The sequence below is a fragment of the Artibeus jamaicensis genome, unplaced genomic scaffold (genome assembly GCF_021234435.1).
Source record: "Artibeus jamaicensis isolate MK-2021 breed Jamaican fruit bat unplaced genomic scaffold, CSHL_Jam_final contig_700, whole genome shotgun sequence".
NCBI lineage: Eukaryota > Metazoa > Chordata > Mammalia > Chiroptera > Phyllostomidae > Artibeus > Artibeus jamaicensis.
In genome coordinates, this window is record NW_026521930.1 from 9459884 (window position 1) to 9690341 (window position 230458).

General features: G+C 48.8%; 6 protein-coding genes and 1 pseudogene across 10 annotated transcripts; 4 read left to right on the forward strand and 3 right to left on the reverse strand.

Annotated features, from left to right (window-relative positions):
- Window positions 1–4263: 4263 nt before the first annotated feature.
- Window positions 4264–8864, reverse strand: PTX4 (pentraxin 4). Its single transcript, XM_037157373.2, has 3 exons — window positions 8724–8864; window positions 7355–7988; window positions 4264–5587 (listed from the first exon to the last, which is right to left on the reverse strand). Exons 1-3 carry the CDS (start codon window positions 8862–8864, stop codon window positions 4947–4949), a joined length of 1416 nt encoding a protein of 471 aa, XP_037013268.2. The 3' UTR covers window positions 4264–4946.
- A 2677-nt stretch (window positions 8865–11541) lies between these two features.
- On the forward strand, window positions 11542–24408 carry TELO2 (telomere maintenance 2). Of its 2 annotated transcripts, XM_037157133.2 has the most exons (21): window positions 11542–11886; window positions 12612–12947; window positions 13880–14157; window positions 15746–15814; window positions 16108–16255; window positions 16601–16703; window positions 16950–17018; window positions 17153–17294; window positions 17375–17511; window positions 18035–18114; window positions 18273–18374; window positions 18714–18802; window positions 18982–19073; window positions 19355–19471; window positions 19581–19652; window positions 20532–20696; window positions 21200–21291; window positions 21898–21997; window positions 22174–22238; window positions 22477–22592; window positions 23707–24408. In XM_037157133.2, exons 2-21 carry the CDS (start codon window positions 12613–12615, stop codon window positions 23811–23813), a joined length of 2478 nt encoding a protein of 825 aa, XP_037013028.2. In that variant the 5' UTR covers window positions 11542–11886; window position 12612; the 3' UTR covers window positions 23814–24408. The 2 variants fall into 2 exon arrangements, with proteins under 2 accessions (XP_037013028.2, XP_053527589.1); XM_053671614.1 differs by lacking the exon at window positions 11542–11886 and having other exon boundaries at window positions 12592–12947.
- A 567-nt stretch (window positions 24409–24975) lies between these two features.
- Window positions 24976–125555, reverse strand: IFT140 (intraflagellar transport 140). 3 transcript variants are annotated; one of them, XM_037157130.2, is made up of 30 exons: window positions 125501–125555; window positions 119747–119923; window positions 117060–117281; window positions 111364–111485; window positions 111037–111179; window positions 108977–109152; window positions 107634–107725; window positions 106979–107085; window positions 105454–105599; window positions 96455–96658; window positions 96246–96318; window positions 94187–94278; window positions 89922–90049; window positions 87652–87769; window positions 85943–86073; window positions 82419–82587; window positions 80771–80902; window positions 77360–77550; window positions 49345–49522; window positions 47536–47726; window positions 46944–47039; window positions 46451–46583; window positions 46226–46369; window positions 45450–45578; window positions 45120–45302; window positions 37948–38154; window positions 37474–37686; window positions 37230–37396; window positions 35592–35733; window positions 24976–25170 (listed from the first exon to the last, which is right to left on the reverse strand). In XM_037157130.2, the coding sequence occupies exons 2-30, from the start codon at window positions 119891–119893 to the stop codon at window positions 24976–24978; spliced, it is 4371 nt and encodes a 1456-aa protein (XP_037013025.2). In that variant the 5' UTR covers window positions 119894–119923; window positions 125501–125555. The 3 variants fall into 3 exon arrangements, with proteins under 3 accessions (XP_037013025.2, XP_037013024.2, XP_037013026.2); XM_037157129.2 differs by lacking the exon at window positions 125501–125555 and adding an exon at window positions 124192–124535; XM_037157131.2 differs by lacking the exon at window positions 125501–125555 and adding an exon at window positions 124081–124141.
- TMEM204 (transmembrane protein 204) lies at window positions 55868–76509 on the forward strand. Its single transcript, XM_037157134.2, has 3 exons — window positions 55868–56793; window positions 61673–61828; window positions 74684–76509. The coding sequence occupies exons 1-3, from the start codon at window positions 56514–56516 to the stop codon at window positions 74926–74928; spliced, it is 681 nt and encodes a 226-aa protein (XP_037013029.1). The 5' UTR covers window positions 55868–56513; the 3' UTR covers window positions 74929–76509.
- Window positions 125556–125893: 338 nt separating the features above from the next.
- CRAMP1 (cramped chromatin regulator homolog 1) lies at window positions 125894–192622 on the forward strand. 2 transcript variants are annotated; one of them, XM_037157127.2, is made up of 21 exons: window positions 125894–126177; window positions 128265–128605; window positions 141008–141201; window positions 146498–146651; window positions 152278–152361; window positions 155786–155834; window positions 166956–167041; window positions 167447–167570; window positions 169040–169121; window positions 169623–170765; window positions 172957–173137; window positions 177880–178061; window positions 178153–178227; window positions 179754–179835; window positions 181009–181113; window positions 181345–181523; window positions 182219–182287; window positions 182815–183043; window positions 183827–183991; window positions 185081–185226; window positions 189165–192622. In XM_037157127.2, the coding sequence occupies exons 2-21, from the start codon at window positions 128266–128268 to the stop codon at window positions 189327–189329; spliced, it is 3834 nt and encodes a 1277-aa protein (XP_037013022.2). In that variant the 5' UTR covers window positions 125894–126177; window position 128265; the 3' UTR covers window positions 189330–192622. The 2 variants fall into 2 exon arrangements, with proteins under 2 accessions (XP_037013022.2, XP_037013023.2); XM_037157128.2 differs by lacking the exon at window positions 125894–126177 and adding an exon at window positions 127788–127888.
- Window positions 174268–175309, reverse strand: LOC119058231 (probable mitochondrial glutathione transporter SLC25A39; annotated as a pseudogene).
- Window positions 192623–193450: 828 nt separating the features above from the next.
- On the forward strand, window positions 193451–214634 carry JPT2 (Jupiter microtubule associated homolog 2). Its single transcript, XM_037157333.2, has 5 exons — window positions 193451–193559; window positions 199619–199767; window positions 205906–206048; window positions 211210–211255; window positions 212269–214634. Exons 1-5 carry the CDS (start codon window positions 193516–193518, stop codon window positions 212454–212456), a joined length of 570 nt encoding a protein of 189 aa, XP_037013228.2. The 5' UTR covers window positions 193451–193515; the 3' UTR covers window positions 212457–214634.
- Window positions 214635–230458: the final 15824 nt, after the last annotated feature.

A 230458-nucleotide genomic window follows, 5' to 3' on the forward strand; every position in this document is an offset into this window, starting at 1 on the left:
CACCACACGTTGAGTGTGAGTGTGAGGCGATTTTTGACCAGAACAAGCTTGGCCCCCATGCCCAGCCATCCTTGTTCACCTATAAGGCCTGAGCAACTTTTGTTTGTTTGTTTCCTATGTGAAAAGAGACGTTGCTCTCAGAGGGCAATGTCTTGCTGATGTGGAAGAGGTAAAACAAAAAACGGCAGAAGCACTAAAAGGCATCACGTTATTAAGTTTGAAAACTGTTTTGAGCAGTGGGGGAAAAAAGTCTTGATAGGTATATAGCATCAAATGGAAAATAATTTGAAGGTTTTGATGGTGACGAAAGTTTAAACATGTAAGACTAAATACACAATTTTGTACAACTAAATTTGATTTTGGGGGGGTCTCCGTTCTTAGAATGTCATCAACTAATAAATGTGGAAGAAAGGATGGAATTAGAAACGGCACCATTTTGCCACCACTGTAGTAATGACTGATTCCATCTAGAATCATTAATGAGAGCTGAAGCCATTGGTTTGAGGTTTGTTGGGGGGAAATATGTACATAATCTCAATAGTGTCTTCCTGCAGATTACTTACGGTGAGGAAGGGAAAAGAAATCTGCTGTGAGGAATCTGGAAGACTCCATCTGAACCAAGGACAAGGTTAGCATCACCTTGATAGACTGGCATCATCACAGGCCCCCAGATGCTCTGCGCTGGGTGGGACATGACGTCGTTCCCGTAGCCTTCCTGTAGAAAATGCTTCCCTGAATACCATCGAAGAGGAGGAGTTAGGTAAACCCCAATTGAAGAACTGCTAACAACCAGGCAGCTCTATTCTTAGTACTAGAGTCATGAGAGACAAAGAAAGACTGAGGAACTGCCCTGCCTTGAGGAAAGAGTAAGCAAAGGCTTCTCTGTGGCTTTGGCATTATTGGGGCATTGGCGAGGACTGGCTGTGCATTGTGCATTAGGTAGCAGTATTACAGCATCATCGAGTCCCCCAGTGTGATCATTGTCTTGGGGTCATATCAGAAAAGGTCCTGTTCTCGGGAGATACATGCTACAATACGTAGGAGACTGTGTTGTGACGTAACGTCTGCAACTTTATCTCAAATGATTCACAATGTAATCGATCATAACATGTAGCTCCCCACAGAGAGAGAAAATATGACAAGATATTAGCATTTGATGAATCTAGGATAAATATGAATGATGTGGAATGTATTCCTGTTACAACTTTTTTTTTAGGTTTGAAAAGATTCAAAATAGCCCTGGATGGTATGGCTCAGTGGATTGGGCACTGGCCTGTGAGCCAAGGGGTCGAGGGTTTGGTTACTAGTCGGGGCACGTGCCTGGGTTGCATGCTGGGTCCCCAGTTGGGGGCGTGACAGAGGCAAATCAATCAACTGAATCTCTCTCGTATTGATGTTTTTCTCCCTCTCTTTCTCCCTTCCCCTCTCTCTAAAAAAAAGGAAATAAGTAAAATAAAAGGTATTTTTTAAAAGTATTCAAAATAATAAGATTGTTAAAGCTTTTTAGAGGCTCTGAGGCTGAGAAAATAAGGGAGCCCCTCCCATCACATAATTCAAAATGAAATCAAAACCAAAATAAGAGGAAGGAAGTCCAACTGGGTTATGAATTTCTACAATGATTATTGGGCAACACTTTTAGGACATACTCAAAACAACGTTCTTTCAATAAAGGTGTTTTCTCACTTGTGCACCCTGGTTGTGCCCCTTCTAGTGATGGCGACAGGAGTGTGATGACCTCCAGTTTGTGGACAAGGGCGTGGAGGCTAGGAAGGGCAGCTGGCGTGGGAAAGGCCCTGAGGAGCAGGTCAAACCTGATTGGTTTGACTGAAGTGAGGGGTTGACTGCGTTTTGCGTGAAGGCGTGCAGGCAGGCAGGCAGACGGGCTGAGCAGAGAGCACTGGAGGAGTGGGAACAGTCCCTGGGATGATGGGGTTCTGGGGGAGGGCAGGCCACCTCTGTGACCAAGCAAGACGGGGCTGATCCCAAAGGTCATCCCTATCAGACGAGGAGCCTGACTTGTCCCTTTGCTAGATGAGTGGACCTTTCAGAGGACACATGGACTGGGGCGGGAAAGTGGGGGAAGGGAGAACCCAGCCTGGGCACCTTGTCAGGACCCAGGTTCCACAGCAGAAGGAGGAGGGCTTTGGGTCCTTTCGTCCTCCTTACCCAGAAACCCAACAGACTCGGGTCAAAGGTGAGCTTTTATGGAATTAGAGGTAGATGTGGCTCATGCTTAAAAATTCACGTGGACTTTGTTGCTGACCCCAGGGGGATGGTGGGTTATGTGAGACCGTCAGTCCCTCTGCTCCAAAACCTGGATGACCTTTCCTGGTCCTCTGAAATAGAGCTCAGACACCTGAGCTGGACAGGCCAGCCATTACCAAAATCTCAACCATCTGAGCTTCCACCAAGCTGTCTCAACGCCCATTCTAAGCCCTTGCCGCTTTGCCTCGGCCACTCTGCTCTGCACTCCTGGATGGCCCCTTCCCCACTAAGCATCCCCAAATCCACAGCCCACAATGAAGGCCCCTCCACCAAATTCCCATGGCTTTAGGGTCTTCAGACATGTAGCTGGATGCCACTGTGCAGGGTGACACATCCTGGGCCCCCCTATGGCATTATAAATGCCTGAAAGCAGGGGAGGAGTGGAATATAATGCCCTGTATGATTTTTTTTAATGCTGGGGACCTCGTTGTCCCTCAAGAAACAGTGATCAAGTTGCCAGTCTTCCCAAATGAACGATGTAGTCCCTCCTCCCTCGACACCAGACTGGGATGGAGCAAGACCTCCAGAAAAGGCCGGTTGAGATGGATGTGTTCTGGGATGATGCAAGGGGAAGCTGAAGCCAGTGACCCAGGGAGCCTCTGCATGGCCACCCAGGGGGTTTCTAGTTCTAGAATGTCTCTTCTGACCTTGACTCATGAAAGGTGGTACTGGGCATGGCAGGAGGTGGGAGGGGCTTGTGGGGACACTCTGGGCCTTCAGCTGAAAGGCCCAGAATTGCTGGGGCCACAGAGAGCTCTGCAGGGAGAGGAACCATGCTAGGGGACCCAAGGGACTAATTTAGGGCATCTCTCCCAGGGAGGGGAGATGTATTTGGGTCTTCCCAGGGAAGTGAAAGTATTGTAGGGTTAACTTAACATCACACTGAAACTTAAAGTCAACCACGCCTGTTCTACTTGTCAACGTGTTTTTTATACGAAAATCAGAAATCAAAAAAACAAAGTTGTCTAAAAAAATGTAGTTCAGCCCTGGCTGGTGTAGCTCAGTGGATTGAGTGCAGGCCTGTGAACCAAAGGATCATGGTTTGGTTCCCACTCAGGGTACATGCCTGGGTTGCAGGCCGGTTCCCAGCATGGGATGCACAAGAGGCAACCATACATTGATATTTCTCTCCCTCTCTCCTTCCCTTCCCCTCTAAAGATAAGTAAATAAAAAATATTTTTTAAAAAATGTTGTCCAGCCCTGGCTGGTGTAGCTCAGTGAATTGAGTGTGGGCTGTGAACCAAAAGGTCACTGGTTCGATTCCCAGTCAGGGCACATGCTTGGGTTGTGGGCCAGGTCCCCAGTGGGGGCATGTGAGAGGCAACCACAGATTGATGTTTTTCTCCCTCTCTTTCTCCTTCCCTTCCCCTCTCTCTAAAAATAAGTAAAAATATTCTTTTAAAATGTTGTCCAAAAGACAAATAATTATCAAGCGTCATCAAGAGTACAGAGGAATAAGAACCTTCATATATCGCTGGTGGGGATGTACTTTGGACACCAGCTTGGTGGTTTCTCTGACGGCATGGGCGTGAATTTACCATGCAGTCCGGCAATTCTGCCCCTAGGTATCACTCAAGCTAATACATCTGAGTACACAAAGACTCACACGAGAACGTGTATGTAGCTTTATCCACAAGAGCCCTGAACTGGAAACAATCTGAATACTCATCAACTGCTCAATGGATAAACAAGATGTGGTCCCTTACAGTAGAATGTCACCCGGCCTGGTGAAGGAGCCAGGCACTGACCCTGTCACACGCGTGAACCTGGAGAACATTTGCTGAGTGAAAGAAGCCAGATGCAAAAGGGCAACTTCCGTGTGATTCTATGTATACGAAACGTCCAGAACAGGCAAATCCACAGAAACAGAAAGCAGACCGGCGGTTGCCAGAGCCGCGGGAAAGGGCTGGGGTGGAGGAGTCAGGAGTGACCACTAACTTTTAAATGTAAATTATATCCCCAAACAGTTGCTTTAAAAGCATTGCCATCCATCGTTAATGTTTATTTCAGAATACACTGCACTTTTTGCAGGTCCCCTTCCCTGGAGGCATCCATAGCCTCAACAACCATCGCAGGACCCTGAGGGAACCCCCAGGGCTCCCGGTGAACAGGGGCTGTAGTACTGGGGGCCAGGAAGTGGGTTCTCTGGCCCTTTTCATGAGGCACTGGGACAAGGATCAGCCAAGGGGGAACTCCCATAAGCCACCTGAGAGAGTGCGGTGACAGTTCACACGCTGCCCATGCAGTTTTCAGGAAAACGGAGTTCTCCACAAAGCAGCCTGGAACGGCAGCAAAGCCACCCCCAGAGGCCCCGTGGGAGTCCAGCACTCCCATCTGGCCTGGTCGGGCCTTGTTAGCCTGATGTTATACTATAGAGAGGGCAACTGTAAGGATGTCACCACAAGGGAAAGAACGCAATTCTTCGGGATCCTGATTTTTGTCTCTTCCCATCGCCCTCTCTGCCCCTCCACATTTCTTTGTCCCCCCGCAATGGAGTGCCCTCATTCTATGTTAGATGCCAGGTGTGCCTGGCCCAGGTCGGAAGCAGCGTCCTGCCCTTCCATCTCCAGTCTGGGCGGAGTCCTTCTGTGAAGTGTGCTGGGGTTGGGGATGGTTGAACAGACTGGGGACTTGCTCCTCTTGCAAGCAGAGCGTGACCACAGGCCCCAGGCAGTGAGGCCTCATGGACAGAGCTCTAGGCAGGTGCAGTTTACCCTCCGCACAAACCCACCTATCAGTGCGGCATCAGCCAGTGTCAGGATGGCACCGGGTGGGAGCTTCTTCCCAGTGGCAAGGTGTGAGACTTCCCTGGGGACCAGTGCACGGTCCCATATGGCTAGGCCTGCCACACTCCCCACGAAGGCCTCAGAGCCATCGAACCCACCTCCCATGCTGTCTTGTTCCTGGCCCAGCACCAGGGACCCTCCGGGAGGGATCTCATAGCCCTCCCTGAAGTGGGAGCCGGTGGCAACCAGCCTTCGGTCCACATGGAGCCAGTACCTCCCCAGTGTGGACGTCCAGATGACACACACGTGGTGCCACTGGCCATCCAGCAGTGGCTGCAGGGGCAGCTCCCTGAAGGCTGGGTCTCCAATCACAAAGTGGATGGAGCCGGGGGCCAGGGAGTCCCGGCCGTGCAGCACCAGCTTGTTATCATTCTCCTCGGTGGCATAGGAGAGCAGGGTGCCCAGGTGGCCTGAGGCCGTTCGGACCCAGCTGCAGACAGACAAGGCCCGCAGACCTGAGAGGAAGCCGCGGTGGAGGAAGACCACATTCTCGGTGGAGGTGTTCGGGAAGATGAGTGCTGGCCCCACGTTGCAAACTAGAAACAGAGGCAGGAGTCAGTCCATGCACCACAAGGCCACCCAGAAACTTCCAGAAGCTTTCAGAAACATCCTGCTATAGGCTTTTCCTTTGCCCCAGGCAGGTGGGCCTAAGACCCAGCAGCTGACTTTCATCAAACTCTCACCGTGACGGCTGTGCCTCTTTGAGGGAAGACTGAGAACCAGGGCAGTCATGTGCCTCACTAGGGAGCAAGCCTGAGCTGACACCCCTCACCTCCAGGGAGCCTCTGTATGAGTTTCCTGCGGTTGCTGTAACACATCTCCATAAACTCAGTGGCTCAAAACAGCACAGATTTAGTATCCTATAGTTCTGGAGGTGAGAAGCCCAACACAGATCTTACTGGGCCAGAATCATGGTGTTGGCAGAGCTGGCTCCTCTGGAGGCACCAGGGACAAGCCCCTTCCTGCCCTCTCCAGCTTCTGGCGATGCCCACTTCCATGGCTTCAGGCCCTTCCTCCACCTTCAAAATATGTATCCCTCAGAAGCAGAGGTCATCACATCTCCGCTGACTGGACACCCCTGTTTCCCCCTTAGAAGGACCTCTGCCATGACACTGGGCCCATGCCATAGTCCAGGATCATCTGCCATCTCAAGATCACATCTGTCCTCTTTGCCACATGAAGTGACATATCCACAGGACCCAAGCACCCTGACATGGATATCTCTGAGGGCCTTCATCCTGCTCACCAGATTTCCTGCCAGGTCTGCCTGACAGGTGTGTGCGTGTGTGTGTGTGTGTGTGTGTGTGTGTATGGGCGGGTGTTGTTGGCCTCCAGGTGCTGCACCTGGGCTGAGGTTCTTATTTGCAGGCTGGGGGCAAAGCCGGAAATGTGCTTTTCTAGCCCATCATGCAATTGGATTTGAGGATGGAGGGCATTCTGTGGCTGGCCTTAGCTCCTCTTTTCCCTAGAGGGCTCCTGTCATAATTCAGGGTGGTTGTCCTCAACTGGAGTTGACTGTGCCCCAGGGTACATCTAGCAATGTCTGCTCACAGTTGTGGTTGTCAAACCTGCAGCCCTCCCTTTCCTGGCAGCCCTGGCAGATTCCTAGAGGTCACCTTGTCGGTCCTATCTTATTGGGGAGGCCACCAGCGTGCCCTGGATGAAAGGCAACCCTGCTTCAGATTAAGGGGCCCCAGAGGCTACTAAACCAGACAGAGGGAGCAACCAATCAAAGATAAAAGTTAAGGATGAACTGGCATCTCACTGGGCGAAGGCTGGGGATGCTGCTAAACACCCCACAGTGCCTGGGACAGCACTCACAACTAAGGACTGCCTCCTCCAGGTGTCAGGAGCGCTTCAGTTGAAAACACCTCACTTGGAAGCTCGGAACTGTTTTTTCAAAGGCTCGGGGCCCTCCACAAGTGGGCATGAGACCCACGAGATGCCAGCTGAGCCAGGGCCCTACAGAGGGCTCGTGCTGGTGACCGTTGGGGACATCGGTGGGATTCTGCCAACCCTAATGAGGCCAATCTTCAACTTGGAATGGGCATGTATTAACCACTGGTGCTGGCCAGCACCCTATAGTGTGTGTGCATCCATTCCTAATGACTTCTTGGGGACCGACAGACTGGCCATGACTCCGATGGCCCCTTTCTTCTAGGATGGGCTACTTGGGGCAGGAAGCCAGTGTCCTCTCCATACAGCCCCAGGGAGAAGGCTTTTCAGAGGGGATCGGAGGCTTAAGGAGGAGTGAGAGGGAAAAATGGAAGAGGATAAGGGAAGGGCAGGCCCAAGGTACTTACTTTCTGCCTGTGTCTCAGGGGGCCATGCCCACTGGCTGCCTGTGCCTGGGGGCTCCTGGGTCCCTCGGAGATGGCCAGCAAAGTCCTGAGCTGGGTCCCTGGGCTCAGGTGAAGCACCAAGTGCCTGCCTGACCCCCTGCAGCTTCAGGGAGCTTGGGCTCGGCAGCCGAGGCTGAGCAGGGGCCCACACTGGGGCTGTGGTGCCAGGACAAGCCACCTGAAGCCACTCCTCGAGAGCAGCCAGCCTGGTGCCCTGGCTCTGGACAACGTGTGTCAGGTGAGCCAGTGTGTCCTGCAGGGCCCGCATGTCCAGGGCCAGGCCAGATAGGGCTTCTCTCTGTGCCTCCTGCTCCTTCCTCTCCTGGGTGTGCTGCTGGCTCCTTTCCCTGAGGGCGTAACCCAAAGCCAGCAGCCTGGAATCCATCTTCCGACTTCTGCGTTGTGTTTTCCGCATCCAGGTCTTGAGGTGGCCCAGGTCTCTCTGCACAGCGGCCTGTGACTGGTTGACCTCCAGAGCCAAGGCCTGGCTTTCCTGGGCCAAGTTCTGGAACCGGGCATCGATGTTGTAGGACAGGTTGTAGTTGCTGGCAATGGCCTGCAGGTGTGTTAAGGTTGCTTCCTGGAACCTCCGAAACTGCAACAGACATACAGCAGCCTTGGGGACCAGGGCCCAGGAGGGTACAGAACAAGCCTTCCCTGCCATGCTTCTGTGATGCCTACCAGGAGCCGGCCAATCGCCACGGCCAGTTCCATCCCAGCCAAGCTCAGAGAGGAGGGGGACCAGCCCTAGGCCACTTGGCTGCACTGTGTTGGGTAAGGGCTCCAGGCCCATAGCCTGGCCTCCTACCCTTCACCCCTGACCCTCAGGGTCCTCTCTGTGAGTGGACGGACACCAAGACAGGAGGAGTGAACCGTTTATGTGAGTCAAAGTGGGCAGTGCTGGAAGCGGGCCTGTCATACGTAGGGCACCTGGGAACTGGCTATGGACCCACACGGGAATGTCTTCTCCGTGACAGACCCAAGACCTTGGCCCGTGCCCAGTACCACTGCCCCATCTGCTCCCTGGCCCTATCCTCCCCCCGCAGGTCCCACACAGCTTTTAGCTGCTCCCCTGTGCCCTTCCTACTCCTCCCGGCCTCTGACCCCCACCCAACCCTAATGTGGTCAGAATCCCTGCTTGTCTTTACAACCTTTCTGCTGGTTTCCAGCTATAGATGAGAATAACATCAGCTGATAAAAAGAACTACAAACTCCATGCCTGTGTTCACAGAGCCCTGATGCTCACTACTCCATTTTTGTAATGTCCTTCCTTCCTCTGTTGTTAATTTTAAAAAAATAATAAACTGCACTGCAAGGTGCAAATATTTACCTGCTCCTCCAGTCTGCGGAGCCTCTCAAAAAACGGTTTTCTCTGCCCTGTAGGGCCAGCTTCCTGCAACGAAACCCCATGCAGATAAATGAGCACAAAAATAAGAAAGAAAGACAGGATCTTCCTTCCTGGGCAGCCCATTCCAATATGGAAGAGAAGCAGGAGCTGACACCAGCTTGTAGGATGCTGCTGCCTGCTTCGTGCTCCTGCCTCAACCTATGCTCCCTCTAGCTCTCAGTGAAGTTTTCCTTCGACTCTGGCATGGAGTCAGGTATTTCCTGTCACTCAGTGAAAGGCATCTGTCTTCCAGCCCATGGGCTCTGGAGATTTGGAGGTTCCCAAGGAGACAAGCTTACAACAGATGCAGTGTCTTTGGAAAATAACTCTACAGGGTGGAAACCCTGTTCTTGCTGGCTCGGAGGTGGACAGTGGTGATCGCTTTAGCAGGAACTCATGGACTCATGTTCCCACCAAAAGGAAGTTGAAGCAAGACAGAGGACCTGGCTGGGGCCAGGGAGTCCTTGGATCCAAGTCTGCTGCAGGGCCCACTGTCCCACCATGAACAGAGTATCCCTTGAGGACACCTCTCCCTTGGGGAAGACAAAGGACATGGAATTGGAAGCCACCCTAACTTATTTTGGGGACCAGGCTGAATGGTGATCCCCCAATAATGTAGGTCCAAGTTTTAACCCTGTACTTGAGAAAAGCACCTTATTTAGAAAAAACTCTTTGCAGATGTAGAGTGGTCCCCCTTATCCATGGGTCTGTTTAGTCTCTCTTGCTTAACACAAAATCTCAGGCAACGATCACCAGACACTTGGAAGCTTCTGACAGGAGTGGCGGAAATCTGCCCAAACAGAACAGGAACCCAGGAGACAACGCAGACGGCCAAGGGAAAGTTCAAAAGAGTTCTAATCGGTACCCTCAGAACAACAAGGAAGGCCTTGTGCTCACAAGGCAAGAAATGGATGCTACAAAAAATGGAATAATCAGAAAGGGAGAGGTTGCTCTTGGAAAAAAAAAAACAACTATGATTTCCCCCTCAACAAACAGCTGAAAGGCAAAGTTAAAGCAACTGCCCAGAAAGTAGGGCAGAGAGACAAAGAGATGGAAAGGAGAGGAAAAACATAACACTTGAGAGCAATCCAACGAAAAGAAACCGTAGGAGTGAAACGAAAGAAAACAGGTGGAAGGAATTGTCAGGAAGAGTATCCAGGAAGGTGTCGCAGACAAGGGCATCCGTTATTTTCAAGGCCACATGCTGAAGAGCGAGCACTGGGTCAGGGAAATGGCAGCTGACCCCAAGGCTCCTCTCATCAAGTGGCAGAGCACCTCGGCTGAGGAGGAAGTCTCAAAAATGTCCAGAGAGAAAACCTGGTCACATGGGAAGGGCTGAGACTCTCCCTGGAGAACTGTTGGCCATCTCAGCAGTAGTGCTGGCTGGCAAAGGCAGAGGAGTAAACCTTCACATTTCTGAGTGAAAATGGTTTTCATTTAGAATTGTACATCAGGCTCAAATGTAAATCGACCTGAAGCAAAGAATAAAGGCATTTTTCAGATATGTAAAGGCTTAAGAAATTGATCTTCTGTGCATTGTTTTGCGAGAAGTTACTAAAACAACAGGGAAATAGGGGAATAAAGGATGATTGCAGTAGCTGTAGGAAGTGCAGAGCGAGGGCTCTCATCCAGAAGTGGACTGGGAGGAATTCCCAGGGTCCCAGGAAGGCATCATGCTCGACTCCTCACTCCCTGTCACACCCCACATCCAGTCCATCAGTTCTACCCCATAGAAACATCCCAGTTCAACCAGTTTTAACCACTCAGGCCCGTACCTGTCTTGACAACAGCCACCCAGCTGGGCTCCCTGCCTCCGCAGTTGCCCCCTACCGTCCGTTCTCTCAACTACACCCAGTGTGGACGTTTTAAAATGAGAATGCTCTTAGTTACTCATTTTCTTACTCCGCCTAATTTTCCTTATCAGTATTTGCCATATGACGTATTGCTCAGGCACACCATTTCCCTCCCTGCTGCGTGCGAAGAACCGTTATCTGCTTCATTCTCTTTCTGGAAGAATGCTTGCTACACACAGCAAACATTTAATAAACTGTTGAATGAATAAAACATTTTCCAGATTTCCCCACGGGGACCATCTAGGCTAAAATGGCACCAGTTAGGTCTTCCCAGATGCCGCCCATAGAGGCTTCTGCCAAGAAGGTACCATATCTAGATGCGCTGTGCATTATGGCAGCCAATAGCTATAGATGGCTATCGAGCCCTTGAAAACTGGCTGTGTGACGGAGGAACCGACTTGTGCCTTTTATTTGATTTCAGCTAATTTCCAAAGCCACCTGTGGCTGGTCGTCACATGCTGAACGTGCAGTTCCTATTCCAGGATCCTGAGTTATTTACACTGCTACACTCCTGAATACCCGACACCGCCCAGGTTGTTATTGCTTCCTTGTCTACAGTGAGTTTTCCTGTAAGGGTCGTGGCCCCTGGAGAGTGGAGCCTTGCCTCTAGGATGGCGATGCTGGATGGGGAGCCAGGCTGGACACATGGTCGGTGCTTAAGTAGGAATTGTGGAGGCGCGCACCGTGGCGCCCGAGAACTGGGTTTCCGGAGCTGAGGGAGGGCTGGAAATCACGCCCGAAAACACTGACACGGAGGTTCAGGGAAAGACGCCAGGCCGCTCGCAGAGAAGACTCATCCAAGCCAATTTGGGGAGTACAGCCCCACCCACAGAGGGACCACGCCCCTACAGGCCCAATCCCCGTTCCGCGCAGGCTCAGTCCTGTCTGGCGCAGGCGCAGATGTGGCCATCCGCTCCGTACCTCTTCCGGCTCACAGGCTTCTCACCAAGATTCATCATGATTGGTCAGTGGGGTCCACGACTCAAAGAAAGTCAGCGGTAACTCCACCAGTACTGAGAAGCTTGTGCTCCGTGGCCGCGAGCTGTGAACTGGGTGTAGAGCTGAGCCTCCGCGGCCATAGCGAATCGCAGTCGGGTTCGCAGCAACGGAGCCGAGTCCTAGCGGGCTTGTGGCCACTCCCAGGACGGAGTGGTTGCGCACCGCGCCGAGACCCCAGCCTTCCCCGTGGACGCCGTCCTCCAGCCCCGAAACCCCCTCATATCTCACGAGGTCCCCTCCTATCACACCACAAGGTGGGCTTCGTGCGCACGTTTAGTAGGAGCTTCGGATGGACCGATCCTGTCCTGTTGGCTGGCTTGCACATCCGCGTAGACCAGGCAGGGTCGGGAGCCACCAGGCTCTTGAGAACACTCTCAGGTCCCTAATACAGCCTTATCAAGAGGCTGGGTGCACTGGTGACAAACTGGTGCCTACTTATGTTACTTAGTCCTGCAGAGGCGCCCAACAGAGATAAATACTACCTATAGATGGTTGTGGTTTGGGGGAAGAGAGGGAATTTGGTAAGGTTAATCGCAGATGGGTGGTGCACCAGGGAATTGGAAGCGCACGGCTGGTACTTCTAGACCATGGTCTCCCAACTTCGGCACTGTTGACATTTGGTTTGGATCATCCTTTGTTGCGGGGGCTGTCTTGAGTATGTGGAATGTTTGTCAGCATCCTGACATTTTTAGCTGTGACAACTAAAGATGTTTCCAGATACAGGCATGTGTCCCTGGACAGTTTGCCATCCTGCTGTAGAGGGTGTCATAGAGGGCCTCAGGTCCTAAAAAGGACCCTACACTGTTTCTTGGTGGAAACCGTGTAAGATGGGGGAGGGGAAGGATACAGCTGGGTGACGGCAGAAGAGGCCAGCTGGGGGGTTTCAGGAAGGACACGAAAAATGCTTCCTTATCCAAGACTGGGTTCCATGTGGATGCCCACAGCACCACACACTTCTCATGCCCTTTCCTGTGAACAGGATGGATCCAGGGCTCTCTTCGGTCCAACTCACCGTCCGGGAGGCTGTTCACACCCTTTCATCTTCCAAGGATGGTGGCTACATCTTCTCCACCCTGCAGTCCCTGAAGCGATACCTTGGAGGAACGGAGAACCCAGCCCTCCCTGAGGAGCAGGAAGAGTTTGCCAGGCTCCACTTTTCTGCCTTTCTCCGATATCTTGTTGGCAAGCTGAGCCTGGACTGGCTGGAGCTGCTGCCCAATGGCCAGTTGGAGAAGTTGTGGGCCAGCTTCTTCCTGGAGGGTCCCGCTGACCAAGCCTTCCTGGTGTTGATGGAGGCTCTTGAGGGCACTGCTGGGTGAGTGGGGCTGGGTCTGAACACAGGGTTGCTTGTCACATCCAAAGCACAGGCATGGCCTCAGGAATTGCGAACCAGTGGCAGGGCACCTGAAAATTAAAAGCAGTTTGTGTTCATCTTTGAAATGGGAGGGCCCTTGCTCTCTGTCCTGCCCTTGATGTGTAGGCAGGCGAAGGGAGGAAGCAGGAGTGTTCGAGTCACTGTGGCTGAGGCAGTGGGTTAGCTCCAGACGGAGGTGACACGGGTGGAAGTTCAGCACCACCCATCACCATCCTCCTGGCACTCTCTATCCTATGGCTCCCAGCTCTGCAGTGAGACATCCAGACACCACAGCAAGGGACCCCTCCCTTGGAGGGGTTCCCAGATTCCACATCAGAGTGTGGCGCAGTCCTCGTGGGGACACCTTGTTGTGGGAAAGCAGGGTTTTCAGCCATTGCTGAAAAAAGCGAGTACCATGGGAAGAGGTGGAGCCAGAAGAGGGCAGTGGTGTCCAGCGTGGTTCCAGGGCAGCAGGCTGCCCTGGGCTCAGCAGGTGCTTGTGTCTCACTTGGTAGTGAGATTTAAATACCCTTTTTTCAATGTATGTGGGAGGTGAAAGGGCCAATTAAATAGTTGGGATTGAGTTATTTTTTTAAAGATTTACTTATTTTTAGAGAGGGGAGGGGAAGGAGAAAGAGAGGGAGAGAAACATCAGTGTGTGGTTGCCTCTTGTGTGCCCCCTACTGGGGCCCTGGCCCACAACCCAGGCGTGTGCCCTGTCTGGGAATTGAACTGGTGACTGTTTGGTTCAAAGGCCAGCACTCATTCCACTGAGCCACACGATCCAGGGCAGATTACTTGTTTAATAACGATGTTACTATACTTTTTGGCCAAGAATGCTAAGGATGGGGAGGGGTTTGGGGCTCTGCTCATCACACCTGTTCTTGGTTCAGTCCCAGTTTCCGTCTGATGAAGATGGCGCGGCTGCTGGCCCAGTTCCTGAGCGAGGGCAGGATGGCTGCTGTCCTGGAAGGGCAGTGTCGGCAGCAGACAGAGCTGGCCTTCCCTCTGCTCCAGGAGACGCTCCTAATCAAGGTGGTGAGCTTGCCTGACCGCCTGGGCAACTGTCTGCAACATGAGAACCTGGCTGAGTTCTTCCCTCAGAACTACTTTCCTCTGCTTGGGGAGGAGGCCATCCGGGTGCTGCAGGCGGTCGTGGACTCTCTCCGAGGTGAGGGCCCCTCCAAGTGTCCTCTTCCAATCATTTCTTCAGGCAGCCATCCCCTTCATCTCTCCCTGGCCTTAGGGCATTTTGCAGTCTCTGAGGGGTGCCCTTGGTAGGTCAGAAGTTGTCTCCGTTTGGGGCGGTATTGACCCAAAGGATAAAGTTACACCCACTTCTCAGCTATTGACCTTGGCGGTGGAGCTGACTCTTGATTTCTTCATTTCTCCGCTGGATACTGACAAAGTCAGCCAGATGGCGCTGCTCACTCCTGGGCCCTTAGTATCAGAGGAATGTCCCCAGTCTGAAAAGTGGAATTCTTAGTGTGACGAGATTCATCTCACTTGGCTGTTGGCGAGAGTATCCTTGTGCTTGTTGGCTTGGGCCTGTCTCAGTGTTTTTGTTACTGGTCATCTCAGGTACCTGGAGGGGCACCGTGGGAGTGGCTTGTTACTTGCCCTCTCGTCACACAGTCTGAAGCGTCAGTGGTAGGGGCAAGTGTCTTGCCCGGGAGTGTTCGGTGTTCTTGCAGCTGAGGTTGTGAAGCTCCTGTCAAGTTGAACACTGCTCGAGGCCCTCCCCACCCCCTGTTTTGTGGAGTCCTGGGACCCTCCTCAAGGGAGGCACCGTCACTGTTTAGGGGAGAGACCCACAGCAAGGCGAGGTGCCCGCATTTATCTCGCCAGGGCTTCCAGCCCCACCTGCTGCTTTTTGCTGGGCGATGCCGCTAGGTTGTTCCGCAGGCATCTAGAGCACATGGAGTCTGCCTCACTGTGCGGTGGCTGTGCAGACTTCCCTTCTTCAGATCACAAGATGCCACGTTCCATTGTTCCCAGTGTGTATAGGTCCTGTCTGCGTCCTGGTCGGCTCCTTCACCCTGGCTCTGCTACTGGCGCTTTTACTGCCCACACTGTCCTTGTTCCTGTGTCCTCGTTCCCTCCCTTCCTCCCTTCCTCCCTGCGGGTGGCTCAGAGCCCCATCTGCTCCTATGAGCAGCTGACCGACCGCGTTGGCCAGACCCCTCTCAGAGCTCTTCTCCTGGCTCTGTCATACTTGTTCTTACTTCAGGGGATCATTATGACGATCAAGTGGGTGAGTATGTGTAAGACTTTTTTTATACACACGTATATATGTGAAAAATGTGTATTCTTATATGTATATATTTTGGGGTGAGGACTTAACATATATGCGTATATGTGTATGTGTATATATGTGTATGTGTATATATACATATACATATGTGTTTTATTGATTTTGAGAGAGAGACGGGCAGGCAGACATCAGTGTGAGAGAGAAACATTGATTGCTTGCCACCTGTGCGTGCCCCGACTTGGGGACCGAGCTTGCAACCTTTCGGTGTGCGGGATGGCACTCCAGCCAACGAGCCACATGGCCGGAGCTGTGGGGAAACAGTTGTTGTTGGCTCTTCTGGTTAGAAATGATCCTATTACGATTACAGTTCAAGTAGATTGAGTAAGTTGGCATTTGTACAACAGGGAGTCCGCCTGCCCAGGGATGAGGTTTGTCCCATCGTCTAAGGTCTTTGATAGCCTTAACACTGCCCTCCTGTAACATCTCGGTTTCCTTCCTGTCCCAGGCGGCCTGGACTGTTCTGTCTTCTTTGTGTCTCAGATCCTCGGGAAGGCCTGTGTCTACGGGAGACAGAGTGAGTGTCTCCTGTCTGGGGAGGAGCCACAGCATGTCCTGGCTTTCTCTCTGCCCTCCTGGTGACTGTCCTGGGAGGAGGTGGGTGGCGTGTGTCCCTGGCAGAGGGTGGATTGCTGTGTGTCCTGAAACAGCAGTGGTCCCCTTGCCTGGGCCTGGCTGTGGGTGGGCTGATGTCAGCTGTCCAGGCTCCTTGGCGGGGCTTTGGCTGTGCATGTGGTGGGCGTGTGGGCTGCAGACACTAGATGCCCCACAATCCTGAGCTTGGGGCCCCGTCTGTTTGCTTTCCCTCAGAGGAGATCCTGGGCGTGCTGGTGCCCAGGCTGATGGCACTCACCCAGGGCAGCTGCCTCTGGCAGCGGGTCTGCTGGCGCCTGGTGGAATGCGTGCCCGACCGGGCCTTGGAGGCTGTGCTGACAGGGCTTGTGGAGGCCGCCCCTGGGTAAGAAGCAAGGCATCCTTTGCTGCAAGAAGGTGGATGGTAGGGATCCAGATGACATCTTTCCTGCCATCTCTTTGTGTGTAGTCAGTTTCTGGCCCTTCACAGAAAAGGCTGGACTCCCCTGGTCTAGTGAAATACTTAACCCCAGCTGTAGTCAGAGAAGGGAAGGGATGTCCTCTTACGTTGCGGTGCTGGGCTCTCCTGGTCTCCACATTTATCAGGAAGGGGAAGGGTCCTGACCCACTCAGAGCTGAAATGCTCACCCGGGCTCCCCATGGTTACTGTTGAGCCTTGGGTCCAGCCTGATATATTGAGATTCCTTCTCCGCTCAACTGTGCCTCCCAGGCCTGAAGTCCTCTCTCAACTACTGGGGAACCTGGTGATGAAGAGTAAGAAGGCCCAGTTTGTGATGACCCAAAAGCTTCTGTTCCTGCAGTACAGATACACGGTGAGAGTGCCAGCAAGGGTGTGGGCCCGGGGCCGCCTCATGTCCCAGAGAAATGACTGTAGCCAGTGTAGCTGCAGCAGTATTCAGTTGCCTGGGAAGCATCGCCGTCCTTCAGCCAGACCTGTTCCCACCGCAGGGCTCCTGGGCAGACAGCCCTTGGCCCACTTGGCTCCCCTGGCCAGGCAGGTGGCACATGGGCAGCATCTGCCTGGCGGACAGTGAGGAGATGCCTGGCTTCTCTTGCAGACGCCTGTGCTGCAGAGCCTGCTGGGCTACCTGGCCATGGACAGCCAACGGCGCCCGCTCCTTATAAAGGTCGGTCCTGTCTGGCCCTCAGTCCCTGCAGTGTCCCAGGACCACCTGGTGGGACGGGGTGAGCACCTTCCTGCCTGGGGTGGAGGGAGGTGGGTGGGGTGGTCTGAGCAGGCCAGGGCCGTGTTGCCCACCAGGTCCTGAAGGAGCTCCTGGAGATGTGGGGCAGCAGCAGCGCCGTCCGCCATACCCCCCTGCCACAGCAGCACTACATCAGCAAGGCTGTCCTCATCTGCTTGACGCACCTGAGGGACACGGAGCTCCAGGACAGCCGAGACGGTGAGCAGGTGGTACAGCACCCTGGCCTCACCCCCCACTCCCCACGTGCACACTCAGTGTGTGTATGTCTGTGCTTCCAGAGTTGCTGGCCAGTCTAATGGCAGGAGCGCAGTGCCACCTGGACAGCAGTCTGCCCGCTGTACGCCGCCTGGGCATGATTGTGGCTGAGGTGGTTAGTGCCCGTATCCGCCCTGAGGGGCCTCCCCTGAAGTTCCAGGTGAGCAAGAGCTGTGCCCACGTGGTCTCCCCAACCTGCTGTCTCTCCAGCCCTGATGTCTCCTCACCTTCCTGGGTCTGAGGTCGTGGAGCGTCTCCCTGTTGGTGTTGAGCTGGCCTCGGCAGACCTGCCGAGGGTTCGCGGCTCAGAGGGGAGTGGAGGCGGAGCCCCTCAGCTGTGCTCAAGCGGGTCCCCCAAGTGTGTCCCTGGGTGTTTAACTCTTAGACCATGCCAGGGACCCCCTCCTCGCCATCTGCTGTGCCCTCTGGGACGTCCTCGGGGGCATTGCCACGTTTGCTGTATCCCAGGGGATTCTCAGACCCCTCGGGAGGGTCCAGGCCCTTCAGTACACCCGGCGCTGCCTTCTGCCGAGGTAAAGGCCTAGAAAGTTGCCCTCGAAAGGCTCTGGCTGTCAGAGGCTGGAGGTGCACAGACAGGCTGCTGTGGAAAGGCCCTGAGGGGCCCTGGCTTTGATGTCCCTGTTGATCACGCCCCAGCTGACCCCAGGTCTCTCTGGTCGCAGTATGAAGAGGACGAACTGAGCTGTGAGATGCGGGCCTTGGCCACCCTGCGGCCTGCTGCTGGCAGCCCCTTGGAGGCAGGGTGAGGTGCCCCACCCTGAGCTCTGGCCTTGGTTAGGCGGGTCGGGGCATTTCCTGCACACGCGGTAGGCTCTGTCTCGTCGTCCTGGACTCGCGTCGCTGAGACGGAAGCTAAGAAGATGAGGGTTTCCTGAAGGGCTTCTCCTTGTTTCCCAAAAGCCTGTCTGTTGCTGCAGTCCCTGCAGAGACCCCTGACAAACAGACTCTAGATGGTGGTGTACCCCAGGTCCGGCCAGAGGGCTCTGACTCTGAGCTTGACAGGTAGGGCGGAGATCTGGGGTGGGAGGCAATGGGGCCCCGACAGTCCCATGCTGGTGTTGGAGCCCCTGAGGTGAACGCAAGGGCTGGTCGTCAGCCTACCCTACCTTGCTCGCTCTGAGCTCTCGTCTTCCAACATGAAAACCAACACACTGGGCTCAGCTTCAGTGCAGCCTCAGTCTGTCAGCATTCCTGAAGTCTCGGGGACTGGGAGGTGAATTTTGGTGACTCAGGAGCTTGTCCTGGTTGTGGAGGGTGTCCACCTTCGCTCTCAGGAGCTTCCTCCTTGCCTGTTGGCTGCTCCTGGGTGACCAGCAGGCTCCTCTTGTCTGTGCCCCACAGCGATGATGAGTTTGTCCCCTACGACATGTCGGGGGACCAGGAGCTGAAGAGCAGCAAGGTGCCCAAGTATGTCCGGGACTGCATTGAAGGTGAGCCCTGCACGCAGCTCACACTGCTGTTGAGCGCCCTGCCCTGGGGCAGCTGGGCTGTGGGACCTGTTCATACTCTGGGGGTTCACTTGCCTTCTGCTCAAGGTCCAGGCTGTCAGCTCTGCTGTGGTCAAAGTCAGAGCCTGGAATTGATGGAGGCCTGTCTGGGTTCTCTGCAGCCCTGACCACATCTGAGGACTGGGAGTACTGGGAGGCAGCCCTGCGGGCCCTTGAGGGGCTGGTCTTCAGAAGCCCGGCTGCCACTCGGGAGGTGAGCAGGTAGAGGGGCTGGGCTGTCTGGGTCATGGGAGGCAGGCGAGGTCCTGGGAGGAACGTCGGGCCTGAAAGAGCCTGGTCCGGCTCATGTTGTATGCTTTGGTGGCTCTGTGTCCCTCTAGGAGGCCTGTGTTTGGGGTCTACTGGGGTGGGAGGTGGGGGACACATAGTCCCAGGCTGTCCGAGATGTGTCCCTTCCATTGTAAAGAAACCCAAGGACTTCGGGGGCCCTGGGGCAGGGCTGCACGCTGAAGGCACCCTGACCACTGTATGCAGGTGAGCGTGGAGCTGGCCAAGGTTCTCCTGCACCTGGAGGAGAAGACGAGTGTGGTGGGATTCGAGGGGCTGCGCCAGAGAGCCCTGGTGGCTCTCATAGTCACAGACCCAGCCCGGGTGAGTCCCGGTGGCTATGGGATACCAAGGTCACGCCCCTCAGTTTATGTCTGTGTTGGGCCCTACCTGCAGGGTTGTGACCCATCGACCTCTCATCTGCCTGGCTTAGGTGGCAGAGTATCTGACCTCACAGTTCTATGCTGTCAACTACAGCCTCAGGCAGCGCATGGACATCCTGGACGTGAGTGACCTGGGGTCCTTGTTCCATGTGTGGAGCCCAATCTGCCCCACTGGGGAAGGGGCCAGGCCTGGCGCAAAGCCAGGGAGCAGATGTTTGCTAAAATCTATGTGGGCAGGATCAGACACCTCCTGAATACCTTGTCACTGGGATCAGCATCTGTCCTAGTAAAAAGAAAGAGAATTCTGATGCCTGTGGCAATGCGGATGAGTCTGGAGAATGTTATGCTAAGTGAAGTGAGCCAGACACAAAAAGACAAGTTCTGTGTGATCCCACGTACACCAGGCCCCTAGAGGGGTTGCACTGTTAGAGACAGAGTAGGAGGTACCACGGGCTGGGGGAGGGGGGGGAGGTGGGGGGACAGAGGTTTGCTTGGGGAAGCTCCATGTCCCGGAGATGGCAGTGGTGATGGCTGCACAGCAGTGAGCATGCGCTTCCCCTCCCCAAGCCCCTGTAACCACCAGTCCGTTCTTAGTCTCTGGATTTGCCTGTTCTGGGTGCTCCCTGTGAGGGATGTCATACTTGCAGCCACCTAGGTCCAGCTTCTTTTACTTGTATGTTTTCATCCATATGTAGCCTTCATGAACTTTCCCTGCAAGGCAGGGGGTAGGATCGGACGGGCTTTGGGAAGAGAAGTGGCCCAGGCAAGGGGAGTGGAGGTGCTGGCTGGTCACCAGGAAGCATGCCCACCTCTCCCCGCCATCCTTCCACAAAATGAAAGGACACTGAGATACTTCGAACTGACTACGTGGTTCCCTGATCCTCCCTCTCGAAGATAGCATGAGCTGCTGGTGTAGATGGGACACTCAGTTTACCTTAAACTAGAGAATGTTATCATTTCCCAGATTGACGGTGGCTGCCCTGGGTCTTTATCTCCTCCAGGTCCTCACTCTGGCAGCCCAGGAACTGTCTCGGCCTGGGCGCCTCGAGAAGGTTCCACAGTGTGGCTCCCTGGGCCCCACCTGCCAGCCCAGCTGCGCTGTGGCTCCCACCTGGCGAGCAGTGGTGGATGAGAGGGTCAGAAGGAAGACCCGGCGCTTCTCGAAGGTCAGCCAGGACTCGGGTCAGGTCCTCCTGGGGAGGGGCTTACAGCGGGCCGGCTGAGCGGCGGCTGCCTCCAGGCCCTGTCTGGGTGGAGGGGTAGCTCCACTGCTGGCGTTCTGTGAAGGCAGAGTTTTTGGCACAAACTAAGTGGTGTGACGTGCTGTAGGGCATCAGCGTGAACTGGTTCTAAGAAATGAGTGCAGAATTGGTGTGGAAAATAAGCCCCAAGAATTCTCATCGACAGCAGATGACCAGTATGGGCTGTGCTGTCAGGTGTCCTGCCTAGGCTAGGACTGACCTTGCCTCCAGGGACATTTGACCATATCTGGAGACATTCTTGGTTGTCACGGGGATGGGTGCTACTGGCACCCAGCCTGTGGGGTGCAGGGAGCTGTTTTCTGTCCCGTGGCGCACAGGCCAGCCCTCCGTGAGCATGTCCTTCACGGGGGAGGGAAGCTGCACTCTGCGCCCGGCACGGCACCCTGTGAGCTCTGTGCGTTTGGCAGGGCTCTCCCAGGCAGGCACCGGCTGGCGGCCCCAACGAATTCAACTCAGTCGCTGGCTACTTCTTCTTCCCCCTCATTCAGGGTTTTGACAGGTGAGTGGGAAGCCTGCAGTTTGGGGAACACGAGCCCTGGATACCCCAGAGGCGGGAGGCTTCCCAGGGTGGAGTCTGAACTGGGGCTTTGGGCAGCAGCTGGATGATGACTTCAGCCGTGGTTGAAGTGACGTGGTAAGGGTGTTAAGTGTCACGCTTTCTGTCAGAGATCAGGTTTGTGGGGCCAGAGTCTGGCTGTGGCGCCTTGGTGCTGCAGGTGCTCTGCCCACCCCTCCCTTGCCTTTGGCCTTCGTGTCCAGCCTCAGCCTGAGTAGGCTATTGACATCCCCTTGGCCGCCATCATGCAGGGCGTGATGCCCTGGTGATGGTGAGGAGGGTCAGGGGCTGGAGCCCTTCTGTGGCAGGGCTGGGGGCTGCTGCCTTAGCTGGGTGTGGCCCTGCAGGGGGTGGCCGTGCTTCTCCTAAGTGCCACAGCCCCTCCTTCCGGCCCTGGCTTGTGCCAGGCAGCCTTGCAGAGTGACTGGGTCTTTCCAATGCCTCCTTAGGACTCTGGGTGCCAGACGGGGATGGGCAGGGATGTCCGTTGCTGGCCCAGGAGTTGGCTGAGTGCCAGACCTGTGCTGTTGACTTGATTCTGTTTTGTAGGCCTCTGGTGACCTTTGACCTTCTGGGAGATGACCAGTTGGTTCTTGGAAGACTGGCCCACACCTTAGGGGTTCTGATGTACCTGGCTGTGAATACCACGGTGAGCTGGGAAATGGCCGCCGACAGTCCCCACTTTGCATGGAGTGTCCACCTGTGGATTGTCCTCCCTGTAGTCCTCACCTTGGCCCTGGGGATCGGAGTGTGTGGACCTGAGGAAAGTGTCCCAGGTGGGGCTGCTGGGTGCTGGAACCCCTGCCCACTGGCCCATTGTTTCAGGTGGCTGTGCCGATGGGCAAGGCTCTGCTGGAGTTCGTGTGGGCCCTTCGCTTCCATGGTGACACGTGAGTGGCCAGTGGCTGAGGGCAGTGGTCCCGTGTGAACACAGCGTGGGGAAGGGGGCTGTGAATCCCAAAGAGTGGATATTAGGACACCGGTGGTGACTCTTCCTGGCACTGAGAAAGGGGGTAGGCAGGCCAGGTGTGCTTTTGCTGCCATGTGGCCGTCGTGCTCAGAGGAAAATGGGGTCTCCCTGGCTAGACTGTGGCTCTCTGAGGCCTAGCCCCCCGCCTTGCCCAGCAGCTATGTGCGCCGGGGCCTGCTGTTCGCCGTCTCCGCCGTTCTGCTCAGCGTTCCAGCCGAGCGACTGTTGGCAGACCTGCCCGACGAGCTGCTGGAGGCCCGGTCTTGGCTGGCAGGTGAGGACGCAGCCTCAGGCTGCGGCAGCGAGGCGGGTGGGGGGCTGTCGCAGCTGAGGGTTCTGGTGGCTGTCAGGGGTGTGGGACATCGGGGGGAATCCCTGGAGCTGAGCGAGTCCCGGCCCGCGGCCCTGTGTGAGTGTTGTGTCCCTCCCTGTCTGCACACTAAGTGTCCCCAGTGTGGGGGTGGGAACACGGCTGTTGTCGGGGTCGCGTTGGGGAGTCCCGCCGAGGGACCTGAGAGAAGGTGCTCTGGTACGGGAGATGGCCTCTGTGTTCATTCTGGAAAATTCCAACTCTTCAGAAAGGTTACAAGACGCATGAAGTGAATACTCTGTACTCTCACCGGATTCACCGTTTGCGTTTTGCCACGTGCTGTCTGTCCTCCTCACCCACCTGTAGTCCTCACAGCCCGCACGCCCACCGCTCCCCTCGGCTCGAGGTGGGGACCAGGCCGTTCCATCTGTGGTCACTCTGGAAGGCCAGTGGTGCAATGACAGCCTTTTTTTCTCTCTGCCAGATCCCGGGTCCCACCAAGGACCTGTCTGTCCTGTGTCCCCAGCTCTTCCAGTCCACTTCTCCCCAGTGTCTATTGTCCTGTTGGGTCCGTGTGTGGGTTTCTCTGATTACATCTCATGTTATGTGTGTATCAGGATGGTTCTGGGTGATGCTGGGTCTTTCTCAGGGTCAAAGACATGAGGCATCTAGCCTCCCTCGTCCCAGGATGGGCTCCATTGTTCTGGGCTGCCTGCCTGGGCCGAGAGCTGCAGCCTTGGAGTGATTTCTTTGGAGGGACGTGTGTTCTCCTCTCAGTGGTGCCCCCCACCACCCTCCCCCCACCCCCAGCCGCTGCTGGAGTTCCCGGTGGAGGGGAGCATCACCCTGTGCAGGGATGCAGTCAAGGGCCCTTTGCTGGCCTCTAAGGTGTTTCTCTCACCAGGACCTTAGGAAGAGGGCGGTGGGGCCACAGGCCTGAAGCCCAGCGGTCCTGGCCGTGCCAGGCCCCGTTGGGGGTTCCTTCAGGGAGACTTCCCTGGAACAGAACTGGAGAGGTCTGGCTTGCTCGGCACCATGTAATCTGCCTGGGGTCTGTTTTCATTTTCATCGTTGGCAGATGAGGCCGAGAAGGACCCAGACGAGGACTGCAGGATGCTGGCCGTGAAGGCACTGCTGATTCTGGAGAAACTCAAAGACAAGCTCCTTCCACTGCCTTCTCCTTAGTCCCTTCTACCATCCCTGCTGGAGGAAGGGAAAGCAGGAGGGCCGAGCACCAGGCCTGAGGAGCCAGACCGACCCGCAGGCTTGTGGTGTGGCCACTCGCAGGGTGGTCCCTGTACCCGGTACCGAGTGAGTGAGTGAGCGGGAAGGCTCACCGTGCTGCTGCTCACAGCACAGGCGCTCTGAGTGCTCCGCTGAGAGTCCACGCCAGGGCCTCTGGGTGCTGCCCCAACAGCAGGGCACGCTGAACGCTGGGGTGGGGGTTCCGAGGAAGGGCTCGGGGCAGGCTCTGTGGGCAGCTGTAGGGGAGGCGGGGAGGGTGCCGCTGCTGCTCAGGGCCTGGGTGTGCTCCAGTGGGAGCTGCCAAGATGGGCAGAGCAGTGGGCTGCCGGGCCCCCGTGGGCTTAGTGTTGTGTCCTCAACCCCTTTCCTCACCTGAGGTGATGGTAAAAACAAGAACACAGTAAGAATAAAAAGGAGCTGCAGGTGCCCAAACCCATGCTTTGTGGTTCTCACTGCTCAGGCAGGGACCTCAGTGCCTAGACAAGCCCTCCAGAGGGGAGACATGAAAACATGGGCAGGACGGGGCAGGGAAGGGACACAGGCCTCTGAGGAAATAAAGTTTATTAGAGTTTCAGCAGCAGGTGGGTGGCACCTGAGGTCACCCACCCCTCACTATACCTTGGTGCCAGCTACTCCCTCACACCGGGAGCCATGACAGAAAGGGCACAGGCTGCCTCACAGAGAACCACCTACCGCCACTTGGGTGTCCCCTTAGGAATGGCCATGTGGTCAGACATGGTGTATCCTGCTGAAAAATGCCAGCAGCCTACTTGGGTGCTGGGATGAGGCAGTAAATATACTAACAACCTCAGTTGTTAGTATATTTATATTTGTGAAGTTCTAGAAACTCCTTAGGCTTCATAGTCTGTACTTGGAGAAAGCCGTGAGAGAAATGAACCAACTCCCTCAACAGTAAAGGGGCTGAACCACACTCCAAGGGACCAGGAATGCAGAAGGGACGGCGCCCTCCTTTTACAAACAGATCAGCCTGTGCCCTGGACCCTACAGCTATGTACTCAAACACAAAAGTTTCTTTTTTCCAAAAAAAGTCAGGCTCTTGATAACTAGAAAGTTCCAGAAAAGCTTTCCCAGTAGCAGGCCCTCAGAGGTCGTTTTCAACCTCCTCCATCACCTCCTCCGGGTCCTCCATGCTGTCGTGGTGGGTCCGCTCTGGCACGATGCGTGCTAGAGGGATGCCCAGGCCCTGGTGCACGGCGTCCACGGTCTGCTGGTTCACGTAGTAGGAGACCTTGGCAGCGGGAAGGCGTCTCCGCATCTCCTCCAGATACTTATAGGCCTGCAGCACACAGAACAGCCATTACCGGGTCAGCTCCCCTCAGAACCACGTGCCTGTGCCTTCACTGCAGTTTCCTGAACACCTGCCCCTGAAGGTCAGAGGAGCCGTCCGGCTTCTCAAGTGAGGGGCCTGGGTGCAGTCTGGGGCTCGCGGCGTGTCCAGGAGTGCTGGCGTCCGAGGACAGCTACTGGAGACCCCTGCTGTGAGCGGCAGCCTGTGTACAAAAACCCGTGTGTGCTCTGGGACCGTGCTCCCTTTGATCTCGATGTACACCCTGGATGTACACAGGGGTCCACAAGGAAAGGAGGGGTTCATGTCTTTCTTCATCTTTCTCATGCTGTCTGGGGCCACGTGCTTGTCTGTTTGGCTGGCAGGCAGCAACATGTACGTGGCCTGTCTTATTAATTCTGACCAAGCATCCAGTGTATTCCAGTTAATTGGGCCTGTGACTAATTTGATTCTTACATGTGTGGTCCTTGATCCAAGATGGGTAAACTATGGAACTTGTCAGTGTCTTCCTGTGGAACTTCCTCTGGTCCTGCCAGTGGGAGTGTGTGGCAGAACATGGGGGTGCCACACAGAGCAGCCTTGGGGTGGGGAGGTCTGAGGCAAAACCAGCACGCGTACATCTGCTATGCCTGCTATACCTGCCCACACATGCCTCACCTGCCCATACCCGCCACACCTACGTATACCTGCCCACACCTGCCTGTACCTGCCCATACATCCTATGCCTGCCCACACCTGCTGATACCTGCCCATACTTGCTACACCAGCAGATACCTGCCACGCCATGCCTGCACCTGTTCACACTTGGCTATATTCACTCACCCACAGGGAGGGCCACACATAAGCACAAAGGGGTAGGAACAGGTGCTCATGTGGCTTCTAAGGCTTACCCACAAGGGATATTTTATATCAATTCAGAATGTGACCAAAATTTCTAGGAGCTTTTAATTTATAGTGATCAGATATTACTATTTCTTAAAGATGATAAAAACTTAAGAGCAATCTTATTTTGGACAGATATAACTAAGATACTAAAAGTAAATAAAAGATTATAAAAATAAAGATGTAAAGATTAGACATGGTTTTTGAAGGATGGGAGATGGGCAGAACACAGCTGTGCCCCCCTGCGCACTCCGCCCCCCCCCCGAAGGCCACACAGGAAGAGGCTTCCGTAGGAATCTCCCACTTGCCTGCTGTGGGCCAGGTGCTGTGCTAGGCACACCGGACATGGTGCCAAGACCAAGGCTGGTCCAGCGTGGGAGCTGCGGTGAGGGTGGCAGGGGCTAAGGTTCGGCAGAGAGGGAGGGAGGGAGGTGGGAGCTGGGGAGGGAAGAGCTGGGGGGTCGGAAAGGACCTGGCAGTGGGACTCCGTGCTGTGCGGAGCTGATTCTTTAATACAGGGGCAGGAGCAAAGTTTCTAGAAGGAAGGCACGGTCACCAAAGGCAGGTGAAGGGCAACAAAGAAATGTTACTGGACATCCCGACCCCTGAAGACCATCCAACATCAGGAGACTGTCAGGACTTGACTCCGATGACAGGGCAGGGAGACGTGAGTGGGGAGAGAAAGTGAAGAGAGAAGTTTGGAAGTGAAACTAAGGAAGGACATCAGAGCAGCAACAAGGGGTTTTCTTTACTCACCAGGAGGAAACTTGTGTATGCCCAGACTTTCTAAATTTACGTACACATAAAAAAAATTAGTCATTAAATCCCATAGGCTTCAAACAAAGATAAAGACAACACAAAATTTGCTATAATACTTAAAATGTGATTTTTCTGTTCCTTTCGAGGAGACAGTAGTCTGAGCATCTCCACAGTCCAATTTTGTCCCTATTTCACTTTTCCCGCCTTGCTGAGATCAGATTCAGCGCTGTGTCCTCACGGCCACAACGTGAGGAAGTGGACGTGGTGGGGGCCAAGGGAAGTACCTGCTAAGAGCAGGAAATCTGGGTGTCATGGTGCTGACCTTTCAGACCCACAGGAGGCTGCTGATGAATTCTGGAAATTTCCTGTGAATTCTGGAACCCTCAGCTTAATGAGGCTGGCACAGTTCACTAGCAACAATTCTGAAACCAGTCAATACTCAGTCTGTGAGCACTTAGGAAGGGAAACCGAGAGATTCCTTGGGGTCACTGCGGTCTCGCCAGGAACTACCTGCCGGGTGACTCAGCTGGTGGCCGCAGAAGTTGCTGCAGGTGGACCATGTATATGGGTTTGGCAAAGTCCAGATGACTCTGGAATTCGAAGGAAAAATGCAGCCAGGTAGAATCTTATGTTGATTATGAGAGGATTATGATTAAAGAGAATGAGGAAAGAAGCTCCCAGTAGTGGCAGAGAAATCAGTATTACCCTTCCCGACACAGTGATAAGCCAGGCAAAACATAAAAGGCACTGGAGAACCACTGCGCACAGGCAGATGGGAGGGAGGAGCACGAGAGGTGAGTCTCTGTCTAATTCTAACTTCTGTCGTGGGCGGCCCCAGGCGGGGCCACTGTGAGAAGCTAAAAGGCACGTAGAAAACCACACCCTTCACAGCTTAAAAACCAGAGTCAGAACTGGGCTCAACCGTAACAACTGGAATGTGAGGAGATGTCGAAAAAGAGCCATCAAAGGACAGCCCGAGTTCTGAGTGTGAACTGCCCCGACTTCTGGCGGACCCTACACTCTTCACGTAGTGGGGACAGGGGCAAACTCCAAGGAGCTGCACCAAAGCTAAAGTATTTAGCAGAGATTCTAGCAGCTGGCCACCGTGGGGGAGAGTTTAGGCTCTGGGTTGAGCAAAGGTGACTACAGAACAGAAGAAAGAGAGGAAAGGGGGGAGGGGGAGAAACGAACGGCAATACTGCTCTGGAGGAGGATAATGGGACTCGGGGTCTCTTACCGGATAGCATCGTATGTCCAAAATACAAAAAATAAACAAGTGAATTGCCAGATAAAAGAAAACTTGGAGGAAACAGGAAAGACTTGACCTATACTCAAAAAACAAATAACAGCCTCGGCTAGGTAGCTCAGTAGGTTAGAGTGTCATCCTGATACACCAAGGTTGCAGGTTTGATTCCTGGTCAGGAATCAAACACAAAGAATCACAAATGGATGTACAAATAAGTGGAACAACAAATCAATGTTTCTCTCTCTCAAACAAACAAGAACAGATAATGGAGACCAACTTGACATGATCCAGATATCAGCGAAGACTTGAGAGCAGCAATTATAACTATGCTCAAGTGTATGAAGAAAAATTGTCCCCCCCCACAGGAAAATTGTTTTTCATGAATGAACAAATAGGAAATTTTAGTAAAGAAAAATGAACTAAGTTTAAATTCTAGAACTAAAAAATATAAACTCTAAAAGAAAAACTTTGCCGAAGGGGTAAACAGTAGATTGAAGATAGCTGAAGAAAATCAGTGTGTTTGAAGTTAAGTCATTAGGTTATCTAATTCCAATGACAGAAAAAGGGTCTAAAACAATGAACAGGAATTACAAATGTGTGTTCATCTATATGAAAAGGCCTAACATGTAACTGAAATCCCACAAAGAGAGAATAAGGCAGAAAAATATTTGAAAGAAAAAAGTTACAAGTTCCCCAACTTTAGTAAAGGACGTACATTTACATACCCAAGAAGCTCAGTATCAGTAGAATGAAAATGCCTATGGACATCACCATCAAACTGCTGAGAACCAAATATAAAAAGAAAATCGGAGGGAGTGAGGGAGTAGGAGAGAAAGAGAGAGAAGCGTTCTTCAGAGACCTGCAGACGGTCCTGAGACTTCATCTAACGACCACTGCAGTGTGTGAGGAAAGCACCCGAGGCCCGGGAAATTCCATCAGAAAGGAGCAGGTGGAACAATGCCTGAGACGACCACGTGGGCCAGGAGTAAGCAGTTCACGCTCTACCAGCCAGGGTGGGGAGGCCTGCCAACACACTGGGAGCTGAGAGCTCTCGGAAGGGCATGCCGTGGTAGGGGGTGAACTGGCCCTGGCCTTGGGGCTGCTCTGGACCCACCTGACAGAGACAAAATACAGCTGCAAAAGGATCAAATTGTTTCCAAGTAACTTATCCTCATCTCACAACAAACCTCAGAAATATTTAGAAGAATACATACACACACGAAGACTCCATCACTCAACAACCTAAAATACAATGTCTGGAATACAGTAAAAAATGACCAAGCATGCAAAGAAGAGGAAAAAATGAGCCGTAATAAAGAGTCCATCAATAGAAACAGATCCAGAGCTGACACAGGAGATGAGGATTTTACAATAGCTTTTATAAATATACTTCATATGCTTAGGAAGGTGGAGGAAAGGATAAGCATAATGAAGATGGACATGGAAGACAAAGGGAAAAGAACCAAGTTAGACCCCCAGGGGTGGGAATTAGGTCAGATGTAAAACATGGGTGGAAGATCAGAAGAGGAAGACTGCCCAAAATGAGAAACAGGAAAAAATCTGGGGGGAAAAAAGAGAAGAGATTCATTTGAGCCAGGGAACAATATATACAAGTAATTGTAGTTCCAGAAAGAGAGGAGAAAGGGTTAGAAGGGACCCACCTACAGACTGAGAGAAAACACTGGCAGATCGTATGTCTGATCAAGGAAGTGTACTTAGAACATATAAAGACCACAATTAACAATAAGAAGACAGACACCCAGAAAAGGATGGTAAAGGATTTGAGCAGTTACAGCAGAAGATGTGCGACAGCCAGTGAGTCATTAATTAGTCACCAAGAAAGTGGACATTAGCCCTGACCAGTGTTCCTCAGTCGGTTGGAGCATCATCCAGCAGAGTGAAAGGCTGAAAGTTTGATTCCCGGTCAGGGCACATGCTCAAGTGGCGGGTTCAGTCCTTGTCAGAGCGCCTACAAGGGGCAGCCAATTGGTATTTCTCATGTCGATGTTTCTCTCCTTCTCTATCCCCCTTCCTTCCCCACTCTCTTAAATAAATAAATAAATAAATAGGCAGATAGATAGATAAATAAATATGTTTTTTTAAAAAAGAAAGTAGAGGGCCCTGGCTGTGTAGCTCAGTGGATTGAGCACAGGCCTGCGAACCAGACAATCGCGGTTCGATTCCCAGTCAGGGCACATACTGGGGTTGCAGGCCGGTTCCCTGCAGGCCAGTTTCCAGCAGGGGACGCACGAAAGGCAACCAACCATACATTGATGTTTCTCTCCCTCTCTCCTTCCCTTCCCCTCTAAAGATAAATAAATAAAATCTTAAAAAAAAAAAAAAGAAAGTAGACATTAAAACCACTCTGAGATGGTGGGTGAATAGTGATTCACCCACCAGACGGCCGGAATAACTGAGACCGATCGCACCGACTGTTGGTGACGATGCGGAAATACTCTAGTGTGGGTTGTGAGCGAAATTTGCTACTTCCATGGAACACCATTTTTAGTTGTAAAAACGACTAAAAGATAAACTGCGGTTATTTAGACTTGGACATATGGCAGACTTTTTCTCAAAAATGAACAAAGTGAAACTGTCACTCTGAAGTATTTTTGCTGAGGATAAAATTTGAGCTTTCAAACAAAAGTTAGAATTTCAGAAACCTTACGTACTGGCCACCAGGAGCCAGACATCTTCACGATACTTAAAGGCTCTTCCTCTGATAAGACTGGTGGTGATATTAACAAATGAGATTTTAGGAATATATATAATGAAACGTGTTAATGTTTGTATAACTCAGTGAACCAAGATTTTGCTAATGACCATCGTGATTTTACAAAGCTTCTGTGTGCAGAAGATCCACGACAGACAGCGGGTTACACGCAGCGGAGAACAAGAAGGCGCTGGCGGGGCTACAGGTTCCTCATGGCAGCTGACGCTCGCGAACCAGCACTTCCTGGTGTGGCGTCAAAGAAGCTCTCTCCGCTCCCGAGAGGGCTGTTGCATACGCCTCCCCCTCTGACCTACATATTGGTGTGAGGCTCGATTTTCTTGATATATTTCCACTAAAACATCCTATTTTACCAAATTGAATGCAGAAGCAGACATTGAGAATTCAGATGTTTTCTATTAAGTCAGACATTAAAGAGATTTGTAAAAATGTAAAACAATGCTACATTTCTCACTAATCTTTGTTTTGGAAAGTATGGTAATTTTTAATGAAAATATTATTTATGTTAAGACATAGCATGTTATTCTGTTTTTAAGTGAATTAACAAATATTTTACAAATTAGTTTCATGTTTAATACAGTAAATATTGGTAGATAAAATCCACATAAATAGGGTCCTCAATAACTTTCCTAGGGCAAAGAAGTTCTGAGACCAAAATGTTCGAGAATCAGTTAAACTGAATTATCAGAAACCTTCCAGAGGACTTCTGCCAAGATGGAGGCGTAGGTGGAAGCACTGTGCCTTCTTGCACAACCAAGGTTAAAAACAACAAAGTTTTAGCAACAAAAACGCAGCCAAACCACAGAAAATTGAACTATACGGAAGTCTGACAACATGAACCCTTCAGCCAAACCAGTAAGAGGGGCAGAGCCAGCAGCAGAGCAGGGTCGGGCAGGAAAAATCCACCGGACCGACCCAGGCACATGACCCAGGTGCGCCAGCAGCCGTGGTGGATCCCAGGTATGGAATAGCGGGTGGACTCACTGAGGGCTGACCATGGTCACACATTTGCGCGCAGATAAACCGGTGAAGGAGTGAGTGGTGAGAGCAGACTGTGCAGACCCCCATGGCGGGAAGCAGCAGAGGGGAACGCTATTATCCCTCTCTGACCACGCCCCCACATTCAGCATCACAAACCAGCCACCTGGGTGGCCCCACCCTGGTGAACACTTACAGCTCCGCTCCTCATACATAACAGGCACCAACAGATCAAACCATGGCTCAAGAACAACTCAGAGCTCCAAAGCCGATAAATCTAAGCAATGAAGAAATAGCCAAACTTTCAGATGCACAGTTCAAAACACTGGTGATCAGGATGCTCACAGAACTGGTTGATTTTAGTCACAAATTAGAGGAACATATGAAGGCTAAACTAATTGAAATGAAGGGAAATGCACAGGAAACCAATAGTAATGGAAAGAAAACTGGGACTCAAATCAATGGAGTGGACCAGAAAGAGGAAAAAAATGACCACACAGAAAAGCATGAAGAAACAAGAATTCAAAAAAATGAGGAGAGGCTTAGGAACCTCCAGGACATCTTTAAACGTTCCAACATCCAAATTAGAGGGGTACCAGAAGGGGAAGAGGAACAGCCACCAGTGGAAAACTTATTAGAACAAATAATAAAAAAGAACTTCCCCAATCTGGCAAAGGAAATGGACTTCTAGGAAGTCCAGAAAGCTCAGAGAGTCCCAGAGAAGTTGGACCCAAGGAGGAACACATGGAAGCACATCATAATTACATTAGCCAAGATTAAAATGAAGGAGAGAATTCTAGAAGCAGCAAGAGATAAGGGGACAGTCACCTACAAAGGAGTTCCCATCAGACTGTCAGCTGATTTCTCAAAAGAGACCTTACAGGCAAGAAGGGGCTGGGAAGAAGTATTCCAAGTCATGAAATCCAACCACCTACATCCAAGATTGATCTATCCAGCAAAGCTTTTATTTAGAATGGAAGGGCAGATAAAGTGCTTCTCAGATAAGGTCAAGTTCAAGGAGTTCATCATCACCAAGCCCTTATTATATGAAATGTTAAAGGGACTAACCTAAGAAAAAGAAGATAAAAAAGATGAACAGTGAAAGGACAGCAAACTCACAGTTATTAAGAACTACACCTAAAACAAAAGCAAACTAAGAGGACAGCTAGATCAGGAGCAGAACCATAGAAATGAAGATCACATGGAGGGTTAGCAACAGGGGAATGAGAGAAGGAGAAGGGGGGAGAAGGTACAGAAAATAAGTAGCATAGATGGTAGGTAGAAAATAGGGGGGAGGGCAAGAATAGTATGGGAAATATAGAATCTAAAGAACTTGAGACACGTGGTCATAAACTAAAGGGGGGAACGGTGGGGGAGGGGGTGTGCAGGGTGGAGGGGAATGAAGGGGGAAAATAGAACAACTGTAATGGCATAATCAATAAAATATATTTAAAAAAAAGAAATAACCCAATTAAAATTATGTGTAAAAGACACAAGTGAAAAACTCTGAAAGGAAAAACATCAAAATAATTCAAGTAGCTGGATAAGCGTGGTGATATTAATGAAAGATGTCACTTTCTTTACTCTTTTTTCAAAAAATAACTGTATTGGGGTTTTTAACTTAAATAAATAAGATTACTGTCATTAAAAAAAAAAAAAAAAGAAAGAAACCTTCCAAAAGACAGCTCCAAGCCCAGGTAGGTTTGTTCATGCGTTCTGCCAAACAGTTAAGGAAGAGAAGGCCCCAGTCTTACGTGAAGTCTTTCAGAAAGAACAGGAGATGGGCATGGTTCCCGGTGTGTTTGGTGAGACTAGAATAATCCTGACTGAATCATTAAAAAGACATCACAAAAAAGAAAATAAAGAAAAGTTTGGTGATTTCTTAGAAGTTAAACATTCACTCTCCCTCTGACGTAGCAATTCAACGCCCAGGTGTCTTCACCCCTCAGCAATCTAAGGGGTGAAGGGGCAGGATGTCTGTACCTCTCAAATAGGCTGCAAAAATATTCATTTCATGTACACAATAGAAATTTTAAAATATACATACAGAATGAATACATATGGCAAGATGGGAGAACCGAACTGGTACACACACACAAAAATGAACCCAGACCACCAACTTACACCACACACCAGAATAAACTCAAAATGGATAAAGGACTTAAATATAAGTTATGACAACATGAAAGTCCTAGTGGAAAACAGGCAGTAAAATTTCAGACATCCCACATAGCACATTTTTGCCAATTTATTTCCTAAGGCAAGCAATATAAAGGAAAAAACAAACAAATGGGACTACATAAAGTTAAAAAGCATCTGCGTGGCTAAAGAAACCATCATCAAATGAAAAAGGAACCAACTGTATGGGGGAACATATTTGCCAATGATACATCAGACAAGGGTTTACTCTCTAAAACATATAAAGAACTCATATAACTCAACACCAGGAAGACAAATAACCCAATTAAAAAATGGGCAAAGGACCTTAACAGGCACTTCTCCAAGGAGGACATACAGAGGGCCCAGAGATATATGAAAAGATGCTCAACATCACTAGCCATCAGAGAGATGCAAATTAAAACCACAGTGAAATGTTACCTTACACCACTCAGAATGGTTATCATTAACAAATCAACAAACAACAAGTGCCGGTGAGGTTGTGGAGAAAAGGGAACCCTAGTGCACTTTTTGTGGGATCGCAGACTGGTACAGCCATTGTGGAAAATAGTATAGAATTTCCTCAAAAAATTAAAAATGAAACTGCCTTACGACCCAGCAATTCCACTTCTGGGAATACGTCCTAAGAATCCCACAACATCAATTCAAAAGAACCTATGCACCCCAATGTTCATAGCAGCACAATTTGCAATAGCCAAGTGCTGGAAGCAGCCCAAGTGCCCATCAGTAGATGAGTGGATTAAAAAACTGTGGTGCGTTTACACAATGGAATACTGTGCAAAAGAAAGAAAGAATGAGCTCCTACCTTTTGCGACAGCAAGGATAGAACTGGAGAGCATTATGCTAAGTGAAATAAGCCAGTTGGTGAAAAAAAAAAACCCACACCATGTGACCTCACTTATAACTGGAATCTAATGAACAAAATAAATAAGAAAAACAGAACCAGCAACATGGAAACATGGAACAGACTGAGCTGCAGGAGGGGAGGAAGGAGGGGAAATGGTGGAAGGAAGGGGAAGGGACTAGTCACAGAACATGTATGAGTGACTCACGGACATGGGCAACAGAGAGGGACTCACTGTGGGCGAGAGGGGTGGGCTGGGTGGAGGGGGTGAAAGGGAAAAAAATTGGAACTGTAATAGAATAAACAATTAAAAACAAGAAAGAGCAGCCCTGGCTCGTGTAGCTCAGTGAATTGAGTGTGGACCTGCGAACCAATGGACTGAGGTTCAATTCCCAGTCAGGGCACATATGTGGGTTGCGGGCCAGTTCCCAGCAGGGGATGCATAGGAGGCAACCATACATCGATATTTCTCTCCCTCTCTCCTTCCCTTCCCCTCTAAATATAAATAAATAAAATCTTTTTAAAAAAGTTTCTGGAAAAAAAAAGAGCAAAAAATAAATATGGCAAAATGTTAAAAACTGGTGAATTTGGTAAAGGACACACTTGGGTTCTATTGTTCTTACAACTTTTCGGTTTAAAATTATTTCAAAATAAAAAAGGCTAAAAAATCAAATAAAAAACGGGCTAGACGCCTCCTCCGCAGTGAGCTCCCAGCTCCTGTGGACTGAGGGCGGGGCTGCTACAGGTACGTCCCACCGCGGGAAGCAAAGCCGCCCAGGACCCCGCACCCTCACCATCTGGAACTCCTCCATCCGCAGGTAGTGCTCCACCAGGAAGCCACAGACGTCCCCGAGGCGCACGGCGCTGTCCAGGTCTGGCTCCTCCAGCAGCAGCTCGCACTGCCTGACCGATTCCTTGGGGTCCTCGCCGTAGGTCCTGCCGTGAGCAGAGACAGCCTGAGCCCGACCCCGGGACATGGGCTGGGTGTCAGAGGTTGGAGCAGGCCCTCTGCTCTAAGAAAGAACTCACCAGAACCAAAGGCCGAATCTTTTGTGAAGGTAATTCTCATGAATTAAAACAATTCATTAACGAGTTATTTCATAAATTCACTCATTTATTTAACAAAACTTACTGACGGCTCGGAGTACAGTACTGTGCCAGAGCAAACGTTTCTCAGTCCTAGTCCCTGCCCAAGAAATAATCTAGAACAGGACAGTGTGACACAGAGGGGGGACTCAGGGGGTGCCTTTTGGGGGGGTGGGCAAGGAGGCTGGACAGGGGGTTGGCACAAACAAAGGCATGTTTGGGGTTTGTTGAAGAGCAGCAAGTGATATGCGAGTGAGGGCAGGACGAGGGGGGCCTTCCCAGAGCAGTGCTTGGCCCCGAGTGGTTAGCTGGAGCCTCCGGCGGCTCAGCTCCCACTTCAGGAGGGCGGCTGCCCTGTTCCTGCCGAGCCCTGATTTGGCCACTCTGGGCAGACTGCCCCATGGCCTCCCGAGTCTTCTCCATTCCACCCACCGTGCCCTGTCCTGTGGCTGCTTGGTCCTTGCTGCCCAATGTCCTCCCTTCTCCCTCCTGTATCCCAGCCTCGGTAGACATTCCATAACTTACACATGTGAGTAGGGAGTGCCCTTTACTTTATTTTTAATTGTACTTTTTTCTATTACCATTCAGTCTCCTTATGGTAGTAGTGCCCTTTAAAGAGCCCCACTTTGCACAACAATGATCAAAATTATGTTTGGAATTCTTATTTCAAAAGCCTGTTCTCAGGTAAGAAAATGCTTTCATTGGTTTAGGCAGAAGCAGGGCTGCTATGTACACGGTGGGCTCTTGGAAAAGCTGGAAGGTTTGCCAATAAATAAAAACTGGTGTCATGTACAACTTAAGACTGGCGGCCTCTCCTAAACACAGAGGAAATGTGCTGCCCCAGCCTCCTTCCCGCGGGCCCTGCGCTGCCTCCACGGGGAGGAGCATGAGTTTTGTCACCTCAGTCCCCACCACCCCCGAACCATCCTGCTCGACCCCTGCGCACAGATGAGCGAGTCCCAGGCTTCTCTCGGACACTCTCTTTGGGTCCAAATCTGCCATTACTTTCTGTCCCCGAACAGATTTCTCTCTCAATGGTCACTGGTTGTTTCTGGAACAAGCTTCCCAAGAATATTCCCAGGTTCTAAGGAAACCCCCCACGAAGAGGAGGTCAGACATGAACGAAGCAATAACAATGCCCTTCGTGTTCCCGTCTAGGTGTCCAGGGAGTTCCTTTCGAAGGGTATTCACAGGAAATGGAACCTGGGTCTGGTACCTGGCATGAGGGGGAGCCAGAGAATAAGAAGGCACAAGCAAGAGTCTTGCTGGTGGGGTGGACTCCACAAGGCTCCTGTGGGGCCCAAGGCACAGCACACCCGGCCTCCCACCCTCCTGTAGGAACAAACCTTCGGGCCTGAATGAACCGCTTCACCAGCGTCATCTTGCTCTGAAGCTGTGCCAGCTTGGTCTCCTGGTCCAGGGGGCTCTTGGCCTTGGCCTTGGACAAGCACTTATAGGCCTCAGTTAGTGCCCCATGGGCTTTGTCATAGTTCTGGTATTCATTGATCTCCACCTGAGCAGATGAGACTATCAGGACCCATGAGCCAATGAGCCCCCCAGGCCCCCCAGAACTGCCCAAAGGGGCTGTACCTGAGCACAGGCATCATAGAAACCAGCCAGCAGGTCCAGGGCCCGCCCCTTGGTATAGAAACTGATGATGTTCTTCATGGTCTCAGGCTCCTTCTGCCAGTCCAGGGACTGTAAGTAGTTGGCTGCCATGATGTAGATTTCCTTTTGCCTTGAGACACCCGCAAAGAACACAATTTTCTCCGTGTCCCCAGACTTGAGCAGCGCTCTCATGGCCTAGATGGAAAAGGAGCCAGGGCCAGGTGAGGAGCGCTAAGAGCCTGCCTCGTCACCACCCCGCTGCAGCGGGTAGTGCCTGCCCGCGCCAGACGGCAGTGAGCTCTAGACTCCCGATTCCCTCTGGCACTCTTCAGAACCCAGGCCGGGAAAGCTCGTCCCTACTGAGAGAAGGGAAAGGGAGGAAACAGGACAAAGGGGGACCGCGCCTGGGCACGCACTCCTGACGGGCAGTGCAAGCGCCTACATAGGCCTCCTCACCTTGAGCTTGTTACCAGCCTGCGTGTACTTCTTAGTGGCCAAGTGGTAGTTGCCCTGGCGCACGCAGCAGTTGGCAATCTGTTCCAGCAGCTCACGCCGTGACTCTTCTGACAGATCAGTGCAGTCCTTGGACACAGTCATCTTCTCGGCCATGTCCTCAGTGATGGTCATGTTCTGCTCCAGGCAAAGCTGCAGGGCTTCCTGATACTGGGAAGGTGCCACAGACACCGAGAGGGGGCAGTTACTGTCCCACCCACCACCTCCTCAGAGGAACCCAGGGGCAGACTCAGTGGTGACACATGACTTTCTCTCACGCCATTAACATTCTGGAATGCAACAAAGGAAATGTGGAGCTCGAAAGAATCTTATATTTGGCCCTGGCTGGTGTAGCTCAGTGGATTGAGCATGGGCCTGTGAACCAAAGGGTTGTTGGTTCGATTCCCAGTCAGGGCGCATGCTTGGGTTGCAGGCCAGGTCCCCAGTAGGCAACCACACTTTGATGTTTCTCTCCCACTCTCCTTTCTCTCTCTCTAAAAATTAATAAATAAAACCTTAAAAAAAAAGAATCTTGTATTTGCTGTGGGAGAAAAAGGAAATCAGAAATTAATTTTCTTCTATAATTCTTTTGAAAATCTAAAACCAAGGGGTTTAATTAATTACTTTTCTTTAATAATTTAAGAAAAGATTGTATTTTTCACTTAAGAATATGTCTTGGGGACCCTGGCTGGTATGGCTCAGTGGATTGAGTGTCCGTCTGCAAACCAAGGGGTCACTGGTTTGATTCCCGGTCAGGACACATGCCTGGGTTGTGGATGGGGTCCCTGGTGGGGGGTGCATGAGAGGCAACCACACATTGATGTTTCTCTCCCTTTCTTTCTCCCTCCTTTCCTTTCTCTCTAAAAAACAAACAAACAAACAAACAAACAAACAAACAAACATTCTAAAAAAGAATATGTCTTGGGGAAGAATTATGTCTTGGAGCCCTGGCTGGTGTGGCTCAGTGGATTGAGCGAAGGCTGCAAACCAAAGGCTCGCCAGTTTGATTCCCAGTCAGGGCATATGCCTGGATTATGGGCCAGGTCCCCACTATGGAGCGTGTGAGAGGCAACCACACATTGATATTTCTCTCCTTCTCTTCTCCTCTCTTTAAAAATAAATACATAAAATCTTAAAAAAAAGAATTCTGTTTTGCAGATTATTCCATCTCAATATAGAAGGAAATGTATCTTCTTTTTTGACAGCTGCATAATATTCCACCCTACCAGGAACTGCTACTTAATGTGTAACTTGTCCTGCTGACAACAGATGTGGGTTATCTTTCGCTGGTACAGCCCATGTGCTTGAGCTCCTCTCACGGGTATTAACATGCTGTTAGGGTGCATTCTGAGGACAGGATGCCTGCTGCGTTTGCACCCAAAGCCTGAGCATATCTGTTTCCCATGACCATCTAGTGGGCTTTCCGGCCTTTTTACCTTTACTAGCCTAATTCACGAAAAATGGAAACTCTGAGCTTTGATCTGTATTTCTCTTATTATGAATGACTACCCATACATACTCTTTGTTCTTTCCTTTTGAGTTTTGGAACTCTACACATATGAACAAAATTAGCTTTTTGGGATATCAGTAAAATACTGTGTTCCCATTTTATTGTTTATGGTGTTTTTTCTCATATGCTATTTTCAAATTTGTATTTGGTTGAATTAATCACTATGGTTTTTGAGTTTAAATAACAGAAAATGTCTAGAACTTCTGGTCGAGATAGTGGCATAGGCAGACATGGCTCACCTCTTCGCACAACCACATCAAAATTACAACTAAAATATAGAACAACCATCACTCAGGAACATCAGAAATTGAGATGAATGGAAGTCTGACAACTATGGAATTAAAGAAACCACATCCATCCACGCTAGTAGAAGGGGCATAGATGTGGAATGGGCTGGTCCCACATTCATGTGTGGTAGATAAAAATTCAGGAGGGAAATCTCAGGAGAAAGGAATCTCAGCCCCACACCAGGACTCCCAGTCCAGGGTTCCAGGGCCAGAAAGATAAGCTCCCACAACTTCTGGCTACAAAAAGCAGCAGGGATTGAGTCAGAGGAAGAAGCTTGTGGAACCCTAAGCAGTTCCTCTTAAAGAACCCACACACGGACTCACCTACTCAGACTCACTCTCTGAGCTCAGCACTGGGGTAGCACCTTGAAAGGCACCAATGGCATACAGGGAGAAACTGGGGTATCTAACATCAAGGCAAGGAGAGTCCACTGTCCTTTGCTAAACCCTCCTCCCACAGACCTGGTAAACTAGTACCCTATCTGAGACCCCAACAACCTGGCTATCACTGTTTAACCCACGTTGGAGATCCCCAGAGGCTCTGCTCCACCCAATTTGCGGGCCCACCCAAGGGGCTTTTTTATAAGAATGGATAGTCTTGGCTCTTACATCAAATCCTATCAAATCTTATCAAACAAGCAACAGCTGGCTTCAGGTGAGCCCTAGAGGCAGCCAGATTAGGTTCACAGCTTGGCTTCAACTGGGAATTTCCAAGCCCAGCACAGGTAGCAGCCTTCCCAGGTTGCTTTAAGCTCAGGCAGGGTGTACTGTGCAAAACACAGGTGGGGGCTGACCTGGACCTGCACCACCCAGGAAACCCCAGGGCCAGGGCACCCAGTGGACAGCTACAGACTGCCTGTAGCTGCATGGTCTGAGCACCACACAGGGTGTCAGAGCACCAGCACCCCTGCCCCTGCGCCGCTGATGCTCCCCAGAGGGCAGAGGTTGGTGGTCAGTGGTCACAGCCAGTCCATGCAGCTGACTGGCCTGAGTAGATCCCTCCAATTAATCTGCCCACAGCAACCAAGGCTCAAATACAAGAGAAGGGTGTACTCAGCCCACACAAAGAATACAGCTTGGGTGATGGGAGGCTGTGCCACTGGACCCCAAAGGACACCTACTACATTAGGCCACACTACCAAGACTTGGAGTCAAAGCAGCTCTACCTAATACACAGAAACAAACACAGGGAGGCTGCCTAAATGAGGAGACAAAGAAACATGGCCCAAATGAAAGAACAGATCAAAATTCCAGAAAAAAAAGCTAAACAAAATGGAGATAAGCAATCTATCAGATGCAGAGTTCAAAACACTGTTTATAAGGATGCTCAAGGAACTTAGTGAGGACCTCAGCAGCTTAAAAAGGACCCGGTCAGAAATGAAGCATAAACTAATTGAAATAAAGAAAAATTTACAAGGAAACCATAGTAGAGTAGATGAAGCTGAGGATCAAATCAATGATTTGGAACATAAGGAAGCAAAAAACAACCAATCATAACAAGAAGAAGAAAGAAGAATCCAAAAAAATGAGGATAGTATAAACAGCCCCTGGGACAACTTCAAGAGGTCTAACATTCCCATCACAGGGATGCCAGAAGAAGGGGTGAAAGAGCAAGCCATTGGAAATCTCTCTAAAAAAAATAGTGAAAGAAAACTTCCCTAACTTGGTGAAGGAAATAAACATGCAAGTCCAGGAAGCACAGAGAGTCCCAATTATGATGGATGCAAAGAGGCCCACTCCAAGACACATCATAATTAAAAGGCCAAAGGTTAAGATAAAAAGAGACTCAAAAGCAGCAAGAGAAAAGAAGTTACTGTATCCTGTCATGTATAATGTGCTCCTTTGTAAAAAGGGCACCCATGTTTTTCGCTCAAACATTCAGGAAAAACATTTTTTAATGTTTTTTAAAATATATATTTTATTTATTTATTTTTAGAGAGGGGACGGGAAGGAGAAAGAGTGGGAAAGAAACATCAATGTGTGGTTGCCTCTCACGTGTCCCCCACTGGGGGCCTGGCCTGCAACCCAGGCTTGTGCCCTGACTGGGAATCGAACCGGCGACCCTTTGCTTCACAGGCCTGCACTCAGACCACTGAGCTACACCAGCCAGGGCCATTTTTTAATGTTTTTATTCAATTTTTATTTATTTATATTTAGAAACAAAACTGATCATCATACTCCAGGGTATTACTTTGTGTAAGGATATCATTATCACTTTCCAGAGTTATACTTTTAATGCATAAGCATAAATAAAAGAATTTAAAACATTTATATAGATACAGAATTAATACTACCCATGTATAATGCACATTCTTACTTTTCTATCAAAAGTTGGGGCAAAAAAGTACACATTATACACAGCAAAATACAGTAGTTACCAGCTGGTTGCCAATGGAAGGGGGAGGGGAGAATGGGAGAAGAGGTGAGGGATTAAGAAGACAAACTGGTAGTTACAGAATAGCCATGGGGATGTAAAGTACAGTACAGGAAAGGGAGTCGCCAAAGGACTTATGTGCCTGACCATGGACATGAACAATGGGGTTCGGACTGCCTGAGGGAGTGGGGGGGTGCTTGGAGGAAGGGGGAAAGGGGGGAAAATGAGGACAACTATAATAACCTAGTCAGTACAATATAATTTTTTAAAACATATTTTATTGATTATGCCATTACAGCTGTTCTATTTTCCCCTTCATTCCCCTCCACCCTGCACACCCTCTCCCCCACCATTCCCTTTAGTTTATGGCCACATGTCTCAAGTTCTTTAGATTCTATATTTCCCCTACTATTCTTGCCCTCCCCCCTATCTATTTTCTACCTACCGTCTATGCTACTTATTAGTCACCTACAAAGGAGTTCCCATCAGACTGTCAGCGGATTTCTCAAAAGAGACCTTACAGGCAAGAAGGGGCTGGAAAGAAGTATTCCAAGTCATGAAATCCAAACACCTACATCCAAGATTGCTCTATCCAGCAAAGTTTTCATTTAAAATGGAAGGGCAGATAAAGTGCTTCTCAGATAAGATCAAATTCAAGGAGTTCATCATCACCAAGCCCTTATTATATGAAATGTTAAAGGGACTTATCTAAGAAAAAGAAGATAAAAAAAATGAACAGTGAAAGGACAGCAAACTCACAGTTATTAAGAACCACACCTAAAACAAAAGCAAACTAAGAGGACAGCTAGATCAGGAGCAGAACCATAGAAATGAAGATCACATGGAGGGTTAGCAACAGGGGAGTGGCAGAAGAAGGGGAGAGAAGGCAATATAATTTTTTTTAAAAAGAAAAGAGAATGCCTTCCCTCCTTTAAGAAAGCACAACACGACACCTCGTGGCTTCTGGTGGAACTGCTGCTGTTTCACTGACTGCTTAAATCTGGACCCATCAGAGATTCACTCGAGATGAGCAGGATTTGACTTGTTTGCCCCAGTGGCCACCTGGCTGTGTCAGCCCCATTTACCGAACAACTCATCTTTGCTCCACCGTTGTGAATGCTCCTGCACCTCACACTCTGTGTGCACGCGTACTCAGTTCTACTTCTGGGTTTTCTAGTATTTCCCACTGGCTGTAGGTCTGATCAAGCACCAGATCCCAATTATTCCAGCTTTGTTACACTTTATGATCTGGGTGCTTTAATCACCTTTATTACCGTATTTTGCCATGTGCGATGTGCACTTTTTTGCCCAAATTTTTGAGGGAAAAATAAGGATGCGCGTTATTCATGAGTAGTACTAATTTTTTACTGGTACACAAAATTTCTTGTTCCCTGTATCTGTTCTTCTGTTTTTTAATTATTTGTTACATAAAATTTTCTTGTATAATATGTTCAGACATATTATACAAGAAAACTTTTGTATGATAAACTTCCTTTATCATACAAAAACCAAGTATCTAAATATAAATAAATAAAAACTGAATTAAAAAATTAAAACAGATTTTTTCCTGAAAGCTTGGGCCAAAAACGTGTATGTGCATTACACCGGACAAAATACGGTAGTTTTCTTTTTCAGATTTTTCCTGTCTTCTATTCCTAACCATCTGCTTTTCACTGTGAAACTACAGAATCCATTATCCAGCTAGAGAAAGCCTTGTGGTGTTTTCCTGGGGTCCGATTAAGACTGAGACTGCCTGAGGGAGGATCCAATGCACATTTACTGGGTCCTTCTCACCTAGAACATGATGGGCCCCTTTCCATCCGTTTGTTTAACTATTTCTTGACCAGTCAGCAGTGAGAGACAAAGCTGCACAGATCTGGCTGCAGGAAGGAAGGCCTTCTGACTGGATAGGCTACCTTCGTATGACGAACAATTTTCTCTGTCTCCACTCAGTCTCTGTCAAGGGGAATTTTTCTACTTGGGAACGATTAGTGCACATACCCACGAGGATGGCTCAATGAACTTTGTGTTAAGTAGAAAAAAATAACAAGTGATGCTGAGGACCTGGGGAAATTGGGATCCCGGTGCACCGCTGGTGGGATGTAAAATGGTGCAGCCACTGTGGCAGTTCCTCAAAAAATCAAAACACAGTTACCATATGAGTTAGCAATTCCATTTCTGGGTAAATGCCCGAAAGAACTGAAAGAGTCTTGAAGAGAGGTTAGTTACACTGATGTTCATAGCAATGTTATTCACAATAGTCAAAAGGTGGAAATGATCCAAGTATCCATCTGTGGATGAACTGAAGGGCAAAATGTAGAATGTGATTCATTGTTACATAGGAAGAAAATTCTGCAATATCCTATAACATGAACGAACCCTGAGGACACTAAGCTCAGTGAAATAAACCAGACACAAAAGGACAACAACTGTGTGATTCCACTTCCATGAGGTCCCTAGGGCAGTCAGACTCACAGAGACAGGAAGTACGACGGAGGACGCCGGGCCTGGCAGAGGGGGGCAGAGCAGGAGCTGTTCACTGGGGACAAGATGCAAAGATGACGAGAGTTCTGGAGATGAGTTGCATGAAAATTGAATGCACTGAATGCTACTGTACTGTGCACTTAAATAACAGCTGAAATGGTAAACTTTCAATTTTGTTCTTGCACTTTATCACACACACACACACACACACACACACACACACACACACACACACACACACACCAGGTGAGTGGAACTCCCTAGTTATAATTTGTAGACACAGGTGGAAAGGACAGCAAGGCAGCTATACAAGGTGAGCTTGTCTCGGCCCCTTCACACCAGGCAGACCACAGCCAAAGCCTTCCTCCTGAAGCTGTGATCACGAGACACAGTGAAGCTTTGTCCACCGTGTTGTGAAAACAGTGACCCTGGGCTGCAGTGCCCAAGTATGTGCCTGGCAGGGACCCTGCCGACCCCATACCTTCTTGGCAGCCAGCAGCAGCTCCACTGCCTTCTCGTACTGACAATGCTCAACGAAGAAGTCTGAGCAGCGGGCCAGCAGCGCAGGGTCTGACTTGTCATCCAGGTCCTCCGCGATGAGCTGCAGGGCCACAAACTGCTGGGTGGCAAAGGCCAGCTCCAGGGCCTTGGAGAAGTGGCCGGCCTGTGGATAGCAGGGGAACTCTGAGCAGCTGTCCGAACTCTGGGTCCCAAGACTGCTGAGTGGTCCCCTTGCACACAAACAAGTCCCCTTGGCCCCGGGGAGCCTTGTGCCGTACCCCTTCAGGTCCAGGGCAGGGCTGGCCCTCACCTTGTGGTACAGCATGACTGCCCTGTCCATTTGCTCGCCCTTCTCCTCATAGTAGCGTGCTGCCTCGATCATGTCCTCGGGGGAGCTCAGCAGGGCCAAGTTCATGAGCTGGTCATCCAGGCTGTTCTCCTGCAGGAAGGGGGACAGGTGCTCAGTGGTTCCTGCTCAGGTCCGTGAACGCTGCCTTGGGGAGCCCACCTCCGCTCTTTGACACACACAGATCCACGTGACCGTGGGTTCCAATGAGTGTCGTATGCCTTACTGGGTTTGTGCGTCAACATTTTCAGAGGTTTCCTTTTTTCCTCATTAAACAAACATCATGAGAACTAACTTACATGAGGGGTCTCCACAGTTTGGATTTTTCAGATGTGAGACCCTGGGCTGAAACATTTTTATGGATGCAGGATGTCCAACAGCTTCCTGTGAAAGGCGTACTATTTATAAGGCCATTAAGCAATGAGCCAGCTTCAGTGCAGGCTCAGGAGCCCTGGGGACAACACAGTGACAACTCCTTGCTTTACAAACACTGTAAGGGAGGACAAAAGGTGGGAAGGAGGGGCCGAGATGCACATGGCTGGCAGAGTGAGGCCTTAGTGGTAGAAACTGACCCAGACTGGGGATGTGATGGGGCCCGGTTCTCTTAACTTTTCTGTCTGGAACTTTCTTAATAGATTGTGGGAAACAATGACCACACACCATTTCCCACCTGCCTGGGATTAACCATCAGGGGTGGCACGTCTCCATCCACACTGTGTGTGCTGCGTGTGGCCGCCTACCTTGCACAGACGAATGGCGTTGTTGAAGGCCTGAGCCCGTGCATAGAAGTGCACTGCCTGCCTCACATCCTCCTGGCTTTCATACTGCCGAGCCAGGTGATAGGACGCAGCCCAGTTTCCTGTCTCGTTGGCTATTTCAGCAGCCTAGAAAAACACCAGAGAGACCCTGGGGACCCTGTCTCCAGCCCATTCCCCTCACAGGGCCAGCTCCTGGTACACACTTACCTTCTGAATGTTGCCCTGGAAGCAGTGAATGCGGACCAGGGAGAAGTAGTCCTGTGCCAGTTCATAGTAGTGCAGTGCGGCATCCATCTCTGCTTGGCTTTCCAGGTACTGGGCCCACCACCTCCACAGGGTTCTGTAAGCAGCCCGCAAGCTACACCTCAGGTCCCCACTCCCACTGGAAATGAGCCCCTGGCTCCCAAACGCCACCCTCAGAGTGCACTTCTCATGACCAGAAGCCAGGACACATGGAAGGTGGGTGGACAAGAGTGAGGTCCCCTGGGTCTGAAGGAACCTTGTTCAGATGAAAAGCCCCCTCCTCACAACCCGGCCCAGCACCCTGGGATCTGGCTCTGAGGGACCAAGAAAATGCTTCACACTCTCACATGTAAAGCTCAGAAAGGGGGTCTCCTCTGAGCAGCCCCAGGCCTCCAGCCTCCAGATGCAAACGTGGCCTCCACCTGCCACAGCCCCTAGCCCAGCAGGGGACACTCACTTGTCCTTCATCTTATTGATGTAGAGCTCCAGGGACTGCAGGTCCTCTGAGAGCATCCTGGGTACCTCGAAGCGGTGGGTGTCTGACTTCTCGTAACTGCAAGAGGGCAGAAAGAGCAGCTAGTTCCCACTGTCACAGCCCGTGTTGAACATGTGGAAACAGGGTGGAGCCTCACCCCCTGACTACCGCTCTGAGGCTTGTGGACCCTCTGTCAGGAGGCAGGGGGGCTTCCTTGCTGCTCATGGAGAGGGCTCAGCTGTGGCCAGGCCTCCAGGCACCACCACCAGCACTAACCTGGGTGGCACCATGCTGGACTGGGGCTGTAGCAACACCGCCAGCCGAGCCCAGGCCTCTTAACATGCCCAGAACCTGGAGGCAGGGCGAAACAATGGCTCCACCTTGGAGTTCTCCTAAAGCAACAACTCAAGCTCCCGTTTAAAGACACTCACTGATGTCTCCACCTGCCCTATGAAGGTGCCTCAGTCTAGAATTCCTCTGAAAGTCTCTATGGCCACCTCACTGGGGCACAGAAAAAAAGCAAGAGGCAACCAGGGCCTATCCCAGAGTGAGTCTGGAGAGGCCCCCTGCTCACTAGCTGAGGGCCAGGCTGCAGTCGGCGCTGGCCTCCAAGTGCTTGGCGTAGTTGTAGTAGGTGGTACGCAGGTGGACACGGTCGTGAAGTTCAGCAACTTCAATGGCTTTTTGCCACTGGCCGGAGGCCTGGTAGAGCTTGTTGAGAAGGTCATAGCGCTTGCATTTCTTATACAACTTCTCAGCCTCCTCCTGAAGAAGACAGTGCATGTCAGTGCAGCCACTGCTCTGGCCACCACATGACCCACTGCAGATGCCACATGTGCCATCGGCAAGCCCATGACAAACACAGGGGACAGACACACACCTCAGGATGTCTTCTGAGACTTACAAGAAGAATGCCACATGCCGACGTGGTATCCCCATGCCCAGGAAGGGCTGACCCCACCCAGGTCCGTCTCTATGGGGACGTCCCTGCACGCCATAAGCGAGGAGACTGCTCCTGCTTCAGCGCCCCTCAGAGTAACCTGCGCTCACCCCTACAGACCACTCAGCTGTGCTCAGCTCCTCCCCGTGCCAGTCACATGGGTGTCCCCCAGCCTTTTTCTCAGAGGATCTGACCCCACAGCCTCTACATGGTTGCAGGCTATCTGAGCTGCCCCTGCCACAGGCCACCCTGCCAGGCAACTCAGCTTCTGCCTCCTGGAGAGGAGAGAGTCCGTGAGGACTCCTCGGGGGCCTTGCCCTCCTTTTTGGCTTAAGCTAGTTTAAGAGGGTTTGTGTTCCCTGCAAAGAAATAGCCCAGATAAGAAGAATATGAGGTCTGCCCCCCAAAAGTCCAACCACTGTTAATATAACGAGAATGGTTTGCACGACATTAGTGTAACCTGGCGGCCAAGGAGAGTGGACTGGAATGGGCATACGTGAACAATGATGCCTTCCCTGTACTAGTGAGTGGGGGAAGTAGATGCCACTGAGTGAGCGTGTGTACTGTGTGGCTGTCTCATTCAAAATGACTGAGAAAGTAGAGCAACGAATCTGCATCAAAGTTTGTGTGAAGTTTGAACATTCCTCCATGGAAACTATTCGGATGATTCAGAAGGCCGCAGCTAAGGGCAGCTGGTGACTGGCAGCTTCACCACGACAATGCGCCCACTCGTGCACCACGTCTCCTGCAGAGTTTTCTGGTGAAACACCGAATTACCCAGGTGACTCGGCCCCCCTACAGCCCAGATCTGGCACCCTGTGACTTCTGGCTTTTCCTAAAATTAAAATCACCTTTGAAAGGGAAGAGATTTCAGACCATTGATGAGATTCAGGAAAATGTGACGGGGCAGCTGATGGGGACTGAGAGAACTGTGTGAGGTCCCAAGGTGCCTACTTTGAAGGGGACTGAAGTGTCATTGTCCTGTGTACAATGTTTCTTTTTACAAAAAATTTTTATTTATGTTTAGACAGAGGAGAAGGGAGGGAGAAATAGAGAGGGAAACATCAACGTGTGGTTGCCTCCCGTGAAGCCCCCACTGGTGACTTGGCCTACAACCCATGCACGTACCCTGATTTGGGAATTGAACCTACAACCCTTTGGTTCATAGGCCAGCACTCAATCCACTGAGCCACACCAGCCAGAGCTACAATGTTTCTCGTATCTTCTTCATTAAATGCCTCTATTTTTCCCATTACATGGCGGGATACTTTCTGGACAGACCTGTTACATCATGGTCCCCCTCTGAGGTTGGCCGAACAGGCCCTCCTGCCACCAAAGCCAGCGGCAGCCCCACCTCCACGGCCGGGGCTCAGCCCCAGATCCCCGTTGTGAAGGGAACCAAGGAGCACCCCCGGGCGGCAGGCCTGTCGTTTCCTGACTCACCGGCATTCCCAGGTGTATGGCCAGCACGGCCACACGTGCCTCCAGCTCTGGCTCCTGCTCGGCCTCCCGCAGTGCTCGGGCTCCACGTGCGTGGCCCATGTTGCCCAGGCACACCTTGGCCACGTCCAGCCGCTGGGTCTTCACACACACGCGTGCCATGTTCTCCCAGACAGCCTCGCTGCGGTAAAGGGCATGGTAACTCAGTTAGTTTCCAGTCCCCCGACATTGGGCCCTATCTCAACCACTTCCAGAGTGCTGGGGACCTATGTGGACAGGCATCGTCACCTAGAAGGGGGAGATGCAGGAGCTGAATGGGCTCCACCCACAGAAAACTGGGCAGACCAGGGGCCACATACTCCCCAGAAGAAAACACACCTGTCTCCTGGGTCCCTTGGCTGGTGCACCACCTCCCATGGCACCTGCTCCTGCGGGGCCCTGGGACCCCTGTTCCTTATCCCTGCTTCCCTCCCACATCCCCAGGATTCCTGCATTTCCCCTGCAGTGGACAGGAGAAATTCCTGCCATTAAGAGAGAGAAGGGCCTTCTGTGCAGGTTGACAAATGCCCACAACTCTTTCCTGTCTCAGTACATTTGCTCAGCAAACACAAGCTTCTCTTCCCCACACCCACCACCCCCATGGAGGGGGGGGGCGAGGACAGCCCTCCCGTCTCCTGTCCCAGAGCTGAGTGGAGGCGAGGTCCGGGGCCCGCGGAGCGAGCTGAGGAGGGGACGGAACAGCCGCCTGTATGTACGGGCGGCTGACCTGGGGCTACTGCCCCACTCCCTGGCAGGCCCCAGGCTCAGTGTGAGCCTGGAAACGATCTCAGATCCTGCATGGCCACCCTACAGGGATGATGACACTCCACCAGACTCCACCAGGTGTCCTTGCAGGGGCCGCTTGAGAGGAGGCTCTCTGGCCCTTCCTTCTGGGCAGTTCTTCAGCCCACTGATTCTGGCCCTACCCACCCTGAGCTCAGACACAGGCCTTTCCATATAAACAACTCAGTGCGAGCTCCACACATGAAGGCAAAGGAAATAAATGCATTCACTGCCTCATCTCTCACAGACAAAATGGACGTCTTCCTGTCTGAAGACCTGCAGCCCACGTACATCTGCTTATAAACATATGTACCTGTACACACTCATACATGCAACCCAGCACACTCAGGTACAGGTAGTCAACAACACGCTCACATCCACACATACCCTTGTACACACACTTACACACAGAAGACACCCAGGCTCATCCCCCTCAAATTGCCAGCTGCTCCTCGAGGCTTTCCCTTTACACAAAGGCCAGCCTCAGCCTGGGCAGCCCCTGGAGCAAGTGGGCTGGGGCTGCTGCTTCCCACCTGGGCTCAGCTGAGCAGCATGAGGGACTTAGGGGACTCTGCTCATAGGCCCAGGCCCAGCTGCCTCTGAGACGTGCAGCCAAGGTCATGGTGAGGAGGAGATGCTCTGAGTATATCTTGCAGGCCCAGCTTGCAGGCCCAGTACTGCGGGCATTTTCCTAATAGCTTTGCCTGAGAGTTGGCTGAGGATGGGTGAGGGAGGGGCATGTATGAGAGGACAGGGTTGGTGAGCCCAGACCCCCTGTGAGGCACAGCAGAATGTGGGATGTGGAGGACCTGGGTGGGGGGCTATGTGATTAATGGGAGACTTTCGTCTCAGGTTTCATGACATGGACATAACTGGGGTAAAAACAGCTCTGGGGGTGGGGGCAGCACCAGGACAGACTGAGGCTGGTGTCTACCCAGCAGGATAGGCCTCACTGTGGGTGTCTGTGGTCTAAATGCCCAACATCTAGGCGCCCTTTCCTACAAACAAATGTACACTTTCATATGGTTTTGGCTTTATGTGGGTCTTGTGGAGACTTTAGAAAATTTGCTAGATATGGCTACTAAGGGATGGCTGAAAGTACAAGGGTGGCGGGCCCCAGCTGACCTGTACAGGACAAGTTCTGGTGGGAGGCCTGCTGGAGCTCAGGGCCCTTTGATTGCCTCCCACAGGGACCTCCTACAGCACCGAGGAGCACAGAGCGGTCCATCGTTTGTGGGACACGAGCCAGAGGTGGACCTTCCAATGTGTCAAAGTCACGGTGCAACTCTACTCCTCCCCTTTGGAATTCAGAGGAACATGCTCTGAGAGAGCAGGAGCCCTAGAACACGGCCAGCTCAGGGGCTGCAGCTCTGTCTCCTGCCCTGGGCCAGCAGTGCAAGGTCCGAGTCAGGCCCCTTCCGCCCCTTCTCCATCCAGCAGCCTTAGGCAAGAAATCACCTTCTCTGTACCAAACACCCTTCTTTGTAATGAGCAGAGGACTGCAGCTTGTCTTTCCCTCATCCTCACGGGCTAGATGGAACGCACGTGCAGCACTGCGGGTGTATAGCCAGTAGTCTAGAAGCACACACCTGTATGCAGCCTGGACACTGCCCCTCCTGACGTAGAGGCTGCAGGGAGCCCTGAGGGTCTTGGGGGCAGACTTGGCCCTGGTGCACACACCTCTCAAAATACCACTGGTTCTAGGAATGGCAGCTGGTAAAAGCACCGAGTCCCAGGCCAAATCTGGAATCTCAAAGCAGACACAGCTTCTCACCCAGAGCTTCTAGTCAATTCTATATAATTTCTCTCTTCCCACTTACAGAGATAATGAAAAGTTCTCACTGCTCCCTAGACTTCTCATTCCCTTCTCTTAAAAAAATATTTATTTATTTTTAGAGAGAGGGGAAGGGAGGGAAAAAGAGTGGGAGAGAAACATCAATGTGTGGTTGCCTTTTGTGTGCACCCCACTGGACACCTGGCCTGCAACACCAGCCACGGCTCATTCCCCTTTAAACATACCCTGGTGTGCCCTGGCTGGTGTAGCTCAGGGGATTGAGTGTGAACCTACGAACCAAAGGGTCACTGATTCAATTCCCAGTCAGGGCACATGCCTGGGTTGCCAGCAAGGTCCCCAATGTGGGGTGCATGAGAGGCAACCACACATTGATGTTTCTTTCCCTCTTTTTCTCCTACCCTTCCCCTCTAAAAATAAACTTTAAAAATCTTTAAAAAAACAAAAAAAAAACCAACCCACACCTTAGTGCTTTCAAGGTTCAGCTGCAGAGTAGGCATGGGCAGCACTGGGTGGTAGGTAGTGGTCTGGGGCTTGGACTCACCCGGACCTTCCCAGGCCTGCTGTGCAAGATGCTGATTAGACAGGGGACCTTTTATACTCCCTTTCCAAAAGATTTCACAATTGCAACCTTCTTTAAGTGTGGTGGTGAGAGTGAGGGCTGAGGGTGACCTCTTTGGTCTCTTCCTGTCCCTTGTCTTTAAAGCAGACCGCTGATATCTGCATCCAATTAAAGTGGAAAGTAACCTGAACAGGCAGAGACCCTTGGGAGCTGTGTATTGGCACTCTTCCCAGTGGGCAGAGCTGGGCTTTCACATCTCCCCATGTGGATGGCTGTGTGCTCTGCCCGCATCATGTACTCTTGGGGGCAGAGAACAGGGGCCAGAGACTGACTGGACTCACTGTGCCTGCCTAGACTAGAAGCGTTGGGTGTGCTGTGTGCACATATGCGACAGAGGATTCCATCCTGGGAATCAATCTCTGCCAAGCGAGGGCTAAAAAAAACACATGCTGAAAGCACAAACTTGGCTGTTCATGCTGGGCTAGGGCTGCCCAAGCACACCACAGTGGGGGCAGGCACCTCTCCACACAGTGGAATGCATGATGGACCAAGAACGTAGACTCGAAGGGCTGGCTGCGTCTGCAGCTCGCCTCCAGCACAGCATCAGCACGATGCGCAGCTCCTGCCCTTCTCCCCACGGGCAGCTTCAGTTCCAGTGTGCACTTCTGGGGCTTGTGCATACGACATACATTCCAAGAAGTAAACACTGCCTGGTCTCCATCCAAGTCGTGAGAGTTTCCTGTTGTCTGAGCCAGCCTGTGGACAGCACTCACATCTGCACTTCATCAGCTCAGAGAGGCGCCTCTGAGCGAGGCAGCCGGGGTAGCCAAGGGGCCGGCCTGAAACTGCTTTCCAACTTTCTGGAAAGCCTGTCCTTTGAGAAGTGTCTAGAACCAGCCTCAGAGGCCCCTCTTCTCAGGCATGCTGCATGGAGACCCCCAGTCAGAGCACAGGGGGCTGGGGGGTTAACAGTCTCATGTTCTACCATGCGGTGTGCATGCTGTTGCCGGATCTCCCCCGCACCTCTGCTCTAATATAAACACTGCTGTTTGTACATGTGCTGGAACAGGGAGGCACACGCAGGCACTGCAGCTGGACCCCCCACATGACCGAAGGCCCGGAACTCTGCAGGACAGGAAGGGCCCTCTGATGGCTCAGGGAGCCCATGGCTGGGTTCCATTCTCCAATGGGACCCCAACAGTCACAGGGTGAATGTGGGGGGGGTTCCTCTGAGGACAGGGTTACTCCTCACTACCAGGTGTGCAGCTCTCCCCCGGCCCCTATCCACATCTTCCCATTCCACCATGAACCAGAATCCAGGGAAATGGCTGAGTGTGCGGGGCCTGATGACCAGACAGGAGCCCCTTGAGGACTTCCTGCGGGTCCTGGCCCCTCCCCTGCCCAGTCGAGGACAGAGCTGGGTGGAGCTGGTCTAGTGGTTGCTCCCAGGACAAGCAAAGCAGGTGCTCTGCTTTCTGAAACCGGGTGCTGCTTTTTATCAGAAATCAGCCATTTAAAGCACAGGTGGCAAACACAAGGCCTGCGGGCTGAACACAGCCTGGCACCTTGTTTCTACCCAGCGTCAGTGCCAAGCTCCTTGCCCCTAGCTAAGGAGTAGCTATACAGTCCTAAAATTACATTCGCCCCTTTGAAGGCAACCGTGAAGCTGACATGGCCCCCAGTGAAATGAGTTGACACCCCTGATTTAAAGGCTACCTAAAGGTAAGTGATTTACCTCAACAAGGAGAGGAGTTGATCTCCTTCTAATGGAGACTTGGGGAAGCTTCCTTTTTGCGGCCTCTGTTTACTGCACTGTGCCTGCAAGGCCTCAGGAGTGTTTGAAGCGCTTGTCCCAGCCCCCCCCCCCCCCCGAGAAAAGGGGGCTGCATGTGGGAGTGAGAAGGGCAGACAGAACCAGCAGGCCCTTCCCCGTCCAGCCCTGGGTACTGAGAGAAGAGGACCACGGGGTGGAGGCGGGGGAACAGCAGGTTTTCTCTTGGCACAAGCCATGGAAAAGGGAAAAGTCCTAAAATAGGTCGATCCCTCAGGGAATTTGGGTAGACATTTATCAGAACCCACAATTCTCCCAAGACCCCTGCCTTTCAGGAATGCAGACTTAATGGTGTGGGGAGCCTCGCCTTGTGTACGGCACACACGGGCCCCATGCAAACAGGAGCTCGTTAGCAGTGCAGACCAGGTATCCCTACCCACTGGGAAGTCCACGCAGCTGCAAAAGCGGGAAGGTGAAGGGTGAGGGCTGAGGGCCGCTGATCACCTCTGAGCCCCAACTTCCTACCCTGCGAGAGTGGTTGTCCTTGTACCTTGGGCAGCACGTGAAGTCAGCAAATAGTCAGGGGCAAGTGCTGCCACTACCCAGAACTGCAGGGGTTGCACGTCAGGCAAATGTGTATATACCATGGAGCAGACATGCCTTTTTATTCATTCACAGCTGCTTTAGGGCCTTGGCTGGGTGAACAAACCTGCACTGCATTTGAGTCTGAGGTGGTGGCACAGAACCTCCCATTGTGTTGGTCTGCCGGCCCAGGGGGGTTTGAGCAGAGCAGATGAAGGTCTGTTCAAGCCCACGGCAGCTTAATGGCTCTGGTCAACGTACACCACAGTGATGGACCTGGTCCCTTAGGAGCTGTGCAGATTGATACCCCCATCAGCAAACAGCCCAGGCCAGAAGCCACATTTACTCTCCCTCAGGCCTCGCTGGTCCCTGTGCGGCATGTCCAGAGCCCCGCCTTCCTGCACCTCAAGGACGACTCACTGGTCTGAAAGTTTTCCAAGTTTGACCCTCTTACCGCCAGGTCTAGGTAGTAAGAGGGTCTGGCAGGGACGTGAAGGCCTGTCCAAGCTCCATCATGCCCAGCCTTCCTCTGCTGCTGTCTCCGCTGGGCACTTCCCTCCTCCATCTGTATCTGCCTGCAACAAGGGCAGGTCCAAGCATATCGTGGGCCGGCAGTACCTCTGTGCTGGGCAACAACTGTGGGCTGGGTGGGGGAACTGTTACCAACACCCTGCCAGCCCTGAGCACAGGACACTGCCTGGAACACTGTGGGCAGCAACTGCCACTGACACTGCTCTGTGGTACCCAAGTGCCAGGCTGGCCATGTCCAAGACAGACAGGTGGGACCATGAGTCTGTTCTGGGCCAGCATTCCCGGCCCTCCCTTTTGGAAAGGAAGATGGGGAGAAGCCAGGGAGGAGGGTCATGGAGCAGGACTTCAGAAGGCCCCCCTGCCTTTCCTATCAGGAAACACATCCTGTTAGTGTCTGGCTGCTGCAGCCAGCAGCTATTTGTTGCAGTTGGCTACGCCCTCCAGCTCACCAAAAACAGCCTCAAAAACAACCATTTCCTCTCTGCTCAGAGACAGGGGGAAAATGCACGCGCACACACATACACACACAGACACACGCACACATACTTCCCTGCAGCAGGCTCTCTGCTTTCCAGGACCAGCCGTTTTGTGTCGGAGGCACCAGGCAGGGGCTCAGGCAGCACAGAGGCCGCTGAACCTGCACTCTTCCCTGCGGCCCTGCTCAGAGCCCGGCTACCGCACTAGCTCTGCGCTGAGCTGAGCTGGTTTTAAGGAGTCTTGGCTGATACCACATTGCCTCCTGCCTTTCCGCTCCAGTTACTCTCTGTTCTCCCAAGTCAGGGAGAAGAGGCTTCCAGCCTCCCTGGGCCTCTGCTTCCCAGGAAGACGGCGCATTCAGGACTCTGGACTCTCGCTGGTACCCTGCTTCCTTCCCGGGATGGGCCACGCAGTCACCTTCAGAACAGGCCTGTCCCTGCTCCAGGTAGAGGAAGGAGGGTAAGGAGGACCGTGAGGTGGGCTCACCTGCACTTGCTGCACGGGCCTTCCCAACCCTCCAAGAATGAACGGTGATGTCCTCTAGCCACCCCTAGCAGCGTCTTGGTTCTCCCTGGCCACAGAAGCGGACCAGGACTGGGACTTTCTCCACAAGCAGTCGGCACCGGCAGTCAGTGATGACTGTCCAGAAACTGGTGGCCACAGCCGTGCTGGTGGCCCTGGTCTCTCTCATCCTCAACAATGCGGCAGCCTTCACCCCCAACTGGGTGTATCAGACGCTGGAAGACGGGCGCAAGCGAAGTGTGGGACTATGGAGGTCCTGCTGGCTGGTGGACAGGGCCCGGGGAGGGCCCAGCCCTGGGACAAGGCCTGCACAGGTGGACACAAGGGACTGTGAGGCCCTGGGCTGGGGCTCTGAGGCAGCAGGCTTCCAGGAGTCCAGAGGTACCGTCAAATGTAAGTCAGCTCACTTTTCTGTCTCCTTTAAAAGGGGGTGGGGGGACCCCCCAGCCCTGTGCGGCATGCAGAAGGCATGGGTCGTCTGTTTGCTGACAGGTGAGGGTGCTCTGCTCTGAGGGGCAGCACTGGCTCTTGAGGAACCGGCAGGCCCCAAGCTCCATACCCACCCTCCCCGGGCGAGCCACAGGCACTCGTCAGTCCTGCTCAGCGCAAACCCGTGACAGTTCTCATGTACTAGTGGGCTTTCCTCTGCCATCATGCACAGCTAAAGAACAGATGCCTTAACCAAATCAAGGAAAATACATTTTTCCTGGTGGAAAATTAAGATTACTAATGAGAAAAATAAACAAGAAGCTTAAGAACACATGGCTGAGCTCTGACTTCATTCCCAGTCCTTAGGGTGGTTAAGGTGGTATGCAGTTCTGGGGAAGACCCACCAGGACAGACCGTAGGTAGGACAGCCGACCGCCTCTGCGCAGAGGCCAACCCCGAAGGGCAGCGCCCTCGCTCCCTCTGCCCCGTTGCCTCATCCTGGGCCCTGGATGGTCATGCTGAGCACTGGGTCTAACACTGCTCTGGAAGCCGGGAACTTGACTTTGAAAGTAGGGTCAGGTTTGCATGTACCACAGGGAAGAGTTCTTAAGTATGAAGTCGCTTGTCATCTAAACAGTCATTGGGGTTGATGGGCAAAGACCTCCCCGTGAAGACCCTTTAAACTGCTGAGAGGGCCTAACTTGCAGGTGGGCGCCATCTCTTCGGACGATGAAGTCTGTCTTCAAGGAAACTGACACACGTAAGGCTGCAGGTGGCCCGTGTGAGGGTCTGTCGGGGGACAACCCGAAGCCTGCAGGCAGTGCAGGCATGTGCTTGGTGTGCGACTGTCCTCAACTGCCACGGCCTTGGAACCCTGACCCGCGGGGGAAACTGCGCCGGGGGTGTCGTCCCATCTCGGAGGCAGAAACAGAGACGGCAGGGACGGGCTCAGCTGAGGCCCCGGGGCCATGCCAGCCACTCTGTCTACTCAGGGACCCTCACCACAGCCCGAGGGGGTCCCTCTGCCTCGGGTTGGCTATCTGCCCCTCCCCACTCCTTTGCAAACAGAGAGCAAAAATCTTTCTTTAAAAGATCAAAGTGAATGAATGATTTCAGAATTTTCTGAGCTTGCTGAACGCAGGGGCCTATGGGAAGCCAGATAAATGCAGATGGACTGGGGTCTCTGTGTGACTTGCTGATCAAGAACAATCTTGGTTTGTCCTGACTGGGGACTGTCCTGAGAAGCAATGAAAACCAGTGGCCCCGAGGCAGCTCCAGTGAGAGCTCTGCAAAGCCCACACCTCTCCCCCTCCCCATGACTGGGAAGGGGACGTCCTGGACCTCAAGGACTCCTGTCACAGCCTCCAGTGCTGCCCGGGTGCCCTCCCTGTGGGTCTGTCCTCTCTGTCCTCATGCTAAGGACTGGTCACCTTAGGCCAGGAGGACCCACAGGGATCCTCCTAACCTCCACGCAGGCAGCCCTCGCCTTCCTCCCACCCTGCCACGTGTCCTGAGCAGCCGCATTCACCTGCCCCTGTTTGCTGTCCCTCCCGGACCACCTGATAAGGTTCCTGACCAACTTTTAAAATATCCTCATGCCACTGGTATGGCATTTGTGGCAGCTAACTGTAATGAACTTCTGAGCATCAAATATTGGTCCCGAATAAGCAAAAGGTCAGTAGCAAAAGGTCTACAGAAGCTTCTCCAGCAAGACTGAACTGAGGAAAGTGAGGCAGCTTCACACCAGGTCCATGTGACATGAACAGGGAGCAGCAAGTGGGCATCCTGGCCCAGGTGGTCCAGAGCTGGGGCTTCCTGCCACCACCTTAAATCAAACCAGTGCTCAGTCTCATTAACTCCATGAAAACCCCAGCCCACACTGTGCCCACGATCTAGCTAGGTGTGGAGATTAGGCGGAAAGAGCAGGGAGTCCATGTGTGACACCTGCTGCCTCTGAGTAAACACCCTCCATGTCACCCAGCCGTCGCTCTATCAAATCACCTCGTCCACGGTGGGGCGGTGGGGCGGTGGGGCCTGGGTGGCAGGGCGACAGCCCAGTGCACAGTTCAATCCTAGGCACCCGTCTAGAGGCCCCAAGGGGGAGTGACTCGCCCTTTGTCACACATCACTGATTCGACCAGAGGGCCAGGCTGTCCTAGAGATTCCACACATTGCTGCAGGCAGCCAGGACACCGGCTTGGGGACAGCAGACAGGATCCCACCGGCTGTGCCAGAGGTCCTGGCGACGCCCTATGACAAACACCTCAAGGAGCCATAACTCAATTCTGGTCAGGGATTTCTGTGAAGCTGGGTGTCCTGAGCATACTGGGCTGGGACACAGGGGCCAGTCCAGGTCCTCCAGCTGCCCCCAGGTCATGCTGGGTCCTGTCCTTGAGAATGCTCACTTCGGCAGGGTGCAGTGAGCTTGACTTTCATTACCCATCGGGTGGCTCTTTTCTTCCCATGAGGTTTCGGGGAGAACTCATGGGATTTGAGGTCCCCCTTCGGCTCCCAAAGAGACCCCATGACCTAACTCCAGGATCAGTCATACTCTGATCCTTACCCTCTGCCAGTGTTCGTCTTTCCGTATTTCATGCATTGTCAGGCACCTGATGTTCTGTTTCTGACGCAGATGCATTCAGGAATAAACATTAATTACAACTGGGGCAGATGGCTGGAGTCAGCGCTCCCCGAGGGGAGCCCCTTGCCCTGCCCACAGGTGACTCGATGCTCTCTGGCCCCAGGGAGAAACGCAGGTGGACAGGGTGTGCACCACATGCTGCCTGGCCAGGTGACATTCATGCCACATGTCACTGGGTTCCTTAAAACCTGGGCACCGCTGCCCAGACTATGTATACAGGTAGTGTTACAACCTGTCAAACGCCAGGGATGGTGGATGCCAGCCAGGACGTGTCCCCTCTGAGAGGCCAGTGAAGGGAGGATGGCTCAGAGAGGGCAGTCGTCCTCTGAGGCAGAGGGGTGAGTCTGTGAGCAGTCACCATTTCATCCTTCACACCCTCTTGACATCTTTAATACCAAAATCCATGGGGACCTGGGCAGAGGACTGTGTGGCGGCTTGTGAGCTTGAGGATGCCACAGGGCTGTGCACTCAGAGCTGCCAGGAAGGACGGAGCTGAGCCAAAGAGGATGGCCAGGTGGGCCGGGCAGCAGGCCCCCCAGGGGAGGGACCGCCAGAGTCCCGGGTACGCTCTGCTCCAGGCTCCTGGGAGCCTCAGTCTTTGGCCTCGTTGCACCACCGTGCACTCCCTGCAGCTGCCCCCCCCGGTGCTTGTGTCCGCCACAGGCTACTCCTGTCCCCAGCCAGCAGTTCGTTCAAGTCTTTCCTTGCCTGCAAGCCTGAGCTTGGGAAACCAGACAGACTTCTCTGGGCTGTTAACCTTCATCATGTTTAACACCCTTGCCTCAGAGGTCATGTCCACCTCCTAAATCCTACCATCTTTTAGAGAAGCAGAGTCTCACTACCAAGAAAATCAAATGTGAAGAAGAAAGAGCGGTGTGAACAACAGCCTCCACAGGAAGACAACCAGTCTTCCTGAGCAAGGTGGGAAAGAACTGCTTGGGCTCACCCCATCCTGAGAGAAGACCACCAGCCGCACCTCCAGGTGCCCCACGAACACTGCACGAGCAGCCAGAGAAGTACCAGCAAATTGGCCTAAACCATTGCTCATTAGTCTGAGCTGTCAGCCTTGGTCTTGGGGGAGGTGAGGAAGTCTTAGACCCCGGCGAGTACATGGTGCCCCTGATGCTGAGGCTCAAGGGGCACTGCTGCTGTTCTCCAGGACCCCATGTCTGCTCCCTCCTCCCTGGAATTCCGGACCCACCGCCACACCAGGCCTGGACCTGCTTGCTCCACTAGGGCTCCTCCGACTTTGCCCAATCCCTGCCCTCTGTCTCCTGGTGCTATAAAAGGTCAGAAAGCAGTGTCAGGGTTTATGATGATGGCAGTTGTTTCTGAGGTTACTCTGAAGACTATAGACTGTGAGCTCCACTACAGGGAAGTACAGCCCACCTATGAAGGGGGCTGCGCCTGCAAGAAAGAGGACTGACAGAGAAGACCCACAGTGCTCACCTCGGTCTACACCATCAGGCTCAACTCAAGAAGGTGAAAGAGTTCATTTGTTGGTGACTAGTAGCACATGTGCTTTCTTGTGCTCCTTGACCCTTGGCACTGGGCTCTCCTAGAAGCTGCTCTGAGTTCCCAACAGCTGAGGCCTCTGCTACTGTCCTGCCCCATCCACACTGCCCTCGGGGCCAGCGGGCCCACCCCATGCTGGAGCAGGCGCTGGGATTAGGGAAGAGCAAGAAGATCCTTTAGGCTCTGAATGACAGACGGCCAGCGAGGAGGAAGCTGTTGAGACACCACGGACAGAAGGAATGCACCTTCCAGGGCAGGGGGTGGCACACCACCTCCATGTGACTCAGGTTCCTCAAGGGCCGAATGAGATCATTGCCAGACACCACCACAGCCGACACTGGATGGGGGGGTGGGGAGCCCAGGAGGCTAGTTTTCATTAGCTGTGGTGGGGCCACTTTAACAGTCTGGAAGAGCCACAGAGAAGGGACCACGCTGCCCCTGCCCCTAGCCTTTGCAGTTCATCCAGTGTTGCTCTGTTGTCTGTCTGCCCTATGTATATGTCCCTCCCTCCTGGACTGGGTGAGCTGGGAAGTGGAGTACATGAAGCCTGGGGTTGTGGGGCACAGGGAAATCAGTGAGGCTGGCAGCACCGACAGAGGGACGAGCCCCAGGAGGAGAGAGAGCCCCAGCCCTGAGCTTCCCACCCCATGCTGACCACCTGCCTTCTTCCTTCTTGGCCCCTCACAGTGCAATTTGACATGATGCGTGCCTGCAACCTGGTCGCCACAGTGGCCCTCGCTGCAGGCCAGCTCACTTTCATCCTGGGGTTCACATGCCTGCCCCTGATGTCACCTGATTCCCAGTGCTGGGAGGAGGCCATGGCTGCTGCGTTCCAGCTGGCGAGTAAGTACCTTCACACCCCAGAGGGGCAAACACAACAGCAACACCCTCGGCTCGTGTTGAGGCTGGAAGGCCTCCTAATGCCACAGGGACCCTCTGGGTCACCCCTTCCGCCCCACCCATTGCTGTGGACAGAAGCAAAACGGAAGCATGCACACAGAGGTGCGGAGCGCTGAGGCTCTGTATCTCTATAGCTGTGGCCCTTGGCCCTTTTCCATTTGGAGACAAGGTGCTGGTACGGGGGTAATGTACTCTGTCTTCTAAAGTCTCCGGCAGCCCATGCGGTGGGTGGCCTGGGTTCACGCCCTCCTGAGAGGGCACAGCAGCCCGGAGGGGTGGTGAAGCAGCCCGCCCTTGGCAGAGGGGCGAGTGCCATCTGAGCCTATGCCTGGTGAGGCGAGGCAGCCCCGCTTTTCCACAGAGCAGCCAGGCCCAGGGCCATCAGGGAGTGAACCTCTTTGGGCCAATCTGGCAGCCATCATGGCCCCCAGGGGTGACTAAGGTGACATGGGGCTGGGCATGAGCACACCTTATGGTCTTGGAAGGGTGAGAGTGGTGGTGTCATTGTAAATGATGAATGGAATTGCTCCGGGACGTTCCCTGGTGCCCGTGAGGGATCCCTAGGGGGCTTCTCTGCTGGTTTCCCTCGACCTCTGTTCCTTCTCGCTGGCTCGGGGTTAATGACCGTAGAAATCTGGGGAAGTCCGGGCTTTCCACAACCTACTGTGGAAAAGTCAGGTCGGTGGTCCTGTGGGGACAGAGACTGATGAGGTGGCCAGGACTTGGGGGTGCCAGGAGCTGACATGCTTGGTGGAGAATGGTGGCGTGTGCCAACGTTGAAGGTACAATTCCAACAAGCCCAGAAGAACAAACGGCAGGAAGTGTGAACAGATTCGCTCTAGGAATAATGGGTCCCGGCCCTTATCCTTCTGGAGAAACACAGTTTCCAGAATGAGGCTGACAGGTTGGCAGGTGTTTGTGCTGGAAAGCGCCTGGGTGGGAATCAGAAAGGCCCTCCTGTGCCCTGTTAATGGAAGGTCATGTGGTCCTTGGCCGGTCATTCTCCACAGGCTGGATGTAGGAGGGGGTAGCCGAGGGCCGACCAGAGGAGAGCACAGGGTTTGGCGTGAAGGGGACTGGATTGCTTTTTGCCTCCATCACTTACTATCCATGTGACCCAATCTGCAAAGCAGGGGTGAAATCTGTCCCTGCTCCTCACACTGGATTGACTCTGAGAATTAATCCAGCAGGTGGAATGGGATCTTTGATCACTTCCACCTCCACCCGTCCTCCATGACTGTGGGTAAAACCCAGACATGCCAAGTGACTTAGGAAAGGGACCCATCTGCCCTCTGTCAACCTTAGGGCTGTAAAACAGAACTGGTTTCCTTGCCTCAGTGAAACAACATGTCTCCGTCATGCGGGTTATCTGAAATTCCATCCCTTCAAGAAGGAAGCGGAAGATTTCAAAATGTGATTAGAAAAACTAGATAAAAAACAGATATTTCAGTGGCATTGAGGAAATGAAAGTAACATTTCCTGATTTGAAAATAACTCCTAGCAGGATAATCAAATCGGTCATTGTATTGCTCAAGAAACTCCTTTGAAATACTTATTCAGAATCACTGGAAGAAATATTGTGGGTTTGGTGTGAAACTGACATCTTACTTCCTGCAAACTCTTATTTTAGAACAAGACAGTGTTGTTTACAAATAACATATTTTAAAAACTCAAAAGTTGGGGGGAAGCCCCATTAGCTGAAGTCAGGTGGTCTTGCAGCAGCCCTGGCAGGGGGTGGGCTGCCAAAGGTCCCCTGGCGCCTGTCCTGGGGAGCTGGGGCAGAGGGTACTGTGCTCCTCTCCTAAGTATTTCCAGGCCAGCACAACCCCTGGAAAGGCTGGACCGGGCTCTGTTAAAAAAAGTCAGACAGGCAGAGGCCAATGGAAAAAGCCAGAAGCACCGAGGGACAGTCCACGGTGCTTCAGATGGTTCCTTTGGCCTCCACAGGCTGCCTCTCCCCTTGGTGTCTGACCATTACTCTCAGTAGGTCTGTTTTGCCCAAAAAGGAAATGCATTTGGCCCTGTTTAGACTTGTTTCATTGACAAACAGTACAGAATGCAGCTATGTGCCTTTCTTCTATCATGCTGCTAATTTTAGAGTTAGGTTTTTTCCTGTGCTCCGGTCCGTTTTAAACAGTTAGGGAGAGACTGAAGGGCGCCAGGATATCCTGTCCCAGGAGGGGGAAATGCCTGCTAGTACCTGTTACGCAAGCCAACCTTGAGTCCCTAGTGCCTGGGCCAGAGGGTGGGCAGGGGGAGAAAACGAGGAAGGGAAAAGCATATGGAGTGAACTGGGGGCTGGGAGACGCCGGACCCAGCCGGGGACAGCGACTTGCTGGGAGGAGGCTGCCTGGGCACTGCGGCCTGACACGGGAGTCCGCTCACTTGCTCATTCATTCTGCACCAGTTTCTGGCACGATCCATGCTTACACAACGCCCGGGCTGGGTGTGTAAAAGGACAGTCTCACCCCTCAGGGCTGTGGCTTCAAAGGACCCTGTCACAGTGACAATGGGGGACCCTGCGAAATGGCCATTTTCACAGTTCAAAAACCTATGAAGTATCAGCCGTACCACCTGGTTTGCTCTCTCACGTTGAGGCCAACACACACAAATTTCCACTTTCTTTAAAGAATTTTCCAAATGTATTTTTTTAACCCTCACCTAATAATATATTCACTGATTTAAGAAAGGCTGGTCGGGGGAGACACTGATGTGAGAAAGAAACATTGACCAGCTGCCTCCCATTTGTGCCCGACCAGGGATCGGACCTGCAACGTAGGGATGTGCCATGACTGGGAATAGAACCTGTAACCTTTTGGTGCATGGGATGATGCTCAACCAACTGAGCCTCCTGGCCAGGGTCCAACTGCAATTTTAATTTACCTTAAAGGTGAAAGAAATTCCTATCTGTCCCTTATCCACCCCCATTCCATAAGCTGAATATGCTGTAGAAACCCTGCATTTCCCCTGTGGTTGAAAGCACTCTGCGTGTTAGAGACACAAACCCGAGGCACCCAGATTTATCTCTGGTGCCCCGCAGGGTGTCTACAAGGCCCTTGGCAGGCAGGATGCCACACAGTGGCCAGTGAGATGGACGTTGTCACCATGAAACAGCTCTGCACTGTCTCCTTCCCCACCTGGGCTCTTTCTGTTGTAACCAGCCCACAACAGACACCAACTGTCAGGCTTTCCTCTCTCTTTCCCTCCCCCAGGCTTGTTAAGGCCCATTACTCAACCCGTCAGTAATCCACCTTTGGAGCACTGGAGCCCCCTCTCTGGAGGGGTCAGAGCAGCTGGGCTGTGACCACATGCCCCTCATGTTCTGATGACGGCAGAGGTTAAGGAGGGCCTGTAGTGTGGACCTGCAGTGTGAGGGCCAGCAGCTGTGATGCATGGGCCTTGCTCTGCCAGGCGTAAGAGCTTCCTTCCCATGGCCTCACACGTGCGTGAGCTTCAGTCTGGCTCATTCTACAGACCTTTCCTTTCTCCCCAACTCTCCTGGTTCTCTGCTTCTTCATGTCTGAGGTCTCACTGGTATGTGCAGAAAGGCACGGCCGGATCAGGGAAAGCAGTGCAGAGTGGGGCCGGGGCAGGGGTTGCGGAAGCCACCTATGAGAGGCAAAAGTTCTTTCCCAGCCTCTGGTAACTGCAGTTGCCGACGATTCACGTCAGACACTTGGAGCAGAGGAGAAAGCCAGAGTGAACTCTGCAGGCAGCTCAGCTTGGTGGCACCTCAGGGCTCCTGAGAACAGCTGAGCTTTCCCATGGGCATCTGGGTGAGAGTGGGCTCTGGAGCAGGCAGCCTGGCTCTGGATGAGTCGCTTCACCCCTGTCCTCTTTGGGCAGCATGGGAAGCTACCCAGGCCTGCAGGTGCCATCGTCAGTCGTGCTTGCTGCTACCATCATTCTGACTCCCCACTACAGTCCTGCTGGACAACACTCCACTGGAATGTTACCAGTCCCCACACGCATCCTCCATGCTCTTTGCCAGGACTTAGGGCTTTCCACCCGAGCTTACTGTGAGTGCCAGAGCCCTACCAGGTGCCCCCTTGGCCCACTCCATGGGCAGACTATCCTCCTGGGCAGAATGCTGGGGGTGGGGCTTTGAAATTTCCTAAGTATGACCCTCCTAGGGGCTCCCAGTGGACCCTGGGCCCTTGCTATTGGCTAGGTAGGACTGACTACCATGAGTAGCCCAAGGCTGACATTTTCAGGTGGAATGGATGATCAAGTGGCTATTCAAGGCTCTGCACTTGGGTCAAGTTGCATCTTTGAAGGGTAATGCCTTGGCCACTGCTGAGCCTCCCCAGCAGTGCACTATTGGAGTCCAGCCTGAGAACTCTGTGGCCAAACATGCTTGATTGGGCTGGCAACGTAGCTGGTGTCCCCATGGCTCACTGTCCCCTATTGGTGCATGATGGTGCTCTCCCTGGGGTGGAGGACCTGTGCACCCCGCTACTGAGAGCTCTGGGCTACTAGACTCTCCCCCTTGTCTTGGGAGCCAACGTCTTGCCTGATGACTGGATGGGATCATGCAGCTGGAGCACCCAGAGCTGCAGGCTTCTTACCTGCTCCCTCCCCGAAGCCTCCCTCTCATCCCTACTGCTCACGGAAGTCCCCATATATGCCACTTGCAATTGTTTTTCGAAAATGCTGATACGTAAGTGAAGAAATCCTCTAGCACCACATCAAGGACCCGAGAAACGGTGTCCAAGGCTACGTTCATCCATCCGTGTAACGCCCAGGGGCATCATGATAAAAAACACAGTCCTCTTTGCAATGTCCCAATGTGGGCCTTTTAGCTCAAGCAGTCTGCCTCCCTTTAAACAGTGGCCGCAGGTCTACTAGCCACAAATTTATCACAATGCATTTCTCCTGAAACGTGTGGCTCTCGCTCTCAGGCATCCATAGGTGTCTTCTTCTAATACTTGATATTATTCCTAGCTTATGATTTATCAACTCTCACCCTAAGTAACCCTCGCCTTCCATCTCTGCAGAAGTTTTAGTCTAGCCTCCTCATCAGTCATGTGAGTGGCCCCAGACCTTTCTTGAACTAATAATTTTTCTCAAAGTATAATAACCACAATGAAATGATGCAGTTAAAAGTACAAATGAGCAATGATTTTTGCGGAAGTTGGCTGATTCACGTTTCATTTCGAACTGCCTTCGAACTACCTTGGGCTCTCGCTGGGACATTCTCTAGCAACTCCTCATCTGTTCACGGAACTGCCCAGCAGGCCCAAGCCCTCGAGCTTTCCTCCCAAAGAAGGGAGGCTGCACTTGCCTGTTCCTGGCCGCTCATGCCCCAGCTTCTGAAGCCTGGCACTTCACAGAGTCCAGTGTCATCTACAAGCTGAGCACACACCCCCTGCAGCTGGTGGACATCTGTCCTCACCATGATGGCCTGTGGCACCTGGCTCTGGGCTATTTTCTTTCTCTAGCCTCAGCCAGTCCTTGAGACACAAAGCCTCCCCGGTTCGAGCAGGATGACTAAGAGTGGGGTTTACTGTGGAACCTGGTTGAAAGCCACTTTAAAGGCCTCCCGTGGCGTCATCTCTGCTGGCTTCCTCTTTCCATTTCTGGAAATCATTAGAGTTGTTCTTATGACGGCAAAATGTAGAAACCCACCAAGGGCCACTGACCCCCTGCCCCTGTGATCACTTTATTAGTAGTCCCCAAAGGTCAGGTGAGGAGGTAAATGGTAATTACCTTGGCATCTCAGGAGCTGATGAAGATTCTGCGGTCTTTCTTAGACTCAGGGACCTTTTCATAGGATTATACAAATTTTTGTTTTTTTAACAATCTGGTACGTTGCTTGCTCTGGATAATGTGCTTTTCTGTCTTCTGTACCTACGTCCTAAGCCCCAGCCTCTATTGGAACTGCACCTCTCATTCCCTTCTCCTCCATTGTCTCCGTGCTGCTCAGGGCCCTGGTACGTCAGGCTGCACTTCGGAGCATCGGTTCCCATGGAAGTGCACCATCGTTTGAATTGTACCATCTTTAGTTTTTCCTTTTCCCAGAATCCCTCCCTCTTGGCAGAAACATTGGATCACCACTGTTCTTCTGCTCAGAAGGTTGGAAGATCTTGACAGCTGTGCCCTAAGTGGATCCATTAACTAACTGCTTTGCTCTGTAAATACGGGATCTGGCACAAATAATGTCCCTTCTTTTTATTACAAAATCTTTTATTACAAAACCATAAGCATGTAGTTCTGTAACATAACAATATCACACTCAAGCACACCATATGACATTTGAGGTGAAAGGTTCAAATTAAAACTATAAATTATTTACACCCATATTACTACTCTACCAACCACACTCAAGCAGGCGTCATTTCTGCCATACCCTGTATTCTCTCTATAGGGGTGTCAAACTCATTTTCACCAGGGGCCACATCAGCCCCACAGTTGCCTTCCAAGGGCCGAAATAATTTTAGGACTGTATAAAGGTAACTACTCCTTAACCGTTAAGGAGTTGAAATGACATTCAACCCTTGGAAGGCAACCACAAGGCTGATGTGGCCCCCAGTGAAAATGAGTTTGACACCCCTGCTCTAGAAGCTGTCACACCAGCCCTACGTCACAGGTGCCTGCTTTGCCAGTTCAGCTGCTGTGCACGCTGGGGCAGGTGTGCTGGGTGAAGAGCTCAGAGGTCAGTCCCACGGGTTTCCACTTATGCCACCTGTGTGTGCTGACAGTCATTCAAGAGGAAGGCCCTGTGACAGACACTGACACCCTGGGAAGCAGGCAGGAAGGAAGAGAAAGGGAAGGGCGCTCTGCAGGCTGAGCTGTGAATCACACTGCCCACTGCGAGGCCAGTTCACAGGAAGGGGCTGCTGGCTTTGGAAACATAAATTCAGGAGATGGAACCAACTTTGTGTGTAGAATTTGGTGTTTGCTAAAACTCTCCCCTTAAACTTGTTTCTGGACAAACATCAACATCCCTGAAAATTCTTGGGAGAAGTCTTCAGGGACAACTCTGAGGAGGGGGGTGGTCTCCACATCAGGCTGTGACAAAACGGGCAATCTGAGGTTGAGGCCAGCGCACTCCGGTACCTAGTTCAGCACCACTCCTCTCCTTCAGCCAGAGCTGTGACAGTAAAAGGCTACTTTCACTTCAGGAGAATGTCTGCACATGGCTAAACCTGGCATCAGGGCTGACGCTGGAGGCGCGCAGTGAGGCGGTGAGCCCACACGGGCCCCTGCCTTTCCGTGTCTCTGTGACTTTTTACTTCTGACAAGTGGCACCCATGGAGGATGCCCATGTTTCCCGTGTCTGCTCAGTGCCTACGGCCCCCGGTGGCCCCGGGCAGTGCTGGATGTCTGTCAACCACTGGAGCCACAGACATTCTGGCAGCCATGAGGCAGAGTGCAAGTGGCACTGCACCAGCCCTGCCGTAACGGCCACCTATGCGGCCCGGCTCTGCCCACAGTACAGCGCCTGTGCTCACCGTTTCAGAAGACGGTTCTCCTACGTGCATTTTTTTAATGTTAGGGAAACAAACTCCTTCTCTGACTATATGCTGAACTAAAATAAAGCAAAAGCCAACACTGATCTTTACGCAGAATAAGTCATGTAAATGCAAATTTTGTTAAACCTTTTTTCATATCAGGATATAGAAGTAGGCTCTTTCTTCTACTTCTCCTGGGGGTAAAGCCAGTTAAGGTGAATTATGCCAGCTGTGCTGGAAACAGCCCGGTGCTGCTCACTGCTGGGTTGCAACAGTTCCCCAGACGTACGATGAAATGGGAGGGTGCGTGGCTCATTCATTTTCACTTTGCACAGACGCCATCTGTCAGGCTCTGAGCTGATCCTGACCTGCCATCTTTACCACTTTCCTGTTCATGTTTTCAGGATGAGGTGGCTGTGCCCAGGGCGTCTGTGTACATGTAAATTTACACTTTGTCAATCAATTATCCACAGCCTGAATGTTCTTTCATCTTCTAATGGAAAAAACCTGACGTACTCTGAAATCTGAGTTTGTGTACCCTGTAGGCAGCATAGCTAAACACAGGAAGTAATAAACAGATTCCAACGGTTACAAAATCACAGCCTACCCTATCTTTAAAAACCTATGACAATGATCTTAAGAAAAGAACTGGCAATACAGCTGAGCAGCCTTGAGATGCTGGGAAATGCAAGTGTGGGCACATGACAAGGTCCAAGTCTTGCCACTCAGTGCTGGGACAGTGCCTTGGCACAGCTGGGGGTGGACCCAGTGGCTGCTCTGCCCACACAGTCTGCGGAGCGCTCCATGAGGTCACATTTTCACCGTCTGGAGTTCAGAGTGCTTTCTCCACATGCTGGTCTCCTGATGTCACAGGTCTAGCCTAACGCTGCTCTCTGGGAGGGTCTGCCCAGCCGCCACCTCTGCTCCCTTACTCAGAATGCTGCCCCCTCACTCCCGTACAATGTGTCCTGAATGCCTCTCACACACTGCGGTGCACGTGGTAGTGACTGATTTCATCTCTAACCCCTCAAGCAGAATGCCCGTTCCCCAAGGACAAAATGGTTGAGCCAGAGCAACCCCTCTGCCCTGCCCTGAGCACAGCTGATGAGCAGAACCTCAACAGGTCTGCTGAACATGTCATATGCCAACTAATGCAAGGTGCCAGCACTGACTCCGTGCTGAATGACATCCACGTGATCGTGGCTAGTGGGGTCCTGTCCCTCTGACAGGCTTTCGTCATTAAGAAGATTAGAAGAGCTTCCAGTAAAAATGGCAAAGTAGGTTACAATTCTGTTTCCTTAATAACAAATTAATGTAGTATAACAACAGAAAAAAAGAAGCTTAGAGGTTGTGACTGCGGGAGCTGCCATTTATCACGTCTCCTTCCATAGTACACTCTACTCTGCATTATGGACCCGTCGGGATTTTGGCTCAAACCGGGTGACTCTCTGAGGGGCTGAGAGATGGGTGGGCCAAACTCCAGCCGCAGGGACACTGCTGGAGGCGGCACTGTGCTGTGACCCTAAGGAGGCTGGCCCACGACCCACCCTCTGAGTGCCGAGGGGTGGAGGCCAGGAGGCCAGGAGGCCAGGAGGTAGCCCTCCTTCCCAGGGCTGGTGAAACACAGGACAGCAGCTCCAGGAGAGCCTGCGAGGGATGGAACTTGGCATCTCAGAGGCATCAGTGGGGCTGCAGTGTGATAGACAGGGCAGAGGGTGCCACAGGGCATCTGTGTGGGGCGCCTGATGTGTGTCCTGCAGAGCTGACTGTGCAGCTGGAGGAGAAGCACGTGGAGGCATTACAACTCGCTACAAAACTGACCCACATAGCAGGGGGGCGGTGGGGAGCACAGGCCCATGGCCAGTGTCACGACAGACTTCAGGAAGTGCTTGTTAATGGAAGAACCTAAAATTAGTTGCACTTCTAAAATATTCTAAATGTTTTATTATGAACATTTATGCAAAGGATTCAATGAATCATGCATGTCCTGCTAAAGACACAATGGGTGAACACTGAGCAGGCCCTGGGGTCTCCCTGGCTTTTAGTATTTTTATTCCCTCTCCAAGTCCTTCTAAAAAGCAGCCTGATGGCTGAGCCTGTGCAAACCATGCACAAAGGAGCACACGTGACAGGGCTGTGTCCCTGTGACTTCCTTTTGGGAACCGCTGTTTCTGTGGCTCACCCTGGCACGCTGCTGCTCACGCAGCTGCTGCCAGCTAACCGCCGCAGCTCATCAGCTCCTGTGGACCTGAGTTTTGGACACTGCCCATCTGGGGCATGGTCACGTTTCCCGTGGCGGCAGGGGTTTCAGCCGGCGTCATCCTGGGAGTGGAACTGTGGATCCGAGGGCGACGCCGTGCTGTCCTGAGCTCTGAGTTGGTGAGGGCGGGTCCCTTCTACCTCCAACCTGGGCCAGCACTTGATGTCTCCTCCCTTTCTAATTCTGCCCGTCTGAGGAGTGAATATACTTCATCCTTCCCAGTTTACAGTCACCTCTCTCAGTCCAATTCTCATGATTCCCAAGTCTCCACTGAAATGTCTTGCAACAAAATTGAAGGTCCTCTCTCTGTCCATCAGAGGTGTAAACCAGCCACAGGACAGATAATTGAACTGTGAGAGAGGGTTGCCCTGGAAGCCACAGGGAGGCTCAATCCTTTCACACTGTTCTCTTTTGACAAATGATGCTTTAGAATTGCAGCTGAAGTCACATAACAGATTTTTTGAATGTTCTTAGAACACACACAAACCAAAGGGAAGCTTAGTTTTAAAAGAGAGAAAATAGCCCTGGCTGGTATAGCTCAGTGGATTGAGCATGGGCCTGTGAACCAAAGGGTTGCTGGTTCAGTTCCCAGGCAGGGCACATGCCTGGGTTGCAGGCCAGTCCCCAGCAGGGGACACATGAGGGGCAACCACACATTGATGTTTCTCTCCCACTCTCTCCTTCCCTTCCCTTCTCTCTAAAAATAAATAATTAAAATATTTAAAAAAATAAAAATAAACTAAAAGAGAAAACAGATTTCAACCGCAGCAGAGGGTAAGTGTCTATATGCCTTGGGATGGGTGGCCGGTGCAGGCCTGTCCACCCTGAGGCCCCCACGGGCCTTGCTGTGCGTCCCCTCCGGCCAGGGCCTTGCTTCTGACACAAGCTGGCACCTTAACTCCCTCTTCCCAAGTTCCCATCCTGCTCCGTCCTTCTGAGTCTTGTTGAAATGAGGCATAACAAGCTCCCTTGGGTGACAAAAAATGCCCAGAGATAGAGTAAAAATGAGGAGGACACAAAGTATTTTCATTCCCATTACACACAAAAAGGCTATAGTTCCTTTCTCTAGTAATGTAAAACTCGGTGCCATAGAATCATGAGCAGAGACGCACCCTTCCCTGGGAGAGAGAGATGACAGAAGTTTCTTTTTGTCAGTTGGCATGACAAACAGAATTATTTTTAACAGAAAGGAAGTATCCAGAAGCTTTCCGTGTATAAAAAGCTCCACAGAGTACTGTAGACAATTAAAATAGAGATTAGTCACTGTCACCATTGTTAGGACACGACCGAGTTAGGTGAATGTTTAATTCATACTTTCTAGGAGTTACAGCGATGGCGAGAGCATGATGCTTGTACTTCTAGAAAACTCCAGCCTGTCCTCCACACCCGACCCCAGCACTAACTCACAACACAGCAGAACCATTAGGTGGCGTTGCCGCTGCTGTTTGCTCTGGGGCCACGCTGCTTGTGCATGGTGTGGTTTTCTGAGGAAAGCAGGGGAGGCCATGGGGAGAAGCGGGAACAGCATGAACGGATGTACGGATATCACAGTGCCGGGCAGGCAGGGGGACAGCAGTGACATGACAGCACCGACAGCAGCAGCAGCAGCAGCAGCTCGGCCTGGCCAGAGCATAGGGCAGGGAACGTGGTTGAGCCTGAAAGGGGCCAGAGTCCCACCTGGACCATTCTGGGTTAGGGGAGACCATGTCTTCATCAGGCATTTTTGGTTCCAAGAAACAGACTCCCTCAGGTCAGCATGTGGAGGTGGGGGCAGGGGGGGGGGCCTGCTGGTGGAGAACACAGGGCTCCCTGGGCAGCCCAGGCCTCTGCTCTGTCCACTCTCCTCATTCTTGCTGGCCATGGCTCTGCCCACAGCCTCCTTCCAGGTTCCTCTGCCTCATATAGCCCCTCCCAGCTGAGGGGCGCGAAGACCTCAGGGAACAAGGAGGGGCAGGGCCCTGTGGACCAGCTTCCTCAACTGCAGAACAGTGGTGGCCTCTCCTCCATCCCCTGGCTGGGGTTTCTAGCCTGGATTTGGACTTGAACTCCAATTCACATCGGTGCCCTGCTATACTAGTCAACAGATTCTAGGTGCAAAGTCCTGGCTTTCCTTTTATTAAAACTAATGAGTCAAGTCTTTGGAGCTCCTTAAAGGTGAAACCATTAAAGTAACGATGCTGTGGTATTAGCTTTGAACTGAATGTGAACAAGTCTGTGAGAACTGCCATCAGTGGAAGACTGGCCACAGTCTTAGCATGGCCCCTCCCCTTTTCTGCCATCAGAGTTTAGAAAGAGAAGGGAAGAATATGGAGGGAAAATAAGCAGGGGGAAGGGGAAGCATGGGCGTCAGAGGGAAATTCTGGAACTGGATGCATGGATTTGGAAGTGAGAGGAGAACCAGGTGTGCCTGCAGAGGACTCAGACATGTCTCCAGGCTCGGCTTCGGCCCGTCCCTAAGCACGCAGGCTCTAGGCCACCTCGCATTTTGAAAAAACCTCTATTCCCTTTAGAAGCAAATGCTAAGAACAAGAAAAAAATTTAAGAACAGGAATTTGGACTGAGTTAAACAGCAATCTGAGTTGTTTCTAAATAAGATTTAGGAAATTTCTGTGTTTGCTTTCACTTTGAATGAATTGTTTATAAAGTCAGAGAGGACCTCAGACAAAGTTACCACTGGGTTCGTCTGGGGTGAGGGAACGAGAATGGCAGTGTCACATTTATGGGAAGGGTGACTAGGAAGCAGCCTGACACCTGGAGGACCCTAGGAAGAGCACATGGGACTAGACTGCTTTCTTCAGAAACCCCTAGAAATTATCCTGGCCGGGATGTAGCGGTTGCACACTACACCCCGATCCCCCAACTACCAGACTCAAAGGCCACAGAAACCCACAAAGGCCTCATGCAGGGCGGCTCCACGCTGAAGCACGGTGCCAGGGGCCGAGGACGTGGCTCATCGCCGGCCCCGGGAGCACCCAGGGTCGGGGAAGGAGCGGAGCCGTGGTTCTGCACGGGGTCCAACGGGGTCCCAGAGGCTTTCTCCAGGCTCTGAGTAAGGCTTTCTCAACACTTGTCTTTCATTTATAGGTTTTGTCCTGGTCATTGGGCTGGTGACATTCTACAGAATCGGCCCGTACACCAGCCTGTCCTGGTCTTGCTACCTGAACATTGGTGCCTGCCTCCTGGCCACCCTGGCCGCCGCCATGCTCATCTGGAACATTCTTCACAGGAGAGAAGACTGCATGGCGCCCCGAGTGATCGTCATCAGCCGCTCCCTGACTGCCCGGTTTCGCCGTGGGCTGGACAACGACTATGTGGAGTCACCATGCTGAGGGCTGCCACGGTGGGGCCCTGCTTGGGACTTTATCCACTGTAATGGAACAGTCTAGAAACCAAGGGACTGCCTGTGTGCAGGCAGTTGATTCACATGGTTTCTTATATATGCATATGTACGATACACAGGTATGTTTACTACGTTTATAGAAATATATTATTGATCATATATCGTCTGTGCCAGCCTCCTCCTGACACACTCACAACCTGGCTTCACGCTCATGCACGTTGCAAGAAGGAGACCAGCACCTGAGGTGCACGTGAGGAGCGGCAGCTGCCCTGCTCGCCTGGGGATAATTTATTCTGTGTCTGCTGAGAGGGCCAAGGGCCACCGTGACCACCTTTTGCTTATTAAAGTAAAACATCCGGGAGATTTTCTGGAAGTGGCTATGACCTTTCTCAAGTGGCTCAGAATTTACAATCGGATGGTTATGGCTTTATGACAGGATGGAGTTAGTAAGTCTGTTTGTGCCTGATTATTTTTCTAAGTTAAAATAAAATGCAAACCTCTTGCCACCATCTAAAACATGTGTTGTATCTCCCTACACTGCCACATGGTAAAAAGAACTTGGTCTATTTTTGTGATTTTTGTGGGCTGTCAGTAAGAGAAGGGTTGGGACCTTTCAAAAGGTCTGGTAAGAGTGCAGCTTCTGGTTGCTCGTGTCCTTATTCACACTGCCGGTCAACGGAGCCTCAGAAGCCCATGTTCCTACATACCCACAATCAGTGGAGTAAGAGGGGAAAAGTATGTTTGTTTAAAGAAATTCAGAAAGAGGTTCACTTTTTTTCCCCTATAAAATCTTAAGTCTGTCTTCAGCCAAATGCTCAGCAGACTACGCCTTCATGATGCTACACCGATTCCAAACCGCCCAGCTCCTAAACCTGTGACAGGTGAATAGGCCATAATTCCCCAGGCCGAACCAAAGACATTTAAAAACTGGCTCATGTCCCCAACGACCTGGGACCAGGACTACCTGATGACATCTGTACAGACAGTCCTCTAATAGCTGCACTGTTTGAATTCATGCCACCTGAAAGTGGAATCACTGTTACCATCCTCTGGCCAGGAAGCTGATACTGGGCACTTGTGGGTACCACGCAAAGCCAGGTTAAGACCCTGGATAGCAGCAGGCTGATCGCCCCACCCCCAAGAAAGTTTCAGCTTGTCGCTTTTAACTTTCCAAAGAAGTGAGGTGACTAGTCTAGAATTCAAAGACTACGTTACCCCAGGATAGCCAGAACAAACGGTAGACTGGGGTTAAAAACAGAAGGCAACTGAGAATGACTTAAAAGCACCTTGGCCTGATGATCCATAACGCAGTCAGCAGTCAGGGCAGAAACAGCCAGATCCCTGTCCCACGGCCAGTGCGCTCCAGGGGGCAGATACGTTCGAGCTTTGCCCCTTTGAGTGTCTTTCCTACAATGGATTGTTCCCCCTAAATCGTATGCTAAAATAATTATTTTTTAAAAAGAATGACTATTTAAGATGTATAATTTTAATATTATGTATGTGACTATCTAAACGTTTATTAAAGTTTTAAAATCGGCCGTGTGGTTCGTTACATCTGTGATGTGTTTATGTTAAATAAAAAGTGATCAGAGAAAGGCTGAGCTATGCTGTCCAGTCACTCTAGTTCACTTCCCGGACTAAGAGTCCTCTTGCCCACATGGCCACTGCTGAAAGGCCCTCCCAGCTGGAATGAGGTTTGGCCTGTTTTAGAACTAAGACGAGGGACCCGGATCACATGCAAGTTTCACAGATGCTCCTGGGTCAAGAAGCCATCACTGTAAATAAGGGGGTCTTGTTCCAGGCCACTGAATTTTCCCATCTGTCTCTTCCCGCTTCAGTTTCATTCTTTAATAATTTTTCTAATTTTTGAGATTAAAATCTGTCAACTGCTCCTGGGAAGAATTGCTGAATTCTCTCAGGAACATAGAGGAAGCTGCTCTGTGATAGTCTTTGATTGAAAACTTCTTTTGGAGCAATTTTAATTGCGTTTTCACTGTACTGTTTTGAGTGTTTATTATCAAACCCTTTTTTATTTAATAGCAGTTATTCCCAGTGGGAGAGGTATTACAAATATTTAGCAACCACAGAACTTCCAACTAGGAAGTGTCCAAAACACTATAAAATGAATCAAAACAACCAAGTAACAGCCCAAGAGACTCCAAGCACTGCAAGGGCCGAAAGCCAGGCTTACCCTCTCCCCACACCTAGCTGTGTCCGCGCTCAAACTCACTGCTCTGCGGTGCAACGTGCCAGGAATATCCTGGCATCGGAGCAGCAGCATTTCATCCAGTAAAAAGACCATGAAATACAGAGTGACAGAAGAGTTAGTGACTCTTAGAATCACATTTAGAAGGGGAAAGACAGATAAAATACTCTAAGTGTGCTCATCCCTTCGACACCTTGGTGAATAGAATCCTTACCTTCTGATGAGCTTGATAGATTTGAAAGCTTCATCCATGTCTCCGACGGCAATGAAGTAGCTGAAGTTGAGCATAGCATTCCGGGTGGGCTTGTCACAGTCCTCTAGCCCCACGAAGTCTCGCAGGGGCCTCTTGCCCACCATGCAGTGGTGCCCTGAATCCACCTGGTTGTCTCTGTCTGCCTCTCCTGGCTGAATGAGAAAGGGCTCTGTTTACCTGTCAGTTCATGTAAAGCTAATGCCTACACTGAGCCTTTCTTATGTCGGCTATGCAGGCCCTTCTGCAGACAGATGTAGATGGTCAGCAAGAGGCCCTGACAAATACAACAAAAATCTGTCCTCTTTTGAAGTTTGATATTTTGCCTCTGGTTTTCAGGCAGCAAACAAGTAAAGGCATGCACGGGAACTTTCAACAGTTATACGTAAAATGGTTGTGAAAATCCCCACCTCCCATGTTTATTTTGTAAACTAGAAAGTTTTTACTACTAAGTAAAACATATATATATACACATACAAGCACAAGGTCTAAAATAAGTAATGCCATCATGATTTCAGTTGGAATTTTCCAAAACGATACCCTGGATGAGTGGAGTGCCCTCCACTGGTTTGCCTCTGAAGAACTGCCGACCAGCACACGGCTCCCCACACAGCTGTGCAGAGAGAGAACGCCCTCCAATCTGAGCAGCAGCACAGTTGTACAGGCTGCTGCCTGAGGCCTCTTTATACCTGGCACCTGGAAAAGCAGCCCTCTGTGGGGACCTGCTCCCTCAGGTACTGGCTTCCTTCCCGACTGCTGGGCACTGCACTTGCCTGCACGCCCACCTGCTTTCTTCTGGGCTGGGCCCACACACCCAAACCTCTGCCGTCCACGTCATTTGTTTCCTTCTCCCTGCAGGCTCGGTTTCCTGGTGTACACAACACTCCCCTGTGTAAAAGGGGGGTCATGATCCGCCCTCCTGGGACCCAGTGCCCCACACCTCACTGGTCTTGAATCTGCTGCTGCTCCATGACTTCTGCAAGGCTAGCCTCCACCACCTGCCTCTGGGGTAGCTCTTGGAAGCTCTTCCATCTCACTGATGCTTCTCAAGTTCACCTGTGGTCCCCAACTTCAGGGGATGCTTGACCAGGGTCTTGAGAAACTGGTAGAATGTATCAGACCCAGGTGTAGACAGCAAGACCCTTCTAGGCACAGGGCAGAGCATAAGCAAAGGCCCTGAGGCAACCTACAGTCCAGGGCGGCTTAAATTCCGGGTTCATGGCCGTGTGCAGGTTGGGTCACACCAGGCAGGAGGCTGAAGTTTAGACTGATTTTGCATGGAATGGGAAACCTTCAGAAGTCTGCACGTACAAAAACAACCAAGCACTGCTGGCTGTGGTTTAATGATCACAGACAGGACCTGATGCCCATCAGCCTTGCTATGACCTAATCAGGGCCCGGCTCCTGTGAGCACTCAGGAATTCTCACCGACGTACGAGCACCTGAGGGCCCTGCTTCACCCGCCCCCTGCTTCAGCATTTGCACCCACTCTCATTACAGCTCTTGGAGGGAGGGACTGAGCCACCAGCCCTGGCCACAGGTGGGAGCTGAGGATCCAGGGCTGTGGACTCTCAAGTATGCAGACAGGAGGTCCCAGGACATGGCCGAGGGATGTAAACACAGGCCGGCAATCAGAAGGAGGGCAGCATTTAAAGAAACACAAGCATCGGGCGGCAGCCTGTTCGCACCGTACATCTGGCCAGGATGAGAGCCCTGGGGAGTGACACGGGTGCACTGCTACCCGTGAAGAGCTGATATGTTGTCATGTCCCCAATAAACCGCACGCAGGTCAGGTGGGAAGTACTGTTGCATGGACAACTATAGATTAAAATAAAGGAAAAAAGATCCTGAGAAAGGGGCAGAGCTGAAGCGCCACAGAGTAAGTGGGGAGTTGTCTTATACTGTATCACACACGCCTCCTCTCCTGGACGACTAGAACCGTGGGCACAGAGAAGACAAGAAACGAGAGAAAGACTGCATAAATGTGAGGCCGAAACCCAAGTCCATAACGTGAGGAGAACAGGGGAAAACGCAATAGAAAGAATGTAACTGTCTCTCCAACTTAATGCGCGTCCGATGAAACTAATCTGTCTCAGACAAGGGACGGAGAACATCTGCGTGGACGGGCGCGGGGATTCTGGGGTTTGGGGATGACACGGACCCATTCCCGGTCGTGATAAAGATGATGCTATTTAACACAAGTGAATGTGGATCTATACATTATTCATCGTGTCAATGGGCATGCCACGTTGTTTTACGTGGTGTTTTTAGGGACGTGTAAACCAACTGCACCCAGACTTGCTGTTTTAATCACTTACACTATGATACGTGCAGTTTCAGCAGAGTCTTAGAACCAAAGAGATCAAGGGGCCATGGGACAGAGGCGACCGAGTCCCAGGGAAGGCAAGGACCTTGTCCAACGTAACCACGCTAGGCATGAGCCTGTGAATGCTACAAACCCCATTCTCTCACAAAGTTAAAGACCATACCTGTCCCTGGCCAGGTAGCTTAGACTGTTAGAGCATAGTCCCAATATGCCAAGGTTGTGAGTTCGATTCTCAGTAAAGGCACATACAAGAAGCAACCAATGGATGTATAAATAAATATTACAACAAACCAATGTTTCTCTTTTTCCCAAAAATCAATTAAGAAAACTACACATGCATGTAATGTGTGCAAATGCAGGTGAGTACAGAAACCTGTTGAAAAGGCCACATGCCAGCCTAGTCACAGCGACTACTTCTGGGGGCTGGTTCTGTGGAGACGTGCATCATCTCTGGTCTTTATTTCTTTAATTGTAGCTTCTATATTTTCTACAGTGGATATGGAATACATAATTTTAAAACCACAGCTAGACTAAAATAAAAGAAGTCAGCCCTGGCTGGTGAGGCTCAGTGGATTGAGTGCCAGTGTGCAAACCAAAGGGTCACCAGTTCAAGTCCCAGGCAGGGCACATGCATGCCTGCGTTGTGGGGGGTATGCAAGAGGCAGGCACATGTTGATGTTTCTCTCCCTCTCGTTCTCCCTCCCTTCCCCTCTCTATAAAAATAAATAAAACCTTAAAAAAGAAAAGAAAAGAAGGCAGGAAAGCTGCAGGGTGTGGTGCCCCCAGGGGAAACACTGGGAGGACACCCTCATGGTGCCAGGGCCCCCCTCCTTAGCACGGCTCTGTCTTAAGAGCAAAGCCGAGTCTCACAATTCTCCTAACCCCGCAGACCCCACATTTGCTGGAATTTTAGGGGACAAATGAGAGCACATGGTTTGCCTTGCTTAATGAGCAAGTGAGAAGAGGCACCTGACCCCAGAGCGGGGCTACCTGAGCCCAGCCCAGGAGAGAGGCCCGCGAACGTCACCCGGTGCTCACAGAACTCGCACCTTTCTTGTGAAGTAGTAATGGGGCACTTCCATTCCCAGAAGAGACTGGTAGGCGGGCGGCCGGGGGAAGCTGTCCTGAAGCAAGAAGCCGTGCTCCTCAGAAATGAAGAAGGACAGAATCAACATGTCCGCCTGGGAAGGAGGGAAAATACTGTTGTTTTTAGTCTGGCGATATACTTTACTATTTTACAACTAATTCCCATTTTCATCGACGAGGTATTTACATAAATACAAATAAGACAGAAGATGAGGGCACTCGACACAGATAATCCACTCTCCTCCCGGGCCTGTGGCAGACACTCCGGTCTCCACCGCCATCTGCTGCTGCACTCTGGAAAAAATGACGCATCTGCTGGAAGGACGCACCGCGTCTGGTTCGAAAGTCACCACGTCCTGCCCACTGACCGATTTCCTTGCGGCAGAGACCAGTCACTCCCGCCCAGCTGGTGAAGCTCAGAAGAGCGCTCAGGTTTCAAAAGACACCCTCTTCAGTGTCTTTGCCCAGAAAAACAACAAGAAAGGCTTTGCCACCACTTTTAAGGAACAGGGAACACACGGTGAAGAGGTGAGCGACCCCTGAGGATCCTGTCCTAAGGGCTCAGAACAGCAACACCAGGCTGCAGCCCCTTCTGAACAGGAGTCGAGGGTGCCAGAGCCTTTCTTGCTGTGTGAATTCTTACAGTCTTTCATCATATTCATAGAAGACCAATAGAGCTTTCCGATCAAAGTGCTGGGAAGTGCCCTTCACATATACACTCCCTGCTCTTTCACTCAATATCAATTTGCACACTCTTATCACTTGTCTAGACTTGTCACCAGGCCCTCTATCTTGAAGAAAATTCCTCTGGCAATGTCTTTGCTTCCCTCAAATCAATGACAGAGATGCCACCTCGATACATTTACCACTCAGTGTTCCAGAACTGATGACAGGACTTGCTTCTAAAAATCTCAGAATATGGACACCAATTGCTGATAATCTCAGTGGGGTCCAAACTCTTACCATCCTTGAAAGGAAATTCCTTTGGCAGGGAAAACAGCCCCCTAAAGTTAGAGGGCGGCTGTCCTTTGCTGATTTACTGAGGATCCTACATATAAATGCTCTTAGAAAGAGGCAGGTTAGAAAGAAGCACAAAAAACCACTGGGCTTTCCCAGGGAATGCTGGATGTCCTGTCCCACAAGACACAAGACTTAGAAAGTGTCAGGGTTCTGACCCCTGGGCTGGGGCATGGGAGAGGGAGAGGCTGCAGAGCTTGGGGAGGAGGGTGCAAGAGCAGAGAGCAGTGACTGAGGTGAGGAGGCTGCTTTGCTCAAAACTGCCCTTGTCTGAGAGTCACAGCCAGTCGTGGAGTAAATGAGGAGTCAGCATGCTGCCTCAGGGATTCAGTCACAGGTCGTGATAACATCGAAGGATTAGCTGAGATAACTGGAAAGCAGAGTATAACACTGAGTCAGAAGAGACAGAGTGGGTGGGGCCAGCCTCCTGGTTCATGTCCAGAGGGGTGAGGCCGCACAAGCATCCTAGAGAGGGGCGATACTCCACGTGAATGAATTTCTTTGTAGCTTTCCTATAAACCTTGTCACCAAGATTGTGAACCCACAGATCCAAAGTTCCCATGCCACTAAATATAAATGAGGGCCATGCAGTACCGTGGGGTCAGCGCTCTCCTCGGTGTGGGCCTTCCTGTCCACGGGCTGCGGCTGGGCTCCTGTTACCTCCTGCATGGCCTCACAAACAAACAGCCTGGGCTCGCTCTGATCCCAGAAGTGGCTCACAGGAGCAAGATGTGCCAGCTTCTCATTGGCAAAGACATGGTTCCTGAAAGACAGACCCATCTGGAACCCTGAGAGTTCCTTCTTAGCCTCTGGCAACACCTTCAGGCCAGTCTCCAATCAGTGGCAGTAGGCCTCTTGTTTGCCCAGATTGGCAATACCTTTGCACACCAAGTTTTGATGCAGACTGTTTGATTATATTCTCTTACATTGAAAGAAATTGGTTGACAGAGTCCCAGGGGAGTCTGGTTGGAAAGAGAGACAGACAATGAGGCTTTGGCTCTAGAAGTCTGGCACAGTGATAGGGGATTCAAGAGTTAGAAAATTATAGTTTATAATAGCTAATAAGCTTAGTAATCAATGCATGTAAAGAGCTTTTGTTCCAGGAACTGAAGGTATGACCCACCCTGACTTCAGGAGACCTTAAGCAATTCCACCTTTGTTCCCCAGGAGGACTGAAAGCAACTCAAGATGATATCTGAGTCACTGCACTCCAGGGTGAGATGACCACAGCCCAGAACACAGCTAAAGACCACAGCCTGGGGCACAGCTTAAGGCTGCCGCCCAGGGTGAGAATGCTGGGGCTCTTTTTTTAATCCAATTAACCCCTCCCTGAATTTCAAAATTCCTCACCACACCTTGTTTATTCCCTGCTATAAAAACCTTGGCCTGGAAAGAAAAGACTGGATGGTCTGTTATGGTATGAACCCACCACCTCAGATCGCCAGCGATCTGAATAAAGCGCCATAAAGATTCAATCCCTGTCTCTGCTAATATATTGGGTTTGGTAGTGACAGGCAGCCCACACTCCAGTGTCTTTTCTGGTTTCACAACGTCCCTGATGCTGGCCCCAGCGTCCAGCACCAGTGGGTAGGACTCAAGGGGGGGGCCAGCACCCCCTGCTGGGCAGTTTCCGGACCTGGGTTCCGGTTCCAGCTGTGACCTGTGTGATGTGGTGCATTTATTCCTGGTCCCTCCACCTCTCACCCTCCCCGTTTTATGGCCCTAACACGCAGTGAAGAACTGCAGGAAGGAAAAAATGGGTTGTGGGTTGGTGTATCTCTCCACACTCTGCCCCATTCCCCTCATGAAAAGTGAATAAAACTTTACTCTTTGCCTTTTCTTTTGTGAATTCTTTCACAGCCCGCATCACCAACTACGGTAACACTTGACCCAGGCTAACCCCCTAACCCTGTCTCTGTGAGGCTTGGAGAGAGGATTCTAATCCTTTTCCCTCTCTCCAGACTCTGTGGACTGCCTCCTCCTCAGCCCACTACACAGCCAGTGATTGGACTGGAAATTACTGGAAAGCAAGAATAGAAGGAGACTAACCACCCCCACAGCTGCAGGCAAAAGGTAACAATGGAGCAAAACCGACTTCCAGGTGTTGAGAAGCTCCTAACAGCCCAGGGGCCCCACCCACAGCCCCTGCCCTTTTTGTAATCCATTAAGAATTTAAAGCCCCTACCAAAAAAAAAAAAAAAAAAAAAAAAGGGTTGGGTGGCAAAGAATGGATCAGATCTCAAAGGAAGGCAGGCAACTGAGGGAACGCTGAGCTTCACCTGACAACCACCTGGAGGAGTGTGACAAGTCAGGGAGACGCCACGTGCCCGTGCCGGGGACCTGCCCTACAGGAAACCAGCCGCCCTCACAGGCATCACTGCTCCAAGACTGAGCAGAAAGCAGGGCAGGCAGACAAGCATGGTGGTTTAGATGGAAGCATTTATGGGGACCGAGGGAGGCCAGGGCCACCTTTGGACTGGCCTGGTGAGGAGTGTGGTGGACACAGGATGTGGCTCGGAGATTCCAGCAGCCACTAGGAGGAAAGCACAAATGGCAGGCAGAGTGTGAAGGGGAAAAGGTGACTCAGGGACATTCACAGTAAGAACACTGGGATTAGAGCTATGGAGAGTGGGGGTGAAGGGAAGGGTTAGTTCTGAGGTTTTAGACCAGGTGACCCAGAGAAGTGGTGCTTGGGGCAAGAACGGGGTCTCTGAGGAGTGAGGCTGAGTTGGGAGTCTACTTTTGAGGTTACGGCGAGAAACTCCAGGGACTTTTGGAGATGGAGAAGTGGAGCCAAGCTTGGCGAGAGATGGAGTTGTGTGTGTGGGTAGGCCCCCAGGTGAAAGACGGTTCAGGAAAGGGACTCTGACGCTTGGAGAAAGGTGGAAGTGTGTGGGGCAGACCGGACAGGGGCCGGGGGGGGCTGGGACAGCAGCAGAAGGAACAGGGCAGAGAAAAGCACTGGCTCGGCCACCGCTGACGGCCTGCCCCCCACTGTGCCACCAGCGGCAGGCTTTTCGCCTCTGCAGCCACTGGGGCTGCTCACACACCATCCGAGCTCCGGCCACGCTGCTGCCTAACAAGGGCAGAGTCAGCTCCCACAGCCCGCACAGCTCACTTTAATGTCGTGCAACACTTCACGCAGAATTAATTGTGAGCTGTAGGTGGAAAAGTTTAAGCACTTAAATTCTATTACTATTTTCCCAGTTGTAGAAGGAACTACACATATACATCACATCAGTTTTTCAAACTTTTTCATCTTGCGGCATACAGATACTAATTACTAAAATTCTGTGGCACACCAAAAAATATATTCTATTTTTGCCAGTCTGACAAAAAAAATAGGTATAATTTTGACTCATTTGTACTAGATGGTTATTGTTGTGTTTGTTGGCTGTTGTCATTTTTAAAAATTTGATATTTCCTAAACAGTCAGTTATTGTGTGTTTTAAGAATTCTTGCAATGCCATGACTGGTGTGGCTCAGTTAGTTGGAACACTGTCCCATAAACCAAAAGGTCACGGGTTCGAACCCGGGTCCAGGTCCATGCCTGGGTTGTAGGTTCAGTCCCTGGTTGGGGTGTGTACCAGAGACAACTGATCTGTTTGTTTTCTCACGCTAATGTTTCTCTCCCCCCTCCCCCTCTCCTAAGATCACTGAGCATGTCCTTGGGCGAGGATAAAAAATAAAATAAAATAAAATAAAAAATTATTGCGGCACACTGGCTGAAAATTGCTGTGTTACATGAGCTCCCTGGAGAAAGACAATTATTTTTTCCAGAAGCACATTCCCTACAAGACACACGCGGTCCCTGCCATCAGAGACGCTGATGGTCTATGACTCACTGCATTTCTCTCTGTCATGCAATCTGCCATTTCTGTAGGCACCTCAGACACCGGACTTTCAGGAGCTACGGAATTTCAGAATCTCAGAACCTATAAAACGAAGATTAAAGATCCAAATCTATCCCAACTGCCCAGGCGTGTTTCTGTTTCACTTTCTGTCTTTACCAAAAATAACTGCTGGGGTCTTTTAGCGTGTGAGGTATAACTCAGCGAAGCCTGCCTAGACACTGATGGAGCATCGTCTGCAACAAAGCCCTCCCAAACCCATCTTACTTCTTACTGTCCTGCCCATTAAAGGACAACGACTCTCTCTGATCGACCTGTCCTGTCTTGAAGTCGAAGATGGTCACCGAGTCCATTTCCACGTCATAGAAACAGATTTTGGAATCGGGGCTGCTGTCAGCCTGCGGAGCAAGAAACCAGAAGCTCATGGTGACAACACATCCGAGAAAACCATGTCCCGGTGTTACTGACCCACGGGCCACACCGGCCAGCGTACTTGTAGCATTCAGAATTTGAATGTCAACTTACTTTCGTCCCCACTGAATGGTTGTTGAACTGCTGCTACTTCATAATTTTGAAGAATTGGAAACCCCAAAATACTGTAAAGGTGGACTATAGCCGCCTAGCTGTTCTCGATACTGACTTGAGTGCAAGGCCGTTTTGCTGAGGTGGGTTGGCCAAGGGAACAAGAAAGAATCTGGATTCTGATAAACCAGTTCTGATGCAGCTGCCTGAGGGGTGGCTTGGGTGTCTGAGAAACTATTCTGCACCCAGGAGGCTGCCCTCCCACTGGGAATCTCCTCCCAAGCATTCTGGGCTCTGAATTCTCCTCCCACCTGCTCTCCAGCCTATGCTCACACTCCCCCAGTCCCTGAAGACATTGGTTTTATTTGGTCAACACCGTGGTGTCTCGTTTGCTCTTCCTCAGTCCTGGACGCTCTCCCATAGCAATCAGAGCACAAGCAGGGGCTCAGTCACAGCACAACCAGCAGCATCTTTGACGAAGAACTTATCTCAGTCTCTTCACTCATCAAACAGGCAGCATTAAGTGCCAGAAGCCACAGCTACTACCGTGACCGCCATCATCTCTTCTTTCTTCTTGACCCTCACACAAAAGGTATGTGTGCACACACACGTGTACTGAGAGATGAAAAGAAACTAAGAAAAGGGAACCAGCTTGGTTACTAGGGGCAATAAATGCCAAGAATTTAGGTCAAGTTTTATTCTGTTACAGTTCACATCTTGGCTCAACCATGACCTCATCTGGGAGCCTCCTGACCCCCCAGAGAGCAACTCCGGCATCACTCACTCTCCTGGCTCTCACCAGGGTTGTAAGGAGTGTACTCGTTTGCCTCATCCTTTGATCAATGTCTGTTCAACCCCAGTGGAGAGGCTGAGTCCTCTTGTTTAACTAATCAGTTTATATCTACAGTACCCAGAAAAGCACCTGGTACATGGAAGGCAACCTTAATCCACTCTGGAATAAATGAACAAGAGCTCGAACACATGAATGAAAAGACAGCAAACACTAGTAGGTGTTAAGGCACCGGCCACTTAGAACAAGATGACCATGCCCTCCGTCACCTTGCTTTCAGACCCTCCACATGGCTGCATGCACCCTGATGTCACTCCTTCTCTAAGCAAGGGGCTCAAAGGTGCCTTCAACAGTCCTGTGGCCACCCCCCACCCCGGCCAGGGCAATGATGAGACAAAAAAGAGAAGAGGTGAGGGGCTCAGTAAAGAAGAAACCACTGTTTCTGATGAAATAAGAAATGAAGAAAGGCAGGAAAAAAACAGAAATTGTGCAGGTGAGGAGGGCACGGATGGCACCAGGAGGGAGGGGACAGATGGGGGAGGGGAGGACTCCCTGGTGAGGGGACAAAAGAGGAAGAGGAGTGGGAGCTGGGATGCAGGGAGTGGGCTGGAAAGGCGGGGGCAGAAAGGCCGAGGGCCCCGTGAGGCGGCAGGAGGAGGCCCACCTTGCTGAGGAGGATGCTGATCTTGTTGCCACTGGCGTTACATCTGAGCGACACGATGCCCCCCGCGCCAGGGACCAGCTCGGCCAGGTTCTTACAGCTGCAGTGCACCTTCGCCTCTCTGCAGGGAGGAGGGCAGGGATCTCAGTGCGCACCGAAGGATGTCTGTGCGCGGCCGGTCACAGAGTAAGGGCCTGCTTCTCTGAGTGACCTGAAACCTCTGGTCACGGAACTGCAAGTTCTACCCAGTGGCCCAGCTGCTCTCACCCCGGGATTCCGTATGTCCCAGGAAATGGGCCAGGCTCAGAATATCGAGCGAGTTTTTAAAGTTCTCGTGTTCTTATCAGCAAATATGAACATGAAATTTCATCTCCCTCTTTTTACACAAAGTAGCTTATTAAAAAGCCTGCCCCTTGCATTTCCCCTTTGTGACCTTTCCTTTCAGAAAGGGACTGCTATGTCACACTTTGTTACATTTTCAGTTTTCTATTTCTGGATGAACTAAAATCTACTTAACTCTTTCCAATTAGCTGGTTCTAGTTTATAAACAATATAAACAATCCTGGGCTTGCTCACCATGATTTTTTTTTTTAATTCTCTTTTCCTCAGTTTCTCCCTAACACCATGTCTGTCCTGGGACCCCATCAGGACCCATGACGTTTCGTCATCACGCCTCCTTAGGCTCCTCTGGGCTGGGACCGCATCTTAAGACTCCTGTTCTGGATGCCTGTGTGGTTTTAAGGACCATCCACTGTTCCATAGAGCATCTCACCCCCACTGCGAAGTGTGATGTTTTTCTTATCAGACTTGAGACGACCCCAAAGATATAGTGCTGTGGTCATCACATCACATAAGGGGTCTGTGCCCTCGATGTGACTAAGTGACTAATCTCTGTGATGCTGACCCTGGTCTCTTCTGTCTGGGGTCATGTCTGTAAAGTTCCTCCTCCCCCGACCCCACACCACCCCCTTTGGAAGGATGTCACTAAGTGCAGCCCGCACTCACAAGGTTGGCAGTCACGCTCCTCTCCGTGAAGAAGGAAAATCTAAGTAAACTATATGCAATTCTTCTGTGGAGGAGAGTTGTCTCGTTTCCTGTATTTGTTAACTTACCGGGTCGTGTATTTATATTGATGTGAACTCAGGTATTTATTTCCGACCTTGGGCACTAGTACGGTGCTGGGATTTTGCTGTTGTTCCTGTCGTTTCCCAAGCTGTCCCAGCTTTGGCCACTGGGAGCTCTTTCTGTTGGCTCCCATACCCTTCGACACACCCGTCACTGTACTTTGGTGTTTAGCACTTTCTTACTTTCTGGCACTTAAGATACTCCAGGCTCATCCTGTACATTTCCCGCCTCAGTCCCAGAATCAGCCATTTCTCCAAGGACCCTGGTTCCTTTTCGTGGAGATGCTTTTAGATGCTCTCTGGACACTGGGGAGCTGGTTGCTTTTGGGGTGCCCTTGCCTCTAGGCCCTCAGCTGAGAGAACAAGCAAGTGTTCAGACACAAGTGTTCAGACTGGTGTGCAGACACACACGTATGTGCCTTCACACGTAGGCATCCGTAACTTCCAACTTGTCTCCAGTTCTAACCCATCACCACAAGGATCTCTCTCGTCTCCTCCTGTGCTTGTCTGCAACCCCCGTCCCCAGTAGGGAGGTCCCGGCTCCTATCACCCTCCGTCCATCCCCTTCCCGGTTCCCGTCCAGTGTCGCTGTGCAGCCGCGTTGGATAGTAAGCCCCGTGGTAAGTGACTGGTCAGCCGGGGCACCGTGCTCGGTGAAGTCCCTGTGCTTCTAGTCTCACAGTCGCCGCTCATTCCCGAAGCGGCTGAGGTCGGCCACTCACCCTCCAGGGAGCTTGTTTCACCCACGTGTAACACAGGTGCATTGTTTTGTCACCTCTGCATCCCATCTTGGGATCCCCAATCCAAGAGGTTTCTTTAAAAATTTGCACACGCTAAGGCTCGTTTTTTGCTGAAAAGTTCTACTGGTTTTGACAGACTATGCTGTTCATCTGTCACAGGGAAGTTTCACCCCCCTGGGGAACCCCCCGTGCACCGCCTGCTCGCCTCCCCTCACCCTGCCCCGTGCCATTCCCCATCATGCAAGGACTGAGAACCTAAGCCAAGACGCGGGTGTTTAAAAAAAAACTAAGTGGCATGTTAACGTTAAAATGAGAACATAGAGTTTTCTAGCTCCTCTCCATTTTTATACCCACCACATTATCTCCTAATTTTTTAAATGTAAAACTTTCATTTGGACAAAAACTGTACCTTCGGGAAAGATCGAAGCTTTTAAAGTAAGCCAAGTCTGTCCCTACGACCAGGAAATTTCCACAGATGTCAAGGAAGCATGGGTTGCCCTCCACCTCGGAGAACAGCAAGAGCTGTTTCACAGTCCCCTGTGGAAAAGGAAAGGACAAGGAATTCAGAAAAGCAGCGTATGCAGCATTTCACTGTTGTGACGAAACATTATTTACAGAGAATCTTGAATGCTCCATTCACACACTCGGACAACGTTCAGTGATGGCCCAGGGTGTGCCCGGCACGCTGCTGGGTTCTGACACAACGTAAGGAAGAAGACAGAACCCTGCTCTCAGGGAACCCCTCATGCTTGCGGCCCCAAGAAGGAGACAGACAGCAACTAGGTCAACAAGGAAATACGCATGTAACCTCAACCTGAGAAAGTGCTAGAAAGGCAACAGACAGGATACTAATAGAGAAAAGTGCCAAGGGTGATGAGACAGTCATCCCCTCTGTCTGGATTGAGCCGGGAGGTCTTCTCCACGCGGGTCTTAGTGAAAGCCTCTGACAGCACTGACTCTACTGCTCGTGCCACATACGTGGTCACCCTTGGGTGGCGAGGTCAGTGACTACAGGACAGTTACATCATGGATGTGTTCCATCTGTGTCTTATGCACAACATGTCCCTTTTCCTCTATGTACTGTGCTTCAAGAAAATGTTTGACAGGTTAAGTCTTGTCTGGAGGCAATATTTAAGCTTAGAATAGTGAGAAGGAGCCAGCTGCCTGGAGAGCTGAGGGCCCTCATCCCAGGAACAGGAGACAGCGTGCACTGTAGTGTGAAGGGGCTGGTCTAGGACCCTCGAGGCCTCTGCAATGAAAATGAAGAAGCCATGAGAGGGCCGTGCACCAAGCGTGGGCAAGTGAGCAGAGGCTACACAGGGTGGCATTAGTGCTTTTAGACAGAGGGGAAGGGAGGGAGAAAGAGAGGGAAAGAAACATCAGTGTGTGGTTGCTCTCAGGTGCCCCACACTGGGGACCTGGCCGGCAACCCAGGCATGTGCCCTGACTGGGAATCAAACCAGCGACCATTTGGTTTATATGCTGGTACTCAATCCACCGAGCCATACCAGCCAGGGCTAAATGCCATTTAATTTTAAAAGTCACTCTTAACAGCACTTTGAGTGACCACGGTCAGGCCTGGGCAGTGTGTCTTATATACAACTGACCTCTTCTGAGTTAAAAGAGGCTCCTGGTTCAATTCAAGGACTTATGAGTGAATGCCTGCAGCCTGCCCAGCACCAGGCTGGGAGCAGGGCACTCCAACTGTGAGTAGTATGTCCCTGGGAGCTTGAAGAGGGGGCAGTGAGTCGGATACGCAAGGCTGAGGGCATCGCAAGGCTGAGCCCAGGCAGCAGTGGGGGCATAGTTCTGGCGCATAAGAGTAGGCAGCCGGCTGGATGACAGGGAGTGTTCCAACAGAACTCAGTGGGCTCATAATGCTGCACAGAGAGAGACTGAGAGAAGGCGAGGAGGCAGGAAGCTGTGTAACCTGTCCAGAAAACTCGGGGTTGAGGAATAAATGTCTGGGGGGCAGGGAAGGAGAAATTCCAAACTAAAGAATCTGATCTTCACTGGGATGCCCCTTAGCTGGAGCTTAATAAATGCTTATGGAACAAGCAAACAGCTGCTTGGACATAGGGTCAAAAGAAGAGCAGCAGACAACTGAGGACTGGGCCGGGGACGACCCTGTTAAGATGACAGGCGGAGTCCCAGCCTCCTTTGCTCAACCTCTTCCTCTGTTGGCTCCTTGTGCTCTGTGCTTCCAGAGGACAAACTTGAACTCATCTTGCTTCTACCCTGGTTCAACTACCACCTTTACCTCAATGCATCCAAATTCCCAAACTGACTGCTTTAGAGCTCTCACTGACCCAGCCCCTGACCTCCAGAACCTGTATTTCCAACTAGCTCTTGGATGTTTCTGAAGGGTGTTCGAGGACAAGGCGCCTCAAACTCGTACCTTCTCCCCTGAAACCGCTTCTGTAGTTTTCACCGTTAAGGCATCACAGTTCACCCTGATTCCCAAACTAGAAAACTCAGAACACCCTCAATTCTTCCCTCTGTGACCACCCACCATCCAACTGCCCCCCAACTAATTCGTCTCTCCCTCCACTCTGGCCTCATCTGCCAGCCCACCGCCTGGCTCCAGGCCCTTACATCTCCCGCCCGTGGCACCTCCTACCCGACTTCACTATTCACCAGATCCCTTAGTCTTTCTCACCACGCTGACCCAGCAGCTACCTTCTAGGAGAAAACCCAAGGAAAAAGCAAGCCAAAATGCACCCTGTCCCTCCGGGCTTGAAAACCCCCACTATCTTTAGACTGGCCCGTCGGCCCTCCTGCCACATTCCCCACTTCTCTGCTGTCCCCTCGGCTTCAGCCTCCACCAGTGTCTGCCAGACACCAGCCCTTTTCTCAGCTCCAGCCTCTGTGTCTGGAAGGAAGTCCTCTGAGAAAACTGGAAGGCGAGGTCATGGACACAAACAGGCCACAACCAACCCACGGCTGTGTGTTTACCTCTTTACCAGCAGAGAGAAAGGTCTGGAGAGACACACTTCAGGCTTTCAAAGTGAGGGAGAGTTCCTAACCTTTTCCTTGCACATGCTGGCATTATATTACTAGTTACAATGAACACATACTCCTTTTAATTAATAAATTAGTAACAAAAAAGACTCAAGTCTGGGCCGTTTGTTGTAAGGCACCCTTCAAGCCCAATGGACAAGGCCCCTCAGTAGCCTCCACGTTTTCCAGCAGGCCACTGGCCCATTCCCAGTAGGCTAACAGTCCTTTCCCAGCATGCCTTCTGCTGACATAGCTGCCCCGTCATTTGTTCTTTAGAACACGGCCCCTCCCTGTCGAAGCTTTATGTCCACGGCAGATGCTCCCTCCACAACTGTGCGTGTGAGGAAGGCAAGCTCTTTTTGCATGGGACGCCCCACTGGGCTCCGGCCTCCTGCCCTCCAGCCTCGGCCTCCCCTCCGACCCTAACCAGGCAGAGAGTCTGATGGGGACCGGCAGCTCCCTCGACCTGCACTCTCCCCGAGGGGCTGTGGGCTGCTGCCCCCACACCATCAGGTCCCTACTCCAATGGCTCTCCTGTGGTATTTCCCAACCCTCTCTTGCTTTAAGTGTACTAATTAACTGTCTGATTCCCGCTGGAAGGGAGAACCCCATGGAGATCCTTTAGGAACTGCTGAGTGAAAGAGGGGACGAGCAGCACCAAAAGGTACAAGAACATGGATATGGAAGCCCCAGGAACCAGACACTGGGTCCCAGGAAAGAACTCAGAGCGGGACAAAGGAGTCACACAAAGAGCTAAAACCAGGGTCACAATGGGTATTCTAGACCCTGGTGCAAAAGGCTGCTACATTTATTGGGTTGAATGGTGACCATCAAAAGATATGTCTACTCAGAAATTGTGAATATGACCTTATTTGGAAAACGGGTCTTTGCAGATGTAAGCTAAGGACCTCAAGGGGAGACCATTCTGGATTAGAGTGGGCCTTAAATCCAAGGACAAGTGTCCTTACAGGACACAGACAGGAAACACAGACACAGGGAGAAGGCCAAGAGAAGACGAGGGCAGAGAGTGCAGTGATAGGTCTACATGCCAAGGAACACCAAGGACGGCCAGCAAGCACCAGCAGCTGGAGGAAGCACTGATGGAATTCTCCCTCAGAGCCTCAGGAGGAGCCCACCCCGCCCACGCCCGGATGTTTGGACTTCTGGCTTCCTGAACTATGAGAAAATAAATTTCTATTGTTTTAAGCCACTCAGTGTGTGTGATATAGACAGGTAAGGGTTTCTTTACACCACCACAAGAGAACAGAATAGTGTTAGAGGCATGTCACCTTGAAGGCATGTATTGCTCCCATCCTGGCCTCTCTCTCACACACGTGCAGAGAAATGTCCTGAGCTAATGGCTCCTTAGCCCCCACAAGATGCACAGCAAACATTTCCTCCTATTTTACAACCCCACATACTCAGGGTCTAGTAATCTAGTTCTTTTCACTGCAAAAGGTCCTGGCCCTGCCTCCTGATTTCTTAACTTACAAGAGTTATAGATGGAGCAACTATCCCTGAATCCATTCTTACAACTGCTTCCCCAGTGGGGGTAAGCTGATCTGGTTGGGTAAAGCCAATATGTAGGCTCTGGCTTCATTTAGGAAAAGCATCTTAAACTTGGCCCTAATTGCCTTTATCGTCAGAGCCCACTTCTCTAGTTGAGCAAGTTACCTGCCAGGTTCGAACTTGAACTCGACTTGGCTCCACTGTATAAACACTTTCCTCATGCATTGCCAGCACTGGAGACTCACACAGGAAGGTACCTAAAATAAAAGATAAACACGACAGCAGCAGCTAGTCATTTTATACTTCCTAAGAGTTTAAGGAACATTCTTATGCATGTTTCCTAATTCACTTTTGACCTCATAGTAATTTTTGAGGGACGTGTTTTTTGCATGCTGCTGATGAGGGAGGCGAGGCTCTGAGGGGCAGGGAACTGCCCAAAGCCACAGCTGGCAGTGACGGCTTGTGCAGGCTCCAGGGGGCACTCGGTGCTGGGCCCTGCACCACTTAGCAGTGTGTCTTTTCTCCCACCTGGCAGCACAGCACTGGTGATGGATGGTTGTTTGAGCGTCTGCTTATCTTACGTGGGACTCTGGAAGCCACAGGCTCTAGTCTCTGTCTCCGGACGGGCTCTTGTCTAGGTAGGGAGATAATCACACACACAAGACCACAAATATTTCAGCACCTGCTGTGCTGTCTGCCCTATTGGGTAGATAAGAAGTTTATCCTTGCCCCTAAAGGGTCTCCACTTGAATAGAGGAAAAGACAGGAATGACCAGCACAATAACAAGGCAGAGTAAGATAAGTGTTAGAAGACAACTTCAGGCAAGAAAGCATTAGGGAAAAAGGAAAACAGAATAATATGAGGGAGAGAGGTGATAACCAGCAGCAGAAGCATCCTCAGAGAGGAGTGAGGTTTTCAAAATCACGTGGAGGGACCATCCTTAGAAAGTGCAGGGGCAAGTCCTCCTGTGAGGTGAGAGGGCTGGGGTCAGGATGGGTGATGCTGAGAACCGAGCGAGCTGAGGCGCACGACTTGATGGTCACTGTGTAGGCTAGAAGCTAACCCCTAGAACCTGTGAATATTAGTTTATACAGCCAAAGATATTAAGGTCTGGAGACGGGGAGATTATCCTGTCCTGTCCAGGTGGGCCCTGAGTATGATCGCAAGTGTCGCTAGTAAGAGAGAAGTAGATTTCAGACAGGAACAATGTGACAAGGAGGCTGAGACTGGAATGCTGTGAGCTCAAGCTGAGGACTGCCAATAGTCACCAAAAGCCAGAAGCAGCAAGAAAGAGATTTTTCCTGCCCTGGATGGTGTGGATCAGTGGACTGAGCACCGACCTGCAAACCAACGGGTTGCTGGTTCGACTCCCAGTCAGGGCATGTGCCTGGGTTGTAGGCCAGGTCCCCAGTGGGGGGCATGTGACAGGCAACCACACACTGATGTTTCTCTCCCTCTCTTTCTCCCTCCCTTCCCCTCTCTCTAAAAATAAATTAATAAAATTTAAAAAAAAAAGGAAAGATATAGATTCTTCCCAACAGCTCTGGAGGGAGTGTGCCCCTATTGATGCCTCGAGTTTGGCCTGGTGGAAATGATTTTGGACTTCTGACCTCTATGCCTATGACAGAATACACTTCTGTCTCAGACACTCAGTTTGTACAGCCTCAGGAAACTTGTGCAGGCATGTGCTCATGAGTGGAGGACAAAGGCCGCCCAGGAAAACAGGGTTAGAGAACAGAGTTAGGGACAGAGAGGGGTTTGAGAGTGATCAGTCATTTCTGATGATCCACCCTGAAACTTCCAGCCAGAGGCTGGCCTTGGTCAAGATGCCACGGGGTCACTGCTCTGTGTGGTCTGGAACCGGTTCAAAAGCCGGGTGTGCAGCAACCTTCACACAGCCTTATTTGAGTTATTTCATTGTCCTGGAGCCCTGGAACACTTGCTGGCCCCAGATCCAGCTGTACTTCTCAGTCACCTTGACTGGCTTCGATAGCATGCGGCCCAGGAGGCCTGAGAGGCTCTGGCAGCTCAGGGCCAGGGCTATAGCACTGACTCTAGAAACACAGGCACAGACATGAGAGCTGATATGAGGGTCCCCACGGCCCTGTGCCAGCCCTCTGCCCACCCCACAGTACCAGCACACCCTCCCGTTAGAGGGTAAGAAAACAAAGCAGGGTGCTATGAGTCCCTTCTGCTGGGGAGCGGAGGGACTGAGACTTCTACCTGCATTTCGTAATGTGGTTCCAGAAGGCTCAAAGACCACCACCTGTTTTCCATTCCAGACAGCAACAGCATCCTAAAAAGAATTATGGAAATTAAAAAGCGACCTGTAATCTGGGTTCCTTACAATCCTGCAACTGACCCTGCAACTAACCAGGTCTTTTGTCTACAATAAAGGCCCCCAACTGACCCCACAGGTCACCCTCAGCTACCTTGGTGGCGAACACCCCGCTGATGTGCATGTCTGTGCGCAGATTGTACGTCGCCCCCGTGGACAGGAAGGACACATGGAGTAAGCTCGGGGAGGTCTGCACCACGGCCACCTGCTGGTGGAAGTGCGATGACATGGCCTGCTCGCTGAGGATCACCACGGAGCTGAGGTTGTTCACTGCCAGAAGGTTCTTCCGGGAGCCCCACTGCATTTCCGTGTTGGAGAGAGAACCAAAAGTGTTAACAAAGGAGAAGACTACAGTCAGAACAACATTATACATTTGAGGATTCCTAAAAAATTTCCAAGCGCTATTTCTTCTGGTTGTTAAATTATTTTGAGCCTTGACTGGTGTAGCTCAGTTGGTTGGGCATTGTCCTGCGAATGAAAAGGTTGCCAGTGCGACTCTCGGTCAGGGCACACGCCTGGGTTGTGGCCCCGGTCCCCAGCCAGGGCCGCGTGAGAGAGGCAGCTGACAGACGTTTCTCCCACATCAGTGTTTCTCTCCCTCTCTTTCTCCCTCCCTTCCCCCTCTCTAAGAGTAAATAAATAAAGTCTTTTAAAAAATCTTTTTAAGCCATGGCTAATGTAGCTCAGTGGATTGAGCGCGGGCCTGTGAACCACACGATCACAGTTCGATTCCCAGTCAGGGCACATGCCTGGGTTGCAGGCCAGTTCCCAGCAGGGGACTCATGAGAGGTGACCACTCATCGATATTTCTCTCCTTCTCTTCATCTCTAAAGATAAATAAATAAAGTCTCGAAAAAAACAAAAGAAAATGAAAACTTAAATATAAGTTCTCTATTTTTAAAAAAATCATTTAAAAAATTTTATAAGTGTAAAATGTATACTTCATCAAAAATTTTAAAAGACTGACACTCAGAGTTGTGACACAGTGGGTTGATACCTATGCAGCTGTTCTGGCTCATGTCTATTCTGACTGATTGAACATCTACATTTAGGGATGCTTCTGTTTAAAAATTCACAGTGAAGTTAACGAAGTGATTAAACTATTCAGCTTTCCTCTGATGATCTGAAGTGACACATTCATAATGTCACACTAAACTTCCAGTTCTGTACAAATCTGGGCCTGGATTTCCTCCTCTATTCCACTGATGTATTTACCCACTCCTGAGTAACCACTGCTTTTCTTCCTTTAAAAATAGTTTATTTATTTATTTTTAGAGAGATGGGGAAGGGAAGGGGAAAGAGTGGGACAGAAATGCCAATGTGCTGTTGCCTCTCATGTGTCCCCTACTGGGGACCTGGCCTGCAACCCAGGCATGTGCCCTGACTGGGAATCGAATCGGCGACCCTTTGCTTCACAGGCCCGCGCTCAATCCACTGAGCCACACCAGCCAGGGCACCACTGCTTTAATTGCTTTAGTTTTGAGATATATTCTGGTATAGTATGCGGAATCATTTTTATACATTATTTTCTTGGCCACCTGCTCTTCCAGATGAGTTAAGAATTACTGTGTTGAGACTTCCGCCAAGATGGAGGCATAGGTGGATGTGCCGTGCCTTCTCACACAACCAAGTTTAGAGACAACTCAATATTAGCAACAGAAAACACAGCAGAACACGGAAAATTGAACTTTTCGGAAGTCCGTTAACAACAAATTCTTCAGCCTGACCGGTGAGAAACCAGCAGCTGGTGAAGCGGGGTTGCACAGGAAAACTCGGTCAGATGGACTCAGGCGCGCGGAATCCAGGCGCAGGGTTGGACCTAGTGAGCGACCAAGGGAGCCACCAGGCGAGTGACCGCGGGGGAGACAGCGGAAGAGCAGTGCTGCGTGTTGACTGTGGTCGCGCATTTATGTGCGGGCGGACAGGTGAGGGAGTGGGCGGTTGGACGGGAGCCCTGCGGGTCCCAGCGGCAAGCGGCAGTGGAGGGCATCGCCATTTCCCTGCTCTGACCCCACCTCCACATACAGCGTCATAACCCAGCGACTCTGAGGGGCCCGGCCCAGGTGAAGCACCTAAGGCACTGCTCCTCCGCACCCAGCTGTGAGAAGCGGCAGAGGGGGTCGCCATTTCCCGCTCTGGCCACGCCCCCACATACAGCGTCACAACCCAGCGACCTGGGAGTCCAAGGCGCCGCTTCTCACACTTAAAGGGCCAGAACAGACCAAAAATGTTGCAAGAAGATCTCAAAGCCCCAGAGCCCATAGATCTAAGCGATGAAGAAATAGCAAAACTCTCAGAAGCACAGTTTAAAACACTGGTCATCAGGATCCTCACAGAACTGGTTGATTATAGCCACAAATTAGACAAATATATGAAGGCGAAACTAATTGAAATGAATGGAATTGCACAGGACACCAATAGCAATGAAAAGGAAACTGGGACTCAAATCAATGGAGTGGACCAGAAGGAAGCAAATAATGGCCAAACAGAAAAGAGTCAAGAAGCAAGAATTCAAAGAAATGAGGAGAGTCTTAGGAACCTCCAGGACATCTTTAAACACTCCAACATCCGAATTATAGGGGTACCAGAAGGGGGAAAGGCACAGCCACCAGTGGAAAACTTATTGGAACAAATAATAAAGGAGAATTTCCCCAATCTAGCAAAGGAAATAGACTTCCAGGAAATCCAGGAAGCTCAGAGAGTCCCAAAGAAGTTGGACCCAAGAAGGAACACACCAAGGCACATCATAATTACATTAGCCAAGATTAAAATGAAGGAGAGAATCCTAGAAGCAGCAAGAGCTAAGGGGACAGTCACTTACAAAGGAGTCCCCATCAGACTGTCAGCTGATTTCTCAAAAGAGACCTTACAGGCAAGAAGGGGCTGGAAAGAGGTATTCCAAGTCATGAAATCCAAACACCTACAACCAAGATTGCTCTATCCAGCAAAACTTTCATTTAGAATGGAAGGACAGATAAGGTGCTTCTCAGATAAGATCAAATTCAAGGAGTTCATCATCACCAAGCCCTTATTATATGAAATGTTAAAGGGACTTATCTAAGAAAAAGAAGTTAAAGAAACATGAACAGTGAAAGGACAACAAACTCACAGTTATTAACAACCACACCTAAAACAAAAGCAAACTAAAAGGACAGCTAGATCAGGAGTGGAAACATAGAAATGAAGATCTCAAGGAGGGTTAGCAACAGGGGAGTGGGAGGAGGAGAAGGGGGCAGAAGGTACAGAAAATAAGTAGCATAGACAGTAGATAGAAAATAGATGGGGGGGTAAGAATAGCATGGGAAATATAGAATCTAAAGGACTTGAGACACATGTTCATAAACTAAAGGGGGGATTAATGGTGGGGACGGGGGGGTAGGATGGAGGGGAATGAAGGGGGGAATAGAACAACTGTAACAGCATAATCAATAAAAAAATTTAAAAAAGAAAAGAATTACTGTGTTGAATTCTCCCAGGAAAAAAGTCATTATTTTCACTGTATGCAAATGTAATTTGTAGATTTATTTGGGAAGGAATGACACCTTTACAAGGCTGAGGCTTCTCTTTGAAGAACATGATATATCTCATATTTACTCAGCTTTGTTTTATGACCTCTAGGAAAGTTAGTATGGCTCGTACCACTATCTTAAATGGCATTTCATTACCAGTGAGGCTGCATGCGTTTTTCATGTACTCTATTCACTACTCTTAGGTCGTTAGGTAAATTATCTCCATCGTTTTTTCCACTAAAGATCTTGGTATTTTCCTTTTTCTTGTTCGATTCTGAAAGTATGTTTATTACAGCTGGGGACAGTGAAACGAAGGAAGGGCTGGGACGGAAGAAGCAGCAGGAGGGAGCCAGGCGGTGCTCTGCTCTGGCTCCGACGAACGGTACAGAAAAGAAGTGAACCACGCCAGGCCTTGCCGACTCCCTGAGAAACACAAGTCAGGTGACAGAAGTGAGGAGGCCCTTGGAGGCAGGTTCAGGGGCTTAGCCTGGAGTGAGTTCCCATTGCCCATGGCTCCCGGGTTACAAGTCTCGTGGAAACCCTTAGAGTTTAGGACAGAAAAGTAAAGATGCATGTCTGAGAGGGAAGAAAGGGGTGGGCGTGCTCCAGACAGAGCCTACTTAATATTTTTCTTATAAACATCAGTTTTCTTCATGCCTTTTATTCTAAGATAGTACCAAAGATAATCCATAAATTAAAAAAAATAGCTGTATAAAGATTCCCTCCTCCCACAGAAAAGCAAAAACAACAAAAGGGATGCTTGTCAACTTCATATTAAAAAAAACAAAAACAATTATCACTGATAATTGGGAAATGCAGCATTTTAGAACTCAATTTTCCTTCAATTCTAGTCTTGTTCTCCATCGTCCAGCCTGAAGTAAGTTTTTATGTGCTCAACTTTGTTCATCTTTACTTTGCAACTACTTTTATTACTTCAAATCTGAGAAAGCTATATTTTCTTTACAGATCTGATAATATTCTATGCTATTTTCAGCCAGTTATTCTGTCCTAATTTGTAAAATATTTAACTTATTAATTCATCTACACACTATTTTTTTACACGGCCTGAGAGAAGGATCTTAAAATAAGTCCCAAAATTGATATAAGGTATCTGTAAACTATTTACTACATAAGTTTTCCTTTCTAGAGTTGTATAGGACTGAGTCCATTTTAACGTGAAAGATTAACATAGAGGAGATCTGAGACAACTTCCAAGACGGCAGGGTGACAAGCCTGAGGACATAACAGGCATAACTGGTAAAAATTATTTTAAAAAATCTACTAATGCTCTGGAAATTGGGCGTAAAGCAAATGAAGAAACATTAATTCGAGAAAGTCTACTAATTCTGGTGAGAAGAGCAGAGTCCGTGGCACCTGAGCTACCCTGCCCCGTCTTGCTGTCCTCCAGCTCAGCCTGACTGAAGCTCCACCCCAGGGGACAGGACGGGGCTCCCTCTCCTCCGGCTTCCAGCTGAGGGCTATGGCGCGCCTCTGGGAGGGGCCTAGCACCGGCATTTCTCATTCCTGGGCTCTGCATTCCAGAGGCCAATTCCAGGTGAGCGGGGTAGACGGACAAGGGCTCCCTTCTTCTGCCAGCTCCTGCTCACAGGCATGGTCGTCTGAGAAGACCAGGCCCCCACGCCCTTGCCCCAGCTTGCTCACAGGGCAAAGGTTCCACACGGCGAGAGGCAATATGAGAAGACCAGAAGCTACTGCACCCAGCTCCTTGTTCATAAAACAGGGGATCATTCAAGAGAACCTGGCCACTGTCCCTGTTCCCAACCTCTGAAGAGCTAAGATTTTTTTTCTCCAGGGGAGAGACTGTCCATAAGATTAGAGAGCTCTGAAGTAGTCCCCAAAGGAAGTGACTTCACCGAAACCATAATGTGAGTACATTCAAGCCTAAGGACACCCTTGAAAACTGTGGAGATGTTTTGGTGGTAAGCATTTAGAGGAGGCTGGTGGCTTCGTGAGAACAGCAAGCTCAGCAGCAAGCCAGTGTACCAGTGAGCACCAGGGACAGACACCGAGGAGGAGCAAGGGATAATACCAAACCTCAGACACAGAAGTCAAAGACCAGGCCTGACCAAATTTAATGGGACCTGACGGTGAAGCCATTGAGATCAAGGGAAAAACAGTCAAGGAAAGCCCCCCTAAAACTGCTAGTGTCCGGGGGGTTAACTGTGCACACGCCCCAGGCTGGTTGCCCTGAGGAGCAGTGTCAGAGGTGTCACACCAGAGGGGAAAGAGGTGTCACTACAATGTGTGACATCCATTCACTCACTAAACATACATACAGGCAAGAAACAGCAACAGACCAGTAAGAGGGGAAGGGTCGGCGGCTGGTGGAGAGGGGCGCAGGAAAAAGCAGCTAGCTGACCAATCCAGGCTCACAGGCAGCAGCTGGCAGATCCCAGGCATCAGGTGGCAACAGGTGGACCCAGTGAGGGCACAAGGCGGCTGACTGGCCAGTCACAAATTCGTGCGCAGACAAACCAGGTGAAAAAACAGACACTTAGGCAGACCGCACAACCCAGGGCCCCAGCGCCAGGAAATAAAACCTAAAACCACCACCTGGAAAAACTTTCGGGGGTTGAGGTGCCGGGAGAAGCTCCCAGACTCACCAAGAGTTTGTTGGAGAGACCCACAGGGTCCTGGAGGGTGCACAGGCCCACACATCTGGGAGCCGGCACCAGGGGGCCAGGTTTGCTTGTGGGAAACAGGAGAGGGGACCGAAATCCAAGAGAGAGAGGAACAAACGCCACTGCCCCTCTCTGACCCCGCCCCCACATACAGCGTCACAACACAGCAACTGGGTGGCCCTGCCCTAGTGAACACCTAGGGCTCCGCCCCTCATATGGAACAGGTGCAAACAGACCAAAACATTATGGCTCAAGAAGAACACGCCCTGGCTGGTGTAGCTCAGTGGATTGAGCGTGGTCTGCGAACTAAGGGGTCGCCAGTTTGATTCCCAGTCAGGGTACATGCCTGGGTTGCAGGCCAGGACCTCAGTGGGGCCATGTGAGGGGCAACCACACACTGATGTTTCTCTTCCTCTCTTTCTCTCTCCATTCCTTCTCTCTAAAAATAAATAAATAAAATCGTTAAAAAAAAAAAAAAACAGCTCAAAGCCCCAGAGCCAATACTTCTAAGCAACCAACAGATAGCCAACCTGTCAGATGCACAGTTTAAAACACTGGTGATCAGGATGCTCACAGAACTGGTTGATTTTAGTCACAAATTAGATGAACAAAGGCTAAACTAAGTGAAATGAAGGGAAATGCACAGAAAACCAGTAGTGATGGGAAGGAAACTGGGACTCAAATCAAGGGAGTGGACCAGAAGGAAGAAAAAAAATGACCAAACAGAAAAGAATGAAGAAACAAGAATTCAAAAAAATGAGGACAGGCTTAGGAACCTTCAGGACATCTTTAAACACTCCAACATCCGAATTATAGGGGTACCAGAAGGGGAAAGGCATAGCCACCAGTGGAAAACTTATTTGAACAAATAATAAAGGAGAATTTCCCCAATCTAGCAAAGGAAATAGACTTCCAGGAAGTCCAGGAAGCTCAGAGAGTCCCAAAGAAGTTGGACCCAAAAAGGAACACACTAAGGCACATCACAATTACATTAGCCAAGATTAAAATGAAGGAGAGAATCCTAGAAGCAGCAAGAGCTAAGGGGACAGTCACCTACAAAGGAGTTCCCATCAGACTGTCAGCTGATTTCTCAAAAGAGACCTTACAGGCAAGAAGGGGCTGGAAAGAGGTATTCCAAGTCATGAAATCCAAACACCTACAACCAAGATTGCTCTATCCAGCAAAGCTTTCATTTAGAATGGAAGGGCAGATAAAGTGCTTCTCAGATAAGACCAAATTCAAGGAGTTCATCATCACCAGGCCCTTATTATATGAAACATTAAAGGGACTTGCCTAAGAAAAAGAAGATAAAAAATATGAACAGTGGAAGGACAGCAAACTCACAGTTATTAACAACCACACCTAAAACGAAAGCGAACTAAGAGGACAGCTAGATCAGGAGTGGAACCATAGAAATGAAGATCACATGGAGGTTTAGCAACAGGGGAGTGGGAGAAGGAGAAGGGGGGAGAAGGTACAGAGAATAAGTAGCATAGACGGTAGGTAGAAAATAGGGGGAGGGCAAGAATAGTAGGGGAAATATAGAATCTAAAGAACTTATGACACATGGACATAAACTAAAGGGGGAATGGTGGGGGAGGGGATATGCAGGGTAGAGGGGAATGAAGGGGGGGAAATGGGACAACTGTGGTGGTATAATCAATAAAATATATTTTTAAAAAGATAAAAAAATAAAAAGAAATTAAGTACAAAACAGAATATGACTTACACACAAGGAAAATGGCAGTCAACAGAAACTGCCACCAGAGGGCTCAGATGTTGGACTTAAAGACTCCAGCATAGCCATTAGAAATAAATCCAAAGAACTAGAAGAAACCAGACTTGAAGAAGTCAAGGAAGGTGTGATATAATGTCTCACCAAACAGAGACTATCGATAAAACGGAGGGGGGAATAGAACAAATGTAATGGCATAATCAATCAAACAATCAATAAATAAATAAAGAAAAGAAAAAAAAGACAGAAATTATAAATAAAAAATAACCAAGTGCCCAGCAGAAATTAAAACAACAACTTGTACACGGCGTTCACAGCAGCAGCATTATCCGTCACAGTCCAAAAGTGGACACCACCCAAATGTCCCTTGGTGGGTGAAAGGAAAACAAAACGTGATCAATTCGGATGGCGGACTATTACTCAGCCATAAACAGAAATGGAATACGGACACATGCTACAACATGGGTGAAACTTGAAAACATAATGCTCAGTGAAAGAACTCTCATATTCATGTGTATTGTGTATGATTCTATTGAAGTGTCCAGAATAGGCAAATCTATAAAGACAGGAAGTAGAATAGTGGGTGCATGTGGCTGGGGGAGGGGGAAGTGGAGACCGACTGCTAATGGGTATGAGATTTCTTTATGGGGTGATGAAACTGTCCTAAAATTTATTGTGATAGTTGCAAAACTGTGAATATACTAAAAATCATTTGCTATGTTATGTATCCCAATACAGCGGTTTTTATTTTAATTTTATTTTGCTTAAAGATTTACTTATTTATTTTTAGAGAGAGGGCAAGGGAGGAAAAAAGAGGAGGAGCGAAACATCAATGCGTGGTTGCCTCTCATGCACCCCCTACTGAGGGCCTGGCCTGCAACCCAGGCACGTGCCCTGACTGGGAACTGAACCGGTGACCCTTTGGTTTGCAGGCCGGCACTCAACCCACTGAGCCACACCAGCTAGGGCCTAATAAAGCTGTTTTTAACATTGGATGAAAGATAGAGATAAAGGAGTGGACTGATAGAGAAAATTGATATACTCATAGATTATTACAGACCTATAATCCCTTATTTACAATTCTGAACTCCAAAAGGCCTTCATTTTTATATAGACTTTTAAGTTGAATAACTTAAAAAAATAGGTTACTTCCTCTACTTTTGCAGGGCACAAAATGAGTACATCTGATGCCCTGACTGAGTTGTACCTTTATCTGGGTGATGTTTCCTTCAAGCTCAGTAGGGGTTTGAAGGATCCATCTGTCTTTGCCCTCCACTCCTCGGCTGCTGTGGGGGCCTGGCACTTTTCTCCACATGGCTACTCGCCCTTTATTAGTGCCCGCTGCCAGAAGACCTACAGGTAAAATCAGAGGTCACAGTTATTGACTTGAAAAGGAATGAGAATAGCAGCAAGCTCCCTTCTCCTGACTGCCATCCTCTCTGAAATATCAGTCCATCGGCTCTCCGCCCAGCAGCTCTCCAGGCCTCACTTGCTGTATGGTCCTTTGAAGGAACTGGTGAGTACCTGGTGATACAGTGTGTCGTGTGCACATGCACCCAGTGTTGTTGGTGGGGGTATTGGTGCTGGTTCTCTTTCTCCAGGAGAGCAGACCCATCTGCCTGTTCAATCTGCTTCTTCAATGCTAGAATAGCACTTAGCTCTCAGCAGGCACAAAATAAACGCCACTCTAGCTCATTTCCTATTCCGTCTTCTCTGTGTGCACAGACATATACACATATATACATACATTTACACACATGTATGTACTAGGTCTGTCTGGAAAAAGCCCAGCCATTATGAATATAGTGAAAACAGTTTGCGGGACACCGATGTAACTTGGCAGCAAAGGAGAGTGGACTGGAGTGTGCCTGCGTGAACAATGATGACTTCATTGTACTAGTCAGTGGGGGTGGTAGACGCTCTTGAGTGAGCACGTACTGTGTGGCCATTGCATTCAATGTGTCTGAGCAAGTAGCACAATGAATCTGCATCAAATTTTGTGTGAATCTTGAACATTCCTCTGTGGAAACTATCTGGATGATTCAGAAGGCTGCAGCTATGGGCAGCTGGTGATTGGCAGCTTCATCATGAAAATGCGCTCGCGCATGCATCAAGTCTCATGCAGAGGTTTTTTTGTAAAACATCAAATCACCCAGGTGACTCAGCCCCTCTACAGCCCAGATTTGATGCCCTGTGACTTTCCCAAAACTAAAATCACCTTTGAAAGGGAAGAGATTTCAGACCATCAATGAGATTCAATAAAGTATGATGAAGCAGCTGATGGCGACTGGGAGAACTGTGTGAGGTCTCAATGTGCCTTCTTTGAAGGGGACTGTGGTGTCATTGTCCTATGTACCATGTTTCTTACATTGTCTTCAATAAAGGTCTCTATTTTTCCTATTACGTGTCCGGATGCCTTTCAGACAGACCTTGTACATTTCTAACTTTTCCCACACTTTCTTTTCCTTGGGGTTTTAGAAGAGAATGGAGATCAACTGCATACAGACATGGTGGTCACACTTTTGACCAAACTCTTGACCTTCATGTGGGATAAAAATCTTTACTTTTACTTTCTGTCTTCACTGACTTTATCCAAATAACTTGACATAGTTATAACTGAGTTAACAGTCTTTGAACAGCCACCATCATCACTTTGTAGCCCATTTTTGCTCAAGAGAGCAAAGCTGCAGGTTGGTTCTCTTTCTCCCTTATGCCAGCCCAAGAAATCTCACCTTTGATTTTACAGTAAGAAACACAGTTTATATTCTCTCCTTTTTCGAAACCAAACTTCTCTTCTGGACTCAGTACATAATTCTCTCCTTGTTCTAAATCCCAGAATCTACAAGAGAAAGAAAAAAACCCACTAGGGGACTATGTCGGCATCCTGCCCTCGGCTCTGAGGGGCTTGTCCAAATTGTAGACCGAACTGCAAAAATCAGCAAAAAGTCATGGATCTAAGGATTCTGATATTCAAAGCAGGCCATTATTACATTTAGATCTACTTGGTGCCCTGTCTATAATTAAAGGGAGCAGCTATTAATAAAAGAGGGTCCATGTGTGATATCAGGTCACAATGAGAACAAAGGAACTGCAACCCCCGGCACCCAGGAGAACCCCCGTCTCACATGGACCCACGGCAGTGAGAAGCAAGAGAGCAGAACACATGGCTCTGATTACACCAAAGCTCGCAAAAACCAGGCGAAGGGAATTCGCGGGCGGACATCGGGACAGCTCCACCCTGGCGAGAGGAGCAGGGATGCCTGGGGTCCCTGATATGTTCTGCTCTTTGATCTCGGAGCTGCTGCATGGGTGTGTTCAATTTGTGAAGATTATTCAGAATTTGAGACTGATTGTTGGTCATGCAGTCACTGGGGTGTCGAATCTCACCTAAGGGCCACTTCCCCAATGGCGGTCACCAGAAGGCTGCCGTCAATCAAAGCGATGTCTGCCCGGTGACCTGTTTTCCCACTCAACTTTACCTGTAAGATGAAAAACAACCCACAAGAAGCATGTTGCTTTGCCAAGACTGCGTGTCTCTGCTTGTGAGTCTGGAATCTCTGGTCTGCAGTGACTTCCTGGAGACTCACCAATGGAGGAAGTGCGGGGTGAATATGGACACCGGCAAAGGCACCCCTAGTTTCCCAGGATGCACAAGCCAGAGCTGACAATTACTTTTGCACACTAAATGGTTAATAATAGCAGCTGCCCAGAGCATGGCAGGTAGTGTGCACCGAGCTGAGACAAGTTCAGGCACCACTGTGCCCTCCAAGGCAGGTGTCACTGTTTTTTTTTAATAATCTTTCCCCCTTCTCCCCCCCCCCCCCCCACCACCCCCCCTTTTTATATCATGTGTCTCTCCCTTTTTTTATATTTTCTATTCTTGCCCCCCCCCATCTATCACTTTTTGTCACACTGTTTTGAGAGAACAAACCTACCCAGAGCCCACCAGCCAGTGAGTGGCTCAGGGGGATTTGAACCCAGGTCCACATGATTCAGTGATCATGTTTTCAACCGCTGTTCTAGAGTATACATAAATGACCAAATAAACATGGATTCACAAAAAAATCAATCCACTGCATAATCTATACGAGTATCTTCAGGGTAAGTTCCAAGTCCTCCAAGGAATATGGATTCCTCTGCTATAAAACCAAGAAACTAGCAGGAGGCGGTGACGAGCAGCATCTGACACAGGGACAAGCACTGTCCTCCTTCCTGGTGCTGAGGGGCCCAGGGCTGATGCCGTGAGGCGCCTTCAAAGACACACAGGTGTGTCCCAGTAGCCAGAGTGAAACACCTGCTTCCCCAGAACAGTGCCTGTCATTTTCACCCCTTAGATGAAGCGTGCCCAAGGCTCTCAGTGGCAAGTGAGCCCTTGCCACGCCTTGTCTGCACATAGCTGGGAAGCGGGGCGATGTCCCTCCCTACCTGATTCCACTGTGGAGGTCGAATAAGCTACTGCAAAGTGAGCGTTTATTCTGTCACACCCAGGTCTGTAGGCTGCCAGTTAGGCAGTCGTGGAGGGCACAGCCTTGACTCTCATCCTGTCTGTCCACTGACACCAGAAAACTCTCCCTCACTCTCAGTTCCCCTCACCTTGAACTGAACGTCGTATAATACACAGTGGCACTAAACTGCTCTGTTAGGGGCCCTGAAACAAATTTGCTGAGGAATCGGAAAGGGTGGTTACTCAGATCGGAAAAGCCCAGCCCGAGCCCTGCCCCTCAGCCCACCTTCATCACTTCTTCCGCTTCACCCTCGGGCGTCACCAAGTACAGGGACAGCAGCAGGTTCTCCGTGACCACCACCAGCGCCTCCCTCTTCTCGATGTAGAACAGCATTTGGACGGGGCTGTTTGTGGACGCCACCCGAGTGGTCTTGCCTTTCTCATCCACGTAGTGCACTGTCCCTGAGGGCAGAGGGCTCAGTCGGGAGGCAGCCTGACTCTCACCAGCAGCCATTTCTGTCTACTTAAGAGGCATTCTCAAAATAGATATCTTGTGTTAAATATTTTAAATACATCTACACGTGACCTCACAGGCCACCATCTCTGAAATAACCATCTTACTGGTTTAGTTCAGCCTTGACTCCTGCTGCCTCCACCAAGTCCACCTCCACCGCCACTAACCTCAGAGGATTCCAACATTCACACTGATGCCCCACCTGACTCCTCAGCCTCAAAACTCTGGGAATCTTGGTCCCCTAACATGAGGTGTGCATCTATCACCCACCCTGAGGCTCTATTTGCGACCTCCTGTAGCCACCAGGCCCTCTCCCCTGTCCTGTGCATGGCTGGTTGGCCATTTTGCCCTGTCTAAGCCCAGAACCGCTCCTTCTCCTGCCCACCTTCAGCACGCCAACCCCTTGCCAACCTCCTGGCTCCTTCCTTAGGCTTCTGAACACAGTGGGTGGAACCTCCTGCAAAGTCTCAGGAATCCAATTCATTGCTGCTGCTCTCTGACGCCTCCTCACCTTCCTGGTCTCCTCTCATCTTACTCCTAATGAAAAGTTCCAGGTTCTCTAGAGGCGAACCGCAGCAATAATGAGCACCTCCGCAGCACACATTGGCAGCAGGCTCTGCGTTAAGCACTTACGGGTGTATGAACTAACGTTGCCAGCAAGCTCTTCCGGCGGTTGCTCTTACCATCACTGTGTCTGTTTTACACATCAGGAAGGTGAGGCACACAGGTATAGGAAAATCTGCCTTTGAAGCCCACGGCTACCAAGTGCGAGAAAGGACTGACACCCACTACACGTCCCCTCCCAGTTGCCAACATCTTTTCCTTCGCACATCTCTTTCCCACATCACCTCTTCTTTTTGTTTGTTTTTTAATTTACTGATTTTGGTGGGGGGGGAGAGAGAAACATCAATTTGTTATCCACTTATTTATGCACTTATTGGTTGACTGTTATATGTGCCCTGACCAGGAATAGAACCTATAACCCTGGCACATCAGGACAATGCACTAACCCACTGAGCATCCAGCCGGGGCTCCCACATCATCTTTTCAACTCCTTCCCTAAAGGGCCTTTGAATTCCCTCAGCGCTGTCTCTTTACCCCAAAATGAAAATTATCTCAAAAGCCGCCAGCCTCTTCCAGCTGTCACCTGTTGTCTTCTTCTTGTTGTGGTGACATGGCTTCCTCAAACCTCGTCACCTCTGTGTAAGCCTCGCTTCACAGAGACACAGAAGACACACTCGTGAATGTCTGCTGTGAATGTTAAAGACTTTATTTTCCTCTCGGCTTTATATTGCATTATCAGCTGCCACTGGGGCAGCCTCGCTATTTACACTAAAGAGGAGTTGTGTTCAAATTAAGAGAGGCGGCATTTAATGTGGACCACCCAAGGGGGGGGGGGGCTGCAGGCTGGGAAAAACCCACCCACCCTGTTCATGCTCCATTCCCAGAGCTTGGTCAAGCATCTGGCACGTAAGAGGTGCTCCACAGTTACGCAGACTGAATGAAAGGAGCGTGACAAAGACATCTTTTCAAGAGTGTCAACTTGTGTGTGCTGCACACACAATAAGCAGACAGGATGTAACTGCTGACAGAGTGCTTCCACGTGAAAACCCTTCAAATACAGATAAGGCTCAGTTTGTCTCTGATGAGAACCAAGTGAAGCCATTCCTTGAATGCTGGAGAAATACTGCACAAAGCTGCCTAATGTGTCACCCTAAGACCGGCATGTATACGGCTTGTTATTTTATGCAGAAACACAATCTATTTGTTTAAAATCCTTACCAGACACTCCTAAAATTCAGGGTTCTAGAATTTCAAACTAAGATTCTCACCACCTATCAAGCTGACAAAGAATGACAGTCCCTCCTGAGATCCCGTTTTCAAGAAACTTCCAAAGCCGCTTTTCCTCCAGTTAAACATGTCCAGGGCTTTCTCGTCGCCACTCACAGCCGCCTTTGCCAACTGAACAAGGTCCCTGAAAGCAAACATGACCGAGGAAGTCAGATTTCTTGCTACTCCTCATAGGAAGGTGCTGTCATCACAGATGTGCTGAGACTGGCTCATTGCTGTGACCCTTCCCGTATCAGGCGGTGCCACCTCTCAGCCCGCCCCCGCCCCGAGGATTTAAACTCAAGGCCGCCATGTAAGCTCATACTTACTCGCCAGGAGGGGGGAGCCGGAAGATGCAGTGAGTCAGGTGTTTTCCATACTCCTGTTTCAGCAGGGGCGTCCCTTGTACTCGGCCCCTTTGATCCAACCTCCATAAGAGCAGGACACCGAGCTGGAAAATCCAACACCCCATGTGCAGGAAACACATTCTTACCGAGTGACAAGTGGAAGGCAAGACTTACACTGTGCAATAGAACTTGCGCTCATTGCTTTTTCTAAAACAAAACTACATGTGTACATGAAAAACATGAACGGTTCAAAGGTGTTCAGTGAAGGCCAGAGACTCTTCTTTGTGCCCTCCAACCCTTACTGCCTGGAAATAACACCCATCACACTTTCAGTTAAAATTTTTTTAAATTTTAAAATAGATTCAGATTTATGGAAAAGTTGTGAAAACAGTTCTGAGGAATCCCATACCCCCACCTAGTTTCTCCTATTATTAGATCTTACATTACAATTCTCAGAATTAATAAGCCAATAGTGGTACATTATATTAACCGGTCTTTATTCGCATTTCCTCAGTTCCTCCCTAATGCCCTCTTCCTGTCCCAGGGTCCCATCGGGATCCACGTGACATCTGGTCATCCCGTCTTTTGGGCTCCTCTCAGCTGAGACCGTGTCTTCGTCTCTCCTGTTTTTGATGGTCTTGACTGTTTCAAGGTCTACTAAGGGATTTTGCAGAATGTCCCTCCACTGAGACTTGTCTATTTTTCTCAGCGTGGACGGGGTTGTGGGTTCTGAGAGAAGACCAGAGACACGAAGTGCTCTTCTCATCACCTCGTGCCGGGGTCCATGCCATCGACAGGACTCGTCTCTGTGATGCAGACCCGGGTCTCCTGGCCGAGTCACGTTTGTAAGGCGTCTCCACTGAGCAGGTCTCCTTTCTTCCCCCTCGCCGTCCCGCAACTCCCCAGGGAAGGGGGAGTTATGTCTTACCTCCCTGAGCATGGAGAATCTACATGAATAATTTAGGATTCTTCAGCACAGGAGATTTGCTTCTTCTTCATTATTACTTATTCAATCATAGATTTATATCAGTATGAACCCATGGATACTTATTTTCTAGTTTGGGTTATAATCTAATACTATTTTGCTTCAATTTTTCCAACTTCAGCGAGTGGGAGCTCTTTCAACTAGATCCACACTCAATCATTGTGAGTTTTACAGGTACTTCCTCACTTCCTGTCACTACAGATTCTCTGGGCTCACTGTCCGGCTCTAATCCTAGAATCAGCTGTCAAGGAGCCTTGGTTCCTCGTACTGGAGGAAACCAATACGATCCAGGATCTGGGCATCAGGTGCATTGTATGTTCAATTTTAAAACCACTGAAGTCTCAAATTAATAGCTTATACAAGTGTGAGAGAACTTCAATGCAGCAGGGAGGAGACAACTCCATTGCAACGGGTCCAGGAGGCTCCAGGGATGAGAGCTAAGCTTTGCCAAATGGCAGTATTTCCATCCAAATCCATCTGCAAAGGGCATTTGCTCTGCTGCCCGGCACTCCTCAAGGCATGTTTCCTGCTCAAGTTGGTGAGCATTTTAGCACACCGTACACTCTTCCTCCCAGCCTGCTTTCAAATAGTGCTGATTCCAATATCCCCACATGGTGGGTAACATTGCTTTATTGTCTGTGGGAATATGATTTTCCAATAAGGTTGGCTTTAAAGGCAACTTATGCAGTAAATCCCTACGAAAAGTTATAAAGACTGAAAATAGCATATAACATCAGTACATATACATATACACAATATGAATAGTATATATCATCAAGCTAATTCTTTTTTACTTTTCCAGCTTTATGAAGAATAAAATCATTATTGGTTCACGTTTAGTAATTCTTTTCAGCATGATGCTTTTACAGTGAAAAAGACAAGGCTAGAAAATGAAAATGTTTCCCTTCCCTGCCACCCAGCCTCCTCCCTAAAGAACCGTACTGCGGGACCCTGTGGGTGTGACGGTGTTTTGTGCAGACAAAACATCTGTAGAGATGTTTCTCTGCTCTGCCCTTCAAGTGCGATCATCCAGTACTTACTTTTTTTAACATAATAATGGCCTTTATAGAGATCTTTATTAGCACACAAAGCTTCTAATTGGCGATCCAATCGGGCTCCTGAATATAATCAGGAAGTAAGGAGTGTGTCAGACTTTGGGCTGTTGTTTTCAGGAAGAAGTTGTTCAGAGCCCTTGTACCTCAGGGGCAATGATTTCATGCCACCGCACAGGCCTTGTTTCGACAGAAGGACAGATGCAGCCCAGTAGGATCACAAGTTAAGCTTCCACTGACTCCTAAGGATGCAATGAGTCCAAATCGCTCCGTTTCAGGTTCTGGCTAATGAACCTATTTCCTTTGGCGGGAAATACAGCACAAAGCGGAGGTCGAGAGGAACTCCGAGATGTCCCATCTCCTTTGTGGCAGCCTTGTTCCCCACCTGATTCTAAATGGTTTTTTTGCATCCCTCACTACTTCCGCCAGGCAATTCTTTGTGTTCAGAGCTTTTTTTCACTGTCATTCCTTTCAAGTTACTTCATTCATGTAATTTTATGCAGCAAGGCTCTAAAAAAGAGTTATCCCTAATGTGAGAAATTAGTCCTATTTTTGAAGAGTGAGAGTTTAATGACTTAAGAAACTGATGTGAAGTTAAGAATGTTCCAGATGCAAATGTCAACATATTGCCACTTCAAAGTATGGGCTGTCCCTTCTAGGTTTCCTAATAGTTTATCATGACAGTAAGAACTGACTTGTCCTTTGTCATGTGTGCACTTATTGGATCCTACACTGGGCTCTGCAAAGGCAAAAGGGCAGACAAGAATGACCCTGTGTGACCAGGGATCATTCTCCCCACTTCTTACTCATGTAACTGCTGATGGTTACTTCACAGAACATCTGCCCAGTGTCCCCTTTCTAGGGATCTCCCTACCTCACTGGCCACCAATGACTACTGCACATGTGGGCACTTGATTCGGGCTGAATTTGGGAGAGAAGGAGGAGGGACAGATCTCTGGGTGGGAGCTGAAACGACAGCAGGTGATTTCTTTTGTTCTCATGAGCTAGAGATTCTGCCTCATGGATCTAATGGGTCAGAGAGAGAGAGAGAGAGAGAGAGAGAGAGAGAGAGAGAACTATGGTAGGACAGTACATGGAAAAGTGCAGAGCCAGCTGGCAGAGGTGTCTGTTCCAGACAGTCCTGGTTCCAGACAGTCCTGAAGTCAGCTGTGTTCCCGTTGCTAGAGACCCAGGGAGACTCTGATGGCCTCAGGTTAAGTGCATCTGCTTGCTTCTGCTGGTCTGGGTCTGTCTCACTGGTAACCACCCTAACTGAAGGAAGGTCTTTGGTGGAAGGGCTGAGAAAACCCTCAGCCAAGCCTGGGCACTCGGCGGTACCGCATTCCAAGTGCTTGTTCATTTATTATTACTTCTCTTACTAGTCAAGCCCATTATTAAATTAAGACCAGATAGTCTAGATTTTCTCAGAAGGATTAGATATTTCTGTTCTTAAGTATTTTGACCCTTAGGACTCAGTCAGCACATATCTGAGTTTAGTTTCATGCCTGAATTAATCTACTTTGTTAATTGTTATATTAACAATTAACAGTCAAATGAGAATAACGAAATTCAATGATTTTGAATCCCTTTACTCTCACAGGGGATTTTCAGAGCATTCTGCGGCGGGGAGGAGGGAAAGATCACCAAGAAAGTTGGAATCTGGGGACTGGGGAATGTCATCAGGTGGGAATTGAAGAGAAAAACAGAAGAAAAATCAGCCAGAGAAAAGGAACAAAGTAAAAGAAAAAGGGGCAAGTGACAAGACTAGAGCAGAAAATGTCAGTGGTCCTTGTGATATTCACCATCAGTAGCAAGAGAAATGCAAACCAGATAACAAAATTCTGAATTTTGTGAGAAACCACATGCTGGTGACTCAGTGTGAACTGATACATGTCCCACGGTGGGATGTTTGGGGACATCCACCAAACACGAACACACAGGCCCTAAGGCTCAGCCACCCGACTTCTGGGAATCTCTCTAACTTCCACATGTGTGAAATGACAAAAGCGTGAGGTCAGCCACTGCGTCATTCTCTGTTTAGCAAGACTGGATACCACTGAAAGGTGTATCAGCAGGGGCTGGTGAAGTAAACCGTAGTAGATTCACACAGAGGACAGGCTAAAAGAGAAGGACATTCACTGTTTACCAACGTGCAGAAATGTGCAAGACACAGCACAAAATGAAAGGGGCAGAGACAGAACAGAATCACATACTGTCGCTTGCTTATGTGAAAGGAGAGGACAATAAGGAGACAGGATCCTGTGTGATATCTCTACCCAGAGGTGTTTAATCTAAAGAGAAAAGCAAACAAATCTAAACTGAGGGATATTCTACACAATAACTAGTCTGGACTCCTAAAAAGGTCAATGTCATGAAAGATCAAAAAAGAAAATGAGAGAGAAGACTGGAGAACTGTTCTTGACTGAAGGAGACTACAGAGAAAAGACAGCCGAACACAATGCGTGGCCTTGACTGGATTCTGGATAGGACAAAGTCAGCTATAAATGACATTAGTAGGACAACTGGAAAAGCTGTCATATGGGCTGCACACTAGGTACTAGTACTGCATCAGTGTTCACTCTCCTGAGTTAATTACACACCGGCATACTGCGGTTATGTAGGAGAATGTCCTCATTCCTACGGATCAGTGCCGAAGTATCCAGGGGTGAGTGGAGTACGGTGCCGGTGACAAACTCTCAAATAATCAGGGAAAATATATACATAGAGAGAGAGAGCAGATATGTCAAAACGTTAATAACTAGTGAATTTATGTAAAGGGTATACAGGTGTTCCTTGTACTCTTCTTTTAATTTCTCTAAAAATTTGAAACATTGCAAAATTGGAAATTGGGGGGAGAATGCATTTTTATGTGCCTGTGTGAACCTGCAGAAACTCTGGCGGGACTTCACGAAGCTATGGACGCCGGAGAGTAGAGGAAACTGCTGGGCGCAGGCGGAGAGGCTTTTCAAGGCACACACCATTTCCTACCTTTCCGATTTTGAAACATGTAAATGTATTACCCGAAACATGTAATAAATGAACACACTGTACAATTTCTGCTGTACATTTGTGAATCAAATTAGGTCTAGACCAGGGTTTCTCAACCTGAGCACCACTGACATTTTGTGTGGAATAGTTCCCTGTTGTGGGGTCTGTCCTGGCTTTATAGGACGTTAAGCAATTATCTCTGGCCCCCCTGCCCCCCAACTAAATGCAGGTAGGAGAGCCCTCCTCCACTGTCCTGAGGGGCAAATCAAGCAGCTTAAAAATCCCTGAGCTAGACAATCAGGATCGGGGACTCCGAGGCAATGAACACGTACGCTCAGGGAAGCTGGTAATGTAGTGGTGCCATCGAAGTGACGGTACCTGAGTCATTCACCCCATCTTCATGAATATAGTTATCCAGAAAAGTTCATTTAAAAAATGGTAGACATCCCATAGAGTGGGATGGTAGAATAAAATTTTCAAACCTTGCTTCCAATATAAAACAAAATCTGCCATGACACCTGACAAGATCAACTGAATTTGTCAACCACACATTTCAAATAATTTGGTCTTTAACACCCTTCCCAGTGTGTCCCCAAGGGCACAGACAAGCAAATGCTGAGATGTGAAATCAGTGTCACCAGGTGTCTGCTTACCCTGTCCCCCGACAGGAGGCAGTTTCCATTGGTGCTCCAACTGAGGACAGTGATGTCTGCGGTGTGCGTTGGGGGGACCGCATGCTGCTCCTTGTCCTGCTTATTAAACATAATCACTTCTCCAGTCTCCCATCCAACAGCCAGCACCAGCCGCGTCGGGTGCCAGCACAGAGAAGTGACCTGGTATGACCTCTCAATATGTGTATCAGGCACACGCTCACCCTATAACAGACAAGAGGTGAATCCCATATTACAGAGAGTGGCAGCTAAGCAAAGAATTTCTGGGTAATCGATGGAATTGTCATCAGCTGGAAGATATAAAGAGCTGTTTATTAAGGAATTTTCTATCCAATTTTCATAGAAACACAAATCGACCCCAGATGAGTTATGAAAGCATAAGAGGAACACACAACAGACCATACTGACCAGTGTACCAAGGAGTATGACACACTCTCAGCTGCTCGAGGGCTAGCTAGTGTTTTAATGAGTTCCAATAAAACTTTATAAAAACAAGTGGTAGGCCAGGTGACATTTGTTGACCCCGAGGTTCTCAATGTGCGGTCAGATGACTCCCAGAGCCTTTTCGGGGTCTGCAAGGCCAGTCGTCTTCAGCGACACTAAGAAGTGATCTGCCTGCTCACTTTCACTTTCCCACCAGTGCACAGTGGAGCCTCCCAGGCGCTCTGTGGTGTCTGATGATATCACTGCTCCAATAGCTAATGGAATATGCGCTTGTATATTCTTGAATTTTCTATATTTTCTAAGAAAATAGGGGTTTAGGATATAAGTATGTGTGTTTTCAGAGACTAATTTCATTTGTTCACAGTACTCCTACCGGATTCTTTCCAGTAATCTCATTATACCGGCTACATCTGTGACCTCATTATCATCTAGTAACTATTTAGAATTCCCTTATACCAATTAGAAACACAAGAATTATACTTTGCTTTGTAATGGTATTTTTAAAATTTTCTAAATTTTAATTTTTTCTAAAATTGCTATTATTTTGGAATTTAATATTTATTCTAAAGAAAAATTTATACTACATATTGGAGAGTTCTCTGACTCCTAGAAGAGAGGACCCTACTCCAAAGAGCTGGGTGACACTGCACTTGATGCTGGGGCTACACAAACATGAGAGCAGATGGGGGCCCCGGCTGAGCTTCCATCTATGGAAGGGCGAGAGAGTGACAAGTGTCACAGATGAGACCTCCAATGATGAGGCAGGTGAGACACCCGGAGGTTCTGCCCCAGTGTGGGGGAGGTGGGGAAGGACTTCCTCAGGAAGTGTCACTGAGCCACTTTCATCTGGGGGACTAATATAGTAATTGAGCAAACCGATCAAGGGAGACTCCCCTGTGCAGAGGGCACAGCGTCCGTAGTGGGGGACTTGTGGGCTGGTGATACAGGCTTGTAAAGTCATTCACTGAAAGACGGTGAGAGTCACAGGAGGGAGGAAAGAGGGAGAAGAGGACTGGACAATCTCCAGACATGCCAACGATATTGCCGGCTGGAAGGAGAGAAAGGCTAGATGAAGGGGGCAGGGCAAAGGAAAGCCCTGCAAGTTCCATGTGTGTTTTCCACAGACCTTCACAAGAGTGTGGAGCAGCGTGGAGGACTCAAAAGCTTGCAGAGCTATGCAGACATTGCTGCTGACTCTAGCTGCTTGGGTGACATATTCTGGGTTGGTGTGAGACTGCAGAGGGCTGAGAAGTAGGTGGGAAGGGAAATCTGATTTTCTACATGAAGTATGAGGTATGTTGTGCACTGAGAATTTTGGTAGGGGGTATAGAAAGTCTGAGGAGCACCTGAAAAATTTTTGCTCTGGGTTGAATTGTGAAAATTCCCAAAAAGATGTGCTGAAGTCCTAACAACTGATATTTGTGATATGACCTTATTTAAAAACAGGACCTTTGCAGAGGATCCAGTTAAGATGAAGTCACTAGGGTTGGCCTAATCCATTGTGGCTGTGTCCTTAACAGAAGAGGAGATGCACAGAGGAGACAGCCCTATGATGACGGAGGAGGAGACTGGAGTGGTGCAGGTACAAACCAAGGAACACCAGGACTGCTGGCAACCAGGAGCAAAGACAGACCTGGAAGATCCTCCCTGTAGCCTTCAGAGGGCGAGGCCCTGCCAATCCCTTATTTCAGACTTCTGGCCTTGAGAACTGGGAAAAAATACATTTCTGTTGTTTTATGCCACGCCATTGGCTCTCATTTGTCATGGCATCTACGGAAAACTAACACTTTTAAATGGCTAACGTGAGCTGACAGAAGACTGGATCAGGATGGACAGACAATGCCGAGGGGCCATTTCTAGTTAGTGGCTGTGAAATGACTGTAGATTCTGTCTTAAACATTTCTAAATATATCCCCAAACCTAAACACCAGAGGTAAAAGAATTATCCACACAATAGAGCTTTTATAATAGTGGGAGTTGAGACCTCAGTGAGAACTCACACACACACACACACACACACACACACACACATACACTACACACATGTACATCATACCCCACACACATCCTACACACTCCCTACCACACTCACCTACACCCCAAACCCTTACACCTCACACACACACACACACACACACACACACACACGCACACACACACAAAATAAAAGAGAAGAAAAGCACCAGAAGCTAATGAAGTCATAATCTCTGCTTCTTAGCACTTACTTGCTCCAGGTATATATCCACACTGCCTCCTGAGGTTGTGCCCGTGGTGGCGACCGCCAGGAATGGATGAACAGGATGCCAACTGATGTGGGAAGGAGACCCAGCTGAGTCTGGGGCTTCTATTCGGTAGTCAAAGTAGAGGGCCATGATGAAACTCTAACGAGTCAGGGCTGAAACCTGCAGGGGAAAAACCACCAAGCCCCATGGTTTTGAACAAAATGACTGTGTACAGAATTAGGAAAGAAAAGCATCACAAACCTATAGTCATAAGACATTCAGCAACTTATGAATGCCACTTTATACTGATTTCAGGCAATTTCATGTGGAAAAGGTCACTAACAGGAAAAAAATGCAATTAAAAGCAAGGGATTGGACTTGCAATGATCCAAAGCATGAAGGAAAACAGTAAAACTTCTTGCCATCAAACAGCAAAGAAAGCCCTGCCACCTGGACTACCTGAGTAATCCTCGATGATTTTTACTCTAATCATAATAAGGACAACTTATATTTCTATAGTCCCCTTTAAGAAAAACATTTTCAGCCCTGGCTGGTCTGGCTCGGTGGATTGAGTGCTTCATGTAAATGAAGGGGGTCACCGGTTCAATTCCCAGTCAGGGCATATGCCTGGGTTGTGGGCCAGGTCCCCAATGGGGGGCATAAGAGAGGCAACCACACATTGATGCTTCCTTCCCTTTCTTTCTCCCTTCCTTCCTCTCTAAAAATAGAATAAATACAGTATTATTTGAAAAAAAAGAAAAACATTTTCAAACTAAATAAAAGCAAACTGCTTCACTGAAGAGAATGTATATACAGAAAAACCTAGTATTCAATTTCTGATGAAGTTTGAAAACCAAGGCTCTCTTCACCTCCGACTGTCAGGTTGTAGAAGGCAAAAGGATTCCTGTCAGAGAGTCAAGAAAACCCACAGCAACTGCAGAGAAGTTCAACTTCATTAGTTACAGGAACTTAATTTCCTTCTTTCTTTCCTTCCCTCCTTCCATCCCACCCTCTCTCCTTTCCTTCCTGGAAAATATGTGCACAAATATGTGCCTTCGAAGGAGGGTTAGGATGGTGAATGAGATGACAGTCTGATTTCTGCCCAATTTTCCATACCCTAGGATCAGTTTGGGGAAGCTAATTAGTACAGAACAGAGTATGTGTGGGGTGACTTCATAACCATCATGATGGCTATTATTAGAAAAATAGAAAATAAGTATTGGAGGTGGGTAGAAAAATGGGAACACGTGGACATGAAAAGGATTGCAGCCAGTATTGGAAAGTAATATGGTGATTCCTTAAACATTAAAAATAGAATTTCTACATGATTCAGCAATTCCAGTTCTGGGTATACACCCAAAGAATTGAGAAAAGCAGGGACTTGAACAGGTATTTGGACACAAATATATAGAGCAGCATTATTCGCAGTAGCCAAAAGGTAGAAACAATCCAGATGCCTATCAATGGATGAATGAATGAACAAAATGTGGTATTATATATACATATAATGGAATATTATTCAGCCTTTAAAAGGAATGAAATTCTGCCCTGGCTGATGTAGCTCAGTTGGTTGGAGCGTCATCCCACAAACCGAAAAGTCATTGGTTCTATCCCTGGTCAGGGCACATGCCATGGTTGTGGGTTTGATCCCTGCTAGGGACGCATACAAGAGGGAACCAATTATGTTTCTCTCCCTCTCTCTCCCCACTCCTGTCCCCCCTCTCTAAAATCAATAAGCATGTCCTTGGGGAAGGATAAAAAAAAAAGGAATGAAATTCTGACACATTACAGCATGCGTGAACCTAGAAGACATTATGCTGAGTGAAATAAGCCACACACGAAAGCACAAATAATGTACTTGTATGATTCCACTCATATGAGGTACCTACAATAGTCAAATTCAGAGAGTAGATTGGTGCCTGCTGGGGCTGGGTGGGTGAGGTGGGGGGAGCAGTTGTTTAATGTACATAGGGTTTCAGTTGGGGAAGATGAAAGAAGTTCTGGAGATGATGGTGGTGATGGTTGTACAAGATGAATGTACTTAATGCCATTGAACTTTATAAGTAAAATGGTTAAAATGATAAATTTTGTATCGTGCATTTTTAGCCACAACAAAAAATAGTGCAAAAAATTATTCAACACCTGCAAAATTCTATCATTCTATCATGGTAGGGAATGGACTATGCTATTGGCTGAGTAATACAATAGTTGTATCAGAGGAAGTCTTAAAAGTTCGGTGTGGATTCAGAGAAGGAAATCCCTTCGGGGAAGCTGGAAAGCATGTGGATACAAATGTACAGTCACATTTCAAATGTTTACTTTCTTCTTGTGAGTATATACCCTGAATACTGAACAAAGGCACAATTTTCGAAGTTGTGCTCTTACACAAACGGCCTAGCACCCATTCGGGGATTCTGTGGGAGCAGCCAGGGACTGGCGGGAGGAGCAGAGGGCTGTGGGGACTGGAATGGGGGGGGGCGGGGAAGGACAGGATCTACGGGTCCTCTGCGCATGCGCACACACACACCACTTAGGGCAGGGGTCCCCAGTCCCTGGGCCACAGACCAGTACTGGTCCATTGCTTGTTAGGAACTGGGCTGCAAGGGAAGCTTGCCTGAGCTCTGACTACTGTCCTCCATGACACTGGTCCCTGGTGCTGGAAAGGTTGGGGGCTGCTGTCTTGGGGGACAACTACATTAGTCAGGGCTCTAATTTCTTTGAGTAAAAAGTCCTATGCAAAACTTCAAACAAAGCCATTAAAAATGAAAACACACTAGATAAACACCTGGTGATTTAATATAGCAAAGGAAACCTTTTAAAGTGGGTTTTAACATGTTGCAGCCAAGCAAGTGTCTAAATTCTGGGCTATGGGAGATTTATATTCATATTTAACAAGTTTACTTTGTGAAAATATTCCTCTGCAAAATGAGAAATGTTACCTAACTTGTTGTAATGAAGGAGAAAAAATTATAATGGCACTTGAAATATTTAAACCTGATTTTCTCTGTATTTTTTACTTCAGACATCATTTTGTAATAAGCATGTATGATAACAGATCTTCCCGTTACTTATTTCCTGCTGCTTGAGGTTTTTCCAGCAGCTCTCTTCCCCACACCCCTCCTTTGGATACTCAGGAAACCTCCGAATTTCCTCCAGGGAGCTCTTGGACTCAACTTCCAGGTTGTTCGGTGCTTCTGCCCTGTGTCACCATAGAACCCTTTACTTCTCCGTCGCTGCATGTGTACTTGATCGACCACCCTCCACTCCCTACCAGATTATCTGCCCCACAGGGTGGGAGACTGCTGGAGCATCCTCAGGCCCCAGAACAATGGCTTGCACAGAACAGGCCCCAATAAGTGATGAAGATATTTTTTTAGCATGGAAAGATGTTCTTGATGTTGTTAGCTGTAAAAATTGGGTTACAGGCCAGAGAGAATGAGTCTTACAGACCAGAGAGAATGAGTCCCTTTTTATACAATGTATTATTACCATTTCTTACATCTGAATTTTAACATTTTCCTACATTGAATAAGTGTATCACCTGCATAACTACAAAAGTTACCAGAGTAAACACAGGGAGAAATGACTATAACAAAATCATTACCAATGACATCTACTAATGGCATCAGTTCAGAAACAAGTGAACTTCTTTTCCTTAAAACAAACTCAGGGTCATTGGAGCATTAAAAGCATTTGCTAAATATATATAAACTTGGGGGAGAGAAAAAAGTTTCATTTGTTCTAATCAATTTACTCCTCTTGGCTCCAACCATCCAACATCTCTACTGCCTCTACTAAACCAACTTTTGGGAATCATTCAACCGAGGGCTTCACGGTACTAAGGCTAATTCAAGTTGCTTTACTGTTTGGAGATGCTGCACAAGGGAGTCGGAAATAATTGGAAAAACGGGCTGAGTGGGCTGGGGTGGGAATCAGGCGCTAGGGGCTACTTCGTAAAGTCGCACCCTCCAGGCTACTGGCCCCAGGCCTGGGGACCGGCAGGGTCGGAGCTACATCTCCGGTACAGGAAGGAAAGCCTTCGCTGATTGGGACGGTGCGTCTGGCAGAAAAGTGGCTTATTTTCTCCTTGCCCAGAGATACCCAGTGCTCTGCCGGCGTACCCCACCCATCTATCCAGTCAACTCCCCCGAGGCTCGCATGATCTCGCGGCCCTCAGAAGGATCTGAATTGCGCCTGAGGTGGCCATCTCTTCACAGCCTAGACGCGCCAAGATCGGATTTCCGGACGAAATAACTCCGGAGGCCGCTGGACTCGGTCTCGCGCCAGGTCGTAGCCCTCCTCCCGGCCCCGAAGCAGCGGCACCACCCAAGCCCCACCTCGATCCCACTTCGTCGTCGCCATCCTCCAGGGTCCCAGTCCCTAGACCTCTCACTTCACGGACCCCTCACCCTCGGTCCCCAGGTGCCCTTTCCTTAGGCTGCTCTCACCTGCCCAGGGCCACTGCGCCGCCGCGCGTTGCCGGGACAACGGCTGCTCGCCGAAAGCGGAAACAGCCGAGGTTAGCGACGCAGACACCGAGGCTCCCCGAAGCTCCTCGAGACGCCGGAAAGAGCCGAAAACGATCGGAAACGTTCGTGCGGCTCGGAGGGCTAGATTTACCCCGCGGGTTCCCTCCCGCGGCCAGGTCCACGGTCTCCAGGGATAGTTTTTCCCCTTCCCAGCCATCAGTAATCAGCAACGCTAGCTCGGAAAAGAGGGCCAAGAGGCCTGAGTATGACATTATGCGCTGAGAAGGGAACTGGTGAAATTCTAGGGTTGAAGGCGATGCAAAGTCTGTCGGGACCTGCTGCGGTAGTTACACTTTTTCAACCGCGTCAGTCTGTCAGAGGGTCAAGGAAGGCAGCCGAGACTGCAGGGGAGAAACGGAACGCCATCTTCTTCAAGACTACTCTTGTTAAACTTATTGCAAGGTCTTCGGTACCCAAGACCGTTTCTAGGCTCCGCTTCGTCTGATCTCAAGGAAGAGGTGGTGGTTCAAGAGTATTCTGAGAAAAGGCAATTGATTCGACATACTTCCTTGAAGTTACTAGAAATTGATCACATGAGTGCATTCAATGCTTTGGGGGCCATATGGATGTCTTTGTCGAGAAAATGCTAGCCAACGACACGGGTTCATCCCATCCATTGGAAACCAACCTGATTTGTGGGGGGCAGACTGTATTCCGAAAGGCATTAACAACGTGCGCTCTGACCTTACCGGTGGGGATAAACTTGGAAAAACAAAGCAATGCCAGGTCATTAAAAAAAAAGTTACAAGAGCAAAAAGGTTCTCATTGTAAAACAACTGAAAGAATTAGAGGAAAATGTAGACACCACTGGATGAGTAGGGATAGGAGCCTACAAGGAAGGAAGATTGTTTTTAAAAACCCCACTTTCATCAACAGTTTTTAAGGAGTAAATTTGTAATATTGTGTAAACTTAAGGTATACAGTGATGTTGCTTCGATACACTTATATACTGTAATATGACTGTCCAGTTTATTTATCATACTACTAATTGCGATACAGCCATGTCCGTATTCATCATACTGTGCATTTGATCTCTAGCTTATTTACTACTCCCTACTAAGTTTGCATCTTTAAACACCATCACTCTTACCCCCGCGACACACATAAATAATAGAACTAAAGAAAAGGGCCCAAGTGCCCACCACCATCCGCTACGCCCAAAGTCTTCAAAAGCACACACTCAACGCAAGTAAGCGTGCGTTTATGCGCCGCAGTTACATTTCCATACTTTTTCTTTCGCGCCGTATTCAACACTCGAAGCTGTTTTCTCGGAGCGGTGTTTTCTTCTCACGCATCCGTCATACAGCCCCGACCAATCACATCCAAGGCGCTGACTCTATTGGCTGCCGACTCACCAATCCGGAGAGACGCATCAACCGCAAAGTCGCGAGGTGGTGTCACAACATTACTTGCGTCTGAGACTACCCTCCCGCCCCTACCTAGCGTCTCGGCGTGCTAGCGCTCGCGCCCGCAACTGGCCAATGAGAGCGCTCTTGCGGGGGGCGCCCGCTGAAAATTTGGGACGTGCTCGTCCCCCTCGCACGTCGCCCCTCCCCGCCCCGCGCACCCGCCTACAGTGTCCCGCCCCGCGCTCCGCCCCTGCGGTCTCAGCCGGCCGCCGTAGCCGGAACTGCTGAGCGCGGCTGGCTGGGTCTCCGGGAGGCTGAGGGGTGGCTGCACTGGCTCCCGCAGCCCAGTCAGCCGTACCCCGGCTGCGGAGGGGACGTGCTGGGGCGAGCGTCACCCAGTGACTGTTTCCGAAGTGGGAGCACCACACCAGCGTCGCAGACTCAGTGCAGCCGGCGCTCCGGGCCCGGGGCTGCCCCGCCCGGCCAGATCTGAGGGCGCCGGGTAGGCCCCCGGGGGCCGGGGAAGCCAGGGTGCTGCGAGACATTGATGAAAAAGGTAACCAGAGGCTGGAGTTTGAAAAGGGTAGTCCACCGGCTGTTGTGGCAAGGCCGAGCTCCCCGCTGGGTCGGAACTGCGGGCGAGCGGCCTGCGTCCTTGCAGCGGTGGTTACGCTCGCGGTGCTATGTCGGAGCGGCTTGGGGACCGAGAAGTGTTGTGTTGACAGCGTGCTTTGTGTGCAGCCAGAAATCGGCCCCCAAAGGGAGAGTTTTGCCCTTTCCTAACTGAAATGTGACAAACGGCGTCGAGCAGAGATTGGGGTTGAGGTGATTCCACCTCTGAGCACGTTCTAGGAGTAATGTTGGAAGTTTTGGTAAGAGGTATCCATTCTCGTGTTTCCCCTCAATCTTAGAGGAAAACTGTAAAATGTATCGATATCTTCTTAATTTTGAAAAGCCGTGTCCTTCTATGTTCAATTTAGTGTCTAACATTCAATCTGACGAAGGGGCAAATTATTCTGTTGTGGTTGATGAATGCTTTGCCTGAAGCCCTGGCTTGACTGTGGGTAGGTAGCTTTGGGATGATAGGCCCCTGGGAAGTGGGGTTCTCCACGTTATACACCAGAAAAAGGTTCTTTGGTATACTTCCAGCTTTCTTAAGTAGAAATTGATAGGTTGAGACATGAATAGTGAGAAGTGCTTTAAGTTTGGGTATTTGTCCTGTGTGGTTTTGTTCCTTAGCAGTGTTTTGTTTTGCTTTGTGTAGTTTAACTACAGCGAATTCTAATGACATATATACAACAGACGAAAACTGTCTAGAGACTTTTTTTGTGACAGTATGTCAGAGCAGTAGTAGGTACTACTGTTTTACTCATGTACAAACCTTTTATGAAAGGTCCTTGCTTGCCCTTGTTGTTACTCCATTTTATTAGCCTTGATGCCTTGCTCTCGTTTTCTTTTTAATGGAATGGTGATGTTTCTATCCTCAGTTGTGTTGAGCTTGTCAAATACAGTTTGGGCACAGCATCAACACCTGTTGAGGAATCTAACATTTCTCTTTCTTGCTACATCACATGTACACATTACTGTTTCTGGGCTTATAATGTGGATAGGTGCCTGATTACCTCTGTTTATTTTTGAGTGGGTCTGGATCTTGGGCTGCATTTTCAGTCATCACATTTTGTTGTGGACATTTCACACAGTTGTGGGGAACAAAGTTAATGCAAGCATTTTATTAGTGGATACCAAGAGTTTTAACACAATTTTGTCCTACCCATTCTTGCATTTGGACCTGGACATAACTGTGCTGCCCCTTTCATGGGTGGATCCAACCTGTTCCATGCAACAGGCTCCTTTGTTGCGGGGGGGAAAAAACATTTTAAATTTGTAAATCCCCGCTGCGGCACACATCCCACCCTGGGAAGCAAGATTCCCAAAAATCCTGAATTTATTTTTCTTTATGTGCCTGCTTAAATTAAGCAGGCGGACAGGCAGCCACGGGCCACTACAGAGTTCTCTGTGCACGCAGGTGAGCCCGCGCCTCTCCCCTGCCAGGGTGGATCCTGGCCCCTCTCACAGCTCTAGAGCCAACTCTGGGGGCCGGCGTGCGGGGCAGGTGCGCTGGCCAGGTGCCACGCGCCTTTTCGAGGTCGAGAAGGGGTGGAGTCGGGGGGCGAGGGCGCCGAGGCCCGACCGGCCCAGGCAGCCCAGGGAGCGAGGCCGGTGTGCAGGCTGCTCGCCTCGCAGGCCGTGAGCTGCGGCCCCGCTGGGTAAGTGGCTTCGGGCTGCAACCCTGGGACCCAAGAAACGAACCCTGAATCCCGGGCCCCGGGTCCCTTTGGGCCCCGGATCTCTTTCGACCCCGACGGGTTGGGGCGCCTTGCGGGCATGGCCGTCTGGGCGCGGCCACGGAGCTGCCGCCCGCCTCCCGTGGCGCCTCCGTGTCCTAGGCCACGGGGTCTGGGTGGGGGGTCTGGGCTGAGGTTCGGGGTCCACGGTGGCTGACTCGGTCGGCTGGCAGCGGGCGGGCCGTGGGAGGACCTGGAACAAACAACGGCGGCCATGTTGAGAGGGAGGCGGGCGGCTAAACTTCGCGGCGGCTCCAGGCTGTGCCGGCCTCACCAGGGCCCCTCTCCTCTCCTGCAGGATGACAGTGAAGTTGGGAGACGGCGGCGGCGGGGAGGAAGGGCTCAAGAGGCTGGGCAAGAGGGCAGCCGATGAAGACGCACTGGAGGGAGAGGGGGCCGGCGGTGGGGACGCGGCCGAAGACAGCGGTGGCACAAAGAGGGACAGCAAGACCCCCCGAAGCGGCGGCCCCCCAGCCCCTGAGGGCGGCCCACAGGCCCCGTCCCCACCGCCCTCCTGTCCCCAGGACCAGCACCACTTCCTACGGTCCAGCGTGAGGCCACAGAGCAAAAGGCTCAGGAAGGACTCGTCAGGCGCCACGGGGAGCAGCAACGCAAGCAGCTCTGGGCCTCGCGGAAAAGGTATAGGGGCCCCAGCCCCTTCCCAGGGTGTGCCCTGTGTTTACCTTTGGGCCTCCACTGCAACTCCTGATCCCACTCCCGCAATTGTCCCACATTTGGGGAGGCACTCTTGGAGGGGACGTGCTCTTTTTCTTCTCCAAACAGGCTGCTTTTTCCCGTATTTAAACTATGCAGTAAGAGGCAGTTAAGTATCCTTTCTTTGAGCAAGTACAATGGATTCCTGAAGGTTCATTCCTGAACCCCCTCAAAGGATCATTGATGATTTAGGCTATTTTGTACAGCAGACAATAGTTGAGAAATGGAGAGAGAAAATACCTATGGTATCTTTGCCGGATGTCAGATGGAAATACAACAAAGGAATGGGCTTTAGAAACTCATTTGGGGGAAGTTTCTAAACACTGGCTCATTTGGGAGAAGATTGATAAGAAGCCAGAAATATCCCCCTGGGTCTGACTTGGCCTCTTCATCTTCTGCTTAAGTATTCTAGGCTCAAAAGTTATTAAAGGCTTCAAGACAAGGTTTCTGTGCTGTAGAAAGTCTCTCTTCTAGGGTAGCAGGTAGTAAAAACATTTGTGGTCTGACTTAAAAGAACAACAGCCTGTTTGTCATGGTATTCTGGGGCAACTGAGAATATTAGAGCTTTTCTGGGGTCCCTACCAAAATAATAAGAAAACCACGTGTCAGTTTTGCTCTTGATGTGCTGGTTTTCCTTGTTTTCTGCTTTTATCTGTTTTTATTTTAGCATTTTGCTTTTCCTTAATTGTACAAGTGAATTGCTCTTAACATCTTTTGTTTCAGGCCAAGTTTGTAGTACTTTGGTAGATAGCAAATATAATGTAAATTTCCAGTGAGTTTTGCATGAAAACACTTGAATTTATCTCCTTAGGAAATGGTCCTTTAAATTTATTAGATGGTCCTGATAGTTTTAAAAAGGAAATAGTTTAGATGCTAGAACCCATTTTACAGATAGATCTCTGTTAAATGTATGTGGTTAAATTTGCCTTTTTCTATCTCATTCTCAACTGAAGACTGGCTTCTGAAATCATGGCCTTACTTTCCGGTAAAGAATTTTGATGGTAGCGCTTAAGATGTAAGTATAAGGTAATTTAGTATATTCCAGAAACTAAAGCTTGCCTCATAAATTTATTTCGGATGTGATAGTTGCTGATCGAGTAGGAAAATATTGATTTGTTTTCCTGGCTTTGTTTTGTAAAAAATAGTTTTTCATTCCTAGTTACAGGTGTATCTTAAGTTATCAAGTGTAAGCTCTCGGGGTGTTCTTAAGAGTGTTTGTAGCTTCAGAAGCCCTGAATCTGGAGTAGAGTCAGAATATACAACCTTGTCACCCTAGCCCTCTGACCTTGGTCTACTCACTTGACCTTTTGAATATGCTTTTATCAGAGGCGTCCTTACCTGTGAAATGAGAAACAGCAGTGACTGCTCCACCCTCTGAAGTATAGCAGCTGAGATGAGATGAGGCGCTGGTGTGAAAGCGCTCTCACCTGTTAATGGCTACCTATGTTCAAGGTGCTAACACTTGAGTGGTCAGTTACATTTCTGACAGGTAATTAGGGGAAATTGCTTTCACTTGCATAGTTGAGTAGGACTTGCTCGGAGGGAAAAGGTTTCCTGGATTAGCCACCAGTCAGGTCCTTGGTGCTTCTGTTATTAGTTCCTGTCCCCAGTGTGTGGCTTGGAGAAGCAGTTGCCTTTCTGTTAGTAGAGTAAAGTGGAAGTTTGTTAGAATTTGTACTTCTTGTGACTTATGCAGTTTCTTAGCAAGAAAATACTTCTTTAAGTAAAATAATAAAGCTATACTGAAATGGTGGCTTCTAGGGAATGTGTTGTGTCCCTTTTTCTTCACAGAATTTCCCAGCCAGCATCGGGCCTTTAGCTCCCCTTGACTGTGCTCTGAGCTTGGGCTACCAGGGTCCTTGGGATGCACTTCTGTACACCCAGGACCCCAGAAGGTCCCCCTCCTTATGCCTCAGAGCTACCTCTGTTCCCTTGACATCTCCATTAACAGTCAGAAAAGGTCATGTGACAGCATGCTCCTAACCTTTGAAAAGCATCCTTAGAGTGGCATTTGTTTTACACACTATGGAAATTTCCAGTTGGGGTGGTGAGTGTAGATTGGTAAGGAAATGAACAATATAGCAAGTCCTCAAATTCCATTCCTGTTATCATCTTGATGAGATGCCCTTGGAACGTCACTCTTGTTTATATCAGTCGGCCTGTGGTAAAATCGGTTTCATTATATGTCGTTTCACTTGAAGTGGAGAACTCATCAGTGATGTTAAGTAAGGATTTCTGTACTGGCATTTTTAGTTTTTATCTTCCGAAAAATATAATTTTTGTTTGGCTTAAGAAATTATCACAGTCCAGTCATTGGAGGTTCCTTTTTCATTACTTACCGTTCTTGCCAGTTTTAGTCTTAAGGGTTGTGAGAACGTTGCAGTGAGTTTGGGAAAGAGTGGAGAAAAGGAAGTCCTCCTCGTTTTGTTCCCGTCCACGTCTATGTCTTGGCCCCTTTCTCTATAACAACAGGCTCTTGTCAACTTAAATAAAAAGTAAGTTTTTCTGGTATAACTTGAATTCATTTTGAATTGATAGTGGGAAAGTAGCTAAGATTTAGCACCTATGTGCCAGGCATCGTGCCTCTCTTACTTTATTTACCATTAAACTTTTTTTTTTAATTAGATTTTTTTATTTATCTTTAGAGGGGAAGGGAAGGAGAGAGGGAGAGAAACATCAATGTATGGTTGCCTTTTGTGCGTCCCTTGCAGGGAACAGGTCTGCAACCCCAGTATGTGCCCTGACTGGGAATCGAACCGCGATTGTCTGCTTCGCAGGCCTGCGCTCAATCCACTGAGCTACGCCAGCCAGGGCTAAACTTTTTTTTTTTAAGATTTTATTTATTTATCTTAAGGGGGGAAGGGAAGGAGAGAGGGAGTGAATGTCAGTGTATGGTTGCCTCTCGTGAGTCCCCTGCTAGGAACTGGCCTGCAACCCAGGCATATGCCCTGGCTGGGAATTGAACCGCAACCCTCTGGTTCACAGGCCCGCGCTCAATCCACTGAGCTACACCAGCCAGGGCCCATTAAACTTTTTTAAAATTTTATTTATTTATTTATTTATTTATTTATTTATTTATTTATTTATTTATTTATAGGGAAGGTAAGGGAGGGAGAAAGAGAGGGAGAGAAACATCAATGTGTGGTTGGCTCTCAAGTACCCCTTTACTGGGTGACCTGGCCTGCAATCCAGGCATGTACGTGCCCTGACTGGGAATCAAACCAGTGACTGTTTTGTTCATAGGCTGGTGTTCAGTCCACTGAGCCACACCAGCCAAGGCTACTTTACCATTAAATAGGTGCAGAAACTGAAATTTGTTGTTTAAATAATGTACTTACCCTAAACAGAAGGTAAGGGGCATAAGGGAAACCAGTGGATCTGCTTGATGCCAAACAAATGTTCCTGCAGCCCTGCCATGCTGCCCTGAGTGACTGGAGGACACATTTGAGACCAAAACCCAGAATTCACAGATCTGTGAGAACATGGGTGAAGAGACAGAGCCCCCAATGCCCTTCCCTCCTTGTGAGTTCAATTCTGGGTGAACTAGTACATCTTGATTTTTTTGTCTATAAATGAGGATAGTATCAGTGCCTGGCTCAGTACAGTAAATATTGTACTAAGGCCCTAAAGGTTGTGCTTAATGGACTTTCAGTGCTTCTCTGGGTGAAATGTGCCTGACTTTGGGGTCTGGGGCTATAGGCTGAATCTGAGCTGGTGGACAGGTGAGGGGAAGCCCCTGTGGGGAGGAGGTAAGGGCTAGGGCATGCTGCCAAGCTGCTGCCTTGTCAGGACAGTGGGGCTGCGGTGGTGCCTGAGGTGGGATAGAGCCAGACCCTTGTTTTTCACTGTGTTGTGTGCCCTCTCCCCCCTTCCCCCGAACTCACCTTCCACTCGTCATAGGAATTAGTCACAAAACACACTGTCCAACAATTGGGCCATGTTGGCTGACTTTACTGTGCCCACTTAGAATCAGTAAATCACTATACAGAACTTACATTTTGTATCATCTTGGGCTGCCTGCAGCTTCTAGGTGTTTTTAAAAGCTGTCTTATGAAGTATCTCCCCCTTATTTGGTCAACTTTAGAGAGAATGAAATCGTATGAGAAAGAGGTTTGAACCAGCAGTCAGGAGAGTCGGCTTCTCTCCCTGAGCTGCTGAATGGCTGGTTTAGCTGTGAGGCAGAGGAAGAGTTGCTCAACGTGCCGAACCTTAGGTTCCTTACTTGCAAAATGGGTCTGGTGAGATAGTGGCTTAAAGTCTATTCACTTTAACACTCAGGAATGAAGAAGTTCATTTTGCAGAATGGATTTGGGTCCTGTGTGTCTTATCAGGAGAGTGCTATGGATGGTAGATTGCCTGAAATCAGAATAGTTCTGTATCTGGCAGGCTCTACTTATTAGCCTTGCCTCTCAGAGAGCACTGGGCAGGGTATGGCCAGAGTGCATATTCCTCCCTCCAGGTGCGGAACTGCCTGATGTGCCTGGTGCCGCTCCACCTCTCGTCTGTACTGCCTTCACTCTCACTGTCCCTTCATCAAGGCCCTGGGGCCAGCCTGGGCAGCTGGATAGAGCACAGCCGTGCATACTGCAAAGTCCCCGCCCTCCATACTCTTCTGGGAGAGGGGCACACATCATAGGGTCACCAGAGCACTGTGGTTCTTCGCAGTTCAATTCAGTAAATGACATTTAATAAAGTCAAGTGCAATGATGACTGCCAGGAGCCACCATGGCCACCTCGGCTGGAATGTCAGGCTGTGTTGAAAGACATTTGACCTCGTTGGGAAAAGAAGAGGAAGGGGAGGCGTTCCTCTGACTCTGTGCAGTGCACAGTGGCACACCCCATGTGACAGCTGCACACAGTGGAAGACGCAGTAACTCTTCCACGTGGTCCTGTTGTGTGACGTACATCCCCTGTGCGCAGAAGACCTGCGTGTGGCCCAGGCCACTTCAAAGATGGGTCACAGTGGAGCTGCGCAGGACACAGGAAAAGTCTAAACCAGAGATTGTTGGTAAATTAATAACATACAGATTGTATTTGCTTTATGTGAAAGATACAGATAGATAGTATAGATGAGTAGATGAAATAACACTTGAATATTGGTTTGAAGACTAAGCTAAATTTTCCTTTGACTTTTTGTGTCAAACCAAAACCATATTGACTTTTAATGTCAAACTAATATCATTTCTGTGGTGTCTGGCTGTCTTTGGAATTATCTTTTGCCAACCAAATATACTTTGGAGTTTTCATTTTATGTGGTACAGTTGTGTCTTTTTTAGATTATATGAAGGTACAAAGATAACAGGAATGATTTCAGATACTAGAGTCGCAAATGTAAAATTCAGCCCGTGTGCATAGAAGATGGTGGTGCATAGAAGCATTTTATCATGTTAAGTAACTGAAATGTTCTTAGCACTGGAGAACAGTGAGAAATGCCACACAAAAAAGAGAGAGAGAAGATATTCCCAAGTATTTGTAATTTGGGTGGGATATCAAGAATTACCTACAGAAGACCATTAGAACTCTTTACAGTATTGGAAGAAGAGGACATATGTTCTAATAGAAACAGTGGGGTTGTATTTTTCTCAAATGTTTGTGGGAAGAGGGGGGACAGTCTTGGATAGAGGCCAGCCTTGGTGATAGTGTTGAGGCTGCTGAGCCTTGGAGGGCGCCAAGGACTAGAGATGCTGTGGAGACACCCAAGATGCAGAGGTGACTAGGCCACGTTCTGGGACCACCAGGGTCCAGGTTATCTTCAGGTGACAAAAGAGGGTGTCACAGAGGCTGGAAGCCCTGGAGTGGGCCTCTGACCTCATGACTGGAGCATCTGCACCGGCTCTCAGAGACCATGTGGCAAGCATTTGGGAGGGGTCCTCCTTGCTGAACACTTGCATGTGGAGTAGCTTTCTGAAGACAGATGGGACAGTGCAGTGTGGGTGACAATAGGAGCAGCCCATAGGACAGCATTGACATTCACCTGTTTAGGTGATACTCTTAGTGGAGACTGGCTAGCACATTTTTCTTTGTGTGGCCCAGTAGAAAGGGTCACATCTGGGTTCTGAAAGTACAGGTGGCCGCTCCAGCCTCTGACATGAATGGCATGTGTTATGAGAGGCACAGAAGCACCTGTGGGAGATCTTGGCAATTTTGCCTCCCGTCTTGACCATGGTGTTTTGTGACCTGAGGTGGATGTATGGGGACAGAGCAGTCGGCCTCTGAAAGGTCCCTGCCCTCTCACACCATGGATGCAGGTGATAAGGAAGCGTTCCTTTGCCAGGATGGGAGGCAGAATGCTTAGAAACACACTTTCATTAGCTGAACTTGAAGCGTCTTCTAGCCGAGAATGGCTCATGTGTCCTCTCATCCCAGGACATTATGGAATACCTTGCATTTGGGGGGTCTGTTCCTATCAGGATTTTATTGTTCATCAAATTACAGGGGAAAGCTCAGAACAAGTCATTGTATGAGGTGACTGATTGTTACCACAGCTTGTGTTTTACCTAATAAGTTAAGTCACCGTTTTGGTTTTAGAGGTAGACATCCCCAGCATTCCCAACTCGTGGCATTTACTTGCTGTGTGCCTTTGGCAAGTGATTGAACCTCTTGGCTTCTTTATCTGTCATAGACTGAGGGTTGGACGTTGAGGTCAAGTTTCCTCTACCCTAAAGTCCTCTGACTCCTGTAGCTCCGTATGTGATAAAAAATATTGAAGTGGTTGTGACACTGGTGGCAGCCACCCTGCTGTTGTGTGGCCCCAGAAGGAAATGCTCAAGTTTGGAACAAGAGGCTTGTTTCCTGCTGCCTGGTAACCTTGGAGTTTCGTGCTTTAGAGCCTCAGTTTCTCCATTCTGAAATGTGGATAATAACCATGCCCTAGAAGGACAAAAAGCAGTGCTTGAACATGCTTGGCAGGTGCTGTGGAAACCCAAGCCACCTTCAGGCTGCTGGGGAAGCAGTTCCACAAGTGCCTCCGCTTATTCAGTGAAAGATGGGGACGATTTTCTCTTCTCCAGGGAAGGCAGGCAGGACACATGGCTGCATTCCTCCAGTGCAAGTTCTGGAGAGTGGGCTGTAGCTGGAGTTGGTAATTTAGAAGACCAAAAGGGAGGCCATTAAGATTGTGTTACCCAGTGGTGGCTCAGAGCTGGCCTGGGAAAATGGCAATGGAAATGGGAAAGGGAAGAAGCCAGGAGGCACCCAGGCAGCTGGAGGATTATGGCACTAAAGTGAGTTGAGAGGAAAGTGTGGGTTCCGTTTTGGAGGCACTGGGTCCCAGGGGACTGGGGCGGGTGAGGGGCACAGGGAGCACAGAATAGACCCCTGCTCTGTGTTCTGTTGGTTCCTGAGCGCTCATTGAGCATCTGCTCTTTGTGAGGCCTGGTGCCAACCTTGGGCATGGGAAAGTAAGATACTGTTCTTGCTTTCAAAGAGCTCACTGTGGGGCATCCCATTCTTGCAGCGCACTTCCCTTCAGGCTTCTTGGACACTGACTTCTGATGTAGACTCTTGCTAACCCTCTTTGTTGCCTCAGACATGTTGCTGCTGGAGGGTTAACTTCAATCTCTTTGCCTTTTGCTGGGTTTCTCACACTCACTCTCATCGCTGGGGAAAGCCCTCACACCTGCCTGATCTTGTTCAAATTCTCTTTCTGCTTCTTTCCTCTCTACCTCTGTTCTTGCTTGCTTCCCTTTCCTACCTTCAATCATCACCATTTTCATCTGAATTTTTCTGTCCCGAGGGCAGCCTCTCCTGGGTGGGCACCATCATGTTCTTCCAGCATCCCTGGTCCTACTTCCTGATTTTAACGCTTGAGCTGGAGTCCCGGACTGAGCCTGAGGTCAAGTGATGAAGCCTTTCTTCTCTGAAGCGTTGGGAATGAACCAGATGCCACAGTTCTCTTTCTGTCTGGAAGCTTTGTGATTCTACTTTACTTTTACAAGGCATTACAAGGTCTCGAATGGTGGGTATTGAATGTTTAAAAGAGTCTCTTAGGGGTGATTTGCTTTCTTTTTTGAATGTTCACATTGCTTTATTTTCTTCTACCGAGGGTGTATCCTTTGGAACCATCAGAAGCCCGTGAGAGTGGCAGGCTGCTCTGAGGCCTGGCGCTGCTCTGAGGTTTGCTGCCTCATGCATCTCAGCAGAGCTGTTTTGACTGTTGGACCTTCTTTTACGTCCACGGTTTTGGTTTATCCTGCTCTGTACCCCCGAGGTCTCTTCCAGCTCTGAAATGCTTCCATTCTGTTTTCCTCATCATTCATTTCTTTTCTTGGGTCACCAGTACTGTGACCTGATGAATCTCACAAAAGCTAGCAAAATAGCTTTAGAATTTTCAAAAATGCTGTTACTTGCAAGTACATCTAATGGCAGCACGTGCGGGCAAAGGTGAACCAGACCTATGTCCGTAGGGCTGATTAATGAATTGCCGATATCTCAGGAAGAGTTTTAGTGAGTGTTTTGCCCTGCCTGATGTAGCTCAATGTATTGAGCATTGTCCCGCAGACCTAAAGGTTGCCAGTTTGATTCTCAGTCAGGGCACATGCCTGGGTTTTGGGACAGGTCCACCGTTGGGGTGCGTGCAAGAGGCAACGACACATTGGTGTTTCTCTCCCCTCTTTCTCCTTCCGTTTCCCTTTCTCTAAAAATAAATAAATAAAACCTTTCAGAGAAAGAGTTTAGTGAGTATTTCATTAGAATTGAAAAACGACTCTGAAATTCTTTGTTGTAGGTGGTGCAGGGGTGGACAGGCATCCCTTCCTGAAATGATTAAATGAAGGGTTGTGGGCTTCAAGTCAACCACAACTTCTTTTCTTTAAGAGTGGTATTTTAAATGCATCTCAGACCTGCTAGAAGTGGAATGAAACCAGTTTTCCCCGGAAATGTGTTCTAAAGTTGCCATACCCATTGAAAACATCGTGTGAAGTGCCAGGTTCATTAATTAGGTCATGTTTCAGGTTTGGTTTGGTGAGGAATGGACAGAGCCAGGTTGTGTGTCTAGTACTTTCTTAGCCCACTCTGTAGCATGGAGATTCCATGGATTAAGTTAATGTTACAAGTACATGCGGGATAGGAAGGGGCAGCTGCAAAGAAGGCTGGGATGTAGAATGCTTTAGCTTGATTATCTTCTTTTCTCTAACTGTGTTTGGGACAGTGAATGCCAAACACTCACATATAGCTCTGGCTGTGGCACTTTTTGCAATGAAAGAAATGTTCCGTGCTGTCCAGCACAGCAGCCACTAGCCACACATGGACGCCGATGACTGGAGTGTGGCTAGTGTGACTGAGGAACTGAGATTTTGTTGTATTTCATTTTAATTAATCTTTCAGTTTAAATGTCCTCATGTGGCCCTGGCTGGTGTGGCTCAGTTGGTTGGAGTGTTATTCTGTGAACTGAAAGGTCATGAGTTCAATTCCCTGTCAGGGAACATGCCTGGGTTGAGGGTTCAATCCCCAGTCGGAAAGGCAGCTGACCGATGTTTTTCTCCCTCTCTTCTCCTCCCTTTCCTTCTCCTCTAATATCAATGGGCATGTCCTCAGATGAGAATAAGTAAATAGCCTCATGTGGTTAGTGGTTGTGAAATTGGACAGTATAGCTCTGATAAACCAGCGATTTCTGGTACCTACTCATGTTACTTTAGGGCAGTAATTTTTTCAACATGCAATACCCGAGTATTTAGTCAGGGGCACTGACTTCTTTTCCCTTAGATCGTCGAATTAAAAAATGACAACAGCCAACTCAATAATAGCTGTCCTTTGTGAATGGACCAAAATTGAACCTTTTTTTTTTTTTTTTTTTTTTTTGTCAAATTGGAAAGAATATATTTTTTTGTGTGCTGCAGAATTTTAGAATTAGTTTATGTGTGCCCTCAGATGACAAAGGTTGAAAATCACTGCTTTAGGAAGCCAGCCCATCGTGAAACTGATACACTTTTTTGCGCACAAAAGAACCAAACCGTTCCATATGGTCGAGTACTTCAGCATGTATAAAAAACACATACTACTGTGTGAAAGCTGGTGGGATTAACTGTTTTCAAATGCTCCCTATTTTGACATAATAACAGATTCATGGTACACACTTTGAAAAGGGTAACAGTAGAAACTGACTGCTTCCCACTGTTCCCCAGGCAGCCTTGGCACCAGCATCTTGTGTTTTTCCAGGAATAGTCTTTGAAAGCTTACATGGATCAACAGGTTTTAAATTTTTCTTTCTTTTTTAAAATTGATTTTAGAGATAGGAACATCGATTTGTTATTCCACTTATACATTCATTGGTCGATTCTCATATGTGCCCTGACTGGGGATCGAACCTGCAACCTTGGCATATCAGGACATTCTAACTACCCTGACTAGAGCCTCGTTTCTTTTATTTCGATGATTTTTTGTGAAATGGCTTGTTTTTTTCATTTATCCTTTGGAAGTAGACCCCTGTGTAGGGATGTGGCCCCTGTCTGCACAGAGCTGCCCAGGGAGGGCCCACCAGGTTAACCAAGAAGTGAATCTCAATGGAAAGCTCTTAATTACCGTATTGGAAAAACATCTTAATGATAATCTGCATTTGTTTGGCTTTTGCTTTGTAAAGCACTTTCATTTTTATGATCTTATTTTTACCCTTGTTCAGAGTTTGAAGTTTTCTCTCCACTTGATGGCCCTGCAGTTCTGTGGAAGGAGAATGCTGGTATCACAGGGATACCCTGGGAGTCCTCTGAGTTTCCTCTGAGAGGCACTAGATAGGTGGGAGCATTTGGTTAGATCATAACCATTTTTTATCCGTGACCTTTAACTCTTGTTTATTGCCTTAATTGTCCTATGAGTGCAGAGTTCTTGGCTTACAGCTGGCATGAAAGCCCTGTATTATACTTGATGGTGCTTTCCCCTTCAGCATGGTTTTTAAGGTCTCGTCTTGAGATTAGGAACCGATGCTTTAAAAGCATTTTTAAGGTCGTAGGGTCACTCTCTGAATACCAGATTTTGCTGATGGAAATTGATAAAGAAGAAGGAGTTTAAAGATTATTTTTTTGGGGGGTGTCAGATCATCTTTAATTGAAATACATTGGTAGGGTAATAATATAGGTGTAATAATTTATAGTTGTAATTTGAACATTTCACCTAAAATGTCATGGTGTACTTGAGTGTGATATTGTTATATTACAGAATTACATATGTAATATATGTAATATGTAATGTATTACATATATTACATATGATTTTGAAATTAAAAAGGGGCATTATTTGTGTATGGACCTTGTATTTTTCCCCCCATAGTCAGGCATTCCACTGCATGACTGTCAGTACCATCTGTGATGTCTCGAGAGTGGTGGCCATCAACACTGGGCAGTCCCCAAGATCTCTTTCGTGGTCCAGAGCGTTCTCTAGCTGAAGATCTGTGCCGCGCCTGTTGGGCGTTGTTGACAGCCTCATTGGAAGTGATGTTTCTGCTGTGTTAATGTGTGTGTTTTGTTTTTGTTTTTTACTTCTCTCTGTCTCGTGGCAGTTCTTTGAGGGTTTTGATGATCAGGGCAGAGGCAGAAGATACCACCTCAGTCTGGGCCTGTCTGTTCTGAGTGGTCAGTTTCACTGTAACTCACAGACCCTTCCAGTTACCTATTCCTTTGATGACATCATCACAACCATTTTTGGAGACAGACTCGGGGGCCAGGGCAGACCTGGCACTGACTTCCCCACTTGTGCACCTCAGCAGTAGGACTTTGATCTTGTTGGGGTCGAACTTTGGCAGCATGGCGGAGATGTTTGGTGTTGGGTGAATCGGATTCTGGGTAACCGAAGAAAGTTACACCTGGGCCCGCTCTGAGCTGACACCTGAAAAAGAGGAGTTGCAAGACTTTTTACAGATTCTTAGGCATCAAATGATTCATATTCTAAAGTATTTATTATATCTAAAAGAAGGCACTGTTTTTTATACCCATTTAAATGTTTTCTTGAGTATGGAATTTCAGTTTGTTTATTTGAAAAGATAAGAATTATTTCAGCCAAAGTCTCATTTGAAAAAAATACTATGAAATGGGATGCTTGGTTTTGGTCCAGAGAGAAGAAAGTGCTGTATACCTCCGTCATGGATGTCATCATTGTGCTTTTTAAATGATTCCACATAAATGTTCTTTCTCCTTTTTTTCCCACTGTAAAAACATTTGAAAGAGTACGAGGTCAGGCAGGATGATGCCATCACCGAGCAGCGAGCAGCCCCACCGGGTGCACAGTAACTCCCACGTGCTGTCCCACCTGCAACCTCAGCAGTCGGCGGTGTGGAGTGGGGCCTTCCCGAGCCTCTCCGGCTTCCCGGAACAGATAACTATATAGTTCTTTCTCTCAAAGGAGCTGATGGTGGTGGATCATCATCCGGAAATGGGTCTGGGGTTGCCCCTGCTGCTCCTGCAGGGGCCTCTCGCTCCTCCTCCCGGAACCTAGGATCTTCTGGCGGTGAAAAGGAAGAAGGCAAAAAGGTCCGTCGGCAGTGGGAGTCGTGGAGCACCGAAGACAAGAACACTTTTTTTGAGGGACTGTATGAGGTAAGTGAGTTACGGGGCCAGAAGAGGCCATGCAAACTCTCAGCCTCTTATCGTTTGTACTTCCAGTTCTCCTTTGCCTCTTTTACTGCACAGTTACTAGATCCATTGGGTCAGCAGTTCCAGTGGAGGTTCTAAATGACTGTGGCGAGTGTGGGTCCCCGGGGCTGAGACCTCACCCTCTGACCATGTCCTTTTATCACCGTATTTGTGACTTAAAAGCTGTTACTTACTGCTCGGCCAGTTGGCTCAGTTGGTGGGAGCATCGTCCTCTGCACCAAAAGCCTGAGGGTTCAGTTGTGCGTCAGGGCACATGTCTAGGTTGTGGGTTCGATCCCTGGTTGGAGCATGTATGGGAGGCAACTGGTGGATATTTCTCTCTCTTTCTCAAAATCAATAAGCATTTCCTTGGGTAAAGATTACTATAAATAAGTCAACAAATAAATAAATAAAAGATGTTACTAGAGAGGTGGAAGCGTCTTTAAACGTTTTGTTTTTCAGGTTCTACCCATTGTCTTTCAAACATACTGTTTTCTTTTTTTAATTTTAATTTTATTTTTAAAATTTTACTTATTTTTAGAGAGAGAGGAAGGGAAGGAGAAAGAGAGGGAGAGAAACATCAGTGTGTGGTTATCTCTCATGCGTCGTCCCCCACTGGAGACCTGGCCCACAACCCAGGCATATGCCCTGACTGGGAATCGAACTGGCAACCTTTTGGTTCTCAGGCCCACACTCAGTCCACTGAGCTACACCAACCAGGGCTCTTTTTTTTTTTTTTAATTTATTTTATGAGAGAGATGGGGAGAGAGAAACATTGATGTGTTGTTCCACTTATTTATGCATTCTTTGGATGATTCTTGAACATGCCCTGACCAGGGTTCAAACCCGCAACCTTGGTGTATCAGGACAATGCTCTAACCAACTAAGCTACTGACCAGGTCAAACATATTCTTGGCTGAAGAGTGATGCCCTTCTCTCTAGGCCTTGCAGCCCATCAGGAGGGGGTGTCTGCTGAGGGGGTGCATGGGGATACCAGTCAGAACAGCCAGCTTAGCCCTGAGAGATGTTACAGCTGACCTGGGACAAACTAGAAAGTCCTAAAGAACAGAAAAGCTGCTCCCTGATCCCACACCAAGAGAAATGGCCATGCTCCCTGCCGGCCTTTTTTCACTTTCATGTTTTGTTTTAGTTTTTTATTTGTTTTTTTCTCAAATCTTTGTAATTATAATGAGTGTGCTGTTTTTATTGTCATATGCATTTTTGACATGTATAATTCTTTTGTTCAGTATTTTTTTCATGCCTATAAATATTCTCCAGGGGTAGGCAAATCCATGGTCTACGTATTCTCTGCCTATTTTTGTAAATAAAGTTTTATTGGAACACAGCCATGCCTATCCACTTGTATGTTGTCGCTGGCCAATGTTGATTGCAGGGGCAGAGTTGAGCAGTTATGGCAGATACTGAGTGGCCCATAACATCTAAGTGTTAACTTTCTGGCTAAGCTTTGTTCCAGTTAACCATTGTGTTGTTGATTGTTGCTGTTCCTTCCAGATTCTGTTAGAAGTATTATTGTGCACATACTGTATTTTAGGATACGTCTTTGGGCTGTCATATCTAAAGTAGGTTGTTTAGATGGGCCACTTATTCTTTTAATGGTGAAAGAATTGGAGTGATAGGAAAGTCTGGCCACACCTGTGAAATGGGCTCAATAAAGAAAGGAGCCTTTGGAATTGAAACCATGAAGTGCTCATAGGCCAGAAAAAAAGACTCCTAAGTGGAGGCAGAGAACTAGAACTTGGAACATTCCTGTTGCTGGTCTTTTCCTTTCCTGGAGCTGACGGTTCAGTCTGTCCATCTGGGATGGAGGAGGCCGGTGTGTCAGTGATGTTTGACTCAGTTGTCCAAGGAGAGAAGGAAGTGTGCAAGCAAGGCTTGTTCCAGTAGGTGCAGAGTCATTCAAATAAATTCAAATGCGTTCTTTTTTTCCTCTTTGACAACTTTACAATACAGAGGCTGTTTTTGTATAGAATATGTCCCTAAATTGCCTTTTCTTTAAGTTTTCTGTCAGGCATAGAAGACTTGTGATTCCTGGAATGTTCTTAGAATAGCAACCATTGCTGGTGCTAAACTGAGGCAATTATGTCTGGAAGAAAGCAACGGAAGTGGTTGTCAATTAAAAGGAGGGGAAGAATTCGCATGAGTGACCTCCCCTTACCTTTCTTCAGGTGGATTAGTTCAGTTTCTTCTCTTTGGGCTAGGCTTCTTGTTCTAAATTTTTCTACTAGGTGTTTCTTTTGAAGTCACCTGATTCCCTTGATTAATAATAATAAGTGGCTGTTCTAATCACTTAATGCTTTCCACTATTGGTACTATGTATCCCAAATAGTGAGTGAGTGAGTGAGTGAGAGAGAGAGAGAGAGAGAGAGAGAGAGAGAGAGTGTGTGTGTGTGTGTGTGTGTGTGTGTGTGTGTTGGAGGGGGGGGAGAGAGAGAATGAGCGATGGCTTTGTGTGTTGTCATTGTGTGCCTCTGACCAAAACTCGGAAGGACTTGATGTATGGCTGATTAGCTGGGGCATGTATGACCATGGATATCTTGAACTCTGGAGTATGGGAGTAAAGGCCTCTGAGAAAAGGTTCTGCAGTGTTGGTCCAGGTTGTCCCTGCCTTTGTGATACACATAATTCCTGTGACAGAGACCCAGATCAGAGTAGCATAAAGAGACAAGGGACTGAGTGATTCTCATGGCTGGGCGGGACAGGTGAGGGGCTGGCTTAGACTGGCTATGTCATCTGTCCTCTCTCCGTCATCCTCTTGCATTGGGGGTGACATTTCTGTGCTTATTCTCTCCAGAGGCAAGAGTCCCACCCCTATTCTAGTTAGCACAGTCTGAGGAGGACCCAACTTGGCCGCACCCTTCCTCCCACCCCGAGATTTCCCCCTGTGGCCAAGATCATGGGTTATGGCCCCCATGACAGAAAGGGGGTGCACCAGAATGAATGCCTAGACCCACATCATTCTTGACATCCTCTTACTCCATTTCAATGGCAGTTCTTCACAAAGCCTATTGTTAGCTTTTCATTTTTCCCTTTTATATGCATCTGTCTGTATTTGTTTCTGCCATAAAATTCTTGAGTTCTACCTTGCTCTCGGTCATACGGCTAGCATCCTGTGCTTATTACTTACCGGGGTGATGGTTGCTGAAAGCCTCATCTACGCATAGAACACTATTATCATTCTGGGGATGGAAAGAAGTTCCCCCTTACGGAGACTGAGGATCCAATTTGGTAAATGTAACGGCATAAAAAGCTGGACTGTTAGAAAGCAAGCAATAACAAATGCTTCAAGAATTCAGAAGGCAATATAGTTTTAGAACATAGGATCACAAAACCCACAATCTAGTCCTACCTGGTAAGTCAGTTGAAGTCTCTCTGGGTGTGTTACTCCAGCTGCAAAATGGAGCCATGAGATCGAGAGGCTGTTGCATTTTTTCAGTCATAGTTCCAATCAGGAGGCGAGAGAAGTTTTGTAGGGGAGGCAGCACCTGACCTGGACCCTGGAGGAATGAAGAATGAACAAGCTTTAATTCTTTAGGTTTTTTTATTTTTTAAATTTTCATTTGGAAACAGTTTCAGACTTGGAAAAATTTGCAAAAAGGGCACAAAGAATTTCATATGCCCTTCACTCTGCTTCCCCAATGTTCACGTAACTGCAGTGTGACCCACAAGTGAGGAGATGTGGGTACCATACTTTCACCTCCCTGCAGGCCTTACTCACATTGAGTGGTATTCCCACAGACGCTCTTTGGATCCGGATCCCACATCACATTTGCATGTCATGACTGACAAGTCCTCCAACCTGGGGCGGGTGCTCTGTCCCCCTTTCTTCCCCCCATGATGACACTGACACTTTTGGCTCCTAGACAGTTAGTTTGTGGAACATCCCTTAGTGTAGGCTTACTGAGGCTTCCTCCATGATTTTATTATTTATTTGCATTTTTGTCGAGAGCACCACAGGAGTGCTGTGCTGTCCTTCAAGCATCCTCTCCAGAGTGTAGGGTGCCATCTGCCTCAGCCCTGGTGGTGTGACTGTGACCACTGCATTCTGGTTGTACCTCCCAGGCTCTCCACTGCCAAGTCATTTTTTTACTTTGAGGCCATGTAAACACCCTGTTTCTCGTTGTCCTTTCTCTGGCTAATTTTAGCCACCATTGCAGCTTTTCCTTGAAACAGCTGTTACTATGATGTTTGCCAGTGATGATCTTCTGACTCTATTCTTCCTACGTTTGTTAATTAGAAACCCAGTGCAAGGAAAAGGACTCCCTTCTATATTTATATATTTATTCAGCTATTTATTTATATTTGTATGGACTCAGGGATATTTAGATTATTCTATATATCATAATCCATTCTTACCATTGTTATTTTTTTTCCTTTTGTTTTTCACTTCCAGTTGACATTCATTGTTACTACTGATTCTGTTGCTCAAATTGTTGTAGATTTGGCCACTGGCAGCCTCTTGAAGTTGGCATCTGTGTGCTTTCAACATGTTTCTTTATACTTGAAGCACATCCTCACTTTCTGGCATCACAAGATATTCCAGACTCACCTGGTACTTTCCTTCCCCCAGACCTGGCAGCAGCCATTTCTTCAAGGAGCCATGGTTCCCTTTGGAAAGTGGGATTAAGAAGCTAAGGGTGTTTGTTGATGCTGAGGTGCCGTTAACCTCTAGGCCCTTCCCAGTACTTCTTACTGGCTTGGTTCTGATGAGAGTACCAGCTGTAGGTTCTCTTGGCAGTACCAGAAACAGCAAAAAAGGTGACTCTGTTCTCTAGGACATAAATTCTCTTCCGAAAATCTAAATGATGGAAACAGTAAGGGTATTTCTCAATAGTCAATATTTTTTTAAGATGCCAAATAACGTAACCCCCTGAGCTCCCTGGTCCTCGTGTTCTGTCTTCCTCGTGATTATCTTCATGGAATGGTCTCATTCCAGGGTCTCTGAAGAACTTCAGAGATTAAGGCATTTGAGTGATAAGCTTTATGTTTCTCCTGTTCCAGGGCCCTTGCCTCTTGATACCCACTGCTGCCAGAATTCTAGCCCTGAGTTTCCTTTGCTGCTTTAGCTGTTTTCTGATGAAAACCTGAGGTTGTAGGGAAGCAAGGTTGAAGTTGATGCACAAATAAGAGCTGTGAAGGACACTTGCTTGAACACCTTGGTCCCCTTTCTCTGGAAGTGTTTGCATTGTACAGAAGGCTGCGTTGTTTTAAACTCTGCTTTTATCGTGGACTTACCTTCCAGCATGGGAAAGACTTTGAAGCGATCCAGAACAACATAGCCCTCAAGTATAAGAAGAAGGGCAAGCCCGCCAGCATGGTGAAGAACAAGGAGCAGGTGCGGCATTTCTACTACCGCACGTGGCACAAGATCACCAAGTACATCGACTTTGACAATGGTGAGCACTGAGGCTCAGTCTCTCAGGGGGCTGGGAGGTCGGGGCGGGCTCTGGTCAGGAGCTGGGTTCTTGAAAAGTCGCAGAACACACTCTCTGGCGTTGTTCTTGCCCGGACATGTGGCCTGCGACGTTCTTGCCTTGCAGCACTTGGGCCGGTGGTACCCATTTAGTAATTTAGTTCCAGTTGGTCGCACTGAATTACAAGGAAGCTGTGCCTGCTTCTGATGGCTCTGAGTGCCTGTGGTATCTGGGTCCCTGGCCTGCTGTGGGCCTGCGTCTCCCACTGTGAGGGAGACCCCGGACACCACAGTCAGTGAGGAGAGGCCACAGTGGACCCCTCCAGTTCTCTCCCCAGTGGGGCTCGTTGGGTTTAAGATTGGCAAAGCCTATTGCTTGTCACCCGGGGATGGAGGGCTCCCTTTCCCAAGTCTCTCGCCATCTGTCTTTAAATCAAGATTTACATTTTTAATTCACACGTCTAGGTCATTGCCAGGTGCATTTCCGACTTCTGGCTCAGAGCACTCTTTCTGATTCACATTTCTCTCCTCAGAGGAGACGTTGCCTCCTCCTGTCCCCACGGGTCAGGAGAATTGGGTCTCCTTGTCATTCCTCCCTCTCAGTATTTAGTTTCCTCTTCTTCCATCTTAGTCTTCACTTACACAGCTTTGGTCATGGGCCAGTCCCTCCAGACATTTGCTTATACTGACGTCACTTATTTCTGATGCTTCTCTTCAAATAATATTACTTCTGACTCAGAATAACTGATCGTTGGTCAGGTCACTCCCCCTTTGAACCTGTGCCATCAGTCCTTTGTGGTCACCCTCTCTCCACTCTACACTGCTCTTGCTTTTGTGCCTTGACCCCTGCCACCCCTACCATCTGTGTCCCTAACCCTGTTCACATTCCAAGACTGAGCTTTCGTGTCAGTACTCCCCAAAATCCTTCCATGAATCCCCTTCTGCCCCCACCATCACCCAATCATGGGCCTGCTGTGTTGCTGAGCACGCACGTGCTCTTCGCTGGCGGTGCTGTCGCCCTTGCGCAGGTGCGAAAACCCTGCCTTAGCAGTAGAGGCCCTGGCCCACGCCCCCTAGACAGCAGGCCGAGGAGATGAGCTCCAAGGCAGCCAGCATCTCCTCATCTTCGTCTTCTGTAAGTGTGGTGTTTTCAGACCATGTCTTCATTTTGCTGTAGAATTTCTGCATGTTTTACATTAAATATTGTTTGAGTTGTTTATATGTGAGTAGCTTTGACCTTTCCTTTTGGACTCGCAGTCCACTTCTATTGGGGGTTTTTTTCCTCCTCACTCAATGACACTTTTTCATTGCTTTGAGAGAGACAGGAAAGGAGACAGAGAAACACTGACGTGAGAGAGAAAACATCAATTGATTACCTCTTATTTGTGCTCAGACCAGGGACCCAGTGTGCCCAGACCGGGAATCGAACTCGCAGCCTTTTAGGAATGGGACGATGCTCCAACCAACTGAGCCACACCGACCAGAGACCCTCTTAGTATGAGCATCTTTATTTATACAGTGCTTAATTCCTTCAGAAGTACTTTTGTTAAAAAATTCTCAACCAAGGATGTGTTTGTTGATTTGAGAGAGAGAAACGTCAGTGTGAGAGAAAGATTTGATTGGTTGCTTTCCTTATGTACCCTGACTGGGGATTGAACCTGCAGCCTTTTTGGTGTATGGGACAATGCTCTAACCAACTGAGCTACCTGGCCAGGGCCAGAAGTACTTTCTTCAGCTAACTTCACATGATTGGGAAAACTAAGTCTGTGTGGCACATGGAAATGGGTTTTAGCTCTTTGGCGCTTTCTTTGTTGTCTTTTACTTTTTTCTTTTTGTTACATATCATATATTTTAGTTACTTTTTGAAAGTAAGTTTTTCTCATTATGAGCATCTTGTCATGAGCACTGTCTCGTTTTCTTCTGGGGAGACAAATGCCCAGCCAAGTAGCCTGGGAGTCTCTCCGCTGCTTGCCGTATTTCCCATCTGGTTCTGTCCTTGAAAAATGCAGGAAGGAGCACCTGGCAGTCGAGTGCATTCACGCACAGCAAGACCTATTTTCATGGCGAGACCCAATGTAAAGTGCCTTTTTTCTGCTGAGCTAGTATTTATGGCACCACCAAGTTCTCTCTGTCCAGTAATGCTCTTGTTTATCAGTAGTCATTTTAAGGTATCTTTCTGGCTTCAAAGCCTTCCACTGGCAACCTCATGGGGCATCCTCTTCCCAGTCCTTGCTGAGGACACATGTCTCAGCGGTTACTGTATGTGACCAGGAGGCTGCCTTGGAGGAGGGCTCACTGTCCTAGCTCTAGTCTGTCCCTCTAGCCGCAGGGGACCTTCTGGCCAGCCTGTTGTCTTTATTGGATAAAAACAACACAGAGAGAACCTTGTGTTGAAGATCTTTCAACAGAATATCTTTATTTGAGATTACCACTTTCTAGGACCCACAGAAATGGGCTGACGCTGTCCACGGTTTGGGGGCAGTCCCTGGGTCTGACTGGGCAGGTCTTTTGCTAATACTGTTTTGTTTGCTTTCAGTGTCCACATGACCATTCACATAAGGTTCTTGGCTGGCTTTGGCATATGGCAAGACAGCAACGTTTTCTGCCTTGGTTGTGACACAGCATCTGTGCGTGTGCCGCCGTGCTCAGCCATACCTGCCGTGTTTCTCAGATCACTTGCTTATTCGAAATAACCTGCTGGGTGCAGTGCTGGTGCTGGTAGCCGTCATCTTCACAGACACCCTCCCTGCCTTTCTAGCTGGCATACAGGAATGAGTGTTAGCTGTTTGGCTCTTTCTGTTTTGTCTTTAATTTTTTTTTTATTGGTTTTTAGAGAGAGACAGAGAGACAGAGACATCGATCTGTTGTTCCACCGATTTATGCATTCATTGTTTCTTCTTGTATGTGCTCTGACTGGGGAGCGAACCCTCAACCTTGGTGTATCAGGATGGCGCTCTTAACCAACTGAGCTACCCAGCCAGGGCTGTGTTGTCTTTACAGTTTTTCTTTTTTTAATTACATGTTATATTCTTTGGTGACTTCATGAAAGTCAGTCTGTGAGAGCAGGCCCTTCAATCCCTTTGAATCTTCTGGAAAAGCTGTCTTCCGAAGAGAAAGGCAGTCACTGGTGTGCGAGGATGGGGAAGCTGTTGGTGATCAGGTGTGGAGGGAAGGGTGACGGGATTCCAGGAGCCATCGACTACCACGCTCTGCCCTTTCGGCTCACTGTACTACCGGCGGGGCGCGCAGTTCTGCGCGGGTGCCCAGTGCAGGCGTGGTCCCGTTCGTTGCGTCCGAGGTCTGGTATGTCGCAGGGCCTGTCACACCTGGGCTTCAGAGGCGACTTAAAGGAATGTTTCGGTTTTTTTTTTCTTTTTTCTTTCCTTTCTTTTTTAAGATTTGTTTTATTTTTAGAGAAGGGAGAAAGAGAAAGAAGCATCACTATGTGGTTGCCTCTCGCACACCACCTACCGGGGACCTGGCCTGAAACCGAGGCATGTACTCTGACTGGGAATCAAACCGGCAACCCTTTGGTTTGCAGGCCTGCGCTCAGTCTGCTGAGCCACACCAGCCAGGGCAGGAATGTTTCTTTTCTAAGAAAATGTCACCTCTCCCTGCTGGACAACCTCCTAAGCTCTTCACCTCATCCCCAGAGGTGTCATTCCTCTCGGCCCTTTATCCAGCTCAGGGATGAAGAGTACAAATCTGCTGCCCTCAAGTTCAGCTCCCACACTGCACTTTCATCCCTTGGCAAGCTCTGTGGGATAGACCCAATTTGTGTCCTTTCTCCCTTCTCTGCAGTGTGGCCTCTATTTCTCTCCCCCCTTCTATCTCCTACCTTCTTGGCATCGCATTATTCTACATCTTTTTCCCGGTGACATCCTGGTGTGACCCCCTGAGAAGGACTGCTTTCTGTTGAGCTGATGGCTCCACCTGAGGTTCTCTAGCTGGTCCTGATGATGTCTCCAAGCTGGTGGCAGCTAGTTGACCCCTTTAACTCTGAGGGCCCACCTGCCTCTCTGTGCTGTACTAGCAGTTGCGTCAGGGTGTATACTGCGTGGCCATTTCTCGGCCCTCTCCCAGCCCCTGGCAACCATAGTCTGCTTTCTGTCTCTGGATTTGCCTGTGCTGGACATTTCATGTAAAATTAATCATATTAGTCATTGGTGTCTGTCTTCTTTCACTTAGCATGATGTTTTTAAGGTTAGTTTAGGTTGTAGCTCTGTTAGAACTTCATTCCCTCTTATGGCCGAATAATATTCCATTGTCAGGAGAGACTACATTTGTTTATTCATTGAATAGAGGCTCTCAAAGTATCCTGAGTCGTAGTCCCCCGTGAGAGTCCAGTTAGGTCTGTGGATCTTTCTTTCAGGTAAACATTCTGGAACGGTTGGTGTGCAATGTTGGCAGAGCTCTAGGCTCCTCAGGGCCTGTCCAAGGTTCAGAAACTTTGTTTTAAATTATTTGTTTAAAGCCATAGTCTCCTATGGCTAATTTTTTCCTTCTCCTTTTCTGTCATTATAGTCACATAGCCTAAACATTAGGACTTTGATAAGGGGCCTCTGGGGAGGAGCATTGTGAGGATGAAGGGCTGATGACATTGGTCACTGCTCTGTGAGATGACCTAAAAAAAGGTGCCTAGACTGTGCTGTGACTGGGCTTCCAAATCACAGTTAGATTTGGCTTCATAGAATATGAAATTTCAAAATAACAGCATCTTAAGAATGTCATAACTGATTCTTTCATGCCAGAGACGCCTGCAGTAGGCGGTTCAGGGCAGGCATCAAGGATGCAGGTCACCCCATCTCTTCGCTCTGCCATCCTTAGTGCATAGCTGCGACCAAGACGGTTCTAGGCAGAAGCTCTCAAGGAAAAACGAGCATAATTCTGCCCAAATTGGTCTTCTAAGGAGGCTTCTGAAGTCTCCCACAGTACTTCTGCGTGCCCCAAAGGCCAGGACCGAGTGTTGTGGCAACGTCTAGCCGTGAGGCGGGCTGGGACAAGCACTGCCTTACCCATATGTGTTGCTTCCCAAATATAACTGGTCCTGTTACTAGGGAACAAGGGAGAATGGATTAGCAGTCTTGAGATTTGAGCCACAGTTCCTCTCTGGTCTGGCCCCAGGCCCGGGGCGTGTTGATAACCAGTCAGAGGAAGCAAAGACAGGTCAGCCTCCGGAGTTCCAGGGCTGCCCACCTCACGTGGAGCTGAGGCAGATTCTACCTGTGTGGAGAGAGGCGGATGGCAACTTCGGTGATGGCATGGTCCAGTTCTTCCGCCTCCTTGGAGCCAGCTGTGCTGGGTATTCCATTTTGTCCTCCCAGGGGATACTGACCTGCCTGTTAAGAATAATTTTCTAACCCCTTACCCCTATTTTTTCTTGTTTTATCTTCTTTTTAAGATTACAAAAAGAGCTCTGTGTACTATTATACTCTTTGCTCAGTCTGCCCTGCTGGTGGCATTCTGTGGTTCCAAGGTGCAGTAAGCAAAACTGAGAAATCAGCTGTGTTGAATGTTGCCCCTTCGCTGTTCTGGTCCACATGAGCTGGCCAGCCCTGGGCCAGCAGCGTTTTCCCCCTTCTGAGGCTTTCTCATTTCCTTTCTTTCAGTGTTCTCTCGAGGGCTGAAGAAGTCGTCCCAGGAGCTGTATGGTCTGATCTGCTACGGGGAGCTACGCAAGAAGATTGGGGGCTGTGAGTATGAGCTGCCGGTGCTGTCCCGGCCTTCCACAAGGCACTCTCGGGTCCTCCCGGGAGGGCCTGCTCTCTGCCGTTGTTGGATCTTCGATCCTCATGGCTCTTCTGTTTCCCCTCCTTCCATCTGAAACGTGTTAGGGTACAGAAACACTGAAGAAGAATGTAATGACCACCACATACCCGCACTTAGATTTCCCAGTCCGTAATGTTTTTGAGGTTTCCGGGTGCACTCTCTCCCCCTCCACATACTTGCTTTTTTTCCCTGCTCAGCCATTTGGCTAAGTTGCAGACATCCTAGCATGCCACTAAATCCCTCAGCCTCTGTCACCTGAGAACAAGGACATTCGCCTACACACCCACAACACTGTTATCACACCTGGCATTTCACATTTATCAGATAGGCACCACAGTCTTACTCAATACCCTGCCCATGTTCAGATTTTCTAGCACATCCCAGCATACAGCTAGGCTCCCATTGAGGATATTGCTCTGCTTGTAGCTGTCGTGACCCTTAAGTTTTTTGACCTAGAACAGCCCCCGTGTTTTGGTCTTTGGTGACACTGGTACTTTGAAGGGTCCAGACCCCTCCCTTTTGTAATGTTCTGATCCACTCCTAGTGATTAGATTCTCTCTAGATGTAGAGAGCATTCTGGCCTTCCTGAGGCACCTGCACCCAGCATCTTGCATCCCTACGTTGCCTCCCTGCGTGAACACAGACAGAAGGGCACAGCCTTGCTCCTGCAGATGCCACTTGTCTGCTTGTCACACACCCACAGGGCCACTCTGAAGGTTAAATGAGATCATAGGAAATTACCATAAGCCATCATCTTACCAGTCACCTAACATGTCACAGCTGAGTGGGCAGGTGGCTGGGAGTGCGCAAGCAGCAGCAATGGGGGAGTAATGGGTATTCACTGGCAGTTCTGCACACCTGTCCTGTGTTGGGTGACCTCTGTTCTTCTGGAACAGGCAAGAATACCTAAGGGGCTCTGAATGGAATAGGTGTCCTGGTTGTCCATCCCATCCTTTACACAGTTTGGGGACTTCTTGTAAACCTCTCCCAGTTCCAGCTTTGAATGGTCTATTGAGAGGAGCTCTAGGGCCAAACCTCCCTTGAATCTCTTCTTTCTCAACTGTGTCCTTCTCTCTGTTCTAGGCCTAAAATGTTTCTGGTCATGGCAGCATGTTGGGTACCACCTTATTTGGCAAGGATGTCATGGCCCCTCCTCTATCTATGCCATATTTGAGCCACTCAGCCAGTAATTTTCAACCAGTCTCTGATTTCCCATGAGTCTTTGGCTTTATTATTCTGTTGGCTCCATGACCTTGGGTTGCTTTCTGTTGCTCCTGGGGAATCACCTGGCCCTCTGAACCAGGGGGCCTCTGCATTTGGACTTTATCTTATCTCCCTAGTGGGCATCCCTCCAGCCCAGCTGTTCCTGTCTTGTCCGTAATGACTGGTCATCCCTCTCGGCCCAGCTCCTCTTCACACGTGCACACATGCACATGCATACTCGTGTGTATACCCAGGGGGGGCTTCTCCCTCTGAGCCACCACCCACTGATTCATGTGCTGGAGCACTATTCTGTCATTTCGTGAAATCTTTTTGGAGGACATGCTTCCACATGCAGCCTTCTTCAGAGTGCCCTGCACATGGCAGCCTCTGCTCAGTGGTAATCGGGCTGTTCAGAAATGTCTCAGTACTCAGGAGGTGAGTGCCTGCTTTTTATTAGTGCCTTTTTCTAACTGAGATATTCAGGCACATGCAAATTCTGAAATAGACTTTGAGTCTCTGCCAAATTCCAGGGACTTTAACAAACATTACTTTGTGTCCAGCACCTAAATAGCTATGTAAGATGGTGTTGTCCCCATCTGTAAAAAGGGCTGAGGACATTTTCATGAAAAACGAATGACAGTCAAGCCTTCTTGTCTATTAAGTGGCAAGTTCTTGTGTTTCCCCCCACGCCTAATTCTTACACCCCATGCTTAGTTTATCTGCCACAGCACCAATATTGGGACAGGGTGAGAGGGAGACACCATAGCTACCTGCAATGCTCACCTGCAGTGTTCTTTTCTTTGAAGAGTAGTTTCTTGGATGGTGCCCCATTTGGTGACTCAAACCCCGAAGTTGTGGTTCCAACTACCCAGCCTTCTGTCTGTCTGTCTGTCTGTCTCACCTGCTAGACACAGGACGATGGGCCCTTCCCTCCCCTTTGTTTATGAACTCTTGCCTACCCTTTGACCTCAGCTCAAATGTCCTCAAACTTCCACAACAGGCTGGGCCTCCATGCCACTCACTCTCAGCACTCAGGTCCTCCCTTCATGCACTACCGCAGCCGCCGCTTACGCTCCCGTGTGCTCGTTTTGATCCGTGCCCATCCAAAGGAGGTCCGCGTGTGACCTCTTTGTTTAATGAGCGAGTCTATACATTTGCCATCTCAGAGGCTGTGCCTTCTTTCCTGAAGATCCATCTCCATCTTGTACTGGTTCCCTTCAGTTCAGGCTGCAGAACCTCCATTAGTCTTCCTTGTGTACTTGTGTTGGCCATGAATTCTTAGAGTTATCATTTATCTGAAAAGTGTTTATTTTGTTTTAAGATACTTCTGCTGGGTATAGAATTCTGATTGACAGGGTTTTTTTCTTTCATCACTTTAAAGATATTTCATCATCTTCGGCCAGCACTGTTTTTGGTGAGAGGTCAGCAGTCTGTGCCCTTTTTGCTCTGGAGGGGATTTTTTCCCCCTCTGGCTGCTTTTAAGGTTGTTTTTTTTTTGTTTTGTTTTGTTTTGTTTTCAGGCTGCTGTGTCTGTGGCTCATTTTTCCCCAAAAATACATAGTAGAGTTCAAAGGCTATTACAGTGATCATCCAAAGACCTAGAACCACCTAGGTTCTCCCACTACCTGGGTGGTGGAAGAACTGTCCTTGCTTTCTAAGAACCAGGAGGGCAGAAGAAATGCACAGGTTCTAGGCTTGTCATCCAGCAGACCCTGGGACCCTAGGGCTCAACACTGACTAAGGCAGACACACAAGTAACACAAGAGCCCAGCAGGAGAAGTGTGCACAGGGCACAGTGGTTACACTGAGGGATGAGGCTCTGAAATACACAGCTGGGGACAAGTGGAGGTTCAGCGTAGTCCAGAGTCTTGGAGTTTTGGGGAGGACTGATTCTCTGCTGGGGCAGGTATTGGTCCCACTGAGAAAGTCGGGCTGGGTGAAGAGGGTGTGCAGGTGGGGTCGGCACCCTCAGCACAAATGGCTCCTTGTTTTGACTTCGAGGGAGGGGCTGCTGCTAATGTAGGGGTTTTATTCTGTAAAGCATTTAAATTCTGCATGGAAGGTGAAAGATAATTATATGGGAACCTTTACCAGTTTTTCTCCTAACTGCTTCAAGGTCATGTCTGTTTCTTTTTCTGTTTAAAGGTATGGATGACAAGAATGCCACAAAGTTGAATGAGCTCATTCAGGTTGGGTAAGTACAAGTTGTATGGCGAGGCACCACCTGCTCCTGTTGGGCATTTTGCATTGTTTGCTAAAATACAGAACTTGAAATATCTACCTGTCCCTCCCACTCACCCCACCAGAGCCTCTGCTCTCTGTTCCTCGTCGTCGATGTACTTCCCCACCACCCCAGACCCATACTGGTCAAAGTCCAGCTGTTGTGTAGGTCAGGCAGTCTCATGGAACAGTCTTCAGTGACCTCTGCTACACCTGCAGGACATTGCCTTCCTGCACCTCTGGTTTTTGTCTCTCTAGATTGGGGTTGGATGGCTTGTGAGCCCCTGCTTCTCGGGTGCAAGCTACTGCCAGGTGGGGCTAGTTGTGTGTGGTTCTGCTCTGGCTCCAGTCCAGCGTGGGTCCTTATCCCTGTGTTACGTATTCGAGGCTTTATTTCTGTGAACTGCCACCCTTTTGCAGCAAGTCCTGATAGTAACTAGGGTGTCTGTATCACCGCCGTGTGAAAGAGCAGTGATTCGCTTCAGCTTCGAGGGAGCATGGGTAGTCTTTAACAACTGGTGGTGGGGGACAAAGGGAGCCTCCCAGAAGTATGTGCAGTGTGGCCAGGCAAGTAGGAAGAGGCCGGTGGCTGAGGCCTTTTGGGTCCTTTACCAGCCTCTCACCCCGTTTGCCTGTTGCAGCTTCAACATTTCTTTTTACTTCCCACCCGTATACCTGCCTTACGTTTGTCAGTTAGAAGCTGTTTTTGTTCTAAGATCTGGGAAATTTGGTATAGTATACATCTGAGGAATCTTGTTAAGTGGAGGAGAGATCCTTGGCTGAGGTAGTTTCTAATGTTACTGCCTCACCAGCAGAGCAGAGTCATTGCTCCCTCCCCCCGGGAATGCACTTCCCCTGTGATGCACTTTTGGGAGCAAATCTCATGTCACCTTTTACTTCAGTTGCCCCAGATTTTTTGGGGGAGTGGGTGTTCTGGCTCTTTGCTTGGGCGTTCAGTGCTGGTTTGATCAAAAAGCAGTGAGTTTGCTTGGCTTTGTCTTAGGGGGCTTTCTTCGTGATTCCACAGAGAAGAGGTTGCCCAACAGGACAGTGAGAGACTGTCTCCCAGGTATCCGGAGAGACATGCATGCCTGGTACCTTCCAGCTGATCGGGGGTGTGAGCAAGGCATGTTTGATAAGCTTGACAATGGTCAGAAGGTTGGTTTCAGGGGCTGCACCAAAGTTCTGAGCCAAAAGTCTGAAGGTACCGACAAACCCAGGAGCTGAGCAGAAGCTTCTCAGTCTTAGCAAGGAGCTGCCTCAGTGAAGCCTCAGGTGAAATGATGGTTCCAAACTATCAGGGATTCCAGAGGGGCGTTTACATCATGTATGTGCTTTGAATCCTTACTTGGTAATGTAGAATTGGGTTACAGCTTATGTAAAACACAGATTTCCAGGAGTCCGTACTGATTGAATTGATAATTAAATAAATAAAGGACAAGATGCAGATCTCCTGTGCAGAATTCTACATAATTTATGTAGATGCTCCTTTTCCTTAAGTGTGGGCTGTTAGTAGTGGCATTTTTCTAAGTAGGATGGTGTGCTTCCCCCGTCCTTTGGTGAAGGAAGGGGGAAGCATAGAGTAGAGACACCTGACAGACAGTTTCAGCCAGATCAAGGTCTACCACGCCAACAGCGATTAGCCAGGTGATGGCATAGAGAAACAATGGCACTATAGAGTTAGGTCTGCTCTTATTAAATTAATCTCCAAATACGTGCAGATGTAATCAGAATTACAATGCGGTTTCTTCAAACATTAAATTGAAGTGTGACAAACTTGCAGGATAATGTGTAGACCCTAAGTGCACAGCTCCTGAGTTTTCACAAAGTGGTCCCACCAAAGTCAAGAAACAGAATAAATGTTATAGCACCAGCCTTCCCAGGACCCTCTCCTGTGCCACTCCCACTACACTTTGCACAAAGTAAGGAGGAGGACAGATTAAAACAGTACCACGTTTCATGACTGGATGGAGAGGTGTCATTCAGCATTGTTGCTGATCATGTTTGCAAATAGTGGGAAAGGACTGTGAGCTTGTAACATGTCCCACTCCTAAGTGTGTGAACCCTCTGCCAACAGTCCCACTTCTAGGAAGTAGTTAGACTAGGGGCAGCCATTCTCGTGAGGACGTGTATTGGAGCAGTGCTCGTGCCAGCACAGGAGTGCTGTGGAGGGAAGAGCTGCTTCAGCTTCAGGCGGGATTGTTTTCAGAAGTGAGGCTGAGCAGGTACACGTGTGTACTGCATGAGAGCCACGCCAGTGGGGCATTTGGACGTGTAACCCCAGTCTCATATCAGGGTTCTCTTGAGGTGGTGGGTATATGGGATGCCCCTACTTTCTACTCTTTATTTATTTAATTTGAGTATTTATCAGGGATGTACTTTTATCTGATTAGATGAGACAAATTACACAGTGAAGAAAGATTAGTTTTAAACTGCTATGAAGAGCCTTGACCAGTGTGGCTCAGTTGGTTGGGCATCGTCCCACAAAGTGAAAGGTCGCTGGTTCAATTGCCGGTCAGAGCATATACCTGGACTGTGAGTTCGGTTTCCGGTCATGGCACATACAAGAAGCAGCCAATTGGTGTTTCTCTCCCTCTCATCTCTATCTCTATTTCTGGCAACAAAAATGTAACTCATGTGTCTTAAGGCTTGGTTGTGCCCTATCATGAGTAGACACTATTCCTGTCTGGTGGGAAGCCCTCTAGGAGCTGGCTCTGGCAAGGCCCAGAGAGGCCCTGGACTGAAGGAGTCCACCAGAAGGCCCTGCACCCTTTGCTTCTCTCTTCCTTCTTCTCCTAGGCCCCATGATAGTGTCCAGTGTGGGGGGCTCAGGAATGCTGCTGAGGCACAGGGCTTGCCTCCTGCCCCTTTTGCCTGGGTGACAAGCTCCTGCTTACCCCTTGCCTGCAAGCTCTGTTGCCACCCCCACCTGAGACATAGCAAAATCTGGAAGTCACATGTCCTTTATATGTGGCTCATAGCACAGAGCTCCTGCTGCTGCCATCAGTGCTTTCCTGTCAGGAGTCTCACCAGCCTGCAGCTCAAGAATGATCTCCACTCCAGCCTGGTATGTTGGGCACGCCCCAGGCCTTCCTCAGTCTGAGCCCCATTGACCCTCTGATAGATCCTGGGCAGAGAAGCACATTGATGCTCGGTGCTGCCAGCTTCTTTCTCCACTGTGACAGGAGAGCATCATATAACGAACCCTTCTGCATATAAGAAGCAAGTTAGCTGCTTTTTTAATCTTTCAGAAAATTTTATCAGGAAAAGTTCAGACATTGGAAAAGTTGATAGAATAGCACAGCAGCCACTTATATACCCTTCACTTGAATTTACCAGTAGAAGTGAAGAGAGTTAGATGCTCTTTTTTGTAGAGGCTAGTGTAAAGGTAGCTTGTGTGGCTCTCATGCAGTACGCAGTGGAAAATGTTGGAGAAGTGGCTAAGGAATCAGAAAATTACTCAGGCAATACCAACAGGACATTTGCTCATGTCAGCAAGGGTTTCAGCCAGTGGTAGGTGAATGCATTGCCAACTCTGGGGTGGAGTGCATGGTGAGTGGGCCTCAGCTGCTCATCTGGCTGCCCTGGGCTTGGGTGCCTCACCTGTTACATTGTCATCTCTCAGAGAGGTGCTGTGACACCCAGGAAAAGGTTTGAAATAGCATGAGGTGCTGTGCCGGCTCAGTAAGAGATTTTTATGTGTAGTCATGGAAGGATCTGAGTACCCACATGGTGGCAGGCACAAGAATGGGTGCTGGATATACAGTGGTGATAGGTTGGGGCAGGGCAGCTAATGAAGTTCATTGAATAGAAATCATCTTCTTGGTGTGTTGGGGATAGGGGGTGAGTGACTGCAGACAGGGACAGATGGGGGTGAAGAGTGGAACTGGGAGGGTTGGGCCAGGCCCCTCTGCAGTCCAGGTAGGGATGTGGGCATCTGGGTGGTCTTGGCAAGTCTCGGGGTCACAGAGCCCCTTGTTCTATGTGAAAGCGTTCCTTTAGTTCTATATAGGAGCAAGGCGGGGTGTACAGCATCCATTTTTTAATTTATACTATTTTAAATTGTATACTTTTTACTGTACAGTTCTACAAGGTTTTTTATTTACAAGTTGTTTCTTTTTTTAAAAAAAAAACACAGGCTTTATTTTAGAGAGCCACTTTAGGTTTACAAGAAAATTGAGTGTTGAATACACTGGTTTCCTGTATGTCCTTTCCCTCTGCATGTGTTCTCATTATGAGCATCTAGTATTAAATGATACATTTGTTAGAATTGATAAACCAGTATCGGTGCATTATTATTAGCTAAAGTCTGTCAACTGATGGTTGCTGGTGCCAATTCAAAACCAGCAGGATTCCCTGATTTGGGGTATGGTGAAGAGGAAACTTCGTTCTATGCAAAACAGCTCATTTGTGATACAGCACAGCTGCAGCTTTGAAGAAGCCCCAGGGATAGGCCCCTGTCCACCTAGACAGTTCTGCCTTGTGCCTTGGTCTGCTTTGTACTACCTGGCCTGCTCCATGTGCGTTAGTCTGTTTTGTTTTGTGCCACTCTGCTCTGGCCTGGGCTAGTCTGCTCCCAACATCTTTGTGTTTCAGCTCAGCCAGGGAAACACAGTCTTCAGTCGAAAAAGTTAACTGTCAGAACCAGAAGAGAACGGACTTGTATGTTCAGAAGTCTCCTCCCTGGTCCCTGACTGGTCTTTCCTCATGTAAATGGGGACTCCAAATTTTTGCAATTTGCGTGATCCAAAAGGCACTGTCCCGATTGGTCAGAATAGAACAGCTCTGGTTGGTTGGGTAAAGCTTCAGTCCTGTTGGTTAAAATAGGATTCCAGGAATTTCTGAAGGGACAGCTCACATGGCAGAAACACAGTGCAGGTAGGCAGGCAGTTCAGTGCAGAGGCAGGCCATTCAGTGCAGACTTCTCCTTGAAGTGCAGTTTGCATGCGAGGCCCCTGTGTAGAAATGTCTGCTAGGCTCTATGGTGTTTGGGGTTTTTGGGTTTTGGTTTGTTCGTTTTGGGGGGGGTTTGTCTTTTTTGTGCCCCGGTAGGTACCAGGAGCCCTTTTTAGTAGGTATATTCTTTCTCGGGGTTCATAAGTCTATGGTTTACTTGGGGTTCACTCTTGGTATTGTACATTCTGTGGGTTTTGAAAAATGCACAATACCTGTACCCAGTGTTACAGGATCCTACAGTTTTGCTGCCCTAGAAATACCCTGTACTCCATCAATTTATTCCCTTCCCCAGGGCCTGGCAACCTCTGATTTTGTATTGTCTTCATAGTTGCCTTTCCCAACAAGGCCAAAGAATTGGAATCATACAGTAGGTAGTCTTTTCAGACCAGCTTCTTTCACTTACTGCTCCAAATTTTCACAAATGTATAGAGTTGTGTAACACCACAATAAAGATACGGAATGGTTGGGTCACCCCCAGGTTCCCTTGTACTGTCCCACTGTGCTCATCCCCTCCCCCATGCCCAGTCTCAGCAGCCACTGAGCTGTTCTCCATCCCCTGTAGTTCTGCCTTTCCCAGAGTGTCATCTAAACAGAATAATACTGTGTGTAGCCTTCCGAGGTTGGCATCTTCCACTCTGCAGTGTACGCTTTGATGTCCATCTGTGTAGTTGTGTGCATCTGTTGTTGCCTTTTTTGTGAAGAGTAGTGTTTCTCTGATGTGGCTGTTCTGTGGTCTGTTTATCCACTCCCCAGTGAGGGACAAGAGCTATTTATAGAAAGTAAGTGATTTTAAACGTTCTCCTCCTGGGTACATCCGTAGGAGAGGAGATGGTGATTGTGTGCTTAACTCCATATGGAGCTGCTAGAACTTTCCAGGGAGAGTTCCAGTTGCTCCCCACACTCGTTTTCAGTTTGTTTCTTCTTTTGAACCATCCAAGTGGGTGAGAGGTGGTATTTCATTTTGGTTTTGATGAGCATTTCTCTGATGACTAATGATTACTTACATCTTGTGCTTACTTACATCTGTGTATCTTCTTTTTTTTTTAATTTTAACTTTTTTATTGATTATGCCATTACATTTGTTCTATTCCCCCCTCCACCCTGCATGCCCCTCCCCCACCATTTCCCCCTTTAGTTCATGAACATGTGTCTCAAATTCTTTAGATTCTGTATTTCCCCTACTATTCTTACCCTCCCCCCATCTATTTTCTATCTACTGTCTATGCTACTTATTCTCTGTACCTTCTCCCCCCTTCTCCTTCTCCCACTCCCCTGCTGCTAACCCTCCATGTGATCTCCATTTCTATGGTTCTGCTCCTGATCTAGCTGTCCTCTTAGTTTGCTTTTGTTTTAGGTGTGGTTGTTGATAACTGTGAGTTTGCTGTCCTTTCACTATTCAACTTTTTTATCTTCTTTTTCTTAGGTAAGTCCCTTTAACATTTCATATAATAAGGGCTTCATGATGATGAACTCCTTGAATTTGGTCTTATCTGAGAAGCACTTTATCTGTCCTTCCATTCTAAATGAAAACTTTGCTGGATAGAGCAATCTTGGTTGTAGGTCTTTGGTTTTCATGACTTGGAATACTTCTTTCCAGCCCCTTCTTGCCTGTAAGGTCTCTTTTGAGAAATCAGCTGACAGTCTGATGGGAACTCCTTTGTAGGTGACTGTCCCATTATCTCTTGCTGCTTCTAGAATTCTCTCCTTCATTTTAATCTTGGCTAATGTAATGATGATGTGCCTTGGTGTGTTTCTTCTTGGGTCCAACTTCTTTGGGACTCTCTGAGCTTCCTGGATTTCCTGGAAGTCTATTTCCTCTGCCAGAATGGGGAAGTTCTCCTTTATTATTTGTTCAAATAAGGTTTCCACTCGCGACTCTTCCCCTTCTGGTACCCCTATAATTCGAATGTTGGAACGTTTAAAGATGTCCTGGAGGTTCCTAAGCCTGTCCTCATTTTTTTGAATTCTTGTTTCTTCATTCTTTTCTGTTTGACCAATATTTGCTTTCTTCTGGTCCACTCCATTGATTTGAGTCCCAGAGTCCTTTCCATTACTATTGGTATCCTTTGCATTACCATTCATTTCAATTAGTTTAGTTTTCATATGTTCCTCTAATTTGTGACTAAAATCAACCAGTTCTGTGAGGATCCTGATAACCAGCGTTTTGAACCATGCATCTGAAAGTTTGGCTATTTCCTCATCGCTTAGAATTATCGGCTCTGGGGCTCTGAGTTGTTCTTGAGCCATTTTTGGTCTGTTTGCGCCGGTAAGTAAGTAAGAGGGGCAAAGCCTTAGTTGTTTACCAGGGCGGGGCCACCCAGGTCGCTGGTTCGTGAGGCTGTGTGTGGGGGCGGGGTCAGAGAGGGAGCAATGGCAGCCATTTCCGTTAGCCCAGTCTGTTGCATCTCACCACTCGCCCCAGCCTGTTTATCCAAGCAGAATTGTGGGAGCCTGCTGCCCCGCGCCGTACAGTCTCAATGCTCGCCTCTTCACTGGTTTATCTGCACGCAAATGTGCAACCTACTGCAGACAGCCAGCTGCGCCTCTTCCCTGTGTGCGCCCGTAGCTAGCCTGCAATCGATCCGCGCCTTTGGCTGCTTGCGCACCACCAGGTCAGGGATCTTTTTGGTCAACCGGCTTCGCTGCTGGCTTACCCATTTAGCTGAGCATTTCATTGTCTTTGGACTCCGTGTTGTCGATTTTCTGTGTGGTCTGGTTGTGTTAATCGTTGTTAAAAATAGTTGTTCTTAGGTTTGGTTGTGCACGGAAGCAAGGTGGGTCCACCTACACCTCCATCTTGGCGGAAGTCCACATCTGTGTATCTTCTTTGGTGAAGTGTTTATTCTAGACTTGTTGGAAAGAGGTATTCCAAGTCATGAAATCCAAAGACCTACAACCAAGATTGCTCTATCCAACAAAACTTTCGTTTAGAATGGAAGGACAGATAAAGTGCTTCTCAGATAAGATCAAATTCAAGGAGTTCATCATCACCAAGCCCTTATTATATGAAATGTTAAAGGGACTTATCGAAGAAAAAGAAGTTAAAAAAACATGAACAGTGAAAGGACAGCAAACTCACAGTTATTAACAACCACACCTAAAACAAAAGCAAACTAAAAGGACAGCTAGATCAGGAGTGGAAACATAGAAAGGAAGATCTCAAGGAGGGTTATCAACAGGGGAGTGGGAGAAGGAGAAGGGGGGAGAAGGTACAGAAAATAAGTAGCATAGACAGTAGATAGAAAATAGATGGGGGGGCAAGAATAGTATGGGAAATATAGAATCTAAAGAACTTGAGACACATGGTCATAAACTAAAGGGGGGGTAGGGTGGAGGGAAATAAGGGGAGAATAGAACAACTGTAATGGCATAATCAATAAAAAATAAATTAAAAAAACGTGTCTATAAAGAACACTAATAACCTCAAACATAAAATATATTCGAGACCCAAGTTTTTTTGTCAGATAGGTGATTCTTAGATATTTTCTTCCAGTCTTTCAAAGGGTAGAGTGTTTAGTTTTGAAGTAGTCCAATTTGGCATCTTTTTCTGTTACGAAGAGTACTTTTAGTGTTGTATTTAAGAACCCTTTTCCTTGTATCTATGAACCTTTTACCTGGTGAGTTCACAGAGATATTCTCCCGTTTCCTTCTAAAATAGTTTATAGTTTGATGTTTAAATCCATGATCTACTTTGGATTAGTTTTTATAAATGATGTTAAGTTTATACCAAGGTTCATTTATTTGGCCAATGGGTGTCCAGTTGTCTGAGCTGCAACTGCCAAAAGAACCACCCTTCTTTCATTAGCTGCTTTTGCTTCGTCTAAGGTCAATTGACTGTACTGTATGGGCCTCTTTCCAGACTTTTAATCCTGTTCTGTTGATTTATGTATTTATTCTTTCACCAGTAGACATCAGTTTTTAAATACAACACAAAAAGCCTGTAAAGGTGGAACAGGGGTGGGGGAAGTTAGTATGGTGCCTTGATTTAAGACCAAAAGCATTGAGTAAGTATTTCACCAACTTCCTGTCTATGCTTCTCATGCAGATCCTTTTAAATTAACTGTGAATCTCCTTTTGTCATAGAAGTATAGAATTAGATAAAAGAGTAAATGAATTGAGAAAAGCTCCCAAATTAAATCTTATTACATTGGCTGCAGACCCAGTTATAGACTTATTGGATTTATCAAACAACTTTGCAGAGAAGAAAATCAGTCTCTGAGAAAGGAAAGCCAGACTTCCATGCACATAGAGGAATTACTCTGTTGCTTGTTTTGTGAAAGTAACACTCAATTGCAGGGGCTCATATAGAACCCCCTGTGTCCTTATATTTCATCAGAGATCAAGCTGTGATTCTTCTGCAGACAGAAGAATCTTAACCGCCTGTGCCCTGGGGAAGCCCATGCCTAGCCTGTTAGTAGTCTCTGCCTTTCAGCTGTGGGGCTGGTATGTGAGGGTGAGGAATATAGACCTTGTCCCGGGACCAAGGCCAGGCCTGAGGGGCCTTTTCTGTGTGAACTTGACCATGTATGGCCTTACCTTGTGCAGGCTTGAGTCTCAGGCTGCTTATAGAAATTCCATTTGAGAGAAAAGGATTGTATTCTCAGGATGGTATCTAGTCATAAAATGAGGACTACCCAATTTCACTTTTAAAAAAAAAAGGAAGTCAAAAAGTAGCAGTTTAACGGAAAATGTGATTATGTCCAACGCAGGTGCCACATGACACAGTGCCACCTGCTCTTTAAGTCTTGCCTGCTACTGTTTTTGTTTGGGTACAGATGCAACAAAAAGTGATGATGGGCAGAAAAGTCCACTTGTCCCCAGAGCCCCTTATTGGAGGAGATTACTTAAGAATCTACTTGCTACTTAATTACCGCTTTCTTTTAAAACTCTCCTCCAGCTCCCTCTTCTGCAACCCTGCTCCGGCTTCCTTCACATTCACACTGCCACAGCGGCACTTTGCAGGCCTGGGTCTCTCGTGGGTCCAGGTGGCTGAACCCGCGGGAGATACAGCATTTGGTCTCAGTGGAGTGTGGTGCTTTTTCACATGGACTCTTATCCTCTCTGACTCTCCTCCTGACAGAATGGGGAGAGCTGGGGTCTTCCAGGTTTCACAACTGGGAGTGGGATAATGTAAAAGCTTGGTTAAAACAGGATCGTAAAAACAGTATGCAAGGACTTTCAATCTTTCATAAACACAGACCTACGTTTGTTTACTGACCACCGGGTGGCTGGCCAAGGCCTTTTGTTTGGGGTTTATCCTCAGAGCTCTGTGTTGTTTTTATCTTAGAAACTGTAGCCAAGATGCATCATTTGTGACTTACCATTTCTAAGTGGAACAAGAGCACAAGGGCCCACAGCAGTGGGACTGCAGAATGCTTCCAGGTCATCCTTAGTCTTTCGTAGTTGTCTCACCCACACTTAACTTGACTGTCACTTTTTTAAATTACCCTATTGAGTATTTTTAAAGTATATTTTTAGAAAGAGCTATTTTTGTGGCTTTTGTACTCATTTATAGTATTTCTTTAATTCTAATATATAAATTACTGCCAGACAGAATGTCACCAACAGCTATGACAGACAGACTTGGGGCAGATCCTGCTGACTTTGGGCCTGCCTGAAGGTCACCTGTGGGGAGCACAAACACATGATGCCCTGTACTTGGGGGCTGTGAGTGCCCTGAGTCCCCAGGCCCCGATAGTGTGGTTTATAGGGTGACTGGGGGACATGGCTAATGTGGAAGTGTGGCCACCTAGAGCTGGGTTAAGAGTTCACATAAAGGCGGGTTGAAACCTCTCAAGGGACTCTAAGGAGTAGGAGCAAAGGGCACACCAGCTGGTGTGTGTCTGACAGGAGCTCCATTGTCATGGGACAGCAGCCGAGGCCACACCGCTCACCCAGTGGGGGGCAGAGCACATTTCCCATGAAGGGCAGTCATCCCCTTTGCAGTGTGAGGTGTGATTGGAAAAGTATTGGGAAATCCAGAGTCATGAGGCCTAACGAGGCCAGGATGGGTGCCCTGCCAGGGTCCTCGCCTGCTGAGTTCCATGTGTATTGACATGCTGGCCCTTTCCTTCCTGCGCTGGGCAGTGAGCTACTGTTCATTTAGAGGTCTCAGCACTTCTTTAAAACTCTTTCCCAGGGCCACCACAGTACGTTATAAAGGGAGAAACCTACGGATAAAAGCGCCCATGTGCCGAGCCCTGAAGAAACTCTGTGACCCAGACGGTATGTAGAAGGTGCTCTGGGGTAGGGTTGGGAAGGTGTTCAGTACTGCTCCACTTAGCAATGGACAGGCCAAGCTGTGTGTCTGAACCTTCCTTTAGTATGTCCACTCAGTAAATCAAGTTCAGCTCAGAAGCCACAGTAGCATTCACATGGGGTGTCATCAGTGTCAGGAGCAAGTCTTAGGGCCTTGCGTAGCCCAGTTGTGGCTCTGGCTTGGCAGGTACCCTACTGGCCACATTGGCACTTCTCTAGGCACAGGTCCTCGTGGGCTTCTCTGCTAGCTCTGCTTTCCCTCCCAGGCTCTTTGCCCACGGCTTCTCCTTGACCTTGAGTTGTCTGGCCAAGCGCTTTGACTTCTGTGCAGAGACCTGTCTATCAAGCTCTCATGGCCCCTTTCTGTCACAGGCTTGAGTGATGAAGAGGACCAGAAGCCAGTGCGTCTACCCCTGAGAGTCCCCGTAGAGCTGCAGCCGAGGAACAACCATGCCTGGGCCCGCGTGCAGAGCCTGGCCCAAAACCCCAGGCTCAGGTAACTGCCTTTGGTCTTTGATGGGGAGCCAGCTGCAAAGGATGGGTCCAGAGGAAGGTGCCTGGGTTCCGTTGTGGACCTCTGGGTGAACAGATTTTCCCCATTGCTCCAGAGTTACACGGGGGTAGTGCACCGTTCTGGGGGTTCTGGCAGTATGGGTTTGTGGACCAAGAGAGTTGGATGTAGAAGGATGTCGTGGTTAGCAGGTCGATGACTAGAGGATCTTTCCCTCACCTTTTCCCCCAATCCCCTTTTTGTTTCTCTCTATTTCCCTAAAGATTTGTGTCTGAGTAATGGGCAGGGCACCACTCTGGGCAGACTATTTTGCAATTACACTTTTTTTTTTTTAGATTGAGGTAAAAGTCATGTAACGTAGAAGTAACCATTACCATTTTCAAGTGTCCAATTCAGGACATTTGAGTACTTTCACAGTATTGTACAACTTCCATCTAGTTCCAGGACATTTTTATCACTCCAAAAGGAGACCTCCTACCCACTAGTTACTTCCTATCCCCTGCCTCTGGTGCCTCGCTTCCGGCAACCACTAGTCTGCCTTCTGTCTCTGTGGATTTGGCTGTTCTGGATGTTCCACATAAACAGAATCTCATACTGTAGTCCTTCCTGTCTGACCTCTCACTGAGCATCATGTTTTTGAGGTTCATCTATGTTGTAGTGTGTCCATACTTCATTCCTTCTTTATGTGTTTTTATATTCTTGGGATTAAGGCTGGCCAGACCTCCCTTCTTGAACTCAGAAGGCACCTAATAGAATAGGTTGGTGGGTTGTGCCAAGGTCCATACCCTGGATGAGATCTTGCACTGTAAAGGATACACAAGTCTGCAGATTCATGTGAGTCTCCAGTTACCGCAATTTAAAAGGCTAATTTTTAAGAAAAGGTGTCAAAACTATGAATGTTAAAATGGCAACAAATTCATAACTATTAACAACTGAATCTAAAAAACAAACTGAGTAAACAAGTAAAACAAACAGAATCATAGATATGGAGATCATTTGGAGGGTTACCAGCTGGGAGGGGCAGGAGGGAGAATAGGGGGTAGTGAAGGATTAAGAAGAACAAATTGGTAGGCAGAAAATAGACATGGGGATGATAAGAAGAGTGTAGGAAATGGAAAAGCCAAAGAACTTACACGCACAACCCACGGACATGAACTGAGCAGAGAGATTGCTGGAGGGAACGGGGGTACCGGGCAGAGCGGGGCAGAGGGGGAAAATTGGGACAACTGTAATAGCATAATCAGTAAAGTTTGTTTTTTTTTTAATTAAGTAGAAGTACATTTAAAAAAAAGTCGGTGTCTCTTCTGAGACATGGTGGCTCAGGCCCCTCCTTAGTGCCCTTCCCAGATGCCTTTATTCTCTATGGGATTGTCTTACTGCCAGCAGCCTCTGCAGCTATACAGAAGGTTCTGTCTCTGGGTAACAGCCTTCTTCCTGTCTGTTGTTTCTGATAGGATGATTGTGGAACTCCATCGGAAGGTCTCCAGCCTCATTGAATTCTTAAAGCAGAAGTGGGAGCTCCATGAAGTGCGAATTGTATCTTTTTCCTACCTAAAGCAACACCCCCCTCCCCCCAAATTCCACAGCATCTGCTGCCTAGAATGGTGCCCTGCTTCTCACTCCCAGGTTTATATTGGGTCCCCGTGCAGTGTGGCAGCTATGCTGTGAGATAGTGTAGAATTGGAACCAAAACCCACAGCCTGTTGTCCTCTGGGTTTTGGGTGTGAGCCTCCTTTTGGACCTTGCAGTGTCCAGGCTCTGTCACAGCAGCCCTGCATGTGGTGAGCAGCCACCGTCTCGCCTGTGGGTGTGGCCCAAGCATTCCTGTGAGCAGGTTGATCAAAATGGGCAAGGATAGCTCCAGACTTCCCCTCCTCGTTAGCCAGCTCAGACCCCTGCCCAGTCCCCAGCCAGGACAGCCTGTGTTAGGCGTGAAGTTCCTAAAGAAGAAAACGCCTGAATCATGCTTTCCCCAAGGCTCTGTGATACCCAGTGGCTGGTGTGCTGCTGTACATGGTTCCTTAATAGTGTACTCAGCGAAAGACACTTGCGGAGCGGCAGCTGCAGGACTCATTTGTGGAGTCGTCACAGGAGAAAGTGGTGCTGCACCTGTTCCCGGGAGAGAACTGTACACTGACCCCGCTTCCAGGAGTGGCTCGTGTGGTGCACTCCAAGGCCTTCTGCACAGTGCATTGGCAGGAGGGTGGCCGGTGTAAGCAGAGTTCCAAGGATGCCCACTCGCTGCCTCCAGCCCAGATCCTGGGCATCCAGAGTGGGCAGGGTACAGCCAGGGGCCAGGTGAAGTACCCAAGGGGTGGCACCGAAGGCAAGGGTGGGGGGCGGCCTCCTCCTGCCACGGATGCTTCCCAGAGCTCCGGAGAGAGTTCCCCTGAAAGTGCCCCTGGGGAGGGGGCTGCCCTAAGCCTCAGCAGCCCGAATGCTCCCGACAGGCTCCCCCCTGGGCTCCAAGACACTGGGGTACGGCTTGAGAAGACTCCTATGGCAGCTCCTGTAGAGGGCGGAGACAGCCCAGTCCAAGAGCCCGGGGCTGTGATATGTGCCTGTGGCCAGCTCCCAGAGCTGGAGGATGAGCTCTCTCTCCTGGACCCCTTCCCCCGCTACATGAAGTCCTGCCAGGACCTCATCATCCCTGAGCCATGCCACTGCGTAGACTCTCAGCCCTCAGCATGTGTTTCCCCAGAGACTCACACTCCTAGCAGTGCAGAGGCGGCTGACCTTGCCCGGGCCAGAGCACCATCCCCTGTCCGCAGCCTTCCTGGCCTGGAGCTTCAGCCCAGCCCAGGGCCCCAGCCAGATGTTTGCACTAAAGACTCAGTAGATGCTCCTTCAGAGGAACCCCAGGAGAAGGCAAGCTCCTTGGACCCCCCGCCACTTCAGGGACAGCCTTCTGTTAGGCCCCTGAAGGACATCCCTCCCAGCCGCCTGGCCCAGCAGCTCCGTGAGGAGGGCTGGAACCTGCAGACGTCTGAGAGCCTGACACTGGCCGAAGTCTACCTCATGATGGGAAAGCCAAGCAAGCTGCAGCTGGAGTATGACTGGCTGGCTGTGCTGGGTCCCGAGGGCCAGGCCCCTAGTGGCTCCCCACCTGCTGCCTTCCACAAGCAGCGCCTCCTCAGCTGCCTCCTGAAGCTCATCTCCACTGAGGTCAACCCCAGGCTGGTGAGTAAAGGTTGGACACAGCCCCACAGCACTTGGCCAGGAGTCCCACAGGCTGCTCAGAGAAGAGAAGGAGCCAAGTTCTGTGACCAAAGAGGTGGAGGTTCTTGCAGGCTATGTTTCATTTTGTAGAGCAGGGCCGTGCGGAACACAAGTTGGGGCTTTGGCTCCTTGCCAAGAAGAAGCCCTTTTCTTCCAGGCTCACAAAGGGTTCCAAAGAGGACAGTGACCACCAGGCCATGCCTGTTAGGTCTTGCCAGGCTCCAGTGATCCTGCTGAGCCCTGAGCCAAGGGGCCAGTGTACAGAGGTGAGGTGGCAAACTCAGCCAGGAACTGAACCAGATCCCGCTTTATCTAAGTGTCAGAAGTACTGCAGGTTTCATCAGAGTAGTGACAAGGTTAAGTTTGCGCTTTAGAACGGTTGTCCTGGGAGGGCAGCGGTGGCACAGCCTCGATGGAGGAGGGAACAAACGGGATGCTGGGGCTGTGGGCTGCACCCTGTGGGGCTCAGCAGTATGAGGCCCACTTAGGAGACCTCCACAGGTGGACCTCCATGGGTAGCTGTCCAAGAGATGACCAGTTGAAGTAGTCTAGGGCTCCTCAGCAGGGTCCATGGTGTGAGGTGGTCCCCGAGCCCAGGGAGCAGCTGTGAGGCCCAAGGAATGGAAGACCCTGCCACACAGACCAGTTTATGGCCCCCTACCTGGGCTGGCCAATTAGAGCAGCCGCAAATGGGCAGAGACTTTCACTGGTGGGAAAGTCTCATAGGCTCTCCTAGACACAAGAAAGCAGAGTCTTGGGGCAAGTAGTTCCCGAGATCGCAGTGTCTGCGTGATCTTAGGAAGATTGGAGGCTCACAGTTTCTAGGAGGAGCAGCTGAGGGAGCTGGTGGCAGTGGCTTTGGGGGACAGGTCAGGACTACAGGCTCACTGTTGACCCCTGAGTGCTAATTCACATCAGAACGAAGTGCAGGGGGCGCCTTGGAACACACATTACACCTCCTCTTTTCTTGAGCAGACAATGTGTGAACTTGCTGTTCTGTCTTGGTTTCCAGTGTGACTCTCCTACCAGGCTCTTATTTTCTCAGTTGCGCCTCTGCACAGTGCTTGCACAGAGGCTGTCAGTAGAGCAATGATGAAATGAATCAGGGCCTCATGAGAGAGGTGGCCCTTTCGGGGGTGGTTGGGGACTGGCTGGATGCTGTAGAGACTGGTAAGGCAGGGCCTGAGGATGAGCAATGGCCTTTGGATTTGGCAATGTGGAGGTGACCCTCTGGCAGGCATGGGTAATAATAGGGTAATGGGGTGATTGGACAGAAATGATGAGTTTAAAAAACTTTCAAGTTTGTCTTTTGGAAGGATCAGGAAAGGAGACTGGGGAACACATGAGTACGTTCTGTACCCTTGGGAAGGAGGATAAGCTAGGCTGGCTCCTGCAAAAGCTGGAAACAGCACATCTGAGGTGGCCTTGGCCTCACCTGAAGGGGAGAATTGAGCAAGTTGGAAATATTATTGCAGAGAATGCAAAGCAGGGTGCTCAGAGCCATGGTTTCTAAGTAGGTTCCCTGGCAACAGCCTCAGCATCACCTGGGGACTTGTGAAAGATGCGGGTTTTGGGGGTCCCACAGACCATGCATGGTTTGACACCCTCTACCAGGTGGTTCTGATGCAGCTCAGGTGTGAGAACTGCTGACCAAAGGCCCTGGCAGAGAATTAGGACCTTGAATGAGAGATGCATGGCCTGGCCTTGTGGTCTTCCTCCTGCTGAGGTTTGGGTGAAGCACACTGACAAGCAAGTTCCCTGGGGTGTCAGGATGCTGACAAGAGGCTGGCTGGGCACTCAGGCAGTTGAATAGTGAGATTGAATAAGCTAAGCAGCAATGTGGGTGGGGCTGGGGGAGACAGTTCCCACGGAAAGGAAACAGTAGCTCAGAGCTGGGGGCTGAAGAGCCATGGGAGGTACAGGAGGGAGGAGGTGCAGGGCCCCTAAACACCTACCCGACTGGTGACTTTGACCACTGGCGTTGCTGAGTTACTGAGGTACTGACCTGTGCCGTTGTGGAAGTGTGGTCTCTCAGCCTTTGCTGTCCCTCTAAACTCGGGGGTTTCTTAAGCCTTCTGCTCCTAGGCACTCATTCCAGAACCATTGTTCACAGGCTGAGTTAGGCTCTTGTTTTGGCCTTTTTCTGTCCTAGGCTCCGGAATCGAATGCCGGCTCTATGGCCTCAGTGAGGCCTGCCCAGGAGGAGCAGTTGACAACTGCCCCTGGGAAGGTGGTGAACATCAGTTCCCGGAGCCCCCGCTGCCCTCGAAACCAGTCTGCCCTTCGCAACAGCAAGACCTTCTCTCCCAGCTCTGCGCCTTGCCCCTCCTCAGGTGAGGTTCGACAGCTCCTTTCACCCAGATCTCACCGCCCCGGGCACCCCTCTGGGTGTGGGGGCTGTTCCAGGGCTGAAGGCACAGGGACACCTTAAGCCCAGCCCCTCGCAGTCACACTCTAGTGAGCGAGATTTAAATGACAGAAATTGCCACCTCGAGGGGAGGGTGAATGCGGGCCGGTCACCAAGGGCGTTGGGGGTCCTCCAGTGCAGGAGCCAGTGAGAAACATGGGGTGACTCTTGCCAGTTTGTTCACTTTGGGGGTATTGTGCATTGTGAGATCAGCAGAAGCCTTCATAACATGCTACATTGGCTTAAAGTCTGAGACGGTTTGGTTCCTTCTGAATCTTAAAGAGAATATATATTTTTTAATGTCTAAAATATCAGAGTAATCCTGACAGGCGTGGCCCAGTGGGTTGAGCATTGTCCCGTGAAATGAAAGGTCGCTGGTTCTGTTCTGGTCAGGACACATTAGCCTGGGTTGCTGGCCTGGTCCCTGGTTGGGAGTGTGGAAGAGGCAACTGATCAAGGGGCAGCCATTCGGTGTTTCTCTCACACACTGATGTTTCTCTCCCTCTCATTCTCCCTCTCTTCCATTCTCTAAAAATAAATTTTAAAACATCTTTTAAACATAAAAGCGTCAAGGCGCCTGAGTTCAGGGACTTGCCAGCAGTACGTCCCAAGTCCTGGAGAGTCTGACCTGCCCTGTGTTTCTCTGCCCCAGTTGCACATCTGGGGGGGTATTTATTTATTTGTTAGGTTATATTTATTTGTTTATTTTTGTCATCTTTACACTCAAGTAATTAACAGGGGCAGGCCCAGCTATAACAAACACACAGGGAAATGGGCAAGGGAGTAGACAGGGGCAGTTAACTGATTTGGTCTTGAACTTGAAATGTGAGGGTGGAAAAGTGATGATCCTTGGGGCTTGGAATGAGGACCAGCAGGAAGAAAACTGTCTGAGGGGGGCATGGGTATGCCCGAAGGGGTGAGGGACTACCCCTGGGGGCTCAGAGTTGAGAGGGAAGAAAAATGAGGCCCCTCCGCTGAGGACAAGGCACCTGGCTCGGTCTCCGCCTGCCCCACCCCACCCATGGAAGAGATGGGACCCACATTCCCTTGCTTCTTTCAGTGGCCCAGAGGCTGTTCCAGGTTGAGCCTCTGAAAGAAACTCGCCCAGCTCACACGTGCTGATCGTGGTGGCACAGGGCGGGGCAGCCTCGGTGATCCTTGGAGAAACCCTGCCAAGAGTCCCCTGGTGCCAGACTCAGCCCAGACCCTCTGCAGCAGCAGCCAGGTCAGTCAGCGTTCAGGGTCGACACTCTCACTGCCCCCACCACTCCCGGCGCAACCTGGTGTTGCGTCTTCACCACATCAAAGGGTACAGTCAGGAGGGCTGCCACTGTCCCTGAGATGCCGCCAGCCACAAAGCTGATGCCCACTGACGTCTGGTCCTTTGGCCTGAGCCCACTCGGCCTGCTCTTCAGCAGCTCCTAGTGGAACCAATACAGGGCTGAAAAGAGTGCTTCCCAAAGAACTGTGGGGCCCCAGCCCAGCCACAGTAAGCGCCAGCTGCCCTGAGCCATGGCGGCTCGGACACAGGCACCCAACTCCCAGTGTGACACTGTTGAACCCGAAGCTTTGTCTGTACCAGCTCTAGGGGGCTGATCAGAGTCATGGTGCCCAAGGGGGCCAGAGTACCAGCCACCATGGGCGCATAGAAGGGGTCAGGGCTCAACTACACGGGAAGGCCTTGAGTTGGTGTAGGCAGTGAAGTAGATGGCCGTGGCTGGCACAGTCATCACCAGTGTAGGTGGGAAGTCACTCCACAAGGTCCTGGTGCCCTTGTGTCCCAGTCTTCACAAAGGCATCCATGGTGCCAGTGAAGCGAGGGGGGGCCCTGAAACCAGGTGGCACAGCGGGCACCATTTGGGCACAGATACAGGGGCTCCGGGACACCATTGCAGTACAGGAGGCACTTCCCTTTGGCATGTGAAGGGGCTCCAGAATCTGGTGGGAGGCCTCAGTTCAGTGGCCACTGGGGGGCGTTGAGACTGCAGGCAAACGAACCTTCAACACATCCAGTGGGGTCCTGAAGAGAGGTGACCACAGCCCCAGCACCCAAGGTTGCTATTTGTTAGACGGCACTAATGTCCCCAGAATCCTGATCTTATAGCTTCAATTCTGTCTCTAGGTCAGTACTTGTGCAGCATGGTGCCCAGGGCTGGGCTGACCCATGGTGGCTCTGTGGCCAGTGCTGGGTCCATGCCCATTTTTTAATTTTTAGATGGAGGGGAAGGGAGGGGGAAAAGGAAAAGGCGAGAAACATTGATGTGCAAGACAAACATCTATCTGTTGCCTCTCTCACACCCCCTGACTGGGAACCTGGCCTGCAGCCCAAGAATGTGCCCTGACCAAGAACTGAACCAGTGACCTTTTGGTTTGCAGAACGGTGCCCAACCCACTGAGCCACACCAGGGCTATCCAGGAGACATTTAAATTTAGGGTCCTCAATTGGGTTACTGGGTATGTAAACCCAGGATCGACATGACTTGTTTCCTCTGAGACATCAGTTTTCTTTGCTTAGTACTTTTTAGTAAAACAGATTAACTACAGCTAAAATTATGGATTTTAAAGATAGAAAAAAAACATGCATGTGCCCTGCGGCCCTGCCCTTTGTGCCCCTGGCGTAAGTCTGCGCGGAGTGTGCCTAAGCCCGCTCCTTCCCTTCACTCACCAAAGTCTTGTAACTGCTTCTGAAACTGACCTGATGAGATGGGATGTCTAGGGATGCAGGGACAGCAGGTGCTGAGAGCTGGCACATTTCCTTCGTGTCCTGTGACCCAGAAGACTTCCACATTAGTCATGAAGAGTGTCATAACTGCTCCCATGGGCAGACTTTCTTGCCACCGCACCTTGGCCGTCCTGGACATCTGGAACATCCACATTGGCCAGGCTTTCTGTGCTGCTAACTGATGTAATGTGCACCATGCAAGAGGCAAGCTGGTCCTGCTTCTGCTCTTGCTCTGATCTGGACGGGTGCCCTAAAGCCTGCAGTAACTTTCTGGCCTAAGAGACCTAGTGTTCTGGTGTGTTAACAGTCCTCTAGGGCAGTGATTTTCAGCCTTTCTCATCTCATGGCACACAAACTACTAAAATTTTGCAATACACCAAAAAAGGTTTTTGTCAATTCCGACAAAAAATAGGTATGATTTTGATTCATTCACAGTATAGATGGCTATTGTTGAGTTGGCTGTTGCCTTTTTTTTTTTGACAGTCTAAGGGAAAAGAAGTCAGTGCCCCTGACTAAATGGTATTGCATGTTTCAGAAATTGTTGTGGTGCAGTTAGGAACTGTTGCTCTAGGGCTAGTTTTCACTCAGACAGTGTCACCAGCTCTGTGTGTTCGCTAACGTGCCGGGCTGCGAGTAGCCTGCCCGCTCAGTGCTTGGAGGTTCTGTTCCCGTGAGAGCACTTCCTAGGGCCCTCAGGAAATCCCGGCTGCCTAGTGTCGGGTTCAGCGCCTCCTGCAGGTCTCGTTTTCCTTTCTGCTCACCTTTATCCCGTTTCCGTGCTACTTGCTCATGAGGAAGGCGGCAGCGCCTGCGAATCGGTTCTTGCAAATAGAGGCATGGTACCTGCCGGTAAGACTATATAGTCTTTCTGTTGTTAAAATTTTGTAATTCCATGTACTCTTTTCTTTCCCCCAAGGTTTTATTTATATACTTTTATAGAGAGGGGTAGGGAGGGAGAAAGAGAGAAACATCAGTGTGTGGTTGCCTCTCAGACCCTCCACTGGGGACCTGGCCCACAACCTAGGTATGTGCTTTGACTGGGAATTGAACCGGTGACACTCTGGTTCGCAGGCCAGCACTCAGTCCACTAAGCCACACCAGCCAGGGCCGATGTACTTTTTAATATCCATCCTCTTTCTGAATTGAGGGTGCTTCTAGACCAGTGCACCTGCAGTGCTAGAATCCAGGCTAGTGCTTAAAAGACCCAGTCTTCGGATGCCATGAGTGTCAGTGTAAATTCACAGGTTTGCAAATAATGAATCAAGGGTGCTTTGCAGCAGCATCTGCAATAATAAAAACAGTATGTAGAGTCCCAAAACAGTGGTTCCTCAGTAAATATTTTCTGTCCTCAGAAATTGTGTAAATCTCAGAGATTTGCACAAATCTCTGAGTCTGTGTTTTGTGTAATTAGAGATTTAGACCATATATCAGCAACTATGGCACAACCTACTGGTTATAAATAAAATCTTCTCAACACATAGCTGTGTTCTCTGCTGCATACACATGTTGTCTGTAGCTGCTTTTGTGCTACAGGTTACAGTTTTGTGCTGCGGAGCTGAGTTTAGCAGAGGATGTTTGTGTAAGCCCACAAAGCAACATTTATTATTTGGCCCTTTAAAGAGAGTTTGCTGACCTCTGGTCTACACCAGATGTTCTGGTAGTTCCTCTAGTTCTGGAAAATAAAGGCATAGCTACCCTTCCCACTGAGGATCAAACGGCGGGAAAGTGCCTTTATCCTGCCAGGCGAGAGCTGTGATCTCACCATGGAAACTAGAATTTCAGAAAGATGGGAAAGTAGGTTTTTTGGGACTAAGATATAGGGAATTTCTTTCACTGAACAGGTTGTCAGGGATTCTTCCCGATTTTCTTCCCAGTGGGACTCCATTCACAGCGGAGATGTTTCTAGGTGACTATAGCTATGTTCACTTCCCCTTTTCTTTTTCTAGGTTTGAGAAACCCTCCAAGACCCCTCTTGGTGGCTGGTCCCTCCAGTACAGGAAGCAGTGATTCAGATGGTGGCCTTTTTGCTGTCCCAACAACTTTGCCACCCAACAGCCGACATGGGAAGCTCTTTTCTCCCAATAAAGAGACAGAATTGACTTTCCTTCAGCATCTGAACTCCATCAGCGTAAGTGCGAGGACTGCACCCCTGTGCTTGCTTGCTGACCCAAGTTTGCTGTGAAAACACTCTCAGGGATTGGGTGCTCTTTTCCTCACAGATGCAGTCGGATTTCTTCTTGCCAAAGCCCCGGAAATTGCAGAACCGGCACCTTCGGAAGCCACTGGTGGTCCAGGTCAGGAACCCTAGTCAGGTCTGCACAGCTTCCTGCTGGCCAAGTGGCGAGACACACTTTTTCTCCTGTGTCTCAGTGTTCACCTGAAATGGAGAGTCCCTGTCCCTTTCTTCCTCTTTCTAAATAGGATAGATAAAGTAATAACAGGGTCCCTAACCACATCTGAAATTAAAGATAATCTTTGCACAACATGAAAACTACTTGCCAAAAAGATGAAGTTCTGGGGATTCAAGTTTCAGGAACGTTCCAGATTAGTATGTATTTGAGGGCTTTCAGAACATCGCTTCATAAAAACTGCTTCAGTGGAAGCAGTTGGCAAGGTTTGTGGATTGGTCAGAGGCCAAACTGCATCAGTGTTCATAGTGATGATGACTGCGGGACCTGCAGGTGACATGTGCAGACCAGAGAGGAGATCCAGGAATGAGCTGCATGTGAGAAAGAGGGCGGAGGTAGAAAGATAAAAGGTGAAATGACTGCAGACTGAGAAACTTATCAATATTCGTTGTTTTGGGATTAATGCTTAGATCTCCTTTTGTTAGGCTCTTAGAAATCTCTTGAGATTAATTTATTTAGAAATGAAAGATTGCATGATGCGTCTTAGGAAGGAAGATGTATTCTAAATCCCAAGTGTTTTTGTGTATGCGTGCAGACTGTAGTTGGCTTTTGAACAGAAAGTACATTTGGAGCAGAGCAGGCACGTCTTTTAACAGGTCACCCCACCGCCTCACAGCGCTGAGCAGATCTGAGGGCCCTGTCCAGTTGGCAGCCCCAGGATCACTCCCTTTGCTCCTTGCCAACACTTTGGCACACCTCTGAGGAGCATAGGGGTGTCCTTGGTATGTCAGCAGAGAGGCAGCTGTGCCCTCAGAGCTGGAGGTCCTCAGGACACTTTTGGGTTGACAGATACTTTCTGTTAATGTTTTACTTTAAAGAGTAACCATTTCAGCAGTTAATGTTTCTTTAGATGGTATTTGTCACATTGGAACTTAATTATTCCCACACAAAAGTTCTGGGCAGATAGGCAGGCGTGGGCACCGGGATGGGGTGGAGGGCCTCAGGCCCTTGGCCTGTATTACAGCCAGCAACTTTATTTTCTTCTTCTTCACCCCAAATTTGAGGAGGCCCAGAATAAGCGGGTGTCCTTTGTAACAGTCCACACTGAGCAGTTATAAAGAGATGTATGTGATTAGTTGCATTCCAGCCAAGTCCAGAAGAACTTTCTGGATTAACAGTGGATGGCTCTGACATTTCTGCAGAGAAATGCAGAGCCATTTCCCTGGGAGAAGGTTTGATCTCTGGGATTCAGAGAGGACACAATGTTCGGGGCTCTGTATCCACAGGGTATGTTCGTCCTCAGACTTTTTCAGGAGCCCTTGTGTCATTAGCTCTGGAACCAGAGCCATCTGGTCACGCTCAGCTTGCCATTAACTGGAATATCCATTTATAACTCTTCCCTGCTTTCCTGAGTGATATTTGGTATTGGGGTTTTTCTTGTCACCTGATTGTTGGCAGTTTTCCCTCCACAGAGAACCCTGCTTCCTAGACCATCTGAAAACCAGTCCCACAATGTCTGCTCCTTCTCTATCATGTCAAATTCCTCCATAACTGGTAAGCACTGGGGCTCCTGGGGTTGGCTTTTCACTCCACCTTACTCGCATGTGACCTCATCTTTGGGAATGGCGGGCGTTTGCTTTCACAGCTCTTGGAGGGCATTTCCAGCACTCACCTGTCCAGTCTGCCAGCCGACACTGAGTGTGCCCCCGGCTGGGCCCAGGCTGCAGTCGGGCAGACGTGGACTCTGACAGGTGGGGCACAGGCAGCTTCCTACGAGGGTGGGCTTCCGTGGCCTCTCAGGGACCCTCTGCTTAGTGTAGTCTGCCCTCTCTCTGATGTCTTGTCAGGCTTTTTGTTTCTTTGTTTTATTCTTTGGAATAGATGTGACCTTGGGGTGTACAACTTAGGCCTTCCATAGGTCTCTAAAGTCACTGACTGCCCTGGCTCTGTCTTACTTACTTCAGTGAGAATTTTTTAGTGAAACACATACTCTATGATTTAGTTTTTGAATCAATCTTGATTTTCTTTTTTTAAGGTTTTTTTTTTTTCCTTTTAGAGGGAAAGGAGAGAAGGAAAGGGAGGGAGGAAGAGAGGAAGAAAAACATCTATCTGTTGCCTCTCCCACGCACTCCCCCCCATCCCCCCAAGGTGACCTGGCCCGCAACCTAGGCATATGCCCTGACCACAAACCGAACAGGTGACCTTGCAGTCTGCAGGCTAATGCCCAACCCACTGAGCCACCAGTGAGGCCTCAGTCTTGATTATGACATTTCAGATTTCCTTAACTGCTAGACCCAGACAGCTGTCGATTGGTTTTTCTCATTTCTCGTTTTTATCTGCAGAAAGCCTAGTAGAAAAGAGCCCAATTGCAGAGGCAGAATCTGAGTCCAAGATTTGATGCTCTGACTTTCTCAGAGGATCTTGTAGGTTAGCTCAGGTGTGCATCACCCTTAAAGAGCTCTCACCAGGGGATGACAGTGCTGACCGACGTTATCCCCCAAGGGCACAGCAGTGCCGCCATCATGGATGCCAGAGTTTTCTCCTCAGTGGGGGCCTGTTTGACCTCCAGCTTCTTCAAGTTAGCACATATTCGCAATGTTCAGTGTGGTTTCCACCTTGCCTCAGCTTCCGTGGTCCTGACTGGCTGTGAAGTAAACTCTGTAGCTCCCACCGTGCGCTGGGGGCAAGCGGGCTTAATGCAGCTGCTTTCTGTTCTTGTTCTCACAGGGAGAGGATCGTTCCGGCCCATCCAGTCCTCCCTGACCAAAGCGGCTCTGTCTCGGCCAATCATGCCCAAGGTCCTTCCACCCCAGGCCACAGGCCACCTGGCCAGTAAGTTTTTGTGACCAGGATGGAGACAGACACCACTGAGGGTTCTGAGTGATGTTTCTGTTTTCTTCTTCCCCAAGCCATGCTGTCTTAGTGTCCTCCAGAGAGAACAGGAGAGTCATTGCCCTTGCTCATCAAAATGAGCCATGAGGGAGAGGCTGTTCCTGTGAGCCCTGTGGAGCGTGTTTGGGATGTCAGTAGAGCTTGGGTTGGCAGTGTCTTTTCTGTTGCCAGGTGCTGTTGACTTAGCAGCTACAAGTGCTGGCATTATCCCCGGGAGCCCCCTCCCCGTCTTGGACGCCGAGGGCTTGTCTGGCATCTCTCCACTGTCTTCGGATGAGGCGACAGCTACCCTCTCGGGTCACAACTCTACTGGCACCCACCAAAATAGAGACCCTATTCCCACTGTGGGGGTGAGTGTTTAGAAGGGCTTCTCTGAGCTACCACCAGCTCTCAGGATGGGTTGGTCACTCTCCAGAGGGAAGGGAGCCAAGATAACAGGACTGAGGTCATGCTGGACTCCAGTTCTGCCTCAGGAGGGGACAGGTCGGGATGGCTGAAGGAGAGCTGTAAATCAGAGAAGCCCTGGTATGCGTGAGTGCCACATGGCTCAGAGGAGAGAGCCATAGAAGGAGACAAAACTGCGAGAGGCTTGCTGGGTGACACTGGAGAATCAGAACTGAGACAAGGAAGAACTGTATGTCAGCAGACTTCTCTGTCAGCTTGGCCTGAGAAGGAACATGAACCAGGTTCATCGACATTGGGCCCAGTGGCCCCTGACCAGCACTCCTCTCCACCTTTGTCAGCCCTCAGGTTTCTCTGGTTTCACAGCCCAGCCCTGCCTGAAGACTGTGAGGTTTTGAATTTACAATCTTAAGTGCAGCAACTTGCTGGCCCACCCTCCAGAAGCAGTGGGCTTGCTTGTCCACACTGGAAGAGGTTTTCAACCTAGACCACAACGTGTTGGTCTGCTGCTGGTTGTTTAGGAAGCTGGGGAGTGGGATCACTCTTTCCTTAGGAGCTTAATGTCTCGCTAGCCTTTGGGCAGAGGACTGGCGGGCTGTGTGTAGGGGCTCATTGGCACTCACGATGTGTTCTTTCCTTGTAGAGTACAAGCGATCCATTTATCAGCATCCCCCCAAGGCCTGAGCAGGAGCCAATGACAGACGACTTCCAGGTAATGTGTGCTGATGGCTGCTAAGCAAAATAGCTACGCCAGGAACCCCCTCCAGTGCTGAGTCCCTGTCCTCCTGGTCCTGCCACCAGACCTAGCACCCCTGCTGTGGACTGCCAGGATGTGACAAGGACACATGGACACCCAGTGGCTTTGTTCTTCCATTGCCCAAATAGAACACACATTTCCCATCTATGGCTGATTCAGACACAGTTTTGGAAGATCAGTTTCTTGAGCTAAGGGGAGGAGGTTATCGGCTGGTAGCACTCCTCAGCGCTCACCTTCTGCCTGGGTGTTACCAGCTGTCTTGCCATCAGGGGAAGCAGGTCCAGGGTAGCATCCTAGAGTGGTTTCCAGAGAAGTAAATCCCCCACTGTGTTTCTTACTGGGAAGGGAGAGTTGCCTTCTAGGGTCATCACCTCTCTGTTGACTTGCCCATCACTTTGTTACCACCAAGAGGGGCTGAGGTGGATTCGTTTGCTCTTTATTAGGGATCGATTGTGTCTGAACAGCTCCCCATCTCCCACCAGGGTTCGCCTGTTCTCTCCTTATCAGAGCTGTCCAAGGCTCCTCCCCACAATGGACTGTCCACCTCGCCCTTGGCAGAGGGCTCCAGCACGCGGCTCTCCCCACCTAATGTTTCTGCTCTGCTGGATATCTCCCTGCCTGGCCCACCTGAGGACGTGCTCTCGCAGGGAGAGCCTGCTACTCAGATCAGTGACTCCATTATCGAGATTGCCATCAGCTCTGGCCAGTATGGTAATGCCCCTGCACACCCTTCTTGGAGTCAGTTCCCCATTAGGTTAGGGGATATGGGCTTGCCCTTGACCTCCCATCTGAGTATTTGCCAAACCTGCTGGGTATGTTTTCCCATTCCGTTCTCCTTTTGCATAACGAGCACCTGCCTTGGCCAGCAGAAGCAGGGGCAGCACAGGTCAATGAGGTATGCCTAGCTGGGATCTATGGCTGTTTATGGTCTGGTGAGATAGCTCCTGACCTTGAGACTGCTAGTGGGCCAGTGAGGCCTCTTCAGCCTGAAGAGATTAGATGGAGCATTGTCCTAGTTGGTTATGAGTCTGGGTGGACGCCTTTGGGTTTTGCATGTTCCAGGAGAGGGTTGGTCTGATGCCCCGATAGTGATGTAGTTGGCATCTACTGATGTGATTCAGACCATAGATTCAGAAGGAGCTGGGGTCACAGCCTGGCAGGGCATGGCTGTGGGCAGGTCATTGGCTCATTTGTGAACTGGGAATAGCGTGCACTTCACAGGGCTGTCGTAAGCACCTGTGAGGGGATTTAGGTGAAGTTCTGGGCATATAAGGCCTGACTCCATCAGTGATAGCTGCGGCTATTTTCATTCCCTAGTGTGGGCGTGTGTTTCTGCTGTAGGGGGAATCCCCTTCACAGACCAGTGTTGTTTATCCTTTTGGGGGGTCCTAGCAGTGTCTTAGGTCTCCAGAGTTCACTGGGCCTTAGTGGTAGGTTGAGGAAGCGGGGTGACACAGATATGTGCCATGTCTGACCCAGGATTTTGGTTGACAGGTGAAGGAGTCCCTCTTTCTCCAGCAAAACTAAATGGCAGTGACAGTTCCAAGAGTCTCCCCTCCCCATCCGGCAGCCCCCAGCCAGACTGGATTGCCTCACCCACCCACGACCCCCAGTGGTGCCCCAGTGACCCCACGGACTCATCCCTCAGCAGCTTGTTTGGTGAGTGTCGGGGGTGCCCAGGTGTGTGTCCTAGACAAGCAAGGGACAAGCAGGGCTCCACATGGTGAACTTACTGGGGGGGACTAGGATCTGGATTCTCTGTGCCATCTGGCAGAACTCCCTCTAGGACCATTTGCTTCTTTTCCAGGTTTATTTTTCCTTTACCACTTACATGTGAGAGAATGTCCGAATCTTCAGTGTGCAGTTTACTGAGCTTTGGCAGATATAAACCCTTGTAACCCACAGCACAGTTGAGATGTAGCCCACGTCCATGTCCCCTGTGCCCTTCTGCAGCCCAGCCATCTGTCCTGGCCCCTTCCCAACCAGGGTCTTCTGTTCTTGCTGCCAATAGTGGGGAGAAGTTGGCTTTTTATCCTCTTAGCCTCCCTCTTTTTTTTCTCAGCAAAGTATTCTGATGTGGCCAGTCCAGCTGTCTTGTGGCACAGTTTGGCACATTTGCAGGGTGTGTTCATCCTCACGGGGCCCCAGGTGTCTGTGTGATGGGAGGCGGGTGTTGAGGAGAGGCTCACTGGCCTCCGTGGGAAGGGCTTCTGAGACATGTCCAGATCCACGCACTTCGCCTTTTTAGAGAGCAGCCAGCACGTACACGTGGCCGTTGGACTGCAGCCCCAGGGAGGAGTGCGCTGTCCACATGTTGAACGGGGTCAGCACCCTATGTGGGTGCCACACCCGACAGCCCAGAATGTGGCTCTGCGCTGGGTGATTCAGGGAGCCAGCACCCGAAGAGTGTCTCTTGTTATATCAGAGCCCCATGGAACAGTACAGACCACTGCAAAGTCAAGTACAAATTGTGAAAACTTGGAAGCCACCTTACATGGAGGTGGGAGTGGTGACTGGAGAGCGGAATACTGAGCACCCCTGGAAATATGAGGCCAACTTAAGTGTGCTTCTGGGGACCCTCCCAGGCTCCCTGAGAAAAACCAGGGCAGCCGTGGCTCTACACAAAGCGCGGTGTGTGGGCAGAGGCCTGCGTGCTCCTGGTGAGGCCACCTCCAGCCCACAGGGTCCTTCTCTTGGCCTGGTGCTAACCAAGCCAGTCTCAGGGCTTGTTCCTCCTTCTCTTGGCAGCAAGCTTCATCTCCTCGGATAAGGGCCGGAAGATGCTGCCGACTCCCGTGGGGACCCACAGTGGCACCTCCCTGCTGGGCCCCAGCCTGCTAGATGGAAACTCGAGAGACTCGTTTGTGTCCAGATCCTTGGCCGATGTGGCAGAGGTAAGTACACCGCCTCAGGCATGAATTAGACTTCCAACCCATGTACCAGAGGTGGCCAAGTCCCTTCAGCTGACCTGTTTGGTTATTAAGAACTATTCATCGTGATGTCAAAACCAGGAGTCAGCACACGCATATCCAGGTCTCTGGCTTCTGAGAAGGGAAACTCTGGTGGCAGACAACAAAGTAGTAGCTGAGCCCTGAAGGTGTCAAAACCTGGTAAGTCCCGTTGTCATGGTTGACTGTGGGGACTCTGAGGCTAAGCAGATCTTGTGTCCTCCGCCAGCCGCTTGGCCTCAGGCAGGTAGCACTGCCTCTGTGGTGCCGACGTTCCTGGTAGAGGAGTCAAGAGCACTCGCAGGAGGCTGTGTCGTCGCTGCTGCTGTCTGACTGGAGGGAGCCTTCGAGCGGCACCCACCTGTCTCATTACTTGTCACTGCCCCCCAGGCAGGACAGGGGGCTCTGCAGGAAGGGTACAGGGACTCCCATGGGCTCCTCTCATGGTCAGGGTGATGACCATGAAGTCACACTATGGCAGACCCTTGCAGTAGAGATGTGCAAGCAGGACTCGGTGTGTGACCCTCATCTGTGGACCGGAATGCCCTCCTTCTTAGGCCAGGTTGTCTACTCGTGCAGCCACCCCGACTCCATCCCACACGGTGTGAGTAGTGTCTGGGCAAGGAAGGCTTGCAAGGACGTACAATGGTTGAAGGAGTGGAGACAGGTACATTTAACTGTAAGGCAAGGGACAAAGTAACAGGTGCTGAAGAGAGAGTTTATGCTTAAAGTGACATCTAGAATGCCACTCGGATGGGCTTTGTCCTGTTGTTAAAAGTCCTAGGGCAGTATTTCCCGCACTCTGGTTCCCTGGGTTGCTGAGGGATTCGTGAGTGTCCCTCAAGGGTTTTATAGTGACATTCTGGAGGGAAGCCCTGGCTCAGAGGAGGCTCACACAGTGGCGTCCCCTGGCCATTCAGCTCCCGGTATCTCCACGCGAGTCTTACTAAGATCTGAGGAACCTGATGGGAAGGCTTTGGAGGATTCTCAGCTGACCCCTGGTGTGAGTAGAAATTTCTGCCAAATACAAGCTAAAGAGAGCAATATAATAAATATAGTAAATTGCCTCCCTCTTGAGCATTTTCGTGGCCACAGAACCTTTGTTTAGAGAACGTTTCTTGACTCTTAATGTCCCCCAAAAGGCTGTCTCTTTCCCTTCCTGTGTCTGTGTGGACGTCGTTTATAAGCGCCTAGCTCCTGTGAAGGTGGGCACTGCACAGACACCCCAAGACAACACGCCAGGTGCATTCATGGACTGCTAAACCCACATCCAGTAACACACGGTCACCTGCAGAAACAGCAGGTGTTTATCAAAAGGATCTGACCAGACACGGCGCACATTCAAAAACATGACTGTTTTTAAGATAGTCTTTATCATGTAGAAGTGCAGTTTGAAACGTGGCCGAAATGATCTGATGGTAGGATTTGAATTAAAGTGATGGGAGCAGAGTGTGCTGGAGAGCAGGGCCTAGACTGGCCACGGATTGATGAGGCTGGTGACGGACGTGTGGAGGGAAGGCAGTCACTGTTCCCTCTACTTTTGAAAACAAATTGCAGTTTGTTCTATTTCTCATAATAAAAGTTTTAAAATTCAGTTCAGGCCACACCTCTACTCAGAATTTTCCAAGGCTGCTTATTTCATTATATCGTGTAGTTCGTCGATGACGTTCCAAGCACTGTGACAGGCACTGAGTGAATGAAACAAACCCTTCCGCCAGAGGCTTCCACTCCAGTAAAGGAGACTGTGTGTTCCACGTATTTGTCCACAGAATGAAATGGCAGCACCTAAGAGCTTCCCGTGCACACTTGCGGCTCTCTCTCCTTGTCCTCAGCTCTTCCGTACTCACCGTCCCGTCCAGGAGCTCTCTCACTAATGACAGAGCCGAGGCCTGTCCCACCCCAGCCTCTTGCACTTCCTGTTTCTTCGGGCAGGAATGTGCTCACCGCCCCCGTGGCACACTGTCCCCTGTCTCCACTTAGGTCTCCTGGGCAGCCCCACAGTGTCTGTGTTCCACTCTGTGCCATGTGTCTGTCTGTCTGACAGTCTTCCCCCCACAGTCTCATAGAGAGGGAACCACCACTCAGACCCTGGCAGCCAGTTGCGCCAGGCTCACAGCAGGCTCCCTGCACACTTGTCAAAACAAGTGAGAATTCAGGCTGCAGCACACGGGCAGGGGTGGGGGCAGGACCTCCACGGCGGCCCTCTGGCCTTCCTCCTCTCGACATTGTATTTCCTTACATCAAAGAAAGTGTTAAAGAGTATTCGCACACACATCGGGTCGGGAAGAAGAGGAGCATCGGCAGGATGTCGGTCTTTTGAGGAAACAGGTTCTTTGAAGATGTAATTCCAGCAGTCAGGAAGTAGAGGCTGCTGTGTATATATTCTTGTGTAGAGGCACAGAAACTATTATTTGGGCTTTCTACAGAGGGAGGCATTCTTGTTGGTCACTGTGATACCAAGATTGGACACAAAGGGGGGAGTGAGAGTTACTGAAAAATTGCAAACAGACCGGGTGCTCGGCCGGCGTGTTGTTTCTGACAGACACAGTCTAGAGGCGTGTGCTGCTGAGAAAGCACATGTGCACACAGCTGTGGGGTGGGGCCTGGCCGTGCAGTGCTAGCACATGGTGGGCAGGCTCACTGCAGCCTGGTCGCATCCTTCAGCGGACTGCACCTGCCTTCCCCAACCAAAGACCAACTGTCTTCACAGAGTTGTTCCTATAGTCTAGTTTTAATTCTATTGTTAAAAGTAAGTTACTTTAAATATACATATACATATACATATACATATACATGCAAGTATATGTGCGTGTGTGTGCAGGTTACCTATACAGGCACAGAAGTGAGGGGAAATCTCAGTTCAGTGAAAAAGAAACTAATTTAAAGATGCTTTATATGTAGAAATTGTTTGACTCTACAGTTCTCACACTTACTGGGGGCAAAATGTAGTTGTTAGAGGAAATTACTATAATGTACATCCAGTGTGTTGTGTTGATCAAGTTATGTACCAAAATGGAAAGATAGGTTTGAGAAGTTGTTCGGAAGCCTTGGTATTTAAAAAACTGGCAGTATTTCAAAGACATACTCCTAATAATTCATCTCCCCTTCTAATTATGAGCTAGAAGATTACAGAAGCTGAATTTCAGAATATTACCTTCCTTACATACTAAGGCAAAGTTATTTCTGCCCCAAAAGAGACAAAATTGGGAAAGGAAGTTCATTTGAGCCCTGATCAATCACACATCTGTTAAGAAACTTATTGGTTTTTGTGGCACCCTCAGTAAGCAGTTGCCTTGTCAGTGAACAAGGTGCAGTGATGTTTCAGGTAAAATAGAAATGTGGTTCTTAACATCTTAACATTCTTAACAGAACAGTTCTAATCCTGTCGTTTGTTATCACTGTTAGATTTCATAGTTGCCTTTCTAACTCCTTAGCACGGTTTGAGAAAATACATTAATGCTGCTTACTAGTTAAAAAAAAAGTTTACTGAAACCAGTGTATAAGACGTAGAAGAGCCCTACTATGTACTCTTTTCCTCAAAATGAATGTGAGAAGTAGAAATTTTCTACCAGCATATTTATCCTGGTTCAATTCTAATGGGATGTCATGTTAACTTCATGTTATGATTAATAAAAGTATCTTCTTACTCAAAAAAAAAAAAAAACCCAGAGTATAAAAAGATGGGCTATTCTGAGACCCTTCCCAGAGTGCTGGGCTGCCATTACACGGCAAATCGCTGGGAGAGTACAGTCTTCACTGTAGAGAGACTTCAGGTCTCAGGTTCGTTTGCCTTAGACTGGAAGTCCCAGTGGTGGCCATTCTCCTCCAGTCTAGATGGCAGACCACCACCAGCTGATGTCTTGCCTTGTGTCCTCTGCCCACAGGTTGTGGATTCCCAGCTGGTGTGCATGATGAACGAAAACAGCGTCGACTACATATCTCGGTTCAACGACTTGGCCCAGGAGCTGTCCATTGCTGAGCCCAGCCGCCGAGAAGTTCTGTTCGATGGCAGTGGAGGTGCACCCCCTGTCAGCGACCTGTCCCAGTGAACGTACCTCATCATGGGGGCATCCTAGAGGCATCATAGGAGGGCTTACGGGGCTAGTGGTCCTCAACTGTGGTGGGTATAGCCCTCTTCAGACTAGAAAAACACAAATCAAGCCCAGGACCCCCAGAAGACGGTCAGAATGGAGACACCTCTGCACTCCAGAACATGCAAAGTGCTGGAAGTCGTGTCCCAACAGGCATAGGGCAGCAGTGGCCTGGGAGATGAGGCCGAGTTCTGGAAGGGTCAGTGTCAGACATCACTGTGGCCTTGGAGCGGTTCTTCGTTCTTCACCAGTTGTGGGATCTCATATTGGGGTCTGCGTAACGACTGTGTATCTCCACCCAGGCTTCTGCCTTGTTTGTTGTCTTGGACAGTCCACTGGGTTTTAACTTTCTGAAAGAAAGGGGTGCGTCCTGGGTATGTCCCGGTGTAGTTGTTGTGTCGGGGAAGTTGTAATCTCCCTGCTCTCTGCAGGGAGCCTCCAGACCATGGCCACATTCTTTCTGCCAAACCTGTGCCACACTTTGGTTGCTTCTCTGCAGAGTGATGATGGAGGGAGGCAGGGTGGGGGGAACTGCTAGGCCTGGCCTGGGCTTTGCCTGGTGATATCTGCACCCATAGACAGCAGACACTTCAGGGGACACTGATCACAGGGCAGCAGGAGGGTCCCAAGTCAGTGTAACTGGTGCCATCACCCCAGGAATACTGATCCTGCCTGGTGCTTCCCCATCTGGATGTTTTTTTCCAAACAGGGAAGGGAAGAATCATGTCTTCTGCATGATTGTGTGGACTTTTAGAAAAAATCCTGGTAATCTGGTGGGAGAATGTTTCTCTTATTTGAAGAATTAGACAATGAAGAGGTAAAACAATTTAGTTGGTTTCCTTCCTGCATCCATCTCCAGGTTTCCTCTAGGTGAGGATCTACAATGTTACTTCTCTCTATTGGGATGATGCCTGAGCTCTTGTTTGACTACAGTTAAGACTTTCCTGATGCGTTCTTGAACTTCTGGTGTGTTACTGTTTGGCATCTGTGACCATTCGACTGTGCAGGGATGGTTTTCTCCTTCAGTCCCTTTTGCCTTTTGTTAGCCTAAGAGCATAAAACACTATGATGCATAGGTTTAATCCCTTGTGTCTGCTTTTGTCCTGTGGTCTCCTATTTCACTGCGTCCTGGTGCAGTTAGAGCGCTAACCACATCCCTGTGTTGTGCTCTGTGAACTTCCCTGGGTGATCAGTTGTCACCCCTGCAGGGGGTCCAGCATCTAGTTCTTCCACAGAACGGAGCTATAACAAGGCTCCCACTAGCCTTTCCAGGAGTTTTTCCTCTAACGTGGCTTCCTTCTTTCAGACCTGGTTCTAGGCACAAGCATCACTCACAGGAAAAGTTCCAAAGCTCTGGAGATATGAAAGAAAGGGACCCGGCGCTGCGTTATTAAAAGATATAGACAGCATTGTTTGAACCAGAGTATCTTTAAAGTACTTGTGTTTTGTGATCAGTATATCAGCTTCCCGAAATTAGTACCTTATTGAGCTGAACAAGATCAGAATATCTTTCTCTGAGCATCTTACTTTGTTGGGTCTGCAGTAGGTTAGGAAACCAGGCTGAGCTTAGGCCACAACTAGCTTCCTCATAACTCTCCACTGCGTGGGACCAGAGATGCCAAGTAATGTTAGAGCACAGATGCCAATGGCGGTGTGTGCTGTGCCAGAGTTGTAGGGCTCCTGAGCTGCGTGCGTGTTCATCGGGGGACACCTGGCGGCAGCTGGTCAGTTGGCACCTGTTACTCAGTGATCCAGAAAAGGAGAAAACTCTGGAAACTCAGATCAGCTTCTGTAGGCTATTTGGTAGCACTTCCTGCCTAGGTCTCTGGCATAGGCTCCATTTGGGAGTTGCTGACTGGCCGGTGTCATTCATTGGGGGAAGTGGGCTACAGAAAAGAGTAGACGAACTCTTCTCACCTGTAACAACGTTCACAAGTTTTCAGAGAATTCTGCTTCTTTAGCAATCAGATACTTAATATAAGTGTTTGTTTGCCATATTAAGGGGGAAATGGTGTCATTTGTAGCATTATAAGGATGAAAGCATTTTTTTCCCAGCCTAAGTGAATATTAAAATAAGCAACTGTTAGAGGCTAAAATTTGCAAAAGACCCAAATAGGAAAGCCTCCCGTCTCCTGCATCTTTCTCTGCCTTTCCGTGGAAGTTGTACTAGTTTCAGTATACACCTGTGGCTTCCTTGTACATTTGCACATGTTGTAATTAAGAACAGATCGGTTTCTCAGAGACATGTTTTCCTGGTCACTCTAATGTCGTCTAGCATCTTTTTGCTGATTCATCTTTTATGAAGAGTGACTGTCTCTGGTCTCGGGGGAGTTGGTGTTGTGGCCTTGGTTCTTACTGTGACTGTCCAGTGGTGAGCATTCCCTTCTCTAAAAACATGTACATCGGTCATCACAAGGTTCCACATGAAGTTTGTGATGACATTTTTTATTTCTCTGTATCTTCTGGGCGTAGAGCACTTGCTCTACATCCAGGAAGTGGGGATAATTGGAAACATTTCATCAGCTAATCTACTTGCTTTCTCACATCTTCAGGTTCTCAGCCTCAGAATCTCATTCTTTAGCATTCTGTATCATGGCCTCAATTCTGATGGGTGTCTCTTTCAGTGTAATAACATTTTAACCGATATCACACCATGGAACCCAAACTTGTGCAGAAAAAAGTTATGGAATAAAACACTGGAAACAAGCGGATGAGGAGCAACCAGCTGCTGTGGGTTGTTTTTGTTTTTTAAGGCATTGAGATCTATCAGATGCATTTGTGAGGAAATAGGGCACTTTGTCTTGAGAGGGGAAAAGAACCACAGCAGACCTTTCCTGTCAAAGCTCTCCTAATCCCACAGTAGTTTGTAAGTCTCACTAAGTTCAGGCTTGGAAGCACTACAGCAACCTGTACCCTTTGTTCTAAAACAGGATAACTGGCTCCAGAGCTTCTGGTCTGGGCAGCGGAATTTACTGCTGTTTCTTTTAAATAATCGTTAAGCCATATCATATAAGGTTTTTGGCTTGTTTGAGATGTGAATTTGTTTTATAGATAATAAATATACATATACAATGTATGTATAAAGCAGAATGCCTGTCCTTCCTGATTACTTTTTGTACCATATTGTAAATTACATTATTTATTCTTTACCAATTTTGGGAATAAAAGGTGTTTCGGTTATTTAATATAATAAACAAAAGCTGTTAAACTTCTTATGTTTAAATTTCCAGTTTAACTTGTAAATGTTTTTATTATTGTGCATAAATACATACTAATACTTGATCTAATAACTTGTTTCTGCCTTTTTTTAAGAGCATTTTAAAAACAGTTGAAGTGGCTTTTCATTTGGTTGGTGAGCTCTCAGAAGAATAGAAGGGCTGTCTGCAGTGTAATTTATTAACAGAACAGAACACTGCCGACTATGTTTTACTTTTGTTTTTGAGTCGAAGAAGGAACTGGCGCACTTTATCCCTTGCTCCCTATTTATGAAGATGTCTTTCTGAGGCGCTCCAGGACTGGGAAGGACAGGAACTGCCGAATCCCTGAACAGATAATTCGGATTAGTGGCCTTTGCCAACCACCGCACCTGCCATTGACTAGTTTGCAAAATCCACGGTCTCCTGACAGATATTTCCACCATCCCTTCAGAATAAACAGCGAGTCAGTGGCCTTGGGGAAGTGGTTGCCTTCTAAGTCTAGACTTGGCCCCCCTGCCCCCTTACACCCGCGTGTCTGCGTCCCCAGGGCCTGTCTTCGGCCCCTCGTGGCTGTCGGTAGGGTAGCGCGCTCTCCGCCCAGGAAGCATTCCAGGTGAAAGGCCTGGAGGGGAGTGGGTTGGGTTGGCCTCAGGCCGCCAGCTGCAAGAACCTACGTCACGGCCCCGCCCATCGGGGCCAGCCCGCCTTCTGTTGGCCTCCTGCCCAATGCTGATGCCTGACACCAGCTCCCACCAATTGGCTGAGAGCATGGTCCTCCACAAGCTTCGGCCTCTGGAGTGGGGGTGGGACTCGGTGCCATGATAGGGTGCCGTAGCGTGACCAGCACCGGCGTCATCCAATAAGTGCTGGCGGGAGAGTCTTTGGCTGCGCGGAGCCTGGCGGGAACCGCTGTGCGGCAGACGACGAGGGGCTGAGCGGCGGGCGACATGTTTCGTGTTTCGGAGAGCGAGGGTGGCCAAACCGGCTCCAGGTGCAGCTCGGGCGTGGGTGCGGGTGCGGCCGGTGGGGAGGCTGTCGGGTGACCTCACAGAGCCGCAGCCTTAGCTTCGGCGTGGGAGAGATGGGCAAACAAGCGGATGGGCTCCCACGCCCGCCGGCGTCTCGGCTGAGGGCTGGAGGTGCGCCCTTCCGCATTTTTCATACATAGCGCGCCTGAAGGATGTCGCTCAGTGGTCTGCTACTTGGGATGGGCAGTTCCGGGAGACTGGACAAAGCGGGTGTGTGGGGGCTGCGGGGCGCCCTTCTGGAGCCCATGTTGACCCCTGGAGCGCTGCTGAACGCCCCGAGGAAGGTCACCATCCTGAAGTCCTCCCTTAATCTCAATCCCTTGGAGCCCTCCCCTAATTTCGAAACCCTGTGTAGCCAGGTGGAGCCTTCCCCTAATGCTGCAGCCCGGGGAGGCAGGTGATACCCACCCGAAGTGCCCCAGCCCAGGAGCCAGGCTGTGCCCATGTCCTCATCCCAGAGCCCTGGGATGTAGTTGTGGCCATTCCCTAATCCCGCAGCCCAGGAAGTAGGCAAGGCACTACTCTCCCTATTTTGCTGATGGTGAACCAGGCCGTGCTACAGGTAATAGAAACGGAGATCTTACTGCATACCACAACATGCTTTTTCTTTTTCTTATTTGTTGCTCTTAGAAAACCTCATTTTTGACTGGACTCAGAGGTAGAAGCTCTCAAAGAGAACAGACTATGTCTCTTGGCAAAATCTGTTCCTGGTGGGGTGTTTTGCCTTCTTCATTTTCTTAGCCAAAAGTTTGGCTTGTTTTGCAGCCTCTTCTTTATTTTTCTTGGTATGTTGCAGACACATGGAGTACAAGAGGTTGAATACTAGATGCTTTTGTCCTAGGTTTCTTACCTTCTTTGTTTAGGGACTTTCTCAGAACGTGTTGGTAGACATCATTTTCTTCAGAGAGGTTGAAAGTTTGCGGATTCTGCTAGCTCTTTTGGGCCCCAGGTAACGAGGCAGGAATGTCTTTATCCCCTCCCCCCTTTTTTCCCCACAATGACCAAGTTGAGAACACTGAGATTGGCATCCAAAATGCAACCCTGAACTGATTTGCGCTTTCGCTCTCCAGTTCTTGGTCTGTAACAGAAGTGCCCTAACTCAGCAGCAGGTGGACATGGCCATGGGTCAAGATACCCTGCTTCATGGGAAAACCTTGTTTGTTCCCACCACTGATTCAAACCACATAACCCTTCCACTCTTCACCCAGAGCATCAGCAGCAACTTCTATGGCCATACACTTCTAAAAGGTGCCAAGTTTGTGTTCATTGTCCACCTCAGTGAGTTTCTGGCAGCCAGTGGCTGGGAAAGAGATGTTAAGCTTCATTCTAAAGCAGCTGTCCAAGGCACTGCGAAAAAGAACACATTTTCTTTTTAACTTTAAAGCATTGGAAGTAAGATACATTAGTTGCCAGAGCTGCTGAGGTCTCATGCCACTGGGGAGCCTGCTTGCACTGTTGAGTTTTGGGTCTTAAGATGCCCAAGGGTTTTCTTTCTTATGAGCTCTTCTATAGAAGAGACTGTGTGTGTGAGGACTATTGAGACAAATACTGTATACTAGATAGTATATAAAAGAACTGTTTGAACTTGCTTAAAAACCTTTAAATTTGGTGGAGTCAGGGTTAATGCCCTAACTCATTAATGCCCCTAAGAATTAAGTAGTTGTTAATCCATGGATCAATGACTATTAATCACTTGCATCTAAATTTATACTGATGGAGGGCAGAAGTTTCCCCTGGAGTGCTCAGGACGAATTGAGTTTCTGGTGCCTGGTAACTGCTGTTTCGTACCACCCACACATCCTCTTCCTAGAACTTTCCCAGTGGTGTCCATTAAGTATATCCCCTCATTGTTTACACTGCCTGCACTGGATGCCCAGGAAATGCTGGCTGAGTTTAGGAATAAAAGCCATGAGTAACACTGATGTTACACTGACCACAAGCTACAGTCGTTAGCTGCAGAGCTGGTGCTCTAAGGTAGTTCTCTCCACTTCTAGGGAGATTAATTTTTGGAGAGGATATGCTGAAAAGGAGAAAAGTCTTTCAGGACTTTGAAGAAGGAAAAGCAGTCTTCATAATTGGATAATTACATGTAATTGGAAGCTTCTGCTTGGGATTTGTTGGAAGCTTTGCCTTAAAGGACTTGATTAGCTAGCTAGACAGGCATTGTAGGGTTCACACTTTAATTGGCTGTGGAGGGAGGGAACTAAGTGGTGAATGTAGGGTTATTAAGTAACTATACAGTTTTTTGTTGGGCCGCATTCACAGCCATCCTGGGCTCTTTGCGGCCTGTGGGTTACAGGTCGGACACCCCAGGTGTATATTTGCAAAGAATTTTTTTAAATCCTCACCGGAGGATATGTTTTTACTGCTTTGAGAGTGAGGGAGAGAAACATGGATCAGTTGCCTACTGTACTGAGAGTACTGAGAGTTCGACCCAACCAGGGACTAAACTCTCAACCTTTTGGTGTACAGGGGTGATGCTCTGATTTACTAAGCAACCCAGCCAGGGCTATTTGTAAAGAATTTAATCCAAGTCTGTTTCCCTGCTTCTCTCCAAACTTGACCAATCCCCAAAAGCTCTTCTGACAAAGGGACGAGATATTGGAGGGTCAGGAACGCGGAGACCCACCCCAGGCCTTGTTCTCTCTGCTCGTGCCATAGAGTCCCTGCGCTGTGTGTGCCGCCTCCTCTTGTCACACACCCCGTAACCGCTCTTTTGTATTTTGAATAATTTTGTTGAAATATATTGAAATGCAAAAATAACTGGGGGGCATCCCACATGTGGTTTTAGTCCCAGAATGTCTGTGCTCAGTATTCCCATGCCCTCCCCCAAACTGGTGTCATAGTGCTAGCTGATGGTAGAGCCTCATTAAGCCATTGATAACGGTTTCTGTTTTTATTGAAACGTCTGTGTAACTCTTCACTGTCCAGTTTATCTGAGACCCCGTTGAGGCAACTCTGCGCAGTCGTGTCGCTGCCACACGTGGCCATGGGCCCCGCTGCCTTTGTGCTGGAAACGACGGCCCGGCTGTTATGTTCAGGAATCTCTGCTGCAGCGTTCTTGGGACCATTAATTTTTTCTTCCCTGTTTTCAAAGTAAAATAAAATTCAGAAAAGTACAGAGAATAATAGAATAAACAGTACATTTCCCCCACTCCAGGTTAGCATGTCATTATTTCCAGCAGCTGTGACTTACCTACCTCCTGTGCCCCGAAGGTGCTGTCTGCTCACTACGATCGCTTGGGCCTTTCCTCCAAGCTCGTCTTTGAAGTTTCCATAACATTTAGTGCTTTTGTCACATCATTCCCGGTAAACCTGAAGCTTCTCTAAGCTAAAGACTTGCTCTTGCTCATTTTTTTGTCCACAGGGTCTGGCACAGACTTGCCAGCAATGGGTGATCAGCAAACCTGAGCAGTACTGGATGGAGCCAGGGCCAAGGCTGAGGAGGCTTGGGCGATCCAGGAGTGTAGAATGTGAGAGTCAGGAAAGCAACCTGAGAGCTTTGAATCAAGATGAGTCTTCCCCGAATCCAGTCTGACAAATCAGGGCACATTGTCGGTTTGAAAGAAGAGCCCTGTTTCAAATAAGTCAGTAAAATGGGCATATTAACTCATGCCAGCATGAGGTGGGATGTTAAATTCAGTTTAGTTCTGAAGATTGCAGGTCTCCACTCCCTTTTTCAAAGAGATGGCTTTGGAGACCCAGGCACGCTGGACCTGCTGCAGCGTGTCAAGAAAAATACGGAGACTGTCACTGTGACCAGAGCTCTGTGACTTACAAATGCGCACAGGAGTCAGATGGCCTCACTGTGTCCACTAATAAAGTGTGCATTCTAAAGTCCTATTAAGTCTTGTCTAATTTAATCTAGTTGTGGATTAGTTTTAAGATGTTTTTCCCTCAAGCTGAAGTAGTGTTTATTTCTTCATTAAATCTTAAAGAAAATCATAATTGCTGAACAGGCCCCCACCCTCACCACCCCCTGGCGCAGGCAGGGACTCCCGGCACCGCGTGGAAGGCCTGCCCGCTCTGCCCTTGGCTGCTTCTGTGGTGCTGACTGGTTGGCCAGCTGGTCTCTCTCCGGCCCGGGGCTGCCTCGTCTGCCCTCTGGAAAGCAGATGCGTGCTTTCCACAGTCCTGTTTTACTGCCGTGGAATCACTTTAAATCACAGCGAATGGTCAGCTCCCATTCTAGCTCTCTTGAGGAAGCATTTAAAATATCCTGTTATTTTTGTAAACCAAATCTTCCACAGTGTTTATATAGCTTTCCAGTGAGGCCTAACCTCAAATCGGAGCTTTCATGTGTCGAGCTCTACAGTTCATTTCGTTTCTCAATGTCATTGTTGCTTAGGATCATGAAAGAGCCTGAGCCACTCACCAGTTTAACACTATTTCAGTAGGCCCATCTCTCCTTTAATATTAAAAAAAAATTTTAGTGTTCTAAAAAAATGCTATAAATTCATTGTGTTGCTGCTTTGTGAAAGTAAACAAACTCAGGGGGTATTGGGGTAGAGCTTTGTGAAAATTGAATCCTTCAGTTACTGCAGTAATGACTCGTGGTCCTGATCTTTCTTCTGAAACGTCCACCAAGCTGCGCTTGTCAGGTCCCCACAGATGGAGGCTTCGGGCAGATGCCGCTGCTGTTGACTGAGCACCACTGTTCCCTGTAGATGTTTGATTCAAATCAACCCTCAGAATCCGGCCGACGTGTTTCAGAGATGACGCTTGGCGTGTAAGGGTTGGTCTGAAGTGAACAGTGGTGCTTGCAGGTGTGCTCTCTGATTGCTGGTGTTCAGCATTTCACAGGTTACTCCAGACCTGAGAACCGGAGGTGATCACCTCCTGGTGCAGTCTCAGGACTCACCGGGATTCCTGATGGATCACCTGGATGTTGGCACTCCCCAGGGTCTAAGCTGACACTTTCCAATACAGATGTGAGCCATGTAAGGAATACTAAATTTTCTAGTAGCCCCGTTTTAAAAAGTAAAAAGAATCAGGAAAAAAATTAATATGTAATTCAACCTATCTTGTACAAAACACTACTTTAACATATGAACTGTATAAAAGACAAGATTAAAGAGATATTTTGGCTTTTCGTCTCTGCAATCTGGTGTGTAGTCTACCCGTGCAGCACACCGGAGCCCTTCTACATCCAAGTGTCCGCGGCGGCCGTCGGCTGCCCTTCTGAAGACTCAGCTCTGTGGGTCAGGCTCGATTTGTGGTTACATGGTGAGCTCCCCCCTCATGTTTTGCTGGAGGCCTTTAAGAGAGGCGTTAGGGCGTAGTTTGAGTTCTAGGTCCAGGCTGCCTGGGAGTGGATCCCGTCTGCCGCTCCTTGTGTGGCCTGCCTCATGCTTTCGCTTTATCTCGGATTCATGGTCTGACGGTGATTCCTGCCTCAGCAGAGGCTGTTGTGTTAGGTCTTTAAAGCTGTAGCTGGCATATGGTAAGGCACAGTGTTAAACGCCACTGAATGTATTTATAGTATTTCACACTATAGTATTTAAAATTTGTATTAAATTCTACTGAATACAACTCAACTTGCCTGTCTTAGGGAAACTTGAACTTACTTGGAAGAGGTCTCAGGAATAATTTCAAAGTATACACAATTTCAAAAGGTTTTTGGCATAACCAAGACATACAAAGAAAACTCTTAAGGGAACTTTTAAAAGCAGTACAGGGAGCTTGCCGTATGGCTGTCTATAAACTAGTCTCGCCAGTATGGAATTTTTCCACGGACACTAAGGGAGTCGTACATTTGGCCCTGGCCGGATGGCTTAGCTGGTTGGACCATCATCCCATATACCAGTTGAAGGTTCGATCCCCGGTTGGGGCATGTATGGGAGGCAGCTGATCATTGCTTCTGTCTCTCACACTCCATTTCCCTCTCTCTAAAATCAATAAAATACATCCTTGGGTGAGGATAAAATTTGAAAAAAGGAAGTACATGTGCCCTGTCCGGTTTTGGGCATCGAGGTCCAGGTCGGCCGTCCAGTACTCACTCCTGCTCGCTCCGTGTCTGCAGGGCCATGAAGCCCCCTGGAGGAGCCTCGAGCGATCTTTTCGGAAGTCCAGAAGAAGGTGTTCCTTCAAGCCGACCCAACAGGATGGCCTCGAATATTTTTGGACCAACTGAAGAACCTCAGAACATTCCTAAGAGAACCAACCCCCCAGGTACGGGCCTTTGTGGCTCATTTGTTCTTTGGCCTCTCCCTGTTCTTTTTTAGCTGCTCTTTCGATAAAATTTTTTCTGTGTGTGCACGTGCGCATGTGTGTGTGTGTGTGTGTGTGTGTGTTTATCCTTTCACATATTTTCTGGTACAGGTTATCCCTTGCCATCACAGTTCTAGAATGTGAGGAAGACTTTTACTTGAAGGTGCCTCGATCATTCTCGAATTGTCCCTCCCCGTCAGCAGACATTGGCTGGGTGTAGGCACTGATGATGTGGACTCCCCCAGGGACACCTCCCCAGTTGTCCCATGGACTCCTTGAGATTCCTAAAATTGTACACAGATTATGTGTTTAAACATTTTTCTTAGGAAGGACATTCAGCGTGTTGATTGGTTAGAATCTCTAAAAAAGGACGACCTGGTCTAGCAAACATCTATATTGTTCTTACCCTACATTCCGGTGCTTATACTGGAAGAGCATCTATAACAGTGTTTTCCTTGGCTGATAGACTGTCCAGTCGAGTGACCATGCAGGGCCAGTTACCTGAAGAGCGCTCCCCTATCTGTATCCATGAGGAGAAGCAAGGTTCTTCCCGTCCTTAAAGATCTGAGAGGCCAGTCATAGGAATCAGTATTTCAGAAAAATAATAAAATCAAGCAGAACCAGAGCTAGGGCTGCTTGCTACTCCCAATTCCGGATACGCTTTTTTTAGAAAATAGGTATACATACAAGGGGGACCCCCCAAAAAACAGGAACTTATTTATTTAAAAACGTGTGTTTATTCTTACATGTTTAAACTTCATTCACCTTCAAAGTGCTCTCCACTTGATGCAGTTCACCTATTGAGCATTTTTTCCACTGCTCAAAACAGTTTTCAAACATGTTGATTTTGATGCCTTTTAGTGCTGCTGCCAATTTTTATTTCATCTCTTCCACATCAGTAAAACATTTCCCTTTCAGGACTTTTCATCCATCTAGGGAAACAAAGTCGCTTGGGTGATATCGGGTGAATAGGGAGGGTTGGGCACAGAGGCCATGCCATTTCCAGTTAAAAAGTTCTGAACACTCAGTGCATGTGGGCAGGTGTGCTTGTAAATCACCCATCATGAAATAGGCAGACACTGAGTCTTCCCAAAAAATTCAGAGGCTGAAGGCAGCCTCTCACAACAACTCCAGCTGGCATACTGATACAGGTGGGTGCATAGAACGCTCACCTAGTGGGGGATGCCTGTACTACAAGGGGCCTGCCCTCCAGAAGATAATTGCGGGGAGTTTTTTCCCCTGGTGTTTTTTTGACCAAACCCATAGAAACAAAAGCAGTAGGTTCAAAAGCTAGTGTTTTATTTTGTTGGTTGGGCACATAGGGTTGGTGTAGACACATTTATAGTAGAGAAGCTATAAAGTTTTACCAGGTGAATAATGTTCCTACTGTATCCAGCCTTGCACGTCCTTTGTACCAGCAATGGCATGATGTTGGCCCACGTGGCAGACGGAATCAGTCTGAAGCCCCCGAAGGTGGACAAGGCGGCTCTGCTGGCCTTGACTCAGCTGCGTGCATGTCTGGAGCTACCCCTGGGGTGTCAAGTTCTCTCGAAAGTGTGACAACTTGGGGACAGAACCTGGGAGCCAGCGGCATCTGTATACACAATCTGGTGGTAGTTGTGTGGGTGTTTGCCTTGTCTTTGTCTGCGACAGTTGTGTCATGAGTTTTCTATTACGGGGCCCCAGCTCTAGCGCCCGGTGGGCACCCTGGGCCCCCCTGACTGGAGAGTGAGAAAGCCTTTGTCGTGCACAGTTAGTTACAAGGCGTCTCAGCAGCCAGCGTGATTCCGTGTGCGGAGTTCCTGCTTCCTGTGATCCTGCCACGTGTTCCTTAAAATTGTCTGCGATGGCCCTGACTGGTGCCGCTCGGTGGTTGGGCGTCATCCTGCAACAGGGAGGGTGGACGGTCAGATTCCCGGTAGTGGGGTTCAGTGCACGTGAGAGAGAACCGATCAGCGTTGCTCACATCAGTGTTTCTCTCCCTCTCACTTCCTTCTGTCCCTTCTCTCTAAAAATAAGTAAGTAAAAAAATATTTTTAAAAGTTAAAAAACACATTGCCCTGGCTGGTGTGGCTCAGTAGGTCGGCCTGCAAACCAAAGGGTCGCCACTTCAATTCCCAGTCAGGGCACAGACCTGGGTTGCAGACGAGGTCCCCAGGGAGGGGTGCGTGAGGGGCAACTCCACACTGATGTTTCCCCCTCTCCCTCTCTCCTCTCCCTAAAAATAAATCAATTAATTAATTAATTTAAAAAAAAACATTTAAACAACTTATTTTTTAAATTAGCTGTGATGCATTCTCAAGGGAAGCCAGAAGCAGAAAACTGCTGGTTGTGTCCACAGCCTCAGGCCTAAACTCCTGCCGATGTTCCTGTTCCTGTTTCGCAGACTTAGACCCTCAGCCCTCCAGCGAGACGGCCTTTTGAGAAAAGGACGCAGGGCAGAGTGTGGGAGTTACTGCCTGAGTCACTGGAAACTGACCAAGGGCCGTCACACCCAGTGTCTGTTTGCTCCTCGTGCGTGTGCTTTGATAGTCATCACCTGGTGTAGAAGGTCCACAAATTGTTTTTTTCTGGCGATCTGACAGTGACTGATGGATGCATGGTTTCTTTAATGTAGACCAGGGTGTGTGCTAAAGGCTTTGCATGTGTGTGTTTGGTTCTCTCTGCAGCCCCAGGAGGTAGGTGGTGTTACCCCCTTTACAGGGGAAACTGGGGCTCTAGGAGGTTCACCCGTGTGCCCAAGCCCCACAGCGCATGGGTAGCAGAACTAGCCTTTGCGGATGGGTTGTCCTGGCTCTGGAGCTCCAGATTTATCCACGATATCCTCCTAAGGATATCTTCAGGGATACATTTCTCAAAATGGAATTGCTGGATGATTTAAACTACTGGTAGATACTTCCAACTAGTCTTCTGTGGGTAGGTCGCCAGTGCTCACCATGGCAAATGGGATTATGTGATGCTACCGCTCCTCCCACTCTGCCGCCGCACTGTCTTACCTTTTCTTTAGTCTTCACCCAAGGATAGGTTAATACTAACTTTAGAGAGAGAGAAGCATTGATTGGTTGCCTCCCAAATGGACCTCAACCAGGGATAGAACTTTCAACCTAGGTATGCGCCCCGACTGGGGATCGCACCCGCAACCTTTTAATGCACAGAGCAACACACCAACCAACTGAGCCACCTGTCCAGGGCCAGATTGTCTTGTGGGGGGGGGGGGTTGCGATTTTTAAAAAAAATCCTCACCCGAGGACATGCTTATTGATTTTTAGAAAGGAGGGAGAGAAACATCAATGTGAAAGAGAAACCGATCGGTCCCCTCATGTCCGCCCTGACCAGTACGCGCACTGAACCCACAGCCTAGGCACGTGTCCTGACTGAGACTTGAACCCGTAAACGTCTACTTTACAGGGTGGCGCTCCAACCAACTGACCCACATAGGCCAGGGCTGCAATTTGGTTCTTCAAAAAGTGTATCTTGAATTTATTGTTCTTTGATTATGGGTGGATTGAGCACCTTTTTCATCTTCAAAGCCAAATTTATCTTTCAGGTAAAATATTGACAGAGAACTATATTGTTTAGGACTGGATACATACACTAAAACCATAGAGAAATAACAAGTTTGTGGTTTCCAGAAAATTCAGGCGTGTGGTGACCTGGAATGCTGGGGAAGGAATAACCAAGTTTCTGGGAGCTGGCGGCATCTACACTCTGGTGGCAGTCATGTGGGTGTTTGCTTTGTCTTTATTTGTGATAGTTGTGTCTTATGAACTTTTCCGTTCGGTATACAATTAAAGAAATGTTTTTAAATGAGCAGCGCCTCTAGCCAAAATCTTAAAAATGAGTTACTTTATCTTCCATTTTTTAATTTATTATTTCCTTTTTTTAATCCCCAGCTGCAGGTACATTTGTTGATTTTAGAGCAAGGGGGAGGGAGAGAGAGAAACACACAGATGTGAGACAGATACGTCTGTCCTCTCCTGTGCGCACCCAGCCTGGGAATCGAACCCACAACTTTTTGGTGATGATGTTCTAACCAACTGAGCCACCTGGCCAGGGTTTCCATTTCTTTAAAAGGTGAATGTGCACTGTAAAAATAATTTACTTCAGCATAACCAGAAACAATGCAATAAGGGGATGGCCTCAAGCAGTAGTTTTTCTTCACTTTGTGGTCTAGACATTTTTGGTAACAACACTCTTAATAATAACAGCTCGGCGGCATTGCTGAGGCCTTATCCACTTCGTGAGTATCAGTTCGTATTAACTCGTATCTCACCAACCACACTAGGAAGGTACTTTATTATTCATACCTTGTTAGAGTAGAGAAAATGGAGACAAAAGTAGGTTCAGGTCACTTACTTGGACTCACAGAGTAAGTGACTGAGCAAGGCCCTCCCCCAGCAGCCCGGCCACAGAGCAGCTGCCCTTCACACCATGCAGCGCTGGTTTCCCAGCCCGAGGGTTTCCGGCTTGGGGTTTATGGCTCGTTGGGATGTGCATAGCCAGCAGCCAGTGTTCAGAAGGTTTGTAATCACAGTAACGTTACATGAGTTTGTGTGTGCGCGCATTTTCCTGCAGGGCAGTCCCACGTGTTCTCTGTGACTCTTCTGTCTTCCCTAGAAGACTGGCATCCGGGAAGCCACGCTGCTTTAGAATCCATTCTAACAGTGGAGGTCTGAAGGCTGTTGAGGGAACCAACCCCCCGGGGGGCGCCTGCTTCCCTCAGAGCTCCCGTGGAGCCCGTCATCCATATTGTTCTTAAGGGTTCATGGCCTTGTGTCAAAACACTATGAGTTATTATAGCTAAGTGACTAACCACTCTTCCTTATTCAGATATGAGCAAAAAAGAATACCCCCTTCTTTTAGATTAAGGCATTTTGTACTATATAGATTGTTTTGCACCTTTTCTCACTGAACAGTGCATCCAAGACAGAGAAAATATAGCCAACATTTATTGAGCATTTATGTTCTGGGCATTGAGTCCTCTCAGAGTGCTGTGAAGAAGTTCCTTTTATTGGGGTGTAGAATGGCCGAGTAACTTGTGTACAGCCACGAGCCTAGTTACAGGAATGCACCTTCATCCTTCCTGTGAAGTGAGTGGTTGGCACCACGGTCGTGACCGTAGGGGTCCCGCCTGCACATAGCACAGCCTCTGTGGAGAGGAGGTGCAGCTCCGTGTGTGCTGAGTGAGATGATCCGCTGGTGGCGTTGTGTAAGAGCCATCTTTCTGCTCCGTGTAGGACGTTTAAACATTTACTTTCCATGTTCAGGCCTTAGTCATCTCCTTATAAGAAGTTACGTCTTAGATGTTTATTTGTTTGTTTGTTTGTTTGTTTATGGATTCCAGAGAGAGGGGAAGGGAGAAAGAGAGGGAAAGAAACATCGTTGTGAGAAACATTAATCAGTTGCCTCCATACACGCCCCAACTGGGGACCAGACCTTTAACTCAGACATGTTCCCTGACCAGGAATTAAACCCGAGACCTGTCAGGCTGCGGGACAATGCCCAACCAGCTGAGCCACGTTGGTCAAGGCTTACATGCGTATTTTGATTATGGCTTATCAGACCACTTATAGTTGGCAGCAGAGATATTAAATATCTCGGGTTTGCTGACATATCTAGTTGTCCCTGGACATTCCACCAGAACAAGATCAGAAAATGACTACTAAATGTTATTTTTCCAGATTACAGGTCTCCTTCTTAACAGGGCATGTTATTCAGTTCTATCTGTCCAACCTAAAAACTTAGAAGCTGTTTGCTTTTAATCTACTAAAGAACTTTTCATGGGTTTGATGAAGAAGATTCTTCATCCAAAAAACATGAAAAGTTCAGGGATAAAGAAATTCTGTGGGGAAAAATACTGTTTTACGTCATCTCTACCCTCTTGCCTGTAGAGGCCAGCCCAGTTCAGCTCAGTTCCGGAAATGGAGCCCCCGGTGGGCACCAGGTAAAGGGGCGGGTCTTTAGGAACTTTGGCCGTCCCGGCCTTTTTGGCCTGGACGAAGGTGTTACTATGAGATGAGATCTCTGGAGTAATAAGTGTGGAAGGCAGGAGCAGATGGGTGTTGTGGATTCCTCACTGTTCTGTGATTGTTTTTGCAGGGGGAAAAGGAAGTGGTATCTTTGAGGAATCGACACCTGTGCACACTTCACAGCGTCTGAACCCACCTGGTGGGAAGACCAGTAACATTTTTGGGTCACCAGTGACCGCCACTTTGCCCCTGGCACACCCAAACAAACCCAAGGTATGGACTACATTCACATGGCCGACGTGAAAGTGAGAAAAGCAAGCACTGACCCTGGTTCTTTTTTCAAAGGCTCTGAGGCAGCTTTGACATGTTATTAGGAAGAGATACGAAGGGTGACGGTTTTTCTGGGTACAGTCATTAGTAATTGAGGGTTGTTTTATTTATTTGGTTGGTTGGTTGGTTTTATTTATTTTTAGAGAAGGGAAGGGAAAGAGAGAGGAAGAGAAACATCAGTGTGTGGTTGCCTCTTGCATGCCCCTAACTGGGGACCTGGCCTACAGCTTAGCCATGTGCCCTGACCGGGAATCGAACCAGAGACACTTGCTTCTCAGGCCAGCACTCACCCCATTGAGCCACACCAGCCAGGGCAGTAATTGAATTTTGAAGCTCCCCTGAGTCATCAGAGAAATAAATTCCAACCTCTTGCTGACTGAGCCCTGGGGGAAGCTGGTCTTAGTGTGTGGGTAGCAGCGACTGCCCACTGTACTTACACTACTGTTCTTCTCTGTATGTCACTAAGGGATGGTAAGACTAGTGATACAGTTAAACATACAAAAGAAAAATTCACATTTTACAAAAACTTGACAGTTTTCAGTGGTTATTAATAAGTACAATCGCATTGGATTAAAATTCAGCAGGTGTTCAAAATTCATGGGTTCCCTAAGTATGCTTTTTAAAGGCTTACTTGTCACCTTTGGAGAATGCTAGAGGACCAATTCATTGCAAAAACTGCTCAAGCATCGAGTAAAGCTTTAGACAGCATTCCCTACATGAACTGTACCTCAGGATGACAGTGTCTTCAGGGAAAGTTGCCTTTTATAAACGTACTATAGCCTGTAAATGAACAAGGAATAACAGAATTCAGATATCACCCTTTTGCACACTTGTAATGAAATTGTGGGTGTAGGCAGTGATCATTAGTGGCTCCCGACATCACAAAACAGGACACAGCCCGAAAACCACGGTCCCATAACAGGGGGCCATCATGGATCACCTTTGAATTCTTGTCAAAAAAGCAGGTCTGATTCAGAGCAGACCTCATTTAATCCACACCGCAGGGATTCAATCAGAGTTATCCAAAATATAGGAAATTACATGGTAGAGTGGTTGGATATCCCAAGTTAAAAAAAAACCCACTTAAGAATGCAATCCCTATGAAAGTCCCAATAGTGAGCCTTTTTTTTTTAAACATTAGGAAGATTTATTTTAAAATTCAGATGGAATCTCAAGGGACCCCTAATAGCCAAAAATTTTAGAAAATGAAGCACAAAGTTGGAGGTTCACTCTTCCCAATTTCAAGACTTGCTACAGTAATCAAAACAGTATGGCACTGGTACAGAGTTAAATGTACAGACCATTGGAATAGAATTGGGAACCAAGAAACAAATCCTCACATTTAACGGCTAATCGGTATGTCCACAAGGGTCCCAAGATCATTCGCTGGGGGAAAGAACTGTCTCTTCAACAGATGGTGCTGGGAAAATTGGATGTGCACAGGCAAAAAAGTGAAGGGTACGCCATATATAAAAATTGACTAAAGGTGGATCAAAAACCGACATTTAAGAGCTACAACTAAAAGTTTTAGGAGAAAATTTAGGGAGAAATCTTTATAGTGATTTGACCATGGTTTCTTAAATATAACACCAAAAATACAGGCAACAAAATTTTAAATAAACAAATAGGGCTTCATTAAAATTAAAAGCTTTTGTACATGAAAAGACACCATCAATGCAGCATTGTTTATAGTAGCCAAATATGGAAGCAGCCCAAGTATTCACTGATAGAAGGCCAAAGATGTACATTTCTACAATGGGAAGAAAAGAATGAAATCTGGCCATTTGCGGCAGTATGGACCTAGAAGGTATTATGCTTAGTGAAATAAGTCAAACAGAAAGACAGATGCTATATGATTTCACTTATATAAGAAATCTAGAAAAACATAAAATGAACAAAGAAAACAAACTTATAGATACAGAGAAAAAGTGATGGTTGCCAGCTGGGAGGGGGTTGGAGTGCTGGACGAAAAAGGTAAACGGGATTAAGACATAGAATCGCCAGTTACAAGAGTCATGGGGATGTAAAGTACAGCATAGGGAATAGAGTCAACAGCGTTATAACCGTGTGTGGTGTCAGATGCGTAGTAGACTTACAGGGGTGATTACTCCGTAAGGTATATAAATGATAAATGTCTAACCACTACATTGTACACCCGAAATTAACATAATGTATGTCAACCGTAATTTAAAAAATAAATATTCATTTTTTTAAGGTTTGTTTTTTTTCTTTTTTAGAGAGAGGGGAAGGAAAGGGGAGAGAGAAAGAGAAACATCAATATGTGGTTGCCTCTTATGTGTCCCCCAATGGGGACCTGGCCTGCAACCCAGGCATGTGTCCTGACTGGGAATCAAACCAGGGACCCTTTGATTCACAGGCCTTCACTTGATTCATTGAGCTACACCAGTCAGGGCAAAAATAAATAAATTTTTAAAAAAGACTATCGAGAGAATGAAAACACAACCCATAGAATATTTGAAATCACAAATCTAATCAAGGTTTGCTATCCAGAATATATAAAGAATTCCTACAATCATACAACAGAAAGACAACCCAATTCAAAAATAGTTGAAAGAGCACATGAAAAGATGCTCAACATTATTAGTCACTAGGGAAAGGCACACAAGGTACTACTCACACTCACTAGGATGACCTTCATCAAAAAAATAACAGGCCCTTCCCACAATACCTTGTGGCTGACCTCCGACCTCATGGTCCACCCCTCACCATAGGCTGCATCTGTCCCAGCTCCTGTGGAGGTTACAGGGGGTGACACTTGAGCTCAGCTTCTGCCTGGCGCCTGGGGACCTCTGGTCCACCTCGTCCCTTTGCCTTCCTCCCGCAGTGGTGCTGGTGGCGGTCAGGTGGTTGCAGCTGTCTCAAGAGGCGACAGGATTCAAGAGGACCAGCAAGGAACCTCTTCCCAAAAAGGTTCGAATGAGTGAGGCAGACTTCAAAGTTATAGCACCGAGATGAGTTAATTTTAAGATGGAAACAGTATGAAGCATACGTGCAAGCTTTGAAGGGCAAGTACACAGATCTGAACTCTAATGATATAACTGTCTTAAGGGAACTAAAGCAACAACAGCAAGAGTCTGCATGCAGGGAAGACACCCTTGTCGTGCAAGAGTGTACTAAAGTACAGTGCCTCAAACAAGTCCGGCAGCCCACTTGTCCAACAAAGATCAACAGTGGTAGACCCCATGATCAACTTGTTTTTCCTAAAAATGAATGGCGAGCTGAAACAGACTAAAGACGAACTGGAAGAAGCCCGAAAATGAACTGAGTGCCTGGAAGTTCACACCTAATAGGTAAACAAACCATACTCCCCAGTCACGGCTCCCCGACAGTCCCACTGCGAGAAAGCAGTGGTGGGATGGCCAAGTCCTCGTTTCCACACCAAGACTCAGACTTTCTGAGCCCAGAGAAGCCACTCTCAGCTTTAATGGTTAATGTAAAACTTACCAGATGAACCTTGTATTTCAGCTTTTTTTTCTTCCCCTCCTCTTGCTTCAGAGTCCTGATGGCATCAGTCTATGACGAAGAAGTGGCCACCTCTGAAAAACCCCTTCTAGAACGTGCAGACACCTGAGAGGTGTGTCTGTTTGAAGACAGTAGAGGGAGAAACAGAATTCTCAAGTCTGTGGCACCTGGTCTTCAGACAGTTTGGAGGAATGAAAACTAGAGATAGGAAATCGTGAATTGAACATGTAAAATTCCAGTAAAATGCCAAAATGAAACGTGCATCGTGCTTCGCCTTGAGCCCAGAGACTTAGTGGCCCCGTGTGTCCATTTTGCCAACAGACTGTGGACTTCGTGATTATTGTTGAACTTCTTGATCTAAAACTCAAATGATGTGAATTTTGCCTTTAGTTTATTTGCCAAGAAACAATAGTTTTAAGAGAAATAAGGAATAGACATTAGTACAAGTAGTTCATATATTTAACCATTGAGCTTGGAGCTGTACTCGAATGAGCCTTCAGTCAGTATGATTTTTCTCTGGATGGTTGCTAAGGCCATAGGCAGTCTTACCTAGGACTACACAGACGTGAAGGCGTGGTGTCAAACCTCAGGTTCGAACTGTTTGAAGCATTGTGAACATTCATTTCAACTAGATTGTGTAAGGATATGGGCTGTGATGAAACTCGTGGTGTTATTTTTTTAGTCATGAAATTAAATCCCCATTCCATTCAACAGGCACATACATGTTAAAAGAGCATTGTCGTTGGTGTAAATGGGGGAATGTGTTCATTTATTTGGACCTTTTGTATCGTACTTTTGATATTAAATGGGCCTTGAAAAAATAACAAATGCTACTTTTTGGCTAGGATATGGAGAAATTGAAACCCCTCATACATTGCTGTTGGGAGTGCAAAATAGTGCAGCTACTGTGGAAAGCAATTTGACAGTTGCTGAAAAAGTTAAACAGAGTTTATTATATGATTCAGCTATTCCACTCTTATATACATATCCCCAAAATTTGAAAACAGAAACTCAGATACTTGTTCACCTATTTTAATAGCATCACTTACATTGATGCTGTTAAACAACCCCAGTGCCAGCCAGCAGGTGAACGGCCAGCAGAAGGTTCTGCACACCGCACGTTTGGTGGGCGCTCAGCCGGGAGAAGGGTGACGTTTCTGGTACCTGCTACAACATGGATGAGCCTTGAAAACATGTCCTAATGTTCTAAAGTTTGACTAGGTGTTAGATATTGAAGGAAGCCTTAATTTTTGTAGCTGTGAGAATATTGTGTGTGTGTGTTAAGGACATTTTGAACAGCCACATCTTGAATTATTTATGAGTCAATGAAATTTTTGGAATTTGCTTTAAAATAACTCTTCAATGGGGCGGAGGGATTGAAATTGGGAGAACTCTGTGGCTGAGGCCCGGACAGCAATGAGCTGATGTCATTGTAGCTGTACAGCGGGTTATGAGGGAGTTCACAGTGCTACTTTGTTTATGGTTTAAATTGGCCATAATAAAAATGTTTTTAGAGGTAAACACCCAAGGCATCTATCCATGTCTTGATTTTCATTGTTCTTCTGACCAAGGGTTACAAGTTTCTGAATCACATATTGACATGGGGTTTGCCTTGTTGCAGGACCACGTACTCTTGTGTGAGGAAGACCCAAAACTGGACCTTAAAGGTGAGCTTCTGTTTCCTGTGTCTTCCCCGAGTGCTCGCACCGGAAGAGGTGCCGGTGCACCCCAGAGGATGAGAGGTAACATTCCTGTGCCCCTTGCCAGGAAAAAGCAGCACGGTTGCATTTAATGCCGAGAGGATTTGGTATTCGAAAAGGCCCAGGGAAATGGGCTCAGCTGTTTCTGATGAAAGCTTTTTAACTGGTCACCACTGGTTTTTCTTCACTTCTTGTTACCGCTAATCATCCTGGGCCTAAGATCAAGGTATCCTACTCTAAAAGCTGATTTGTGTAGGGAAGGGCAGGGGATCCAAAGTCTTTAATATACTTGTGATGGAGGATAGAGCCAACAGAACTGATGTAGAAAAGAAGGGTCTGAGAGGACAGGAAGGATGGAAGGAGAGATGTGAAGCTGCACGGGGTGGGGAGAGCTGGTGTCTCCGCAACCCATCACCTAGGAAGTGCGCTGTCCCCATGGTGGGGCGCAATGTCAGGCTTGAGTCCCACCGCAGTGCTGTAAGCTGACTGAGCACTGATTTCTGCCTTTTCCTTCACCAGTTCCCCCCACTCATGACCAAGATACATGGGAATTTGTTCATTCAGAAAGTCCAGAGTAACGGTATTAGAAAATCTTGCCTCACCTTGCTAAATGCTCCAGCTAAAACTGTCTCCCTCTTTTTTTACGCTCAATTTGCTTTTTATTCTTGAGGTTAAAAAAAAAAAAAAAGGTGGGGCATGGAGTCCAACCAGCAATATAAATAACTAATGAACTTATTTAGGAATTTAGCAAGGATTGCTTATGCTAAGCCCCAACTTTATGCCCAGTTCAAGAATAGCCTTTGCTAATAATCCGTGGGGTTTTTTGGTACAGATGGAGGCCTTTCTCTTTGCTTTTATCCCTTTTCCCATTATAGCTGCATGTCTTGCTAGCTGGGCTGTCGCAGAGTTCCTGTGCATAGCTTGACCATCCTGGTGTGGGAGAGCCTCTAATGAGATCATTTGCTGACTTTGTCCCACAGCCGCAGCGAGCACTGTGCCGAGAGAAGAGCCCGGTGAGAAAGGTGGCTGGAGAGAAGCAGACCCTGCTCAGGAGCCCCAGCCCACACCCTCTGTTGACAGCCATGAGCCCAGGTTGGGCCCAAGGCCTCGATCTCACAACAAAGTCCTGAATCCACCTGGAGGCAAATCCAGCATCTCCTTCTACTAGAGAAGCTACTGCTTCCCCTGTAGCCAGATAAGAAACTCAAAAGATAGGATTTCAAATAGTTTCCTTTAGTCCAAAGGAATGGGGGGTGGGGAGAGGGTTTGTCGAGTATCTGAAGGCGCTGCTCAGGTTCCACTGCCACCTGGAGAGCCGCAGAGAACCACGCCTTACAGACTGCCCAGAAACGTCTCTGTGGGGGAAGCGTGACTCGTGGTGAACACTAATTTTGGATGTGAGGAACTCTCGGATGGGCTGGGTGGGGAGCTGGTGCGAGGCCATGGGACCCAGATGAAGTGGGATCTTCCATGTTCCTGTGGCTTCAGCAGTCGGCCAGCCAGTGCTATCTAGAAATCACTTCACATAGTAACAGAGTTTAAAGCCTCAGAAATCTAGAAACAACATTGGGCATAAATCAGAAAGTTATTGTAAGTCTTATGCTTTATGGAGAAATTTTTACCCTGATCCTTTATCCTGATGCGACAGGAATCTGCCTTTTGCTCATGAGGGACTGGTCTTGGTCTATTCACAGACCGGTTTTGCTCGTGAGTTATTTCTTTTTTCCTCTCATCCCTGAGTCGTGGCCTTTGCTCTTTACCAGTGGACAGTTCCTCTTAGCTGCAATGCCCACCGAGTTCTGCAAGACTAAAACTGTCCAGATACATCCAGGTAATTGGGTTATTTAAATCCTTCATGTGTCTTACTTTATTCCTGTTGACATTGGGTAGGAGAGATGCTGGAGAATCTTGGGTTCTTAGATTTGAACTCTTTAATAATACCTAAGGAGCTATTCTTAAACAGCAGCTTTACATAAGTGACTATTAACTGGTCTAGTCGTGACACCTTTCTAGGAAAAAGTTACTCAGGTATACCAAAGAAGAAAAGTTTACTTAGGCCACCTTTTATAAAGCTCCACAGAACCTCTGGACTATATTCGTTTCCAGAAGAGACTTGGAAACCTTAGGCCAAGAGATGTACTAGTTGGGCAGCAGAGCCCCAGCTGGCCAGTTGCTTGGTCGGGCAGAAGTTTCTCGCATTCAACCTCCTAAGGATTTAGTTTCCATTCACTCACACGGGATCAGTAGTTCACAGGAGGAAGGGTTTGTGTGCTGGTGGCTGTCATTGTGGGTGCCTGCAGAGCAAATGCCAGGCGGTAGAAATGTCTTCATCTTTCTTAAAATTGAGGAAAGAAACATGTGTTGAGTTATAATCACGGCGGCTGAGACACTGAGTGCCTGCAGCAGCTGCCTGCCAGACCCCACTTCTCACACCTGGCACATCGAGGGGATCCGCGTGTGGGTTTGCCAGCCAAAGAGTTCCCTCCTTTCAGTTCTTGTGCTGACTTTGCAGCCAAGAAATACTCATTCTGTGTGACTTTATCAAGTACTTCCTGTCTTCATGCTTCAGATAGTCACTTTTTAAGAAATTTGTTTGGAACTCAGAGCTTTTTTCCCTACATTAAAAGATGTTGTAAGTGGTGGTTAGCTTTTAAGGCCAAATGCACTAATTTGTTTAACTTAAAATGAAATGTGCTAATGGTGAAAATGAGCTGCCATTTATAACTACATTTATTTTTCATATACAAGAAAATGATTTGTCACTTCCAAATTGGGTTGCTAGGAAGAACCTGACGTACTGCTGGCCCTTGTGGCTTCACCCCCACTGTCGGCCGAATGACTCGAGCTCTGGACTCGGGTGGAGATGGGGAAGCCCAAGATGGGAAGAGAGGCCTGGGGGGGGGGGGTGGTGAGGAAAGCAGGAGCCTCTGGGCAGCAGTGACTCCTCCAGCCTTTTCTCCCCATCTTTACCCCCTTTTCCTCCCCGGGGCCTTAGGAGCGGGTTAGTTTGGTCGCTGGGAGAATCAGAAGAGGAGTGTCTGCTCCTGTGGGCCCGATGGGGATGGTGATCTGTATTTGGGAAGTTCTGTAGACTTAGGGCTGTCCGTATCTGGAAGATCGATTAACTGTTAGCGTCCTGTTCTCAACCTCTAAACTGCATTGAGAAATCACCAGTCTGTGTTTTTATTAAGCCTTAAAACTGCATTTGGTGCCAACCTTTTTCTAGAGCTGTATCAAAAACAACAAAACTGTACTTACATGACAATGTAATTTTGATAAGAACATTTTGTTATTTTCACAAGGCAGAATTGGGTACAACAGTTGAATTAAACTTAGTAATCATGTACTCACAGTCTTTGCCTGTTTTTTGTCTACGTGTCTGTGTGTATGTGCACGCTTTCCTTAACATACATCCTCCGGAGCGCCCGCTCTCCGCTCCTGCCCTTACAGCTTTTCATTGGTTAAGGGTTTGCTGCTGCTGCTTTTTTTCCCTCCAGATGATGCCCAAACTGATCTTCTCTAAGGTTGTGAATTTAGATTTTATTTTTCATTTCAAAACCAGAGGTGTAGCTTTGAGGAGAATGAGTGGGAATGTGCAAGAGTTTTTTGTTTTAATGACCCTTTTTTTCCCTTCCACCACTTTTCCTAAAGAACTGAAGCTATTGAACTTGCCTCTGAATTGGCTTTGAAACTCCCCAGTGACAAAAGCTGTAAATGAGTAGATGAGGTGCTGAGCTGTGAGGGTTTTGCCCACAGATTCAGGCCTGTAGAGAAAGCACGGATTGAATGGCTTTCCTTCTTACCTACTAGCTATTTTCACGTGTACTACAAGGCAAGTGCTTGTACATGTCTTGGGGCACCCCGTATGTCTTGTACGTGACGTGGGTTCCAGGTGATGAGACTTCTCAGACTGCGCACCTGGAGAGTGCCCTCAGAGGAGACTCCACACCTTTGTTCCTGTGGGATCAGGGCCAACGGCCCGGACGGCTCCTCCAAAAGAAACCCAAGGACTTCTGGCCAAGATGGAGGCGTACGTGGAAACACTTCCTGCTTGCACAACCAAATTTAAAGACAAAGTTTTAGTAACAAAAACAACCAAAACACAGAAAATTGAACTGTACCGAAGTTCAACAACAATGAACCATTCATCCAGACCGGTAAGAGGGCTGGAGTCAGCGGCCAGTGGAGAGGGGTCGGGCAGGAAAACGGCTGGACCGACCTAGGTGTGCAGATCCCGGGTGTGGGGTGGCAACAAGCAGACCCAGTGAGGGCACAAGGCAGCTGCCCGACTGCGGTGACACATTTGCGCGCAAATAAACCAGGTGAAGGAGCGAGCAGTGAGACAGACCACACAGACTAGGGCCCCAGCGACGGAAATTAAAGCCTAAAAGCACCAATTGGAAAAACTTCTGGAGTCAAGGTGCTGGGAGAAGCTCCCAGGCTCACAGTTTGTTGGAGAGAGCCACAAAGGGGGTCCTGGAGGGTGCACAGGCCCACACATCTGGGAACCAGCACCAAAGGGGCCCAGTTCGCTTGTGGGAAGCAGCAGAGGGGACCAGAATCTGAGAGAGAGCAGAACACAGGCCATTGCCCCTCTCTGACCCCGCCCCCCACATATAGCATCACAACCCAGCAACTGGGTCACCCTGCCCTGGTAAATATCTAAGGCTCCTCCCCTCATACAGAACAGGCACGACCTCATTAAAAAATTATGGTTCAAGAAGAACAGCTCAAAGCCCCAGAGCCAATACTTCTAAGTGACTAAGAGATAGTCAACCTATCAGATGCACAGTTCAAAACACTGGTGATCAGGATGCTCACAGAACTGGTTGACTAGTCACAAATTAAAGGAACAAATGAAGGCTAAACTAATTGAAATGAAGGGAAACGCACAGGAAACCAACAGTGATAGAAAGGAAACTGGGACTCAAATCAAAGGAGTGGACCAGAAGGAAGAAAAAAATGACCAAACAAAAGGATGAAGAAACAAGAATTCAAAAAAATGAGAAGCTTAGGAACCTCCAGGACACCTTTAAACATTCCAACATCTGAATTATAGGGGTACCAGAAGGGGAAGAGGAACAGCATGAGTGGAAAAGTTATTTGAACAAATAATAAAGGAGAACTTCCCCAATCTGGCAAAGGAAATAGACTTCCAGGAAGTACAGGAAACTCAGAGAGTCCCAAAGAAGTTGGACCCAAGGAGGAACACACCAGGGCACATCATCATTACATTAGCCAAGATTAAAATGAAGGAGAGAGACTTCCACCAAGATGGAGGTGTAGGTGGACACACTGTGTCTTCTTGCACAACCAAGGTTAAAAACAACAAAGTTTTAGCAACAAAAACGCAGCCAAACCACAGAAAATTGAACTATACTGAAGTCTGACAACAATGAACCCTTCAGCCAAACCGGTAAGAGGGGCAGAGCCAGCAGCAGAGCGGGGTCGGGCAGGAAAGATCCACCAGACTGACCCGGGCGCACAACCCAGGTGAGCCAGCAGCCGTGGGCGGACCCCAAGTGTGGAGTAGCAGGCGGACCCACTGAGGGTTGACTGCAGTCACACATTCTCGTGCAGATAAACCAGTGAAGGATCCAGCAGTGAGAAGGACCGCACAGGCCCCAGTGAAGGGAAGCGGCAGAGGGGACTGCCATTGTCCCTCTCTGACCCCGTCCCACATACAGCGTCATAAAATAGCGACCTGAGTGGCCCCGCCCTGGTGAACAACTAAGGCTCCACTCCTCGTACTTAATGGGCGCGAACAGATCAAAACATGTCTCAAGAACAATTCAGAGCCCCAGAGCTGATAAATCTAAGCAATGAAGAAATAGCCAAACTTTCAGATTCATGGTTCAAAACACTGGTGATCAGGATGCTCACAGAACTGGTTGATTTTAGTCACAAATTAGAGGAACATATGAAGGCTAAACTAATTGAAATGAAGGGAAATGCACACGAAACTAATAGTGATGGAAAGGAAACTGGGACTCAAATCAATGGAGTGGACCAGAAGGAGGAAAGAAATGATCAAACAGAAAAGGATGAAGAAACAAGAATTCAAAAAAATGAGGAGAGGCTTAGGAACCTTCAGGACATCTTTAAACATTCCAACATCCGAATTATAGGGTACCAGAAGGGGGAAAGAAACAGCCACCAGTGGAAAACTTATTTGAACAAATAATAAAGGAGAATTTCCCCAAGCTGGCAGAGGAAATAGACTTCCAGGAAATCCAGGAAGCTCAGAGAGTTCCAAAAAAGTTGGACCCAAGAAGGAACACACCAAGGCACATCATAATTATATTAGCCAAGATTAAAATGAAGGAGAGAATCCTAGAAGCAGCAAGAGCTAAGGGGACAGTCACCTACAAAGGAGTTCCCATCAGATTGTCGGCTGATTTCTCAAAAGAGACCTTACAGGCAAGAAGGGGCTGGAAAGAAGTATTCCAAATCATGAAATCCAAAGACCTACATCCAAGATTGCTCTATCCAGCAAAGCTCTCATTTAGAATGGAAGGGCAGATAAAGTGCTTCTCAGATAAGATCAAATTCATCATTCAAGGAGTTCATCATCACCAAGCCCTTATTATATGAGATGTCAAAGGGACTTATCTAAGAAAAAGAAGATAAAAAAGATGAACAGTGCAAGGACAGCAAACTCACAGTAATTAACAACCACACCTAAAACAAAAGCAAACTAAAAGGACAGCTAGATCAGGAGCAGAACCATAGAAATGAAGATCTCATGGAGGGTTAGCAACAGGGAAGTGGGAGAAGGTACAGAGAATAAGTAGCATAGACGGTAGGTAGAAAAACAGATGGGGAGCCCTGGCTGGTGTAGCTCAGTGGATCAAGCACAGGCCTGCGCCCAAACCAGAGGATGGCAGTTCAGTTCCCAGTTAGGGCACATGCCTGGGTTGCAAGCCAGTTCCCAGCAGGGGGCGCACAAGAGGCAACCATACATTGATATTTCTCTCCCTCTCCCCTTCCCCTCTAAAGATAAATAAAACCTTTATAAAAAAAAAATGAGGAGGGCAAGAAAAGTATGGGAAATATTGAATCTAAAGAATTTGTGACACATGGACATAAACTGAAGAGGCAAATGTTGGGAGAGGGGTGTGCAGGGTGGAGGGGAATGAAAGGGGGAAATGGGACAACTGTAATGGCATAATCAATAAAATATAAAGGAAAAAAAACCAACCTGGGTTACCTGATGTGATCTTTTCTTTGTTTTGTTTAAGATTCCATTTATTTATTTTTAGAGAGAAGGGAAAGGCAAAAGAAAAAGAGGGACAGAAGCCCTGATCAGTTGCCTCCCACACACGCAGGCATGTCCCCCCAACTGGGGACCCTGCCCGCACTGCAGGCATGTGCCCTGACCGGAACGACTTTCCGCCTTGCAGAATGATGGCCCACCAACTGAGCCACACTAGTCAGGGCCTGAGATGATCTTTATTTGTTCATTTGAAAATGTATTTGGGAGTACAGAGCATGTTCCAAGAACTGGGCTAGTCTCTGGCAACATTACCTGTTTGTAGCAGCGGCTCAGCCAGGGGTGAGCACTGAGGTCTGAGTGTCAGAACCTGTTTGTCCCCAGGGGCAAAGCCATGGCTAAGTCTGAAAGGACCAAGATAGCTCTGCCCATGTGGTGAGAAGGGTGGATAACATCGAAGGGTTGCCACTGACCGTACCTTACCCAGAAATACACTTGCTCTTTTGATGGAACATTAATCTGTTATCTTTGTGAATCAAACCTTGCAAGGATATATATACTTGTGTTATCCAAGTTCATTTCTTCTGAACTCATTATGCTCCTAATCCCTAGCATTAAGGATCCTTACAGATGAAAGTAGAACTTTTGAAACCCGTGTGTCCATGTGGCATTTTATTAGGGCCTTGTAATGATAAGAAGAGAAAGTTGTATTCCACATTATCTTTACAAATCTGAAAGGATGTCTGTTTAACCAAATTCTAGTTAGGCTGAGCTCTCAAGAGTGGTCTCAGTTGTTTTCCTCAGTAAGCATCAGGTATTATCCAGCATATCATCGTGTTAAAGCTTCATTTTTTTAAACCAATTTCAAGTAACAAATATGTCTAATCGTGTTACTAATAAAAACTAAAAGTTAATGGCCAACTCAGTTGACCGTCAACTGAGGTAAACCATCAACCATCCTACCTTTGGTAGTAGGAGCGGCCCTACTGTATTTACTACTTCAGGAATTCAGAGGAGGGAATTTCTGCGGGGGCGGGGCGGGGGGAGCCTAAGGCAGAGTTCTTAAACATTCCTCAAAGCATTCTCTGTAACTTGCTGTGATGTAAATGGCTGAGGTTCCAGAAAACCAGAGTGTTGCTTGCCAGTTCCAAAGAAATAACCCAGAGGACTGGCTGTGAAAGACATGGGTTCTTTAGGACTTGGGTGCCCACCAGTGGCAGCTGCCTGGTGACTTTCACAACACAGGCTTCCCAGCACAGGGTTATGTAGAGTGCAGAAAGCAAAGCAAACGGGGCCGAGGGGCTGGAGTGGGGGGAGAGGCAGCGGGCAGGTTCTTGTGGGAGCTCGGAGACACTAGCTATTTCTCTGCAGTTGTTTACAGTCCAGGCTCACATCTAAATGCAGTTTCTCTTTGGCCTTTACTTGCCCCAGGAGGTGGCCAGACTCCCAAGGTCAGCTGCAGAGTCTGCTTACAGGTGGCCTTCCTGGTATTCCCAGGGTGAGAAGAGGAGTTGGCGCTTGGGAGGGACCCGAGTTTTTACATACCACACACTCCATCCCCACGCTGGTGCCTACCTGCCTGCTTCTCCTCCACTCCATCCCATCGGCAGTTACATTGTTATGTGGAGGGAGGAGGATGGGTGAAACATTGTACCCATACTCTGCAGCAACAATGTAACAGCAAAAGAGTAACAGACTCCTACATGACAGGTATCAGCATATACAATGTTGATCACCAGCCCCAAGAGAACTTTCCAAACCAAGTTAAGATCTTCCTATAAGGTTGACTGGGCTCGTTTTTCAAGGCAGCCCAGTAGTAGCAGAGAGGGTCATCTCCAAACACACCCAGCAGTCCAAAACATTGGACTGGAGAGCTTGTTCATAGGCCCACCTTGCAAGGTGTTTGCCTGCCCTGAATTCAGGAGACAAATGGGTAGCAGGCACCATAGAGGCAAATCAGCACAGTAGGCAGAATACAGGCCATGCTCCACCCGGTGTAGGAACAGTGGCTTGTCCAGGTGATCTCCATGGCCTCCCGTGCCACACCTTTAGACTAGTGATGCCCCCCCCCCAGCCTGGAATGCTAGCCGTGAGAGTAGGGTGTGAATCTGCCGATGGAAGTAATGAAGGTACCTGCCCCGATAAGTTTCCCAGGGTTTCTTACTTGAATAGTCGATGGCCATTGACCAGTAATGGTAGGTCGCACAAGCAAACCCTGGGCAAGAGCCTCCTTTATGGGTCCAGGAGAGCGCACCAGTGGGGGCCAGTTTGAGTTTCTGGGGGCCAGGTTAATACGCTAGCTGCAGAGTGTATGAGGGGGCTCTGCCTGCAAACCCGTCCCCTCCCCCAATCTGCCATGGATGAGAATAAGTCTATCAAGACATGATCTGCTTGGGGAGGAAAGGTGGCCGATCTCTCAAAGGAGAAGGTCCAGGGGCCTTTTTCTCAATGGGCTTTTACTGAGTTCCATTTACACAGGAATACAGGTAAAGCTCATCAATCATTGTCAGGCAGTAAGAATCAAACAATAGATAACATACAAAGAATGATGAGGGCTTATTCTGAGTCAGGGTCAGTTAGCTAAAGGGCTATACAACTTTGGGAAACAAACTCCTTTCATGCTCTGACCCTTATCAGAAAATTGAGAACATTCTTAGCAAAGCAGGTTTCACAGGATTTTATGCATTCTTTTTTAGGCCTGATTGCCCCAGGGAACCTGCCCAGTCCTGCCCTGGGCTGCTCCGCCCTCCAGCATTGTTTCAGGCTTAAGTCAGGCAGGGGAAGTAAGGCAGCCAAGAGATTAGGAGACTTCTTGCAGACAGAATGAGGACTCAGGCTATGCCAAAGCCAAGGGGTGAGGGTTCATCACCCCCTTTTTCTATAGTCCCCCAAGTCCTTCCCTGAGGGCTCCTTCATTACCAGGCCTGTCTTAGGTCATCCGTCCTCTGAGAAATCTTACCCATCATTGGCTAATCAATCATCCCCTCTGGGCCAAGCACGGTGAAGTGAAAGGGGGCAGAGGCAGTGCCCCTGCCAGGGAGATAAGCTTCGTCTCCTTAGTGGCGTAGGGTCCCAAGGTCTCTTTACTCAGCCTTAGCCATGGTGGGGTTACAGCTTCTGAAACCAGGCAGGGCGGTTCCCATCAAGGGTGTACGTCCTGGGGTACTGGCAACAACAGTTAAGACCTTCCCAGAGAGGTCTTATCTTAGTACCCATTGTTTGAACTTGCACTCTCAGTGGGGATACTCACTCCTGCCCTATCTGGAATGCTGCAGGTGGGTCTGGTGGTTTTCAGGGCGCTGGTCAATAGTGCATTACAACATTCTAACTGTTGGGTTATAAGGAAGGTGCAGTCGCCTTTCAGTGTCATGGCTGTGGGCCAAGTCTTGCACATAACGGCCTGTTGTTGCTGCCAAGGGACGTGGCTGCTGGTTGACACGTCATCGTACAGAACACTGTTGGCAAGCTGTAACAATGTCAGTCATTTTCAGTGGGAGGGCCCAGACTTTGGCTGTTAGCCTGTTGAGTTTTCTGTTCTATATGTTTCATTTTCCCCGTGTAGCCATGTGTCCAGTCTCCTGCAGAGGCCTCTTCTAGCCACCAAATGTGAACGGTGCATCTGCTGCACCCTTTCCTGGACGTTGTAACAGTTGCTGTCCTGTGACATGATACAGGGCCACCTCCTTAGACTGTACAACCATCCACAGGTCAGCCCACCTCGTTTTTCCCCACAGGGCCTGTTGCGTCCAGTCCTGATGCCGTTTGGGGGCTGCCCTTTGCAGGGGCCAGCAGCACACCACGCTCGGGTGGCACCGGAACCGCGCCAGCTTTCACTGGCGAAGGGCCATCAGGCTCTTCCTTGCGTTTCTTTTCAGCATGTCCTCCTGACCCCAAGGTGACTGGCCCAGCAACACCTGCAGCCCCTGGCTAAGGGGGGGTGTTGCACGGAGGTGTCTCTGTTGCAGGTAAATGCTCCGTTTCACTGTAGTTTGCATCTGTGCTACGCCAGCCTTCAGAGTGCGAGGCAGGTGGTGCAGCCACCCCTCAGTGGGACAGGTGGTCCGCACCATCCCAGCAGAGCTTCCGGTTAGAGGCTCGGGTGCTTGCGGGGCTTGGTGGGTGGCACAGAGCTGTTTCTCCATTAGCCTGAGTCTGTCTTCAGCCCCTTTCTAATACCTGGGGCCCAAACCCGGTTGGCTGCAGAGCCTCCCTGCTGTTGCCAAAGACCCTGTGACACCCCCCCGCCCCGCCCTGCCCGGGTTACATGAACATCCAGCTCTCCAGGCAGGGCTGGCTCCCAGACACCAGGCACCTGGACCGGTTGAACTGTTCCTTTCGCTTCCTCCACAGCCTGCCGATGCTTCTCCTGCTGATCCCACTGTCATCCTTCCCTTACAAGAGGGTACAAAGGTCGCAGTGTCTGGGCTACACGAGGGAGAAAGGCTCTCCCATAACCTAGTACCCAACAAATTCTTGCAACAGTTTCCTCCTAGTGGGTGAGGGACAAGCTTGTGTTCGACCTGTAAGAGCATCACGGATGCTCTTGTCTTACCAGATCAGATAATACCCAAGAGTGTGACAGATGGCCCAGGCCTTTGTATTTTGCTGGAGTTTATTGCCCATCTTTGTGCTTCTAGGTGCAATACCACCCATAGAACACTGTCCTCTAGACTCTGGAGAGAAAGAGAGGTCAACATAATGCCCATTTCCAGCTTGACATCTTTTTAGACTCATTCAGAAACGACTAAGTTTAGAACAATTATTTTACCCTTATTTTCTTAAAAATAAATTACTATAATTTATACCTTCTATTACCGAGGCCATATCATTTTTTCCAACTTAACTACAATATTTAATTCTTAGAAACCTTGCTCTGGCTCGTGTAGCTCAGTGGATTGAGTGCAGGCTGGGAACCAAAGGGTTGCCAGTTCAATTCCCAGTCAGGGCACATCTGGGTTGCCAGCTGGGTCCCCAGTGGGAGGCCCATGAGAGGCAGCCACACATTGATGTTTCTCACCTTCTCCCTCCCTTCCCCTCTCTCTAAAAATAAGTAAATAAACCCTTTAAAAAATTCTTAGAAACCTTAATTTTTGGTGACAACTAAAAGTAAGTAATCAACATTCTTTAGGTTGGCAAATTTATGAATACATTTTATTACTTTTTGAGACAGGCTTTTTATTTCCACTGGCAAATGCACTCCCATTTTTAAGAGACACTTCAAATAAAGTACGAGACATATTCACTAACAGATCCACATTCATGTTCTAGCTTCTCTATAATAAGAAGCCAAAAGTAGGTAAACTTGATCAATTAACATTTTAGTATTTTGTTATTTTAAAATATTTAGTTATTTAATAATTTTTATTATTTAATTAGTAAAACTCTAAAGTTTTAAGTTACCAAAGACTTTGGAAAACTAGATTTAGGTACATATAATAATTATTACTGAAAAGCTTTACTAAAAACCTTTCACTTACATTTATTTATTAGTTCTTAGTAACTCTATGAGATGTTAAAGTCAATTATTACCTAAGCCTTTTTTTAAAGATTTTATTTATTTATTTTTAGAGAGAGTGGAAAGGGGGGAGAAAGAGAGGGAGGGAAACATCGGTGCAAGAGAGAAACGTTGGCTGGTTGCCTCTGGTACGCACCCCAGCTGGGAACCAGACTGGCAACCCAGGGGTGTGTCCTCATCAGGAGTCACACTGGCGACCTTCCCATTGCAGGAAAACAACCAACCAACTAAGCCCCACTGGGTCAGGGCCCCCTAAGCCTTTTTCTTGACAAATTTTGTAACAGATAAATAACGTGAATTTATTTTTGTAATCTCAAGCGAAATAAACATGTATTTTATGTTAATGACTTTAAAAGACTAAATTTAAACCACCCATTTAGATTATTGGTGATTATTGCATTCTTTTAGTGTGTTTGAAAGTGAGCTGTTTAAAATTACCTAGTGTTCTAAGGAGGCTAAATGAGAGAAGGGTACCACCACCAAGCTTGGGTGACTTCAGCCACTTGAGTTTTTAAAAGTGTCACTTTCCCCTTCACACTGAGGTAAGATAGTCGCCCTGCTGCTCGGCAGCCTGCACCGGGTTGGGGGCAGCACCCATTCTCCCACTGTCCCTGGGGCCACAGCAGCCCCCAGGACTTTAGAAGAAGGATTTAGGGTGCTCAAAGGACTCATTTGTAAATTTCCCTTTCATTTTTCCAGTTGCAGCTTCCCTATCACTAATTCCAGGGCCAAAAGTAGTCCTGCTGGTGTCTTCAGGGCACTCCCCCCCCCCCACTCACACAGTGACCCCTAATTATCAGGGCTGCCACATCACACCACTTGCAGCTCTTTCTACAAACAGGGATTTCCTCCACAACATGGGCAAAGCCTCCCATCGCATGTCTACCAGCCCTAGACTCTGTGGAATTTCTCTGGGGTCCCGCCAAGTATGCCAATTGGTATGCAAAGAGTTGAGGTTCAAGAAAACCTCAGAGTATCTCGACTTCCAGCCAAGATGGAGGCATAGGTAGATACGCTGTGCCCCTCACCCACCCTAAAGAAAAACAACAACAAATTTAAAAACAAAAAACAACCAGAACTGCCAGAAAATCAAACTGTATGGAAGTCTGACAGCCAGGCTGTTAAAGAAGAAACATTCATCCAGACCGGTAGGAGGTGCGAAGACATGGACGGAGAGGACTCGCAGCAAGGTGGTGGCTTGAGGACACAGTGAGGTGGCAGCTAGTGGAGACCAGGCGGTCCCACATTGGTGGGTGGATAAACCAGGAGGAACCACTGGGGAGTGACGCAGACCATGCAGCCCAGGGTTCTGGTGTGGGAAAATAAAGCATCACAACCTCTGACTGAAAAAAGCAGTGGGGCCTGCAGTGGGAGAAACTCCCAGCATCACAGGAGAATTCATTGGAGAGACCCACTTGGGAATCAGCACCAGAAGGGCCCAATTTGCTTGTGGGTAGCGGAGGAAATTACTGAAAGCAGGTGGAGAGCCCAGCAAGCACCACTGTTCCCTCTTCACTGCTCCCCCATGTACTGAGTCACAACCCAGCAATGTGCGTTGCCCTACCCTGGTGAACACCTAAGGCTCTGCCCCTTATATGTAACAGGTAAGCCGAGACAAAACAAAAAACAACAACAACAAAAAAGGCCCAAATAAAGGAACAGATCAAAGCTCCAGAAAAAACACAGCTAAGCAATGAAGGGATAGCCAACCTGTCAGGTGCAGAGTTCAAAACACTGGTGATCAGGAAGCTCACAAAAATGGTTGAGTGTGGTCACAAAATAGAGGAAGATGTGAAGGTTATACAAAGTGAAATAAAGGAAAATGTACAGGGAACCAACAGTGAAGGGAAGGAAACCAGGACTCAAATCAACAGTTTGGAGCAGAAGGAAGAAATAAACATTCAACCAGAACACAATGAAGAAACAAGAATTCAGAAAAATGAGGAGAGGCTTAGGTACCTCTGGGACATCTTTAAATGTTCCAACATCTGAATCATAGAGGTGCCAGAAGGAGAAAAGGAAGAACAAGAAATTGAAAACTTTTTTTAACAAATAATGAAGGAGAACTTCCCCAATCTAGCAAAGGAAATAAACTTCCAGGAAGTCCAGGAAGCTCAAAGGGTCCCAAAGATGTTGGACCCAAGAAAGCACACACCAAGGTACATCATAATTACAGTACCTAAGATTAAAGATAAGGAGAGAATCTTAAAAACAGCAAGAGAAAATGAGACAGTTACCTGCAAAGGAGTTCCCATAAGACTGTCAGCTGATTTCTCAAAAGAAACTTTGCAGGCAAGAAGGGGCTGGAGAGAAGTATTCCAAGTCATGAAAGGCAAGGACCTACATCCAAGATTGCTCTATCCAGCAAAGCTTTCATTTAGAATGGAAGGGCAGTTAAAGTGCTTCCCAGATAAGGTCAAGTTAAAGGAGTTCATCATCACCAAGCCCTTATTATATGAAATATTAAAGGGACTTATCTAAGGAAAAGAAGATGATAAAAAACTATGAACAGTAAAATGACAACAAACTCACAACTAAACCTAACCTAAACAAATCCTGAACCTAAACAAACAAAAACAAAAAGAAACTAAGTAAACAACTAGAATAGGAACAGAATCACAGAAATGGAGATCACATGGAAGGTTATCAGTGGGGAGGTGGAGGGGGGAGAATGGGGGAAAAGGTACAGGGAGTAAGAAGCATAAATAGGTACAAAATAGACAGGTGGGTTTAAGAATAGTACAGGAAATGTAGAAGCCAAAGATCTTATATGTACTACCCATGGACATGAACTAAGGGGGCAGTGCATGTGGGAGGTGGGTACAGGGCCAAGGGGAATAAAGGGGGGGGGAATGAAACAGCTATAATAGCATAATCAATAAAATATATTAAAAAAATAAGAAAACCTCAGAGTATTGCTTGCCAATTCCAAAGAAATAACCCAGAGGGACTGGCTGTGAAAGACATGGGTTTATCAGACTTACGCACCCACTGGCGGTGACTGGCTGGGAAAGTTTTCTGCAACCTGGGCTTTTCCAGCACCAGGTTATGCAGAGCACAGAAAACAAAGCACACAGGGTATGTGGGGAGGGGGGAGTTCACTGTTGCACACAAGCTGTGTGGGATCAAAATGTTAGCTGTTTCTCTGAAGTTGTTTACAGTGTGGGCTCACCTAGAAGCAGTTTTTCTTTGGCTTTTCTCTTTTTTAAAGATTTTTATTTGTTTTTAGAGAGAGGGGAAGGAAGAGAGAGAGAGTGTGAGAGAAACATCAATGTGTGGTTGCCTCTCACGCACCCCCCACTGGGTACCTGGCCTGCAACCCAGGCATGTGTCCTGAGTGGGAATCAAACTGGTGACCCTTTGGTTCACAGGCTGGCACTCAGTCCACTGAGCTACACCAGCCAGGGCTCTGGCTTTTCTTGACCCAGGAGCTGGCTAGGCTCCCAAGGTTGGTCCCACAGGCTGCTTATGGTTGGCCTTCATCACATTCCCACACAGTGAAAAGGGACCCATATTCTCATCACACGCTTGCTCACCAGGAAAAAAAAAAACAAAGCAAAACAAAATCACTTCCTCTCTTTGTACTGACTCACTTTAAGAATACAACTAACAATTCTATATAACATTTATTGCATGCTTACTATTTGCTAGAGATAGTGCTAAATCCCTTTCATGGATTAGTTTCCTTTATAGCATTTCTAGTAGGTTGGTAATATTTTTAGGCTCAATTTTACAGGATTGGAAATGGAGTGATTAAGGCACTTAGCTAGAATCAAAGCTGGGACCATCTGAATCTAAGACTGAAACCTCAGTTTATCTTTTAGTGGGTGGGTGTGTAACTGAACAACAGGTCTGTCTGCTCGCCGCCGCAAAAGCCAATGCTTAAGAAGCAGGTGCTGATGTAAAGGAAAAGTGGGTTATTTGCAGATTCTGGTCATCTGGAAGATGGGGGACTCATGTCTCAAAGCCCATCTCCTGGAAGATGGAGGACTCATGTCACAAAGAGTGTCTCCACCTCTTAATGGAGACAGGCTTTTTTATAAGGAGGGAGAAGGGAACAGAACAAACAGACCAAGGGAGGGGGTTGAAAAGTTCTCTATGTGCAGACCAGCAGTCCATTTCGATAAGGCAAGTGATGGTCTGATGTGGGTCATCCTGGCTTCACGTCATGGTTCCATAGTTAAAGCTCAGCAAATCTCCCAGAGCTGGGATGCCTGAGGGTTGAGGTCTGTATTTTTTGAAGTTACTTCCTAGGATTCTTTTTTTTTTTAATTTTTTTATTGATTATGCTGTTACAGTTGTTCTATTCCCCCCCTTCATTCCCCTCCACCCTACCCCCCATCCCCATCATTAATCCCCCCCTTTAGTTTATGAACATGTGTCTCAAGTCCTTTAGATTCTATATTTCCCATGCTATTCTTACCCCCCCATCTATTTTCTATCTACTGTCTATGCTACTTATTTTCTGTACCTTCTGCCCCCTTCTCCTCCTCCCACTCCCCTGTTGCTAACCCTCCTTGAGATCTTCATTTCTATGTTTCCACTCCTGATCTAGCTGTCGTTTTAGTTTGCTTTTGTTTTAGGTGTGGTTGTTAATTACTGTGAGTTTGTTGTCCTTTCACTGTTCATGTTTCTTTAACTTCTTTTTCTTAGATAAGTCCCTTTAACATTTCATATAATAGGGGCTCCTTGAATTTGATCTTATCTGAGAAGCACCTTATCTGTCCTTCCATTCTAAATGAAAGTTTTGCTGGATAGAGCAGTCTTGGTTGTAGGTCTTTGGATTTCATGACTTGGAATACCTCTTTCCAGCCCCTTCTTGCCTGTAAGGTCTCTTTTGAGAAATCTGCTGACAGTCTGATGGGGACTCCTTTGTAGGTGACTGTCCCCTTAGCTCTTGCTGCTTCTAGGATTCTCTCCTTCATTTTAATCTTGGCTAATGTAATTATGATGTGCCTTGGTGTGTTCCTTCTTGGGTCCAACTTCTTTGGGACTCTCTGAGCTTCCTGGATTTCCTGGAAGTCTATTTCCTTTGCCAGCTTGGGGAAATTCTCCTTTATTATTTGTTCAAATAAGTTTTCCACTGGTGGCTGTGCCTTACCGGTCAGGCTGAAGAATTTGTTGTTAACAGACTTCTTAAAAGTTCAATTTTCTGTGTTCTGGCTGTGTTTTCTGTTGCTAATATTTAGTTGTCTCTAAACTTGGTTGTGTGAGAAGGCACGGTATATCCACCTATGCCTCCATCTTGGCAGAAGTCCTCAGTTCCTAGTATTCTTATGCAAACATGTGGTTCATCTTAAAAACCACATATTGGAGTCAGCACTTACAGCAACAATATCAGAAGAATGGTTGGGTGGGTTAAAATTTCCCACCATTACAATTTTCTACTGTCACAAATTTCCCACTCAATTATTCTCCCATTTCTATGGAATTTAGAAGGGTTAGCCAAAACATTGAAGATAGTTAAAAAATTCAGGATTCATTATTGTTTATAGGTGAAAAATAAAATTTTACAGATAATTCAGTGAATTACAGTCTAATGTCTATAATGATATATTACAGATTTTATTAAAGTCTATTTTTTTCTCCTAAAATTACCCTCATTTTATCAAAGAGCCAAATTAAAACCAATTCATTTACTGTATTAAGTCCATTTCAATTCAGCCTGATTATTTGCATGAACACAACAAGAATAGCAATTGATCGTATAGTCTTTCTTAAACCTACTTTGCTGGAATGTTAGAAGGAATTTTCAGAATGAACTTCAGCCCCTCAAGGTGGAAAAGCCAAGCCACACAGTTGGCATCAGGCTTTGCTTGCAGTACCTCCATGTCTTGGTAAACTCAAGTACTTTAGGTACCTAAAATGTCTCCAGGTTCTTCCTTGCCATCTCCTAGGAAAGCAACCTTCGCTCCTTACCTGGCGAGACTGCCAGGAACCGTGTGAATAAGCAAGTTATCAGGCCATTTCTCCAAGAGGCTTTTCTTGGCTCAAGGTCAATCTTATTCCTTAAAGCTTTTGCTGACACCCAGAGGCTAGGCATGTCTCTCCCAGACATGACATTCCAGTCAAAGTCTTAGTTAATAAACCCACAATTGGAAGCTGGAAGAAAATCAGATTACTACTGAATTCATGTGAACAAATATGTTGCCATGAAAATAGTAATACTAAGAGTTTCCAAATTCTGGAGGGATCAAGTAGAGAGAAAAACATAAATGCTTCAATATTGCTATAATTTATCAAATTGCTTTATTAAAACAAACTAGTTTTTTTAAGTCAGTAGTATTTTGAACAAAGTCACAAGAGTATTTTCAGTTCCTTTAGTCTCATAATCAATTCCTGTTTATCCCTATTATTTGCCTTTATCTCTACAAACCCAGTCATTCTCCAGACCCTTACAAATCCCCATTTATTTCAAAGGTATGATCTGAAAATTTGTTTT

Coding starts and splice junctions, on each gene's coding strand:
- JPT2 (XM_037157333.2), top strand. CDS start 193,516: ATGTTTCGTGTTTCGGAGAGCGAGGGTGGCCAAACCGGCTCCAG. Junction 193,560..199,618: donor GGTGGCCAAACCGGCTCCAG/GTGCAGCTCGGG, acceptor CCGTGTCTGCAG/GGCCATGAAGCCCCCTGGAG. Junction 206,049..211,209: donor CACACCCAAACAAACCCAAG/GTATGGACTACA, acceptor GCCTTGTTGCAG/GACCACGTACTCTTGTGTGA.
- TMEM204 (XM_037157134.2), top strand. CDS start 56,514: ATGACTGTCCAGAAACTGGTGGCCACAGCCGTGCTGGTGGCCCTGGTC. Junction 56,794..61,672: donor GTCCAGAGGTACCGTCAAAT/GTAAGTCAGCTC, acceptor GGCCCCTCACAG/TGCAATTTGACATGATGCGT. Junction 61,829..74,683: donor TGCTGCGTTCCAGCTGGCGA/GTAAGTACCTTC, acceptor TTTCATTTATAG/GTTTTGTCCTGGTCATTGGG.
- IFT140 (XM_037157130.2), bottom strand. CDS start 119,893: ATGGCCCTCTACTTTGACTACCGAATAGAAGCCCCAGACTCAGCTGGG. Junction 96,319..96,454: donor GCGGGGTGTTCGCCACCAAG/GTAGCTGAGGGT, acceptor AATTCTTTTTAG/GATGCTGTTGCTGTCTGGAA. Junction 49,523..77,359: donor TCTATCAAGCTCATCAGAAG/GTAAGGATTCTA, acceptor CCTTTACCGCAG/CGAGGCTGTCTGGGAGAACA.
- CRAMP1 (XM_037157127.2), top strand. CDS start 128,266: ATGACAGTGAAGTTGGGAGACGGCGGCGGCGGGGAGGAAGGGCTCAAG. Junction 141,202..146,497: donor TTTTTGAGGGACTGTATGAG/GTAAGTGAGTTA, acceptor CTTACCTTCCAG/CATGGGAAAGACTTTGAAGC. Junction 170,766..172,956: donor CTGAGGTCAACCCCAGGCTG/GTGAGTAAAGGT, acceptor TTTCTGTCCTAG/GCTCCGGAATCGAATGCCGG.
- TELO2 (XM_053671614.1), top strand. CDS start 12,592: ATGCCCTTTCCTGTGAACAGGATGGATCCAGGGCTCTCTTCGGTCCAA. Junction 21,292..21,897: donor CTCATTCAGGGTTTTGACAG/GTGAGTGGGAAG, acceptor TCTGTTTTGTAG/GCCTCTGGTGACCTTTGACC. Junction 21,998..22,173: donor ACCTGGCTGTGAATACCACG/GTGAGCTGGGAA, acceptor CCATTGTTTCAG/GTGGCTGTGCCGATGGGCAA.
- PTX4 (XM_037157373.2), bottom strand. CDS start 8,864: ATGGGCTGCCCAGGAAGGAAGATCCTGTCTTTCTTTCTTATTTTTGTG. Junction 7,989..8,723: donor TCCGCAGACTGGAGGAGCAG/GTAAATATTTGC, acceptor TGTCTGTTGCAG/TTTCGGAGGTTCCAGGAAGC. Junction 5,588..7,354: donor CCCTGAGACACAGGCAGAAA/GTAAGTACCTTG, acceptor CTCTGTTTCTAG/TTTGCAACGTGGGGCCAGCA.